At 37.3% G+C, this 288,358-nt stretch overlaps 1 protein-coding gene, 1 long non-coding RNA gene and 4 pseudogenes across 3 annotated transcripts; 3 read left to right on the top strand and 3 right to left on the bottom strand.

Moving 5' to 3' along the window:
* Positions 1–134,888: 134,888 nt before the first annotated feature.
* Positions 134,889–135,512, top strand: LOC149229074 (cytochrome P450 750A1 pseudogene; annotated as a pseudogene).
* A 12,570-nt stretch (positions 135,513–148,082) lies between these two features.
* On the top strand, positions 148,083–266,837 carry LOC149229069 (ABC transporter G family member 39-like; annotated as a pseudogene). Its single transcript, XR_016248364.1, has 24 exons — positions 148,083–148,210; positions 214,693–215,048; positions 215,338–215,458; positions 215,977–216,065; positions 216,154–216,238; positions 230,564–230,916; positions 231,206–231,326; positions 231,841–231,929; positions 232,018–232,102; positions 237,416–237,575; positions 237,657–237,733; positions 237,850–237,903; positions 238,040–238,435; positions 238,905–239,189; positions 239,330–239,646; positions 255,706–255,866; positions 257,763–257,866; positions 257,971–258,115; positions 258,224–258,364; positions 258,509–258,600; positions 258,891–259,223; positions 259,330–259,399; positions 266,294–266,545; positions 266,614–266,837. The product of XR_016248364.1 is annotated as an ABC transporter G family member 39-like (transcript).
* Positions 175,430–175,939, bottom strand: LOC149229073 (uncharacterized). The gene is made up of 3 exons (XR_016247273.1): positions 175,744–175,939; positions 175,568–175,640; positions 175,430–175,477 (listed from the first exon to the last, which is right to left on the bottom strand). It is a non-coding gene; the product is annotated as an uncharacterized LOC149229073 (long non-coding RNA).
* On the top strand, positions 176,083–180,205 carry LOC149229072 (uncharacterized; annotated as a pseudogene).
* Positions 186,535–193,440, bottom strand: LOC149229071 (bifunctional levopimaradiene synthase, chloroplastic-like; annotated as a pseudogene).
* Positions 199,756–205,497, bottom strand: LOC149229070 (bifunctional levopimaradiene synthase, chloroplastic-like). The gene is made up of 16 exons (XM_089378448.1): positions 205,331–205,497; positions 205,100–205,120; positions 204,910–204,942; positions 204,029–204,120; positions 203,629–203,938; positions 203,285–203,468; positions 202,964–203,181; positions 202,753–202,873; positions 202,552–202,664; positions 202,217–202,446; positions 201,889–202,001; positions 201,562–201,660; positions 201,248–201,463; positions 200,826–200,964; positions 200,469–200,717; positions 199,756–200,210 (listed from the first exon to the last, which is right to left on the bottom strand). The coding sequence occupies exons 1-16, from the start codon at positions 205,461–205,463 to the stop codon at positions 199,914–199,916; spliced, it is 2,568 nt and encodes an 855-aa protein (XP_089234574.1). The 5' UTR covers positions 205,464–205,497; the 3' UTR covers positions 199,756–199,913.
* Positions 266,838–288,358: the final 21,521 nt, after the last annotated feature.

Genomic DNA, 288,358 nt, shown 5'->3' with positions numbered 1-288,358 from the left:
GGCAAGATAGTGCAAGTCGAGGTAGAGATTGTTGACACCAATATTAATTATAATATTATGCTCGGTCAGAGCTGGACTCATGTTATGCATGTTGTAGCCTCCTCCCTATTTTGTGTAATTCGTTTTCCCCATCAAGGGAAGATTGTGATTGTTGACCAGCTATCTTTCTTTGCCTCTTCCTCTTCGGATGGAAATGTTCCATACGTCAAGCACACTGGTGCTCCCTATGAGAGTGTGGGGGTAGGTATTTTCAAAGATTCTACCTTGATGGGAATTTTTCCGCTCCCACCTCATCATGTCGCCTCTGTCAACATGGTCTCGGTCAAATCTGATCCTTGGGTAATACCTTCACCAGATCTTGTTGATACTTGGGGCGAGGTTATGCCATTTAGTCTCATCAAAATCAATTACATGGAAATTTTTTTGGCTTCGAGTTCTACATCCTCTGAGTATTTTGTTTTGAAGACCTCTCTCAATACGTATTCTCAATCCCTATGGCTTGGTGCTTTGGAATCACTTTATCCCTTATTCAAGACCTTCCTTGTTGATGAAGGTATCATGGAAGTCATGTCTCTTGAGGAACCACCCTTGACCGATACTCATCATCATTCCTTGTTCCTTCCTTGCCTGGCGGTCACGTCTACCGCTTTTGAAGAGTTCTCTTCTTTGTTTCCTTCCCTCCCACTTCCGCCACCGATTATGACTCATGAAGTATGGTCAGAAGGAAATTTGGGTAATATTACCCAAACTATGCCGGTTTATATTTCTATCAAGCCCGGTATCATTGAACATGTCCATATCAGGGTATCTTGTTCTTCGAATAAGATCAAGACTTATACTCATCTATTTCAGGAATTCCATGATGTGTTTGCATGGTCCTACAAAGAAATGCTTGGCATTGATCCTAGCATTGTTGTGCATGAAATACCAACTTATCCACATGTAAAGCCTGTTCGCCAATTTCTTCGCCCGGTGCACCCTAGGAAGGTTGCCGCTATCAAGGGTGAGGTTGAAAAACTTCTCAAATATGGGTTCATCTATCCCATCCCTCTTATAGATTGGGTGTCAACTATTGTCCTGGTGACAAAAAGACAAGGCTAGATCTATGTTTGCGTTGATTATTGAAATCTCAATTGTGCTTGTCCTAAAGATAACTATCCTACTCCCTTCATTAATCAAATCATTGATGAATGTGTTGGGAGTGAGATTTTTTCCTTTATGGATAGTTTTTCTGGTTACAACTAGATCAACATCACACCGATCGATCAAGAAAAGACAACTTTTATCTATCCATGGGTATGTTCACGTACAAAAATCTCCCTTTCGGCCTCAAAAATGTTGGAGCTACGTTTCAGTGGGAAATGTCCTATGCGTTTCATGATATTCACAACATTGTCCAACCTTACTTGGATGACCTTCCCACTCGTTCTTGTAAGTGCCAAGATCACCCTGACCATCTTCGAAAAAAATTTATATGCTGTAGACACTACAAAATTTGGTTAAACCTGCATAAATGTGTTTTCTGCGTGGAATCCAGACGACTCCTCGGCTTTATCATTTCCAAGGACGGTATTTTCCTTGATCATCTTAAAGTCGAGGCCATTGTAAATTTACCCTCTCCATCTTCATTGTACCAACTCTAGAACCTACAAGGAAAGGAAAATTTTCTCTATTGTTTTATACCCAATTATGTTGGGCTAGCTATAGGATTTACCTGGCTGCTAAAACAAGGAATGCCCTTTGTATGGGATGAGGTTGCCCAAAAATATTTCAATGATCTCAAGGCCATCCTCGTAAATTCTCCGTTGTTGCACCCCCTAGATTATTATAAAGATTACTTCCTTTACCTAGCTGCAGCCCCTAGCACCATTGCTATGGTCTTGGTCCAAGATGACGATGAAGGCAATGAACATGTTATCTATTACCTTAGTCGTAATCTCCTCGACACTGAAACGCGTTATGCCCATGTCGAGAAGTTGGCTTTGGCTGTCGTCTAGGCTATTCAATCTTTCGACACTACATCCTCTTGTGCACGACTACAGTGATTTTCCAATGCAACCCCATGACCTACATCCTGACTCGTCAGTTGCTAGGGGGAAAATATTCTAAATGGATTGTCATCCTGCAAGAAATTGATTTGGTATTTACTACTTCCAAATCTAAGAAGTCAATTGTTTTTGTCGAATTGATTTGTTCCCTTCCTTCTAAGTCTCTCCCTGCTAGTGCAGATGAACAACTTCCGGATGAGACTCTCTTCTTGATTAGCACCCTTGATCTGTGGTATGGTGATATAATTGTGTATCTCCAGACATCCATGTTCTAGTCCTTGTTGACTAAGGATGATCGCTGAAGGATTCGACATCACTCCCAACCCTATCGTATTATTGGCGATACTTTATACCATGTCAGTGTCAATTCAATTCTTCACCAATGCCTTAGGATTGAGGAGGCTAAAAGAGTTCTCAATGACTGCCACTCTAGGGCATGTGGTGGTCATATGTCTGGCTATGCTACTGCTCAAAAAATCCTCTGCGTTGGTTATTTTTGGTTGTCCATTTTCAAGGACTGCATCCTTGCTGTTCGCAAGTGCCATGAATGTCAAATTTACCAATGCAAGGTGCGTGCCTCACCTTCTCACCTACACCCCGCCATTACCATTGGTCCTTTTTCCAAATGGGGCATCGATTATATGACATGTAACCCTATTTGACTGGGGAGCATGGCTATATTATCGTCGCTGTGGATTATTTCACCAAATGGGCCGAAGCGATGCCTACATACTCAGTAGATGGTAAAATGACGTCTCAATTCCTTTTCAACCATGTTATTTCTAGGTTCGGCATACCTCAAGCCATTGTCACCGACAATGGCTCCCATTTCAGAGATTACATTATGGTTGAGCTAACATCCGCATTGGGCTTGCGCCACGATGGCTCGACCCCATATTATCCTCAGGCCAATGGCTAAGTTGAAGCTATGAACAAGGTTTTGGTTACAATGCTTTAGCGTACTATTGGGATGCACAAGTAAAATTGGCATCTCATGCTATTTTCAACTCTGTGGGCTTACCAAACCTCGACCAAAGATGCAACTGGTTTCACACCATTCCAACTAGTCTATGGTTTGGAAGAAACATTCCGATCGAATGCGAGATTCCTTCACTTAAAGTAGCTGTTGAACTTCTCCCCAAAACATCACCTCAGGAAGAATGCCTCTTATTTTTAGAATGATTGGATCAGACTCATTGTCTCACTGCATTGGTTATCAAAGCACAAAAGAAATGGGTCAAGTCCCATTTTGATAAGTCAATCTCCCCTCGTGCATTCTCTAAGGGTGATTTGGTATTACTGTACAACCAAGCTAATGATAAGTTGGGGGCAGGCAAGTTTGAACCCATGTGGCGTGGGCCCTACATTGTGAAATGTGTTTTTCAAAAATGGGCCTATGAGCTTATTGATTATGAAGGAAATCCTTTGGATAAGCCCCGGAACGAGCTTTACCTCAAGAAGTACTATGCTTAGGTCATCTTGCATGGTTACTTATGTACATTAGTGTGTCATTCATTTTTGTGTAGTGTGGTTTGGTATGTTAGTATTCAAACAAATTTCCCGTTTACTATGTTTTCCTTGCTTTGCAGATGTCTGCGACTCCTCACATCAGTTTCGCTAATGGTGCTTGACATAGTACCCGGAACCTATCATCCGCGAAATGGGATATTTATGACCCTAATGATGATTTGATTGACCTTCAAGGTATCTATTTAGGTCGTAAAACTAACAACATTGTCGAATACAGAGCAGTCATTGAACCGTTGTCAGAAGCCATTGCTCTTGACATTCAAGAGTCGGTTGTCAACCTGGATTAACAACTTGTCATCCTTCAACTCAACGGGAAATATTCTATAAAAAATCCTCAAATATCAAGAATGTATCTCCGTATTCATCTACTAGAAAGACATTTTGATTACATTACATATCATCATATTCCTAAGCTTATGAATACATTGACAGATGCATTAGCTAATTATGTGTTGGATAGACATTTATGAAACATGTAAAAAGATAAAACAAACCATTTGTACCATAGTGAGCAAGAAAATACAACACACACACACACACACACACACACACACACACACACACACACACACATATATATATATATATATATATATATATATATATGTTGATAATGTTTGATACATCAGAACCCAAAAAAATAATATGTGTGTCTAAAATAACATCGGCGTCTCGTGGTCCTCATATATTCGTGGAACTCATGCCTCAAAAATGTAAGTACTGGACCTAGGAATTAATTAGCGTCGTGATCGTGGTAGCATAATACAGCTTGTGCAACACGAGTCAGCATTCGGTGGATCTGATCTGATACTCCCACCATGTGTCTCTGGTACTGGTGAGGAATGTCTCCCACCTAAGCATACTCTAGGATAGCACAAGTCAACCCCTCAAGGTTCCTCACGATCTCATCCTCTTTGTCACTCCCCTCTTGATAAGGAGCGACAACATCAATCTGGAGGGCGACGCGCCTGGCTATTGGGGACATCCCAAAAGGGCGCTCTAATCCAACATCTGCATTAACAAAGCGAAATGTTATAAAAACATATATACAAAACATAATTAAAAAATCTCAAAATATCAAAATTTATTTTTTACCTTCATCGTCAAAATCCTCTCCATCTGGTAGCGGCATGTCCTGATCTCCACAGGAGTTGGTGCCACTGTATGCCTAGTCCTCCACAACAATATTCTATCATCGTAGCCATGAAAAGAATGTAGGTCTGTACGACATGTGCTATCCCCTAGTGATCTTGGGCATCAAAAAACTCCAACGGGCGATCCATAGGTCATGAGGCATGGGAGCATCTATCTGAGTCAATTGGTACTAGAATAGTGGCACCCGTTCTAAGAAAAGAGTCACTAGTACATATCTGAAGAAAAGTTGCTTCAAATTCTCTACCTTAGCTTTGGTCAGCTGGCGCTTTATGTTGATCTTCATGGCCTCTGCCTAGTTGAAGATCATAGCTAATGTGCAGTCAATAGCATACAAGAACTTCGACTTATTAGTCTCGTGCACTACCTGGGACCCTTCCACTCTATTGATAGTCAATAGAAGCACTCTCAGTGTTAGATCTTGAATAGTGGAAATCTCGATCTTCCTACTTGGATTTAAGGGCCTTAGGGCAATGTTCGGCACGCAACATGGATATGCTTGCCTCAATCAGTCGTGGCCAGTATAAGTTCACTGGTTCCCCTCTTTGGGACAATCCTGTAATGAAATATATGTCTGAAGTTTCTAACTCTAGCTCCTGGTCACCAATGACAAATATTTCCCAATTTATGTCCCAGAGACTAATCAGGTACCGAAGCAACTCAGGTTGGGCCCACATCCCTAGCGTGAGAAAGAATTCGAGGAGCCCACAAGCCCTCAAAGCTTCCAGGAAATTTGGATCATTCAGTGCTTGGGTGTCCACATCTTCATGTTCTCGTTCTTTCCAATCTACCATTTTCAGCGATTCCTTCCTGCAAAAGACATAGGTTTGAGTCATAATCATTATTGGCCCATAATTTTCAAGTTTCAATGGTGGTTTTATGAGGAAATAAGGTTTTCCCTATTCACGGCGCCGAATGCACTTGTTTTAAAAATAGTTGCACCGATGGTGCGATAGGCCGTGTTAATTACCCTCAGTCGGCGAGATTTCATGCCTGGAAGTTGCACCGATCGATGGTGAATTTTTTTTGATAAAACCTCCCTCAAAAAACCTAAAAATGGTTAAAACCGGGAATAAAAGGCATGAAAATGGAGCTCAGGGCCTTGGCTCTTACCTATAACTGGCAGCTCGGCGAATGACCTCCCGGATCTCCCGCAGTCTGCTCCAGAAAAATTAGAGAAAAGTGAGCAAAAAGTCTTCGCAGCAAGGTAAAATGGTAAACGATAAAAAATATATTTTCTTTTCTCCTTTTTATTTATTTTTTCATGAAAATATTAGGTTTTTGTAAATATGTTAACCTATTTTTCCTCAAGAATTGGATAATGTACTTTACCTTTTTTGCGCAACGACAGGTGATGGATGTTTGGCGATGATGACGAGTCACATTTCAACTCTTTTCTCGACTCATTAAACTCATATGAAAATATTGCTGAGTATTTTTCCATTTTGACTCATAAAAGAGAATAAAATGGGGTGTCCACTTTCAAGCTCTTTTCCTACCCTTTAAAAGCGAAAAGATAACCGAGCCCTTGTCATTTCAAACTCATTAACGGATGGGAAACATCATGCGCCCAGTATAAGTTTACCCCTTTTTTGGGCTGGAATGCACTATTTACGAAAAAGGTACTCCTTGACTAAAATGGTCAAGCGGTTCTCTCAAGTATCATTTTCTACCTTTTCTGGTTTGAGAGACACAAACATATGAAAAGACACCATGTGGAGTTTTCTTTTCCATGTCTTTTTCAAACTCTCTAAACATGAAAAAGATACTAAGTTGCACCTTTTTTGGACTCATTTGTAGAATTTTGTGGAATTTTTCCTACAAATCAACTAGCTTTGGTACCATGTAGAACTTTTTATACCTATCAGCTAGCTCTGATACCATGTAGAAATTTTCCACCTGTAGATCAACCTGGTAATGTAATGTACTAAAACAAAACACTTGATCTACTTCTACAAACAATTTAGCAGAAGCATAATCAACCATGAGCAACATCAAGCATGAACACATATAACTGATAAGAAGGAATCAATCACACATAACACAGAAGAATTTATCTGGGAAAAGCATCAGCCTAAAACCCCATCTTTGTATTATCATACAAGTGGAAATATAGTCCGTATTACATAAAGCCTTAGCTTGGAAGCAATCTAGCTCTCAGTACAATCCCTCTGCTGCTCATAGACAACAAAGGCTTCTCACAAACCTTCTCCTCTACTGTCCAAGCCTCTATTTCCTTGTGCAGTTTCTTGGGTCCTCTAGCTGCAACCTGTGTGATTCTCACCTCACACACAACACTGACCTCTGAAATAACTGCAAAAACCTGAAGGAGATAAATCCTCATCATGGATGAGATTCCTTTATAGGAAAAATATTCATCCAACTGATAGTACACTATCCCTTCTTTGATCTTAACTGGGTCTCTGACATAACTGACATGCATCAGTTATCCATGAGTGAATACACAGTTATCTGAAAATAATAGTTGTCACATGCATGCAAGCATCAACAAACTATATCTCATTAATTTAACAACTTGTTAAATTAATTTAACTGAACTTGACTAAGTTAAACTAAGTCAATTTATCCTCTCATCCTTAATTCCTCAATCAGTGGAGCAAATCAAGGACACATTCCTTAATTAGTGGAGAAATAATTGCATGTTCTCACAAAGACTTCAAGTTTAATTTTCCATAACTAATTAACTCATGGAGATTAATTAATTAATATTTTAAATCATTGTTAAGACCAAATTCGCTTTTACTTCCTATAGTTAGACAGTGATTGATAAAAATAGGAAGGGACCCAGAAATGCTATTTTTATAAGATTCTATTTTTAGCAGTTTCACCCCTCACCCAAGGTCGCCAAAATGCTTATTGGCCAAATTGCTATTTTTAGAAGTGCTAATTTTAGCAGTTCTATTTTTAGCACTTTCTAAATTTAGCATTTCTTGTTGCACACTTTTCAACACTCCCTCTCAACAAGAAAGGCTTCCTCTCAAACCTGATCCTGTAACTTTGGAATGTTCTGCATGCAACACATCTACCAAGTGTGGTTGCTCTAGCAACACTCGGAACAAAAAAACTCCTGATTGACCTCTCTGTTGGGCTAGAAACATACTCTGATGTTGAAGCTCTACCTACTGTTGACAAGTGCTCCCTCTCTAACCTCTGTGCTACTACAACATCTCCATGCATCTTGCACCATTGAACACCTCTTTGTGCCACCTAGCACTATGCAAAACACTTGTGTCGCTTGCATTGCTGCAGCCTGCATGCTATGCGCTATCTTGGGATTCCCTACATTTTAGCTCTCTCTACCGCTCCATCCGCATCTGTATCTACTCAATCAATCAATTCCTGCTACTCCATATTGGGTCTCCCGTAGTAAGGTCTCATCTAAGAGGTTGGGTACCTCAAGGATCCTGCCCCTCCTCCTTGGGATGATCACTATATATCACCCCACCTCCTACCTGAAGGTATGGCTGTCTGTGATCCCTCTGCCCACCTGGCTCAAAGTTCCCCCCTACTAGAGGTCTCTACATGAGTAGATGTATCTACTTGATCTCCACTCAGCTTCCCCTATTATGACTGCTCCACAACCTCCGGAAGCTGTTGCGGCAATTGTGACTCCTCCACAATCGTCTGAGACTTCTTCTGGTGCTGCATGTTGAGAGGTAATTTACTCTCCCTCCCAACCACCAAGTATCTAATCTTTGCCTTTCTCCTCAAGGCTTTGCATGCATCTTGTACCTCAAGTGCATACAAGTTCTTGGCTAGCACACCAATCTATTTCCACTTTCCCACCATCACGAAATTTTCTAGAAAAAGAGCTGATTTTAAGTCAGCGATCTCTCCCTCATTCGAACTCCGATTTAGTCATTTTTTTTTTGGGTATTTTTCTGCAAGGAATGCAAATATCCTATTCGTTTTTGAAAATTTTGTACAAAAATTTTCAGATCTTCTCTGCAAACTCTTGGCCCAAAACTCAAAACTTTGAAATCTCCTCTTCTTGTATATTGTTCTTCCTTGATCACCTGTGTTCTGATACCATGTAGAATTTTTTATAATTTTTCTACAAATCAGCTAGCTTTGATACCATGTAGAATTTTTCCTACAAATCAGCTATCTTTGGTACCATGTAGAACTTTTTCTACCTGTCAGCTAGCTCTAATACCATGTAGAAATTTCCCACCTGTAGATCAACCTAGTAATGCAATGTACTAAAGCAAAACACTTGATCTACTTCTACAAACAATTTAGCGAAAGCTTAATCAACCATGAGCAACATCAAGCATGAACACATATAACTGATAAGAAGGAATCAATCACACATAACACAGAAGAATTTATCTGGGAAAAGCATCAGCCTAAAACCCCATCTCTGTATTATCATACAAGTGTGGAAATATAGTCCGGATTATACAAAGCCTTAGCTCGGAAGCTATCTAGCTCTTAGTACAATCCCTCTACTACTCATAAATAGTCAAAGGCTTCTGACAAACCTTCTCCTTTGCCCTCCAAGCCTCCTATTTCCTTGTGCAGTTTCCTGGGTCCTCTAGCTGCAACCTGTGTGATTCTCACCTCACACACAACACTGACCTCTGAAATAACTGCACAAACCTGAAGGAGATAAATCCTCATCATGGATGAGCTTCATTTATAGGAAAAATATTCATCCAAATGATAGTACATTGTCCCTTCTCTGATCTCAACTGGGTCTCTGACAGAACTGACATGCATCAGTTATGCATGAGTGAATACACATTTATCTTAAAATAATAGTTGTCACATGCATGCAAGCATCAACAAACTATATCTCATTAATTTAACAACTTGTTAAATTAATTTAATTGAACTTGACTAAGTTAAACTAAGTCAACTGATCCTCTCAATATAGAACTCATCCTTAATTCCTCAATCAATGGAGCAAATCAAGGAAACATTCCTCAATTAGTGGAGAAATAATTGCATGTTCTCACAAAGACTTTAAGTTTAATTTTCCATAACTAATTAACTCATGGAGATTAATTAATTAATATTTTAAACTACTATTAAGACCAAATTCGTTTTTACTTCCTATAGTTAGACCAGTGACTGCTAAAAATAGGAAGGGACCCAGAAATGCTATTTTTAGAAGATTCTATTTTTAGCAATTTCACCTCTCACCCAAGGTGGCCAAAATTATCATTGGCCAAAATTCTATTTTTAGAAGTGCTATTTTTAGCAGTTCTATTTTTAGCACTTTCTAAATTTAGCATTTCCTGTTGCACACTTTTTAACATCGTTAAAATATTAAACGACATCAGATTTGTCGTCATGACGAACATGAGCTTCTCCTTCCTAGGGCTCGTTAAACTTACTAGGTTGGATTCGTCTCGAAAGATGAACTTATAGTGCAAGCATATGCTATCCCCTTCAAGCTTGTGATTAAAAAATAATTGGTGTACCTGCCAAAAATGGTGGGGGAAAATTTGGAAATCTAATCAGTTGTGTTGGCAGCCATCTAATGTTCTGGGCTAATTTTCCATGAACAAAAAACATTCGCCAATTTCCACGATTCGCCCAAATTTTAGAATATAAAATTATTTTACCTTTGCCAACATTATATAGAGACTGAATAATTTTACAAATATATCAATAAACATTTATAATTTGCATATTAGAGTGAGATTCGCCAATGTTTTAAACTTCAAGAAAATTTTCCATCCTTAAAATTTTCCTTGTTGGCAGCTCACTCTTGAACATGACACTCTCTTCTTTGTGTCAGGATGGAATATCCTCCTTTGTATCGTTGACCTCCTTGGGTTGGGTCGTTCATTTTTGCCTTCCATTTGATCTCTACCACGTCATCATGACCACCGATCCTATGGATCCAAAAGCTTCCAAACTTCCAGTCGTGTCGCCATATGTTCAAGAGTTGTTCTTTACATTTATCTCTGATTATCTGTATCATCAAAAATCATTTTGCATCCTTTTGTGTCATGTCAATGATGTGGGATACATTATGGCCCTCTCTTGTCGACTTCAACTCATTATCCAGGAAGTTGACCAGGAGACTCCCTTCCAGTACCTTAGACTTGCATGCCCTAATGGCAAGTTCTTCACACTCGACAACAAGTTCACATAATTGGATTTTGATCGAGTGATTTCATGGGTGTTCGACTTCAGTTTCTCTATTCACATTTCAGGGATTGTGTTGATAATACCTTAAGGACCATTTTCATTATTGGTGGTATCTCTTGTGCTTGTTAATATTTTACATCATTCATTGGTAATCAAGCGGCTTTCTAGCATGTTCGACGTCAACATGTCTATTCACATATCAGAATTTGTACTTTGATCGGGTTGTGTTGGAGCACAAGACCCTAGGCTCAAATCACAAAATTCCAGGTTGCGAAGTGATGTGACATGGTTATGTTGATATGCATGTCTCTTTCAAATGGATGGCTGCAACCATACCATGGGTTATCATCTATGATCCTTCTCATTTTTAGATGGCTGTGACCATACCTTGGTTTCATTATGATCCTCTTTAACTGATGGTTGTGCCCATACTTGGATCCATTTACATGATCATTCTCTGGATGGCTGCTTCCATGCCACGATTCATGTATCATTTGACAGAGCTCTCAGTTATGTAGAAGTATCTATACTTTCTTGCAGGTTTTTCGATGATAGACTATGGTTCCCTGCACTGATTCATAAAGCATTTCATCCCTCATTCTAGTTCAACCTTCATGATTTAGGGGGCATCTGTTACATAGAATTTTGTCACTATCCCTGTACTCCCCGTTCCTTGATCCTGGAGGACCTCTAAAATGAACCCTACATGCTTACCCTTCATGAAGAAACTCCCATTATGTCCCTCTTCATGAGAAAAAGAATTCCCTTTTGCACCATTCCCCAAAATATTTTGATATTCCCAGTTTACAAGACTGAATCTAATGGCCCTTGTCCCCCTTGCACTAATATGCAGGGATTAACACTATCCCTAGCACTGATCGAAGCGACTTATCTTTGTTCCAGTGGCACCGCTCCTCTTATGTAAAACTTTTTAAATAAAGAGACGAAGCTTCCAGTTCTAGAAGCTTTGTAATGGAAGCCTGGTAAATGGTTTGGCCAGATGGGGTCGAGGATGCCATATTGGGCTCAATTTCCCTATAATGATGGAACAACCTCAAGAGATAAGACCTTCTCCCATAATAACAGGATCCATCTCCCATCGATTCATCCTATATAAACCTCCCTTTTTCCCAAGCACAAGCTAGTGTTAATGTTGGTGTGCTAGTGCTAATTAAGTTTGGAGTAAACATCAAGCTATTCATAGTTGTAGCTCTCTAGTTGTGTGAGGGAGAAGTGTGAATTTGGTTTAGTGTGAAGCCTAAAGGGAAGAGAGTTACAACTATTATTGTTGAGGCCATCATGGAATGCTAATAGAAGTGTGTGGGAACCTGGTTTTGTCAGAGGAGAACGACAACGTCAAGACAATGGTTGTAATCTCTTCTTGATTCAATATATATGCAACTATCAATTGATTTCCTACATGATTTTTCATTTTACATGTTCATGGCTTAATGTTTCTTGATTTTTTAAGTAGGTTGAATTACAATTTGTCTATTATCACGGTTGTTGTTTGCTGTTGTTTGCTTGTTTCAGGTGTTTGAAGAAGGAAGCGAGAGATAGCTGGAGTGAGTAAGCAAGGACATCATCAAATGGGATAAGCGTACTAAAAGGTAGGCCCTCTAAATTGGTTCTAACCTAAGGAAATATTCCATATAACGTATCAGTTGTGTCTAGACCCATTATCAGGCTAGAGGAATTGTTTGTGTCCGCACTCATAATTTTACTTCACCATACCTAGCCAACCAGCTCGTTTCCCTTTATGAAAATTATGAAATCAAATGTGCGAAGGAAACATTAAAATTAATGACATGAACCATAAATAAACAAAACTAGCATTAGTTCCTTATTTTATTCAAAATCTTCTTCAAATATACATCGTAAAACCATAAATCCATCCCATAGGGACAAGGCGATACAAGATTACAAAAATTACAACAACTGTGCATCAAAAGTTCTTTACAGTATCGCTAGCTAAACCTATCCTAGAATCCCTAATTTATACATAAATGCTCAGCTCTTGGAAACAATGAAAAGCTTAACAGTAAAATGCATTGAACAACAATTAGCCTCCATCTTTAACACATCCAAAACACTCCAAGCTTGATGCAAAAAATGGAACAAGCCCTCAGCAAGAGGTGCGCGCCATTCCTTAACAAATGTAATATTTTTGTAGTCAATCCGGAATGAATGGGATGATTGTCCACCTGGTACAGGAATGATGGATGGTACAAGAACTTCGGTTCCTGCACCAACCAAACTCCGATTTTGATTAATAAAATTTACTCACCAAGCCTTAAGGAAATATGAATGGATAAGTTACAAATAAATATAAGTGTATTCAACCTTTTCAATGACTAATAAGCCCCTATGATCCATACCCAACAAAACGCAAAAAGGAACAAAGAACCATGTGTAAAAGTTTTACTTTAATTGTGAAACAGAGGTTTGGGTAGCACAATTAGGACAAAGGTAGGGTTAAAAAAGGACAATTATGATGACCAACATCCCCCCAACCTCATTCTATTGTGTGTCCTCACATAACTACTAAGCTTTGCATAAAACAAAAATGTGAACCTTCCATTACTTCTGGATCTGAATATTGATTCCTGACCCTTCTGTCTTCAACTTCTTGATACAAGATTTCCTCAGGTGCTTAACTACTTTCCTCAAATGAATTTTCCAATGAGATACATGAAATTTCCATTTCTTCTCCTGTCATTTCCATTCCTGCACTTCCTTTACCAATTCTTCATTCCTGCTTTTGAATGTAGTATTTTGATCTATTACACATCGATTTAAAACTTCAAGTTCATATATTTTTTGCTTCAACTCCTGAATTTAACTTCTCACACCAAAGGCCAAATCTTTCTCCTCGTCTTCTTCTTGTATTGTTGCTTTCTCAACCATTGACTCATAAAAAGTGTCATTATTTTCTATTTCCTTTTCCAAATCTCGCGTTACATGATTTAGAGGAATAATATCCTCATGCTCTTCTACTGTCAGGTATTTTGTTACTTCTGGCCTCATGTTCTTTTTATGAGCTACCTTTTTCCTCTTGACTTCATCGGAGATGACAAAGAAATGTCATCTTCTTACTCAACATAACCAAGACTAAAGATCCGAGTACCCTTGGCTACAACTTTTGCTAACATGGAAAGGTTGTTCCGCACTATCAAATTCTCTATAGGAATCTCCATAGGAGGGTTGAGGAACACACTCCTCGGAGTCCTAAATTATCTCCACGATACTAGTTTTCGTGAATGACTCTTTTCCCAAAGAAGCATGCGTCTTTTTAAAGAAACTTGTGTAAACCTTCATGAAGGTCTAGGCTTCTTAATCTCCCTTTGTTACTTACTCTTCTACTTCTTCTCAGGTTCTAGCTTCATGGACTGGGGTTTGTCAGTTTCTGGTTTTCCAACCTTGTGACCTTTTAAAGGTGGTGGCTTTTTCCCTTGTTGTTGTCTGACCCTTGGCTTAACGACCTTTTCTCTTCCTTTCTGTGGTTGAATCCTACCACGAGGTCGTTTTATAGTGCTTTCACCCTGAAATGTTTCCAAAAATGTTTCCCATGTAGTGCCTCTACTCTCCAATTCGTTTTTAACAAAAAATTTGATTAATTGATAATGGCACAATTTAAATCCTATCTGGTCTCTTCAGCTCTTTTGCACACTTTTGGACATATTTTCTAAACTTTTTAATAGAAAATGAGGGAAATTGATCAATTTACCTAACTCAAAATGTAGCAAAAGCCAAATGTGGTAGAGATAGGTTAATGAGTACCTCCCTTTGAAGGTGAGGAACTTCTAGATAATGTACAACAAATATCTCCATTTCTCAACCATCACACTCCTGTGCAATCTAATTTTCCAATCCACAACATAGTCTTCTTCAAGTAGAAAACGATGCCACACACTCTTTTCCACTTTCCCCCTCTTAAACCATTTCTCGCCTGTGGCTAGTAGCTTTTTGGCCTGAGAAATAGAATGCTTCATCACTTGAAACAATAGAGAGACAACCATGGTTGTCCTTTCATCGAAGGTGCGTGAAAAATCCTGAGCTACAACATAATCGTAAGCATCGAATTTGAGCAGGAAGGGAAGAAACCTTGTTTCTTGCAATTAGGGCAGGTTGCCCTCATACTCTACCATCCCCTCTAGTTCTTTTACAAATCATGGTTCAATTCAGACTGGTTCCATGACGTTCGAGGGTTACACTACTCCCACTCACCTAGAAAATCCTTAGAAGAAGACCCTTCTTGACATAATTTTTTGTTTTTCAAAATTTTGAGGGTGTGCTTACGTTCTATGCATTTATCAATTTTGAACTGCATGCACTGGTGACTTAATTCATGATCCCAATGTCCTGTCCACCTATACCAGTGACTGTCGCCCTGTCAGTGTAAATTTTTTTTATTGGAAAGGATGGAGATTTGGTATGATTTCCAAGGTGAGTGGGGTAATGATAGCTAAAGGTGGTGGCTATGGTTTAAAATTTCAAGAAGGAAATGCATGGCTTGAACATGATAACGACCAAATAATTAAAGGGTGACAAGGTTCAAGTAATCAATCAACTAAGGAAGAGACCTTTCACACGCATTCACAATCCTCATCATGACTTTGATTGGAATATGGTAGTGCTTTATTAAAATAAGGTTAACTAGACTTATGATATCCCTACACTTAAAATATTTATTCCTATTGGCAATGATAAATAATGTCAATTAAATAAAAAATTTAGCAATCATGGCTTTTCAAAAATAGCCATTGTGTTTCTAGGTAGAGTTTAAAATCAATCTACTAAAGCTCATGATTGCAACAAAATTCCTGTACTATGACAGGGTTCCTGCACCAGAACACTTCGGTTCTTGTACTGCACAAAGGATTCTTCCAAAACCAAATTTTCTTTGTTATACATAGGTTGAATTCACCAATAAATTGCAGAATTTAAAGGAGTTTCTTCTATCGCCAATTTCCAGGTGTCATTATGCTTCCTTGATCTAATCAAGTAAGGTCTTCAAAGATTCATCAGATCCTACAAAACATTTATGAGGGAAAGAAAGAAGCGGGACAGGGGTAATTTTTTAAGAAAGGGAAGGAAATTATTGAGGGCACTTAGAATGAGATAAACCACCAGGGGGATATAGGAAAAAGGGAATGGGGAAAAAATTTCAAGGATAAGAGGGAAAAACAGAAATCGGGACAGGAAACTTGTGAAGAATAGGAGGGAAATTTCAACTAGGACAAAAGAAGAAATAGAGGGAAAATTATGAAAAGGTAATAAGAAGAAAGGTAGAGTTTTTACCTCGATCCATAAATGTCTCTACCACATAATGATGTACCTTGAATAAATTAATTGCAATGGGAGCGTTGCATCACTTGTACAATATATGCCATGTCAATTACCCCGAACTTAGGTAAGGGCTCAATTCTGCTAGTCATTTTGCTGTCACTAGAAAACTTTATAGAAACCTACTTCTTCTCAATGAAAATCATCATTTATAATAATAAAGTAACATCCCTTTTCATTAAAAAAACTAATCCACCCACCATCATGATGGTTTTCAGGCAGACCCTTCCATGACCATGTCAGCAAGCTGATTTTCACAGTCATAGGTAAAGATTTTTTTCAATTTGTTAATTTTCTAGTTTTTATTTTTTTTATTTTTTATTTTTTATTTTTAGCGGAAAAGAGAAATTAGATTCACAATAGGTTGGCATCACCACCTACCATTCTTAATTCTGGTTTCTATTGCACCTGTTGTATGAAGTTTTCCTTTGTGGTGGGCTGAAAATATATTTTGAGTCTATGCCCATTCACAAGGAAAACCGATTCTTGTCCATCGATGGTCTTGATTTCTACCACTCCATTTTCAAAAACTTTCACCACTTCATATGGCCCCATCCAGCATGTACAAAATTTCCCCTTAAAATGTTTGAATTTAGAATCATAAAGGAGTACCCAATCACCTAGTTGGAATTGACTCTTTTTGATCAACTTGTCATGCCATTTCCTCTACTGTTGCTGCATCAATATATTCTGTTGAACAACATATCTTCTGATTTCATCAAGTTTATTCAGCTATAAAAGACGTTATTGCTATGCTTCTGCGAGATCCAATCCCAATTGGACAAAAATTATAAAAGTTTTAATCTGGAATTCAATCGGTAATAGGGCCTATTTTCCATACACCAACTCATAAGGTGTATGGCTTGTACTATTCCTCCAGGTAGTTTCGTAAGCCCACAATGCCTCAGGTAATCTAGTTGCCCAGTATTTCTTATGAGGATTCACTATTTTGGTAAGAATGGGCTTGATCACCTTATTAGTAGATTCTACCTAGCCATTTTCTTACGGGTGGTATGGTGTCGATTTCCTGTGCCGAGTTTTATATTGATCCATAATACCTTTCACCAGAATAGAAACAAAATGAGGCCTATTTCAGTAACAATTTATCTTGGAACACCAAATCTAGTAAAAATTTCATTAAATAAAAATTCAGCAACAACTTTTTTAGTGGCAAAAGAAACAACTCTAGCTTCTACCCATTTTGTTACAAAATCTGTGCAAACCAAGATATGTCTTTTGTTTAAGGATGTTGGAGCTATAGGGCCCACAAAATCAATAACCCATTTTTCAAAGGGTTCAATCATGACTTGAGGACACAAAGGCATTTCATTGGCTTGACTAGGTTTGCCCATTCGCTGACAACTATTACAACACTTGACATATTGTTTGGCATCTTTGAACAAAGAAGGCCAAAAGTAGCTAGGGCAGAGAATTTTATGTGATGTTCTTCTATCATCAAATGCCCCCCATAAGGTTCATCATGGGCAAATTTCAAAATATAAAACACTTCTTTCTCTCTCTCACATCTACGAATAATGAGGTCAGGTACGGTGTAAAAGAGGTCTCCCTGAATCCAGGAATATGAGGCACTTTTATGAATAATATTCCACCTCTCTTGAGTGGATAGGTGAGGTGGTGTTTTTCCTATAACTAAATAATTAGCTATATCAAAAGACCAAGGAGAGTTTGCTGACACAACAAAAAGATGCTCGTTAGGAAAAGAATCATCTACAAGAATTATTTCACCAGGATTACTTAATCTAGAAATATAATCAACTACAACATTTTATTTTCCCGGTCTATCAATAATAGTAACATTAAATTTTTGCAGCAAAAGTAACCACCTAATCACTCTACCACTAGTCAAAGGTTTGTTCATTAATTATTTTATGGTAGAATGGTCTGTATGTATAAGTACTTCATAACCTATAATGTAGTGTCTGAATTTATTAATATCAAATATCACAACTAAGAACTCTTTCTTAGTTACTGTATAATTCAATTTAGCAGGTGACGAGTTTTTACTAATGAAGTAAATATCATAGGATTGTTAATTTTCTTCTTGTCCTAAGGCTGCACCAATACCAATATCTGAGGCATCTGAGGAAATATGAAATGGGAGAGACCAATTAGGTCCCCTCAAGACTGGTTCCTGTACTAGTTTTTCCTTCAATTCCTCAAAAGCTTGTTGGCAGCCTTTAGTCCAAGAGAAATCACTATCCTTAGCTAAAAGTTAGAAAATAGGGGTAGCTCTCCTAGAAAAGTTTTCGATGAATCTCCGGTAATAGCCCGCATGTCCAATGAATATTCTCACTTCCCTTTGTGTTTTGGGTGCAGGAAGATGTAAAATAACTTCTATTTTGGCTAGGTCCACCTGGATACCTTTGTCAGAGATAAGATGACCAAGAACCACCCCCACTTTGCACATCAATCTACATTTTTAATCACTCAAAGCAAGGCAAGCTTCTTGGCAACGAAAAAACACTTATTCTAAATTTTTGAGGGCTTCCTAGAAAGAATCACCAAATACTAAAAAATCATCCATGTAAACCTCTACATACTCATGGTTTGAAAAAATGGCTAATACTGCCTTTTGAAAGTTAGCTAGCACATTACAAAGTCCAAAAGGAAGCACTCAATAAGAGAATGTTCCCAATGGACAAGTAAAAGTGGTTTGTCATGATCCTTAGGTGTGATTTGTATTTGGTTATAATCGCTAAAGCCATCTAAAAATGAAAATTAATTTTTATCAGCAAGGGTATCAAGCACTTGATCGATAAAGGGAAGGGGAAAATAGTCCTTGAGAGTGGCTTTGTTTAGTTTCCTATAGTCAATGAAAATACACCTTCTCCCATCTTTCTTCGGAACTATCACCAGTGGGGATACCCATTTACTATCAGATTTAGGATAGATAAAACCAACATCTAAGAGTTTTGTAATTATTCTTTACCAATGTCCCTTAGTTTGTGATTAATGCGCCTTCGGGGTCGTCGAACAGGCTGGGCTCCCTCCTAAATATAAATATGATGAGTGCAAGTTTCAGGAGGGATGCCTTTCATGTCCTCATAAGTCCATGTAAAGGTACCACGATGGTCCCGTAACAAGCTCATAAGCTACTCTTGTTGGTGTAGGTCCAAGTCTAAACTAATATATCAAGATTTTCTTGAAGTAATCTACAAAAAGTGGTCTCAGACTTGAGAATGCTAGTAGATGCAACTAAAATCTGTAATGGAAAACTTGGCATAGTGTCCAAGTTGTTCAAGAAATCTCGAATCTCACCCTCCTTAGTTGACTCGGTATATTGATGGATCAATGAAACATATTGATTCTCCTCATCACTACTGTCATAGTCTAGCCATAAGTTATCTTGAAGCTGTTGAATGGATCTAGCAGGTGGGTACAAGGTGACCTTTTTCCTAGCATCTCCATGAAAAATATACATATCACCAAAGCGACATCCTATATAAGCATCTACAGTGGCAAGCCATGGTCATCCCAAAATCATGGAATGTCCTCTAATAGGATTTTTTGGTCAAAGCACAATAAAATCTGTGGGGTATTCCCAATAATCAATTGAAACAACCACATCATCTAATACACCATCTGGATTGATTTAGATCGGGCAATAAGTTCAACCACATTAGGGGTAGGACAGATGTGGTCCAACCTAAGTTGTTCTATGGTTTTCCTAGTCATCACATTGATAGCTGCTCCTAGATATATTAATACATTAGAGACAAGGACATCACCTATCTGGATAGAAACAACTAGGTTTCCAGGGTCGGTATATTTTTCTATTTGAGTACTTCCTGTCATTAACTCAACTTTTCTTCAAACAAACTAGATAGTATGAGACTCTACTCTTTTTCTTCATGGTTTTTTAAGACAAAGATCCTTAATGATTTTAGTATAGATGGGGAGCTATTTAATAGCCTGAAGCAAAGGGACCTTTATACAAATATTCTTAAGTTCGAAACCAGGTTAGACTCAGGAGTGGGGTCATATTTCTCCATAACCAACCTCTCTGGAAAGGGAGGTTGGTTTGAAGAAGATGGTAAGGGATATGAGTGTGCCAGAATGGGTCCAATGGCGACATATTCTTTCGAATGATTGGGATATTCCTCCTCACTTTTCTCCTCGATGATCACCATGGGTTGTTTTTGTTTTTGATTTTCTAGATTTACTACCCTTCCCGCTATCAGTTGAATGTCATCAAACCCAATAGGCATAGTATTAAAAATAGGGAAATGAAGCAGTTTGATAGAATGGATCATTTGCACCACTTTATTATTTGGGTTTGGTATTGGTTTTGTAGGTAGTTGAGGTGGTCGAAAGGGTGGTGATAATGGTAATGATGGCATGGCCTGAGTCTGTGGAGGCAAGGATGGTGGCAATGTAGACTGAGCCATAGGGTAAGGTGCATAAGTAGTGGGATATGACTGTGTTGGTGCAGAATTGGGATATTGATAGCGTGGTGATCCTCTCCATCCTTTTTTCCAAGGTGGAGGTGATTGTCCATACTAAAAATGATGCCCATTCTACCAAGGTTGAGGGTAATTTACATTTTGATAGGAATATTGTGGTGTATTATGACCATAAAAATACAGAGTATGTTCAGGAGTCATACCTGTACCTACTTGAGGCCATGATTTTTGTGCTCCTATAGCATGCAATGGATCAGGTTCCTGATGCTCTCCTTCGAATGATGCTTTCAATCCCAATATAGAAGGGCATTCTTCTGTATAATGTTTTCCTATACATATCACACATTTATTAGCACTCTTAACATCTACAGGAAATTCACGTAAAAGATGCTTCTTTCTACATTTAGGACAATAAATGGACAATGTCTCTTGCTCTTCTACTATTTTTTGTTGAAATTTCAAAGAATCTATTTTTTTGCTAACAATATTCATAATTTCAGTTTTCATATTGTCCATTTTATTTTCCAAACCAATGATCATAGCATATGTAGATCCAAATATGCTATTTTTAGAATTACTTCTAATTCTTCTACCAGATCTAAATTGATTCCAGGAGAATTTCCTGAACAAGTCACAAATATGATCAAAATTCTTTTGAGCAGTATCCCCTTGTCCTAGAAAGTTCAAATTATTTCTAGCACCATCAGTAAGTCCTCGCAAAAACAAGATCCTAATAGTACTTAGATCAAATTTATGTTTCGACCTTTAAATAATATACAAAAATACTTCTAAATAATCTTCCACGGTCTCATCTTCACCTTGTGCAATAGTGAAAATCTCATTCTTCATTTCTCTTGTTTTGCAATATTCCTGATATTTAGTTAAAAACACTCTTCATTTTTTCCCAAGAAGCTATAGTATTCCCTCCGAGTCCCCTGAACCAATGTAGTGCTGAATCCTTGAGAGTTGCAGGAAATAGTTTTAATTTTTGGGTAACTGAAGAATAATCATAACTCCTACACAATATATAAAATTCAAATGAAAAGGAATCAGGATCTTCGTGTACCTTACCATGGAAATGAGGGAGAACAGGTGGTGGAATATTCTTCATTCGAACTACTCCATTTGGATCCACAATTGGAAATCCAAACGTGGAATGCTCCTCATTTAGCTGATTCTCACCAGTCCCTTCAGCATGATCCTCATTATCTGCCATTCTTCTTCTTCCAATCAAGACACTCTCAACAGAATGTGAAAGTTGACTATGGTTTAGATTAATCTTTTGAGTTCAAGTAGTTTCTTTCCTCCCTCCTGCTGGTTGTGAGACTCCTAAACTACTATTTACAAAGTCCAGGTGAACAGTACCTATGTGGTGGGTCTGTGATTGCTTGGACTTTATGTCTGCAATAGAAGGCCCAATATGAGATTTTATTTATTTATTTATTTTGATTGATCACTATTTCCTATGCCCTTATTGGGCTTTGGACCCCTAACTCTTCTAGTCATACATTTTAAAATAAATCAACCAAAAAATAACTGTTGAAAAACTTGCTGAAAAAAATTTGATCAAATGTTGCAGTAAAAAAAAAAGAGACAACACACAAATTAATTCAAATAAAACTCCTTCAAACAATAGAAGCACGCTACATTTGAAAAAATAATGCAGACTTACCCCTATTATAGAAAAATTAAAAATATTTACCAGTTTCTTTCAACGCCTCCGTAGAAATGGCGCCAAAATGTTGGGTGCCAGAGTTACAATTTAGTGAAATCCTTCAACACTTAACTTTTCAAACCAGGGCTACGTAAGCTTCGAGGCATAGCACAAAAAATTCAAATGACCTTTGGTTTTAACTTCTATAAATCCTACTTCTAATCCACTAATTAAATTTTGCAGAATCAACAGAAAATGAATTACAAAGAAAACATTTCAGCAAAACAACACCAATCCACTTTGGGTATTGGATTCACTTCAAGAAAAATACTCGCCAAAAAACTTGACAAAAAAATTAAAGCATGCCTTGCAATCAATCCAAAAAGATATTGAAAGATAAAATATGTTCCTGTGATTGAATTTCAATGTTTAGAAAACAGAAAGAATGATTTTCTATTATACTTTTAAATCTGTTTCCTTTGCTAAAAATATATCATTCCTGTACTAGAGAAATCACGTTCCTGTACCGAAATGAGTCTCATTGCCCTATTGTATTACTCTATTACGGTACTAGAATGTTTTGCTCCTGTACTGGAACATTCTATTCCTGCACTAGAATGTTTTCTTCTTGCACTAAGAACTCACTGTTCCTGCACTAGAACATACTTTCTTTCAACCACCCTTCACTCATATATTAATGTGCTATGGCTAGTAAACTGGAAATAAGTAAAACATAGAGGAAAACTTCAGCTTGAACTTTAATGAAAAAGACTCCCAATCCAAAGCAAGCATTCAATAGAAATAACTGCAAAGACTGAATGAATGCTTACAATAGCAGAAAGGAAGCAATCTTGCACTGTAAATGAAAGTGCTTATCCAAAAAACCAAACTCAACCCTTTTTAGATCTATGCCATAGTAATAAATATACTCTGTTTAAAAGATAAATTTTATTAAGTCTTTAATCGCAGAAAAAAAATGCCAAAACTCAGTGATATTTAGTTTGCGTTTATATGGGGGAATCGTTACAGTTTTAACTTTATGCACAAAGTTATCATTACGCAGTCAAAACTTGTATTCATATAAGGGCACACTATGCTGTAAGGAAATGAATCAAACTTAAATCATCAAACTCACAACCCTATCCAATATTTTGGAAATAACTCAGAAAATGCTCTTAGAAAAGGAAAGAACAATGCGATGCTTTCAGGAAGAAATAAAATGCTGAAACTAGAAATAGAAATCAACCCAACACACATGAGGAATCCTCAGATCTGATATCATGCATAAAAACATTCACAAGGGTTTCACCAAACTTGCAAGCTCAAGCATATGAAAATCACTTTGTCCACACCAACATAACTAGATCTAAACACACTATGAAAGATAGGGAGAACGAGCTGGGTTGGTTGGGCCCTAGCCAACCAGCTCGTTTCCCTTTATGAAAAATTCTGAAATCAAATGCATGAAGGAAACATTACAAGTAATAACAGGAACTAGAAATAAATGAAACTGGAATTATCTCCTTATTTTATTCAAAGTCTTCTGCAAATATACATCGTAAAACCATAAATCCAGCCCAGAGGGATAGGGAGATAGAAGATTACAAAAATTACAACAATAGTGTATCAAAAGTTCTTTACAGTATCGCTAGCTAAACCTATCCTAGAATCCCTAATTTATACATAAATGCTTGACTCTTGGCCGCAATTAAAAACTTAACAGGAAAACACATTGAACAACAAATGACGTCCATCTTTAGCACATCCCAAACTCTCCAAGCCTGATGCAGAAAATGGAACAAACCCTCGGTAAGAGGTGTGCACCATTCCTTAACAAATGTAATATTTTTGGAGTCAATCTAGAATGAATGGGCCAGCTGTCCACCTGGTACAGGAATGCCAAATAGTACAAGAACTTCAGTTCCTGCACCAACCAAACTTCGACTTTGATTAATGACATTTACTCACCTAGCCTTAAGGAAATATGAATAGAATAGCTATAAAGAAATATTATTCTATTCAACCTTTTCAATGACTAATATGTCCCTATGATCCATATCCAACAAAATTACAAAAAGGAACCAAGAACCATGTGTAAATGTTTTAATTTAATTGTGAAACAAAGGTTTGGATAGCATAGTTAGGACAAAGGTAGGGTTAAAAAAGGACAATTATGATGACCAATAGTAGGTTACATGTTGATGATATGTTTGACGAAATGCTTGTCATGGCTAGTAGGGGTTTGGTTATGGTATTGTTTAGCTTATTGATTTTTCATCCTTGTTTTGTTGTGTTTTTACCAATTTTAAGTGATCATTCCATTCTAGGCAGTGTCCCGGGCTCTGGGTCAAAAAATGTGGCTCAAATCCCAAAATGCTAGAAAAACAGAGTGTTAGCCTAGAGACTAATTCGCTTGGGTAGTGTCTGGGGAGTGTTATAACTCACCTGGGTAGTGTCTGGGGAGTGTTATAACTCACCTTGGAAGTGTCTGGGGAGCGTTACTATAGCCTAAGTTGGTTAAAACAATAGTAGGACCTAGGGACAGGCTGTGTGAGTGGCTAATTTGTCTTCTGAAGGTTCTGTGGATGATGTTGGATGAATGTGTGTGATGTTTTGTCGATTCCACTTCCTTAAGGCCACCTAGGAGGTCGAATATGATCATAGTAGCCTCTCATCTCATGTTTACCCTGATTAGCATGGTTTCTTGGGTGGATGTGTGTGGAGGGTGTTACAAAGTGGTATTAGAGCATGGTTCAACTCTCATATTGGATGGGTTGACTGTGTTAGCCATGCATTCATGTAAATTGCATGTGTGTCTCTTACACTTATATACTTGTTTCAATTTCTTGATGTTGGATTAGGGTTGTAGTATGGTTATCATGGAGAATTTGATGTTGATTTCATGAAGAGTATTTGACATGAGTATGTGACTAACTGTATATGGTTACTTTTCACTTACATATTGATTTTATGGTGCCTACTTACATCCTTGAATGTTAGATAAGATTCTTAAATATTTGGATTACATGTATCAATCTTGTAGGTTGATTGCAAGAAATGATCGATTATGTTCGACTACATGTGGTTATGTGTATTTGTAGTTGATTAGGCATTGCTTATGCATGTTGTCGGTTGCATGTAGTAATGTGTAAAATGGAGTAATTGTCGTTGTCATGTATGAGGTCATAGCATGTATTGTTGATATGGCCTTGCATTGATGATTGGACCCTAGTTAGAGTGATGTTTATGAGTTGATACATTTACTTGCGTATGTCAATATGCTATTATGATTATGTTATACGTGTATCATGATGATTTGGTGATCTTGTTGACAAGGTATCCTCCTTGAGCTATATTAAGGTATGTTGATCTATTGTGATTTGGTTTATCTAACATATTATGCCTTGCAGGAAGAAATATCAAATGGATAGCAAGATGGTTGACTACAAAGACTCTCCCTATGAATCCGAAGAGAAATATGGTGTTGGGAACTCTTCCAATTTGGAAATAACACTGAGAAGTTTAAAGGAAGAGATAAGAAGTTGTAAGGAAGATAATGACTGGATCATACAGACACAGGAAAAGCTAGTAGAGGTAAGTGTAGTGATACTCCAGAGCTTGTCAGATTTGTAGCAGCAATGGCCACTTCGGATCAGTCATGAGTAGGAAGACAAAACTAATGGGGCATATGGAAGTAGATCACATGGCAGTCATCGATTAGATAGAGATGACACAATCTGAGATGGCAGATTAATGGACACTCTAGGGAGGAGAAGGGATAAAAACAGGTATGACTCTAGTTTTGATTCAGATAAGCACTATGATCACCACCGTTATGATCCTTACTGGAGGAGTGATAGGGTATGATCGTCATCATTATGATCCTTACAAGATGATTTTAAGAAAGAAAAGCCACCTACTTTTGATGGAGAGGTAAAGCGATCACAGGATGTAGAGGCTTGGTTACTCGATATGAGGAAGTTCTTCAAGTTGCATGACTACTCAGAGAAACTGGAAGTTAAAGTTGCTACTTTCAGTCTTAAAGGTAAAACAAATATATGGTGGGAAGATGTGAAGAATGTCAGGGACATAAATAAGGAAGATCTCACTTGGAGTGAATTTGAGTGGCTATTCAAGAAAAATTATCTATCAGAGAGATACTTTGATGATAGGACAACATAATTCTATGCTTTAAAGATGGGATCCATGGAAGATGATAAGTACACCAATAAGTTCTTGGAACTATTGAGGTATGTGCCTTACCTCAAGGAGGAGAAGGAGGAGAAGACTAAGATTCAAAGATTCATTGGTGGACTACCGGTTCCATTCAAAGATAGGATTGAATTTGATGAGCCTAGATCATTTGAGGAGGCCATTCAAAAGCAGAAGAATTGCTATGAACAATTGAAGCACAATAATGAAACTAAGCTAAGCTAGAGAGGTAATGTAAAGAACAAAGGAAAATGGGATAAAAAGTGAGCAAGGCCATAGGGTACAGATAACAAGGAGAATTTTTCACCACCTAAGAGGTTCAATGCATCGGATGGAGGACAAAAATGTCGACTGAAGAAAAGAATAAGGACAGAGGCTTGAAGCCTATAGAATGTTGGACTTGTGGCAAAGGTAATCATAGGAGAGATTTTCCTTAGAATCAAGGTGGTAGACCTTAGATAAATGTTGCACAGGAGGCACAGACTGTTGGGTATGTAGGCCAGAGTATTCCTCGTATCTATGTGGCCATGGATAAAAGGCAGGCATAACACCAGGCATCTAACATTGACATGGACGATAAGATTTATGATAAAGTTATTTCTATTTTGATTGACCTTGGATCTAATTATAGTTGTGTTAGTCCTGACTTGGTGGATAAGTGTAGTTTGAATAAGGAGTTGCATGCAGAGTCTTGGTTAGTCCAAAGGTCACAAAGGGGGAGTTGAAGAGTCACCCCCCTCTTTCTATAAATAAAACCTCATAACTCATGCAAGGGGCTTTTTGGAGCCAATATTTTTCCTAGGCTTAGGCTTAGGAAGAGCTTGGGAGTGTTTTGAAGAGCCTTGGATTCTCCATAGCGAAAAGCGAGTATAATTCTTTGGAGGAGTAGGTGTTCTTAATCGTAATGTTCCACTATTGAGGCTAGTGGTCATCAATGGTGTATGTATGGATGGAAATTTCACTTGTAATAATAAAATCAAAGCAAACAGGCTTTCATGCATATGTTGTTAATATGGTAGGAATATTCTTGTTGTGTTGGAAATGTATGTTATTTAATTTATGCATATTCTTATGAGCTATTTCATTGGAATTTGTATGAATCTTGTTGAATGTGTGTTGTTGTATTAACTCGTCACTTTAACTTGTGGAATATTCTGCACCTTATCTTGTGATGTCATTCTCCTCGTGTGTTCCTTTAAAGTTGTGTACTATTACATGCTTCCAAGGGGCGCACTTCCTTTTCCCTTAATGTGTTGGAAGCTTCATGCATCACACTTCACTATCCATATGGTCACGCACATTCTCTCACCCAAAGTTATCATACTTCCCTCTACGTGTTTCCATAGTTAAGGCATAACATTACCACACACTACTGGGATTCCCACTCCAAATGTTGTGAGGTCTAGTTGGGACTTCATATCGAGGAGATCCCCTGAATGTTGGCCGGTCCAACACCATCAAAAGGACACTAACATCGTGATGAAATATACAAATCTCAAAGTCACTATCTCCTCAGAATTAGAGGGATATTATGTAGATAAATAATGATTTTTTTTAATCTATGCATGTGAAGTGTTTTAGGTATGCTTTTTTTCTACATGTTTTTCTATTTTTAAATAAAAGGCTGCTACAAAATCAAAGATTCTATAGCAACCTCATTTTAGTATTATTATCAGTTTGTTTAATTTAGTTTACTTTTGTGGCAGGTCTTCCATGTGTGCAAGAAAATTGTCTTGGAATTCACAACCCGAGATACTCTTGATCACCATCTGTGATCCAGGGGATAAAAAATATAGTAAAAAATTAAAGTGCTCAAAATCTCCTAAAACCAACACCAAATCATAGATATCTTCATTTTGATTCCAACGATACTTAAATTTCCTCAATCCAACATCGTATGAGGAAGTTATCACATGTTGAAGTTTTTGGAAAACAATAAAAAATGTCAACTTGCAGGGTTTACTGTGTAGTGTACGGATGCGATGTGGCAGTCCATATGATGATATGTTACTGACATAAGCAGGATGATCGAGCAGTATAAATCTAATCATAACCTAACACGTGGCAAAGTCGTACATGGATAATTGGCGCACTCTTATTGGTTGAAGGTGTTTTGGTATTAGCCAATCATGGAGTGACACATGGCCCAATCCCAAGGCATCATATGGCACTCTGGATGAGGCAAAAATTTGGTTAAATGGATCAACCAACCTCAACAGGATTCGAACTGTGAACCCAAAATTTAGTAACGGATCGCTCTACATTCACGCCACAATGTTTATTGTTATATATAGGTGGAAGGTTTTTATTTATTTACAAACCGTTTGGCTAGTAGGTGTGCTCGACTGACCCAACCCCAGGACTTATCGTAGCTTCATGACCAAAAGAAAAAGAATGGAGGGGTGGGGCACATGGCACCTTACCCATGCCCTAGGTCTTATAAATTAAAATATGACTAGGAGTGGGGCTAGGAGGAATGTGGCCTATCGCCCAATCCCCATAGTTGCTTATTATACAATATGAATGGCAAGGGGTAGAGATATCAACGCTAAGGGCTCGACCAATTAAAACAATAAATTAATTTTGATATTAATTCAAACACCAACCCTGCTGATAAGAGCAGCTCAAACCCAGGACCTTCAGGATACTAACATAATGACAAACCAATACACCAAAGAGCCAATTTGTGCCAATGTTTTCAAAGAAGGCATTTTTTGCAAAACAATTAAAAGGAAAATTTGGAAAATTAGGCCTAACCTAGTCAATTTTGAGCCTTTTTAGCACTAGAATAGCCTACACAGAGGTTTTTGGGCATTCTAGATGCAATGACAATGTTATTTTGCAATTTTGTTTTTTTATGTTGATTTATTTGAACATTTGAGCATATAATATAAAGGGTCACTAATGGAAGTTGGACCCAAAAACGTAGCCTAAGGGGGGTGAAGTCCATCATCGATTTTTTGTGTTTTGATGCTACTTATTATCCATTTTATCCTTTAAAAATATGCAAAATTTATATACTTTTTGTTCTTTTTAAATCACAATCCATTTCCTAAAAGACATAAAATAACTTTCAAAATATCTCAAGAAACCTTCGTTTTTAATTTTAGATTAGTTTGGTATCAAAGCATGGTTTTTATGAAGGTTTGACATAATTTGCAAGTGTTTTTTTGAATTCGTAGAAGTTCTAAATTGAGAAGAGGAGAAGGAGTACATGAAGAACCAAACCCTCAAATTGGCTCAAGGTGGGCACAAACTCCACAAGTCATGGCACATGAAGAAGGAGAAGAACTGATGTATGTAAAATGAAAGATATTTTAGAAAGTATTTTTATGATATGTCTAAGATGGTGAAAGTGTTGTACAATGAGAGAACAAAAAGGTTGCAAGGAGAAATTTCTAATAAAAAAAACATATTGGTGGTGATGGCAGCAAACCTCCACCTCCACCTCCTCCTTCACCTCCATCTACACCTCCATCCTCACCTCCTTCTTCACCTCCTTCATCCCATAGACCTACTCCTCCTCCATAGCTAAAAGGACATGCTAAGCCTCCTTTGATTAATTGATGTCAAGTTTGAATTGCATATGTACAATGGGGGAGTAAATGCTCAAAAGTTGCATAATTGGTTTCATCAAATTGAATTCTATTACAGGATTGAAAATATTGATGATGCTGTCACAAAAATCCAGCTTGCTTCTCTTTGCCTGAAAGGTGCAACCCTCATTTGATGTGAGACCATAACTCAAGAAGATTTGAAGAAAAGTGGTAAAATTATATCTTATTAGAATGATTTTATAGCTGCATTAATAAGAAAATTTTATCCATTAGCGTACATGCAAAAGGAAATTATGGATTGGAAAAGTTTTAGACAAGAGAAAGGTCAGAATGTCCAAAGTTACGCGCAAGAATTTAGAAAAAGAGCTTTAACATTGGGCGTTGATTTGACTTCACAAGATACTCTCCTTAAATATATAGGTGGATTACATAGTTATTTGAGACATAATATACTTATTTTTAATCCTACCAATCTAGATGAAGTATGTGTTCAGGAAACCCATTTAGAATCAAGAGGCAAGGATGTTCCTCAAGAGACCAACAAGAAACCTTTTAAAACTGGGGAAAAAGGAAAGGGGAAGTTTAAAGGTAAAGGAAAAAGGAATGATACTGTCAAAAAAGAGGGAGAGAAACTTACCTATAAACATTGTTCAAAATATATCCATGACGAAGACCACCGTTGGAAATTTCATCCAAAATTGAGATCAAAGAAGTTCAATAACAAGGGGAAATAAAAGAATGCTCCAACAACTCAGCAAGATATAGGATTTGATTCAAGTGATGAAACCAAAATCATAGCCATGCGAAAGAAAGGTATAGATTCTAATGCACGTACTATTTCTTCTAGTAATCCTATTGAATATTAAAATGATAAATAAATAAATGAGATTTTCCATATTAGGGTTGTTACAAAACATACAAAGGTTGATACATTATTTGATAGTGGATCCCAAGGCAATATTATCTTTGAAGCAATTGTCAAGAAAATTAATTTTGAAACTATACCTCATGAAAAACTATACCCTTTAGGTTGGGTATGTGATTGTTGGGAGCGGGATCCCCCAAGGGCAGTTTTGGGTCTAAAATCCCACATTTAAGTCAATTTTTGTAATATTATTGTAAATACTCCGCATTTTGTGGTTGTGGAGCATGAAGGTGTTATGTGTCATAAAGGGTAGTCCGCCCTTAGTTTTGTAAAGTAAAGTTAGCTATAAGAGATCTACCCATGGTCTGCGGACCATGGGATTGTATAAAAAGAGCTAAGCTCTAAGTAGTTTGAGAGACAACAAGTAAGAGAGCCATAACTTTAGAGCAAGAAGTCTAAGTCTTGGGTTGTAGTGTAGGTAGAGGCTCTGTAGCTGAGTGTGCAGAGGCCTAGGGTAGAAGTCCATAGATGAGTGCACAGACCCCTGCAGCTATGTGCGCAGGGTGAATAGAGTCTGTAACACTTGCTAGATATCAATAAAAGGAGTTATTTTGCAATTTCTGTGTATTTGTTTTGTTGATGGGTTTGGATATTTTGTGTATGAATTTCATTTATGATGCTTCCATGATGTGCGAATGAATACAGTTACATTGAATAGTTAAATGCAATTACGAATATCTAATTTCACTGTGATAACCTTAAGTATTTGGCAAGATAAGAAAATCACTTAGGGTAATTGAGGAATCTATACGGTGCGCTGCCATAACAACACGAAATTACTTGAGCCCCAGTTTAGGGCTGCATGAAGGTCGATCATATCCTTTCGCAGAGGTATTGAAGAACGAAATGTAGGGTTTGTCTTGCAAGACCTAGAGCAAAGTAACCTATGCAAAGGCAGGGATAGAGGGAATTAAACGACATCACGACCATCTCAGGGTGCGGAAACTTGGTTCTAGAATCCCCCCATACTACTTCGGGTGAGACTTCGGTCCGTGCTCTACGGGCTGATGCCAAAAGGGCTAGTAGTGTAGGGATTTGTTTGGCTAATTAACGTTGAACCTGGGTCAGACCCCTTCAAGCCAACAAATGGTTCCATTGCCGGAACCGGTATCTGCATAAGAGATGTGTGATGTCATATCACTGGAATTCAACTAAGAAGGAGATTGGAGATTGGTTGGATAGAAAAATCCACAAATTCGCAGCACAAGAGAATGGAAACCCGCAACTGACAAAAGAATAGTGGTTGGACAAATACCTATATATAAACATCCACGAGATCTTTTTCTACTCCTTCCCTATTGAGTTATACAAGTGGATCGAAAAGCTAGAAGATAGCCAAGGAAGGTGGAAACTTGAAGGATTTATTGTGTGGACCCCGGAGCTAGTGCGAAGGTTGGAAGCATTGGAGGATAAGATCGCCCACGTTGTTGATCATTGGCTCGATCGCGTCATAGGAGGATTTGTGACTAATTTTGTAGTCGACACCTCAGTCAACTATAGCGAAGTGGAGCGACACTTTTTCAAAGGAACTCGAGGTAAGTACGTAAAATCTTTGAATACTTGGATTAAAATGCTATTGTGTGAAAAACGAGTTATGCATCTACCTTGATGTTCAGAACTACACGAAGTGGAAAAACTTACAGGAACGAAGAGAAAAAGGGTCTGGAGTATAGCCCTTTGATTTCACCTCCATAAAGTGACGAAGAAGGAATAGTGAAGGTTTCTCTACGAAGTGCTATTTAGTTAATAAGACAAGGATTCCTGCGAATACCACCTCCGCTCATACCACCTCCAAATCCACCACCCTCACCTCCAACTTTGCTCGTACCGCCTCCACCTCCACCGTGGTTCAATATGGCAAATACAGTGAAGTTTCCTTTGTTCAAATGCTTGGGAAATGAGGACTCAGACCAACTCTGGTTCATTGTGAGGGTTGTATGGGAAGCTCAAGGTGTTATAGATGATCATATAAAGACGGCAGCACTAGTTAGTGCTCTAGAATATTGCGCGCTAACCTAGTATATTAAGTATTTTAACAATAACTCAAATGCTGGAGTAGTAGACATCCAGGCAACACTAAATAGGGAATTTAGTAGGCCTAAGTCTGAGGCGCAGTCAATTGTGGGATTCAAAGAGATCGCAATGCAACTAGGCGAGATGCCTTGGGAACTAAATCAGAGGCTGAAATGCACAATCTGCGAAGCTAACATGAATTTGACCGATGGACAGCATCACGAGTGGTTTGTGGCTTCGCTACTACCACACTTAAGGAGTGCGTTGTTGCAGCAGAAGATAAAAACTCAGGTAGAGGCCTTATAGATTGCCATGAGAATATATGAGACTCTGATGCAAGATCCTAATCTAGGAGTTTAGTATATCCATGCGCATTTGAAGAATCTGTGCCTTGAGATGCAAAGTATGAAGCAGGACAGGACAATCCCACCAGAGGTACGCGAGGAGGCATGGTGCTTTAAATGCAAGATTCAAGGTCATGACAAAGACCATTGCCTGCTCTTTTGAAACTAAATTGCAAGAGGAGGACTGATGCCTTTAAGGCTAGAAGCTCTAGCAGGACCTAGAGCGGGGCCTGCATTATGGTGTGCTATCTGTCAGGTAGCCGAAAAAGATGCCACAAATAACTACCACTTGCTACAGAAGTATGTACAAGCACCGCAACAGTTGTTCTGCAACTTTTGTAGGTCAATAGGACATGATGAGCATACTTTTAGGAGCTATGAATTGATGATGGATAAAACTCTCGCCTATAGGGTTCAGGCCAAAACGTAGTCCCTTAACTAGAGTGCACGAATGGTGGAGACAAGATTTTAGGGGCACAGATGAGGCTGAGGTGGAGGAGGACCTAGCAAAGGTCGAGGACAGTTGATTTCCTACAATTGTGGAGGACCAAGACACTATGCACGTGATTGCACTAATCCAATGCGTCCATCGTGCAAGTATTGCACGTTGTTTGATCATGAAACAAAAGACTGTCCTACACTGATAGCTAGGATACGTGACAAAGGGGCACTACCACCTCTGTCAACTCAGAACCTGCAGATTATGAGGTTTGAGCCATGCAAGGAAGATCCAAACATAAATATAGTCCTTAGACGTGGAATCGCGATAGCAGATGACAAGGGGAAATGACGAGAAGACAGTACATGGATTTGCAAAGCCCCAGAAAAAGAGGTTGTGTTTGATTTGGAGAGTGCTCGTGAAGCCTTCATGGAAGCTAAGAAGAGCTTCGCTAAGGCCTCCACCTCAGGAAGCAAGGATAAGCTCGAGCCGGAGATGAACCCCTCTATGCTCACAAATGTCCTAGAAACCTGTATGAAGTTACTGCATGATAGTAAGTCTATGAAAGGGTTACAAGAAGTCATCAATAGATGCTCTAGAACCATGGTAGATGAGTTGTGCATAGTACAAAAGATTGGCAAGCAAAAACAAGGACAGGACAGGAGATGAGACTGACCGCGTAGATAGGAGAGTATGAAATGGATCATGTCATTTTGGACCTAGGGTCAGATGCGAATGTCCTACCAAAATAGACTTGGGAGTGAATGGGGAGACCTGCGCTACAATGGTCTCAGATTCAGCTAAGGATGGCGAATCAGCAGAAAAACATCCCCATGGGGCGGTTGCAGGGGGTGACTGTGGATATTGAGGGAGCGAGCGCATTGACTAACTTTGAAGTAATAGAGATAGTAGATGACAACAATCCCTATCCTGCACTCCTAGGAATTGACTGGGCTACTAATATGAATGGGGTAATCAATCTGAAGAAGCGAAAGATGATCTTTGAGAAGAAATCACAGAACGTAATAGTACCCTTCAATCTTGCTGAAGGATCGCGGTATACTAAACCTATCCGCAATTATGAGAGTGATGATGACTTGGATTGTATCTATAATATAACAATGCGAGACCAAGATTTGGGTGAATCCCATCGTAGATGGACAAATTACATGGGATCGTGAGAGTTCCTGCACTTTGGACTTTGACGAAGAAATAGAAAGTCGGTAGAATCAATTACATGAAGTAACTATGCTGAATTGCAACATGATGACCCAATCACTGTGCTGTGTGTCGTCAGAGGTAAGAAATCTGCCTATTTATCATGGTCTGAATGAGGTGGATATCTTTTTGGATGCATTTGAAAGGGGGTACCAGAAAAGAAGTGCTTCCAAGCCTTGGACTAGACACTACGTGCTACACCCACAAGATGGTGGGGTATGCACAAGGGAAGCTTTCATGATTAGCACGGATGTAGGAGGATGATGAGAACATGATTTGGGAAATCTAAGATGTGACTGACAAACAAGTATGGTGGGCAGAATGATTTGCATGCGTATCTGGCCAAATGGATGCAGGCTTATGGAGAAAATCCCCAACATGAGTGGGTGCACTTGTTCTATCATACCCTGGATGTTATCCCAATGTATTGGTATATAGAAACAAAGCTTCGCCATGGGACAAGCGAATGGGATATCCTGTGTGAAGGATTCATGATGGCATTCAGTTTTGAGGACGGGTTTGACAGTATCGATGAAGTGCTACAAGAGGTGAAAGAAACTATCTTTAGGATACTGCAGGATCCTTTAGACCTGATTCAGCCTAAATGAGCTACTCAGCTAAGTCGCGTGCTCAAATGTTATAATGTAACTTCTGAGGAAGAGGACGAGGATTAGTGGAAGATTAACATTCCAGAAATAGAAGGGCACCAAGAGGCTCAAGGACTACAGATTGAGAACCCTGATATGGCTGCACCATTGAGAATGAAACAAGTGAACATTGGTATAGAACCCAAATTCGCAAAGATTGGACACTACTAGGATGATGCGATGGTGGATAAGGTCGCTGAATTTCTCCTTGAATACTATGACTTATTCCCTACCAAGTTTATGGATCTAAAAGGAATAATCGGGGACCTAGGAATGATGAAGATCATGTTAAAGCTAGATGCAAAGCCAGTTAAGCAAAGACCTTATCGTCTCAATCCGAAATATAAGGAGAAGGTTCACTAAGAGCTAGACAAGGTGCTCATGGCAAACATCATTGAGCTTGTGAAAGAATCTGATTGGGTAAGCCCAATGGTGGTGCAAAAGAAGAAGTAGAAGGATGAGATAAGGATATGCGTGGATCTCAGAAAACTGAATGACACTTGTGTGCATGATCCTTTCCTGACTCCGTTCATGGATGAAGTGTTGGACAATGTAGGCGGCCAAGAAGCATATTCCTTCACTGATGGGTTCTCTAGGTACCACCAAATCAAAATCGTGTAGGCACATAGGAGCAAGACCACTTTCGCGACTGAGTGGGGTTGTTTTCAATACAGTGTAATTCCATTTGGATTGAAGAATGCGCCTGCAATATTTTCGTGCGTGGTGGTTGCGACATTCAAGGAATTTATTCATAAGTTCCTGGAGGTATATTTTGTTGACTAGACTGTATTTTGGCTAGTTAAGCACCATGTAACAAGCTTGTGCTTGATGCTGGATACCTGTCAAAGATTCCAGATCACGATTAATCTCAAGAAGTGTTTGTTTTACGTTCCTTTTGGGAACCTATTGGGGCATGTGGTTTGTAGACAAGGACTGATTGTAGACCCCGCAAATATTGCGTTGATACTAAACTTGGAAGCGCCGAGGAGTGTGAAACAGTTGCGCGCTACTTTGGGACATAAGGGATATTACAAAAAGTTGATCAAAAGCTATGCCCAGATCATCGTGCCTATGGAAAAATTTTTAAAGAAGGATGTCACATTCTGCTGGAACAATGACTGTAAGAAGAGTTTGGATATATTGAAAGAAAATATCGTTACCGCATCGATTCTAGTCTTCCCGGACTAGAAGAAAGAGTTTCATGTACATGTCGACACGTCATGTATAGCACTAGGGGCAGTACTAACATAGGCTGGTGGAGAAGGCTTGGACCATCCTATCACATTCGCAAACCGTAGATTATCCAAAGCAGAGAAGAACTATTCTACCACTAAGTGCAAGGGGCTAGATATGGTGTATGCGCTCCAAAAGTATAGGCACTACTTTCTAGGAGGCCATTTTAAGATGTATACAGATCACTCCGCGTTGAAGTACCTGGTCAATAAGCCTCTGTTGGTGGGGGCGAATCTGTAGATGGCTCTTATTATTCCAGGAGTACGATTTTGAAGTTTTTGTGAAGCTTGGACGATTGAACGCGGGACTAGACCATCTGTCACACATCGAAACAGGGGAGGAACCTACTAACTTGGAAGAAGGATTGCCTGATGCGCAGCTATTTGCAGTACATGAAGTGGATGGTCATTTTGAGGATATAATACACTTCTTGACAATAAGAACTGCACCAGAAGGATACTCTGTCTAGAAAAAGAAGGAATTAGTGGTGCACACGATAGATTTTTCTGTCATTGCTAGGCATCTGTAAAAAATTGGTATTGATGAGATATTGCAATGATATGTACCTGAGTTCGAGAGAAGTAGCATCCTCACAGACGCTCATGGGGGCACCACGGGAGGTCGTTATGTAGGGAGAGCAACCGCACAGAAGATTCTACGCACAGGGTTGTGGTGGCCAGCACTTCATCAGGATTCAAAAGCATATTGCAAGGCATGTGATGTATATCAAACAATGGGCAGGCCATTGTAGAGAGATGAAATGCCTTTGAATCCACAAATGATATTGCAACCCTTCGAGAAGTGGGCGATAGATTTTGTAGGACCCATTCAGCCACAAGGGAAGATTGGAGCAAGGTACATTATTGCTGCGATGGAGTATCTGACTCGTTGGGCAGAAGTGTAGCTAGTGAAGGATTGCATGGGCGCGACGGCTGCGAAGTTCCTATTTGAGCATGTATTGATAGGATTTGGATGTCCAAGGATCTTGATGAGTGATCGTGGCACACACTTCCTGAATGAGACGATCAGCGCACTAACGGAGGAATTTGAGGTATATCACCAGAAGAGCACACCTTATCACCCACAAGCTAACAGGATAGTGGAGGCATTCAACAAAGTGCTAGAAAAAAAACTGACCAAGGTTTGCAATGCTCAACAAAGTGATTGGGACCTACACATCCCTGCAGTATTGTGGGCTTATTGAATGACATGCAAGAAATTGATGAGACAAACTCCTTTTAGTCTTGTATATGGTGTGGAAGCCATAATGCCTATGGAATACATCATGCCTAGTCTATGCATAGCAGTGCTCACAAGTATGATGGATCGCGAAGCCCTAGAAGAGAGGCTCACATAGCTGGATGAGCTCGAAGAAGAAATATTTTTGGCTGGATTTCATCAGCATGTCCAAAAGCAGCACGAAAAGGCATGGCATGATCGACACATCAAGCTGCGCACATTTATGGTAAATGACCTGCTTTTGTTATATGATAGTAATTTTGATAAATTTCCAAGGAAATTCAAGATGCACTAGTTAGGGCCTTATGTTATTAAGGAGATTATCAATGAAGGAGCAGTACAACTGGTCAAGTTAAATGGAGAACCCTTCCTAGGAAAGGTGAATGGTAGTCGCTTGAAGCCATACACTGGCGGTCTAGCCATGTGACTAAATGAAAGTAGCATAGTCTTAGTGCTCCAAGCAGCTAAAAGGAGGTGTGGGACTATAAACTACATTTCCCAGGTTGGAGAGATGTCCGATTGGAATATGGTGCGAAGTGATGATGTGTCACTGGGTCCGTGACAACGCAGAGGGAGCTGCGCTACCCAGAGAGAAATCGTGCAGGTCAAATGGAAAGTGACCGTTAAAGTCATTGTTCATGAAAATACGGCAAAAGTGAGGCCAAATGGAACGGGCTACTTGCATTGAAGACAAACTTTATGGCTTAGATCCTTGAAAATCTGTTGCCAATCTGACATTAATGAACCGATTTCAGGGGGAACAATCAGATTTGAATTCAAATTTCCCTATAAATTACAAGTGGCTTCCCAACAAAAAACACTTGGCATTTTGGGAATTTGGTGGTTGAGCTCTCAACCACCTATGAATCATGAGCAATACGAGCTTCTGATAGTTTATGGGGTATTTGCGACTTTGTCGGTAGACACACAGTAATTCTTGTGGAAGATCATGTCTGTGCCCCCAGAAGCTATCAATACACAACTAGTAGAGGATCCAGCACAGGGAATGGAGAGATAGGTCGAAGTAGCTGCCCTGGAAGTAGACGGAGTATTGGAAGAGGTCCCTAAATCCCCAAGAACACTGAGACCAAAGCCAACCCCAACTAAGGAGACCATGAAAGACAAGAAAGGCAAGAAACCTGCCATACTGGTGCACGCATCGCTAAGACGAAACCCATCAAAGCCCATTGCCCAGGAGAAAGGCAAGGATATAAACCTACATGTAGAAGAGGAGGATATTGAAGACATCCCCGTGGACGATGAGGATGTGGGAGTGGAAATAGAGGAGGTTGAAGCCCAGGGTGAGGACCCTGTTACGCAGTTGTCGGAGTATGTCCCTCTGCACAAGCCTAAGTCCAAGGTCCCAAAGGACATTGATGAAAGTAAGACTCCCCTGCAAACCCCTTTGCTACTAGATGAAATCACTTTTGACGGTTCGTGTTTGGCACAGGTGCCGATTTTGAAGCTCAAAAACTGAGAATTAGCAGACCATGAGAAGTTCCCGCACTTGGCGACCAAACAGTTGATGAGACGCATCATAGACAAAATATAGGGATGACTGCACTGGAGCCATGGACATGGCTCAAAAGAGTAGAGAAGGCAGGATTACTCAACCTACTCTGGGTGCTGCACTATAATCGAACCCCCGTGATAGATTTAGTCATCAAGAAGCTGTTGTGCTTGGTGCGTGATGGGTGTCTGTGACTAGAGGAGCCAATACCCATCATCAATATTTTGATTCACTGCATAACATGCCTGTTGTATACAGGAAAAAATCTAGCTATGATCTTTGGCGGCAAAGGTGGTGAGCTAGCGCTCACAAAATCAATGAAGGAAAAGTTCAAGTTGATGAAGAAGGTCGCGCGGGTACGCTATCTCCAGCATCTGTGAACCCGCTGTGAAGGTGGAAACACAGATCCTTGCAGGGAAGGTGATGCAGAAGTGCCATGCTGACGAGGTACTGGCCCTTGTCATCATGCTCGCACAACAGTGCACAGAAGGAGTCCAGTTTAACTGGTCAGACTACCTTTGTGGAGAGTACCTGACGAACTAGCGCAAAGTGTAAGAGAAAAGCAAGATGTTCCACTATGTGTGGTTCTTGTTGTCGATTGTGCTCGTATCGTGGGAGCTACCAGAGGAGAGCCAATTCCCCTTAGTTGTGCTAGACCTTCCTAAAGCAGCGAAATACGCTTCGTTGTGGGCTACCAAGGATGCGAAGCACGTTTGAGATAGCAAGATCTTTTGGATCTTCATGGAAATGAATATCAGGATGGATATCAATCGAAATCCGCGATTGTCACCCACAATACATGCTAACCTAGATAGTTATGCTAAGTTTAAGGCTGATTTCCATCGGATTTTGATCAGGGCGTAGAAGGACCCTACACAGAAGCGGTACAATTTGCTGTACCTAGCCACAAATGATGCCATTGATGTGGTGTTGGATAAATGGCCAGCGGAGTGGTGCACCTTGACAGACTTGGAGGTGGATGGAAGCAAGTCTATTGCACAAAAGAAGAAGGAAGAGGCCAAGATGAAGATGGTGCAGCTGGTCGAAAGGAGGAAAAAGGAGGCCGCTAAGAAGACCCAGGCGGAACAGGCAAGAAAGGAGGCAGAAAAATAGACAGGTGGCATAGAGTGGGACTCTAAAAAAGGTGCGCGATCACCTCTACCTGAGACTGAAGAAGAGGGCACAGAGCAACACAATGCAGACCCTCAGGAGATGTCTTCCCACATTAAACACCCAAGAGAGCTGGAAAACGGAGGGTCCAGAAAGAAATCCAAGGCAACTAAGACCTCGTTGGACCCTATCACACTAACGAAGGGTGACTTATATGACATTGGTGACACAGTCAGAGATGTCACCATGGAGGCCCTATAGCAATTTGAGAAGCAGTAGCAAATCATCCTAGGGGCCATCTAGATCGGGCTGTAGGAGTTGCAGACCCGCACGACACAAGCTAGTCTGATGTCCACTAGTTTGACTATCGGCATGTTAGAGGCTGTCGATATGCTGCGCACAAAGGTTTCCAATGCGATAGTGCTGCTAGATGGAGCACTGACCATGGAAAATGAGGCTGACAGGCCCACTGTCAACACTCTGAAGGGACTGGGACTGAACCTGGCAGTGCTTCCGCACAAAGCACTCCGCCTCTTGCAGGATGTAGTCATTGTAGAGCTGAGGGCCCGTGAGCACCGCGTCCTCTAGGTGATCAGTGAACAAAAAATAAACAATGAGCAGATGGCCTTATAGAGGAATGATTCCATCACCACCGAGGATGAGGTGACTAGCCAGAGCAAGAATATCATACAGGTCATGGAGGAGGCCTGTAGAATGGTCCCCAAATTGTCCATTCCAGAGGAGGAGCCAGTCGAGGTCCACATCTGTAAATTGGCCACATGGGTGCGTGACACTCGAACAGAGATGGCGTGGGTTCAGTTGGAGATGAACCTATAGATTAAAAAGCTCCAATTAATGGCTTATCCTTCAACACCACCAGAGGTAAAGGAACAATGGGCAGCCGCTATCACAGAAGTAGTTGCGGCAGTGGAAAGTGTAGTAACAGACTTTACACAGTTGTTCGAACAATCATTTGAGGTCCTGACCAGCTTGTGGGAGGACCCAAACATCCAGAGGCTAGAGACGAAAGTGCACGAACTCCAACAGCACTATGATGGAGTTAAGGGCACAACGCAAACCGTCGTGCTGACACAAAGGTTAGCTAAGCTGCAGGAAGCCAAGAAGGTGAAGGAACAGGTGGATGCAGCACTACACAAGGAAGCAGTGTTGAAGGCACGACTAAAGCCTTAGCTGGAGGAAGCTTATGTAGTCATAGGAAACATTGAAGGCAAGCTTTCAACTCTACAAGTGACACAACAATAACTTTGGGCTGACAACTCGGGGGCAGTAACCGAGAAGACAGTCGAAGATGTGAAGTAGGTAGCAGTTCAGTGCACAGTTGAAGTTGCGGTCATCAGGGTCGAGCTGGATGGGCTTCATGCAAAGATCTCGCACTACCGAGTGACTCGAGGATGAGTCACGATGTTTGTGTTGGGGGCTTGTTCGGAGTGGGATCCCTCAAGGGCAGTTTTGGTGCTAAAAGCCCATGTTTAAGTCAATTTTTCTAATATTATTGTAAAGACTCTACATTTTGTGGTCGCAGAGCATGAAGGTGTTATGTGTCATAAAGGGTAGTCTGCCTTTAGTTTTGTAAAGTAAAGTCGGTTGTAAGAGATCTTCCCATGGTCCGTGGACCATGGGATTGTATAAAAAGAGCTAAGATCTAAGTAGTTTGAGAGAAAAAAAGTAAGAGAGTCATAGCTTTAGAGCAAGAAGTCCAAGTCTTGGGTTGTAGTGTAGGTAGAGGTTCTGCAGCCAAGTGTGTAAAGGCCTAGGGTAGAAGTCCGCAGCTAAGTGCACGGACCCCTACAGTTGTGTGTGCAGGGTGAACATAGTCTGTAACACTTGGAAGATATTAATAAAAGGATTTATTCTTCAATTTCTATGTATTTGTTCTGTTGATGGTTTTGGATATTTTTTGTATGAATTTCCTTTATGATGCTTCCATGATGTGCGAATGAATACAATTACATTGAATAATTAAAGGTAATTACGAACATCTGATTACACGGTGATAACCTTAAGTATTTAGCAAGATAAAAAAATCACTTAGGGTAATTGAGGAATCTGCACGACATTCTGTTATGCCTAAGCCCCAAGTTAGGGCTACATGAAGGTCAATTGTATGCTTTTGTGGAGGTATTGAAGAACGGAACACAGGGTTTGTCTTGCAAGCCCTAGAGCGAAGCAACCAGCGTGAAGGCATGGATAGAGGGAATTAAATGACATCACGACCATCTCAGGGTGCGGAAACTTGGTTCCAGCATCCCCCCATACTGCTTCGAGTGAGACTTCAGTGCGCACTCTACGGGTTGATGCCGAAAGGGCCAATACTATAGGGATTTGTTTGGCTAATTAATGTTGAACCTGGGTTAGGCCCCCCCAAGCCAACTGTGATGATGCCAAATTACAAGTGACAAGAAAACGTAAACTCAAATTATCCGTTATAGATGAGGTAGAGCTTGATGTTGTACCACTTAATATTTGCAGGATTGTTTTAGGGAGTCCATACTTTTATGATCGAAAATCAATATTCTATTGCCATGATAACAAATATCATATTTTTAAAGATGGAGTTGAGTATATTGTTAGATCATATCGCAAGGAGATGAAATTATCTCTTGTTAGTGTTGGTCATATGAAAAGGATTTTAAATGCTAGTAAGAATTTTGCGTTGTTGATGATTAAAGCTAGAGATGCTGCTGAATCTAAAGCTTTCATAGGATGTGATTATAAAATTAAGCATGAATTGGTTAAATTTGTTAACACTTATGAAAATATGTTTCAATAACCTAAAGGGTTATCTCAAAAAAGATGAATGCAACATGATATTCAATTGTAGCAGGATGCACCACTTCCAAATATTGGCATGTATAGGATGTCAATTTTATAGAATGCAAAAATTAAGAAGAGAATTCGAGAGCTTCTTAACAAATGAGCCATTATACCTAACACATCTCCTTGTGGGTCTCCTATTTTTTTGGTTCCAAATAAAGATGGTACATGGAGCATGTGCGTGGATTTTTGAGCTTTGAACAAGATAACGATAAAGAATCACTATCCACTTCCTCACATTGATGATTTTCTAGATCAGTTAAAGGAAGCTATTTATTTTACTAAGCTAGATTTGAGAAGAAGTTATCATCAAATAAGGATTACTGAAGATGATATTTGGAAAACTGCTTTCAAGACAAAAAAGAAGTTTGTTTGAATGGTTAGTTATGCCCTTTGGGATTTGCAATACACCTGCCACATTCATGAGAGTTATTAATGATGTGTTGTGACCATTCCTTGATGATTTTGTCATATTATACTTAGATGATATTCTGCTTTTCAGTAAGACTTGTAAAGAGCATGTCAAGCATGTGAAACAAGTTTAGATGTATTGAAAAAAGAAAATTTGTATTTGAATATGTCTAAATGTGAATTTGGGAAAACCTCTTTGGTTTATTTGGGTCATATCGTAGGAGGTGGTGAATTGAAGATTGGTCTCTCAATTGTTGATGTTATTATGAATTGGCCTAAACCCAACAATGTAACAGAAGTTAGGATCTTTTTGGGAGCACCCCAATATTGGAGAAAATTTATCACTAACTTCTCACTCATTGCAACACCATTACATGCTTTTCCAAGTGTGAATCAAGTCTTTTAGTGGGGATGCAAGCAACATAAAGCTTTTGAATCTTTGAAAGAGAAAATTAGTACAACACCAGTTATAGCACTTCCATATCGTAAGAAACCATTAGAAATTCAAACCGATGCAAGCGAATATGCTATGTGATCAGTTTTGATGCATCATGGTAAGCCAATATGTTATTATTATGAAACCTTTAGCAACGCAGTAATTAATTATCCAACTTATGATAAAGAATTGTATGCTTTGGTGCAAAGTGTTAAGAAATGGAAGCACTATTTGATGGGTAAAGAAATGATTATTCATACTGACCATCAACATTTGCAATATTTACAATCACAAACCAAGCTACAACATGCTAGACATTTCAGATGGATGGGATTCCTACAACAATTTCATTTGGTAATGAAGTATAAGAAAGGTATATACAACAAAGTTACAAATATGTTATCAAGGCCTATTGTTAATGCATCTGTTATTATTAAGCATAAATCAATAATGCATGAAATTTGTATTGAACAATATGCTCAAGATGAAGATTGTAAAGATTTTAATGCAACTTTGAGTCAAGAAAATCAATTTGAAGAGTTGGATTATCATGTTCATAGAAAGTTGCTTTATCATATTGGCAAGTTATGTGTTCCACAAGGTGAAATAATCAATGTCATAAGGGAAGCCCACACTTCTCTTATTGTTGGCCACTTTGGTGTAGGAAAAAAGTTGCTCAAATTCAAAGGTAATGTTATTGGCCTCACATGAATGAAACTATTTCAAGATATGTAAAAGGATGTTCTATGTGTGATACTGGCAAGCCAAGCAATAGGAAATTGGGTTTGTACACTCCACTTCCTATCCCTTCTCGTCCTTGGGAAAGTATTTCTATGGATTTTGTTGGGGGGCTATCAATGTTTGGGAAAGGTTGTGAATATTTATATGTTGTAGTGGATCATTTCAGAAAAATGTGTGTGTTGATGCCATGTAAGAAACATGTTGTAGATGAACAAACCCCATAGATGTTCTTACAAATTGTATGGGTTCATTTTGGGTTACCTAATTCGATTATTTATGATTGAGATTCTTTATTTATCAGGAATTTTTGGTCAAGTTTATGGGAACTCATGGACACAAATTTGAAGAAGAGCACAAAATTTCATCCACAAATCGATGTCTAAACAAAAGTAGTGAAAAAAAAGTAGTGCATCTACTTCGAGGATATTGTGGTAAGCATCCTAAACTTTGGGATGAGAATTTTCGTTACATCCAACATGCCTACAATCATCCCAAGCATTCATCTACACAAGTATCTCCATTTGATGTCTGTTTGGGCTAGAAAGTCTTCTTTTGATTTCATCTTTGGTAAAGATATTGCAGTAGATGGACATAGTGATGTGGACAAAGCCAAGCATTTCATTGGAACAATTTAGCTAGTGCATCAAAGAGTACAAGAACAACTGGAGAAAAATCAGGCCAAGTACAAAGCAAGGCATGATAAGCATTGGGTTGATTATTGTTTCCAAGTGGGAGATCAAGTTTGGTTGTACATCAACAAGGAGAGACTACAAGGTAAAGGTAAATTTTTTAAGTCAATCAAATATGGTCCTTTCAAAATCTTGGAGAAGATTGGTAAAAATGCTTTCCGTTTAGATTTTCCACCTTCATGAAAATTTATTCTGTTGTGAATGTGGAAAAATTGAGATTGTATGAGCCTCCTATGACTGATGATCAATAAGAGAATGTTCAGATTCCATCTATAGAATAATTTTCTCTTGAATATTTAAACGAGTTGCAGAAATAATCAGTTCTTGACAGGAGGATAAAACTTCGTGGAGAGAGAATGTGGTGTATCTTCAAGTGGGGCTCAAAGGTACCAATCCAAGTAAAGAAAGGTGGATAGAGATTTGGAAAGTGAGGGAGATGTACCATCACTTACTTGCTGAGTAAAAAAAAACTTTTGGTTGTCCAAAAGCTTCTAGTGGGGAGGAATGATCTAGGGGATAAAAAACATGTTAAAAAATGAAAGTGCTCAAAATCTCCCAAAACTGGTGCTACATCGTATATCTCATCATTTTGATTCCAATGATGCTTGAATTTCCACAATTTGACATCGTATGAGGAAGTGATCGCATTCTGAAGTTTTTAGCAAACAATAAAAAAAGTTAACTTGCAACTTGCAGGGCTGACTATGCAATGTACGGATGTCATGTGGCAGTCCATTCACTGACGTGTTGCTCACATCAACAGGATGCCCAAACAGTACAAAGCTAATAAGAACCTGACACGTGTCCCAATTGTATGTGGACAATTGGTACACTCTTATTGGTTAAAGGTGTTTTGGTATGAGCCAATCATGGAGTGACATGTGGCCCAATCCCAGTGTAACACATGGCACTCTGGATGAGGCCAAAATATTGTTAAATGGACCTACAAACTTCCACAATATTCAAACTACTGACCTAAAATTTAGCAACAGATCGCTCTACCATCATGCCACGATGTTTCTTGTTATATATAGGTGGCAGGCTTTTATTTATTTATAAACCATTTAGCAGTTAGGAGGAGGGTTGGGCCAACAGGCGTGCTCAACTAGCGCAGCCTGAGGTCTTACATGACCAAAGGCAGAATATTGGAGGGGAAGGGTGCATGGTACCCTGACCATACCCCATCCCATGATTATGTGTAATGACGACCACGGGCGGGAGATGTGGCAGAGGCATAGGAGAATGCCGCTACAGTTAGCACCAGACCCATGTCATATCAACTGACAGATGATTGGGAGAGAGGAAGGGAGGTGCGTGGCATATGGCCCATGCCCCATGGTCACTTTTTGTGCCATATGAACAACAAGGGATGGAGATATTGGCTCTAGGGGCTTGACCCATTAAAACAATAAATTAATTTTGATATTAATTCAAACACCAACCTTGCCGATAAGAGCGGCTTGAACCCGAGACCTCCAAGATACTAATGGAATGAAAAACCAAAACAACGTAGAGACAACTTGTGCCCACGTTTGTAGAGAAGGTGCTTTTTTCAAAATAGTTAACAGGAATATTTGGAAAAATAGGTCTAACTTGGTCAATTTTGAGCCCAAGAAGAGCCTACACAGGGGCTTTTTGGCATTCTGGATGCAATGGCAATGTTATTTTTTAAATTTGAGCATTGTATTTTGATGTATTTGAACATTTAAGCATATAATATAAATGGCCACCACTAGAAGCTGGATACAAAGACGCAACCCAAGAGGGGTGAACTCCATTATCAATTTGTGGTGTTTTGATGTTGCATATTTTCCATGTTATCTGTTAAAAATCTTCAATATTTACTTAGTTTGTGTGCTTTTGCAATCAAAATCCATTGCCTAAAAGACATAAACTGACTTGAGAAACATCTCAAGAAACCTTCATTTTTAATTTTAGATTAATCTTCCTACTCTTAGCTTCGTATGGGAATTATGTTTGTAACCTATTTCATTTCAATTTGGTCAATCGACCAAAAGGCCTAAAATTACAACAACTATTCATTTATTTCTATAACAAACTGTCAAAAACAATTTTTAGTTTTATTTGATCTCGAAAGGTTGTAAGCCTATGTATATATATACCCTCATTTTGAAAAAGGGGATCCGAAAGGGAAAGTTTTTGACAAGGAAATGTTGGTTAAATTTTAATTGTGGAATATTTTTAATAAATGTTCACTGATTTGATTGTACTCAATCTGGTTCTTTTGCTTTTATGTTCCATGGTCATATGAATATCTTCTTTATTCTCCTGTAATTTATTTTCGAGATATAGAAGATGGTGTTATTTTCTTGATGATTTTATTCTTAAATCAAACAAATGACTTTATCACATTTCTTTGTCAATAAAAGATTATTTCAATTTGTAATTGTTTCACTTGATTGATATTCTTCTTCAATGACATGTTTCCTAAGAAGAAGTATTGATCTAGGCATTAGTTCAATTTGAACTTCTATGAATGTTTTCCAGATATTCAAGTTGACAAAAAATGTCATTTCTTGTTTACAAATTGATAGTAATGTTGTTTCTATAGATGATTGTCTCATTCATACCATTGCTTTAACTAGCATGTTTTATTGATTATTTTCATAAAGCCAATGATTAAAGTATGTGAATTTAAAAGAGACCATTTACAATTTTCCCTTTTATCTGTCTTGGCCAAGCAATAATTAAAATTATATATTAGATATCCTTTGCATTTATTATTAATGTGTTTACAGTGCTATACCCTCCAACATTCAGGGTATTTCACCGATATGAAGTCCCAAGTAGACCTCACAGAGTTTGGTGTAGGAGTCCCAATAGTGGGTGGTAATGTTATGCCTTGACTGTGAAAACACATAGAGGGAAGTATGATAACACTATGTGATAGAAAGTGTGTGACCATGCAAAGAGTCAAGTGTGATGCATGAAGGTTCCAACACATGAAGGGAGAAGGAAGTGCACCCCTTGGAAGCCTGTAATAGTACGCAGCCTGAAAGGAACACATGAGCAAAATGACATCACAAGCTAATATGTGGAATATTCCACAAGTTAAAGTAATGAATTAATCCAACAACACACATTCAATGAGATTCATACAAATGCAAATGAAATAGCTCATCAGCATAAGAATAAGCATAATTTAAACAACATACGTTAAAAATACAACAAGAATGGTCCTACTATATTAACAAAACATGCATGAAAGCATGTTGGTTCTGATTTTATTATTAGAAGTGAAAGTTCCATTCATACATACACCATTGACATCCAGTAGCCTCGATAGTGGAACATTACAATCAATAACACCTTCTCCTCCAAAGAAGTATACTCGCTCTACGCTATGGAGAATCCAAGGCTCTTCACAATACTCCCAAGCTCTCCCTAAGTCTAAGCCTATCCAAAATCTTGTTACATGAGTTATGAGGTTCTATTTATAACAAGAGGGGGTGACCCTTCAACTCTAGTTTATGACATTTGGACTTCCCTCATTACTCTTCAACTTTTTAAAAAAGGGACACATTACATTACATGATGACTCTTCATATTCCAATATTGCCACTTGGAATTTCACTTACAAAATAATTACAAATAATATTATATTTTCCACTTGCACCTATATAAGACAAAATAGGGTAGAGACAACCTGACAACCTAACAAGACACAACACTATGATGCTTGATTCTGCGAGAAGTCTAGCTCAAATACCTATACTTGTTGCTTGTCGGTCACATATTGGTGCCAAGCTTGGTACTATGTGATAATGTTCCCAAACTACGTAATGGTGTCTGGCTAGAAGAGGAATATAGCATCCATGGCATCTGGACACACTGTCTTGGAACTTGTGTCCAGTTCACATGAGCAACATTTTTCTACCTTGGATAGGACCACCAATGAAATTCTGCATGTTCTGTCTATTCAGCTCTAAGCCTTCCATGGTGGCATTCTGTCTCACCTTCTCCAGGTACTCTTCGATCTCCTACTGGACTTGGTTCTTGGATTTTTATTTGGCGAGGGAACTGACTGATGGGATCTGGTGTGTTCTCACCAAGACATCCAAACTACTAAAAACTCGTACATATGAGGCCTGAATGCTCCCAATGAATGAGGTGAGCTAATTGTTTTTCTAAATCAACATTCGAACCTTCACTTTCTGCAGCTCTATCTGTGGATTCATTTTATTCACTAAGTCAAGCAGTGCCCCTTTGTATCACATTGTCCACTCTTATACATAGGCAATGGTAGCTTGTATGTTCTTGATAGTTTTAACAAAATACTTGCTCTACTATTGTAATCCATACAAACAAACAAATTCTTTATGTACGGTGAAAAAACCCTCATAGAGCTTCCATAAGGGTTCTCCAAGTGTTGATACTTCAGCACGTATCTCTGCTATCATGTTATCCAAGTAAACCTTCATGAAAATTGCATTATGTGCTGTTGCACGAAGTTGTTCTGCCTCTTGCCTAGCATCTTGAAAGTTCTGTGCCAATTTCTCATTCTTGGCCATTAAATAGAGGATGCTTGATCTTTTTTCTCATGCATAGGCCAACTTGGCTTCGGAAATGGAATTTGGATGCTTCCCAGTGTTCGATACTATCACCCTTTCTCAAACAAATGCTAGTGATGCGTGATAATGTAGAAAGTTTTTTCTCTGTTCTTGTGTAATCCTCCTTTGGAACTCATCGAACGATAGATTGTACACATCCATTACTAGATCATCATCTAGGGTAACAACACCCCCTTGCTCGATCGGGGTTGGCTCTGCTTTTGGAAGTGGTAGAGACTGAGGGATGACCTATGGTGCACTCAACATTAGATCAAAATATTCATTCTATGGCTCTTGTTCCATTTCCATGTATGTCACTTCAATTAATTGCTTAATCTGCTGAGAAAGCTCCCGATCTTGCATCTATTCACCTTCCTCCTTAGCTACTGGTTGGTCCTATTCTTTCTCTTCAACCTATGTTGACGTTGTTTCCTCTGTCATTATGTCGTAACTCTATTCTTCTTCCTATTTTTTCTTCTCTCCTCCTCAACTCCTGTTCTTCCTTCAACTTCTGATCTGTCTTCTACAACATCAATTCTACTTCCTGCAACCTCTTCTTTTCTCTCTTCCTCTGCTCTACTCTATGTATCCTCTGCTTCCTCTTTGCTTCTAATGCCAAAGCTTCTTTCATGGGAATAGGATTTGATTTAATTTTTCATCCTCATTCTCCCTCTAAACTATCAGCAATATTCCTCTTTCCCTTGTCCTGTACGAGATTGCTGCCTTCTACTACTGTTGCTTCCGGAGTTGCTGCACTTTGTGGAGAAGCTTGTGAAATCCCTGCTAAACTGAATGGATCATGGTGTCTAGAGGCATTGTAGGAGTATCTCCATGGATCCTCCTCTGGCCAATGAAATTCCCTGTCGATCCACAAAAAGTAAACCCTCACACAATGGGCCTTGTAGATACCGTGGGGATCATATGGATTAAAGTCCTGAGTGCTGAATTAAAATATCACTATCTCCTTTGCCTCAACATCCATGAATTTCAAGTTCTTTATCTCGTATAACCTAATATTCAAAGCAAGAGTTGGCCATGGTGTTTTCTTCTTCCTATGCAACACCATTGATAAACATGTGGTGAGATGGTATGATACTTCTTGCATGATAAGGTTTTCAATGACATACCTTGGTAAAACATGTAGAGGATTCTCTCTGCCAAAAACTCTAATGAAGGTGCCACCTTGTGAGGCATACCAATCTGTGATGTCTGTTATTGCATCCATTTCTTCTCATGACATGCAAGGTGGTTTTCCTTCAAATATAAGCTTGTAGTGAAGGATGATGAAGTGGTCAGTTAGTCATGCCATTAGTCCTTGATAACTGCATTCTGAAAGCAACTTGAAATAGATGTGCATGACAATTTATCATGGTGTCCATGTCCAGTTCATGTCGAGGAACTTATGTTGTGCACAAATTTAATCCAATAAGTATACAGACATATGAAACCTTTCTCACTCACTGTTGGGAGGACTCCGAGCCTATGGTACATGGGCCTTTAACTGTCAAGCCAATATATTTGATTAGTTGAATGACTTCCCATCATTCACCACTTGGTTCAATAATACTTCCCACCCTTCAACAAAGTTCTTTGTGCTCTCCTAACCATGGATCTTTAAAGAAAAGATAACCAAGAGCTGGTAAAACTTCCTAAGGGACTTTGTCTTGTACACATGGGTGGGTGTCTATCAATACTTCCATGGCTCCTTCACCTAGCCTTTGACAATGTCTCTCATGTTATAACTATGGCTGGCATAAAAGAGTGAGTTCATACACTTTATTGGCGTGGGAAAGTGATACATTTGCTGAAAGCATTCTTCCCGGAAGGTGGCAAGTTTTTGCCTACTGGCACTACTCAATGCCATGGTCTTCTCATCAAGGTGTGAGATAATCCAACTGATGACATCTGCACACAGGAAATTTAGATAATTGAATGCAACCTTGTGTATCCCTAACTGTCACATGCTGAGATAAAACTGTCGATCCTTTAAGTCTGCCTCAAAGTCCTTTGCAAAAGCATCTTTAACTTGCTACCATGCCAATGATGATCCATATTTTATAAACATTTGAGTATCTTCATACACTGACAAATCAACTGACGTTTTCTCAACTACTTCCCTAGTACTACTATTAGTGGTTTGTTTAGAAGCAAGTCTCTTAGGTACCATGGTAACAATGACTGTTGGAGAGGTGCTTAACAATTGTTGTACTCGTGGGACATAAAGGACACTCATGGAAAGAAAATATCAGTCTTAAGAAAATCTACTTACAAGACAAGTTCAAGCAGCAAACCAGACATTAGATGTGGAGGATTGCACAATTATAATTGGAAAGAGGGATTGGATGCCTATGGGAACTGCGTTCTACCCATTCCTATCAGCCAAGGTCGAAGCTTGTGGCTTGAACCTGCGTAATCAGCAATTCATCCTGGGTAGAGGCCTGGGAGAGACTGCGTATTGTGAAGTCTTAGTGGCCAATATGACAAAATGGCTCCTGGAACTGCTCAGTGCATAGTTTGATCCAGCTTGGACTTCACACAACACAATTATATAGTCCAACCTTATGGCTTGAGCCTTAGGATTGAATAGTGCTAGCTGGGCAAAGTGAAAACCAACCAAGGGAAGTGCAGATCTACCCAAGGGAAGTGCAGATCTAACTAAGTGAGAGTAAATGCATGTGAATCAAGTGCAACAATTAATCAAACAGAAGGAAAATGAAGTATGTGAGGAGAGTCGCCGCAACGACAACCATTGGTGCAAAAACAGGAAAACTAATGCGACACTTGGGAAAGGAAATCTAAAACTTAAAACAAAACTTCTATAAGTTAAAACAAGTTAAAACACAAACAACCATGAAGAGAAACAAGTGAAACAACACTCACACAAGCCAAACGAAAAAAAGCGATAGAAAAAGTGGCAAAAGGCGACAAAAGTAAAAGTCACCCAGAAAAGTGATGGCGATCGCACCGAAGGTTCCTTGATATCCTATGAAATGCTAGAGCTTCAAGATTGAGTGTGAAAATGAGCTTTAGAAGCATCAATTAAATGGATTTGGGAAAATTAGGGTTTATGACATGCATGCCTAAAATCAAGGAAAAAATGACACTTGGCAGAAGTTTCTAAGAACAATGCAAGTGCCTCCTTCATGATAATAAAAATGTGTCCCTGTTTTTAGGGATACTTTTTTCTTTTTTGTCCTTTTCCCTTTTCTTGGGAAATTTTCTATGTGCACTGTCGAGAAAGATTTTGCAGTTCTGGGAACTAGGCAACTTTCTAACTTAGTGTGCTGCGTAGTTTTTGAGCTTAGCGAGGGTTACATAGTTTCTGCACTCAGTGATGGGATGCCTTCCATGAATGCACAATTTCTGAGCTCAAGGCTAACTTCCTGTCAATACTGTGAATTTTCTATCATCAAGGTTGCTTTCTCTCAAGGATTGTGTAGTTTCTGGAGGACGACCCAGAACTGTTGTGAGACTAAGTTGGGAGATCAATGTGTGACTTAGAAGAATCAGCTAAGTGAAAACCCACAAGCATAAATAAAAAGATAAGTCTTATTCAAAGTGTGAATACCTGGATCAATGCAAGATGAGCTATTGGGGATAAGAATGGTATCTCCAAAATCGAAGCATAGGCAAATTTTTGGAGGGTGGTTGTAGTTGTTACAACACTGGCGACACAATGGTAGAACTCTAGTTCTCTATATGAATATTGTCTCGTGCAAAAAGGTCTAACTCTTCCAAAAGTATTTTTCATTTCTTTGATTATCATATCTTCTTCACTTATCTTAGGTTAAAGATACAGTCCCTACCATTCTCTTCATCAGAAGCACACATACCAAGCCAAGTCAAACTGAGTTGTTTCGATTAGGGATGAGGCATATATAGAGACACAAGTAAAAGAGATTGTCAAAGTCTTAGTTTTCATCTCTAGTGTTTTTCCACTTCCAGGAGTCCTTGACAGTACCCCAGTGAATTCACTTCAGGAACATAAGCATTGCTCCATTGCCAAGAGGCCTAGACAATACCCCATTGGAGTCACCTCAGGAACACAATAATTTCTCTGTGTAGAAAAACCTGTATATTCATAAGCTAATGATATTTTCTAAAGTAAGAGAGAAGAATCTACTTCTACTCTTTACAACGGAAGCCCATAAACATTGAGAAAAAAATAATCAATAGAGGAAATCAATGTAAATTTTGAAATGGGAACTGATACTATTACCCATTTCGTAGAGATAGCAAAAAAGTGACCTGGTTTTGAAAAGGGGTGATGCAGACACACATGTTTTTTTTAGAGCATAGTTTTTGGCACTTTAATTTTTTTTATGTACATTACGTTTTAGAATGATAGTGATTTTCACACTGATTTGAAAATGTGGGTATTCTGCATCAGACCCTTTTTTTAAAAGACCTGTTTTTTGGCTTTAAACTTTCTAATGTATAAAATGTAAATAATTATTTTGTAACTTTGATAATTTTTGAAGTGGTCGCTTTCTTCATATTTTCTTGTTTTTATTTTAATTTTAATTTTTTTGTAGTGAGGTTTTTATTGTTTTGCATTTTTAAATTAGAAGGTCGATATTTTGAATTTTCGATATTTTACATATTTATACATCCTTAATTAATTTTTAAATCCACATGAAATAATTGTTTCTAAAAAACAATATTTTTTAAAAATGGACATAAAAATAACCATTTTTAACATAAATATAACTAAAAAACTACACGTTTTGATAATTTTTTGCTAGAATTGACATGTCAAAATCACAATTTTTATACAAAAATTTTAACTAAAAATGGTTAAATAATAGTTTTTTTAATGAATTTCATGTCAAAAAAATAATAATAATCACTTTTTTTTCTAAAAATAATGATTAACTTAAAAATCAATGCGAAAATCACATTTTACAAATATTGAACGCATAACAACCCTAATTGAGTGTTTATTCTTCTCATAAAATGTCAAAGTCAAAACATTGCAAAGCTTGATTTCCAAGCATAACTTAAATTTAATCAACAATGTCACATAATCCAAACTCTTCGTCCTCTAGAGTTTCATCATTGTCTTCTTCCACAATATTTTCTGTTTCCTTTTTCTCATTTTCCTCTTCTAATGGATCTTTGATGTCTACGAATCTCCCAATGTATGTCTTTCCAAACATTCCATGTAATGATGGTTGGGGTTCCTTTGCCTTTTTTTCCACAAGTGATTCACTAAAGTCCCCTTTCTTCAACCTAATTTCTTGCATTACATCTGGAAGAAATTGAAGAGCATTAATTCTTTGCTAAATGAAATTGCACTGTACTGGATCTTTTTCAATTGCAATGCAATTTCTTCCTTTATGAAGGCAACATGCTAGTGTTGTACCTAATTATCAAGCACAAAAGAAATAATGAACTAAATTAGTACAATGACATATTAATTAAAAAATAGCATATTGAAATTCAATTCCATATAATAAAACTTACCTGAGCTAGAAAGTAAATCCAGAACCCAATCTCCTTCATTTGAACATATGTCTATAAGATAGTTAATCAATAATTGTGGTTTTTGATAAATGTTAACTATCTCTCCTTTTGCTCCTTTGTCTTCATATGTTAGTTTTCTCACAACAACATCATAAGTCAGTATTTGGCTATGACTCTTTCCATCTACCCGATTAAAAATCATAGACATATGGCTATCATCTTTTGCCCAACCATCAATATGAATGAATTCAGAATCATTTATATATTGTTGATCTTCATTGTTAAGAAGATTTGACTTTTTCCTGTAACATGAAATAGTAAAAGTTCAATTAAATTATACATAAATAAATTTTTCAACATTAATCAAATATACATTTTAAATGTCTTACCATGTAAGCTGCATCCTTGAATTTGTTTTCCCCTTGAAGCTTGACAATATCATTGCCAATTGTGTGTCTGAATGAAATGTCAGAAATCTCCATAATGGTGATGATGTGACTTCTACAAATCCCGCAACCACTTTACTAAGAGCTTGATAAGTATAAGGGTCACTATCATAGTCAATGTTTGGAATATTGAAACCATGGGGAATATCTGTAATGACTAGGGCATAATCCCTTTTAGGTATGAGTTTAGCAATGTCTTCATAGTCGCCTTGTATTACTTGATATTGAATAGTGTATAGCCCATTCCAAATGAAATTATTAAGAGTTGGATCAAGTTGAACATTCTTAATACGTTGCTTCCTCAGTTTTTCAATCTTTATTTTTTCAATAAAGGTTTTGAAACTATCTGGCGCTCCATTATCATCCTTCCTCATCTTTTATAAAATAAACAAATATATGTGTAAGTTATAAATTAAAAATAGTACACAGGTGAATAAAAATGAATATATAAATCAAGGTACCTTTTTAAATGTAAGATAAAAAGCTTTTAATGTTGATGTAGAACTTAAATCTGGATACTTGCGTACAACATCATCCCAACTATTTTCATTCAACAATCTAACCATTTTTTCTTGAATTTTCATGTAAACTTTGTGAGTGCATAGATAAAGTAACAAAATGTTAATATAATGATATGTATAACAAATACTACCAAGAACAACATGTTTTATTTAAAATATAATTATAATCTAGAAGTAAATAAAAATAATTCAACAAACTTACTTTTGAAATTCTTCAGACATTTCCTCCAATGATAATTCCCCTGACCTCACACGAGATAATATTTTTTTGACAATTTTTCATCTTTCACTCGCATCACGCTCCAAGGTGTGATAGTCATATCGTCTGGAAGCTGATTCATTTCAGGAGCTGATTTACTGTTGCTACATATCAATGGCTTAGACTTTTTGACCCTTTGGATTTTAATGGCAATGTCTTCCCACATGCTAAAAATCTGATCAATCAACTTCCAAAAATCTCCAGTTCTAAATGCCAATTGGAAAATGTTATCAACACCTATGAATAAATCACTATTTTTGTTGCCTTTTCCAACTTTTGAATTGGTTTTCTCTTCAATTTGATAGCCTATTTCCATACAACATTCTTTTCGGAAATCTGCAGTAACATTTATCCTATCCCCACCACATTTGTCTTCAAATTCAGTATGAATAAATCTAACCCTTTGGATTAAAGTCATAGACATCCTATATTCATTATCTGAATTATGATCCCATGCCACTAACTTTTCTTCTGTATCTGATAAACCAGCATAAATGATACATTTCATTGTTTCAAAACATGGGTTATTAGGATATTCCTCCATCAGTTGTCTTTGAGCTTCTATAGAATGGTTCCCCCCAAGCACATAATAATTGTATTCAAAACATTTTGACTGATCAAATGCTTCTTTGTTGGGAACTTGAAGTGGATCAACAAGAAGCACGTAACTAACCACGTGAGCATATGGATTATACCTCATCAATGTCTTCAAGTTGTGAACATGCAGATGATGTGGCTTTCTAACTTGATATTGACATTGTCCTTTGCTTGCCTTATAAGTTTGCCTGACATTAAGTTGAAATGTACAACCACCATCAATTAAGTTTCTCTTTGTCAAATTCTCTCAAATGGCATTTTGTTTTGTTTTGATAATTCCATCCTCTAAATCAACTCCTGGTGTAATGATTTCTCTGCTTTATTTTGAAGTTTCACTAGGTTCTTGACTGCTAGTAATGACTACTTCAAAATCTTCAACTTTACTTTTCTTCGTCATAACATTCCCAACAGATTTATTCTTAGGCATTGTTACATTTTATCTTTTACAGCTCTTCTCAGTTCCAATGTCATCTTCAGTAATGGCAACATATTCTTCACTGTCAGTTTCAATTTCATCATCCTCAAAAGTAACTTGTTTACCCTTGCTAGATTTATCCACCAGAGACCTTTTTTTTTATTCTTTGGATGTAGTTTTGTAACATCATCAATTACTACATTTTTCTTGTTTTCCATATCTTCTTCTGACACTGAGTAAAAACTGCTGACAAATTTCATGATATCATGCTCTATGAAATGAATGCCTCCCAAACTAATTGAACAACTTTCAACAAAACTTTGCCAAACAAAATATCATATGTCAATAAAAAACAAAGTTAAAAAAATATAGCGAGACACTTTCAAGAATGCAAAATAGAAATATAAATAACAATACTTACGATGTTTTGTGTCATCTCATTTACGATTTGTTTACACAACTTTGTAGATACCTCTCTTGTGTCATAAAATGAATATGATAGTCAATATTTAATCCTTTCATGTGACTTGGGAGCTTTTGTAAGTATGTAAACAACTTCAGTGTCCGGTGCTAAACACATATCTATGACTCTTCCCATTACCTCAAAAATTCCATTATCATTCGGTATATATATATATATATATATATATATTCACATTTGTGCTTTCTCTTTCTTTCACATACCAGATTCTTGATGGAAATTTCACCTCTTTTGAATTCTTCTAGTCTGAAATCATCTTCTTATCTTTTTTTTTTTTTTTTTTCACATGTGGTTCACAAGCACCCTGGTCAGTGAGTGATCGCTACGTCCACGGAAAAATCTGGGCGATAGCTAGGCTAAATCGCCCCTCAGCCTACTGCAAGACCTCACCCCAAGGGCTTCGGGTGGATTCGACCCTGTGACCTCCCGATGGCGAGGCACAGTGTTTGACCAACTGAGCTAACCCTTAGGGCTAGGAAATCATCTTCTTATCACTTGAAGCACTTGAAATATTTGTAGCCATGAGCTCAGGTGGAGTTCATTCACCAATGTTTCTTAAAGATGCACCTTTAAGAGTCTTTGGTTCAGAAAGATTCACAGAAATTTTCTTTGATGCCATTTTCCTAAAAAATAGAAACACATAAATTATTAAATAACAAAAACATATTAACTTAAATTAACAACAAAAATATATCATAAATTTTTTACTTGTATAATCAGAATCGCCCAGCCACCCCTAACGGGCGGGTCGGCGGGTCGGTGCCGGGCGGGTCAGTAGGCAGGCGAGAGGTCGAGTGAGGGACGATGGGGTGAGGTGGGCAACCGGGCGGGGTCGGCGAGCAGGCCGGGTGGGTGTGGGTGAGAAAGGTGTGTGGGTGTGGGCGGGCAGGCTGTGGATGGGGGCGAGCATGCGGGGGGGGCAGGCGGGGTGGACCGGCCCCCAACCTCCACATCCTCACCCGCACCCATGCCCCTTGACCCGCCAACCTCCTGATCCCCACCCGCACCCGACCCCCTTCAACCCCCACGTGCCCACACCGACCCTCTTCCCTCACACCCACCTGCCTCTCCCCCACCCCTCTCACCCCCCCTCACACACTCCCTCACCCCCTCACACAAATCCGCTTCTCCCCCACCCCTCTCACCCCCCCACCTACCCAACCCCTCCCACACCCCCTCACACTTCCCACCCCCTCACACACTAGGCACTCCCGTGCACCCTCGCCCACCTGACATCCCCACACAGCCCCACCCACGGCCTCCCCCTCCATGCCCACCCTTCTACCTGCCCTCGCCCTCCCTTTCCTTCCCCTTCTCTACCCGCCCCATCACTCGCCCCCTCACCCGCACACCCTCCTTGCCCACGCCCTCCCCCTCACTTGCACACTCCTCCCCACCCGCCCCCTCACCCTCCACCCCCTCACCCGCACGCCCTCCCCATCACCCACCCCCTCACACCCTCCCCCCCGCACCCTCCCCCTGACCCACCCCACCCATGGCCTCCCACTCACCCACCCCACCCACGCTCTCCCCACCCCCTTCCCGGCCTCCCTCCCTCCTCGCCCACGACCCGCCCTCCCCCTCACCCACCCTCCCCCACATGCCCTCCCCCTCACGCACACTCCCCCTCCCCCTCCCGCTCAACCTTCCCCCCCGCGCCCTCTCCCTCACCCACGCTCCCCCTCCCCTTCCCCCGCGCCCTCCCCCTCACCCACGCTCCCCACTCGCCACCCATGCCCCGCCCACGCCTTGCCCTCGCCCAGGCCTCGACTGGCGCCACCCCGGCGACTCGCCCCCTCGCCCGACCGTCGACTAGGATATTCCGCCGTTCGGGTGGAGGGGCGGGCTCTCGGGGTGGCGCAAGCCTCAAAATCGCCCGGTCACCGATCGGGCGGGGGAGCGAGCCACCAGGGTGGCGCTGGCTGAGGCCTGGGCGAGGGCGGGGAGGGCGAGGTGTGGGCGGGGAGGGATAGTGGGTGAGGAGGGGGAGCGTGGGTGAGGGGGAGGGGTAGCATGGGTGAGGGGGAGGGCGCGGGGGGGAGGAGGGGGGAGGGTGTGAGGGGGTGGGTGAGGGGGAGGAGTGAGGGGGAGGGAGTGTGGGTGAGGGGGTGGGGAGGATGGGTTAGAGGGAGGGTACGTGGGTGGGAAGGGTGTGTGGAGGGCGGGTGAGGGGCAAGAGGTGAGGGGGAGGGTGTGTGGAGGGCAGGTGAGGGGGCGTGGTCCCTCACGTGGGTGGGGGGGTCAATGTGGGGTGCGGTCGGGTGGGTGTGGGGGGATGAGGGTGAGGGGGAAGGCGAGTGGGTGTGGGTGAGGGGATAGGGGTGGCGTGGGCATGTGGAGGTGGAAGGGGGTGCCAGTGGATGTGGGAGGGTTGGTGAATCATGTGGGGATGTGGGGATGAGGGGTCTGGGGGGTTGGTGGTAGGGGATGAGGGTGGCGTTGAGGGGGCGGAATGTGGAGGGGGGGTTAAGGGGGTAGGGGCGCGGGGTGTGGGTGAAGGGGGTGAGGGTGTCGGGAGGGGGGGTGGCAGGTAGGGGGCGAGTTGGGCTGCGACGCCCACCCCGACAGCTCTCCTGCTCGCCGCCCTCACACCCCACCCACTCGCCCGACCTCCCCACCCACCCCGCCCGCTCGCCCGACCTCCCCACCCACCCCGTGACACCACGGTGGCCCACCCACAGCTATTAGACGATTGAGTTTGATCGGGCCCACCATGCTCACGACGGACGTAATTGTTATTTTGGCTCAGAAAAATTATTAATTTAAAGAAAAAAAAAATCTTTTTCATTAAACTAATTTAATATGAAAATTTTCAAGGAAAAAAATTTAACTTACCTTTCAATTGCAAGAATTCTTCGTTGAATATGTTGTTGATAGAAATGTAGCTGCTCCACAAATTCACAAGTCTTTCAACGATTTTCAGAAAACCTGGATGTGATGTGAGTAATAGTGATAATGAAATTTTAATATCTAAGTGAAATTACGGAGATGTTTTACAGTGCGGTTAATGTGGGATAATTTATTTTTAAAATATTATAAAGCGAATATTGTAGAATTTTTTTACAATGGGTTGAATGTGGGATTAATTTGTTAAAAAAAAAAATCATTTGTTTAGTAAATATTATATACTTTAACTATTAAAATAATTAATGTAGAAGTTGTAGTTTACAATTTTAATTTTAATGCTTTATTTCATAAAAAAATTAGTTTACATTTTTCAATAAATTGTAGAATAAAATAATGAAGGCAAATAAATCTAACAAACTTTTTGGAGGGAAATATTTTCACGAAACTTTTTGGAGGGAAAATTTCATTCTTTAAGCTATATAATATCTTTAGGAGACTCTCCATTTGTATCATTCAAAATCTTCTATTTGAAAGGGATGGATTGTTCTGATAGTGAAGTTTCGATTTATAACCATCAACATCTTCATCGGATAACAACTCTATTCATATTGATGAATATAGTGGGAATTCTTCCACTATGGATAGAAAGTCAATTCTTCCTCTTAGTCCTAATTCTAAGGACTCTAAGAGCAGCACTGATGAAAGAGGGGATGGAGAATTTCAAATAAATAAAGAGTCACAGATTCCATTTAGTCCTACTCCTAAGAACTATGAAAGCAGCAGTGATGAAGAGCATGATGGTGAAGTTCAAAAGAATGGAGTGTCACGATGTCCACTTAGTCCTAATTCTGAGGACTATGAGAGCAGCAATTTTGAAGAGCACGATGGTGAAGTTCAAAAGAATGGAGTGTCATGGTGTCCACTTACTCCTAATTCTGAGGACTATGAGAGTAGCAGTTTTGAAGAGCATGATGGCGAATTTCAAAATAATGGAGTGTCACGGTGTCCACTTAGTCCTAATTCTAAGGACTATGAGAGCAACAATGATGAAAAGCATGATAATAAATTTCAAAAGAATGGAGTGTCAAAGTGTCCACTTAGTCTTAATTCTAAGGACTATGAGAGCAGTAGTGATGAAGAGCATGATGATAAATTTCAAAAATATGGAGTGTCACGGTGTCTAGTTAGTCCTAATTCTAAGGACTATGAGAGCAACAGTGATGAAGAGCGGGATGATGGATTTCAAAAGATTGGAATGTTATGGTGTCCACTTAGTCATAATTCTAAGGACTATGAGAGCAACAATTATGAAGAGCGTGATGATGAATTTCAAAAGAATGGAGTGTCATAGTGTCCTCTTAGTCCTAATTCTAAGGACTATGAGAGCAGAAGTGATGAAGGACAGGATGATGCACTTAGTCCTAATTCTAATGAGTATAAAGGTAGTAGTGACAAAGGACAGGATGTAGCATCTTCAATAAGTAAACAGTCACATTTTTGACGTAGTCCTAATTCTATGGACTATGAGAGTAGCACTGACAATGCACATGACGAAGAATATCCATTAAACATCGAGCCATATTTTCCATTCAGTCTGAATTCTAAGGACTACGATAGTAGCACCGAAGAAGGGGAAGATGAAGAATATGGATAACATTCCTCTTAATGATGATGAAAATCCTTATACAAATGATGATCCAATGGTGGAGATGTTGCCAAGAAATATTGTATCGAGCAGTAGAAGCAAACCTTTTCGTATCAATGCAAGTTGTTCTAGTTATACAAGGGGTAGAGTAGAATATCTGATGAGAAGAAGTTCTATCAGCGCTCTCATTTCAAGTGAATGTTACCAAAAAGATTGCTTGAAACATATGTATTTCAAATTTGCATTAGAAAGCAGGAAGAGATATTTGTCAATGAATAAAAGCATGCAAAATTCATATTTAGTTGGGTGCATGCAATCTACATTGTCAGGTTATGATTATCATATTGGGACTTTATTTATCTGTAGAAAGCTTTCAAAATGTTTCATTCGATTGGGAATTTTCATCTCTCGAGAATTCAAGAAAATTTGGAAAAGGATCCCACATTTTATTCAGAAGTACGTCATAAAAGAAAGTTTGGGCATTTATCAAATACTGCAATGTCATGGATGAAAGATTTATTTTCAAAGCATGGAGAGTGTATGCCAAATAGAGAGACAATACATATTCCAGATAGTTTTTCAAGACGAGAAATCTACAACTTATACAAAGAATATGCAAAAGGTGTTGAGGGACATGGCCGGTTTATTACATATCAATATTTTGTGAAAGTATGGAAGAAAGAATTCAACAATGTCCGTATTCCTAAGAAGACAAGGATGGGGATTTGCAGTACATGTGCTTCTCTTAAATAAAAAAGGGAAAAATGCAAAGGGTCAGAAAGAGGTAAGCATTCATAACTTTAACTTTTAAAATTGTATAGTCATTAACTATGAAAACATATTTCTTAACGAATTTCTTTTATGTTGTGTAGATTTAATTGTCAGAGAACTTCAAGATCATTGCGAACAACAAGAAAACGAAAGGAAGAAGTTGTACAAGCATCGAAAGAAGTGTTATGATAATCCAAATAAATATTTGGGTTTGATAATTGATGGTATGGACCAGAAGAAAACACTTTTACCACATTTTGTTCGCACACACAAAAATTTACAGGAGGAAAATTTTATTTAGTTTCACTTGGTCAGTTGTATGGTCTTCAATGGGAAAATTTTGCCAAGGGTGTACTTCACAGCTCCAAATATTCATAATGATGCAAAGCTGACCATAACCATAATTCATGATGTGATTTCTCGTTGGTCTAGTAATCTTCCTGAAGTTTTGTATCTACAATTGGATATCTAAATCAAAAATCAGGTTGTTTTTGGATATCTAAACATGCTTGTTGAATTGAGAATTTTTCAAAAGGTAAAGGTTGGTTTCCTTATTGTTGGGCACATTCATGACCATATTAATCAAATGTTCAGTATTTTTTCAGTCATATTGAGGAGGAAGCAAGTTGGGAGCTTGACATCACTAATTGAATGTCTTAAGAAATCATACATGCCAGAGCCTACTTTTGATGTGTTGGAAGAAACTGTTGACATGCGAAGGTTTATTCTGGGATAATATGGTGAGGGGAAATGCATTGAACAACTTAATGACATTAGCTTCAAACATCAATTTCGTATCAAAAAAACTGATGGGAAAACACTAATATGGGGCAAGAAGTATTCAACTACTGCAAAATGGGCACCATCATCAGGTTTGCAATTTTTGAAGTTCATTCCAGATCATCCAATATTTGCATCAAAAATATTGTTATTACAATCAGTTGGTGAAGTTTAGAATGCACGCAGACAAAATAGAGACAAATTATTCTGATTGCCTAGAAGAAATTTAAAAATGTATTAGATATACATATGAGTGATATTGCTGATTCAGTTTGGTGGGAGTCATTTTTCAATAATCAAATTGATATCATTTCAACAACAACAAATGAAGATATACCTTTGAAAAATCCATTTATTTGGCCACAAAATGTGTCGAATGAACATGAGAAAATAAACATTGTTGAACAACAACAATCTCAAGGTATTATTAATTCTTCACAGGTGTTATCGGGAAATCTAGTGTCCACTCGGATCTGCTAGTCCCACTAAGATTGGTAGCTATCTTAGAAACAAACAAACTAAAACCACTTTCATTTTCCTTTATGAGAAGTAGATAAGAGTGGAATGAAGGACACCAACCTCAGTCTTGAGCTTGGTTCCTTGCTTGATTCCTCTCCTTTCTGACAGATCCTTGCCACTTCTCCTTCGTCTACCCAGCTTCAAAGAGCACTTGTGGAATCAAAGCAACATAATACTATCGAAGAACAAAGATCTAAATCATAAACAGTATAGGACCAGATGTATATTGACCACACAAATGCATATATCATCAAACATACAAGAATGTGGAGGAAAACTTGAATAGCTTTATTAATAATCAAGAATAGCAAAGAGGATTACAACCAATTGTTCTGACCCAGCGTCATCCTCCAGCATGAAAGCCCTTCTTTCACCTCATGAAAAGCTTAGATCACCTAACACTATGATATTCCAACAAGAAACCAACAACACTTCCTTACAAGATACAAAATTCCAGCCTCTGGATCTCTGGGATGAGGGATCCATATATAGATGATTGCAGGGGGTGAGTCAGCTTCTGAGATTTGATTAGTGTCCTCTCTCTTATTGTTCTTGATTCCGCTTGGAGATTGATGATCTCTTACTCATCCTTGGGCGAATTCAGAGAGGCAAGTGTCACAAGAGAAGTTTCTGGAAGATTCCATGATCATCCACCTCGCAAACTGTCTCTGCCATTTGTCCACTCTCGCCCATCGCACCCCATAGAAGGGCTTTTCAGTATGCATCACACCTCCCATGTGAATTTAGGTGGGATGCATTGCACATTGACCATGGAGTAGGTGAGATGGTCTAGTTTTGACCAGTTCTGAGTAATTTTTCATGGAGAACTTCTGGGAGATGATGTAATTAGCTGACCTTGTTATTTTAGGGGATGGAACAACACTTTTAGGGACATAGGAGCCCTTGGTTTATGGACATGTTTGATTGGGTTTCAGTGCCAAAAAATGTCTATAACATTTGCCCCCTAAAGCATGAGGTCATTAATCTTTTGATGTTGGGTGAAATGCTTTATCATGAGGATCCGAAGTTTTTTCGAGCAGGAAGGTGACCTGTAATAAGATACAATACAATATATTATCTTCATAATATTTTTCATGATCTAGCTGAGGCTTACATTCCCATGCTCAGCTTTATAAATTCATTTGCATGTACATAAGACAGACAACCGTCTGTGCGGGAGACTAGTGATTCTGATAGAGTCATCATCCTTTGATTCGGATGATCATCTGTGCAGCAACAATGTACATTTGATGTCTTTATTTTCTTGAATATATCGCAGCCCGGATGGATGAAACTAGATTCGGGGTCTTCAAACTCGTTCAATCTTCACTCGGAGTACAAGTCGATCCATGTGAAAGATGTTCTGGAGTCGAACATGGAAAGAAATCGCCTGATTACCAGCCAATGATGTAAGCTATTAACAGGCGCGAGAGGAATCACCGATAATGATGATGACCCTCAAGGTACTACAGTACAATTCGCAGGGTGTGAATAAGGGACTTGGCGTCGAACACCACGCAAAATATTTCGGTCGAAGGCCATTGATGTAAACTTGTCGCCGGAAGTGAGAAACTTGCCATTGAGGCATGCAAGCTTCAAAGTACTGAAAGGGTTGTTCATAAGTCGACTTCTTAGATAATGAGCTGATGTCGACAAGAAGTGACTCGCCATAGGAGGGCCTTAATGAATCCCACATCTACGACACGGAATGGAGTAAATGATTTTGGAGGTGAAAACGATCTGATGATACGGGGTTCAGGGTGGCAACCATGAAAGAATAGAGTGTGAATGTATTGCAGCAGATGAGACACAGGTGAATTCTTTGAGCGACTTCTCTTGAACATACCGGTGACACTGACATGATGGATTGGTAGCGTTAACCCCAAACGTGGATGGTGTGATGGACCAATGGTAATATGACCAGTGAACGGAACAACCCAACCCGACTCGGATGCGGAGCGAAAGTGTCATGTTCAAGAGCAACTTGCTACCACTAAAGTTTCTTCAAGTTTTCTTCCCAATTTTTCTCCAGTCATTGCTGACCAGTACCTCTTTATTTTTGTCAAGCTTGAGGAGGATAACATATGCTTGTTCTATAATTTTCCCTTCGGGCAAACTCGTCGCTATATTTTAACGAGCCTAGCGATAGTGAAACTCGTTCTTGTTTGTATGGACAAGTTTGTCACTATTCAGTTTTAACAAGTTTAACGATAAAGATAACTCGGTCCTTTTCAATTTTAGAGAGTCTAAAAAGGGACGTAAAGGAAACTCCAATGATCCTTTTTTGTCATATAATCCCTTAAGTCTGAAAAAGTATAAAATAATACAAAAGGGATGAATTTTCGGTAATTTTAACGAGCCGAACAAGACAAGCGCTCAATCTTTTTGTGTAATAATCCCTCAGGTCCAAAAAGATTAAAATCTAGAGGAGGGATAGCACTTCTGGTCGCTTTAACGAGCTGGAGAGGCCAATCTCTTGGCAATCTTTTCATATTTTATGAGTTAGTTGAAAAGAGCTTAAAGGAGACTCGTTTTTTGAGGAATGAGTGATAATTTCGGGTAGCAGCTGATTCCAGGTAAGGTTTGGAATTTCCCAATCATGGCAGTGTCACAAGGATGGCTAACAGGATCACTCTTCGCAGCTGTTCCTCAAAAGGGGGTAAACAATCAAATGGAGGTGAATGATCGGCTAAACAGATTGGAGGTGATGATGAGAACATGACCAAGGCTCAAAAGCTGATGATAATGCATTCACAATGGTTATTTACCGGGAATTGGTTCATTTTTTAATGAGCTTAAACTCTGGGAGAACGTTTGCTCATTGCTTATGTTTAATTTTTAACGAGCTTGAATTTCGCGTTAAAACTGCTCGTGCCAGTCATATAATAAGGATGTCTCATCTAAGATGCCCTTTTTTATGGAGCTTGCACCTTACAAAGCTTTGCCCCGGATCCTTTCTTTATGCAAGTTAGGAACGACCAATCCTACAATTTTAAAGGGTTGAGAAACTACAAACTATGAAAATAAATGGTCGCTCTTCGCTTACATGCCAAAAGGTTTGCATGCCCCTAGGTATAGCGAAAAATTCCCAGGTTACCATATGAAAGCTCCCCATCCGCGTCGCAGACAAAATGCTTCCTTGGCGATGTCTACCGAAATAGAAAAAGGTGAGTGGCATAGTCGCCTCCACTCACATAACTTTGATGAGGGAATCTTATTCCAGTCTAATCCCATTTTCCTAAACGGACGGGTGTGTCAGACTAGTCATATATCCTCCGCGGAAACCTACTCTATACCCAAGGTTTTCCTGCCGAAACAGACCAGGGTGCATGCCCCCTGGGTTTCAGTCATGTCCACCCGAATCACTCGCTCTCATCAGGTGGACGGACTGGATATTGATGAGACATTCCTTATGTGAAAAGACCATTTAGGGATGGTATTTGAATATTTGCTATGTGTGAGCCGGGAAAGGACAGCTGGTCTATGAGCTTGACCACTCTGCCTTCGTGCGGAAAACACATTACTCTAAAGAGTGAGGAGACAATGGCTCCCATGCAATAAATATAGTCACGCCCAAGGAGTATATTATAATCCAAAGGTCCTTGGACTACCATTACATTCATGTGGACAATTTTCCTTCTCAATGTTATCAGCACATTGGGAAGGATCCCTAACGGTCGACTGGTTCCTTTGTCGAAGCCTGTCAGATTTCTCATTTCAAGGAGGAGCGATGGCGAACCAAGCGCTTTCCAAGTAGTCGAGGAAAGGATACTCACAGAAGCCCCTTCATCTATGATGGTACTGGCCATGACCATTCTGTATATTTGGGCGATGATTCGGAATGGTACACTAGCTGGTAAACGGGGTCTGCCTAGTAGGTTCCAATCGAAGGAAACAACTAAGTTGCTTGGAGGTGGGACCGAATAGACAGCCGGATATGACTCTGATGAACTTCCTTCCTGCGGTAAAGGAACAGGTATATTTCCCTCATGTTCATCGGAGTCTATGTTTACGAAAAGGATTTGGACGATGTCGTTCTCATTCTCTTCGGTGATTGTGTCATATGAAGATGGACCTTCCGAAGACAAGACCGGGTCGACTGCCGCCTCAACCTTTTGACTTTTTTCTGGTATGGGTTCAGCGGGTTTATCTTCAATGACAGATGCTTCGACCGAACACAATGGCGTGTCATTCAGATTTTCAACTAGTGATGGACTTGGCAAGAGTTTCTTATATCCAAGAGAAAGCCGTAACGGTGAAACTGGATGGTCATCCAAAACTCTTTTAGCTTTGTCCAAGAAGGGACAACGGTGGAGGGCATGATTGCCTTGACACAGTCTACAAGGAAATTTACATTTTCCTTTTTTTCCAGTGCTTCACTTTCACTAGTTGATGGTGTACTTTCAACATGGTCCTCAGAGGTTGATGACACCGGGTTGTGCAAACGAGGAGACCAATCCCTTAAGATCTGAGGGATGCAGGGACAATCTTGGTGGTAATGGTCTCCTTTGGAAATGACACATGGCGATTTAGGCCCGGATGGTGCAGTGTGTGGATTTTTGCTAGACGATGCATGGTTGACCCCTTTCGCCTTTGGCTCCTTCTTCTTCTTCTCTTTCTTCTTCTTCTCCTTCTTCTTCTTAGTTACTTGGTTTTGGGCCTTACTGGCTTTATCAAGCGAAGAGGAAGGAGGAGAGGGAGAATTGGATGAAGTAGAAGGTTTGGGGGTAACTTTAGTATCATCTAGTTACTGACTCGATTGTTCAGGAATTGCGGTATTCTAAAGGACGGAGGTCGAGAAGAGCCATATGGGCAAGCCAATTGTCAATCCTAGAAGTGACAATGTGGCCATATGAGGTGCACCAACATCTCCCCAAGAGGAGAAGGGACTAGGATTTCCTCCAAGGGGAACTCCTTGGTTGGTGGACTCCATTTTCCTCAACCTAAGACCAACGTAGGAAAGGTGGTGTTATTCCGATTAAAATAAATTTCAGACGCTTTGACACAACTTTTTTTTTCAATTTTTAAGAGTTGAGAAAAAACAAAAGATGACTCTAGTCGCCTTCGATTTTTAATGAGCCTGAAGTGACAAGTGCTTAGATGGACGTTTTCCTTTAAGGAGTCTAAAAAGGAATGAAAGAGACTTCTCTGGAAATCTAGACAGAGGGATTACCAAACCAATCGCAAGACTACAAAATACTTTTTACAGTACGACAGTCAATCTTCCCAAATGCTGTGTTCAGTGCATTGCGATTGATAGGGCGGCAGACATGGCTTCCTAGGGATAAAGGATATAGCCTATTGTGGTCTCCCAATATATACTCAACGGTATGTGGGAGCATAAGTCAGTACTGGCACTTATCATCTCAAAGAGAAGGAATCACCCAACCAACAGTGAAAGCAACAGTTACCAAGTTTTACGACGCTGGAATACGTCTCTAGCCTAGACTTCTAGATGTTGTGCATTAGGTTCCAAAGCATTTTTAGGTTCATTAAATTTATTTTACAGTTGATCTTTCTTAAGAAATTGGCCTTTCAGGTTCACCACATGATGTAGATGTACAATTCCTAAAATGCAATCTAAGATGACAAACAATCGTTTAATCTTCTTTTTGCAATGAAAATCCTAGCTACTAAAGAAAGAGAGACGACATTCTTTCAACATAGAGCAAAGAGCACACACTAGATGCACTGTCCTAAATCAAACCAAAAGCAGTCTAAATGCAAATGCACATGCATGTATTTGTTTTCAGCTTTCTTAATGTGTGGATGACAAGAAGAATGCTAAGTACAAATCTGAATTATCTTTTCTAAGCAACAGTACTAACAGATTTCTCTTCAAAAATGAAAGGAAGATAATGACGACACTTTACTATTTCAAATTGAAAACTTCTTTCGACACTTGAAAAACCACTAATTCAGATCAAATACAAGAGTAACTGTATAATCGACCATCAAGAACAATAGAATTCCTTTCTTTGACTGAAAACGACACTTGCGACACTTTCAAATCAAAAGACGACAATTCGACTATGCTACTACTTTGCAAAAGAGAACTGAAAATGGCAGAAAATACATAAAAAAATTCACAGTTCTTTGCACAATGGAGGTGGAATGATGGAAAGGAAGGGGGTTTCCACAATGGTATACTGATCACAGACAACAAAACTCCAGAATAGAGCTGAAAAGAGTGAAGAAAAACCAAGACCTGGAGGCAAAATTAGCCTTTTCTGATCATCGCACCTGTAACACAGGGAAACAGGGATGCATCCCACCTACTGCACACAGGAAGTGTGATGCATCCAGATTTCCTTAAAGAGAGGGTGCGATGGTACCAGGACGAGACTTTACTTGGCTCTTGGTCATAGTTTGCAACTCAGTTCAGGGCTTAGGCCTAGAAAATGATGTACAGTAAATAGAAATCACAGGGGATGATCTAATGAGGTTACTAGAGCCACCACTAGGGAAATTAGAAGGTTTTCAAATCAATTTTTTAGTTTATAAACAAAACCTGAAGATAGACTGAAGCAGCATTGATCTACTTTGCACTTGCATATCAAATGCAGTTTGAAGGCTAGCTGGCTTGACTTCTGGCTCCGTCTGTAAGTTTATAAAACAAACAAGTATAGACAAACAAACAATTTATTCGCTCCCCAGTGGAGTCGCCATTTTTTTATCGGGAAATCTAGTGTCCACTCAGATATGCTATTCCCACTAAGACTAGTAGCTATCTTAGAAACAAACAAACTAAAACCACTTTCGTTTTCCTTTATGAGAAGTAGACAAGAGTGGAATGAAGGACACCAACCTCAGTCTTGCACTTGGTTCCTTGCTTTATTCCTCTCCTTTCTGACAAATCCTTGCCGCTTCTCCTTCGTCTACCCTGCTTCAAAGAGCACTTGTGGAATCAAAGCAGCATAATACTAGCGAAGAACAAAGATCTATAATCATAAACAATATAGGACCAGATGTATATTGACCACACAAATGCATATATCATCAAACATACAAGAATGTGGAGGAAAAATTGAATAGCTTTATTAGTAATCAAAAATAGCAAACAGGATTACAACCAATTGTTCTGACCGAGCTTCATCCTCCAGCATGAAAGCCCTTCTTTCACCTCATGAAAATCTTAGATCACCCAACACTATGATATTCCAACAAGAAACCAACAGCACTTCCTTACAAGATACAAAATTCCAGCCTCTTGATCTCTGGGATGAGGGATCCATATATAGATGATTGCAGGGAGTTGAGTCAGCTTCTAGGATTTGATTAGTGTCCTCTCTCTGATAGTTCTTGATTCCACTTGGAGATTGATGATCTCTTACTCATCCCTGGGCGAATTCAAAGAGGCAAGTGTCACGGTAGAAGTTTCTAGAAGATTCCATGATCATCCACCTCGCAAATTGTCTCTCCCATTTGTCCACTCTCACCCATCGCACCCCATAGAAGGGATTTTTAGTATGCATCACACCTCCCGTGTGCATTTATGTGGGATGCATCACACATTGACCACGGAGCAGGTGAGATGGTCCAGTTTTAACCAGTTCTGAGTAATTTTTCATGGAGAAATTCTAGGAGATGATGTAATCAGCTGACCTTGTTCTTTTAGGGGATGTAACAACAATTTTAGGGACATAGGAACCCTTGGTTTATGGACATGTTTGATTGGGGTTGCAGTGCCCAAAAATGTCTATAACAACAGGCAGAGGAAAGAGAGATGTATATTGGTTCTAGAAGATCTCGTGCATAACATGAAGCCATGGAAGACCTTTACAGGGGTTCAGTACATGATATTAAGGAGGGTTGCATGATTGTAGTGCTAGCAGATGGAGATCCCAATGGCTATCCATTCTGGGTTGCTAAAGTTATAAGGTATTTACAGAAATTGAGGATGTTACAAGTGTTGAAGTACATTGGTATGCCACAAATACACACCCATTCAATGGTGTGTATAAGCCAAAGATGGTAGTTGACAAAAGAAAATGGCGGAAAGAGAAAAAGAAAGGATACAAATATAAATCGCCACTGCACAGACATATTAAAATTGGAGGATGTTGACATACTTGTTTATGACTTCAATTTAACAAAGAGAGGAGCTCTTCGCTTCAAGACGGTAGAGATTCTGAAAAGGTTGTTACTAGAAGGAACAGTGTTGAGATGGGAGTCTGCTGAAACCAGTCATAGATCTAGAAGAATTTTGAAACCTGAAGTGTTTGGCATGCATGTGGACTCAGATGGGGCACTAGTTGATGAAAGAGAAGAATATGGAACATATTTGTTAGCATCCAGTCACTCATTTGAAGGTGTGAATTCTAATGGTGTGCAAGAAAATATGAGTGATTTTGAATAATTGTTTAAGACAGTTTATATAACTGATGTATGCATCGTATCTTGAAATCAAATTAATGATTTCCATATGGTGTTAAATGAGAAGTTATGAGGAATTTTTATGTTGTTGGATTATATGTCTTAATTATGATAATTTATATTTTTTAAAATATCTACAATGCAATATTAAATTAGAGATATAATGTATGTTTGATTCAATATACAAATAATGACTTTTGAATTCATTTAGTGATGTAATTCGTTCATAATGTCATGTTTTTTTAATTTTATAGTTGAAAAAAAATTCAATGTCTTTTGTATCTAGCATGTTATGGTTGAAAACATGTTGAACTTATATTTAGGAAAGAAAAATGATATTCTTCCAAAAACATTAATGTGTTTTTTTCCTCATAAACAACTTTGTTTGGCACATAAAAATTTGGTTTTACTAGCATTTTTAAAAAGTTTGAAAATTGACCCTTAAAAAAAATCATTGTTCCAGTATCATCACTTTCATTTTGAAGCTATATTTTGCATGAAAATTTCGTAGTAAATTTCGTAATCACTGCATTTTTAAAACATGTTCAAAATTGACCCCTAAAAAATAAAATCATTGTTCCAGTATACACACTTTTCATTTTTAGCACTGTTTTTGATGTTTTTTCGGGGTTTTTTGGCCAGAGTTCCTGTTTTGAGTTTATAGTTCCCGTTTCAAAGTTTACATAGTTGGAAGAGAATTAAAGGCACATAACAAAACAAATATCTGGGGAAAGCCATAGCTGAAAGCCCCACTATCTGTTTTGTATTAATCCAAAAAGTCAAGATGAAATTACAATTCTTGTTCTCTCTAGAACAATCCCAGCACTCAGTAAATTCAATCTCCAACTCATAAGCAAGCTCAAGGCCAAATCGTATCCAATTCATAAGCTCTCCAAGTCTCTATTCCAATGTGTAATTCTTATGAAGGATAGCTTGTATTTAAATGGAAATAAAACCTCTAAAAATAGTGTAATCCATCAAGGATCAATTCTTGAATGCATGCACTATCAGTGCAACTCAGAAAAATCTAAAAAAAATAGTACACTTTCCCTACACTCTAGTCTCAACTGGGTCTTTCTCAGAATCAACATGCATCCATTTCTGATGGTGGAATCTTCAGTTAACTAAAGTAGCACTAATTAGGTCACTAGTGTTCCAACTGACTGTTTACTCACTATTAGTTCCTAAAACCGATTGGAACTAATTTAACTGGACTTAACTCAATAAAATTAGTTAACTAATTACAACTCATCCTTAACTCCTATAAGTTAGGGAGAACATATACATGTCTTCTAAAAGACTTCCAATTCAAATTTCCTAAATTAATTAAGTTAATTAAACTTAATTAATTATTTTCAAATTGCTATGAGAAAAGAATTATATTTTAATTCATAGTTTAATTCAAGGACAAATTAAACTAAAATTTCTTATTGCCATTTCTCAACACTCTGCTACCAACAAGCCTAAACAATACCTTGATAGAGTTTCTTTCTTCAACTCTCTGCAAAGGAAGCCTTTCTCTTCTTTCGTCCTTTATTTCATTTTTTCATTTTTTTTTTTTAATTTGTTCAAAGAACTATATATAGGCACTTATTTATTTCATGGGGCAAAAGAGGAATCCAGACTTATTGAGAGAAGAAGAGGTTGTCCTTTTAGAGAAGGATATTTATATATACCTATGACATAATTGTTAAGTTCCCCCCCCCTCCTTACTCTACTCGACTTAGTTGACAAGGATTAACTGAAAATAGAAGACCGATTAGAGTAGGCGGTACTAGTTAAAGGTGCAAGCATCATGATTTCACTACGAATCTCTCCAAAAGGAATGTATTCTCCATCATAGTATCATTGAATAAAATAAATGAAATATTCACATAAAGAGAGGGAATAGACATATAACCAAGAATTGATAGCAGTACAACCTCCTCTTGGATTCCACTAAGCTTGCCTAGAAGCCAAACATGGTCTCATGTGAAAGTTAACTTATAATTGAAAAGAAACAAATGAAAGGAAAGACGGGGGTAAAAACAAAAAAAAGTAAAGAAAATAAAAGGAAGAAATCAAGACTACTCCTACTCCTAACCTAAACACAACATAGGCCAAACTTACGTAAAGTGATACTTCCAATGCAGCCATCGACGCATTGGCTGGCCTATGTAGGCGAGGGAATTCATGTCAAGAAAGATATACAAGCATAATTTAAACAAAAAAGATAAGACAATACAAACCAAAATGTTCTAAGTTTGAATGAAGCCCCAACAAAGTAAAAATGAAAGGCGCATGAAAGACACTCTACAGATGTACCATGGTGTGTAGATAGACTATGAGTCAAAGACAGGCAGGCATAAACATTCGAACTTGCGAGAAAAATGAAGAAAGAAGAAAAGTTTGTTTTGCAATATTTCTCTCTACGTATGACTCCTCCAATGGCTGAGCGATAGGATTATGTGATATAGATGGAGGATGCAAAAAATGTAAAATAGATTGATTTTCAGCATGTACAACAGACTGACAAGGAGCCTGGAAAAATTCAACACATTTCTAATCAGAAGTGGAACTGACCTCAAGGCTACAAGAACATAAAAGAACCATATTCTCGAGCTAAATTTCCTCAACAACTTGGGGAAGTTCCAATTGATCAAAAGATGGATCATTGAAGACCGATGGCCTAGAAATATCAACAATGGAAGAATCAGAAACGTGATCAAATGAATCAATGAAAAGATCATGATAACCATGATCAAAATGTTCAAGATTACAAATAGGGGCATCCTCATGATCTAATGAATCATGAATAGGGGATGATGGAGAATGAGAAATTTTGTCCCTCTATGTTCCCAGAAAGATAAGATGAGAGATTGGGAGGATCAGGCAGAAAATATTTGTCCTCTTCGCATTCAAATGAAAAACTGGCATTCCACAATCCCCGTGAATGAAATAAAGGGAATTTTGAGGTCTAAAATGGGCCTCCTAAGGAAATTATAAAATAATAGTGGAAATAATAAAATAAGATTAGATTACATCATCAAATTTTAGAAGGAAAAAAAAGAACAAAAAAAAATAAAAAAATACAAAAAATACAGAAAAAACAAAAACAAAAAAAAAACCAAAAAAACTATCTTTTGAACCCGTATTTCAACTTATCACCCTATGGTTTTACTTAAATTTTGACCAAAAACACTCGTTGGATGCAAAATTTGATTCCTCATCCAAGGAGTACCCATTTTCATACTTTTGATCGATCCTGCTACACTTAAAATGAGATGAAAAGCATGAGTGTAATCACATTTTTCATGTATTTCTCATTTTTTTGTGTAGCAGGGTCCATCGAAAGTATGCAACATAGGTACTCCTTAGATGAGGAATTAAATATTGCATTCAACAAGTACTCCCGCTCGAAATTTGAGTAAAAATTTAGGGAGATAAGATGAAAATATGAGTTGAAAAAGTAGTTTTATTATTTTATTATGTTTTAATCTTTTTACATTTTTACTCCAAAAATGGTGAATCATCCCCCATGGTTGACATCATCATCTTGAATCCTATTGGTTCTTATAAAGTTTATTTTGGTTGTACATTTTTCTTAGGAGGCCCATTTTAGACCTAAAAATTCCCTAATGTCGAAAGTAGCAACATCAGAAACTGAATTTTCACAAGATTGAATAGGAATGACATAATCGTGGAAAACATCAAGATATTGTGGAAGAGGTGCAGATGAAAGGAGGCCATCCTTCACCACAGATTCTTTTTTAGACTCCCACATATACTCATCGAAAATCATATTGTAGGTTGGTTGTTCAACACCAACCCCATCCAGAACTTGGTCCTTGTGAACATCAAAAGAGAGATTCTAAACAAGTGAACACAATACACCAAAATACGGAGGATCAAAAGGACCATAGGATGGAGGACGAGGAGATAACATTTCATCAAAACCATTGGACTCAAAATCCACACCCATGTTGAAATTTTGAGTAAGTGGGTTGGGGGAAGATGGTGGTAGATCAAAAAATTAACTCTCAAATTCTCCCACCTCAACCTGCTAAACTAAAGTTGTTTGATTAGGAGGGGACGAAGGGTCACTTGGAACAACAACATTTACATTGTATATTTAGAAGTTCTAACATTGAGGTATGTCAGGAGAGGTTCAAAATATTCTAACTCATGTGGATTTTCTGAAATGTGAACAAGATATAGAAATATGTCTACAAAGAAAGACCAATAAAAGTCATCTTTAGGAAATTCAAAGTAGTAATGGATGAAATAGTTGTGAAAATCTTGAATGGATTCATTAAGTGGTTTTCACATTTTTAAAATTTTCTTATTAAGAGCTTTACAATCATAGAAATTGAAAGCACAACATGAGAAAATGGAGTCATTAGGAAATGTGCTACATCATTCTTGTACACACCCTTCAAATGTGAAAATGAACAACCTACAACCAACATCTTCACAATGGATGTTGTGCTTTGTGCAGAAATCAAGAAACTGTGTGGTATCTTCAAGTAAGCTTATTTCACCCTCACCATTGAATTTCAGATTGAACAAGTGATCAATAATTCTTGGTGACACTTTCAGATTTGTGTGTCTGGAAAAACATGTCGAGGTTATGATTTGGTGAGAAGTCATTAAATATGTGCAAAAATTCAAAACATAATTCAAGGGATCACCTTGTCATCTAGCCCTCCTTCTAGCACCAAAAATGTTGATGATGCTGGACCCACCAACATTCAGGGGATCTCCCTAATATGAAGTCCCAACTAGACCTCACACCATTTGGAGTAGGAGTCCCAGTAGTGAGTGGTAATGTTATGCCTTGACTGTGACAACACACATAGGGAAGTATGATAAATTTGGATGAGAGAAAGTGTGTGACCCTGTAGAGAGTCAAGTGCGATGCATGAAGTTTCCAATACACAGGGAGAAGGAAGTGTGCCCCTTGGAAGCCTTTATTAGCACACACCTTGAAAGGAACACACAAGAAAAATGACATCACAAGCTAATATGCATAATAGTCCACAAGTTAAAGTGATGAGTTAATCCAACAATACGCATTCAACAAGATTCATACAAATAAAAATGAAATAGTTCATTAGAATAAATAGAGCTAAGCTCTAAGTAGTTAGGGAATTGGATAGAAAAAAGAAGATGGAATGATGTATGAGAGATAGCTCTGAATAGAATTCTAAGTCTTGGGTCATAGCATAGGTAGAGGCTCTAAAGCTGAGTGCACAAAGGCCTAGAAGTCCACAACTAAGTGCGTGAACTCCTCCAGCTAAGTGCGTAGGGTGAGTCGAGTCTGTAAGCATCTGGGATTATCAATAAAGAGAATTATTCTATATTTTTTGCGTCTTTATTTCATGTTTATGCATATGTTATATTGGGTATGAATTTTACTTCTAATGCTTATATGATACGCGAATGTGTATAATTGTATTGGTTAAGTGAACGCAAGTAAGAACATCTGTTTACACAAAGATAACTAAGATCTATTAATAAATCAAGTAAAATACTTAGTGTAGTTTGAAAATATCACAGTTCACTACCCTAGCAACGCGAAAGAATATCAGCCCTTCGTGAGCGCTACACGGAAGTTGATTGTAAATTTCACGAAGGTACTAAAGGGTAGAGCAGAAGGTTAAGAAACCTGCGCGAAGGTAGGTATAATTGGAATAAATTGACATCACAACCATCTCAAGGGTGTGGAAACTTGGTTCCATCATCCCCCCATACTGCTTCAGGTAAGACTTTAGTTCGTGCTCTGCGGGCTGATTCCAAAAGGGCCAATAGTGTAGGGATTTGTTTGGCTAACCAACCATGAACCTGGGTCAAGCCCCCACAAGCCAACAAATGGTTCCGTTGCTGGGACTGAAATCTGCATGAGATGTGTGATGTCGTATCGCTGGAATCCAAATAAGAAAGAAATTGAAGGCTGGCTGGACAGAAGGATTCACGAGTTTGCGGAGCAGGAGAATAGAAACCCGTGACTGTCAAAAGAATAGTGGTTGGACCAATACCTGTATACGGAGATCCATGAAATATTTTTCACCTCCTTCCCTACTGAGCTATACGACTGGATCGTGAAGCTAGCAGATATACAAGGAAGGGGGAAACTTGACGGTCCTATTGTGTGGACCCCAGAGCTAGTGTGAAGGTTGGAAGCATCGGAGGATAATATCTCGCACACTGTCGATCATTGGTTCGATTTCATTATAGAAGGATTTGTTACTGAGTTCGTGGTTGATAGCTCAGTCAGCTCTAGCGAGGTGGAGCGATGCTTTTTCAAAGGACCGTGAGGTAAGTACGTAAAATCTCTGAATACTTGGATTAAAATGTTGTTGTGTGAAAAACAGGTTATGTAGTTACCTTGATGTTTGGGACTATGCGAAGTGGAAAGAGATACAGAAACAAAGGAAATAAGGGTTTGGAGTATAGCCCCTTGATTTCACCACCGCGAAGGGATGAAGAAGGGATAGAGAAGGTCTCTCCGAGAAACACTATTTACTTGATAAGACAGGGATTTCTTTGAATACCACCTCCACCCACACCACCTCCATTTTCACCACCATCATCTCCAACTTTACCCACGCCACCTCCACCACCACCGTGATTCAGTATGGCAACCACATTGAAGTTGCCTTTGTTCAAAGGCTTGGGAAATGAGGACCCGAACCAATTCTGGTTCATTGTGAACGTTGTATGGGAAGCTCAAGGTGTTATAGATGATAAAATAAAGAAGGAAACATTGGTTAGTTCTCTACAAGATCGCGCAATAACCTGGTATATTAAGTACTCCAGCAATAACCTGAATGCTAGAGTAGTGAAAATCCAAGCAGCACTGAATAGGGAATTTAGCAGGCCTAAATCTGAAGCACAGTTGATTGTGCGATTCAAAGAGATCACAATGCTACCAGGCAAGATGCCTTGAGAACTAGATCAGAGGTTGAAATGTATGATTTGCGAAACCAACATGAATTTGACAGATGGAAAACATCATGAGTGGTTTGTAGCTTTGCTACTACCACATTTAAGGAGTGCACTATCGCAACAAAAGATAACAACTCAGGCAAAGGCCTTGGATATTTCCATGATACTACCTGAGACCCCGATGCAAGATCCTAATCTAGGAGTTCAGCAAATCCACACGCAACTGAAGAATCTATGTCTTGAGATGCAAAGCTTGAAGCAGGATAGGATGGCTCAGCTAGAGGTAAGTGAAGAAGTATGGTGCATGAAATGCAAGAGCCAGGGTCATGACAAAGACCATTGTCCGATCTTTACAAATTACCTTTCAGGAGGAGGACCGATGCCTTTAAGGCCAAAATATCAAGCATGACCTAGCGTGGCGCTTGATTTTTGGTGTGCTATCTGCCAAATAGTCGGAAAACATGCTACAGATAACTGCCAGTTGTTACATAAGTATACACAAACTCTGCAATAGTTGTTCTGCAAATTTTGTAGGTCGGTGGGACATGACAAGCGTACTTCCAGAAGCTATGAATTGATGATGGATAGAACTCCCACCTACAGGGTTCAGGCTGAAATGTAGCCCCTTGACCAAAATGAAGGGATGGCATAGAGAGGATTTCAGGGGTGTGGATGAGGCCAAGGCAGTGGAGGACCTTGTAGAGGTCGTAGATAGTTGATTTGTTACAATTGAGGAGGACTAGGAAACTATGCCCGTGATTTCACTAATCCAACGTGCCCGTTGTGAAAGTATTGCACGTTGCTTGATCGTGAAACAAAAGATTGTCCTACACTGATATCTAGGATACATGGAAAAGGGGCGCTATCACCTCCCTTGACTCAGAACCTGTAGATGATGAGGTATGATTTGCATGAGGAATATCTGAACGTAAATATAGTGCTCCGAAGTGGAATCGTGATAGGGGATGACAAGGGAAAACAGTTGGAAGACAGTACATGGGTTTGCAAAGCCCTAGCGAAAGATGCTAAGTTCGATTTGGAGCGCACTCATGAAACCTTCATGGAAGCTAAGAAGAGCTTTGCTGAGGCCTCAACTTCAGGAAGCAAGGATAAGACTGAGCCGGAGATGTACCCATCCATGCTCACAACTTTCCTAGAAACATGTATGAAGTTACTGCACGATAGTAAGGCTGTAAAAGGATTACAGGAACTTATCAATAGATGTGTTGGGACTACGCTAGGTGAACCACGCGTATTCCACAAGGTCGGAAAGCATAAAAGTAGGATGGGACGTGAAATGAGACTCACCGCGCAGATCGAAGAATACGAGATGGATCAAGTCATTCTGGATTTAGGATCAGATGTGAATTTTTAACCGAAATAGACATGGGAGCAAATGGGGAGACCTGCACTGCAATGGTCTCCAATTCAGCTAAGGATGGTGAATCAACATAAAATAATACCCATGGGGCAGATGTATGGAGTAACCGTGGATATTGAGGGAGCGAGCGCGCTGGCAGATTTTGAAATAATAGAGATTATTGATGACAACAATCCCTACCCTGCACTATTGGGAATTGACTAGGCTACTGATATGAACGGGGTAATCAATCTGAAGAAGTGAAAGATGATATTTGAGAAGAATTCACTACACGTAATAATACCCCTAGATCCTACTAAAGGATCGCGCTATACGAAGCTGGTTCACGACTATGAGAGTGATGATGATTTGGACTGCATCTATAAGATAACAATGTGAGACCATGATTGGGTGAATCCCACCACGGATGGGCAGATTACATGGGAGCATGAGAGCTCCTGCACTTTGGATTCTAATGAAGAAATAGAATACTAGCAGAATCGATTACATGAAGTAACTACGCTGAATTGCAATATGATGACCAGGTCGTTGCACTGTGTGTTGTTAGAGGCAAGAAATCTGCCAACTTATGATGGCTTGAATGAGGTAGATGACTTTTTGTATGCATTTTAGAGGGAGGTTCCAGAAAAGCAACGCTTCCAGGCCTTGGACTGGGCACTACGCGCTATGCCCACAAGATGGTGGGGTACGCATAAGGGAAATTTTGATGATTGGTGCAAAGGTAGGAAAATGATGCGAACACGATTTGGGAAGCCTATGATGTGACTGAAAGGCAAGTACAATGGGAAGAATGATCTGAGCGTGCATCTGGCCAAGTGGACACAGGCTTATGGAGAAAAGACCTAACCTGAGAAAGTGCACCTGTACCCCACGCTGAAGTACCTAGTCAATAAGCCTGTGTTGGGGAGCGCATCTGCAGATGGCTTTTATTGTTCCAGGAATATGATTTTGAATTTGTTGTGAAGCCTGGATGATTGGACACAGGACCATACCACCTATTGTGCATTGAGACAAGGGAGGAACCCATTAATTTGGAGGAAGGATTACCTTATGCACAACTTTTTGCTATGCGCATCACGGATGGACATTTCGAGGATACAATACACTTCCTAACAACTGGAACTACGCCGGAAGGATACTATATCCAGCAAAAGAAGGAATTAGTGATGCGCACGGTAGATTTCTCTATCATTGCTGGGAATCTATACAAGATGGGGAATGATGAGATACTACAAAGGTATGTACATAAATTTGAACGAAGTAGTATCCTTGTGGATGCTCATGGGGGCACTGCAGGAGGACATTATGAAGGGAGAGAAACTGTGTAGAAGATTCTACGTCTAGGGTTGTGGTGGCCAACCCTTCATCAGGATTCAAAAGCATATTGCAAGTCGTGCGATGTATGTCAAAGAACAGGCAGGCCATCACAGAGGGATGATATGCCTTTGAATCCACAAATGACGTTGCAACCTTTCGAAAAGTGGGCAATAGATTTTGTAGGACCGATTCAGCCAAAAAGGAAGACAGGCACAAGGTATATTATCACTGCGACGGAGTACTTGACTTGTTGGGTAGAAGCGCAGCTAGTGAAGGATTGCATGGGCATGACTGCCACGAAGTTTCTATTTGCGCGTGTACTGATGAAATTTGGTTGTCTAAAGATCCTGATGAGTGATTGTGGTACGCACTTTCCAAATGAGACGATGAGCGCACTAATGGAGGAATTTCATGTGTATCATCAAAAGAGCACACCTTATCACCCGCAGGCTAACGGGACAATGGAGACATTCAACAAAGTGCTTGAAAATGCACTGACCAAGGTATGCAATGCTTAGCGAAGTGATTGGGACCTACATATACCAACAATATTATGGGCTTATCGGACGACATGGAAAAGGCTAACAGGATAGACACCATTTAGGCTAGTATATGGGGTTGAAGCGGTGATGCCTATGGAATACATCGTGCCTAGTCTACGCATAGCAATGCTTATCAGGGAAACTTTTAAGGATGGGAAATTATCTAAAAGTTTAGAAACCTTGGCGAATCCCAATAGTCCATAATACAAAATCTATAAAATGTTTGGAGATATTTTTGTAAAAATATTCAAATTTATAATATTTTTATATAGTCTATATATAATTTTTTGGCCATTTTTAAGGGTAAAATAATTTCATTCTATAAAATTTGGGCGAATCATTTTTACAAAAAATGGAAATTAGCGAATCTTTTTTTGGGAAAAAGTATAGAAAATTATCCCATGGGCGAATATTAGCCCCTAAAATTTTCCCTAGGGCTTATAGGTATGACTGATCACGGAGCCCTAGAAGAGAGGCTCATGCAGTTGGATGAGCTGGAAGAAGACATATTTTTGGTTGGATTTCACCAGTAGGTCCAAAAGCATCGTGAAAGGCAAGGCACGATCGACATATTAAGCTGCGCAATTTAAGGTGAATGACTTAGTGCTATTATATGACAGTAATTTTGATAAATTTCCAGGGAAAATCACAATGTATTGGCTGGGGCCGTATGTTATTAAGGAGATTACCGATGGTGATGAGGTCCAACTAGTTAAGTTAAATGGAGATCCCTTCCCAGGAAAAGTGAATGGCAGTCATTTGAAGCCATACATAGGTGGCTCGACCATTTGACTAACCAACAGAAGAATAATCTTAGTGCTCTAGGTAGCTGAAGGAGGCACGGGACTATAATCTACACTGCCCGGGAGTTGCACGATTTTAGGACTGCGCGAAGTGTCACAGGGTCCGTGATAACGAGAAGATAGCTGTGTTGGCATGCAAGTCTAATAGAAAGTGACCGTTAAAGTCACTATTCATGATTTGATTGTTGGTTTGAAGCCAAATGGAGCAGGCGGCAGGAATTTAAGGTGAACTTTATGGGCTAGATTCTTGAAAATCTTCTGCCAGTCTAGCATTAATGGACCGAATCTGGGGGGAGCAGTTGAATTCAAATTCAAAAGGTCTTGTAAATTACAAGTGGTCGTCTAGCAAACAAAACTTGCCATTTTGAGAACTAAGTTGTTGCGCGCTCAAGTATACATGAACCAAGACATATTCGAGACCCTGAAAGTGAATTCAGTGTCTGAGAAACTAGCAGAGACACTACAATAATTGTGGAATAGCGCTATGTCAGCACCCACAGAAGCCATGGACATAGGAGTAGTGACATTCGGTGAAGCCGCGCAAGAAATTGTCTTACTGGAAGACCTAGAGAGCGCCAGAGCGATAGTTGAGGTACCTAAATCACCCAAAACACCGTGACCTAAGAAGGATAAGCAGGCCATGATATTGGTACGCGTCTCGCCTAGAAATCCATAGAGGACTAGCTCACCTTGCATGAAAAGGGGAAGGCCATTAATTTGGAGGCCGATGAGCAAGAGTTTGAAGAAATCCTGGTGGAGGAGGAAGATGTAGAGATGGAAGTTGAAACCCAGGGTGCAGACCCTATTACCAGGCTGCTGGAATATGTTCCTCCACACAAGGGAAAAGCCAAAGTGCCGAAGGACATAGATGAGAGCAAGAGCTCTCTGCAAACTCCGTTGCTCCCAGACGATATTATGTTTGAGGGACTGCACTTGGGGTGGGTTCTTATGTTGAAGTTTGAATATTGGGACCTCGCAGACCACGAGAAGTTTCCACATTTAGCGATTGTGAAGCTAATGCGCTAGAGGATTGATGAGACTACTAGAACAATTCAATTGGAGCCGCAGACATGGCTCAAATTGAAGCCGGGTTGCTAAACCTGCTCTAGGTGCTCCATTACCACCATGCCCCAATGACCGTCTTCATCATCAAGTAGCTGCTTTTCTCGGTGCATGATGGGTATTTCTGGCTAGAGGTTTCCATCCCCATCACAGACCATCTAATTCATTGGATTACACGACTACCTTACTCAGGGGAGAATCCAGCTAATATTTCTGAAGGAAAAGGTGGCGAGTTGGCCCTCATGGAAAGAATGAAGAAGAGGTTAAATCTGGAGAAGAAAATCAAGGTTACACCATCTCCAACATTAACAACCCTGCAGTCAAGGTCACGACAAAAATCCTAGCAAGGAAGGTGATGCGGAAGTGCTACGTGGATGAGGTGCCCGCGCCCGTGGTTGCAATAGTGACCCAATGTGCGGAAGGAGTCCAGTTCAACTGCATGAGCTATCTATGTGGTGAGTTCCTTTCGAATTTTCGTGAGGCACAGGAGTAGGGCAAAACGTTTCACTATGCGTGGCTCCTGTTGTCGATAGTACTTGTGGCATGGGAGCTTCTCGAAGACAGCCAGTTCCCTTCAATCGCGCTAGACCTTCCAGAGGCAGTGAAGTATGCTTCTCTATGGGCGACCAGGGATGCGCAACGGATAAAGGAGAGCAAGATATTTTGGATATTAATGGAGAGAATATCTAGATGGGGATCAACCGCAAGCCATGGTTGTCGCCCATAGTCTATGCCAGTTTGCAGAGCTTTGCAGAGTTCAAAGTGGATTTTCACCACGTCTTTATCAAGGCACGGAGGAACCCCACAAAGACATGGCAAAATTTACCATATCTGGCAACTGACGATGTGATATTTGAAGTCCTTGAGTCTTGGCTGCCAAAGTGGTGCACTCCAGCTTGCTCCGCGGTGGAAATGGACAAATCCACCACACAACGCAAGAAGGAATAGATAAAGTTGCAGATGGCACAACTAGCAGAGAAGTGTAGGAAAGAGGAAGAAGAGGCTAAGGCTTAGGCAGCATGCGATGTTGCAAAAGTGGCATAACAGTAGAAAACAAGGGAAGAAGAGTGTGAAGGATAGAAGTCACCTTCGCCCGACACTGAGGCAGAAACATAGACCGAACAAGGTGGCGGGAACCCATATAAAACAACCACCCAAATCAAGCATCCATGACCATGAGAGAAGACAAGGCCATGAAAGAAAACAAAGGCATCAAAGATGTCTTTCGACCCAATCACCCTCACTGAGGGGGATTTGCATGACATCAGAGAAACAGTGAGGGATGTCACTGCGCAGGCCTTCCAACAATTTGAAGAACAACAACTGGTATTGGGGGCTCTTCGAACAGAACTACAGGAGTTGCAGGTTCGCACTCCATAGGTTGGCATAGTGTCCACTAGACTCGTGATCGACACTTCATCTACCGAGGAGATGTTGCGCACAAGGGTGACCAACGTGGTACTACTACCTGATGGGGTGCTCACTATAGAAAATGAGGCCGACAAGCCTATGGTTAGTAGTCTGAAAGGGGTAGGAGTGAAAATTTTTGTGCTCCTCAGGAGACACTCTACCTCCTACAGGATGGAGTCACCACGGAACTTTGGGCCAGGGAGAGTCACGCTCTGCAAGTGATGAGAAAGCAACACATCCACATTGAATAGTTGGGCCTACAACACAACAAATCCAGAAGAAGAACCAGTGGATGTGTGCGTCTACAAGTTGGCCACAGGGGTGCGTGATGCTCGAGCATAGATGGCCAGGGTTCAGATGGAGCTGAACCTGTAGATCACAAAACTGCAGTTGAAGGCTGAGCCTTCAATTCCACCAGAGATCAGGGAACAATGTACCACCACTGTTACAACAACAATGGCAGTGGTTGACAGTGCAATGGCAGACTGCATGCAGCTATTCAAACAGTCATTCGAGGTCCTAACCACCCTAGAGGAGGACCTGGATCTAGAGCACCTAGAGACAGAGGCGAACAAGCTACAATAGAAGTATGACGACGTAAAAGGGACGACCTAGATGGTTTCCTTTATGCAGAGGCTTGCATGGATGTAGGAGGCAAAGGCGCTCAAGGAATAGGTGGATGTTGCTCGGCATAAGGAAGCAGTATTAAATCCGTGCCTACAGCCATGTATTGATGAGGCTTACGCAATCAAAACCTCCATTGAAGGGAAGCTCGCGAAACTGCAGTTATCTCAGTAGAATATTCAGAGTAGTAGTGCAGCAGCAGTCACAGAAGAACACGTAAGAAGTCTAGCAGGTGTCGCTCTGCGCACTGCCGATGTTGCGGTGATTCATACAGAGTTGGGAGGTCTTCGCACTAAGATCTCTGCACCTGCAGAGTGACTTGAGAACAAGTCACAATGTTTGTGTTGGGGGCCTGTCGAGCGCAAGATCCCCCAAGGGAAATTTTGGGGCTTAAAGCCCAGGTTTTGGTCCAATTTTGTAATCCAAACGTAAAGACCCTGCATTTTGTGGTCGCAGAGCGCATAGATGTTAAAGAGCCATAGGGTTTTCTACCCTTATTTTGATAATGTAATGTCGGTTGTAGAAGATTTACCCATGGTCCGTAGACCATGGGATTGTATAAATAAAGCTAAGCTCTAAGTAATTAGGGCATTGGATAGAAAAAAGAAGATGGAATTATGTATGAGAGATAGCTCTGAGTAGAAGTCTAAGTCTTGGGCCGTAGCATAGGTAGAGGCTCTGAAGCTAAATGCGCAGAGGCCTAGAAGTCCGCAGCAGAGTGCGCGGGCCCCTCCAGCTGCTTGCACAGGGTGAGTCGAGTTTGTAAGCATCTGGGATTATCAATAAAGAGAAGTATTCCATAATTTCTGCATCTTTATTTCCTGTTTATGCATCTGTTATATTAGGTATGAATTTCACTTCTAATGCTTATATGATGCACGAATGTGTATAATTGTATTGCTTAAGTGAATGCAAGTAAGAACATTTGTTTACACGAAGCTAACTAAGATCTGTTAATAAATCAAGTAATATACTTAGTGTAGTTTGGAAATATCACAGTTCGTTGCCCTAGCAGTGTGAAAGCATATCAGCCCCTAGTTAGGGTTGTGTGGAAGCCAATTGTACATTTTACAAAGGTACTGGAGGGTAGAACATAAGGTTAAGAAACCTGCACGAAGGCAGGTATAGTTGGAATAAACTGACATCACAACCATATCAAGGGTGCAGAAACTTGGTTTTAGCATCCCCCCATACTGCTTCAGGTGAGACTTCAGTCCGCGCTCTGGGGGCTAATGCCGAAACGACCAATAGTGTAAGGATTTTTTTGGCTAACTAACGTTGAACTTGGGTCAGGCCCCCACAAGCCAACATGAGAAGCCAAGGCTTTTCACAATACTCCCAAGCTCTCCCTAAACCTAAGCCTATCCAAAAGCTTGGCTCCCAAAATCCTATTACATGCGTTATGAGATTCTATTTAGAGCAAGAGGGGGTGGCCCTTCAATTCCCCTTTGTGACCTTTGGACTACCCTCATCACTCTTCAACTAATTTACAAAATGACACATTACATTACATGATGACTCTTCATATTCCAATATTTTCTCTTGGAATTTCAATTACAACATAATTACAAATACTATTACATTTTACACTTGTAGCCATATAAGATAAAATAGGGTAGAGACAACTTGGCAGCCTAACAAGACACAACAACATGATGCTTGAGTTTGGGAGAAGTCTAGCTCAACAACCTCCACTTGTTGCTTATCGATCACATATTGGTGTGAAACTTGGTATTGTGTGATGATGTCCCTAAATTGTGTAATGGTGTCTGGCTGGAAGCAAACTCTGGCCTCCATGAAATCTAGGTACACTGTCTTGGAACTTGTGTCCATTTTTTTTAAGCATGCGCAACGTTTTTCTAACTTGGATAGGACCATCGATGAAATTCTACATGTTCTCTCTGTTCATCTCTAAGTATTCCCTAGTGGCATTCTGTCTCAGTTGCTCCAAGCACTCTTCGATCTCCTACCACACTTGGTTCTTGGATTTGGCTTTGGTGAGGGAATTGAATTATGGGATCTGGTGTGTTCTCACCAAGAAATCCAAACTACTGAACAACTGTACATATGAGGCCTGAATCATTCCAATGAATGAGGAGATCTACTTGTTGTTCTAAATGAACATTCAAACCTTCAATTTCTCTAGCTCTACTTATGGCTTCATTTTCTTCACTAATTCAAGCGGTGCCCCTTTGTATCACATTGTCCACTCTTGCATATAGGCAATGGAAGAATGTATGTTCTTGAGAGTTTTAACAAACTCGTTTCTTTGTTGTTGTAAGCCATGCAACCAAAAAAATGCTTTATGTACAGTGACAGACCCCTCATAGAGATTCTTCATGGTTTCTCCAAGTGTTGATACTTCAGTAAGTGTCACTGCTCTCATCTCCTCCAAGTAAAATTGTGCGGAAACTTAATTTTACGTTGCTACGTGGAATTGTTCTGCTTCTTTTCTGGTAGCTTGCAAGTTCCTATGCCAATTACTCATTCTTGACTGTCAAATACTGGATGATTGATCTTGTTGCTCCTACATAGGCCAAGTTAGATTCAGAAATGGCATTTGGATGCTTTATGGTGTCCGACACTATCACCCTTTCTCTAACGAATGCAGGTGATGCGTGTTCATCCGTGAAGTGATTTCTCCGTGCTTGTACAATCCTCCTTTGGGAATCATTGAATGATAGATTGTACACATCCATTATCGGATCATCACCATCGGGAAAAAATCCCCCTTTCTCATTTGGGGATGGATCTGCTGCTAGAAGTGGTGGAGACTGAGGGATGACTTGTGGTGCACTCAACATTAGTTCAAAATTTTCATTCTATGACTCTTATTCCATTTGCATGTCTGTCACTTCAATCAATTTCTCAATCTACTGAGAAAGCTCCTGATCCTGCATCTGTTCACCTTCCTCCTCAGCTAATGGTTGGTCCTGTTCCTACTCTTCAATCTGTATCAATGCAGTTTCCTCTATAATTGTGCCTTACCTTTATTCTTCTTCATGCTTCTGCTTCTCTTCTCATTATCCCCTCCTTAACTCCTGTTCTTCATTTAGATTCTACTGTGTCTCCTACAAATTCAATTCTACTTCCTACAACCTCTGCTTTTCTCTCTTCTTCCACTCTGCTCTCTATATCCTTTGATTCCTCTTTGCTTCTGCAACCAAAGATGCTTTCATGAGAATAGGCTCTTCTTTCATTTTACAGATGTTTTCTCCCTCTAGATTGTCAACAATCTTCCTATTTCCCTTGTCTTATATGAGATTGTTTCCTTTTGTTGTTGTTGTTGTTGTTTCTGGAGTTGCTGCCATCTCTGGATCATCCTGTGAAGTCCCTGCTAAATTGGCCGAGTCATGGAGTCTGGATGCATTATAGCAGTACCTCCATGGATCCTCCTTTGGCCAATGAAATTCCTTTCCGATCCACGAAAAGTATAGTCTCGAATACTGGTCCTTGCAAATACCACGGGAATCATATGGATTAAAGCCCCAAGTGCCAAATTCAAATCACACTATCTCCTTTGCCTTGACATCCACGAATTTCAAGTTATTTATCTCGTATAATCCAATATTCAAAGGAAGAGTGGGCCATGGTGCTTTCTTCTTCTTATGCAACAATGATAATAACCTTGTGGTGAGATGGTATGATACTTCTTACATAATAAGTTTGTCAATGGAATACCTTGGTAAAACATGCGAAGGCTTCTCTCCACAAAACACTTTAATGAAGGTTCCGCTTGGTGATGCATACCAATCTACGATGTTTGATATCACCTCCATTTCTTGTAGTGACATGCAAGGTGCATCTTCTTCAAAGATAATCTTGTGAATCGGGATGATGAAGTGGTTATTTAGTTGTGTCATTACTCCTCGATAAGTGCATTCCGAAAGTAACTTGCAATATATGTGCATGACAGTTTCTCACAGTTTCCATGTCCAGTTCATGCAAGCGAACTACTATTGTGCACAGATTTCATCCAGTAAGTATGAAGACATATAAAACCTTGCTTGCTCACTTTTGGGAGGACTTCAAGCCTATGATACATAGGCCTTCAACTACTGAGCCAACAAATTTGACTAGTTGAATGACTTCCCATCATTCACCACTTGGTCTAATAAGACCGCCCACCATTCAAAAAACGTATCCATGCTCTCCTGACCATGGATCCTACAAGAAAAGATAACCAAGAGCTGGTAATCCTTCCCAAGGGACTTTGTCTTGTACACATGGGTGGGTGCCTTTCAAAATTTTGATGGTTCCTTCACCCAGCCTTTGACAAGGTATCTCATTTTCACATAGTTGTGGGTGACATAGAAGAGCGAGTCCATGCGCTCTACTAGCTCAGGAAAGTGATACATTTTTTGAAAGTCTTCTTCCCAGAAGGTGGCCAACTTATGCTCACTGGTACTGCTCAATGTCATGGTCTTCTCATCAATGTGGGAGACAATCCATCTGATGACATCTGCACATGGGAAAGTTGGATACCTGCATGCAACCTTGTATAGCTATGACTGCTAAATGCTGTGATAAATCTGTCGGTCCTCTAAGCCTGCCTCAAAGTCCTTTGCAAAATCATATTTAGCCTGCTGCCATGTCAGTGATGATCCATTTTCTATAAACAACTGAGTATCTACATACACTGGCAAATAAACTGGCGCTTGCTCAACTGCATCCCCAATACTACTCTTATTTGTTTCTTTTGAAGAAACTCTCTTAGGTTCCATGGTAACAATGAATGTTGGAGAGGTTCTCAACAACTACTGTAACTATGGGACAGAAAGGACACTCATGGCAAGAAGATACCACTCTTAAGAAAATATACTTACAAAGCAAGCTCAAGCAGAAAACCATGCATTAGATGGAGGGGATTGTGCAATTATCATTGGAAAGAGGTACTGGATGCCTATGGGAACTGTGAATTGCATAGTCCTAGCAATTAATGTTAAAGCTTTTGGCTTGAAACCACACAATGCGCAATTCAGCCTAAGTAGAGGCCTGGGAGGGACTGCATAATGCGTAGTATTATTGGCCAAGATGACAGGCTGGATGCTGGAACTGCACAATGTGCAATTGGAGTGAGCTTGGACTATGAACTGTGTAATTTTCAGAGGTCAAGCTTGTGGTTTGAGCCTTATGATTATTTGGTGCCAACTAGGCAAAGTGAGAACTGACAAAGAGAAGTGCAGATCTGCCCAAGGGAAGTGTGGAAAATGAGCAGGTCTAAGAGATAGAGTGAACTTGAGTGAAAATTTGACTAAGTGAGAGTAAATGCATGTGAATAAAGTCCAACAATTAATAAAACAAAAGGAAAATGAAGTATGTGAGGAGAGTCACTGCAACGATGACCATTGTTGAAAAAACTAAAAACTAATGTGACACTTGGGAAATGCAATCTAAAACTTAAAGCAAAACTCCTACAAGTTAAAACAAGTTAAAATGCCATCAACCATGAAGTGAAATAAGTGAAACAACACTCGCACAAGACAAATGAAAAAAAGCAACAGAAAAAGCAATAAAAGATGACAAAAGAAAAACTCACCTGGAAAAGTGACGGTGATTACACCAAAGGTTCCTTCATATCCTTGGGAATGCTAGAGCTCCAAGATCGAGTGTGAAAGTCATCTCTAGAAGTGTCGAATAAATAGATTTGGACAAATTCCAGTTTATGACGAGCATGCCTAAAATCAAGGAAAAAGAGACACTTGGTGGAAGTTTCTAAAAATAGTGCAAGTGCCTCCTTCGAGATACTAAAAATAGATCCCTATTTTTAGTGATGATTTTTTCTTTTTTTCTTTTTCTGAGGAAAATTTCTATGCGCACTGTCAGGAAAGATTGCACAGTTTTGGGAACTAGGAAACTTTTCGATTCAATGTACTGCACAGTTTCTGAGCTTAGTCAGGATTGTGTAGTTTATGGGCTTAGTGCTAGGATTCATTCCATGAATGCATAGTTTCTAAGCTCAAGGATGGTTGGTAGTTAGAAATTCACAATTTCTATCATCAAGGCTGCTTACCCTCAAGGATTGTGTAGTTTCTGGAGGAAAGCCCATAACTGTTGGGAGCCCAAGTTGGGAGATCAACTTGTGACTTAGAAGAATCAACTAAGTGAGAAAACACAAGAGAAAATGAAATGATAAGTCTTAGTTGAAGCATGAATACCTGGATCAGTGCAAGATGAGATGTTTTGGATAAGAAGAGAGGCTCCAAAATCGAAGCAAAGGAAAAATTTTGGAGGGTGGTTGTAGCCGCTACAACAATGGTGACACAATGGTAGAACTCCAGTTATTTGTATGGATCTTTTCTAATGCTTTGGGAAGTATTGTTTAGTTCTTTGATTATCTTAGCTTCATCACTTAGCTTAAGTTAAAGATATAGTCCCTACCATTTTCTTCATCGACAACAGAAATACCAAGCCAATTCAAATTGATTTATTTTTATTAGGGATGAGGAGTATATAGATGCACAAGTAAAAGAGTTTTCCAGAGTCTTAATTTTCATCTCTAGTGTTGCTGCACTGCCAGCAGGCCTGGACAGTACCCTGGCGGAGTCACTTCAGGAACACAAGAATTGCTCTACTTCCAGCAAGCTTGGATAGTACCCCAACAGAGTTGCTTGCTTCACCTCTCTATGCAAGAAGCCTTTCTCTTCTTTAGCCCTTTATTTCATTTTTTTTTAATTTTTATTTGTTAAAAAAATATTTATAGGCACTTATTTATTTCATGGGGCAGAAGAGGGATCCCGACTTATTGATAGTAGAAGAGGTTGTCCCTTCAGAGAAGGATATTTATATATACCTCTGACATACTTGTTAAGGTTTTCTTCCCCTCCTTACTCTACTTGACTTAGTTGACAAGGGTTAACCGAAAATACAAGACTGATTAGAGTAGGCGATACTAGTTAAAGGTGCAAGCATCGTGATTTTAGTATGACTCTCTCCAAAAGGAATGAATTTTCAATTAGAGTATCATTGAAAAAAAGAAATGTAACATTCACATAAAGGGAGGAATAGATAGATAACCATGCATTGGTAGCAATACAACTTCCTCTTGGATTTCACCGAGCTTTCCTATAAGCTAGACATGGTCTCATGCGAAAGATGTCCTATAAATGAAAAGAAAAAAATGAAAGGAAAGAAGTGGGGTAAACGAGAAACAAAGTAAAGCAAATCAAAGGAAGAAAGAAAGACTACTCCTACTCTTAACCTAAACAGAGCATAGGCCAGAATTATGTAAAGTGATACTTCCAATGCAACCACCCACACATTGGCTAGCCTATGTAGGTGAGGGAATGTTTGTCAAGAATGATATACAAGCATAACATCAAACAAAAAATATAAGACGATAAAAACCAAAACTTTTGAATTTTAAATGAAGCCGCAAAAAAGAAAAAACAAAAGGTGCACGAAAGACACTCTCTGGATGTACCAATGTGTTTAGACACATTGTGAGTCAAATACATGCGGGCACAAACTTTCATACTTGAAAAGCGAGAAAACATGAAGAAAGAAGAAAATTTCCATTTTGCAACAGTAATCGATACATATGACTCCTCCAATGATTGAGCAATAGGATCATGTGATACAGATGAAGGATGCGAAAACTGTAAAGTAGATTGATTTTCAACGTGTACAAAAGAGTGCTGAGGAGGATGGAAAAATTCAATACATATCAGATCGGAAGTGGAACTGACCTCAATGGTATGAGAACCTGACATAACCACCAGCTCAGGCTGAAGTGCCTCAATAGCTTGGGGAAGTTCCAATTCATCACAAGATGGATCATTGAAGACTGGTGACTTAGCAAGATCGACATTGGAAGAATCAAAATCATGATCAAATGAATTAATGAAAATATCACAACAGCCACGATCAGAAAATTCAAGGTTACAAATAGGGACATCCTCATGATCTGACGAATCATAAAGAGGGGATGATGGATAATGAGAAATTTCACCCTCTATGTTCCTGGAAAGATAATATGAGAGATTGGGAGAATCAAGTAGAAAATATTTGTCCTCTCTGCATTCAAATGGAAAACTGGCATTCCATGATTCCCGTGATTGATCAAAAGTAGTAACATCGAAAACTGATTTTTCACAAGATTGAATAGGAATGATAGAATCATGGAAAATGTCATGATAATGTAGAAGAGGTGCGGATGGAAGGAGGTAATCCTTCACCATATATTCTTGTTCATACTCCCACACATACTCATTGAAAATGATACTACAGGTTGGCTATTCAACACCAACCCCATCCAGAACTTGATCATCGTGAACATCAAAAGAGAGATCCGAAACATGTGAAAAAAACACACCAAAATCTAGAGGATTAGAAGGAACAAAGGATGGAGGATGAGGAGATAACACTGCATCACAACCATCTGACTCACAGTCCAAACCTACGCTGAAATTCCAAGCAAGGAAAATTTTGAGGATGGGAAATTATCTCGAACTTTAAAAACATTGGTGAATGTCACTAGTTCCTAACATGAAAACAATAAAATGTGTATTAATGTATTTTTAAATTTATTAAAATTTATAATGGTTTTATATATACTCTATATAACGTTGGCGATATTTAAGATAAAATAATTTTATATTGTAAAATTTGGGCGAATCATTTTTATAAAATTTGGAAATTGACGAATATTTTTTTTGGAAAAATCATGGAAAATTAGCCCACCTATGAATATTAGCCCCTAAAATTTTCCATGATTCCAAGTAAGTGGAGTAGAAGAAGATGGTGGTATATCAATAGATGAAATCTCCGACCTCGACCTGTGGAAATAGAGCTGTTTGATGAGGAGGGGATGGAGGGTCACTTGGAACAACAACCTTGTCCATCACAAAATTATTAGCTCTAACACTGAGGTATGTGGGGAGAGGTTCAAAAGATTCTAATTCGTGTGGATTTTCTGAAATGTGAACAAGATATAGAAATTTGTCTATCAAGAAAGGCCAATCAACTTCATCTTTTGGAAATTCAAATTAGTAATGGATGAAATGATCGTGAAAATCCTTAAAGGATTCATCAGGGGCTTTTCGAAATTTTAGAATTTTCTTATTAAGATCTTTACGATCATAGAAATCAAAAACACAATAGGAATCTATGAAAATATGTTCAAAAGCATGAATGGAATCATTAGGAAATGCGTTACACCATTCTTTCACATGCTCTTTGAACGTGAGAATGAACAACTACAACCAACATCCTCAGAGTGGATGTTTTACTTTGTGCAGAAATTAAGAAACTGTGCAGTATGTTCAAATAAGGTTGTTTCACCCTCACCATTAAATTTTAGATTGGATAAGTCATCAATAATTCTCACCCGCACTTTTAGATTTGCGTGTATGGAAAAACCTATCGGGGTTATGATTTGATGAGAAGTCATTAAATATGTGCCAAAATTTTGAAACAAACTTCAACGAATCATCTTGTCATCCGGCCCTCCTTCTAGTGCCAAAAATGTTGATGGTGCTGGACCCACCAACATTTAGGGGATCTCCTCGATATGAAGTCCCTACTATACCTCACACCATTTGGAGTAGGAGTCCCAGTAGTGGGTGGTAATGTTATGCCTTGATTGCGAAAACGCGTAGAGGGAAGTATGATAACTTTGGGTGAGAGAAAGTGTGTGACCCTATGAAGAGTCAAGTGTGATGCATGAAGGTTCCAACACATGAAGGGAGAAGGAAGTGTGCCCCTTGGAAGTCTGTAATAGTATGTAGCCTGAAAAGAACACACAAGCAAAATGAAATCACAAGATAAGATGCAAAATAGTCCACAAGTTAAAGTGATGAGTTAATTCAACAACATGCATTCAACGAGATTCATACAAATGAAAATGAAATAGTTCATAAGAATAAGCATAACTTAAATAACATACATTGCAAATACAACAAGAATAGTCCTACTATATTCACAACATATGCATGAATACGTGTTGGATCTGATTTTATTTATATAAGTGAAAGTTCCATTCATACATACACCATTGAGGACCACTAGCCCCAATAGTGGAACATTACAGTCAAGAGCACCTGCTCCCCCAAATAAGTATACTCACTCTACACTACAGAGAAGCCAAGGAATTTCACAATACTCCCTAGCTCTCCCTAAGCCTAAGCCTAGCCAAAAGCTTGACTCCCAAAACCCTGTTCCATGAGTTATGAGGTTCTATTTATAACAAGAGGGGGTGGCCCTTCAACTCCCCTTTGTGACCTTTGGACTACCCTCATCACTCTTCAACTACTTTACAAAATGACACATTACATTACATGATGACTCTTCATATTCCAATATTGGCACTTGGAATTTCACCTACAACATAATTACAAATAATATTACATTTTACACTTGTACGCATATAATATAAAATAGGGTAGAGACAACTTGATAGCCTAACAAGACAAAACAATATGATGCTTGAGTTTGGGAGAATTCTAGCTCAACAACCTCCACTTGCTACTTCTTGATCACATATTGGTGCCAAGCTTGGTACTGTGTGATGATACCCCAAACTGCGTAATGGTGTCTAGCTAGAAGTGGACTGTGGCCTCCATGGAATCTGGGTACACTGTCTTGGAACCCATGTCCATTTTTTTCAAAAGCATGAGCAACATTGTTCTAACTTGGACAGGACCATCGATGAAATTCTGCATGTTCTGTCTGTTCATCTCTAAGACTTCCCTGGTGGCATTCTGTCTCACCGGCTCCAAGTACTCTTTGATCTCCTGCCATACTTGGTTCTTATATTTGGCTTTGGTGAGGGAACTAAATGATGGAATTTGGTGTGTTATCACCAAGAAATCCAAACTACTGAACAACCATACATATGAGGCCTAAATGCTTCCAATGAATGAGATGATCTGCTGGTTGTTCTGAATGAACATTCAAACCTTTGATTTCTCTAGCTCTGCTTGTGGGTTCATTTTCTTCACTAATTCAAGTGGTGTCCCTTTGTATCGCATTGTCCACTCTTTCACATAGGAAATGGTATCTTGTATGTTCTTGAGAGTTTTAACAAACTCTTTGCTCTTCTGTTGTAAGCCATGTAAATGAACAACTACTTTATGTACAGTGACAAACCCCTCATAGAGCTTCCGCGTTGTTTCTCCAAGTGTTGATACTTCGACAAGTATTGCTGCTCTCATATCCTCCAAGTAAAACTATGTCAAAACTGCATTTTGCGCTACTTCGCGGAGTTGTTTTGTGTCTTACCTAGTAGCCTACAAGTTCTGTGTCAAATTCTCATTCTCGACCATCAAATACTTGATGTTTGATCTTGTTTCTCCTGCATAGGCTAAGTTGGCTTCGACAATGGAATTTGGATGCTTCCTGGTGTCTGGCGCTATCACCCTTTCTCTAATGAATGCATGTGATGCGCAATCATCTCTAAAGTGATTCTCCATGCTTGTACAATCCTCCTTTGGAACTCATAGAATGATAGATTGTACACATCCATTAATGGATCATCATCTAGGGGAACAACACCCCCTTGCTTGCTCAGGGATGGTTCTACTGCTGGAAGCGGTGGAGACTGAGGGATGACTTATGGTGCACTTGACATTAGATCAACATATTCATTATGTGGCTCCTATTCCATTTCCATGTACGTCACTTCAATCAATTTCTCAATATGCTGAGCAAGAAACTGTTCCTTCTTCTATTCACCTTCCTCCTTAGTTTCTAGTTGGTCCTTTTCCTTCTCTTCAACCTGTATCAACCATGTTTCCTTTGTCATTGTGCCTTGCCTCTATTCTTCTTCCTACTTTTTCTTCTCTTCTTGTTCTATCCTCCTCAACTCATATTCTTCCTTCAACTTATGCCCTGTCTCCTTCAGCTTCAGTTCTTCTTATTGCAACCTCTGCTTTTCTCTTACTCCACTCTGCTCTCTGTATCTCTTCTTCCTCTTTGATTCTACTACCAAATCTTCTTTCATGATAATAGGATCTACTTTCATTTTTCAGCTTTGTTCTCCCTCTGGACTGTCAACAATCTTCCTCTTTCCCTTGTCCTGTACAATATTTCTGCCTTTTATTACTGTTGCTTCCAGACTTGTTGCCATCTGTGGAGCATCCTATGAAGTCCATGCTAAAATGACCATCTCAAGGATTCTAGAGGCATTGTAGTAGTACCTCCACCCTGGATCCTCCTTTGGCTAATGAAATTCCCCGCTGATCCAAAGAAATTAAACTCTCACACAATGGTCCTTGTAAATACCATGGGGATCATATGGATTAAAATTGCGAGTGTCGAATTCAAATATCACTATCTCCATTGCCTCGACATCCGTGAATTTCAATTTATTTATCTTGTATAATCCAATATGCAAAGGAAAAGTCGGCCATGGTGCTTTCTTATTCCTTTGTAGCATTATTGATAACCCTGTGGCGAGATGGTATGATACTTCTTGCATGACAAGTTTGTTAGTGGCTTACCTTGGTAAAACATGCAAAGGCTTCTCTTTGCCAAACACTCTAATCAAGGTGCCAGGTGGTGAAGCATAGAAATCTGCGATGTCTTCTATCACCTCCATTGTTTCTTGTGGCATGCAAGGTGGATTTTATTCAAGGATAAGCTTGTAAAGGGGTATGATGAAGTGGTCAGTTAGTTGTGCCATTACTCCTCGATAACTGCATTCTGAAAGCAAATTGCAATAGATTTGCACGACAATTTCTCATGGTGTCCATGTTCAGTTCATGCCAGGGAACTACTATTGTGCACATATGAGGACTATGAGTCCGTGCTACACAGGCCTTCAATTCTCAAGCCAACAGATCTGACGAGTTGAATGACTTCCATTGTTCACCACTTGGTCCAATAAGACTTACCACCCTTCAAGAAAGGTCTATGTGATCTCCTGACCATGGATCATACAAGTAAATATAACCAAGACATGGTAAGCCTTCGTGAGGGACTTTGTATTGTGCACATGAGTGGTTGTCTGTCAAAACTTCGATGGCTCCCTCACCCAACCTTTGACAATGTCTCTCGTGTTCACATAGCTGTGGGTGGAACAAAAGAGTGTGTCCTTCCGCTCTACTAGCTTGGGCAAGTGATACTTTTGTTGAAAGCCTTCTTCCCGCTAGGTGGCAATATTTTTCCCTCTGGCACTGCTCAATGCCATGGTCTTCTCATCAATGTGTGAGACAATCTCATTGATGGCATCTACACATGGGAAAGATGGACACCTTCATGCAACCTTGTATAGCTCTAATGGTTAGATGTTGAGATAAACTTTTCAGTCCTCTAAGTCTGCCTCAAATTCCTTTGCAAAAACATCTTTAACCCACTACCATGTCAATGATGATCCCTTTTCTATAAACATTTGAGTATCTACATACAATGGAAAATCAAATGACGTTTGCTCAACTGCTTCCCCAATACTACTCTCAATGGATTATTTTGAAGCAACTCTCTTAGGTGTCATGGTAATAATAAATGCTGGAGAGGTTCTCAACAATTTCTATACGATTGGGACATAAAGGACACTCATGGAAAGCAATTACCAGTCTTAAGCAAATCTACTGTACTAGGAAATTTCAAGTAGCAAACTTGGCATCAGATGGGGAGGTTTGTGCAATTATCATTGGCAAGAGGGACTAACTACCTATGGGAACTACGCACTGTGTAGTCCCAAAATCCAAGGTCAAAGTTTGTGGATTGAAACTATGTAATGCACCGTTCAACTTGGGTAGAGGACTGGGAGAGACTACGCATTACGCAGTCTCAGTGGCCAAGATGAGAGGTTGGCTCCTAGAATTTCACAGTGCACAGTTGGAGCCATCTTGGATTATGAACTATGTAATTCCATAGTCCAATCTTCTAGATTGACCCTTAGGATTGCACAGTGCCAGCCGGGTGAAGTGAAAACTAATCGAGGGAAGTGCAGATCTACCCAAGGGAAGTGTGGAAAATGAACAGGTGTGAGAGATGGTGTGAATTTGAGTGCAAATATGATTAAGTGAGAGTAAATGCATGTGAATCAAGTGCATTGATTAATCAAAGGAAAGGAAAATGAAGTATGTGAGGAGAGTTTCTATAGCGACGATCATTAGTGCAAAAACAAGAAAACTTATTCGACAGTTGGGAAAGGAAATCTAAAACTTAAATAAACACTTCTGCAAGTTTAAAAGGGTTAAAATTCCAACAACCATGAAGAGAAACAAGTGAAAAAACACTCATACAAGCCAAACGACAAAAAATGACAGAAAAAGTGGCAAAAGATGACAAAAGAAAAACTCTACCAGAAAAGCGACGACGATTGCACCGAAGGTTCCTTGATCTTCTTGGGAATTCTAGAGCTCCAATATTGAATGTGAAAATGAGCTCTATAAGTGTCGATTAAATATATTTGGGAAAATTAGGGTTTATGATGTGCATTTCTAAAATCAAGGAAGAAACGACACTTGCCAGAAGTTTCTAAAAATAGTGCAAGTGCCTCCTTCAAGATACTAAAAATAAATCCCTATTTTTATGGATGATTTTTACTTTTTTTCTTTTTCTGGGGAAACTTGCTATACACATTGTCAGGAAAGATTCCGTAGTTCTGGGAACTAGGAAAGTTTCCGACTCAGTGCATTGTGGAGTTTCCAAGCTCAAGGCTGACTTCCAGTAAGGACTGCGCAATTTCTATCATCAAAGTTTCTTTCCCTCAAGGATTGTACAGTTTCTAAAGGCAATCTTAGAACTGGTGTGAGACCAAGTTGGGAGATCAACTTGTGACTTAGAAGAATCAACTAAGTGAGCAAACATAAGTGAAAATGAAAATATAAGTCTCATTTGAAGCATGAATACTTGGATCAGTGCAAGATGAGTTGTTGTGGACAAGAAGGGAGGCTCCAAAATCGAATCATAGGAAAAATTTTGGAGGGTGGTTGTAGGCACTACAACATATTGTAAAATCTGAAAGTAAACATAGTTGATGTGTGTTTATCTTTGAGAATAAGTAACCTGTAAATTTACTGTTACTTGTTTTTTATTATATACATTGAGAATTAGTTTTGATTTGATTTGTAATTGCATTTAGGAACAAAATTTGATTTTATTTCATAAATACAATTTATAAAGTTTATCGATAGAGCATCTTCTTTGAGCTAGTTACATTATGTTTTGGCCTACTTTATTTGTTGTAACATAATTCTGTACATTTTGTATCATATCTTGATTATGTAGCAGTAGTGACTGTACTATATTTCTTAATTCTATTTTCTAAATGAAATATATAAATTATAATTACTTAGTTTATTGTAGTCCATTAACAATGAAACACACAACCTTTTGTTTTCATACTCATATCAGATTTAGGATGTTTGATTTCCATCATTTCATTTGCATAGCTAACTTAATAATTTAATTATAGTTTATTTGAACCATAATTTAGTATAATTATAGTTTAGATTAGTTTAGGATAACCGTAGTTTAGATTAGTTTAGAATAGGATTAGTTATCCTCGAATTCACTCCTCGTAAGAAGAAAGGATCCAAGGGTAACATAGTCTATCAACCTATTGAGGATAACTACACTGAAAAAATTGGGCTATTAAAAAGCCTCAATTTGGGTTATTCCTCCCTTATTGACTTAGGTGTAAAACTCCTGTATCAACATACCCCTCTAATAAGATTTTTGCAACCAAATATTTGCAAAAGATACACTAATTAGCACTGGAAAATTAATTAGACTTACTAATGGTACAATAAGTGGCATGAAAACAAAAAAAATATTGTAATAAAAAACTATAAATGATGAGATGACTCCTTCCTTATCACTCCTCAAGAAATTTCCTTTGTTAAAAAAAATAGTTAGGCTCCTTAACTCAGAAAAGGGAAAGTATAATAAAAAATATGACAACTCAAAAGAGTAGCATACCTCTCTTCACTTTTTTTCAATCTCCTTTCTTCAGAGGCCTATTTCTCTTTTTTAATCTCTTTCAAGAAGTTACAAGGTACCTCAAATTATTTTAGATTATTTAATCAATCTTATTCTTTTATTTTTGGGAGAAGAGGGTTATTTCAAGGAAATTATATATCTTTAAATGTATTTTTGAGTAGGAGGGGCCCCACTAGGCTCATATCCATCAAATATGATTAAATATCACCTCATGACTCCCTTAGTCATAAAATATAAATGGTATCATAATGGTGGGCCTCCTGATTAGGTAAAACATAAGGCCTATCTCACCTTTCCTAGGCACACAAAGGCTACATTAGACCTTTGTTTTTGAACTTAATAGTGTTTTCTTATCTTAAATGAGTTCTTATGGAGGTTAAAGAGATTTATCATGATTTATGTGCCTAATGTGATTATTGTGCAGGAAATTGAGAGGATTTTACACATATTGCTAGGATATATATTTAGAGAGATTCACGGGACCTATCTCCTCCTATAGAAGGTTTAAATTCTGTTGGCTTGGACCAATAAATACTCCTTGTAGTTGCAAGGTCACTCAGGGAGGATGATCCTATTTTCTAGGCGTTTTGGAGGGAAGGAAATACTCCTTTCAAGGAGGCCACCCCTCATTCATTTTATATAAATAGAGGGCTCAAGTAGCCCATTAGGCAACTAGCAATGAGTAGAAGAAATAAGATAACAATGTAGAAGGTCTAATTTTCAAGTTCTGCAACTTTTCATTATGTATCAACAATTCGTCAATTAATGAAAGATAACTTTGGTTTTAGTTCTTAGTATGTTTCTCCTTCAGGGATATAAGCTTCCTTATTTTATGGCCCACCCCAGGTGCTCAATATCACTTATGTATCACTATTATTTATGCACTTGTTCACTTTTGTGATTTTTTTTAATATTGATTTTATGTAGGGTTACTATAGCATGTTTCTGAACAATATTTTCTTGCACAACATTTGATAAATATCTGATATATTTGGTACTAATTACATTATTCAATTAGAACCTTTATTTATTCATTTGAGGTCATTTGAGTTATTGATATTTATTTGTTGTCCATCGTTGATGTTTTCTATGACAGCATAGTCCACTACTTTTGCAGCTACAAGGGACTCTACAACCACACTTTTTGAAATAAATCCTTCTACCACTGATATGATGATGTGGACATGAGTGATTCATAATTTCTTAGCCTTAATTAGCCTCATTTTACCTTCTAACCTCGTCCTTACCACATTTTACCTCTTGATGGACTATCACTTGTGGCAAAATAAGGACTCCTGTAGAGGTTTGTATTTTTCTTTTGAAACTAATCCAAACTCATGATTCACCTTATTTGATGTGTTAAAACGTTTCTAGAACCTTGAAGATGAAATTTATAAGCAAATTGACCAAGTATATTATTTGACCTAGTTTATTCTAGGAATTTCTTTTTTCCTGCAGAATTAAGGTTTTCTATTTACAAGATTTATTTCAGTTGTGATTTTTCCTTTTTTCCAAAATATAATATATATGTTTTCATTTCATCATAGTTAATATTATTTTCCTCCTTTCATTTCAAATAGCATATGTTTCTTATTGTCTTTCCTTTGCTGCAATTTCAGATTTTTCTTGTAGCATAAAACAATTAGTATTGTCTTTGTGTAACTAGAGATCATCTCAGTACTTCCACCCCTATCAGAGTAAAAAAGAGAAAATAATAGTGATTACTATGAACATAATTCTGAGCCCTCTTAAGTTCTTACAAACCCTGGGTTCACAATTAAAGCTGAGACCCTTGGGAGTTGCATCATTGTTGTTGCAATACTGAGGGCCATCACTTTTTGGTGCCATTGCTCAGGAGGTGTTAAATTAGGTATATTATTCTTCCCTTATTGACCTAATATTTATCTCATTTCAATTTATGTCAAAAAAAAAAATGCATTAGGCATCCTTCATTTTCAAAAACAGGAAAATTGCATTGCATTAGCATTTTTGTTCCAAAAATAATTACAAAAACAAAAAAAATATTTTTGTATTTTATGCCTCAAAGAGTTAGAAATAAAAAATGAAATTTCTTATCAAAAATCCCACTTACACTAGCAATTAACCTCTTTTTTATAATTATGAGCCTCTAACCCTATCCACAAAGACTATTGGGGCCCTTTTAGGTGAGAAAACAAGGATCTCTAAGGAGCTTGTACAATGAGAAATACCTTCACAACCTTACTGTTGTAGTGTTTTTTTCTCAAAGATGTACGAAAAGAACCCACTTAAGATTGTGGATGACAAACAATCTCAACAATATAAATGGCTGCTAAACATTGTAGATCTACAACAACTAATAGAAACAAAACCTGCCAAAGTCTGAATCTATGCCACAATCATAGTTAAACAACAAAAAGAAAGAGTAATAACTCCAATCATCCAATGGAAACTATATATGCAAAAAATAGTTTTATTAACACCTGTGAAGGGAAAAATAAATGTTACCAATCCCCCTCTATGGGATAGATTCTTAGCTATCCTCAAACGTCTTCAGCTTATGTAGAGTCTCCCTCCTCTATAATGTATAAACCCAACAAAAATATGGTGTGCAACAATGAAAATAATTAGAGTTACAATAGTGAGTGCAACAATGAAAATAATCAAAAGTGAATAATGAATGGAAAACCCTTTTATTTATAACAAATATTGAGTTATCCTCAAATAATGAGCAATAATAAAATATTATTGATCCCATTCTTGGAATAACCACCTGGAATATTTTATTATATTTGTTTAAGAGGGAAAAAGCATTTAAACTTTTATTTGGAAATAATAAACAAATAAACGATTTATTTATCATCTCAAGGAATTAGTTAAGGAACAATAAATAAATAAGGATTTATTTAATTATTCTTCATGGGTTTAACTATAAATTACTTAACAAAGGTGGTTTATTAAGTAATTTCTCATAGTGAACGCAATTTTACTATGGTAAAATTGGCTTTACATGTTGTACTTCGATTGATCAATTTTTTGATGATAACAAATTGCCCCCCAACATACGAGTGTTGGGAGAAAAACATATGAACGAAGTACACTGTAAAGACACAATCACTAGACAACACAAGGGAGTCAAAGAGAGAGAGAGAGAGACCAATAAAGCTGAATTGAAAGAGGATAGGGATAGAGGGGGCGAGACTAATGTAAGTCTCCTTTTATGTTGTGGTACCAGACCTCAATGAGGTGGGGGAGGCATACCCATACCCGCCGAGATAACTTAGTACAAAAATAATGGTTCGCCCAGAAACATAAAACTAAGTAATGAAGTACATTCTCAATGGTACATGACATCCTAGCATAACATAGCCAAAAAATAATACAATGTGTCCCATATACATAATGCACCTGTAAACACATGAGCCAAGACTGAATACAATAATATCTAAGTACATGAGATACAAAGGCCCTTCCCTCAAGAAATGGGTGGGAGGGAGGGTAGAACAACTGGAGAAGCCCTGCTAAACAGGGAAGGGCTCTATGAAACTGAACGGATCATCTGAAGGAGACGTGCATTCTATGAACATTGCAATCAGTAGGAACCAACCCATCAACTCTACGAAACTACGTTTGAGGTTGTAGCATCATAGGAATGCATTCGGGTATGTGGGGGGCTACCTGAAGGGTCACCCCCTCATGAGGTCTGAAACATCTCACACACACCCGAGAATCACTGGTGTAGTCTGTCGCATCACTGGACCATCACGTGTATGAATCACAAACATGAAGTGACCAATTCAAAGGGAAATAATGAGACCCTCTGCTCGATCTGAGGTACCGAGCAAAAATGGACGCTGGAACCAAGATACACCGCCCTCTAGGTTGTTCTTTTTGAATAAATGAGTTGATGTCAACAAAATAGGGCCCGCGATACGTGAGGCAATTAGGATCCTCAACTAAGGCATGAGGGAAAATAGTAATGTTATTGATGGACTGACACCAAGGATAATGTGGAAAAGTGGGACTGAGGGATAAACATATGACTTCCCTTGTCAGAGCATAAAGTGCATGGTTGACCTGGCAGCAACTGACTCAACTCCAGAGGGGATGGGGACAGTATGAATGGAGGCAAAAATGGGCAACACAGGATGGATGGTAATCAAATATGGATGGAATACGATGACATGGTATAATCGGACATAAAATAGGCTCCAAGAATGCAAGGGTGACTCATCGTGGATGCTCTGAATAAGGGTGACTCGTTGATGTTGCCACACAGACTAGGCTCGGTGGGGACCATCAAAACATGAGTCAATGATGGTTACTCATGAAAAAAGTCAACATATGGTATGAAAAGTATTAATAGGAGGAGGACCTCAAAGTACAAGTGTCTCTTTATGAAAAAAATTGATTTTGAGAGGTGACGAAGTCACCTTTCTTGGAAAAAGGGCTTCCTAGTGAAGTGTCAAATCATAAAACACTAAGGAAAACCCATTATAGAGCTCAGTGAGAGCTTTCCAATGATGCTGACAATTTTTCAAACTAAGCTAAGGCCTATTCACAATGGGTGTTAGAAAAATTGGGTATTTTTCTATGAAAGGACATTTTCCCTCCAATTTAGATTCATTTGCTAAGTGAGATGTGGTGAATTTGGAGAGGAGGAAAAGGCCCTAAATATTGTGGAGATGGTAGCAAACAAGCTGACCACCAGAATCAAGGTCTGCGAGTTTCAAGTTGGTGGCCTTACTCATCTCTTCAATTTCAGTGGTTTATTTCCTGATTTTTGGCACCTAGCAGCTCCTTGAGAGACCCCTGCTCTTGCTTACAGTCGCATCACACTTTCTGGACCTAGAAGTGTGATCCGTCTCATAGGAAACAACTGGAAACCTATGATCTCGCACTTTTTGGGCTGAAAACTGCGATTTGGGGCTGGAGAGAGGGTTGGTCTATTGACCTAGTGGGGGTTATAGGCTGATCAGTGTAGACCATTGTTTTCTTTTCTGAACTGACAAGACATGTGGTGTTTTGTGAACATGGCAGAGCTAAAAATCAACTAGCATGAACAAGACTTAGATACTCTTCAATTCGAGATCCAGGGGGATCAGGTGGTTCGAGGGGCATTGGCTCATTATGGGGTTCTCAAGTTGGTAGAGAACCCATTGATAAGGGAAGGTGAGCCCTTGTTATTGAGAATTATGAGCTATTGGGATTGAGGCCAAGAGGTCTTTGTCATGCAAGGGCACAAGATTGAGCTCAAAGTATGGGATATTTTCTTCTTGACTAGACTGCCTCTCCTCGAAGTGGTGGCGTATATTCATCTGTGTTACCTCATGGGAGGAAAATTACTGAGTTTGTGGAGTGCCATTGTCGACAGGGTGTTCATGTCAAGGGCACAACTATCCCGCTTGTTGATATAGAGAGGCTAGAGACGCAAGCTGTTGTCGCAATTGTGCTACAGGTCTTGGGCAGCTAGGTGTTCCACCACATCACTGGTGAGCAGATGATGTTGGTTGAGAGTGTTTTGGCTAGGACCTACTATGGGTGGGCCTAGATGATGCTATCGTCAGTGAAACGACAATTGATTCTATGCAGGAGGCAGGTGAACAGTGACTATGCTTTTGGTACATTACTATGTGCATTATTCTTTGAGAAGATACCCACTATTCGTTCTCATGTGCAGATCCGAGATGGGGTCCCATAGGAGCCCAGGATGCACCACTAGGGACAGCTACTGTGGAGAGGAGGAGGGGGAGTTAGACGGGTGTTCTGACCTAAGTTTTTTGCACATTGGGATTAGATTCCCCTTTACACTGATGATTACCCTTATAGAGGGATGAACTATCAGGGGGATCCTAACTGGCCACTTCCACCCGAGCGAGCATGGGGACTAGACAGTAAGTGTTAAGTTTTTATTCTTATGTTGCATTTCATATGAGTGAAATTTCTTGAGATAGAGCACATGGGGAGAATTAGGAAGGAAATGGCCTTCAAAATCCTCCATAGAAATGCCCCCCTGCCTAAGTGCAAGGGTAATCAGGGGTAGACATAGCTTCTATGGTGTCCTCATCAGGCTGAGAGATGGGTGGATGGGAGGAAAATTGACTACATGATGTGGCGACGTTACCTGGTGCATCAACCTGAGAAATAAGGTTCACATACGCATCATCATCAATGGTAGATGACGAGCTGGTAGATGGAGGATCTACAGATGTTGAGACCTAGGATTTAGTCGAAGGAGGTTTGATAGAAGCATGTGCAAAAACCTCAGAAAGGTTTGATTGCGAGGAAATCAAGGATGATGACATGTAAAGGATGTGGCTTGTGGTGTCCGTCATCTCGACATCGGGGGAAGGGATCACAATGGTAGCACCAGAGTCCCCCTATTCTGGTTGATTAGTGGTACTAGAATCCACAGATAGAGTAGTAGATGATCCACTACGAGTGGCCTCATATTCATGAAGAGCTTCAAGGCAGTCGCAAAATTCATTGAGACATGAGCAACTATGGGAATAGTGACCATGATGATCACACAAGGCACAAGGGTGATTTTTGCACAATGTTTTGAGTTTCTTAGGTGGTTTGGGTAAGTTAACATGGACTTCAGGGACATTTGACTAAGGGAACGTTTCATGAACCAAAGTTTTAAGTTGAGGAAATTCGGGACAATTATTGGTAGCGTGCCTAACAACTTTACACAAAGTGCAAGGAGGTGACGACTTTGGGGCCTTAGAGGCTGGAGGAGCTTAGGGATCCTTGTCTTTCGATTCTTTCCTTTTAGCTTTGCCCCTCTCTCCAGATGCTTTCGCAATAGGAGTGGGTTCATGTTGAGGTTGTAATGGAACTGAAGCAGCGGCAGGGGCCATAGGGACCAGTTGAACCGGGGTCAAAGCATGATAAGGTCTTAGTTGACCAGGCAAAATGTTTGCAGGGGGGTCGATGTACCATACTAGGATCCCTAGAGTCATGTTAGGAAGGACCAGTGAAGCCATGACGGGGAAAAAAATACTCCCAGAGGGAGGAATAAGAAAGGTATCTAGCCTACAGGGTAATGTCCTGGCAGAATAGCTCCTAGATGGTTGAGACCTGGAGGAATAGTTCCTGGTGGAAACATAGGAGAGGCATCCACAAATAGAGGAGGTCCTGGGGGGTGGATCCAGAGGGCTTGGTTGGGATGGAAACAACATGGTGTTGAGGAGCTGGCTGTTGACCAGATGCACTAGAGTGCTGAAGGGCATCCCATGACACTTGTAACATGCAAACACTAATAGAGTTAGGCTCTGAGATGGGAGGGAGAGGAACAGGGAAAGCACCCAAAAATGAGGAATCTTTATAGAATCTGGATGAAACACTGGTGAGAGGAGTTGAATATTTTTTATCAGACATTAACGCGATAATGGACTCAGGGGAGGTCACGGATACTAGCTCGTAGTAAGTCAACTGATTGATGTTAACGATCTTCACTTCATGGGGGAAGCACATATTGTGGAACACCACAGACGCAATGGCTGACATGGCATATGTGTAACTACAACCGAAGAGAATATTGTAATCCAAAGGGGCATCGATGACTTCAATGTCGACGTGGACAGTCTTGCCTGCAAGGGTCACTGGATAGTTGCGGTACATGCCAAGGGGCTGGGAGTCATGTCCATCCCAAGCATGCAAAGTGATGGTGGAGGGGGACAACTCAGGTGACTTAAGTTATTTTCAAACAGAAGCGGACATCACACAGGTGGATGCACCTTTGCTAATAATGCATTGAGAGATGATGGCATTACAGACTCGGACTGGTATCTGGAAAGAAACAGATGAAGGCAATGGGGGATGTTCTAATGTATCAACTAGGAAGACAATCAGATGATCGTCAAAAGGATCTACTACACACAAGGTAGTTAGTAGATCTTTCTTTTGAGATGGGCATGACTAGAGGACTTCCAACATTGACATGGCACAAGGTGATTTTGCCAAGTCGTCTACTATATTGTATGTACAGGAAGCTCGATTAGAAGCTACATTATGGCGTAATGGTCCCTTTGGGATCTTAGGAATGGACTCAAATTTAGGTTGAGTGATTTGTAACATACCATTTGGTGTCGTAAGAGGCTCAACAAATACTTTTTTTTTTTGGAATCAGGAGGAGAAGAAGTCGAGGACTTGTCATATTGACGCAACCAAGTTTGCAGGTTGATATTGGTGGGGTTAACCTCGTCAGAGTTCATCACAAGGATATGGTAGTCATTAGGACCATAAGGTTGGTGGGGATGGGCTGCTCGACCTTAATGATGTTGAGCAGCAACAAATCCTTACTGAGGGAAAGGATTTGTGAGCACTGTCGGTTGAGATGGCACGGATTTTGAAGCGATTGTTGACCTCTAGAAGCTGCTTGAGCTTCCCACATTTGGCGCATTTGGGGTAAGAGAGGACACTCATGTGTATAATGGCCATGTGCACCACAACATGCATAAGGCTTGTTCATATGAATATCCTTGTTCTACTTGGGTTGGTTGCCTTGTTGCTGGTTGTTGGTGTTAGGTTGGTTTGCTTGGGGTTAAATAGGCTGGTTACCTTGATTACCCTAGTTACCCTCCCCTTATTCTTTTTATTCGAATTTTCGGGATTGGTCGCACTCTTTTGTGCAAACACTTGACCCTAAGGGGGCAGTGGCTGCTGTGGCTCAAGATGCATGGGAGGCTACGACACTAATGCATGAGGGGCTTGAGCGCTCGGCTGTGCATAAGGAGGATCAACAGTTTGGTAGATAGGTTTGGGTCCTAAAAACATGTTGCTAGCAGGAGGGGCATGAGTGTTAGAGGAACTAGTGCCCCCTTACAGATAGTCATAACTTTGATGAGTATATGCTGAAGGGTGTGCAAGGGTTCCAATGATACCATCGACAGCATGAGATGCCCCAAGTGGATTGGCACCTCTAGGACGAGGGAGGTCTGGAATGACGGTATAGACATACCCTGATTGTGCATAAATCAGGTCATATCTCAGATCAGTTTTGAGAGCATCTTCCTCGATCTGAGGAAAATGGGATGCAACATATTTTCCAATGGGTGCTAAAAGGCTCCTAAGAAACCAATGTAGATAGACATGGTCTTCGAAGGGTGGGGAATGACATGTGCTCCTCCTTCGACACCACTCTTGAACATGGTCGGATAGACAAGTGGTGGAGGACTGATGGAATGAGTTCAATACCTTCATAGCAGTGTAGTACCGAAGAGGTAAATGGAAGTATGAAAGGAATGCTTTAGTCAGTGTCGCGAAAACAGAATGCGATGTGGAGGCCTAGTCTACATGCCATTTTGCGGCATCTCAAGTGAGTGTGCATTGGAATAGTTGAAGATGAAGGGAGTCATCGGTTATGGAGCTGAACGAACACCACATGTGGAAGTATCGAACATGGTTGGTAGGGTCCTCTCTAGCATTAACCTCAAACTTTGGGATGTCTGAGGGAAGCTTAGTCGGCATAGAAGGCCAACCAACATCATGGTGTATGGGGTCATTTATCAACTAATTAAAATCGATAGAATTAACCCAACCATAAAGGGGAGCATGGGGGTTGTTGGAATGGTTCCTGAGACTGTTCTGATTGATGTGACCCCCAGGATAGAACCGAAGCCAACACTAGGTTGGGTTCCTGCACCAGCTATGGGTCTAGACATGGTGATGATATGTAGTGAAGGAGGCTCAGAATCAGATGAGGAATTGGGTGAACCAATAGAAGAGTCGGTGTGGGGAATCAGAGGGCTATGAACTCGAACCCGATGGGGAGGGGTAATATGCCCAAGTGAAAACTTGGGGTGAAGGCCTAATAATCTCCGTGACAAACTCCTTGGTGACGCAATGGTGGTACAACACACGTGACATGAAAATGGTAAAGGCAGATCAACAATATGCCTTTGTCTCGATGAGGGGAGATAAATTTATTATGTTAAGTCTTGCCTTGGCGGTGTAAATCAAGTGCCCTTTTCTTAAGGTGTGCTTGTGTGTGCGAATGTATTTATTGATTAAGCCCATATCGTGTTTGTAAAAAAAAGAAAAAAGCTTGCTGAAAATAAACTGAAATTAATAACAAAAAATGAACAACAAAACAATTAACTAAACCCCAAACAAACTGGGTTTGCAAACACTGTGTTGGTTGGTGGCTAAATGGATGGAAAATACACTGAAATGGTTAAGGGATCTAAATGTCCATGTGACTGGGATCAAGTGACACTAAGCTACTGGAAAGTGGCGCAGCAACAACAAAAAACCAAAGAGGAAGATCGATGTAAAAAGATAGGAAGATGGGTGAAACACCTAGGGCAACTGATGGGACCCTAAGCCAAATGACCAAACAAGTTTAGATGTGAAACTATGGATGGTAACAACCTATCTTAACATATCTAAAACATGAGGGTACATATATGGAAAATATGGCTGAAATCACTGCAAAAACACAAACTACTCACTCAGCTAAACTCCTCCTAGAAAGGTGAAAGCGTACTATAAGCCCTAGGGGAAGCTAAATTTGACTTTGACAAGTAAATCAGAGTGGATCAAGGCTTAAGCAGGATGAGATAGAAGTCAGACAACCCTGTAGACAACTCTTTACAAAACCCAGAAACAGATCTAAGAAAAACCCTAAAACCTAGAAATCACAATTACTGACTTGTTTTACTATAGGGATCACACTTTTTGGGCTGATAAGTGTGCTCTGGCCTCCAGATCGCACTTTTTGGGCCAAAAAGTGTGATTTCTACTTCGTGGATCCTGGTCGACAAATCTCAGAAAAAAGTGCCACCTTTATCACAACTGGTTACTGTGACCTGCGGAAACGACCAGAAAGCTTGCGAAAGTAAAAAATTTAATAGATATAGGGTTAAAAAACTAGGAAACATTAAGAGAATTGAAAAAAAAAGAAACCCTAAGCTGAAAATCGAAGGTCACCCAGGTTTCTGGATCTAAAGTATAAAACTAGTAGAGTCACCAATTTTGTTGTAATGTTTTCTTCCCAAAGATGTATGAAAAGAACTCACTTAATATTGTGGATGAGAAACAATATCAACAATATAAATGGCTTCTAAACAATGTAGATCTGCACCAACTGATAGAAATAAAACTCGCCAAAGTCCAGATCTATGCCACAATCATAGTTAAACAGAAAAAGGAAAGAGTAATAACTCCAATTTTCAAATGGAAACCATATATACAAAGAATAATTTTATTATAACACTTGTGAAGGGAACAAATAAATGTTACCAATCCCCCTCTATGGGATGGATTTTTGGCTATCCTCAAATGTCTTCATCTTGTGTAGAGTCTCTCTCCTTTATAATGTGTAAACCCAACAAAAATATGGTGTGCAACAATGAAAATAATCAAAAGTGAATAGTGAATGTAAAACCCTTCTATTTATAACAAAATATTGAGTTATTCTCGAATAATGAGCAATAATAAAATATTATTGATCCCATTCTTGGAATAACCACTTGGAATATTTTATTATATTTGTTTAGGAGGGAAAACATATTTGAACTTTTATTTAGAAATAATAAATAAATAAATGATTTATTTATCATCTCAAGGAATTAGTTAAGGAACAATAAATAACAAATTATTTATTTAATTATTCCTAAGGGATTTAGTCAAATTTGACAAAGAATGATAATTAATTAGTGATTAATTAATTATTCTTGGAGAAAGATAAGATAGTTAATGATTTATCTTTATTTTTCATGATTGGGTCAAACATGACAAGGAATAATAACTGAGTAATGGTTTAATTAATTATTCCTAGAAGAAAATCAAATAAATAGTGATTTATTTAATTATTCTTCATGGGTTTAACTATAAAGTACTTAACAAAGGTGGTTTATTAAGTAATTTCTCACAGTGAAAGCAATTTTACTATGGTAAAATTGGCATTACATGGTGTACTTCGATCCATCTAGTAAATTAGGCTAGATAGTCAATTTTTTGGTGATAACACTTCCAATATCATGGATGAAAATAGGAAACCTAAAGTGTTCAAATTCCCCATTAGAGAAACAGATGGATAAGCCAATATGAAAAACATCAATCTATCTGTCCTACCACATTGGTATAGTTTGACTACTGAATATCCTGACACATTTATGCTTGAGTTTCTTTTTGTATTTTTTAGGACTTATGACTATAAAACTAATGAGAAAAAAGTTCAAACTATTCCCTTCCACTCTTAAGGATGCAACCCTTAATTGGTCCATAAGCCTAAAATGGGATAACACCATTTCATGGGAGTAGATGCAACAACCCTTCAATACTAAGTATCAAGATTAATGTAGAGCAAGGGAAACCATAGACGAGATATCCAAAATGAATCAAGGAGTAGATGAGTCTCTAGAATATTTTGATGAAATATTTTAGTAGAGTTACAAAAGAGAACACAACTGCACTCTAGATCCAAATTCCTTGAAGTTAGTTTTACAATGAGAATTCAAATAAGAACTGATGGAAACACTCAACCTACTAGCTAAGGGAGACATATATCAACTCAACTATGATGATAAAAAAATGATATTCAAAAATCACTCAAGGGCTACTAGAAAAAGAGTTAGAACAAACAAAGGCTTGCTAAGTCCTTCTTCTTCCTCCACAATTACTAAGAATGAGATAGGATGTATGCTAAAGGAAATAAAGACCAATATATTACACACATGTGATATACATATGGATACACTACAAATCAAGAGGAAAAAAAGAAGAAGCAAAAAGGGAATTACCTATATTTTTCGCTAAATTCACTAAAAGACATCCTAGGAATGAGTGTCCTTTAGATATCATAGAAATATGTTTTTCATGTGAATAAAATCACTCCACTCACAAATTTCCATCTTTTCCAAGGTTGAAAGTTGTATACCAAGGTGTAGAATGGAGTATGGAGTAGCTCTACTTTATTAATATAAAGAAGTCACAAGCCCCCAGGTAGTTTCAACAAGGTACGAACTACATCTCTCATTTCAATAAAAATTACAATGCACATTTTCAACCTTGATGTCCTCCTAACACTTCACCCTAGTTTATGCCCACGCCATGGACTTATTCTCCCCAAAATTTGATTCCACCTTTTCAATGATATCTAAACCAACCACGTTAATGGCGTAATCCATCTTAAGTATGGAGACCTTAGGAGATCTAACTAGTTATCACGATGCCTCCTCCTCATCAACCATAAGTACCCCAAAATAATCCTCCAAAAAAACCTTAGATGCCCACCTAACCAAACCCAAATCCTGATAGTCAGAAAGTTCAACCAATCTACAATGGAGAAACCACCTATCCAACTTATGCTATAGAAATTCAAGAGATTAACCTTAGGTCTGGGAAGGTCCTTCTGGATTATCACCCACCTTCTCCAAAAAAAAATCTATAGGAAGAGAAGGAAGACCATGTGCCTCAAGTCATCCAAAATAAGCCTCCCTATCCTTAAATATTGTACACTCACAAAGCACACACTCTAGAATAAGCTAAACTTTTGGTAGAATTGAAAAATCTATGTTTCAATATCCCTCTCCTTCAAGCTATCAAGGATGTTCCTCTCTACAATAATTTCAACAAAGAGTAATGTCTTAGAAGGCCAAGAAGGAGAAAAATATATGCCCTATTATTAATTTCATAGGGAAACTCACTCATCTTATGCTTGGGACAGTCATCATCCCCAACTACTTTGATCCTAGGAGCCTAGTAGTAGATGCCCACATAAATGATTTTGTAGTTCCTAACACTCTCATCGACTTGGGAGCTACAATAAATGTCATGAATAAGGATACTATGTTCAAAATTAATCTCCAAGTATATCTAATAAAGACCACCACAATGCTACAACTTGCTGAAAGATATACATTAGCACTTGAAGGTATCATTGAATATGTTATGGTATCTATTGATTCGTAGAAGTACCCGACATATTTCTTTTTTCCTTCAGACCAATAATATGTTTAATGGGTACCCTCTCATCTTAGGAAGACCTTGGTTAGCCACTACTAATGCCTACATCAACTGTAGGGCTAGAAATATGACCATCACCAATGGGTAATCTATTATATCCAACTTCTCAACCTCTCATTGAGCATGATTTTCCTATTTGGGTAGAAGAAGAAGAAGAAGAATACTCTTGTCTATCGCCATCCTACCCTATATGTACATTAGAAACTACCATCGGTAGCAGAAAAATTGATGAAGATAATGTGATTGATAAATTTTTTCAAAATAAATACCATGATGCCATGAATATTGATGGCTTAAAGGAATAATATATAGGACAACCTGAATGTTCTCAAGACTATTCATGTGTAGATTTGATAATTACTGGTTATGAGAAAAATAATGTGAAAACCATAGAAATCATCCCCCTCTAAAACCTTGAAAATCATCCCCTTTCTCTCAGTTGATCAAGAGGACCAATTACTCACTGCCTTGAAACAACATGTTGATGCATTTGCAAGGGACTATAAATAAATGAAGTGATTTCATCCTTCTTCTATGAAATCATCTCTCTCTCTCCCTCTCTCTCTCTCTCTCTCTCTCTCTCTCTCTCTCTCTCTCTCTCACTCACACACACACACACACACACAAACATAGATAAACATACATATTTATTAATGAGGATCATAAGCCTATTCATTAACCTTAGAGGCGAATGAACTCTGAATTAAAATATATCGTGAAAGATGAATCATAGAGTTTTTTGGATGAAATATTCATCTATCCAATATAAGATGGTTAATGGTGTCTCCCTTAGTAATTTTCCCTAAAAATAATGTAAAATTGAGAATCTATGTTGATTACAGGGAACTCAACAAAACCACTAGAATGATCATTTTCCCTTTCCTTTTATTGACTAAGTTCTTGATGTCTTTGTAGGGAAAATTTCTTCTCGTTACTAGATGTTTAGTGGGTACAACCAAATCTATATCATCCCTGAAGATTAGGATAAAACCAATTTCACATGTCCATGGGGAACTTTTGCTTACATATTTCTTCCATTTGGTTTGTGTAATGCCTCTGCCACCTTCTAGAGGGTTTTGTTGAGTATATTCTCTGAACTTGCGTATGATTCAATGGAAATCTACATGGATGATTTTAAAACCTACGTGGATAATTTCCAAGAGGCTCTCTCAAACCTATGCAAAGTTTTGCAGAGGTGTAAATAAATGAACATCTCCCTTAGCCATGAGAAATGCCTCTTTTTGATGAGCGAAGGGATCATTTTAAGGAACTTTCTCTCTGAAAAAAGAATCCAAGTAGATCCTAACAAAATAGCCATAATAAAAAAGGCTCTCATTCCTAAAAAACATAAGATGTTAGGATTTTTCTAGGCCTTGCTGGATATAATTGAAGACTCATCAAATATTTTAGCAAAAAAACTTCTCCTTTATCCTCATTACTAACAAAAGATGCAGATTTTTGTTGCATAGATTTATGTCATAAAGCATTTGAGGAAACAAAATAAAAAATAATTTCTGCACATGTCCTCAAAAGTCCAAATTGGAATATTCCCTTCCATATCCACAAAAATGCATCAGATAAAGCAATTGGAGTAGAAATAGGGAAAATCAAAGGTAAACTTCCTTATGGAGTTTATTTTATCAACAAAAATCTTTCAAGGATGAAATTAACTATACAATTACTGAAAAATAACTCCTTGCTATTGTACATTCTCTAAACAAATTTGGACATTATATTAGGTCTTTGTATATACTAATCATGCAACAATCAAATACTTAATGAATAAACCATATGTGAATTCTTGAATAATTAGTGGTTACTATTGCTGCAACAATTTGATTTAACTATTGTTGATAAACCTGGAAAAGAGAATGTTCTTGCAAATTTTCTTTCGAGGTTAACCTTGTCTATATATAATGAAGAAGTGGTGGAGGACTAGCTCCTTTGCGAGAATCTTTGTGCTATATCAACCTTATCTCCATGGTTCGAAGACATAGCCAACATCCTAGTTTCTAGCTAGTTCCCTCATCACTTATCTTCAAATAAGAAAAGAAAAATTGTTAAGAAGAGTGCCTCTTACACTTGGATTAGGGGTAACCTTTTCAAGTTGGGACATGATCAAATCTAGAGAAGATGTGCGAGGAAAGATAAAGCTTATGACATCCTCTCAACTTATCATGATTAACCCTGTGGGGACCATTTTGATGCCGAGAGGATATCCTGCAAAATTTTGCAAGCGGGATACTATTTCCCAACCCTTCACAAAGTTTCCTAGTGATACACTACACAATGTGATGAATGCCAAAGGATGGGGAAACCCACTCAGAGGGATGAAATGCATTTACAACCTCAATTTTCTTTTGATCCATTTGAGAAGTGGGGTATGGAATTCATTGGTCCTATTGATCCTACCTCCAAACAAACGAGATACATTATTATGCGCACTGATTACATGACTAAGTGAGATGAGGTGAAAGAAGTGAAGGAAACATTTGAGAAAAAAATAGTTGATTTTCTAAGATAAAACATGCTTTGCAATTTTGGTTTTCCGAGAGAATTGGTGATAGACCAAGGCTCCTAGTTCACCTCCAATTTGATTAACGAGATCATGAAGCAACATCACATATGACACCAAAAGTATACTCCATATAAACCTCAAGTAGGACAATAAGAGGTGAATAATAAAACATTAGAGAGAAATTTGACCAAGGTTATCAACAACAACGAAAAGGATTGGGCAGAGAGACTTATTGAGGCCACTTGGAAGACCACTACTGGGTTCACCCCCTATTAGATAGTATATGGAAAAAAGTCGTATTATTTATTTAGTTTGAGGACAACGCATTAAGGATGGAAGCCATGCTTGTTATGGATCACACTAAAGCACAGGATCAAAGGGTGAAATAATTAAATGGACTTGATGAATATATGATGCAAGCCTTATTACACACCAAAGTGGTCTAGCTACAAAGAAAAATGTGGCATGACAAGCATGTCAAAACCCGAGCCTTCTAGGAGGGTGATTGGGCCCTATTATATGATTCAAGGTTTAATGATTTTAAAGGGAAGCTCATGACCATATTGATGGGGCCTTATTTGGTTGAAAAATTCTATGATAATGGTTCAATATAGATCATAACTATAAATGAGGAGCAGATTCCACTTTTAGTAAATTATTGTCGATTGAAATTCTACAAGAGGCCCCTCTCCAGGGTTGAATTTATTGATTCAATAAGTAAGGAGATGAATTTTATTAGAATCCTCAAAACTCCCGACCCATTCAGTATCTCACCAGTAAGAAGGAAAGAGACAAAAAATAGAAAAAGGAGAAGAAATAAAAGAAAAAGAAACCTCAAGCAAAAACCTCCTTTGAGGCACTTGAGGCAGACTCATTAGTTGAAAACTTCCATGAGGAAGCCTATGAGTTTGATAAAAGGAAAAAATAATAAAGAACCCCAAGTGAAAACCTCCTCCAAGGCTCTTGGGGCAAACTATATAGCTTAAAACCTCCTTGAGGTTGCTAGTGGCCCTAAAAAAAATAAAAAAAATGAAGAAAATTATGAGTGTTTTATCTTACCTTGGTGTAGGTATCATAGAGGAAAATCAACAAGATAGGTTGGATAGACCAACCTACACATTTGACCTAATGCATCAACTCTTGCATTCTCAGAAGGTCCAGAAAGTAACCCTACACCATTTTTCACCATCATGCATAACATCATATCCACATTTCCAATTCCATTCCATGCATTTCTGTCCACTTCTCTAAAGTTATATAGGAAGGGTCTTGTAATGCTACAGGATAACCCATATTTGATCAAAATCTACAAATCAAGAAATTTCTTTACACAAAAGCTAAGAAAAAGCATCATAGGCATCCTAACATGTATCCATTCCATCAACATGCAATGCCTCTTAGTTTTTCCTCTAGTTTTCATCATTTTAATCCTATAGAAACTCAAATTCCTTGTATTTTCCATCACAACCACCATCAAAAGCATCTCCAACACCATCATCAACTCCTCCTTGAGTTATCAATGCCCCTTGATGTTTCAAAAGAATATTTTTATGAGCATGAGGGATTTTTGTGACTACTACAAGAGACTACACAGTCTTGTAGCAACCTATGGAAACCTTATAGGCCCAAGTCTCCAAGACTCTTGAGAAAGATGAAATCATACCACAAATTCCTACATATCCAAAGCAACATTGGTAGTCATGATACACCTTCCTACTAAAAAAGGTTACCTTGAGAAACTATAGGATCTCTTGTAGACTGCCACATAATCACTTATTCAGCAATAACAACAACATAATGCCTACAAAAGAATCATAGAAACCTCCAACATTAATAAAAGGTAAAACATCAGGTATGATGATATCCTACCCTTATCCTTTAGACTCAGTCAAAGCATTAAAAAACATTAAGTGTTCAAAAATGCATGGTTGTATAGCCAAAAAAAGACTAGTAGAAGTCTTAGTTAAATTTGGTAGAAGAATTCACTTTTTCTTAGATTTCTCCACATGTGTGAGGGTGAAATTAAGCCATTGTCACTTACTAATGAAAATGAGAAGTGGAGGACGAGGAAAATTAATACCGACAAGAGGTAGGTGGGGGCCAACTCAACCACTGCGCGCTGAGCTTTCTGTCACCACCCACTGACACTATCTCAACTTATCCTCAAGATTGAATTCAAGTTTTCCACCTATCCTCACTCTATGTTCTACATGAAAATAGTGTTAGAGAGCCTTGACAAAGCCTTCCACTATTACATGAGAAGGTTATAAATGTCAGGTTCAAAAATTGTGAGCTACAAGAACCAACTTGTAACGTGCTATGGGATACAAAGGGTTCTGCTACAAGACATACAATTTCACCTAAAATAATCACAAAGGTGCCAAATTAGCTAAGAAATGAAGGTATCCTAAAAAATGAAATCAAAACCCAACTCCCTTACATACATTTGGCACAAGGATTGATGCTCAATTGCTTTAATTTATAATTCAACAAGTTTTTTGTGTCAGGGTCTTAATGAAACAAAGGGATAGATAATTAGCTTTCTGTGTCGTCACCATCCATATATGAAAAATGATTTAGAGTATGGTGTGATAAGTTTTTTCTAAAAGAATCAGTTAAAGGATTATGCATTTACCCTTAGCTACAAGATCCATTGCTTCCACAAGAAAACTCTAATTCCTACAGTAGAACATAAACAAGTATTCCCTTGTAAGAAAAAATGTCCAAACTTTTGAAGAGTTGTGTAATACAATGGGAAGAGGTTTAAACATGAGAGAACCCATAGATACCACTCAGATTCATCATAATCCCGAGGTCAGGGATATCTTAGAACACTATCACTTGCTAGGGTTCTTTGAGAAATTGAAAGGATATGATGATGAAATTTCCCTAGAGTTTTCCTTAAACCTACAACATCTTGAGGGGCATAAAGTAGTCACTGTAATTAAAGGGTTGATAATACACATTGATGAAGACTTAATCGATAGGGTCACTACCCTTACAAAGGAAATTTAATGGAGTAAAGAGGAGAAAAATAAAGCCAATGGTGCAAAAGGATGATTTTTCATCCTTGATGATTAACCGAATGAAGAAAAAAATGGGATCAAAAGGGAAAGCCTGCCACACCCCTGGGATGAAAGTGCATATCATGTCCTCAAGTATATTTCTTGTGAAGGAATATTAGGCATAGTATATTCTTATCACTTTAGGCTCCTTTATCAATTAAGATTCCAAGTTGACCTGCCTATTCATGAGAGGCTAAGTATCCCACATTTTCTCCTCCAATCCATAAAGAGATGAGTACCAAAGTGGAGGGAAAACAAATTTATTTGTACCATCATGGACTAATAAGGTTAATAGTCATTGATGCATTGGAACATATTCAACACCCTATCCCTTGGGTAGACTTTGTTGACATGAATAGACAGAACTTCTTAGAGGCCCAAGGAAAATTAGGAGAGCCTCATACAGAGTTGGCTAATATAGAGTTGGTTGAGTTGGAAGAGCACCAGGCTGAAATTGTAGACCCTCAAACAAAACTTCAGATGGAGATGACTGAGCCTCATGAAAATATTGAGAAACCATAAAAGAGGCCAATTAAAAAGAGAAAATAGCTAGCTAAATGCCTAATTGTAGCAAACCCAAATATTTATGCAAGAGAAGGAAACTTAGGTTACAACCCTTGAAATAAATCTGGGCACCATGGCACATCTTTCCTTGTAAGAGGTGAATTACAAGAAATAATAAAAAAACTACTCCTTGTTCTTAAAGGAGCAATGGTTCCAATTTCAAATAAAAATTCTTGCACAAAAAGGATCTCTCCCCCTACAAGATGTCAAATACTTCATTAACATTCCTTCAATGAAATACAAAAGATAAGGCCAAGGTTGCTGAATTTTACATTCACAACCTTGTGCTCATAGATATGACCATTTGGGACCCAAATCCATATTTGGGTGATGCACAAGTAATGGCCCTAGCATCTTCGCTAAGGCATGAATAAGTCAGGGCTAAAGAAGTGAAAATAACAATGGATGTAGAGATGAAGGAACCACTTTGGATTAGACCTTAACATCCCAATACATATATCCTCACTTCCACTCATGCACTCTTAAAGTCTACAAATTGAGGAAAGTGGAGGCCATCTCCCACTTTGAGGATAAGGTTATTGGGAGAATAAAGCTCATTGGATTTCTAAAGGAGATGAGAGCACTACCTCACTGGAATATCAAAGAATACCATTCCCTTGATAGGTTTCAAGATGCACTTGCCAAAACCCCCTTGTATAAAAGAATTATTCATAGGATTGGAGTCTAATGGACTAGAACTAGATTTAATCCGCCCCTACTATTAGGAATTCAAGAGCATTAAAGTTAGGAAGAAGATTCAAAGGAGTGTCAGGGAATTGAAGAAAATGCAGGTTTATATTCAGTATGCACAACCATCTCCACAATAACATGGAACATTAAATAGGTCATCAAGGAAATGAATGAGGAAAAACAAAGGAAGGATGAAGAATAGGTTTCTTAAAAGGTGAGAAACAATTTAAATAGGGGAGTATGATGGGCCTCCAAATTAGGTAAAGCTATCTAACCTTTCTTAGGCACATAAAGGCGACATTAGACCTTCCTTTTTTCATTTGATAAATATTTTCTTAGCTTAAATGAGTTTTTAGGGAGGTGAAAGAGATTTATCATGCTTTATGTGCCTAATGTGATTATTGTGCAAAATATTGAGATGTTTTTTCACACATTATGAGGATATCCAGTCAGAGAGATTCATGGGACCCGTCCCTTCCTATAAAAGGTTCAAACTTGACTAGCTCAGAGCAATAAATACTCCTTGTAGTTGCAAGGTCACTTAGAGAGCATGATCTTCATTTCCAAGGAATTTTGGAGGGAAATTAGTCATCCTTTCAAGGAAGATTCCCTTCATTAATTTTACATAAATTTAGGATCGAGTAGCTAATTTGGTAGCTAGAAACGAGTAGAAGCAAGAAGATAACAATGTAGAAAGTATTATTTTCAAGTTCTACAACTTTTCACTATGTATTAATGATTCAATTAATGAAAGAAAACTTTGGTTTCAACTCTTAGTCCATTTCTCCTTTAGTGATCTAATCTTCCTTAGGTTAGGGCACACCCTAGATGCTCAAGACCCCTTCTACATCATTATTTTTTATGCACTTGTTCATTTTTGGAATTTATTTATAAGTATTGTTTTTATGCATGGTTAATCAGCTTGTTTCTTAAAAAAATTTTCTTGCACAACATTTGACCACTAGATGATATCTTTGGTAGTGATTATAATATTTAATTGGCACATTTATTTATGCATTTAAGTTCATTTTAGTTGCTGATATTTATTTGTTGTCCATCATTTCTATTTTGTTGTGACTCCATAGTCCCTTTGTTTTGCAGCTACAGGAGACTCTACAACCATGCATTTTGCTAAATAAATCCTTCTATGGCTGTGTTTTCGTTGCTACAACACCCTCCAAACGTTTGGCTATGTTTGAATTTTGGATTCTACCTGTCATCTTCTGAAGTGTCTCTTTTGCTCGTCAAGTGTCATTTTATATTTTCACTCATGTTTCAAGTGTTCGTGTTCCTTCCTAAGTGTTTTTGAATTGTAAAGAATAACTATAGCACACTTTTGAGCCATAACACACTTTCTAGTCACAAAATTACACTTATGTGTCACAATTGCTCATGTTTTTCTTGTTGCACTTGATGAATGTTTTTGAGCTGGTGTTTTGATATATATTTCTTATTTTTGGGTCCTATTTGAGTTGTACTGATGAGTTGAGATGTATAACACTTTATCTTTCTCCTAACTCATTGTGTTTTCCCATGTTTTACCCTTCCATACTTAGTCATTTTTATGACCTTGCAACTCCTCTTCTAGGTTGGGAAGAGTGCACTGCGCACTTCTAGAGACTAATAGTGACCCTCCTTGTTAGCTGGAAATGTTCCCTATGCCATTTTAAGCCTCTTCTCTCTCTCATGTGCACTACATAATTCTAGTTAGTAGGACCCCTCTCCTTGCTGCTTACTCTTCCTCCTCACGCTAATCTTGCCTCTACCTCCTAGTATAATGCATTGTGTACTTCCAGTGGGAAGTGATGCCATTCCTTTTGCCTTAGCATTACACCCTTTTCCCTCCTTGTGGCCTTGATCTGCCTCCCTAGCGCATGGCATAGTCTTAGTGAACAATCCCTGCTACCTTGCCTCTTGGAACTGCACCATGTTCTCACCTTGCCTCCTCCTCTTCCAAAGCTATGCATGACGTAGTCTCAGTCAACAGTTCTTGCCTCCCTATCTCTTAAAAGTGTGCTTTGTGCCCAGAAGGCCACTCTCTTTCTCCCTTGCGCATGGTTGATCCACAACTGGGACATTGAATGAATCATCATAGAGTAGGATATTTTCAAGCTAATGTTTGGTTGCCATTAGTGAATTATAGATGCAGGGGTTCTCAATAGGCATGGAAAATATGTGTGAGGATAATTGTCAATAAAATATCTCCAAGGAGGCATTTTGAAGACAAATGCACAAAGGCACCATATTGTGGAAGTTGAAGGAATGATGGAATGTGATGATCAAAGTGACTCATGAAAACTCCATAATCTCTCTAGACCCTATGGATGGTAGAATACAAAAACGATGTAGGATCTTCTACAAGTACTAAAGAAATAGTGGTAGTGATGTCACTTCTCAAAGAAATTCATGTTACAAGTCACTAGGTTCCAAATCATTAATGTCAATGACTTGTCGTGTTGTCATCACATGATGATGTGGAAAATGATGACGCAATTTTGGAAAATATTGTAAATGAAAATTTGTGGAATTCCAAGAGTCACATTAGGACAAAAGTGTCGTTAGGAAAATTCTAAAGGTCATATTATAATTCCAAGAGTCATGAGGGTAGTTCAAGAGTCATGGGGATATGAAAGGTCATCTCCCTTGCTATAAAAGGAGCCTCATTACTCAAGAAAGGGAATTTTCACCTTAGCTTCTCCAACTAGGCATTAGAGAGAAGATTCTTCTTTTGGGAGAAAGTAGTGGCTTAATGCTCCACTATTGGAGTTAGTGGTGTCTTATTATAATCATGTATCTTGGGAATTTCGATTAATAATTTGAAGCTCTTTGAACCAACACACTTTCATGCCTATATCGTGAATATTGTAAGACTATTCTTTAGATGTTTGTGGCATGTGTTTATGGTTTTTATGTACTAAAGAAATTAAACTATTTCATTGGTTTTGTAGCTCATCTATTTTAGTGTGTTTTTTAATGATTGTTATGTATATTTGAACTACTTCTCTACATGGTTAAATGTTCATTCATATATATGTGTGTGTGTTTTTATTAGAATAATACTACTACGTTTCTTCTAAGGACTCACTTTCTGTTCCCTTCTAGTGAAAGAATCTTGATACATTTTGCAATTGAAAATTTCATAAGGCTTACTTACTTGATCATTCAAAAGTACCGGTGTTCTTATCTCTTATGCTAACTATTGCATCCAAGGAAAATACTTAAGATAATGGAATCTAGACCATATTATGGATGGGTCTCTTATACCAAACGATGTCAGGTCTAATTAGGACTTCATATCGGGGAGACCCCCTCTATGTTGGCGATTTCCATCACCCTCAACACAATGATATGATGACATGGAAATTTGTTCTTAGTCATTTATTAGCCTTCATTAGCGTCCTTTTACCTTCCAACCTCATCCTTAGCACATTTACCACTCGTAGAAACTATCTCATTTAGCAAAATAGGGACTCTTGTAGTAGTTCACATTTTGCTTCTGAAACTCATCCAAACTTTCATCCAATCAATGATTCACCTTATTTTATGTGTTAAAATTTCCTAGGAACCCTAAATATGTAATTTAGAAGAAAAAATACTAAGTATATTCTTTGACCTACTTTGCTATAGAAATTGTCTTTTTCCTATAGAATTAGGGTTTTCTATTTACAGATTTATTTCAATTGTGCATTTTATTTTTTTTCACAATAGAATATATATGATTTCATTTCATCATATTTAATATTATTTTCATCCTTTCATTCCAGCTAGCATAAGTTTTCTTATTGTCTTTCCGTCCCGCAATTTCATATTTTTCCTATAGCATAAAACAATTAAGATGGTCTTTGTGTAGCTAAATCTTATCTCAATACTTACACCCTTATCAAAGTCAACAAGAGAAAATTATAGTGCTTAATACACATATAATGTGGACCCCTCTTAATTTTGTACGAAACTCGGGTTAAAAATTAAAGCTGAGACTCTTGGGAGTTGCAACGTTGTTGTTGTAATGCTTAGGGTTATCACATAATATCATAACAATGTCTTCAACCATCATCAACCATAACATCAAATTATTCATCCATCATCAATAATAACATTAAAATTCTTCATCCATCATCATATATATATCATGAACATAAAGCATAACATAAAAACTCCTTAGCCCCAAGAGTTAGCTCAATCAGTCAAATCAAGTGCCTCGCCAATGGGAGGTCACAGGGTCGAATCCCGAAAGCTCTTGGGGTTAGGTCAGTAAATAGGCCGAGGGGTGTTGATGCCCTTCGGGTGGCGTCCACTCAGTGTTTAAAACCCTGGACGTAGCGGCTACCCACTGACCCGGGTATCCGTGAACCAGTAAGTGAAAAAAAACATAAAAACTCCTCAAAAGGCATGCATGAAATCATCCTTGTGCTTCCCGTATGTTCATGTTCAAAAATATATATAACAAAAAATAAGACAATTGCCATAATATATGTCTATACTTAAGTATGAAAAGAAGGTAAAAATGAAGTAAAACTAAAGTCCCAATCAAGATAGCTTTGGATCCCTGTGTGAAATAAAAACTTTCCTCTTTTCATCACTTATAGGCCCTTCATCTATTTCAGGATGCAAATCTTGAAAAAAGAGTTCTCTTTTCCCCTCGCCATCAGCCTTTGCAACACTGATGCGAGAATGGAAAGATGTAGCTTTAGTGGAATAGACCATTGGAAATGCAGCCGTATGTAGCTTTCCTCTTTCTATTTATGCAGGGTAGATCAAAGGATGTTGTGCAAGAGAATGCATAGCATGTCACAGAGCAGATGGAACTTGAGGGATAATAAAAAGTAGTCATTTGAGGAAATTTTAGCCTAAAATTTTCCTCCTAAGGAAAAATAATAAATTAATAGTTAAAATAGTAAAACAATTATTATGAATTTTGGAGGGAAAAGAAGAAAACTATTTTTTTTTTTTTTTAATTGTATTTTTGGCTTATCTCCTTATAGGTTTACTAAAATTTCAAGTGTAGACACTCATTGGATACATAATTAAATTCCACATCTAATGAGTACCCATTATGCATACTTTTGAGAAGACCCACATTGATAAAAATTGAAGATACATTAAAAAAGTGTGTTCATCCAACGAGTGTCTACACTTGAAATTTGAGTAAACCTATAAGGAGATAAGTAAAAAAATACAATTTAGAAAAATTTTCTTTCCATTTTCCCTCCAAAATATTTACATTTACCTCTTTTTAAATTTAAAGGATTTTGATTATCTTACATATTATGACATGGAAATTACATGAAAATTTCATGGGCACTTTTAGGCTGAAATTTCCTCTAATGGGAATGTAATGATGGGAATTAGAGGACCAATTGGAAATCCCATAGGTTAGTTTGACCAGATTAGGCTCCAATCCCTCGTAGAGCCTAAGGCTACTACTGTGGGAGTGGATGGGGTTGAGGAATCTCCATGGTGTTGAGATGTGGTTGAGAGGAATTATGTGACACATGATGAGTAGGGGGAGGTCCTCTTAGATATAGGTGACTAGTTTGAGTCAACTAGTTGGACTCATATGAATATGCATCAAAGTGAATATAAAACCTTATTCTTTTTCTTCTGCTTTCACACCAAGACACATTTGCTCTTATTCCTGGTCCCCTTCTATTTCCTTTAGAACCCCTGCTAAAGAAACTCATATATGGTAGATAATAAAAGATTTTTCCATGATATAATACCACTCAATCACATGATAACCAAAAAAATAAAACAATCACCTGCATAGCTCTTATCTAAGATAACAATTTGGGTGATTGAAACAACACATGACTAATGGAGATGTAAATAAGGACAAAAATGTCTTGTCCATGTATATTTATCAAGGTGGATTGATTGATTTACTGTTGTTTGTATGAAAACAAAGGATACAACTGTAAGAGTATAACCATTTACAAAAGGGAATCAAATGAATGCAATAATATATGAATAACTAAAAGGAACATATAACTTTTAATTCACTATTATAGCTTTCATATGAATACTGAAGAAAAGTAAGTGTTGTCAGCAGGTTGCATGAATAAGTGGGGTGTTGTCAGCCCACTATATGATTATGGGTGAAATAGACCTTTAATTTAACAATGTAAATGTTTTGAAAAGAAATATTTAATGCCTTGATAATGAGCATATAAAAACAACAATACAAGATGACATGAGATGGAGAGTGATGTACAATAATCATTTCCGAGACAACATAATGGAACTAAATAGAATAAGCTAATGACATTCCCCATGACTTTCTTGACATTTATGAAATTGGAAGGTGACACCTCCAGGCCCCTTTGAGTGCTTAATAAATATAACCAAGAATTTGTAGGGACACATTCAAGAGTAAACAACAATGATGCATGTTGGAGCTAATGTGAATAATGTAAATGCTAATTCCTTTAAAATCTCATATTGGTTAGTGCATTCATGTCAATGTTTTTGAATTCATGATACAATGGGTTCAACAAGGGATCTATATCAATTTATTTTCCCATATTACTTTTATCCAATTGATATATTTTGCATAGGCGTAGCATAGTAAGTAAGGTTAGGCACACATAATTAATAGGGTAAGCTTCATTCCTATGTAGTCATGTTTTATTTCTAAGGAGAAATCCTTCATGCAAAAGAAATATACCATAATATATGTGAGGAAATATGTGATATATAGGAACCGTGAGATGATAAAGGAAAACTATCCAAGCTGCCATGGTTTAAACAATAACCCTTTGTTCCATAACCATTAAAAAACTTGTATAGATGTTGTTATTCAACCCATGAAATAATCCTACCATAATATGTTCAAAGCATTGGGTGCACAATAATATTTGAGCAATAAAACTGTTGCAATGGGATTGTGGACCAAAATGAAGGAGGTTGCAAATGAAACAAGGGTGGAGGTCTTTTCAATGTTAAATTTTATGCAGTGAAATAAACAATCAGGGAGAGATTTTATGATTCAAGGCATCTAGGGACAACAGGTTCAACATGGCATGACAATGGTGTGATAAAAACCTTGTAATTGTTGTAATGCTCCTTAAAATTAAAGATAAAACAAGTAGCAAGAATTTCATGCCCTTGCATTAAGTTGTCCCTTATGATATCTTAGACAAAGTACTAGTACTGTGGAACCACTATCTTGGGGGGTATATTTAATACTTTTTCTTTAAAAATATTTTTCATGCATGAAAATTACGAGCAAAGTGGTCTCAATAAAGCATAGGGGAGGGAAATGGAAAAAAAATGAAAATAAAATGAGGGGAGTAACCCATCATTGATAAAAAGGACAAAGTCATACAAATAAACCATTTAATTAGTTAGCCATAAAAGTAGTTTATCTTCTTTAGTGAAATGAAACTAAGCATATCTAAGCTTGGAAGTTTATAATGTGAGTTGAGGACCCAAAAACATTACCAACAGTGAAACCACTAGCTCCCACAATGCATTTTTCTCTAACATTAGGGTTCGAATCAAGCTAGAGAGTAAAGAAACTAGGCACAATAATAGTTGAAGGAAAAAATGAATGATAGAGTGGGTTTTCAACCTGCCTTCAAGGGAAGCCATCTATGACACATAAGGCATGTGTGCCTTGTTATGTGTCTCAATAATCACCCAAGTAATATTTAACACAAGACTTTATCAAATTCCATACCAAATCTCAAGTTTGTGCACCACCATGCAATACAAAAAAAACTTAGTGCAATGTTTCACAACATACAATATATAACAACCAATATATTATCATATGGTAACTTGATATATCGTAAAATATTTTCATGCCCCAAACCTTTATCAAAGTATTATGTCTCATTGCTGGAGAGGGAGCAAGATCATGCCACATAATTTAAGTCCATGAAGTAGTCTAATGGGGGGCACCTCATGTATATAATGTTTTAACATATGCTACAAGGGGAAAAAAATCATATCATGCCAAAATAAGTCGAATATAAAATATATTGAAATGGAATTTTGCATGCATTAGTAACCTACCCAAGGGAGTGTCAAGATGATTGTCTCCATACATGAATTGAGTCAACCTTTCAAATGCAATAAACAATAAACCAACATATCAGAACTATGCTTTATTTTGTCAAATTTTTGTCATAACAGTCATACATCATAGCACATGATAACGTCCATAATCGTAAAATTTAAATAAATATAAGAGACACTATATTCTTAATTCTCCAGGGGACCCCACCTATAGTAAGTTTTTTCTTTCTTTTATGTTATCAATTTTTCTAGAAGAGAGTTGGATTGTAATGGTTTGCATATTTTTTACAAAGGTGAGTCATACATGAGTCAACAAAACCAAGGATGATTTTGTGCTTCTTCATTGTTGCTTCCAAGGCCTCCATCTTTTTAAAGCATTGGGATTCTAAATGATTTTATTTCTTATAATAGGTATAATGTCTATTAACCTTACTCTTTGATTTTGATCCTTGGTCACCATTAAGAGCATATGTTGGCTAAGAGGGTTTGAAACCATTATTTTTCTTGTTGTTGTGAGGATTTTTCTTGTTTGGATGCTTGGTTTTATCTTTTTGTTGGGCCACTAAGGCCTTGTTAGATGTATCTATAGTGATAATCACTCCAATATGAAAGAAATTGTCTTTTTCTCTGATCATAGAGTCACACAAAGATTTAAGAGAAGGTTTTTGATAGGAATTTCCCAAATCTTATCTAGTGGCTTAAAATTTAGATTCAAAAATAGAGTATTGAGAACCAAGATTTGAAATAATAATATATATGCAACATTCATAATTTAGATAAACCTGATAGTCTTTAAGAAAATGTCTAAGTGTTTTAAAATTAGATAAGTAATATTCAATGCAAGAGAAAACATTAGGACTTAAAGTCATGATTTGATTTTGAAGCCAATGAAATTTCATAATATTGGTTTCACCAAATATTTTTTATAACTTTTCCAAAGCTTCATCTAGATCATTGGTTTCTTGAATATGATCTAACAAATAAGAATAAATGGACATTCTAATTAATCCATGAGTTTAATCATTCCTATTGTCCCGTTCAACTTTCTTATCAGGATCAATGGGGGCATTTTCTTGTCCCAAGGTAATTAGATACAATACTTTGCTTCTTAGTACATCCTCTACGTGGGATTTTCATGATAAGTAGTTGGTACTGGTAAGAAAAAGTTCACTTAGAGTGGAAATATTAAAATATGAAGATAATATGGCTTCAAAAGATGAAACTAGCTCTCTAGATAGAAAGTTCTCGAAAAAATAGGTTTAAAAAAAAACAACATTGAAAACGAACTTTGGATGTAAAAGTTATGCCCTTTGCAAAAAATGCATTAATGGTAGAAAAGAACCACATGGTAGTCATATTTTGGTCCACTTGGCAATGCATGATGATAACAAAAAAAAATATAAAAATAAAAGAAGAAGAAGTAATTGTCCTCATAAACTTTTCCTATAAGTTCACTATACAAACAAATTAATTTATGAAATAACTTACTTTTATAAAACAAGTGAGAATCACTTTTACAATGAAATTACTTTATAAATGAAAGTTGCATGAAAAATTAACTTAAAAAGAAATATTAAAGTTATTTTTACGCGTAAGGCATTCCCCTCTGAAATGAATTCCCTCCCATGCCACAAGTGTCTTTCTTAGCCTTTGGTTTAAGTGTTAGACGATAAAAATAACCTTGACCATGGGATTAAAAAATGGTATTAGTTCGTTGTAATTCTCTACAGGAAAAACAATATTAGTTCGTTGCAATTCTCTACGGGAGTTATGAATATTCGTCATTATCTCCGGCGTACCAGAGTATTAGTCAGAGATGGTTAAAGCTTTGTGTGCCGTATTGCCATGAGTGCCTCGCTGGAATATATCAGTCTCATTGGAATGTGTCAGTCTTGGGTTGTAGTATGGCCGGTGACTGGAAATGCATATACAATTGCTCAGCTTGCGCTGGAATCAGGCCATGCTTGGAGGCAGGGTGGATTCATCAACTGTCTGGGCCCAGAAGTGTTCCTCAATTCAAACTCCCATAATTGTTGCAGAGATGGCCATGGGGATGGGGATCATGGTTGTGAGCATTCTGGTACGCATCGCTGTCATCTAGTCTTGGTTCAAGCTCAAGGTCGACCCTTTTGAAACCATGACAATTACCTGCAAGAGCAAGTTTACAAGAGCAAGAGCAAGAGTGGTGTCTTCAGTGGGAGCTTTTGACATTGGAAATTTTATTCCTTATTTGGACTGGCTTGATTTGCAAGGTATCCATCGACGGATGAAGGAGGCCAACAAAATATTCGATTCATTCGCTGAGAAATTCATACATGACCATATGGAGCATCGCATGGACTCATCCTCGGATGGCCAGCCGGGGGCTGAAGCAGAACATTATAAAAGCTTCGTTGATGTGCTGCTTCAGATCCAGAGTGAGCAGTAGGACACCCAAATCACGTGAGAAAACATCAAGGAAGTTATGATTGTAAGTCTCTCAAGCATCATTCCTTCTTTCAGTTTTCTAATTCTTAATACTCAGTCATTCCACACCTTCTACTAACATGAGAAATGAATTGAATTTGTCAGGACATGTTCGTCACCGGAATGGAGACGACGGCCATTATCGTAGAATGGGAAATAAGTGAGCTACTAAGCAATCTTGATGCAACAAAGAGATTACAGGAAGAAATTGAATGTACAGTTGGCAGCCATGGCAAAGTTAATGAGTCAAATGTGGCAAGCATGAAATACCTCCACAGTGTGGTGAAAGAGACTCTACGATTATACCCAGGAGTGTCGCTATCGGCTCCTCACGAATCTGCAGAAACTATGAGAGTAGAAGGATATCATATACCCAAGAAAACAATGTTATTGGTAAATGTGTGGGCCATAGGAAGGGATACTACTATATGGGGAAAGGATTCTTCACAATTCAAACCAGAAATATTTGTGGAGGAATTTGGTGGACATAATGATTATACAAACTTAACAAATACTCAAGACTTGAGGATGCTTCCATTTGGGGCAGGAAGGAGAGGATGCCCTGGTCCCCCTATGGCTCTTCCCACGATTTCGCTTGCATTGGCTCAGCTGCTGCACACTTTTAATTGGAGGGTTGAAGGTGATCCGTCCCAACTGAATATGAAGGAAGCGCATGCAATGACACTCTCGAGAGAAATTCCTCTCTTTGCGTTCCCAAACTTGAGGTTGCCATTGAATTGTGTTTAGAATTTGGAAAATTAAGAAGATATAGGTTTGTAGTAGCCCGCGTCTTCCCGCCAACTTTAGCGTAGGTTAGTAGTTTATTTAATGCATTGTTTTGAGTGGCTGTGTGATATGTGATCGCTATTGGTGATTTATTGTGCTTAGTTGTTCTGTCAAATATAATGGTAATTTTGATATTTGCATTATGTTTAAATAAGTGTAATACGCAAGGTTATTGTTTAGTATTTGTTTTTTATGCAAAAAATAATTGATAGCAGAATAATGCGGGTGAGAATAATTATAGAGTAGTATAATAGAGTTTGAATAATCAAATTATTTAAGAAAATTAAAATTTATTTAACAAAATTTTATGATTAAAATGATTGCAAATACAAGTGGTTTTATTTGTTTGGTGCAATTTTTGGTGATATATATTGATCATGGATAGATATTAAAGATGTAATGGATTCTAATTAAATAGGTTTTATATAATTTGTGATGGGTTATACAAGCAAAAAAAATATTTTCTACAGGTTTCATGGCTTCATAGATTTTATATCCTAAATATATATTTTAAGTCTTTATCTCATTATCAAATTATGCATCTAAGCATGTATTGTTGAAAAAACATTTTTCTTATATATGTATATTTACTTCTTAAATTTCTATGTTTCTCAATACACGTATCTTACTCAAGTTTTTCAATGATTAGAAATCTCATTTCTCTTAAATGGATAAAGACACATCCACAAACAATGGTCATAGACAAGTGCTTTTTTTATGGCTCATTAATTTCTCATGTTGTTAGAACACATTTTTGAGGTATCATTTTTCATGAATAATTATTCTCATGAAATAAACATAAGAAAAAATGATGACATATTGAACAAATGAATTGTCATCCACAAACAATAGTTTAATTGATAATAATAACATTCAAATAAAATAAATCTCTTATAAAAAATATTGCAAAAATATTTGTTTTAGAAAAATGTTAATTTTTTTTGCCTTGTTAATTTCTTAAGTGGTTGAACACCTTTTTGAATTAACATTTTTGGTGAAAAATCATTCTAATGAAATAAAAAGAAAAAAGAAAAAATAGTGACATATTGAACAAATGAATTTAAAAAGTGTATTTATTTAATTCATTATATCTAAATTAAAAAATAAATTGAAAAAAAATAATAATAAGAATAAAAAATATTAACTAATATTAACTATTAATCTGAATCAAGCCTTTCTAAAAATTGTTGTCATCTTTTTTGAATTAAAAAAATATCTCCAAATCTATTTTGTTAACTTCTAGTATATTGATTATTGCATTTGAATTATTGTACACTAAATTTTTATTAATGATAATTTCTATTTTATCATAATAAAATCCTAAATTATATTTATTACATCACACTATTAATATGTTTAACTTTTTTAATTGTTAATTTCAATTTTCTTATTTTTATAATAAGCCATATAAATATATATTACACATAATATTTTTCACACTTTTCTAACCAATTATAAACTTAATTTCTACTCCCTATACATTTCACTTTCCATTTTAAAATTATATTTAAATTATACATGGTTAAATAATTCTTATAATAGGAAAATTAGAATTATAAACACATTAGTATCCTCTATTTATCCCAAACATGTCAGAATTCTTCTCTTAACTCGAGATAGGTCAAAATCCATAAATAAAAAATACTTTCGAATGGAAGGTAAACGCCCCCTTCTACTATTAAAGGAGTTTTAATATGCAACGTGAACTCAATGCTAAATAATTTTCTAACAACCAAAATTGAAATATTGATACCAACATCAAATTTCCAAACTACTCAGGTTGCTAGGACTCTAAATGAATGGGAAATTTATTTTGTTTTATAAATAAATCAATCTTCGAAAGTATGATTTTTTTTTCAAAAGTATGTTTTTTATTTCATTTTAATTCAATTTATAATATAAAACATTTGTTGTCATAGATTATAAAACTACTCTGAAAGTAATCATAGGTAGTCATATCACCATTGAATATTGTATAGGGTACATGTGTATGACGAAATTAACATTTTATTTTAGGAGGAGGTTAGGATGGAAGTACTTACTGATTGATTTGATGCAAGTACTAATTGTCAGAAATTAATTGGATTGTTGTCTACGTTAAATTGTGTATACCGTTTTTTTTTTTATTTTTTTTTATTTTTTATAAATATTTTTTTTATTGATCATTATAATTAAAATTTTACAAAATTAGTTAGAATAATAAAAAAATAAATTTTAGTTTTCAAAATATTTGATTTAATATAATAATTTCTAAAAAATTTAACAAATTTTATAGATTATTGAAAAATTTGAAAGACCAATTTTTTTTTACCATACACTGATTACAATATAATATGTTGGCAGGTATAATAAATAGTGTAAACCATTTTAAGATAAATATATTTTCAAATACACATTAATATTACTTAAGATTTTATAATGGGATATTTTATTTATTAAAATTGAATATTTTTGTGAGATTAATTCAAATGTTTAAAACTATTTTAATGGTAATTATTTTTTTTTGAAAGAATCATTCTAAGATAAATATATTTTCAAATATATATTAATATTACTTAAGATTTTATAATGGGATATTTTATTTATTAAAGTTGAATATTTTTGTGAGATTAATTCAAATGTTTAAAACTATTTTAATGGTAATTATTTTTTTTTGAAAGATTTATATAATATATACAATTGACATTAAATATTTTATTTAATATGGATATTAAAATATTTTATCTAATATAGGAATTAAAACATTTCAATTATAGACTATTCTGCTTATATTAAAATTTTATATTTTATTTTAATTGTTAATATATTTTCAAATACATATTAATATTACCTAGGATTTTATAGTGGGATATTTTACTTTGATCAAAATTGAATATATTTGTTATCAATAATATGTTTTAAATGTTGCATTTCTTTTTAAATATATATATGAATTACACATTTCCTTCTTTCTAGAAAATCACTAAATTATTTTACTTTAATTCCATCCTTCTTTTGAGTATATATATAAAGTTGATATAAATTATGTTACTTAAGGTAGACACCAAAATATCAAAATATTTTATTTATGGCAATGAGAGTGAATACTTTGCACTTTTAACCATTATTCGAGCTGGAGTGTAACCAAATGTGTATATTCATTTAACCAAATATGTATATCCATTTCTATTGGATTCTAACTAAAACTAATCAAGTATGTATACTCTAGCCAACATTGTTTTTTATTTATAGTTATTTTATTTTTATTTTAAAATGAACATGTGTCAATTTCACATTGAGCATGGATGAAATGACACATTGCTCTCATACTAGGTATTACAAAGCCTTCCCTTATTGTAACTTTCTTAACATTATCAAATAACCCTATCTATAAGAGTACAAGTCTTGCACACCTATTTTTTCAAAATTTATAATGTTTAATCTTTAAAAATGAATCTCATTTATCTTTTTATTTAATATGGATATTAATTTTTTTATTTAATATGGGCATTAAAACATTTCACTTATAGACTATATGGCTTATATTAAAATTTTATATTTTATTTAAGTGATTAATATATTTTCACATACACATTAATATTACTTAAGATATTACATAAGATTTTATAGGATATTTTATTTGATCAAAATTGAATATTTTTGTTATCAATAATATTTTTTAAATGTTGTATTCCATTTCAATTTTATATTTATACTTAAATGAATTACACATTTCTCTCTTTTTAGAAAATCACTGAATTATTTTACTTTTAATTCCAAAGGCAAATCCAATCACCTTCTAAGAGCAAGTGCTAAAATACTATAAGCTTAAAGTTCAATATTGAAAAAGAGCATCTTTTTTATCAAATATTTGTTATTGGAACTTGAAAGAGCATCTTGGAAAGGTTATAGAATTTGTTAATTTGGCATAATATAAATGATTTCTCTTAATCTTCTAGGTTTGAATGACATTTTGTTTACTAATTTTTATATTAAGTGATCTTCTATATCTCAAGATTTTTCTTAAATTTATGTCGTAATTCTATATCTCAAGATTTTTTTGAAATTTATGCCTTACAACGTTTTCTTTGCAACATCTGGTGCAATTTCTAGTATATATATGACAAGTGAAATTCACTTTACAATAAAGTGATGAACTAACTTATGATGAGTGAAATACGCTTTATAATAAAGTTATGAAATAACTTAAGTTTACATGGATTTTTTCAAAAAGTAACTTAGAAAGAGATTTGAACTCAAGTCTTCTTACTAAATAAAGTAACTTTTAACCAAGTGTGTTAATGCAAAAAACATAACAATAATAATGAAGGAGATATAAGTGTAAGTGTTGTTGTTTTTAGAGCTCTGTCTTGAATCGCATCATCCAAAAATTAAAAAAACAAATTGGAAAAAATTTCAAAACTCAACAATAGAGGGGTTGAATCTTGGTTACCTTATCTACCAAATGAAATTCTTCTTATTGTTTTTAAGAGATTGCACGAAACACATGACAAAGAGCATATGTAGGCAAGAAAACACTTCCCACTATATTTATGATTTGCTATGGGACATAGCACAGGGAAAAGAGCATACACAAACAAGAAAGAGTATCAAATTAGGAATATAAACATAAAACTAGAATATGAGCTTTGCAAAAATTAATTTAAAAAGAAGGGAGTATTTGCACTGTATATCTTTAAATCTAAAAAAATATGTTTTATCTCAAGAAAATTAACACCTTTTTTGATGAAATGAAAAACATTCTTAGCTAAGAACAACGTTCCAAATGCAAACAAAAATAGTATATCTCAAAGATGTAAAAACACAAGATTTAAGATCTTGATCCCCAATGGGAGAAGTTTGATTGTTTAGGCTAACACAATACAAAAATAGTATATCTTAGAGATGTAAAAACACAAGATTTAAGATCTTGATTCCCAATGGGAGAAGTTCTTCAAACGGGCTCTAATACCATGTTCGAGTAAACATGGTATTCTATACATGACGAACACCTTCAATAGCCACTCACACAACCAGATCAAAATCATAATGTCAATATTTTTATGTGGTTGAAACCATTTAAGAGGGAAACAATCCATGACCCAAGCCAATGTGGCCACTTGAGGATATTTTATTAACACAAAAAAAACATTTTGCATAAAAGAGTTCTCACAATCGATTATCAACCATTACCCTCCAAGTCATTTAAATAGAGATCATGGACCAATCGGGTGTTAAGACACGAATCAATAGCCTTTAATATCAAGGAAAATATGACTCGTGAGATCACTCTATGTCTAAAACATTTCATGATAGTAGGATAAAAATGCAATGTTGTATATATTAAATGAAATGAAACCCACTAGTCAGCTCTACGAAAGAGAGTCTGGACTAGGAGAATCTAGCTCTGCAGAACGCTCTACATTGCTCATGTACATTACACAATATATAGTAATAATAGATTTAGGGAAGTTAGAACCATAACCTAAAAAATAGAAACTAATTCCTATCCTGAGGTCTTGTGAACCAACTCACTATTCTAAGATATTCTCCATTATCTCTAACACTCCCCCTTAATAGAGAAGGGGTTCAAAAATATGCCTAACATCTCCCTAAACATTTTAAACTTAATCCTGCCAAAAGGCTTAATGAAAACGTCTGCAACATTATCACATGTAGTACAATATACCAAAAGGATTTCTTTGGATTGTACTTTCTCCCTGACGAAGTGGAATTGTGTATCAATATGTTTAGTGTTTTTGTGGAACACCAGATTATTAGCAAGTTTGATTGAACTCTAATTGTTGTATCTGATTTTTGTTGCATCTATTTGTTCTTCCCCGACATCCTGGAGAAGTCTCTGCAACCAAACTGCATCACACGTTGCTTCACACATGGTTTGATACTCTGCTTCCATTGAGGACAAGGAAACTGTGTTTTGTTTCTTGTTGCTCCATGTAATCACCCCGAATCCAATGCTGAATGCATATCTTGTTATGGATCTGCGATCGTCTACATTTCCAGCCTAGTCTGAATTTGTAAATCCTGTCAATATAACATTAGAGGAATCAATACAAATAATACCATAATATACAATACCTTGTAGATACCTCAAAACACTTTTCACTACATTCCAATGGCTTTCAAGTGGCTTGGACATATATTGGCTTAGCACGCTGACTGCATAAGCCAAATCTGGTCTAGTGGTGGTTAGGTAGATTAGACTCCCAACCAGTTGTCTGTAAAGTGTCACATCTGCCTCCTTTGAGCCATCTTCACTTTGCAGTTTGATGTTATATTGCAATGGTACTGCTGCAGGCTTACACTGATCCATCCTAAATCTTGCTAATAGTCCTCTAACATATTTTCCCTCGGACAAAAATGTTTTTCCTGAATCTCTCCATATTTCAAGACCCAAACAATATCTTAATTCACCAAGGTGTTTCATTTCGAATACATGTGACATTTGTTGCTTGATTTCTTTGATCAGATATGTAGCATCACCTATAATGATCAAATCGTCTACATACAAAGAAATCATCACTATGAACCCTTGTTCATCTTTCATGGTGTAAAGATTAGGGTCATTTTTGCTTCTGTTGTAGCCAAATTGTAGAAAAAATGAATCAATTTTTTCATACCAAGACCTGCGTGCTTGCTTTAGTCCATAAAGTGATTTCTTTAACCTACAGACTAAATGTTCTTTCCCTTTCTGGACAAACCCTTCAGGTTTCTCTAAATAAACCTCTTCTTTCAATTCTCCATTTAAAAATGTAGATTTTACATCTAGTTGGTGAATCATCCAATGTTTCTTAGTAGCTAAAGCAATTAACATTCTGATAGTGTTTAGTTTAGCTATAGGGGTGAAGGTTTCTTCATAGTCTATACCTTCTTTTTGTGAATACCCCTTTGCTACCAGTCTAGCTTCTAATTTTTCTATGGTTCCATCTGTATTAATCTTCGATTTGTATAACCATTTACAACCTATGGTTTGTTTTCCTTTAGGAAGTTCAACTAGTTCCCAAGTTTCTTTCCTGATTATTGATTCATATTCCTGTTCCATGGCTGTTTTCCATTCTCTACATTCATTTTCTTCTTTATAACTAGAAGGTTCAACCACATTCATCATACTAGTTATAAAATCATTTTCCCTATATCTTGCAGGCAATTGAGCTTTCCTACCTAATCTCCTAAGAGGTGGGGTAGCTTCAAACCTTGTTTGATCATTATTTTCTTCCTACTACTGCTACTTTTGTTGTTGTTGTTGTTGTTGTTGTTCATCTTCTACTTTTGTCTGTTGTTGCTCCTGATTGTTTTTTGCTTCTTCTTCCACCAAGTACGGAATATCCCATTCCTCATTGTGCTTATCAGATTCTTCATGATCCTGCTCATGGAATATGACATATCTACTAACAAAAATCTTGTGAGTAGAGGGATTAAATAATCTATAAGCTTTATATTGTGAACAATACCCTATAAAAGTACATAAGATGGCTTTTGAATCTAGTTTTCTTCTATCTTCCTTTGGAATATGGGCAAATGCTTTAGATCCAAATACTCTTAAGTGTTTTACTGCAGACTTAAATCCATATAATTCTTCATAAGGAGTTTTAAACTCAAGATTCTTTGTAGGACTCCTATTTTTCAAATAAACTGTAGTATTCAATGCTTCAACCCAAAAACCATTCGAAAGATTCTTACTTTTCAACATGTTCCTAGCACATTCAACCAGTGTTTTGTTCTTTCTTTCAGTTACTCCATTTTGCTATGGAGTATGGGGTACTGTGAACTGCTGCAATATTCCATGGTCTTTACAATACCTGATAAGCTCATCTTTCCTGTATTCTCCCCCTTGATCGGACCGGAGAATTTTTATCTGTTTCCCTATTTTCCTTTCAATCATGTTTTTGAACTACTTAAAGTATTCAAATGTGTGACTCTTCTTACTCAAGAAATATACCCAAGAAAACTTTATGCAGTCATCAATAAACAGTAAAAAAATATAGTGCACCTCCTAATGATTTTGTTTGCATGGGTCCACACAGGTTTGTATGCACTAATTCAAGTATATCCCTCTGTTTCTTTTCTACTCGAACAAGGAATTCTTCTCTATGCATTTTTCCTAATGTACACGCATCACAATCATTATGTACTTGCTTTAGCATAGGAAGATCTCTTACCATTTCCTTCTTCTGTAGTAACAACAAATCATTATAATTGATATGACCAAATCTCTAATGTCATAGCTCCTCTGTAGTCAAACTCACAGTTGTCAAGGCTCGAACTGGTGCAGGTCTTACATCCAACTTGTACATAACTCTTGTTCGGATTCCTATATCAATTGTCGTGATGCCATCTAGTAGATCTTTAATATAACAGTTAGATTTTAAAAATTCAACTTTAAGATCTTGATTTGTAATCATGGATACAAAAATGAAGTTCTTTGTTATACCAGGCACATACATAACATTATTAATTTGTTGTATATTACCATTAGGTAAAATGCCAGAAATTTTCCCACATTCTTTGATTTGATGACTTCTATCATCACCTAGGTAGATTTGTGCTCCATCGTTGATTTCTTTAAAATATTCAAACCATTGTTTGTTCCCTGTCATATGTGTTGATTCTCTTGAATCTACATACTAGATGTTTGCATCAACATTCTCATCACGATCTGCCATGAACAATCTGAAATTTTACTCATGATTATCATTCGCGAGATGACCTGCATGTCTTTTCTGTTTCTACTGTTCTTCATGATATTTCTTCTTCCTGCACTCTCTAGCTATATGATCCATTTTTGCGTAATAAAAACACTTAATTACAGAGTTGTTTCTATTCGGATTCATACCTTGGGTTAGATTTGGTCTTTTCTGTGAGATTCCTTTGTTTTGTTGTTGTGGATTTCCTTTTCCTTTGTAGAAGTTATTTTTTGCCATCAATGCAAGATTGATACTCTAGGGCTTTAGAATCGATCTTCTTTCTTCTTCTTGCATCAGTATTCCTGTCAGTTCTTCAAACTTCGGGATTTTCTCTCTTGCATTTATCCCAGTGATGAACATTTGGTAGTCATCAGTCACACCATTCATGGTAATTGTTACAAGATCTGTATCATCAACTGTATGACCAATGTCTGCCAATTTGTTCTTCATATCTATGATCCTTGCTATGAAGGCAACAATTGTTTCATTCTCATCCATCTTCAGGGATAAGATCTTGCTCTTTAGAAACAAAAGATGATTTGTATTCCTGATCTCATACAGATCCTTCAAAATTCCCCAAATTTCGCTTGCTGATTTACATTCTCTTATATGTGGTATGATGCAGTCTTTCACTGACATCTTCAGCAACATCCTTGCTTTACCCTCACGCTTCTCCCAATCTGGGATTGTTGCGAATCCAACTGTTGGCTTCTGTTCATCCCCATTTGCAATCATCCAAGCACTCTGCACTTCTAGCAGAGTCTGCATCTTGAATTTCCAATTTGCATAATTGGAGCCATCGAGCTTGTTATGCTCATTCGACCATGCTTCAAACATCTGATTATTCATCTTAGCGATTAAAACAAATTTGAAAGGTAAAAAAAAATGTTATATTTACCCCAGATCTATGGCAAAGACAGATCACTGATCTTCAATGTTGTTTGATCTCGCAGCACACCCGCAGATCACCGTGGCTTCCTTCACAGCCTCCAGACAACCTTCTGTTGTCAGCCTCTGCAGCCTTCTCTCGGCCTCCACGGAGCCTCTTTGTTGTTTACACAATCGTCGCAGATGTATACCACTTATCTGAGACATCGTCGTAGATCTACACCACTTATCTGAGACGTCGTCGTAGGTATACACCTAATATCAGAGACGATGAAGTTAAGTATGATTTCGCAATCGTCACGTTTATTCTCCAAAAACCTACAACGATTTCAGTTTAGTCGCACCCTCCTCTCAGCATACAGGTTCCTCAGCCCTGACGCTTTGATACCATGATAAAAATGCAATGTTGTATATTAAATGAAATGAAACCCACTGGTCAGCTCTACGAAAGAGAGTCTGAACCAGGAGAGTCTGGCTCTGCAGAACACTCTACATTGCTCATGTACATTACACAATATATAGTAATCACATATTTAGGGAAGTTAGAACCATAACCTAAAAAATAGAAACTAATTCCTATCCTGAGGTCTTGTGAACCAACTCACTATTCTAAGATATTCTCCATTATCTCTAACATTATATATATGACGAAAATCTTCAATAGCCACTCACGCAACCAAATCAAAATCATAATGTGGCCACTTGAGGATATTCTATTAACAAAAAAAAAAAAAAAATTGCATAAAAGAGTTCTCACAATCGATTATCAACCATTAGCCTCCAAGCCCTTTAAATAGAGATCATGGACCAATCGGGTGTTAAGACACGAATCAATAGCCTTTAATATCGAGGAAAATATGACTCGTGAGATCACTCTGTCTAAAATATTTCTTGATAGTAGGATTACAATGCAACTAATACATACTAGAAAAACACATTAAGAAGCACACTTTTACCTAATAGACACATTATACCAAGGACTTAACTAACTCTTAGTGTCTAAATATCCTAGCAAAGTTTGAGCTATATAGTTTGTACAACCCAAGTACTTCAATTGTTTATCAAAGTGTTGAAGCCATTTATGTAATAAAAAATACAATTTAAACATTAAAAACTATACAATCACACTAAAATTGTATCATTAGATTTTAAAAGTAGAAAAAATAAACTACACCTTAAATCAGTTAATTTATCATTTAATTATAATAAATTATTAGTTAAATAATTAAAATTAAAGAAATATTAACAATAATATTATTAATATTATATAAAAATATTTCATAATTACAATCATTTTTATCTTATAAAAAGTTCATGCTTATTAATTTCCTCTCATAAAAACATGAATATTAAATACAAATATTTCAAAACTACATTCATTTTTATCTTATAAAAACAATAACTTATATTTCAAAACTATAATTGTTTTAATCTTATAAAAACAAAAAACTTTTAACATATTTGTAGGAAAATTCCAACATTCACATCATACTTTAACAACTGAATAATTCCAACCTGATATTGTCAAATATTAAAAAAAATCATAAAAATTAACTATATTATTATGGTTAGATCTATGACTTTTGTGATCCATATTGATAAAGAGAATGTCTTTCGGATTAATCAATGATGTGATTAATCCTAAAGACATTCTCTTTATTATTATTATTATTATTATTATTATAAAAATAATATATGAGTAGATACATGTAAAAAACCAAGCAACAAAATTCTTAACCATGGAGAGTCACCCTACTTTACCATGGAGATTCTTAACTTGTATATATGCTTTGGTACAATACTTTGGGCCAATACTATGATTTACTAATACCACATGCCCAAAAAAATGATACACATGTTCATATGACATTTTTTTCAATAATAGATTTAATTAAAAAAACAAAATGGGCATAACTATATTTGAGACAAATCTCAATATTTGATTTATGAGTAATACCAAATATTTTGTAAAGCTCAAATACTTACCATCTACCTAATAATTATCCATAATTGAAATAAAATTTTACAAATCTTATTTCAAAATAAATAATTATCAATAATTAAAATATTTTTTTACAAATCTTATTCCAAAATAAATAATTATCTATAATTAAAATAAAATTTTACAAATAAATAATTATCGATAATTAAAATAAAATTTTACCAATCTTATTCCAAAATAAACATATTAAAATATTTATTAAAAAAATCTAATAATTTTTCTATTAAATTATGAAATTTAATATTTAATTTTTACGCTAACCATATATACACACTTTATTCCGACATATAATAAATTATGAAATTTAATATTTAATTTTTACGCTAACCATATATACACACTTTATTCCGACATATACACACATTTTTTTAGGTCAGATTCCTGCCGGAGAAAGTCCAAAAAGTTAACAACTCCCTTTTGAACTCGCATCAAATTTAACTTTGAAATTCCAACACTGTTCGCAAGTGTAACTGGTCGCGTATCTGGTCATAAAAATCGTTGAGTTGTTTTGATAGAGTTGTATTCTGCAATGTGTCCGAAAATTGCGCTTGTCGTTACCTGCAAGGAATGGTCTACATCTACAACGCTGACGCTTAGAATTTGCAACACGACTCCACAGTCATGTGGAGGATCTGCGCATACAATTCTTTGAGTTGTCGAGTAGCAGAAAATCTTCAACGTGACAGCTATTCTGCTTGGTGTTATCTGGAAGGAATGGTATAAAGGACATCCATTTTTCTAATGTGCTCCATAATTCTTGGGAAGGGCCACCTGATTTTTACAGTCGGCTTTACGTGTACGGCTCTGACTCTCAACCAGTCATTTCCACCTCCGTGCAGAAAGAGAAGTCTGAAAACATTTCTTGGCCTTTGAAAACTGATTCATATTGTGTTGTTGTATTTAATTAGTTAAACATAGGAAATTTGCATAACGCTACTTAAAATCTGCACGCTTATATCTATTTATATACTCTCCGTCGCCCTATTTTTCATTACTGGTTTTTCTCTTTTCAGGGTACTACTTTTCTGGATGCAGGAGGGCAGGTGCAGATCCGTGGAGTTTGGACAATACACATAATTATTCAGGTGTGATATTAATGGTCATGTCTGCTTCATTTGCAACGCATACTTTTACTTTTGCAGAAGTTTTATCTATTTCTCTTTATGCGTATGTTGTGGTTTGGTTTGCATCCATTCCCTCTTGTGCTTGGGATTTGAGTTTCTGCGCATATCTGGCTTGGTCTGAAGAGGTTTCTTTTCATGTCATGGTGAAACTTATAAGAAATCGGTGTTCAGTTTAGCAATTTGGAAAACTAAACAGATTGATAAGGCTTTTATAATGGAAATATTTATTTATGGAATATCTTTTTTAATAGAAGCATTTTTTTGTTTTTTTGTTGGGCAGTTTATATTTTCATTATGTCTAATATCTTACTTTGGATTTTTTTAACAGATTATATTTTGGATCTTTTTAACAGATTATATTTTCAATATGTCTAATATATTACTTAGATTAGAAATTAGGTTCGGAAATTGAACCAACTTCATATCAAAAAAATATTGCCATCTATCTAAAACCCCATATTTTATATCTTTTCATTTATAATATATATTTTCATGACTGTGAATTCACCATTTTATATATTTATATAAAAATTCAAAATTCAAATTTATTATTAACGTCACGTTTCATAATATTATTACATTATTCTTCACAACGATGATTTACTACCAATGAAAATTATATTATATCGAAATAATTATATTATATTTTAAATTATATTACATCGAAAAAATTATATTATATATTTATATAAAAATTCAAAATTCAAATTTATAATTAACGTCACGTTTCATAATATTATTACATTATTCTTCACAACGATGATTTACTACCAATGAAAATTATATTATATCGAAATAATTATATTATATTTTAAATTATATTACATCGAAAAAATTATATTATATTTTATTGTTTTTAAAAGGATGAATTTTAAATTTTAATATAATAATACTATTTATTTAATTATATATAATATAATTGTTATATTTATTTGATTTAAAATTAATTAAATATTTTATTTTATTTTTTTAATTAAAAAATAAATATAATATGGGTTGTATTTAAGTTATAATTTGAAATATTATACAAAGAAATAATAGTAAGTTAAAACATTTTCATTAAATTTTTTTTATGCTTTATTCTAATCTAATCTAATTAGAACAATGCAAAAATAGACACCATCACAAAAATAGAGACTAGCAAAACCAAAAAGCAACTGGTATATGACATATCAAGGGGATGAACTAGTGCATGACTAGCGCCGGGCCCGTGGGCTTCATGAACGTGGGAATCAACGTGAGCAAGCCTCGCTTCGATCTCATCCAACAACTCATTAGTGCAGTGTTGACTTCTGCGCATAGAGATAAGCCTGTCCACAATATCCCCCTCATTGAAGTGGATGTCATTGATGTACGTTATCGTCTCATTTTTGTCATCATAACTTTGATGACACATGACCTCTAGGCTAGCCGAGATGTTGTGGAGCTGCTCTTCTATGGAGGCCAACAACAACAACTACTCCACCCAACCCTGAGACTCAGAACAAACATGTGCCACTTCTCTTTTCATGCTCATGACCCCCTCCACATCATTGTCCATTTCCTTCGCGCGAACAACCCACTCCCTGAGTTGGCCCCTTGGCCCAACTCCAAGCCTAGCATGCCCTCGTTAGCGAAGCATACCGTTTCAGCGAAAAAGGTACCAGATCTTCAGAATGGAGGAAGCGCCCGCCACACCTCCACTTTTGACTATTCTGGTCAGCTTGAGAGAGTGCACTCACCTCGTGCCCACAATAGCCACAAGCACTATCAACACGCTAGCTATGACTCAAATTGCTACAAGCACTATCAACACGCTAGCTATGACTCAAATTGCTAGCAACCCTCGAAACATAGTCCTTGATAGTGCCTCCTATAAAAGAGGGCCACATAGTTCCACCTCTCCAGACCCCAAAACCAAAATTTGGGTTAAAGCTACACCCTCCCAATAAATAAGCAAGACTAAGACCACCAGAAGATAATTGGCAATTAAGACCGAAGGAGGAACTTCCACTTACCAAAATTCTAGCAATGGCTTGAGAATTATAACAAGGTGTGAGAAATTTCGCTTAGGTTTACACTGCAAATGTTATGTTTTGTGTTGCAAGCCTACTCTGCAAGCAACACCAACTCCTCTCTCCTGGATCCCACACCATCCTGTAAGTCACCAAAAGACATGCACAAGTAACAAGCCTATACACACTCACACTAGTTAAAACTGCTCACCTTACCTCCCATAAAAAAACCAAATAATGCTTAATAAGTTGGCCAACTTGACTACATAAGAAACCAAAGCATTCTCGATATTTCTAATTGACCTTAATCGACCTCTGCCACTTGGCTTCGCCATCACGTCTAATAGCATGTGTCATACTTAATCATTCTGCCTCTGTAATGACCCCAGGCTATGTAAATGTGAAAGTTTACTGTGGTAAAAGACAGTAATACAGTTGTTGTTATGTTTTTTAAACAAAACTGTGACAAACTATTTTTTATTAAGTAATTTAAATATTTCTTGAAATGTTGGTAGCCTCTAAGAGGCAGATCTTAAAGAAAGAGATCAGTTATGATAACTGATGGAAACTACCCTCCAAAACAGGAAAAGTCTTGACTGAAGGGAGGAAGTTTTGTGCTGTGGGGACAGAGAGAAGAGACTTTTTTCCAAGAAGAGGAAAAAGGGGAAGAGAAAGAAAAGGGGTTAAGTCTGGTTAGGACCAGATAACCAGGCACAGAGAGTGCACAAATCTTGTTGAGGGCTTGAGGCCTGCAGGATGGCTCGGGGGGAGAATTCCGTCTGAGGGATGGATCTCATGGCTGGGTGGACGAGCAGAATTAAAGCTCAGGTGACTTGTTTTGTTTGAAAACCATTCCTGACACTGGCGAACCAGGTACGGTTCCAAACTGTGAAGTCCCTGATTGAAAATAAATATGCATTGAATTTACAGTAGTCAAACAGGAAACATGTCTTTAATTTTCCTAGACACTGTCACAATGTTAGCATAAATGTACAGATGTAATCTTTAAATTAAGGAACAGACTGTCAAATAATAGACAGGGTCGGGGCTAGTACCCCGGTAAATAAAGCTACACAGAGATATTAATCAAGACTGAATACTGGTACGGGGAAGCATTAACTAAGGTCTGGTTATTGTGTAACGGACTTGACCCAACCTCATTAGCGAGGCCAATACACTGTTTGATAAATGAATAGTTAACAGTGAATCAAACAGTATTGAATACTATGACAGTTAAACGAACAAATACTGTGAAATGACAATGGAACGAGAGATTAAAACCTCCGAATCTGAATAGAGGAGCACCGACTGTAGTCGGATGCTACCCCGTCGACGGAGGAACGGTGAAACAGTTGTTTAGCATAAATAATAAATAACCTGTGCATAAACCGATAAGTTACTCTAGACAGACAGAATTATTGGTAAACTGTATAAACAGAGAATGGAAATCATAAGGCATTTCATTAACCTATGTCACCAAGTCGCAGTACTTGCGGACATGATAATAAAGAACCCTGTGCATTTAGAGTTATAAATGGAACACAGTGAGCATATGTATATAAGAAGCCCTGTGCATCTACAGCGGTAAATGGAGTACAGAAAGTAAATGTATATAAGAAACCCTGTGCATTTAGAGCGATAAATGGGAAACAGTGAGTATACATAAATAAGACATTCTGTGCATGCAACTTCGATGAGAAGATATTCATATTAATACAAGGGAACCTGTGCTATAACAGTAAGGAGAAACAGCAAGCATGCATATAGTGCAACCTTTTCCATAGAGAGAAGAGCCAGCTTAACATTGCTTTACAGCCACCGAATACACGCTGTATAGAATAGCAATACGAAGAGCATATAGAAAACACAGAGCGTGTAACCGAAACTATCATCATAACTTGACAATATATAGACGAAAGCCGTTATGAAAACAAGTAGAACCAGCAACAAAATATAAACCCCATGCTCTGTTTCAAAAATGTCGAAAAGTCAAATCAGAATCATATAAGTTACAGGCGTAAATACCCTGAGGGTTAGACAGGTTCTATACCCTGTTTACAATTACAAATAGCACCGAACGGTGAAGCCTTGAAAAGAAATTAACAGAGCATATTTGATAAGGAAAAAAAAAAAAACCAAAACACTCATGCCCAGATCTGTGCGTGAAGACCAGATCCGCAATCCATATGTATAAGAACAAGTGTATCAAGCTTGCCGCAAGGGCAGCATTGTGAATCAAACGGAAAACGTATACATGTATAAAAGAACCCAGGATTTCGCTGTGAGCAACAAATTAACCAGCAAAAACACTGTCATGACCAGTCTACACAACGAAGGCAAACTGTAAGGGTTCTCTACAGAGAATACCCAGCGATTGAAGCGAGAAAACCCGCGTTGGGGGCAGTGGTCTGCACCAAACCACAAAACTATAGTTTATGACCTGTAATCTACTAACTCTACTATGCAAACAGAGTATCAATTGCCGATAACATACCTGTGTCTACCGGAGGGTTGCACCGCTGTGTGTAGCCACCCTGGTTCCATCCGAAGGGTAGAAAGTCCCAGCTGCACATCATGGCAAGGAAAGGAAATAAGACCGTAAGAAATCGTCCATGGTAGCCAGAACAGTTAAATCATATAGTAAAACTGATAACCAATGGCCAGTACCTGTGAGGGTTTGAGGACGGACGGTTCGTAGCCTCTGGAGCATTTGCAGAACGAAGAGTTAGTGTTGGTGAATTCGAGCCGGAGATGGAGCATTGAACCGGGTCCGGAAAGACCGCAAGCGTAAATGAGCTCTGAGACTGTGTGGAGGCGTTTAAGTATCGCATGGAACCCTTGAATGATTCTCGACCCTTCGATCACTGGGCGAGATCCAAACCGTCGAAGCAAGGCGGGAACATAGAGCGGAAAGACCGAGATCTCAGTATCCAAGGTGTCACATGGCCAGAGGAGCCAGGCCATGCCACCTGCCCCGGAAAGGACTGTTGTCAATACGGCTAGGTTGAGGTGGCACCTGCAGAGGCTGCGGCAGGACCACCAAAACCCGCGCCATATTAAATTTCACCGCTGTCGGGTAGGTTAACAGCTAGGCTATCCCGTGAGGGTAAGGCTTACACCAAAACCCATTCAACAGCACGTTATAATGCCACGTAGCCATACATATAAACAAAGCATATAACAGAGTAGCATAAGTTAATGAATGACCTGTGAAATACTTTGTATAAGGATGTGTATGTGAATATCCGATAAGAAATGAATGTGCATACATACTTCCAGGTGTATCATATAGTGTGTAGTCGGACTATATGAAAGGCATACATTAAATTTTTTTTTTTATTACATGTGTATGTGGAATTAGGTGTGACAGCCTCTAAGGGGTGAGGTCTCCTACCGCCTCACCCACCCCATCAAAGTATAAAAAAACATAATTAATAATTATTAACATTTCGTATAGTGATGTGTGGTTTGACGGTAAGTCACATGGGCGAAGCCCAGATAGACCGAAGTTCAAATCTCATTGAGTACAATGACCTGCTGTGGTGATTCCCCTTTCCCGTGAGTCTCCTCTTGCTAAAATCATAGGAACTTAGTATACCCGACTCGCAGGTGGTTGGTTATGCAGGAACTTAGTATACCCGACTTGCAGGTGGTTGGTTATGCAGGAACTTAGTATACCCGACTTGCAGGTGGTTGCTTATGCTCTTGGTGTGGTCTCCCATAGATTAGGCCTGGTAGTTACCGATTCACCATGTGGTTAACAAAAAAAAAAAATTTATTAACATTTCAATTTATTTACTTTTATTTTAAATTTTTTAAATATTGAATAGTTATTTTGATTAGAATTGTTTTTGGTGCGATTTTTTGGATTTTACGATTTCGATGGTTTGATCCTGGGTCTCCCATAGATTAGCCCTGGCAGTTACGGATTCACCATGTGGTTAAAAAAAAAAAAAAATTATTAACATTTCAATTTATTTACTTTTATTTTAAATTTTTTAAATTTTATAAATATTGAATCATAGGAACTTAGTATACCCGACTTGCAGATGGTTGGTTATGCTCTTGGTGTGGTCTCCCATAGATTAGGCCTGGAAGTTACCGATTCACTATGTGGTTAACAAAAAAAAAAATTATTAACATTTCAATTTATTTACTTTTATTTTAAATTTTTTAAATTTTATAAATATTGAATAGTTATTTTGATTAGAATTGTTTTTGGTGCGATTTTTTGGATTTTACGATTTTGATGGTTTGATCTTGGGTCTCCTATAGATTAGCCCTGCAGATTCACCATGTGGTTTTGAATAGTTATTTTGACGGTTTGGATGGAAAAATTTTAGGTAAAATTTTGATTTGTGTTATTTAAACTAGTTTTTTCACTGTATGGTTTACCCATCAAGCTTGTGATTTCAATAAATTCCTACTAGATTTTAGAAAAAATTGACCAAAAAAACCACCTTAAAAACTTCTAATAAATCACATTAAAAACAACTCCATTTTTATTGACATAATTTAATTTATAAATGTAATAGCATTTTTCACCTAATTTTAACTCTATAATTTTAACGTCCTTCACATTAAAAATATATACTAATTTTAATTAAAAGTAATTAGGAAAAAAATCTTTAAAAAGGTCATTTATGCTCATGGATTGTCAGCGATTTTATCGGTCGAGATTATTATAGAAGTGAACACGAGTCATTACGAAGAAGGCTGTCGTTTGTCTCTGAGTGCTGTCTAACTTTTTGCCCTGTCCACATGTTTTTCGGTTTCGAATAGTGGCATTAAGCGTAAAATTTGATAATTACGTTTTCCATGGCCTTAATGTGAAATCTGAAGTACTAATTTTTTTTTAGTAAATATTTCTATTAATTTCTTTTGCATTATTATATTCAGATAGATTTTGAAATTTAAACTATTTAAATAATATAATAATAAAATACTTTTTAACATTAACTATTTAAATTTTTATGATGATATTGTAGGGTTGATGTAATGACCCCAAAAGATGTAATGTGGAATTTTACTATGGTAAAAGATAGTGTGGTAGTTGTTTTATTTATAAAAAAAACACAAAACTCTGATATATTATTGGTATTGAGAAATTTAAATATTTTGCTTGAAATGCTGGCAGCCTCTAAAAGGAGGATTTCAAAGAAAGAAGTCAGTTGCAATAACTGATTAAAAACTACCCTCCCAAACAGGAAAAGTCCTGGAGGTGGGGAGGAAGTTCTGTGCTGTAGGGACAGACAGAAGGAATCTCTTTCCAGGAGGAGAAAGAGGGATAAACACAAGAAAAACGGGTTAAGTCTGGTAAGGACCAGATAACCAAGCACCAGGGGTGCGCATATCTTGTTGAGGGCTGAAGGCCTGCAAGATGGCTCGGGGGGAGAATCCACTCTGATAGATGGATCTCATGGTTGGGAGGTAGAGCAGAATCGAAAAGCAGGTGAATGCTAAAGTACCTATTCATGACTCTGGCGAACCAGGTATGGTTTCATACTGCAGAGTCTTTAATGAATTCTGAATGATGAATATTCTGTGAACTTATAGTAACCCAATGATAACTGTGTTTCATTCCCGTAGTGTAACATCCCTTGTGAAAAGTTAATGTTAGTAAATAGTGAAAGTAATTATTGAACAAAGACTTTATTTGAAAATATGTATAATCCTGTTATTAATTTTATGTTAATGAAAGACAATTGTGTTGGTACTATTTGAACTGAGTTATGAAGGTAGTTGAGACCCCAGAGGAAAAGAGGAAAAAGGGAAAAATGCCAAGTCTGGTTAGGATCAGATGGCAGAGAAGAAAGAAAATATTCATGCTATGTCTGGTTAGGATCAGATGGCATAAGGGGAAAGAATTTTCCTGTGTACGCTATGTCTGGTTAGGATCAGATAGCGTTTACTGGCGAGGCCAGTGTAATTGCGGTCGAGTAGGACCTGCAAGTGCTTGGGGGTGGAAGGACAAAGAGGAAATTCTTCCTACGGACGGGTGGATTGGCAAGCATTACAAGTAGGTTTGCAGAGAAGCAAGTATGGCTTATAATGCATACATCTACTGAAGTATTTATGTTATTATTCTGTATTGAGAAAAACCTCTGACTGCTCTCTTTTAACGGAAAGGAAGAAAGAATACTGGTATCTGTGGTTTAGACAGAATTTAAATAACTGTTCTTTTCTTAAGAGGAAACGAGAAAGAAAATTAACTTCTGTGATTTAGACAGAGACTGAAATTAACTGTTCTTTTGTTAATAGAAAAGAGAAAAACACTAGCTTTTGGATTATAAACAGAGAATGAAATAACAGGCATACGATAAGGGAAAGTATGAAAATTCCATACGAAAGAACTTGCAACCATTCTCGAAATAAGAATCTAAACCGAATCAATAGCTTAATCATTTAACGACAGCACATAATCAACAATAAAGATCGCTGTGATAAACTCTAGATATGTATTCAAGAACAGAATCTAGAAATCTTTTATACAGAGAATCGAAAACATAAATATCTATATGTCCATTGCTGAAGCCTGTAGCCTACATGTAACATCAAAACATATATATATATTGCCGTCGAACCGGTGTTTCCTTCAACCAGCTGGGCCGTAACACGAAATATACATAATATAAAACAGAGTTGTTATACGTAGAACCCCTGGCCCAATAGCCGTGAGGAAAACCTCAAAGAGGGTTAACAAAAACCAGATTCCATCATAACAGTTTTATATTACCGTATACAGGCTATGCGGAAGCTGAATAAAAGAATATACATTCGCTATTTATAACATAAACAATAAGAATGGACGCCGAGGGCAGAGCAATGGTAACCAGGGTTACATGCTCCCTCTGTCAGTTCTAGCCGGCAAAACCCCGATTGGTAAACCATTCTAGCCGGAGCTTATGCTCAGCTAATGAGGTATCCAAGTCGGAATCGAATGGCAACATATTACTCATCTAAACTGAGGTAAAAACAAAAGTATTCGGTAAAAGATATGGGTTTATATTAAAACACCGAACAGTAACTTGCAACAGTTCATTGGAAGCAAACGACCAGACAGCCGTGATACCATTCTATATATTAACAACATTAAATAAGATCAACCCTTTCAGGCAGAGACCGAGTTCAAGAAAATAATCATAGTCTGCGCTCCAAAAAGAGTACCAGTACACAGTCTGAGACGGTAAATTGCATATGATAATAAGTCACGGTGATACAATCAAACTAATGGAGACGGGTCTCGTAACAAAGGAGTTCGAATAACAAAGACTAAAAACTAAATGCCTTCAGGAAGACCCTGAGCTTGTGCAGGGGACAGACCCGAGATTCATTGCCCAGTACCCCTGCCAAGTGAATGAACGAAACTCAGACTTTGTCTACACAAAAACCCTGTATGCATTGCTGAGAGAAGTGTTCGAGGCTTACCTGTCGATGGGCGAGGCAGCTGAATGAGGAACCCTTGTTCCTTATGGTGAAACGATTCACCACCTGCACAAAACCTTAGCCCTGTTAGCAACATGAAAACCCTGGCGTAAATCCATAAAAAGAAACCAGAGCAGAGAAATGAAAAAACATTAACACTCACCCTAGCTGCACTTGGTGTCATGTAAACCTGAGTGCCGTTAACTTCAAGCAGTGATGAGGCCGAGTCGAATGGCAGGAGCTGCATGTCAGAGGCTAAAGGTCGGTGCAGTGGAATGCAAAAGAATTATCAACAGAGTCAAGCTACAAAGCTGCGGCAAGGCGGAGAAAGTGAAATGAGAATTAAGGTTACCCGAAAGTGTAAAACAGATATATAAATCGCTCCAGGTCATTACCGGTTCGTGGCATGGTTTAAACCCTCGATCTGCAGGAAACGTTGACAGCCGTTCGATTGCCGGTATCCTTTGGAGAGTTTCGGCGCGAAAAATGACAAGGCTGAGGAGTCAGGGCCGTAGACCTTATTGTGCAGGGCGCACATGGCAGCTTGCCATCTGCCCTTCATCTCTCCAAATGGACGACGGAAACGCCTACACCTGGATCGAGGTTATGAACGCCGGACAGACTATCAACCCCGATCTCTCGGGATATGTAAATCTGAGTGGTATAGTTGTGCTCATAAATATGCTATTAACACTGTCAGTGCCACTATACAACTAACGGGTTCCCGGGCTAACACTATCAATACCATTACGATGTTATAGGTATACGTAAACAGTCAACGCATATTCCATAAGCTCTCGTTTGGTGTATAAAGCCTTCACTTCCATATGACTGTTGTGTAACTTAGATTTTGTATCATTAAAGCCGTGATTATGTTTAAGGTAATAATGCTTATGTGATTATGAATGTAATAACCATATGTAGAAGAGTTATTATTGCTGTATTATAACAAAAAAAAAATTATTTGTTGGAAGCGTGACAAATTGGTATCAGAGCCCAAGGTTTACAACTCTGTGACCTTTGGGAAAAATTTTAAAATTACAGTAACATGAATATAAATAGTATCATGATAAAAGTTCAGAAGTACGCCAAAGATAAATTAAATCTGTTTAATAAGTTATTCTGAAGCAGGTAGTAGCAGAATGAGAAGAGCAAACAGTGCTCCTTATGGAAATCTGGAACCACCAGATAACATGGAACAACCTCAGGGAAATCCTGAGCTTTGGGTACAACTGGGAGCAGCAGGCCGCAATACTGACTCGACGCTATTGAGGACATTGCAGGAGTTAAAGGACGAAATGGCCCGACTGCGTGAGGATAACGCAAGATTGAATGTTGAACAGGAGAGGATCCTGAAAAGCTTATCTGATAGGCAACATCAACAGCAGTCACATCCGAGACCTGAACAACCAAGAATAACAGATGAACAGAGCTATCATACTGAACCAGAAGAAATAGAGGACAGGGCAGAGACACGAGGAGAGAAGTCTGTCAATGCTTCTGAAATTCAAACCCCAAAAAGACCCCGGATGGAGCTACAAGGGGAGTTTCGGAAAATTAAACCACCTCATTTCGACGGGGAATCAGAGGAAGCTGCAGAGGCATGGCTAATCAATATGAATAAGTATTTTCAAGTGTATGAATATGATCATCATCTTAAGGCAAGGCTGGCTATATTCCAGCTGCAGGCCAAAGCCACGCTATGGTGGGAGGAGGTCAAAATGGTGCGGGGAGTGAGTGAACAAGATGTGACATGGGAAATGTTTCAAAGATATTTCAAGGAGAAGTATTTGACAGAACGCTTTTATGATGAAAAAGCGCGAGAATTTCACGATCTGCGGCTTGGACAGCAGACCATTGATGAGTTCGTAACTAAGTTCACATCCCTGCTTCGTTACGTACCCTATATTCGTGAAGAGAAGGCTAAGGTACAAAGATTCGTTAGTAGTCTACCTCTGACAATGCGAGAAAGGATAGAGTTCGATAATCCAAAAACCATGGATGAAGCAATTCGAAAAGCAAGGCTGTGTTATCAGCAGAACAAATCCAAAGGAGAAATTTCTGGAAAGCGTTGGACAGATAAGCGAGGCAGTAAAATGCCTACGGGTAGCAAGGGAGCACGCAACAGTTTTCAGAAAGGATTTTCGAAGGGAGCCAATACTAAAAATCCAGCTAAAACTCAGAGCAGATTCAAGCCTCCTGCAGAATCCAAATACAGTGAACAGCAAGTTAGACTGGACAATGAAGGCTCAGCTCGGCCACCTGTTCAGTGTTGGGGTTGTGGCGGACCCCATTATATTAGAAACTGCCCTCATCGGAAGGACAGCGATCAGCTGTCCCAGATCTATGAAGCTTCAACAGTAGGAGATGTGGCTCGATCTATGCCCAGAATAAATGTAGCACTGGAGGATCGACAAGCCGATTACCAGCCAACAATGATAGAGTTTGAAGGTAAGATCTTTGATCGAACTGTTTCTATTTTAGTAGATCCAGGAGCTACTTTAAGCTATATAAGTCCCAAAGTTGTGGAAAGCTGTGGTTTGCAAACCACTAAGTTTAAAAGCCCTTGGCTAGTACAGCTGGCCACTGGGACCAAAAGACGAGTACTAACTAAAGTCAGCAACTGTCCATTAAGGTTAGATGGCCAAACAATAACAACTGAATTAGACTCCCTCTTGGTTCCTATGACGTGCTGATAGGAATGGACTGGTTGGAACGACGGTGGTCTGTAATTAATTGTAAAACAAAAACAGTCTCTTACCGAGATGAGCTGGGTGTGGGAAAAGAGATTCAAGGCATCCAGAAACCAGTGCAGATTCGGCCAATCACAGCCTCACAGCTGGTTAAGTGTATCCGGAATAAGTGCCAGATTTATGCAGTACAAGTGGGGTTTGCAGATTCTGTGGATAAGGTTGCAACTGTTAAAGATATACCAATAGTGCAAGATTTTGCAGATGTATTTCCTGAAGAAATTCCAGGGCTGCCACCCAAAAGGGATTTGGACTTCACCATTGAGCTGATACCCGGAGCAGCCCCAGTGTCCCGAGCACCCTATCGGATGAGTGTGCCGGAGTTAACTGAGTTAAAGATGCAACTGCAAGAGTTGCTGGAAAAGAAATACATCCGCCCCAGTGTCTCTCCTTGGGGAGCTCCTGTGCTATTTGTGAGGAAAAAGGATGGGACCCTGCGAATGTGCATAGACTATAGACAGCTGAATAAACTGACAGTTAAAAACAAATATCCACTACCCCGCATTGACAAGCTGTTTGATCAGGTGAAGGGGGCGACCATCTTCTCAAAGATCGATTTAAGATCAGGTTACCATCAAATCAGAATCAAAGATGAGGACATAGCCAAGACAGCTTTTCGTACTCGTTACGGACATTACGAGTTTGTGGTACTGCCTTTTGGATTAACTAATGCACCTGCAACATTCATGTGTTTGATGAATAGTGTATTTCATCAATACTTGGACAAATTTGTATTGATCTTCATTGATGATATACTTATTTACTCCCGGAATAAGAAAGAGCATGAGGAACATTTAAGGATAGTGTTACAGACTTTACGGGAGCATCAGTTATATGGAAAATTCAGCAAATGTGATTTTTATAAAGAACAGATCTAGTATTTGGGTCACATTATTACAAAGGAAGGTATAGCTGTAGATCCCGAAAAGATTAAAACTATAATGGAATGGCCTACACCCAAGGATGTAGCAGATATTCGATCTTTCATGGGGCTGGCTGGATATTACCGGCGGTTTGTAGAAGGTTTTTCTAGAGTTGCCTACCCCATTACCTCCTTGCAAAAGAAGGGAAAAGTGTTTAAATGGACAGCAGACTGTCAACGGAGCTTCGAACAGCTCAAGCATTTACTTACCACAGCACCTGTGTTGTGTGTGGCAGATCCCGAAAAGGAGTATGTAGTTTGTACAGATGCCAGTAAGGAGGGCGTGGGTGGAGTGCTAATGCAGGAAGGTAAAGTGATTGCCTATGAATCCAGGAAGTTGAAAGAGCATGAGCAGAAATATTCTGCCTGTGATCTGGAATTAACCACTGTGATCCATGCTTTGAAGATGTGGCGCCATTATTTAGTAGGGAAGAAATTTTTGCTAATGACGGATCACCACAGCTTGACTAGTTACTTTAGTCAACCCACTCTAAACGCAAGAAAAGCAAGATGGGTGGACTTTTTGGGAAATTTCGATTTCGAAATTAAACACCTAAAGGGGAAGGAGAACAGAGTGGCTGATGCACTAAGCCAAAAAGTGCATTGCATTTATGAGATTGGTATCAGTCAAGGATGGTCCACTCTTGACAAAGAAATTGAGGAGGCTGCGGCGCAAGATCAGATATATTTGCAAAAGAAGCATTTAGTGCAGAATTCAGATACCCGTTCCATACAACAAGGTTACACCTTGAATACAGCCGACATTTTGTGCTATCAGAAGAAGATTTATATACCCAATCAGAGCAGTATTAAAGAAAAGATTCTGGATGAAAATCATAGAAGTCCTTATGCAGGACATCCTTGTTACCAGAAATTAATCACCTCACTAAGGAAGGAGTATTACTGGCCAGGCATGAAGAAGGATGTTGTGGAATACCTGGCGCGCTGTTTGGAGTGTCAACAGGTGAAGGCTGAACATCAGCATCCTGCAGGACTACTACAGCCAATACCCATACCAGAATGGAAATGGGAGACCATAACCATGGATTTTATTACCGGTTTGCCGAGATCCAAAAAGAATAATGATTCTATAATGGTGGTAGTGGATAAACTCAACAAGTCAGCTCACTTTATACCGGTTCAATCCACTTATCGTGCAGCTCAAATCGCAAACATTTTTATGCAAAATATATTTAAACTTCATGGGCTGCCGAAAGTAATAATATCTGATCGTGATGTTAAATTTACCTCAGCTTTTTGGAGGACCTTATTTGAAGGTCTAGGAACACAATTGAGCTTCAGCACCGCATATCATCCGCAAACTGACGGACAGACTGAGCGAGTGAATCAAGTGTTGGAGGACATGCTGCGGTCTTATGTGATGCAGCAACCTACGCGATGGGAGGAGTATCTACATCTAGTGGAATTCGCCTATAACAATGGCTATCACTCATCCTTGAAGATGAGCCCATTCGAAGTACTCTACGGCCGGAAATGTCGCACACCCTCCAGTTGGGGTGGACCGGAGGACAAATTCTTGCTGGGTCCTGAGATGTTGGAAGAGATGGAGGTCATGGTGAAAAAAGTTCGAGCTAATCTAAAGATGGCACAGGACAGGCAGAAGAATTTTGCAGATCGGAAGAGAACATTTAAAGAGTACCAAGTGGGTGAACATGTGTACATCAGAATTCGAGCTAGGAAAAGTACCCTCCAATGGAATGCCTGTGCCAAATTGGCACTGCGTTTTTGTGGACCATTCCAAATTCTGGCACGAGTAGGGCTGGTAGCTTACCAGCTCGCCCTACCCAGCCATATTCGGGTCCATAATGTCTTCCATGTATCAGTTTTAAAGAGATATGTGTATGGCCCTAGGCATATAATAAGTTGGCAGGACATTCAGGTAAGGGAAGACTGTTATATAATGTAAACTGAAATAGAATACTAGTAAGCAGCTGATTTAATTGTTATGTGTTTCAGGTGGAACCGGAAGGAGAGTTCCGGGTCGAACCAGTGAACATATTAGATCGGAGAAGAGTCGAGCTGCGGAAAAGAGTCATCAGCCAGGTTAAAGTGCAGTGGCAGCACTTTGGGCCTGAAGAGGCCACCTGGGAAGATGAACAAATGATGAGGGATACTTATCCCAGACTGTTTTTGGATGAACAGCAACATCGGGACGATGTTGACTTTCAGGAGGGGGAGATGTAACATCCCTTGTGAAAAGTTAATGTTAGTAAATAGTGAAAGCAATTATTGAACAAAGACTTTATTTGAAAATATGTATAATCCTGTTATTAATTTTATGTTAATGAAAGACAATTGTGTTGGTACTATTTGAACTGAGTTATGATTAATCATGGTTAGTAACTGAGGAATCAGTTACATTGGAACCCTAACTACCTTGAGGTAGTTGAGACCCCAGAGGAAAAAGGGGGAAAAATGCCAAGTCTGGTTAGGATCAGATGGCAGAGAAGAAAGAAAATATTCATGCTATGTCTGGTTAGGATCAGATGGCATAAGGGGAAAGAATTTTCCTGTGTACGCTATGTCTGGTTAGGATCAGATAGCATTTACTAGCGAGGCCAGTGTAATTGCGGTCGAGTAGGACCTGCAAGTGCTTGGGGGTGGAAGGACAAAGAGGAAATTCTTCCTACGGACAGGTGGATTGGCAAGCATTACAAGTAGGTTTGCAGAGAAGCAGGTATGGCTTATAATGCATACATCTACTGAAGTATTTCTGTTATTATTCTGTATTGAGAAAAACCTCTGACTGCTCTCTTTTAACGGAAAGGAAGAAAGAATACTGGTATCTGTGGTTTAGACAGAATTTAAATAACTGTTCTTTTCTTAAGAGGAAACGAGAAAGAAAATTAACTTCTGTGATTTAGACAGAGACTGAAATTAACTGTTCTTTTGTTAATAGAAAAGAGAAAAACACTAGCTTTTGTATTATAAACAGAGAATGAAATAACAGGCATACGATAAGGGAAAGTATGAAAATTCCATACGAAAGAACTTGCAACCATTCTCGAAATAAGAATCTAAACCGAATCAATAGCTTAATCATTTAACGACAGCAGATAATCAACAATAAAGATCGCTGTGATAAACCCTAGATATGTATTCAAGAACAGAATCTAGAAATCTTTTATACAGAGAATCGAAAACATAAATATCTATATGTCCATTGCTGAAGCCTGTAGCCTACATGTAACATCAAAACATATATATATATATTGCCGTCGAACCGGTGTTTCCTTCAACCAGCTGGGCCGTAACACGAAATATACATAATATAAAACAGAGTTGTTATACGTAGAACCCCTGGCCCAATAGCCGTGAGGAAAACCTCAAAGAGGGTTAACAAAAAACAGATTCCATCATAACAGTTTTATATTACCGTATACAGGCAATGCGGAAGCTGAATAAAAGAATATACATTCGCTATTTATAACATAAACAATAAGAATGGACGCCGAGGGCAGAGCAATGGTAACTAGGGTTACATGCTCCCTCTGTCAGTTCTAGCCGGCAAAACCCCGATTGGTAAACCATTCTAGCCGGAGCTTATGCTCAGCTAATGAGGTAACCAAGTCGAAATCGAATGGCAACATATTACTCATCTAAACTGAGGTAAAAACAAAAGTATTCGGTAAAAGATATGGGTTTATATTAAAACACCGAACAGTAACTTGCAACAGTTCATTGGAAGCAAACGACCAGACAGCCGTGATACCATTCTATATATTAACAACATTAAATAAGATCAACCCTTTCAGGCAGAGACCGAGTTCAAGAAAATAATCATAGTCTGCGCTCCAAAAAGAGTACCAGTACACAGTCTAAGACGGTAAATTGCATATGATAATAAGTCACGGTGATACAGTCAAACTAATGGAGACGGGTCTCCTAACAAAGGAGTTCGAATAACAAAGACTAAAAACTAAATGCCTTCAGGAAGACCCTGAGCTTGTGCAGGGGACAGACCCGAGATTCATTGCCCAGTACCCCTGCCAAGTGAATGAATGAAACTCAGACTTTGTCTACACAAAAACCCTGTATGCATTGCTGAGAGAAGTGTTTGAGGATTACCTGTCGATGGGCGAGGCAGCTGAATGAGGAACCCTTGTTCCTTATGGTGAAACGATTCACCACCTGCACAAAACCTTAGCCCTGTTAGCAACATGAAAACCCTGGCGTAAATCCATAAAAAGAAACCAGAGCAGAGAAATGAAAAGACATTAACACTCACCCTAGCTGCACTTGGTGTCATGTAAACCTGAGTGTCGTTAACTTCAAGCAGTGATGAGGCCGAGTCGAATGGCAGGAGCTGCATGTCAGAGGCTAAAGGTCGGTGCAGTGGAATGCAAAAGAATTATCAACAGAGTCAAGCTACAGAGCTGCGGCAAGGCGGAGAAAGTGAAATGAGAATTAAGGTTACCCGGAAGTGTAAAACAGATATATAAATCGCTCCAGGTCATTACCGGTTCGTGGCATGGTTTAAACCCTCGATCTGCAGGAAACGTTGACAGCCGTTCGATTGCCGGTATCCTTTGGAGAGTTTCGGCGCGAAAAATGACAAGGCCGAGGAGTCAGGGCCGTAGACCTTATTGTGCAGGGCGCACATGGCAGCTTGCCATCTGCCCTTCATCTCTCCAAATGGACGACGGAAACGCCTACACCTGGATCGAGGTTATGAACGCCGGACAGACTATCAACCCCGATCTCTCGGGATATGTAAATCTGAGTGGTATAGTTGTGCTCATAAATATGCTATTAACACTGTCAGTGCCACTATACAACTAACGGGTTCCCGGGCTAACACTATCAATACCATTACGATGTTATAGGTATACGTAAACAATCAACACATATTCCATAAGCTCTCGTTTGGTGTATAAAGCCTTCACTTCCATATGACTGTTGTGTAACTTAGATTTTGTATCATTAAAGCCGTGATTATGTTTAAGGTAATAATGCTTATGTGATTATGAATGTAATAACCATATGTAGAAGAGTTATTATTGTTGTATTATAACAAAAAAAAAATTATTTGTTGGAAGCGTGACACGTAGTCACTGTCGTGCTGTTATTATAGTTACACAGGAGTAGTTTAACTAAAAGACAGACTATTAATCTATAATCATATTAAGAAATAACCAGTGAAACAGAGATAGTTCCAAGCAAAGAAAAGCAGTGCATAAGACAAGAAGTCCTGAGTGTTCTAGAATATAACCAACAGTTAATGTAATATGCCGAACAATATCAGAGACATCCTGAGCCTGAAACACGCATGCCGGCTGTAACTCTTGTCTTAAGGCACCGACAGCAAAGAAGATGAACCCCACTTCTAACTATAAGGAAACTGTCGAAATATGAAAGAGCTAACATAATTGTTTCAGCCAAGAAAGCAAAACGCTGTAACCATATGAAATGGGAAGCCATACATTAACCCGAAACGAACAATGTTATCAAATAATAATATTTGAAGCTACAGCAGTAAAGAAATCAGACTCATATAGAATAACAAAGTATAAACGATGCATTAAACAGTGTACACGTTAGGGTTAAAGATTTAGAGAAGGTGCAACCGCTGCTGTGAGCGCGGCCGAGAGGAATTCTACCTCCGGGGTAACCGTATCGAAACAAGAACCGGTGCATGTATCAAGAAAACCCCCAAACAGGGGATATGATCCAACATTTCCAAGGAAAGGAAAGAAGTTTTGTACCATTGCATAAACCGAACCGAACACATTATTAACAGAACTATTCTATAACAAGAATTACCCGGAGATACCAGAACCATTTACTCCGACACTGTAACCATTATAAGTAAACATGAAGAACTCCGCCGTCGCAGAAACAGATAGCTTATCCATAGCTGGAAATGGACTATTGGTAAGCAAGGGAAACGATACATCATATTAACATTGTTCGGAACGCAATGCAAAAACATATTAATAATTGCTAAAAAACGCAAGCAACCCCGGAGAGGGCTCAGACAGAGTAAAATCTTCGAAGGTAAAAATTAGAAGAGAACCCAGAAAGTATAATTTGAAGTATAAATATTTATATATGAAACTGAAACTCTCAAAATATAGACTGGTTTTGCTAACTAGAAGTTGGCGCTACGCGCACAGTTGCCTTAAAATTAAATACAGAGGCACCATTGTCTAAATATGCCGAAAGGGGAAGATATACCAAAATAATTAGTCCACAAACAACTGAGACTGAGTACATGGAGTCCGCCGAGCATTACAATTCATCAGGGTCGGACATGGAATCAAGTCAAAGAAACCATATCAGTAGTGAGGGTCTTCTTAGAAAAAAAAATACCTCCGCAAATCAAGAAAGAAAACAAGAGAGGGAACCAGCATCCGGACCCCGGACTGCAATAACCAAATACGAATGTATTAGGGATGAAGGGGCTGAGAGCTCTCGCATTAGGAGAATACAAAACATGAAGAGCGCCTCTTACCTGTATTTGCTGAGAGAACTGAGGCGCAGGGGTTAGCACCTCGATGTCGTCTGAGGAGCTGGAATGAACCCACCTGCATACACTACCAGTAAGAGAAAACGAATCAGTATGAACTTTTAACTGGTAACAAATTAACTCTGAATGCGAACCACGAAATGGAGACGGATAAGTAATACCTGTGCAAGCTTTGCGATGAACACTCCACGGTCTCCGGAAGGTGAACTGGTTGCGAGGACGACGCTGGTGAAATCGAACCGGTGTCTGAGCACCAGGGTGGAATCGGATAGTCTTCGCGGAACAAATGAGCTTCCGTCTTGCTCCAGCAGGGTTATGTATTGATCCAAAACCCTCAGGCTTTTCCCAGCCCTTCGATTCGAGGGGTGAATCCTGATCGTCGAAGTAGAGCGGGAAACGGGAGCGGAGAAGCCGAGAAAACAGAACCCGAGGTGTCACATGGCCGAGCGAGCAAGCCATGCCACCTGCCATAGCGTGGACCACATCCATTAAGACGACCGATGACTTGGCACCTGCAAGGGCTGCGGCCGGACCACAAACCTCCGTGCCAAATTAATATAAGCCCAAGACTGGGTGGGGATGGTGAGTTAAGTTAAATGAATGTCATACGACTCACCTTAACCAAATCTCAGCGCAATATATATAAACATCAATGCAACACACAAACCAACACACGGTAAGGCGTTGGACAACGTAGCATGCAAATCACAGATTATAAAGTATATGGTGTTGATTATAAAGTATATGGTGTTGGGTAGTGCGACATACAAATTAACATGTAGAACTACGTAAAAGGGAACAATATTTAAGCATAGTAGAGTTACCGTTTATGCCTCTTAATTTTTTTTTTGTTATGTATATGTGAATGAGGGTGTGACAAATTGGTATCAGAGCCCAGTTTCAACACTGTGGCCTCAGAAATGACATGTTCCACTGTGCAGGAAATTACAACATACATAACCATACATATGTATAGAGAGTTAATAAAACAATTAACTACTGTTTCTGTTTATTTTAGGGGTGAGATACAGGAACTCAACAGCTAACAGCTAGCTAGGAAAAGAAGGAAAATGCAAGAAGACGGCAGCGCTCCTCGGGAAAACCCAGAGCTGTGGGTACAGCTGGGCGAGGAAACACGAAGTACAAATCTCGCAATCCTGGAAACCGTTCAGGAGTTGAAAAATGAGATGGCACGTTTACGGGAAGACAACGCGCGCTTGACAATGGAACAAGAGAAAATTCTGAAGAGTTTGTCGGACAGACAGAACCCACCCTTATCTAATCCCAGTACGGAACAACAGAAGATGACGGAAGAGCAAAACTATCAATTCGGACCTGAAAATCCAGAAGGTAAGGAGGATCATTCTGATAATGTACCAGAACAGCAAACTTCCAAACGTCAGAAGATGGAACTGCAGGGAGAGTTTCGAAAAATTAAACCCCCACATTTTGATGGGGAACAGGAAGAAGCAGCTGAAGCTTGGCTAATAAACATGAACAAATATTTCCAGTTGTATGAGTATGATCATAACTTGAAAGCGCGACTGGCTATTTTCCAGCTACAAGGTAAGGCAACCCTGTGGTGGGAGGAAATCAAGATAGTCAAGGGGGTAAGTGAAAGGACTATCACATGGGAAAAGTTCCAGAAATACTTCAAAGAGAGATATCTGACCGAGCGCTTTTACGATGAAAAGGCAAAGGAATTCCATGATTTACGGCTGGGGCAGCAGACTATGGACGAATTCATTAATCGTTTTACTTCTCTGCTACGTTATGTACCCTATATTAAGGAGGAAAAAGCCAAGGTGCAAAGGTTTGTGAGTAGCTTACCTTCATACATAAGAGAGAGGATTGAGTTTGACAATCCCAGGACCATGGACGAGGCTATCCGCAAAGCAAGGATCTGCTACCAGCAGAATAAACAGAAGGGGGATGCCTCAAATAAAAGATGGAATGAAAGAAGGAGTAGTCGGATTGCTGGAAACAGCAAAGGAGGTCGCAGTAATGGGGGTAAGGGAGCTGGTAAAGGATTAAACAGCAGAACTGTAGCAAAAAGTGTGCCCCGAGCAAGGCCAACAGGTGAAACTAGAGTAAGTGAACAGCCTGTTAGGCCAGAAGGTGAAGGGATGACCAGACCTTCAGTTCAATGTTGGGGCTGTGGAGGACCTCACTATGTTAAAAACTGCCCACAGCGAAAGGGTACGGACCAGATATCCCAGATTCACGAAGCATCGACCGTTGGGGATGTGGCACGTAGTGTACCAAGAATTAACGCAGCTTTGGATGATCGCCAAGCGGAATACCAGCCGACTATGGTGGAATTTGAAGGTAAAATCTCAAACTTTTCTATAGCTGTTCTCATTGATCCAGGAGCTACTTTAAGTTATATTAGCCCAAAAATAGTGGAACAGTGTAAATTACAATCCGAAAAATTCCGAAATCCGTGGTTGGTTCAACTAGCTACGGGAGCCAAAAGACGGGTCTTGGCAAAAGTAAATAATTGCTCTTTAACCGTAGCAGGCCAGCCAATAGTTGTGGATCTGAACGTACTACCTTTGGGTTCATATGACATCCTGATTGGGATGGATTGGCTGGAAAAACACTGGTCATTGGTAAATTGCAAGACTAAAACCATTTACTACAAGAATGATCTTGGTGAGCAGCAAGAATTGCAAGGGATCAAGCACCCCGTACGGATCCGACCCATTACAGCGTCCCAACTAGCTAAATGCATTAAAAAGAAATGCCAGATTTATGCTATTCAGGTGGGTTATGCAAATCAGAAGGACAAAACCGCTACGCTGGATAACATTCCAGTGGTGCAAGAATTTGCAGATGTTTTTCCGGAGGAGGTACCGGGATTACCACCTAAAAGAGATGTGGACTTTACCATCGAACTGACCCCGGGGGCAGCACCGGTGTCACGGGCACCATACCGAATGAGCGTACCAGAATTAACAGAATTAAAAATGCAATTGCAGGAGCTGTTAGACAAAAATTACATCCGCCCTAGTGTATCACCATGGGGAGCCCCAGTGCTATTTGTCAAAAAGAAAGATGGAACACTTCGGATGTGTATTGATTATCGTCAGCTGAATAAGCTCACGATCAAAAACAAATATCCTTTGCCCCCGATTGATGAGCTGTTCGATCAAGTGAAGGGGGCAACGGTGTTTTCTAAGATCGATTTGCGGTCTGGTTACCATCAGATCAGAATTAAGGAGGAGGATATCGCTAAGACAGCTTTCAGAACACGGTATGGACATTACGAGTTTGTGGTGCTACCTTTCGGCCTGACCAATGCACCTGCTACCTTTATGTGTTTGATGAACAGTGTGTTTCACAGGTTCTTGGATAAGTTTGTGTTGATATTTATTGACGATATTCTGATTTACTCCCGATCAAGGGAGGAGCATGAGGAACATCTTAGAATAGTGTTACAAACGCTGCGAGAACATCAGTTATATGCTAAGTTTAGTAAGTGTGATTTCTTCCGGGAAGAGATACAATACTTGGGCCATATAATCACCAAGGAGGGGATTGCAGTGGACCCTGAAAAAATAAGGACTATAATGGAATGGCCCATACCAAAGGACGTGGCAGATATTAGGTCCTTTATGGGGCTAGCTGGCTATTATAGAAGGTTCGTGGAAGGCTTTTCAAGGGTAGCATACCCTATCACCTCCTTACAAAAGAAGGGAAGGGTATTTAAATGGACCTCAGAGTGTCAGCGGAGCTTTGAGCAGCTTAAACACTTACTCACCACCGCACCCATTTTGAGCATAGCTGATCCTAATAAGGATTACGTGGTTTGTACTGACGCAAGTAAAGAGGGTGTGGGAGGAGTGTTGATGCAGGAAGGAAAAGTAATTGCATACGAGTCAAGGAAACTAAAGGAGCATGAACAGAAATACTCTGCCTACGACTTGGAGTTGGCAGCCGTTATTCATGCGCTGAAGATGTGGCGACATTACCTTTTGGGAAGGAAGTTTCTATTGTTGACAGACCATCATAGTCTAACAAATTATTTCAGTCAACCCACCTTAAATACGAGGCAAGCTCGTTGGGCAGACTTCCTAAGTGGCTTTGATTTTGAAATTAAACATCTAAAAGGAAAGGAGAACCGGGTGGCTGACGCGTTGAGTCGAAAAGTGCAATGCTTGTGCAAAATTTCGGTCAGTAGATGGCAGAGTACCCTACTCGAAAAGATAAAGATGGCAGCTGATCAGGATGTTGTTTATCAGCGAATTAAACAGCAGGTTCAGCGACTTTCTGATAGGGAAACACCGCAGGGATATGAATTGGATGACGCCGGAATGCTGTACTTTAATAAAAGGCTGTATGTACCTGGTGAAGATAGCCTTAGAAAACTGATTCTGGACGAATTTCACATCAGCCACTACACCGGGCATCCAGGATACCAAAAAATGGTCACTGCACTTCGGAAGGAATACTATTGGCCAAAAATGAAGAAGGATGTAGCTGAATATCTGGCGCGATGCCTGGAATGTCAACAGATTAAGGCAGAGCATTTGCATCCAGCAGGGCTGCTACAACCCTTACCCATTCCGGAATGGAAATGGGAAACTATATCCATGGACTTTATAACCGGGTTGCCTCGAACGAAGAAAAATAATGATTCCATTATGGTGGTAGTGGATAAGTTAAGTAAGGCAGCACACTTCATACCTGTACAGTCCACGTATAAGGCTGTGCAAATTGCTCATATTTTCATGCAAAATGTGTTCAAGTTGCATGGACTTCCGAAGGTAATAATCTCTGATCGTGATGTTAAATTCACATCAACTTTTTGGAGGACATTGTTTGCGGAACTGGGAACACAGCTGAACTTTAGCACAACCTACCATCCCCAAACCGATGGCCAAACGGAATGGGTGAACCAGGTAGTGGAGGACATGTTGAGAGCATGTGTTATGATGAAACCAACCCAATGGGAGGAGTACCTCCACCTGGTTGAATTCGCGTATAATAATGGGTATCACTCGTCAACACAGCTAAGTCCCTTTGAGGTCCTGTATGGGCGAAAGTGCCGCACACCCTCAAGTTGGGGTGGACCTGAGGATAGGTTAAGATTTGGCCCGGAAATGCTCAAGGAAATGGAAGACATGGTGAAAAAGGTGCGTACCAACTTAAAGGCCGCCCAGGACAGACAAAAAAGTTTTGCAGACCGGAAGAGAAGGTTCAAAGAATTTCAGGTCGGAGACCATGTTTTTGTAAGAATTCAAACCAGAAGGAGTGCCTTGCAGTGGAGTGGGTGTGCCAAACTTGCCCCTCGCTATTTTGGACCCTTTCAAATCCTGGCGAGAGTGGGGCCAGTAGCTTATCAACTCGCCCTGCCAAGTCACATTAAAATCCACAATGTTTTCCACGTTTCTGTGCTAAAAAAATACGTCTACGACCCTAAACATGTGATCCAATGGCAAGATGTTCGGGTAAGAATTAATCTGGTTGTTCTAGCTAAGCTTGACCTCAAACAGGAAAATAACTAGACTTGTTGTTGGTTGCAGGTAGAGCCGGAAGGCGAGGTTCTGGTCGAACCACTGAACATTCTCGACCGGAGAGAAGTGCGGTTGCGGAAGCGGGTTATTTTCCAAGCTAAAGTGCAGTGGCAGCACTACGGGCCTGATGAGGCCACCTGGGAGGATGAGGAACTCCTTAAAGAAGCTTACCCGAACTTGTTTAGGGAAAACAGACATCGGGACGATGTCCAATCACAGGAGGGGGAGATGTAATGACCCCAGAAGATGTAATGTGGAATTTTACTATGGTAAAAGATAGTGTGGTAGTTGTTTTATTTAAAAAAAAAAAAACAAAACTCTGATATATTATTGGTATTGAGAAATTTAAATATTTTGCTTGAAATGCTGGCAGCCTCTAAAAGGAGGATTTCAAAGAAAGAAGTCAGTTGCAATAACTGATTAAAAACTACCCTCCCAAACAGGAAAAGTCCTGGAGGTGGGGAGGAAGTTCTGTGCTGTAGGGACAGACAGAAGGAATCTCTTTCCAAGAGGAGAAAGAGGGAAAAACACAAGAAAAAAGGGTTAAGTCTGGTAAGGACCAGATAACCAAGCACCAGGGGTGCACATATCTTGTTGAGGGCTGAAGGCCTGCAAGATGGCTCGGGGGGAGAATCCACTCTGATAGATGGATCTCATGGTTGGGAGGTAGAGCAGAATCGAAAAGCAGGTGATTGCTAAAGTACCTATTCATGACTCTGGCGAACCAGGTATGGTTTCATACTGCAGAGTCTTTAATGAATTCTGAATGATGAATATTCTGTGAACTTATAGTAACCAAATGATAACTGTGTTTCATTCCCGTAGTTACTGTCGTGCTGTTATTATAGCTACACAGGAGTAGTTTAACTAAAAGACAGACTATTAATCTATAGTCATATTAAGAAATAACCAGAGAAACAGAGATGGTTCCAAGCGAAGAAAAGCAGTTCATAAGACAAGCAGTCCTGAGTGTTCTAGAATATAACCAACAGTTAATGTAATATGCCGAACAATATCAGAGACATCCTGAGCCTGAAACACGCATGCCGGCTGTAACTCTTGTCTTAAGGCACCGACAGCAAAGAAGATGAACCCCACTTCTAACTATAAGGAAACTGTCGAAATATGAAAGAGCTAATATATTGTTTCAGCCAAGAAAGCAAAACGCTGTAACCATATGAAATGGGAAGCCATACATTAACCCGAAACGAACAATGTTATCAAATAATAATATTTGAAGCTACAACAGTAAAGAAATCAGACTCATATAGAATAACAAAGTATAAACGATGCATTAAACAGTGTACACGTTAGGGTTAAAGATTTAGAGGAGGTGCAACCGCTGCTGTGAGCGCGGCCGAGAGGAGTTCTACCTCCGGGGTAACCGTATCAGGAACCGGTGCATGTATCAAGAAAACCCCCAAACAGGGGATATGATTTAACATTTCCAAGGAAAGGAAAGAAGTTCTGTACCACTGAATAACCGAATCGAACACATTATTAACAGAACTATTCAATAATAGAAATCACCCGGAGATACCAGAACCATTTACTCCGACACTGTAATCATTATAAGTAAATATGAGGAACTCCGCCGTCGTAGAGGCAGATAGCTTATCCATAGCTGGAATCGGACCATTGGTAAACAAGGGAAAACGATACATCATTTTAACATTGTTCAGAACGCAACGCGAAACACATATTATTATTTGCCAAAAAACGCAAGCAACCCCAGAGAGGGCTCAGACAGAGTAAAATCTTCGAAGGTAAAAATTAGAAGAGAACCCAGATAGTATAATTTGAAGTGTAAACATTTATATATAAAACTGAAACTCTCAAAATATAGACTGGTTCTGCTAACTAGAAGTTGGCGCTACGCGCACAGTTGCCTTAAAATTAAATACAGAGGCACCATTGTCTAAAGATGCCGAAAGGGGAAGATATACCAAAATAATTAGTCCACAGACAACTGAAATTGAGTACATGGAGTCCGCCGAGCATTACAATTCATCAGGGTCGGACATGGAATCAAGTCAAAAAACCCATATCAGTAGTGAGGGTCCTCTTGGAAAAATACCTCCGCAAATCAAAAGAAAACAAGAGAGGGAACCAGCATCCGGACCCCGGACTGCAATAACCAAATACGAATGTATTAGGATCGAAGGGGCTGAGAGCTCTCGCACCCAGGAGAATACAAAATAAGAAGAACGCCTCTTACCTGTAATTGCCGAGAGAACTGAGGCGCAGGGGTTAGCTCCTCGATGTCATCTGAGGAGCTGGAATGAACCCACCTGCATACATTTCCAGTAAGAGAAAACGAATCAGTATGAACTTTTAACTGGTAACAAATTAACTCTAAATGCGAACCACGAAATGGAGACGGATAAGTAATACCTGTGCAAGCTTTGCGATGAACACTCCACGGTCTCCGGAAGGTGAACTGGTTGCGAGGACGACGCTGGTGAAATCGAACCGGTGTCTGAGCACCAGGGTGGAGTCGGATAGTCTTCGCGGAACAAATGAGCTTCCGTCTTGCTCCAGCAGGGTTATGTATTGATCCAAAACCCTCGGGCTTTTCCCAGCCCTTCGATCCGAGGGGTGAATCCTGATCGTCGAAGTAGAGCGGGAAAACGGAGCGGAGAAGCCGAGGAACCAAAACCCGAGGTGTCACATGGCCGAGCGAGCAAGCCATGCCACCTGCCATGGCGTGGACCACATCCATTAAAACGAGCAATGACTTGGCACCTGCAAGGGCTGCGGCCGGACCACAAACCTCCGCGCCAAATTAATATAAGCCCAGAACTGGGAGGGGATGGTGAGTTAAGTTAAATGAATGTCATACAACCCACCTTAACCAAATCTCAGCGCAATATATATAAACATTAATGCAGCACACAAACCAACACGCGGTAAGGCGTTGGACAACGCAGCATGCAAATCACAGATTATAAAGTATATGGTGTTGATTATAAAGTATATGGTGTTGGGTAGTGCGGCATACAAATTAACATGTAGAACTACGTAAAAGGGAACAATATTTAAGCATAGTAGAGTTACCGTTTATGCCTCTTAAATTTTTTTTTGTTATGTATATGTGAATGAGGGTGTGACAGTTAAAAAGTAGAGCAAATTTTTAATTGAGAAAAAAATTATTTAAAAAAATGAATAATATTGTATAATTAAAAAAATAAATTTATTAATTTATAAAATAAATATTTAAAAAATATTCAATTGAAAAGTAAAGTAAAATTTTAAATTTTAAATTTTAAATCTTTTGGTTAAATAAAATTAGAAAAAATTATAATCCAAAATGTGTGAAATGAATTAAAAAATCTCATATTTACCCCCAAAAAAAAATATTTAAACCGGAAAAAATATATTATTTACACATTTGCAATATATAGATTACACACGTAAATATATTTAAGCTCAAGAAAATATGTTATTTACACATTTACAGTACAGAGTTACGCATATAAAAGGAATAAGATATTTTTTAGTTAGTAACACAATATTAAAATATTAATTATATGAATTTTGTTGTTGTTGTTTTTAAGTTAATTATAGTTATTGAAGTTTTTAACCAATTACTTCAAAAGTATATTTTTTTCAAGTTAATTAGATTTATTGAAATTTTTACTCAATTATTTTAAGAATATATCTTAAAGTTATTGATTTATTTTTTTTGGTTATATATAAGTTTGGTAGGACTATATCTTCATTATGTTTAATTTTTCATTTTGATTGGGTGAATAGTACAAAATTTGAATCCAAATTTTCTAGTTCATAAGACTTCATTTCCATGGCCATTATTTTAAATAATTTTATTATTTTTCTATTTAAATTCAATTCTCTTAAATAAAATAAATAATTTGTAATGAAATTTATTATATTGTAACAAGTGCTACATAGACCTGATGTTTAGTTTCAATATAGTTAAATTAAAGTAAACAAGTTTCTCTATGATGGTAACTAATCCATCATAATTTGAGTGACATGGATATTATTGAGATAACCCACAATCATATAAATTTGAGAGTCCAGATTAAATCTACAATGCTAAATAGGATAATAATAAGTATCAATCTGAATTTTTTTATTTGATCATGCCCAAATGCCAAATATATTTAGTATATGGTTTTTAAATTTTTCAACTATTTCTAGACAATAAATGAAATTTAAATATTTAATTCTAAAAAAAAAATTGAAATATAAAAAATTAAGTAAAAATAATTTTATTTGAAAAAATTAAAAGATAAAATATTTAAGTAAAAATGGTTTTGTTTGAAAATATTATTTATATAAAAATAAAATATAAAATATAAATATAAAAAATTTAGGTAAAAATAATTTTATTGGAAAATATGGTTTATATAAAAAAAATATTAAATAAAAATATTGCAAAAATCTATAAAACAATTAATATATCTTTAAAAAATGACAAATTTAAAACTTACTGTGATTCTACACGAACTATAAATATTAATATTTTATTCGGCAACTTTGCAGTTTGACGTGGTCCATTTATTAGGCCGATAGGCCTTCCTTTGAAAGGGACTTTCGTCGTCCTTTTCTTTCCGATGTTGACACCTGGCATCTATGCCGTTCAGCGAGCATTCAGTGTCTTCTTCAATTACTTGTCATGGTATCAACTGAGGATCTTTGCAGCTGGCGCGAGTTCTATTGCCCGGGTCTCGCAAAACGGAAAACTGTTATGCCAACGCCTTTCTCCATAATGATGGCGGTCTCGAATCTTCACCCACTACATGAAGCCGACAGAAATATCCGCAAATTTGTTACAAATTCCTGTAATCCCTGAACAAATCGTTACAAATTACTGAGAAAGCAGTTTAAAGTTAGCAGCGATTCTCCATGTGCCTTCAATGGCGTCCACTGTGACAGAGAAGGGCACGTATTCCTGTAATCCCTGAACAAACCATTACAAATTACTGAGAAAGTAGTTTAAAGTTAGCAGCGATTCTCCATGTGCCTTCAATGGCATCCACTGTGACAGAGAAGGGCATGTTGTGAGATTAGAATTTGACAATTTTCTGGTCGCAGGGTCGTTTCCATCAAAAGTCTGCAGCCTGAGATATCTCACAGTCCTCTCATTTGCCAACAATGAAATCAAGGGGGAAGTCCCAAAGGATCTCGCCGACTGTACTAATCTGACGCGCTTGGATTTGTCTCAGCATTATCTAGTAGGCTCTCTTCCCAGCTTTGTATCAGAGATGCCCAACCTGGAACTCTTGGATTTTTCAGGCAATAATTTTACTGAGCCCATTCCCCCTGCCTTCGGCCAGTTGAGGAAGTTGCAGATACTTAATCTCTTTTCCAATTTGTTGGGTAGGACTATTCCTGGATTTCTAGGCAATCTGACAAACTTGCTGGAGCTGAATCTGGCCCTTAATCCGTTTGAAAGTGGTCCTATTCCTGTGGAGATTGGAAAATTGACTAAGCTACAGAATCTGTGGCTGATGGAGTGTAATTTACAGGGGAGGATTCCTGTTTCTATTGGGGATTTGAGGGAACTTCAGCTTCTGGATGTATCTAAGAATAATCTAACAGGGCCTTGGCCTCGTAAGGCCATCGTACGAATATTCTTAGGAATCTCACCCTCAAGTTTATTCTGGTAAAGCTGCAAACTAAATATCAATCGGAAAACCAAGAAAACACAAAAAGACGGGGTGCTCGTTTTCACAAAACGCAAGATTTTCTGGACGCCATGCACCCGTCAGAGTATGCATCATGAACAACCAGATCTCCCGGTGGACATCGATTTTGTCATCTGATTCTGCCAGAACTCTGGAATCTGCTGCAGACTTTTAGCACTGGTTAAGGAAACTGGTTACTACGACATACTCGTAGTGAGTGCGACGACCACTGAAGCAGAGATCAAGAATGCTTATTACATGAAGGCCAGGCAGGTTTTTCCTCTTAAAAATACAAATGATGCTCAGGTGGCACAAAATTTTCAGGGATTAGGAGAAGCTTACCATGTTCCCAGCGATCCAGCACATCGGGCATCATATGATGCACATGGAAATGCAGGTGTATCAATGGAAACAATAATAGAGGCAGCAACAGTCTTTGCGATGCTGTTTGGAAGCAAGTTATTTGAAGACTATATAGACCACCTCACAATTGCTTCTATGGCTTCTTTTGAGAAGATCTTTACTGAAGGCGAGCACACGGATAACAGGAAAGTACAAGAGGAAAGAGAAGAAAATCTTGCACAGGTTTTGAAAGATTGTCTTTATCCGTACGTACAAGGTGAGAAGGGTGGGTTTATAGAAGAAGCTAAATCTGACGTTAAAATTGTTGGGCGGTGCAGCTAATGGAAACAGTATACTGCAGACAATTGGTTACGTGTATGAAAGAGAAGCGACGAAGGAACTTGGAAAGAACGGAGACTTATATTTGGGTTTATCATTTATAGCCGAATGGCTCAGAAACAACGGGAACAGGTGCTTTTGCTCTGTTGCAGTTATTAGAAGATATCAAAGAGCAGCGGAGTACGGGGGAGAATTACAGTGAAGCCGATTTTGGAGCATTTTTACAGTCCAACAAAGAATTGATTGTCAACTCACTTTGGAAAGTAAATGTGCCTGACATTGAACGCACTCTCTCGCACGTTTGCCAGATCGTGTTGCAAGATAAGACCCTCTCATATGTGTGCCACACGGTGTTTCAAGATAAGAGTGCAAAGAAAGAAGATCTTCAAGCTCGCGCGGAAGGTTTAAATATTCTGGGAAAGATTTTACAAACCGCAAAACTATAAAACGGAGATCGAATTTCAGAAAAAGACACTTCTCGTGGATTTTATTTTTGTTCAAAGACATATCTGATGTTATGAAGAAACATTTTATCACATTTTCGTTAAATCTTTATCACTGTTAATTGTTCACATGACGAAAAATGTAAAGGGACTCAGAGATCTCCTCCTCCAGCTGGTGGAATTGAAAGGCATATATGAAGTAATGAAAAATATTCGCATCGTTTGTTTCTCACACATTCTCATAAATTCAACGCGTTTGTCCATGGTATTTAGCTCTTTATGAGGCTTTTGTAAATTGAGGAAACAAATTTGGTGAAATACTTGAATAAGGTCACGTGAATCTATTGTATATGTTCTTGCAATTAAATCAAGAAAACAAATTCTTGTAGTTGTTTAGCTAATTGTTCTTTACTTCATTTTTTTTTTTTAATATTTAGTATACGCTTCCTTTGCATCGAATTTTATCACATTGCTTTGATTAGAAGTCAGAATTCAGGTGCAGAAATTTATAACTGTCTATGCATAATAAACTAGCCCAAGCTTCAGTCTTATCATAATTAAGTCTGATGCAAGAGCATCAACCCACTAACGAAAATGATTTCTAGAAGAAATCACATGGAAGGCACAAGTGTCAAAAGGGAATACAAATTATTAATTTGCAATTTAAAAGCATGGTGAAAATTAAATATGCTAGGGATCTTGGGTTACTTTGGTAGTTAATCCTCAACCAAACTTTGAAAAAAAAAATGTCATATTTAAAATCACAAGGCTGTGCGGCCTTGTTTGATGTTTCAGACATCAAATCATCAAAGTTCATGAGACTTGCAATAAGTTTGTCATTCTCTTCATCCCCTTTTTCATAGATGTCTCTTTTCTTTATAAGAATTTCATTTACAATTACATTGATTGGAATTTCGTTGTTATTACCTCATGAGGAAACTCCTTATTATCTACATCTACATGATTTGTATTCGCCAACAATTCACTAGTTTTAAAATCACAATATCTTTGGATCTCATCAACTTCTTCATCCTTATCTTTACTAAGGATTGGTCTGTGTTTAAGTTCACAAAAGTAAACTTCCATCTAAGTTGTTGTGAGCTCTTCATCATTCAATTAAGCATTAAACCTACGCTCCAGCGTCACTTGTAACCTATGCCACTTTAATTTCTTCCACATAATCCATTAAACATTTGGTCTTGTTTACCTTCTTGTTACATTAGTACATTCAGGTGCACTTTTATCTCAACAACTTCTCAGTGAACTTCCTTTTGAGTCATCCTTCTTCTTATGTCATTTACTTTGGCATCTTATTTTCATCTACTATGACTTCTCCTTGAACCCATGTCATGACTATCAATAGTTTCTTTGTGAACTTTACCTTGTCCACTTGTACATTGCAATAAGAAGTTACTCCTTAACTTGTTTCAATACTTAACCAAGCTATCTCTAAGCTCGTCCTTTTGGTATAGTTGGTTCTCTCTTTTAGGACCTCTTGAGCTTCTCTAAAGAATATGAGTTTTATCCAAAAGGAAACATAAGAAACACTTACAAATATCTTGAAATATCTTCTTCATCGTTACTTACAAGGTGACAAGGTAGTGTTTATGCAAGAAGCTAAATCGGAGATTCAGTTACTCGGCGGTGCAACTTATGGAAGTAATTGTTAAAAAATGGAAGAAAAAGAATTTATTCATTAAACATAGCAAATCTCAGGTGAGGAGCTTCACTTGGAGACTGCCTCTAGCGGAACGATCTACGATCTTCTCACTAAAAATCAAGAATATATAGTTTACAATCAAATAAGGAAGTTAGAACAGCCACCTGGAATGTAGGAACAAATTCCTAATCCAAGTCTCACATGAAAATAATGAACAAACTCTCTCCAAGAATACATTTGTCCATTAATTTTAACACTACCTTTTAATGGAGAAAGGGTTCCATAGCACTCTTAACATCTCCCTAAATAACTCAAATTTAATTCTTACAATAGGCTTAGTAAAAATGTCTACAACATCATCACAAGTATTACAATATTCAATATGGATTTCCTTTTACTGAACCTTCTCACTAACAAGGTGAAACTATGTATCAATATGCTTGGTGTTTTTATGAAACACTGGATTATTTGCATGTTTAATTGAGCTCTAGTTGTCACACCTGATAACTGTTGCATCCTTTTGTTCTTCTTTAACATCCTGGAAAAGTCTTTTCAATGAAACTACCGCACATGTTGCTCCTCACATTGTTTGATACTCTGCTTCAGCTAAAGATAAGGATACATTGTTCTTCTTGTCGCTGCTCAATTCAATAACCCCGAACCCAATGTTGAATGCATAACTTGTTATGGATTGTTGGTCATCTATATTTCCGACCCAACCTGAGTCTGAGAATCCTGTCAATCTAACATCAAACGAATTAGTATATTTAATACCAAAGTCTAAGGTTCCTTGAAGATACCTTAAGACGCCTTTCGCTGCAACCCAATGATTCTCAAGGGGCTTTGACATGAATTGGCTCAATAAACTGACTGCAAAAGCCAAATCGGGCCTACTGGTAGTCAAGTAAATTAGACTCTCAACCAGTTTTCTATACAGTGTTGCATCGACCTCTTAGAACCATAATTATTTTGAAGTCTAGTATTTTGTTGTAAAGGCACCGATGCGTCTTTGCACTGATCCTTTCTGAACGTTTTCAAAAATCTCCTAACATACTTTCCTTGAGACAGAAAAGTTCGAGCAAAGTCGCTCCATACTTCAAGACCCAAACAATAGTGTAATTAGTAAGGCCTTTAGCTAGCTCAAATTGCTCATCCGTTAGGCTTGAACCAACATCTCTTCTAGAGAAATTCAACAATTCTAATTTAATAATCCTATTGGCCTCTCTTTGTACCTTTTGGGACAATTGCTAGTGTTAGAAAGCTAGCGATTTGCAGTTTCACTTGGTCCATATATGTTAGAAGGCTAATCGCTATTGTCGGTGAAGACACGCGTTCAAATATAAATGACTAACTAAGTATCAATATCATCGCTCTTTGACCGTCTGTGTCTACCGCGGTAATTATTGTGTGCGATGCATTAAATATAAAAACTTCGTAAAAATGTATTAAAGAGAAATCGGTGGTAGTAGGTATCTTACCTATTGGGTAATTATTGTGTGCATTGCATTAAATATAAAAACTTCGTAAAAATGTATTAAACGGTGGTAGTAGGTACCTTACCTATTGGATGACGGCTAAAAATAAATAGGATGAAGAGTACAAAGTGATGCGAGAGTAAAAGGGATTGGATTATTGGATGAAGGTTGAAAATAAATAAGTTATAGAGTATAAAATAATGTACAACCTTTGCATGTATCCATTTGTTCTAGTTTTCCCTTGGGAAGTCCAGTAGAAATCTGTTGCATGATCTTCAAGGCCCCATGGTGCAAGTGGCCCAATCTTCTATGCCATAGCTCACCAACATCTTGGCTCTACACCAACTCTACTTTGGAACTCAATGCAGCATCGTCGTCTACCTCCAGCTTGTAGAGATTCTTTACTTGAATCCCAATCCTCTTAGTTTGTCCAGTGCTGATATGCCTCAGGAATGCCTTTCCTTTACTAAAGACTACGTCATAGCCTTTGTCTTTCAGCATAGCGATAGACACAAGATTATTCTTTAGACTTAGAAGATACTATACATCGGTCAGGGTGAGAGGATCTCCATGCTCCCTCTAGAACAAAACCGTACCTTCACCTGAAACACGGTACTTTCCATCATCACCCATCTCGATCTGCATCTGGAGGTCCTTCTCCTTCAAGGTACCGAAAAGATTCTTGTCGCCGGTCATGTGGAATGAAGCTCCACTGTCTAGGGACCAAACACACACCACCATCGATGAAACCATACATGCGATGAGGGTGAAATCCAATTCGAACTATGAGGCTAGTGCCTCACCATGTAATCCCTTCAAGGATCCCTTCTTGGATTTATTCTATGGACAATTTGTAACATAATGGCCCACCTCATGACAATGAAAGCATCTCACTTTCAATTTGTCAAACTTATTCCCACCATGGGAAGAATTGGATTTGGAATGGGATGCCTTCCCTTTCCCTTTTCTCGCCTTACTCGCTAAGGATAGATTTTCTTCATCATATTACTTTGATGAAGATCCATCTTTGGTGCTTCTCCTTGTCTCCTCTTGCATCAGATCCAACCAAAGTCATTCCTAATCTGGCAGTTTCTTTCTTCCATTTACTGAGTCTTGGTAGCTATGCCAGCTCTTAGGAAGACTGAAGAGAGCAAGACTCACCATGTCATCATCGGTTGTCGTGATCCCTACACTTCCAAGCTCATCCTTGCAGGTGGTGAGCTTGTTCAGATATGTAGAGATCGTGTCGCCCTTTTCACACTTGATTTTTCTAAGCTTGTCTTTTAGCGCCAGCTTCCTCTGAACGTTGTTGTTCTGATATAGATCCTTCAATTTTTTCCACATTGAAAACAATGTCCCCTTCCCATGGAGACTCGAGACTATGTGGTCTCGAACTCCCCCCCAGAAGGATTCTCCTCACTCTAGCCACAAATTTCTTCAATTCCGCCAATTCTTGGGAAGTAGCAGCTGCTAGCTTGGGGACTTCTTGATCAATGAATTCCTTCAAATTGTTGTCCTATAATACAGCTTCCATGTGATCCTTCCAGGCTATATAATCCAAGTTGCCATCAAGGGCATACTCGAGTCTCAAACCGTTGAACGCCATTGGTGAAATTTGAGATGTGATAAGAATTCGAATTCTATAATCAAGAATTTCAAACTTCAAACTCCTCCCTTCTTTGTATACTATTCTTCGCTTTGATCACCTTTGCTCTGATACCATGTAGAATTTCCCACTATAGATAACCTGATAATGTAATATACTCAAGCAAAATACTTGATCTACTTCTATAAACACACTTGCGGAAGCTTGATCGATTTTGAGCAAGATCAAATAGAACACATATAACAGAGAATGAGAAATCAATCACACATGAACACAAAAGAATACTCTGGGGAAAGCCTCAACTAAAAACCCCGATCTCTGTATTATCATACAAGTGGAAATATGTCCGGATTACACAAAGCTTTAGCTCACAAGCTATCCAGCTCTTAGTACAATCCCTCAATACAACTCATAGACTGAATAGACACAACATATGTCTTCCTCCAATACTCCAAGCCTCCTATTTCCTTGCGCAGTTTCTCCTGGGTCCTCTGGCTAACACCTGTGTGAATTGACCTCTCACACGACTCACCAAACTCAGAGGTAACTGCGGAATCTCCAAGGAATGAATTCCTTCTGCATGCAAGAGATATCCTCAATGGAATATTCTTGCAACTGATAGTACACTATCCCATCATCTGATCTCAACTGGGTCTCTGACTGAACTGACATGCATGACTTATTTATGAGAGAATATTCAGTTATCTAAAGTGCAGTAGTTACATGCATAAATGCATTAACTAACTGAACTCACAATCAGTTCCACAAACTATTGGAACTAATCTAACTGGACTTAACTCAGTTAACTGAGCTAACTAATTACAACTCAAAGTACAACTCATCTTGATCTCCTTAATCAAGGGATAACTTCCTCAATCAAAGGGGGAACTATTGCATGTCTTCACATAGACTTCATATTTGATTTTCTACAAGTAATTAACTCAAGATGAATTAATTAACTATTTTACAAACAACTGCTAAGATAAAATTCAAATTTTAATTCTCAATTTTAGTTCAGGGACTAACTAAAATTGGAATGTATCCCGAAATGCTATTTATAGTAGTGCTATTTTTAGCAATTCTATTTTTAGCATTTCTTGTTGCTATTTTCAATAGTTATGTATACTTGAGCCAAATTATAATTAATAGACAGAGTCTTTGTCTTTAAACCACCGGTGTTGTTGAGAGGTCACTATTTATTTATTTGATTATGTTTCACAGTTTCAATTCTCTAGACACTCTTGAAATCATGTTATGTGTACTTCCAAATTATAATTATTTTGCTTTATTATTTATTGATATGTAAAACATACAACCTCCATTTATATAGAATCTTCCTTTATATTTTGATTTTGTAGTTATGGAATAATAATCAATCAAAATCTAAATTTGGATCGCTAAAATTAAAATAGAAAACAAAAGCTAAAAAATTTACTTTGGAAATAAATTTTTCCAAATATGTTATATATTATGTAAAGATAATTGGATGCCATAAAATGTTGAATCCATCAGTTTGATGGAAATGTCTCTTTAGGAACGCCTCATGGCTTGTACTTAACAAAAAAGACATCTCTAACAAATACCAATACTAGGCAACAACTCCTATGCCTGCGTTATTATAACGCTAACACAACATCATGAAGGACCTTCAATTGAAGAATTGAATCTAGGCAACCAGTTGGAAGAGGTAGTTTTTGACATGCTCCTTAATTTCCATATTATGTGGAAGTGTCAAATCATCTCCATCCATGTAAAACAACTGCATTATTCTCGAGGTTTCAAAAACCGGTCTCTTGCAACTATCTGGCACATCTCTTGTATTCACAAACTCCTTATTCAAGTCATCAAGAGTGTCATCCATGATAGTATAGACATGTTTGAGAGCTTCTTCTTCGAACATCTTAGGATGGTCCTTCATGTAACATTGTAAGGCAGAAGCCACCTCTCCTTGACCTCTTTCAGCCTGCATTTATATTTATCATCCATTTAATCATGAGAAGCAATTAAAGTATATGAATGGCCTAGCCTTAAATGGTAAATATTAAACATCATGCACTTAATTAATCATTAGTTCCTTGCTTTTCCATTTTTGACCTAGTATATCTGATTTAACTATTGCTTCTTCACATTTTTAGTTGAATATTGTTTCTTCATATTTTCTATTAAAAACCCATTATTTTCTTTAGGTGAATAAGATAGAAAAACAAGAAACCAATGATTGCCTTACCACATAATACTAGTATCAAATTGTAAGATGTTGAAAATATTAAGTACCTGATAATTTTTGGTGTCGTTCACCAAATGCCCTGTCAAACCCATGAGGTGCAAAAATATGGATTCACGACCAATTTTAGAGAGTACACCATCTATAAGAATCTCCCCAATGAAAAGAGTGTTGATGAGAACCATTGTTCCTAGCGCTATCGACACACTCGCGTTCTCTGTGTATTCATCATAGGAGAGCAAGTATCTAGCTACAGACCATTCTACTTATTTGGTATACACTGCTAGCTAGACCTGCCACTGCCATATACCATACCATATAAGTGAATGATGAATCTATAATCAATATTAAACTACATTACTAGAAACACTTAATACATACAACTTTTTGAATGTAGCCTAGAACGTCACGCCCCTACCTCTTATGTCCTTCTTGAGATATTTCATTAAAAGGATTGTAAAAACCCTTGAAACATATGTTCATGTCTTATGGCATTTGATCTACTAGCCATAGATCCCATATAAAACAAAACCAATATATAGATTAGTTGTATCATAATAATAAATGAAGAGTGTAGCTGAGTTTACACTTTATCTGATTGAGTTTAATTATGTATGAAGTACATATCTTTTTTTGGGAAGATCTGAGATTAATTTTATTATGGATGACTTTTCAAAGATTCAAAATTTCAAATCAAGAAAATTCAAGTATATATTTCGAATCAAGAATATATATATTAGATAAACAGTTCAAATTCAGAATGATAAAGTACATCAAAATTTCAAACGGAAAAATGAAAAAGATAAAACGTCTTATTAATCCCCGTCACAGGCAAGGCAGGGACTATAGTAATCGAAATGGTGACATTTAACATTAATTTAAGTTGCTTATTATGACCAATAATGAGTTATTATCGCGAATGACCAAACTTTTTTTTACAGAAATCGCTTTGATCATCTTATTTGGCCTCTTCCCAAGGTGGGAGGCCAAAACCATAGGTTATATTCTTCTTTTCGGTGGAAATTTCACTTCGAATCTGGAGAAAGAGTAAACTAATGCTAGTATTAGTTAAAAACATTAAATGCTATATCCATGAGGCTAACTTTAAATCACTCCCAGCTTCAAAAGAAATGTTCACCACTTTATGTTCACCGACTTCTTACATGTAAGTGGCCACTGCTTTCCACATGTTCGTCTATGGAAGGCATATGTCTTGTATGCCTACCACCAATTTCCACCTCTTCAATCTAGGTGCCATACCCCATAACAATTGTATGATCAATGAACCCTTTGCTACACGCAGCCATCCAGTTGGCTACCCAATTGCCCAGATTGGGTACATGTCCTTCTGGCTAGAAATACCTCCTACTGGCTATAAGCGGAAATGAAAAATGGCTCAGGGGTATGTTTAGCATGTAACATGGATGGTAGGTGGGATGCACCTGGGTCTGGTAAGCATGGATGGCATTCTTGTAAGTAATATGCTCGTACTCTTTCTGAACCACTCCCTTTTTGTAGCTTCCTGTTGAATAAGTAGACGCTTCAAGCAGTGGTAGGCATGTATGACATGCTAGTAAGTAATATTCTCGTACTCTTTCTGAACCACTCCCTTTTTGTAGCTTTATGTTGAGTAAGTAGATGCTTCAAGCAGTGGAGGCTTGTTCCGCGAGGCTGCACGAGCTAGGATTTATTTCTATACTTGCATACCCCTCAAGAATACGGACTCCCTTCGCGTCCTGTGAGTAAGTCCAGGTAGTTAAGCTCCACTCTGCTTTTCATTACCTTATACTCAAGATATCTCTGAAATTGGGGAGATAGAAAGCAGAAGCAGCATGAGCACTGTGTGAAGAGAAGACATTGATTTTCTTTAACTAGTGAACCTTATGCTTAGGTTATCTCTAAAATTGGGGACATGGAAAGAAGAAGAAACATGAGCAGTAACATGATCATTGTACGAAGAGAAGCCATCTGAGCACTGCACAAAGAGAAGCCATCAATTTTGAACACCTGAACCTTAAGAAATATGTTTCAAAGATCAACAACAATGACAAATATATATGTTTCAAATATTTGTTTCAAACATCAACAAATGATAGTGGCGGGTAGGTTTTGTCAAAAAGATTTCAAAATTTTCAAATATAATAAACTTCATCAAAAATTAATTTTGATTATTTTTCAGATATAGGAATTACTACATATTTACACTTATTGATGCTCTAAGACTCTGATCCTTTGAGTCATTTATTAATATTGTAATTAACAAATGCATTCAATGTTGATGGTTAACATGCTTTCTTATTTTATTTCTATGGTTATGCCCAGAATTACATTATTTCCTTTCAAAGACTATGGCCCTTTGATGTGCATGATGTGAACAATTGCAAGAGCTTGGAGTTTACTAGGGAATGCATTGTCGATTCTTATTGAGTGCAGGGAACAGAGGATAATTACAGAGCAGGATGGAAAGGCTTCAAAGGTGGTTACAAAGGTTAAGGACACGGAGGTTCCCCCAATCCATTCTTTCTCCTCCCATATCCCATTATCCCATTTGTCTCATGGTTGCAAAAGGGTTGAGACCAGTGAAAGGGGAAAATCTAATCATTCTCTATCTGTGTGAATAGAGAAACATCCAGGAATGTCTCATGTTTATGTTCACTTTATTCCCATTGTCATGGAAATACGGTTATCATACAATACCCTATATGGTTATGTTGCATTATTCCACACTATGTCTATGATTACAAGTACAATATTCCCATATGTAAAAGAGTCATCTATTACCATTACTTATTACAGGGAAATAAGTAAAAGTTATATGGAGTAGAGTATTACTAAGAAATATCACATTACCCTACATGAAGCTCATACTCGTTGAATTCTATAATTAAAAAATGCATTCATTGTTGATGGTTAACCTTCTTACCTCGTTTGAGAGAGATTTCTGGATTACCTTTGTTAATGGTTAACCTGCTTACCTCTTTTTACAGAGATTTTCAGACTACCTCTTAACTCTGTCCTTCTAGTGCTCAAACCTTCGTATCCAAAAAAATTATTATTATAGAGATGGAAATAGCATCAATCTCTAAGAAATGGCCTGTCCCTCTTCCATATTCCCATTGCTCCTCTTGACACAATTGTTCGTTGGTTTTATTGTTTTCAAAATAACGCTCAGACACCTCGCAGGCTAAGTGGTCTCATGCAAGTATACTAATGTACCTTTGATTTTCAGTTTTTTTCATTTTTTTCTACCTTTTATGCGCAGGCTAAAACACAAAGACCTAGATTGGAGCAGTCTGTATTATAACAACCATTCCTTCCTTGCTCACGAGAGGTCGTCCATCATATACTCCTTATTAGAGCATCCTTTTAGTGCTTCAATGGAATGAACCTTACCAAAGTATTATTATGGTTCATTTGTGTGTCACCTTCAGGGAAAGAGTTTGTCCTCAGAAACACAGGTTCTACAGGCCCAGGTTAGTTACTGCTCTAGAGTCAGTTACCACTACAGAGACCTCTTCCCTACAGAAGTTGATTGCATCATTCTAAAATATTCTAATGCCTCATCCACCAGCGTCATCAACACTCAAGCAATTTTATGAAGCAACATATGGCCAACTTACCAGGATGAGGGTCTTACCAGTTCTCTGCATGAAATTGAAATTTGTCTTTCATATCCAGGCTCAGAGGTTTTCATGCATACAAGTATCTTTGGTAGCCAGCCTCAGGTGTTACCTCAGTGTTTAAACATGTATTCACTAACAAAGTCGTGTCTTACCTTTTTGCTGCAACTTACCTCAGTGTTTAAACACGTATTCACTCACAAAGTCGTGTCTTACCTTTTTGTTGCAACAAACAGTAAAATAAGTTAATTTTCGGAAATGCATATCGTGCTTTTTATATTGGTCATTTTTAATATTATTTTAAATGAATAAAACAGGTGGAATTTTGATCATAGCATCTTACTCCGAGTATCTAAGAGTATGACTCACTAGATCTTCGTATTCAAATGCCCCTTGATGACCATACAAAACCAAGAATCATCCCCAACTTTATATTTTGAATCCTTTTATCATAAATATTATTATAAATACGCTTTTTTAAAAGCTTGACTTGTTCTATCATGGAATAAAACTAACGATTTATTTAGCCAAGGATGTCATTATCTAGGCTCTTTTCCTAATTTTGTACTCAAAGCTGTTACGTGTTAATATCAATACAGGATTCCGTAGTATGGACTCTGCAACGTAATGTTCCGGATCATAAATCATTTAACGCGAACTCAGTAACCTGGACTAAATATGTCAATCCAGGTTACTTAGCTCTATGTAAGCTCATCTTGGTGTAGACTAGTACATGTTACTCCATGCTCTCAGTAATTAAGCTTTTCATGTAGAAAACAATTGATACAATAGTATCCATGTTACCTCCTGGAGCTCATTAACCAAGTATTAGAAACGCAGTGACATATAGCTTGAACATGATACCAATAGTTTTTCAACATTGTGGAGTATGTCAATGTTTACAGTTCATAACTATTATATAAGAACAAAGTGGTTACTTCAATACAACTTTGAGCACGTCACTGCTCTTAGTGAGCTATTAATCTGAGTGCAGTCATAGGCTTGCAGCCATACTCGTGCATGTGAGCATATCAGGCATTACTCACTTGCTTAAGAGATCCATAGCAGGAGTATCCATGAGCTTACTCATATTCACCACTGTACTGAATTGGAATAGGTGCAATTTTTCGAAGTAATGTTAAGGGATGCCACTCTATCAAAAAAGTTACAGCTAGTAATGCATACTTACAACCATGAATTACGTATTATAACATAGTTGTAGAACCACTTGCTTAAGAAACCCTAGTGTATGCCTAATAATGAGCTTTCTTGATTACTGGTATATATTATTCTTTTGACAGGTTAATGGAATAAGTTCCTGATGTACTCTATAAAACTATGTCATGTGGCATTCCTGAATAGTGACACTTAACCAGCGAATGATTAATTTCTTCTACCATTGACTAGAACTACTGGATCTTGTAATCATTTCTAACGCTTAACACTAAATAACGTGCAACTTAGAACAATAAGAGGATCTGAATCCATATATTATTACATAAACCATGTCTTTCGTTGCTTCATGTTACTCTAATACCCTAGCTCTCTTGTATCCATATATTACATAAACCACGTCTTTCATTGCTTCATGTTACTCTAATACGCTAGCTCTCCTGTTTCAGGAGCTCTGATTTCTTATCCTGGTACACATGTAACCAGGCTCTACTGCTTAATCGATGAATCACTTAAGCACCTTATTGCAGACATAGAATTAGTAATGTTTCATTCCTTTCACCTACAAGAATGAAAACCTATAAGTCCTAGATTTCTTCCACTCGCTAAAAGAGACTAAGACACAACAGGCACGGACTTGCTGCCTCTGCAGCCCTTCTTGTTTTTATATATTCTAATAATCAAACCCATTTACAAATTCCCAGAAAAAAGATAAAGTATCTCTCTTTATAGATTTTACAGATTTCAATAAATTATCTATTTCTTTATAGATTTTACCTATTTTAATAATCAAGCCAATTGGTAAAGTATATACAGCTTGGCAATAAAGTACCTTTCCTTTGAGAAAAACTTGAAATAAATAAAACGTTTAGCTTTTCACATATTATGAAAACAACTTAAGATTGTCCAAATTTCCATGACCATCATAAATATCATCTAATATAAATGAAATTAGATGTTTTTGTGTAAACTGCTCTGTAGGTAGCGAACTCTGGCTCAAACAAAAATGATGCTGGTGAAAAATATATTTCAGCCACACGTTCTTGAGTGAAGCCCAGCTCCGAGAAACCCGATGAACTCCACCACCTTTGAACAATGCAATACAAAATATATTGTTAGCTATGAGTAAGGAAAACAGACTTAACATGAATGAAAAATCAAATGCAAATGTGGAGTATGTAGCACCTTCGAATATCTTGAAGCTCTTGTCTGTAAACATTGCACACGATTGAAGTCCAATTTTGCTAATTCCAAATATTTTTGGTTGGAAATGTTTGGCATCCTAGTAGAGGGAGTTACAGAGGGAAGTATATATTAATGGAGGTTTTACAGAGATGAAAAAAATAAAAATTTAATAATTTATTTCTGTATATATATTTTTTTTGTTACAAACCGGAGTTGAACGAGTATATTTATTTTTCCATAATACTAATGGAAAAAAACTGAAAAACTCAATCATACGATCTTGAAAATGAAAATTGCAAAAGGGTTTTATTAATCTTACATCATTTGGTACATAATTTTCAATGTAGCTTCTAGCCTCAAGCCTTGGCATACTTCTATGCTAGGATATTTGAGTGCATATTCCACCTGGAAAATTAATTGTCAGACACCAATGAAAGATTCTTCCCCTGTTAGGAGATTTTTTCATTTTTTTCTAGACTCTTTCCTGTACTCTTTTGGGTTTTTTTCTAAACAATTTCTCCTTTGCTATCAGTGTTGCCTGATAAGCATTGTCCACCATATTCAGGGGTAAAAGGTTAATTTCATCTTGTATTTTATATCTCAGGCCATTTATGTACTTGGCCAGCATCTCCACATCTTCCTTGATGTGGCCTACTCTGATATTCAACCTATAGAATTCTTTTGTATATTCTTTCACTGTCATGGACTTTTGCTTCAAATTTTGTAGCCGTCTGAATAAGTTTAATTGGTAATTCATGGCATAAATTTGCTCTTGAATTTAGCCATCATTATGTTTTAGCTTTTAATTATTGTTTTCCCTTTTTTTTCTTTAATCTTCCTACAATTCATCCCACCATAGTGATGCATGTCCCGCCTACTTAACCTTTTGGTTCTCATAATCAAAATACTTGTCTAAAGTGTTGATCTAATCCAACAACGATTCGACATTCAAATTGTCATTATACAACGACACTTTCATCTTTGGTCTAAACTCAACCTTGGTAACCAACTTTATCAGTTGTTCATCTAGTTGCTCCCTTCTTGGAGTTACCTCCATCTCTTCCATAGAACTTGTGTCCTCACTCTCACTGACATCTTCCACATCAAGTTCCTGTCTTTGAGGCCTCCATTCTGGTTTGGATACTCCTCAATTCCAATCTCCGGTCCTCGTCCATTCCACCCCTTTCTCAACCTCCTCTTCTAAGTGACAACAGAATCCTTAACAGCTCCTCAAATTCTATTACCAATTACAGGGCTTGCACAGCTCAATTGCTTGTTGGAGAATCTAATCCCAACAACATGTTAGGTGTCAAAACCGTCCCTCCAAGTGTCCCAGTTCAGTTTGAGTTAGTCGAGTTTAACTCCAGTCATTTATTACTGATGTTTCCAATGTAATCTTATTTAAGTGATTCGCAATACTCAAAAGAGAAAGTCCTCTCCTCCACATTTTGTTCTCTTCAATTTTTGTTATGGTATCAAAGCTCAGCGTGTGTAAAACTCCTTGAGAGCAACAAAGAGAGACGAGTTTGCATAAGACTCAGTGAGAAAGCAGTTGAGAACGCAGTAGAAGTGATTGAAGAGAAAGCATAAGCCTCTTTGACAACACAAGTTTAGCGTAAGCCTCTTTGAGAGGGCAACAAAAATTTGAAAAAGCTTGCAAAGAAGCAACCAGAAAACCAAGACGCCAGAAAGCAAGCCAAAGGCGAAACATATTGAATTTTTTTTTTGGAGATTAACGCTTTCCATGTGTTAAAACTAGTGCGTTAGTAACCTTACTTAACATTGAGAAGTCATAGAAGAAAGCGCGTTAATCGAGCTTTCCTTGCATCATTTTCAAATTGGCGCGGGTTGGTTGTGATGAACAGTGCGTTACTGCACTAACACCGGCTTTCAGTCTCGACAATGGCTTTAGCACGCGGGATAGTGGCACCTGCAGCTGCCTTATAGCTCACCGAAAAAATCAATGGTATCCGCCGGTGCGTCATAGATCTACAGCAAAACGAGCCGTCGAGGTTGTTTTCAAACGTGATCTACTTGAGGTCGTCGAATTTTGAAGCGGAATCTTCATACGAAAGAAGCATTCCAATCGGGATTGAAGCCGAGTCTTTATACGGAATGAGCATTCCAATCGGAGCGCAAATAAAAAAGGTGAAAGGAGTATGATCGTATTATTTTGAATGGGCTTATTTCAAAATTTTAAAATACCTTTTATGAATTTGAATGTGAAATGAGATTCATATTATTTATAAATGGCTCATGTAATCTTTTTAAATAGACTCCACGAGATTTGGAAAAGGGATCATGCAATGTTTCTAAAAGGGCATTATATTGTTTAAAAGAGGTTTTTTTAAGAGGGAATTAAAAAAAAGATTTGTGAAAGTTTTTGAGAAAGTAAGGTTTTTGTAGAGCAATTTGTAGACTTTTTTGTTTGTGAAAGCCAAGAAGCATTTGTTTTGTTTGTTGAGTTGTAGTCAGTGAATGCTCAAATGGGAAAAGCCAAGAGGCTGAGAAAGTCAAAGAGACTACATGAGATGTTTGAGATCTTTTTAGATCTGGAAGTGAAGAGGCAAAAGGATGCCTTTGCATTGAAATGCATAAAAGAATTTGTCGATGACAACATTCTACCCTTGATTTCAGAAGCCAAGACAGCCAAGGAGGCTTGGGATACCTTTGAAAGGTGTTTTGGTCCAAGGGGGAGTATTGAAATTGAAGATGAAGGTGGATCTATAGCAGCAGATCTACATCTAGATGAATGGATTGTTGAAACCCACTGTGCAGAGCCACACGTGGATGATGTTTGTGAAGAAGTCGCAGAAGCGAGAGAGAAGGAGCACATAGATGCTCGTGAACCCCACTGTGCACAACCACAGGTGGACGGAAACTTGGTGATTCCAGCAACAGAGCTTGCTCGGGACAATGAAACTGCCACTGGAGCAGTGAATGCTATGATGAATCCAACAATTAATATTGTTGATGTGAAGAATTTTTGGCTAATGATGAATGGTTGCAGGGGATGCAACATAAACATCATATTGACATGATGTTATTTGGTGAGAGAGTTGAAGACAACCTATTTGCAGTAGTACAGGTTAGTACAGAAACAAAGGCAAAAGCAAAGAAGGAAGCCCAAAAAGAGAAAACAGAGATAGATGCAGAAGCAAAGCTAGAAGTACAACAAGAAAAAACTCTCATTGTAGAGCAAAAAGAACAGAGCCAATGTGGTTTTGTAGATGTTTTTAAACTTACCATTGATTTCAAATGTGCAGGTACACAGAATGACGATGAAGAAGAATTAAATTTTCTTGAAGCATGACTTGCAACACCATGTCTAGATGAAGTATGCATAGATGCTGCAGAAATGACCCTTGAAGAATGCTTGGATGGTGAAGAAATTAATGAAATATTCAGGTATTGGAGTCCTGAATAGATGAAATTATATTATGGTCTAATGTTGCAGCAGATTGAAGATGAAAAGCGCACTACAGAAGATAATATGTGGCAACAGCCCGCATACAACTAGTTTTTTGAAGAAATTCAAGATATGCTTAGATAACCTAGAAGAATGGAAGACATGCACCAACAAATGAAAAAATTGAGGTTTGAAGGATACAACAAAGAGAAAAAGTTGAAACAATTTAGAGGCTACAGAATCAAAAGAGAAGAAGAAAAGATAAAACCAATTTTTAAATTGTAAACCTAGCTAAGACAAAAACCAGCTTGTATCTTAATTGAATTTTTTATGTGGTTCTAATTAAAGGGGAGTGTTGGAGAATCTAATCCCAACCACATGTTAGGTGTCAAAATAGTCTCTCCAATTGTCCGAGTTCAGTTTGAGTTATTCAAATTTAACTCCAAACATTTATTACTTATATTTCCAATATAATCTTATTCAAGTGATTCCTAATACTCAGAAAACCAAATCCTCTATTCCACATTTTGTTTTCTTCAATTTTTGTCATTAATCTTATACCACTTTGACACAATGTAAGCATGGCAGCTCTCTTCCCCACAAACCCATTTATTCCTCGTTTTCCGTCGTGCCTCCTTTTCTCTTTCTAATAATTTTATATTTAAAATTGTTTTACTCAAGCGCGATGCCCACTTTTATTAAGAGTAGGGTAGTAGGTTTCGTTGACTTTCTGAACTTGCGTCACCCCCGACTACGCCTACAGGGCTCACGCAGGGCCGAGTTCAACACTCCAAATTTGGTTGGGGTTGGGACCTCTGTTCTATTCTTGTTTTATTTCACCCGACTCCTCTTACGTGTGACTATACGATGCCCGACCATTAAGGTTTTTGCACTCCGCGCTTAGTTTGTACAGTGGATTTGAACCAATTAATACATCAATACGAGATTCCAGTGAGAACATTCAACTGCACAAAGACACTGAAACGTATATATATGTTTTTTTCTCGTTCCCCTGAGGCCTTTGGACATAAATGTATATATACACAACAAAGGAATGATCTTCAAAATAAAACACGGAGACGTTGGCTAATAACACCTCCCTAAAGTAATAGCTGGCTTCTCTAGAAGGTTTCTACTAACAACAAAAATAGTTGTTACAGACAAAGGGGCATGTAAATAAATAGAAAAAAGACATTTTCTTATAAGGAACACATGCAAAATTTAAGAGATATTTAAATGCCTAAGGAGGCTAGCACTCATTGCATTTACAAAATGTAATTTTTTATTTTTTTCGCATGAAAAATACATTTTTATATATTTGAGTGAAAATTACACTTTTATATGTTAAAAAAACAATCAATTTAAATTATTTTGTATTTTTTTTAATGAAAATTCCATTTTTATATGTAAAAAAACAATTAATTTAAATCATTTTACATTTTTATATGAAAAAAACAATTAATTTAAATGTAAAATTTATATGATTTTCAACATTTTAAAATCATTTTATTATTTAAAAGAAATAATTATTAGTTTTTTGGTTTATTACTTATTTGATCATGTATAAATGCTTTGTTAAACATACAACTTTTTATATTTTAGTTATGTAGTTTCTTAACATGGATAATAATACATCTAAATCAAAATTTGGAAGGCTAAAAAATTTAAAATATAAAACAAAAGCTAAAAAAAAATACTTTGTTTTTTTTATATTTATATTATATATTATCTAAAAAATAATTAGATATATAAAAATAATTAGATTTCATAAAATGTTGAGTACATCCGTTTCATGGAAATGTCTTTTTAAAAACGCCTCATGGCTTGTACTAAACAAACTAGCAAATACCAATTCTAGGCAACAGCCCCTATGCCTGATCCTATGCCTCCGTTATTTTTTCTTTTAAAGAAACTTTATTGTTTAAAGGACTAAAAAAAGTCTTTCCCTTTTTAAAATATTTTATTGTTTTAAAAGGGTAAATATATATACTTCAAATTTCAACCATAAGTAATTAATTTTTTACAATATTATAATATCATATCATAAAGTTTACAGGTTGATGTTAATGATAAACATTAAAAGTCAATAATAAATATATTTTGTTTTAGGAATTTAACAAATATAAGTATATTTTATTTTAGGAACCTAATAAAAATATATTTATTTCAAATAAATTTTTATTTTTCATCTTAAGAATAATTTATTATTTCAAATAGTAAATATATGGTATATAATTTGTCTACAGCTCTTAGAGGGATCAATCTCTTTTTATTCTAAAAGAGGTTTGTGTTTGATCTTTTCATTCTAAAAGAGGTTTGCATATCAATAGATTTGATCCCTATAAGAGCTCGGGAGTTAAGATGTATCTAGGCTGGCTTAATTCCCCCTTTAAATAGGCTATAGTCCACATGAATACCCAGTGTCAATACCATGGGTCATTTTTATTTTTATTTTTATTTTATTTTTATAAAGTTATTTTTATTTTTATCTTATTTTGATTGAGTTAAAAGGTTTACATTACATTACGCTACAACACTTAAGAGCACCTACTTTAAATGTCAGCTCTAAGAGTTTAGCTCATCAGATTGAGTCTTTGTCTTTAAACCACCTCTAATGTTGAGAGGTCACTAGGTATTTATTTGATTATGTTTCACAGTTCAATTCTCTAGACATAGTCTTTGTCTTTAAACCACCTATGTAGGTCACCATTTATTTATTTGATTATGTTTCAAGGGTTCAATTCTCTAGACACTCTTAAAATCATGCTATGTGTACTTGAGCCAAATTAGACACTCTTGAAATCATGCTATGTGTACTTGAGCCAAAATATAATTAATAGACAGAGTCTTTGTCTTTAAGCCTCTTTAAGCCACCTCTGTTGTTCAGAGGTCACTATTTATTTATTTGATAGTCTTTGTCTTTAAACCACCTCTGTTGTTCAGAGGTCACTATTTATTTATTTGATTATGTTTCACGGGTTCAATTCTCTAAACACTCTTGAAATCATGTTATGTGTACTTCAGCGCAATTATAATTATTTTGTTTTATTTTTTATTGATAGGTAAAACATACAACCTCCATTTATGTCGAATTTTCCTTTATATTTTGATTTTGTAGTTATGAAATAATAATCAATCTAAATCTAAATCTAAATTTAGAGTGCTCAAAAATTAAAATATAAAACAAAAGCTAAAAAATTTACTTTGGAAATAAAATTTTCCAAATATGTTATATATTATGTAAAGATAATTGGATACCATAAAACGCTGAATCCATCTGTTTGATGGCAATGTCCCTTTAGGAACACCTCATGGCTTGTACTAAACAAACAAGACAGCTCTAACAAATACCAATACTAGGCAAAAACTCATATGCCTGCCTTATTATAACGTTAACACAATGTCATGAGGGACCTTCAACTTAAAAATTGAATCTAAGCAACCGGCTGGAAGAGGCAGTTTTTGACATGCTCCTTAATTTCCATATTATGTGAAAGTGTCAAACCGTCTCCATCCATGTAAAACAACTGCATTATTCTCGCCGTTTCAAAAACCAGTCTCCTGCAAGTGTCGGGCACATCTCTGTTATTCACAAACTCTCTATTCAACTCATCAAGAGCATTATCCATGACAGTATAGACGTGTTTGAGAGCTTCTTCTTCAGACATCTCAGGATGGTCCTTCATGTAACACTGTATTGCAGAAGCCACCTCCCCTTGACCTCTCTCAGCCTGCATTTAAAGCATATGAATGGCCCTGTGTTAGATGGTAAATATTAAACATTATGCACTTAATTAATGATTGGTTTCTTGTTTTTGGTTTTTCATCTTTTACATTGTATACATGTTATTCTGATCTAACTATTGCTTCTTCATATTGTCAATTGAACATTGTTTTTAGATAAACAAAATGGAAAAACAAGAAGCCAATGATTACTTTACCACATAATACTTAGTATCGAATTGTAAGATGTTGAAAATACTAAGTACCTGATAAGTTTTGGTGTCGTTCACCAAACGCCCTGTCAAGCCCATGAGGTATAGAAATCTGGAATCGCGACCAATTTTGGAGAGTATATCATCTGTAAGAATCTCCCCGGTGAAAAGAGCGCTGATGAGAACCACTGTTCCCAATGCTATTGAAACACTCGCGTTCCCTATGTATTCATCATAGGATGGCACGTATCTAGCTGCAGACCATTCTGCTTCTTTGGTATACGCTCCTAACTGGACCTCCCACTGCCATATACCATACCGTATTAGTGAATGATGAAACTATAATCAATATTAAACCAAACTATAATCAATATTAAACCACAACTAAAATATGACACACTTAATACATACAACTTTTTGAATGTAGCCTAGCACGTCACGCCCCTGCCTCTTCCGCCCTTCTTCAGCGATTTCATTAAAAGTATTGTAAAAACCCTTAAAACATGTTTTCATGTCTTGTGGCATTTGATCTACCAAGGATAGATCCCATCTAAAAACAAAGCCAATAATAATTTAGAATAATAAAGTATGTCACAATTTGAAATAATAAAGTACATCACAATTTCAAAATGATAGAGTATCCGTCTCTTTATATATTTTACAGATTTCAATTGAGTATCTATCTCTTTATACGTTTTACAGATTTCAATAGAGTATCTATCTCTTTATAGATTTTACAGATTTTAATAATCAAGCCAATTTTTAAAGTATATACAGCTTGGCAATAAAGTACCTGCCCTTTGAGAAAAAGTTGAAATAAATAAAACGTTTACCTTTTCACAGATTCTGAAAACAACTTGAGATTGTCCAAAGTTCCATGAGCGTCATAAAGATCATCTAATATGACTGTGAAATTAGAAGTTTTTGTGTAAACGGCTCTGCAGGTAGCGAACTCTGGCTCAAACAAAAATGACGCTGGTGAGAAATATATTTCAGCCACACGTTCCCGAGTGAAGCCGAGGTCTGAGAAACCCGATGAATTCCACCACCTTTGAACAATGCAATGCAAAATATATTGTTAGTTGTGAGTAAGGAAGACAGACTTAATATGAATGAAAAATTAAATGCAAATGTGGAGTATGTGCACCTCCGAATATCCTGAAGCTCCTGTCTGTGTAAAAATTGCACACGATTGAAGTCCAATTTTGCTAATTCCAAGTATTTTTCGTTGGAAATGTTTGGCATCCTGGTAGAGGGAGTTACAGAGGGAAGTATATATTAATGGAGGTTTTACAGAGATAAAAATAAAATATTTTTGTTTTTTTAATTTATTTCTGCATATATATATTTTGTTGTTACAGACCGGAGTTGAACGGGTATATTTATTTTTCCATAATACTAATTGAAAAATATTGAAAAACTCAATCATACGATCTCGAAAATGAAAATTGCAGAGGGGTTTTATTAATCTTACATATACATAGTTTTTCCTAGCCAGACATCATTTGGTCCATAATTTTCAATGTAGCTTCTAGCCTCCAGCCTTGGCATACTTCTATGCCAGGGATATTTGAGTGCGTATTCCACCTGGAAAAGAAATTGTCAGACACCAATGAAAGATCGAATATATTAAACTGAGGAAAAAATATATATATAAAATTTTGTTGAACAATTTATTATAAAATTTGATATGATTTTCGTGCTTGTTCTATTAATCAAATTCTAAAATATGGTTATTTCCAAAATCTGGAATGGTTCGAATAGCCAAACTGATAACATAAAGAGGCAACAATATTATGTACCTCTCCCCGAATATTCTTTTTAAGAGCCCATTTGTCAAAGGCGCCCACATCCTCCAGAGCATTCCTCAGATACCTTTCGGTACAGAGTTTTGCTTCTTCCATGATGGTTTCTCCCGGAAATGCAACGTGTGAACAACGATTGACATTTAACATGTCTGTAACTCCTCTCTGTGTTTGACCCAAGAAGCAGAAGAACTCTCCATTCTCATCTCTAAAAGTTTTTAAAACATCTGCCAAAAATGTTGGTTGCAGAGTTCAACAAACTGAATGAATTCAAAAACAGGGCCATTGGCACAATTCCCAGCAAAATATAACTCTTTACACCATCAATTTACCTGAGGATACATTGTATCCATGCAGTCTCAAGATTCGAAGGCCCATGGCTGTATCATCGATATCAGGGACAGGATTCTCTCTCGCCCATCCAATTCCTCTTTCGTCCCAGTGGCTGCACAACAATTTCACATATAATAATTATCAGGTATTAATGAGCCGATCCAGACCTGACTCGTTTAGAATGCCCAAAGACATGATACCTGTAAACATAATCCAATGCGTCCTTGATCTCCTCTTTGAAATGGTGATCGATCCCTAGCCTCTCAACAGTATCAACGGCCCACAGACGTTCGAATAGATCAAGCGGATAGTGACAAGGAACTGCAAAAACAAATTCTTCATTCTTAGCATTTTTCACAAATTATATAAAATGAAAAGGGCTTTCCTGAAATCATATTGTCATCTTGATACCATGGTTTCCGAATTTCTTCAAGACAAAATTCAAGAATTCCAAGCATTTTTTGTTCCCTGTACGCATGAACACAGCCGCTGTAGATGCTGGCGAGCTGAGGAATGACCCATCCTTGGATTGAAGTTTCATTATTTTCTCCCACTCTACTATTTCTTGCAGGCCTTCCAAAGAATACAGTAACGTTGTTGGTAAGGCATAGAGAAGATCAGGAGGAAGCCTGATCCAAACACCACCAAGGTAAAAGGTAAAGTTAATCGGTTATCACTTTGAGAGATGGAAAATTTATCAATGACAGAGGAGAATGGTGATCAGATTCTAACCTTTGAAGCTTAGCCTCCCGCTTTTCAATGATTTGCTGGATGAAAGGCCATTCATAAGGCAGATCCAGACCTAAGGCTTTAGCTTCTTTTAGCATTGCAGGAAATACTATTTCAAATCCACTTGGCCTGTGGCTATCAGCCTCCTCCTCTATTTTTCCAGCTTGTGTCTTGAAAAATTCAATCCCTGAAATATGTACAAGTTAAAAACTCTTCACAGGAGAGAATATACCATAATTTTGTCACTGTGTGAAGACATCGCAAGGTCAAACCTGATATTAACATATTTCTACTCCAATCCACACATAATAAAAAAATTACACAAGGGCCTTGATCGATGTACAAACCTTTTTGTACTTGTGTGTCCCCAGTCTGCCATATAGTAAGAGTAATAATACATGCAAGAGTAGCTAGTATCCTGTCATATGCCAAGAAATAGAATTCTTCACCCCAAGAGCCATCTTTCAACTGATTTTGAAGAATCCATTCTAGTGTCTCAGGAAACTGAGGCTTCTCAGAGCCATCAACTGCTGGAATCCTTGCTACCCAAGCAGTGTCATATGCAGAGGGATTAGTTTCCCCATCGCCCATAGATCGAAACATATTCTTAATCTCGGATATTAATGTCTCGATACGCTTCTCGTCTGATGGTGCAACCTATAATTATTTCACGTCGTCAATAATAACAATGGAGGAAGAGCTGGTACAGTGATGGGCATTTAATGGACAGGAACTGAGATTACTAACCTTGTAAGATGGCATTAGAGATTCGATAACATGATCCTTCCAGAAACCTGGAGGGAATTCTTGTTTGACCAGTGGAGGAACTGGAAACGGATCTGAAGGTATCCAATTAAAACAATCAGGGAAAATGAGACAGTTAACATTTAAATTGAAAATTTATTTGCTGATCCATCACATAAATATTTAAAGATGAATCACATTTATTGGTGTGAAACATCCCTAACAAAATCACACATGTATTGGTTTGAAACATCTCTAACAGAATATCTTCAAGCTTCGAAACCTCTCAAACAAAATACCTATTTTCTTAAAGATGTATCACATTTGTTATTAGAGACCAAAATATCTTTCAAACATCCTTAACAAAATCACATTTGTTATTACAGACCAAAATATCTTTCAAACATCCTTAACAAAATCCAAAATCACATTTATTGGTTTGAAGCATCCCAAACAAAATACCTTCGCACTTTGAAACCCTTTTAACAAAATACCTATTTTCTTAAAGAGGTATCACATTTATTATTGGAGACCAAAATACCTTTGAAACATCCCTAACAAAATCACAATTATTGGTTTGAAACATCCCGAACAAAATACCTTCACACTTTGAAACCCCTTGGACAAAATACCTATTTTCTTAAAGACGTATCACATTTATTATTCGAGACCAAAATACCTTCACAATTAATGGTTTGAAACCTCGTAACAAAATACCTCTTTTTTTAAAGATGAATCACACTTATTAATTCAAAACGTAAATAACAAAATGAAGTAATTTCTCGACATAAATCGAATCCAGTCTTTTGAAAAATTTAAATTACTTTCTACCAAATGCGCTATGGCAGTTTTTTCAATAAACTGGTAAGGAAGAGAGGCTGTACCTCGTCCAACACAAGCAACGATCTTGCTTGGACCTGCATATCAAGATACATTAATCAGTTGAGCTGAAATTAATGTGAGAAAAAAATAACCATAATAGTTCAAGTGGATAATGGATATGTGAGAAAAAAATAACCATGATAGTTCTAGTGGATAATGGATAGTCTAGTTGGTTTGAAGTGTGATGTTTACCCAGCCTTTTTGCCTGGTTATCTGATGGAGAAGACATGATAAAAGGTTATTATTCTTCGCCTAAGTGCGGAAACATCAAAGGAACTATTTGTGGAAGTTATCTACTGACCTTTACTCTCATCCAAAACAGGAAAAGGAGATTATCATTCTTCAGTTAAATGTAGAATGATCAAATGATAAACAGAGCTATTTCTCAGAAAAACGCAATAGAAATTATATACTCAGCTTTACCCCATCGTAGGTACAAGCTTCTTCGTTTGCCAGCGCTGGTTCCTGCATTAAGCGAGCTGTGGAAATGTGGAATGCATTGTGTGGTAGCTCCAGTATGAATCTGGGATGACAATGAAGAGGAAGGCAAGGCCATCTTCACCGAGTTGCAGAGATTGAACTCAATGAGATGAAAAGTCATCTCATGATGATTTCCTATAAATAAGATTAGGTCTACATCCAGTCATCTTAAAGGAGTGTTAGTAAATATTTCTATTAATTTCTTTTGCATTATTATATTCAGATATATTTTGAAATTTAAATTATTTAAATAATATAATAATAAAATACTTTTTAACCTTAACTATTTAAATTTTGATGATGATATTGTAGGGTTAAAAAGTAGAGCAAAATTTTTAATTGAGAAAAAAATATTTTAAAAAATGAATGATATCGTATAGTTAAAAAGAAGAGTAAATTTATTAATTTATAAAATAAATATTTTAAAAAATATTCAATTAAAAAGTAAAGTAAAATTTTAAATTTTAATTTTTTTTATTTAAATAAAATTAGAAAAAATTATAATCCAAAATGTGTTAAATGAATTAAAAATTGTCATATTTACAAGTTTACAGTATAGAATTACACATATAAAATGAATAAGATATTTTTAGTTAGTAACACAATATTAAAACATTAATTAATTAAAAATTGTCATATTTACACGTTTACAATATAGAATTACGCATATAAAATGAATAAGATATTAATGTTCCCAGCAGTATCTTCATGCCAGTTCCCACCATTTCCCGGCTCAGAAGATGGGTGTCCTTAGTACCCTTGCTACTCGGGCCCTGAGGATTTCACACAAGAATAGCTTTGAGAAGGAAAAATCCCATCTACTGGATGTCTTTGCGGAGAATGGTTATAGTAGATACTTGGGTCAAAGGGCTTTCCTTAAAGCCTCCAGGAATTGTCTGACTAAAAGAGAACCTAGAGATCGTATTCCAGGTGTCCATCTTTCTTATGTTCAAGGGACCACTGATAGAATTGGCAGGATTCTCAAGAGGCATAATGTCACTGTGACCTTTAGGCACCTGAACACCATTCGTATGTCCCTCAGATTAGTGAAGGATCCTATCGACCCTAAGGATATGAAGGGCGTTTATATTATCCCGTGTTCTTGTGGGACCCCCTATATTGGGGAGACTGGTCGTTCCATTAATCAGAGGATTAGCGAACCCGCAGCGAATCTTAAGCATAGGAGAGTGAAGTCTTCCGCGTTGGCTGAACATGCTAAGAAAACCAATCATCATGTTTGTATTGAAGAGGCCAGTATTATTGCTAAGGTTTCACATTTCCATCATCGAAAATTCAGGGAAGCGCTTGAGATTGAAAAGAGACCAAGTAGTCTCAATAGAGACGATGGTTGGAAAGTCAGTAGGTGTTGGGTCCCTGCCCTCTCGTCCTAGTCGTTTTTCATCCTCTTTGGTTTTTTTTTTTTTTTTTTTATAATTACTATTATTTTATTTATTTTGATCTATTTGTTATATATATATATAATTTTATTTATATATTAAAATTTTATTTATTTTTTTTTATTATTTATTTATTTTTATTTATTTATTTATTTTTATTTTTTTTTTTTATTTTTATTTAACTAATTTATTTTAATTTTAGTGTGATTTCTATTTTTGTTTTCTCTTTTCTTTCTATTTCTTCTGATATTACAAGACCTTCTTATTTTGAGGTCCTTCTTATAACTATTTTTTTAACTAATTTTGGGTCCTTTTTTACCTTTTTGTAGTAATTAGCATACATTCTTTAAGGATTCTTCTAAATAATATTATTTTATTTATTCTTTTTATTTTATTGAGGCAATTACCTCTTCATAAGGTCTTTTTCCTATTATCTTATGGTAATTAACTTTGATTTCTAACCTAATTTCCTTTTATTTATTAATGAAATTTAATTAAAATTGTTATTTTTATATTAATAAAATGTAAATAAAATTATTATTTTAGGTCATTTATTTAACTAGCTGCCATTTAAATTATTAATCAACTTATTATTTTTAATGATTCTTCTAATTAATATTATTCTATTGAAGCATTTACCTTTTTCATAAGGTCATGTATTTAACTAATTTCCCTTAACTTATGATAGTTGGCCTTTTTGAACTTAATTACCTTTTATCTATTAATAAGAATTTAAAGAAAATTATTATTATTATTTATATATTAATAAAATTTAAATAAAATTATTATTTTCTATATTAATTTTTAGGTATTCTATAAGGCCATTTATTCAACTAACTTTCCGTTAAATTATTAATAATTTTTAATAATTATGTCTTTAAACAAAATTAAACGAATATAATGATTTTGACTTCTATCCTTGAGCTTGATCTATTCCATGTGATTTTCGCCGAAGAATCTAAGTACCCATGGGGGATTTGAACCAGTGACCTATAGCAAGGAGTGCCTTAATAGTGCACCGATTCACCATCAATACAAAACCCCGTGGGCTTCTTGTTTTTTAAAGTTAATTACATTCATTGAAGTTTTTAACCAATCACTTCAAAAGTATATCTTTTTCAAGTTAATTAGATTTCTTGAAGTTTTTACTCAATTATTTTAAGAATATATCTTAAAGTTATTGATTTGTTTTTTTGGTTATATATACATTTGGTAGGACTATATCTTCATTATGTTTAACTTTTCACTTTGATTTGCGGAATAGCACAAAATTTGAATCCAAATTTTCTAGTTCAATAAGACTTCATTTCCATAACCATTATTTTAGATAATTTAAAAAATATTATTATTTTTTCTATTTAAATTCAATTCTCTTAAATAAAATAAATAATTTGTAATGAAATTTATTATATTGTAACAAGTTTAAATATAGTTAAATTAAAGTAAACAAGTTTCTCTATGATGGCAACTAATCCATGATAATTTGAGTGATATGGATATTATTAAAATAACCCACAAGCATGTAAATTTGAGAGTCCAGATTAAATCTACAACGCTTAAATAGGATAATAGTAAGTATTGGCCTGAATTTTTTTATTTGATCATGCCCAAATGCCAAATATATTTAGTATATGGTTTTTAAAATTTTCAACTATTTCCAAACAATAAATAAAATTTAAATATTTAATTCTAATACATAATCGAATTATAAAAAATTTAAGTAAAAATAATTTTGTTTGAAAAAATTAAAATATAAAAAATTTAAGTAAAGATGATTTTGTTTGAGAATATGGTTTATATACAAATAAAATATAAATATAAAAAACTTAAATAAAAATGATTTTATTTAAAAATATTGTTTATATAAAAAAATATTGCGAAATATGTAAAACAATTAATATATCTAATAAAATGACATATTTAAAACTTAAACTCATTGTCATTCTACCTGAACTATAAATATTAATATTTTATTCGGGGACTTTGCAGTTTGAGGTGGTCCATTTATGTTAGAAGGATAGCGATTTGCAGTTTCACTTGGTGCATATATGTTAGAAGGCTTATTGTCGGTGAGGACACGCGTTCCTTTGCAGTTTCAGGTGGTCCATTTATGTTAGAAGGCTAGCGATTTGCAGTTTCACTTGGTCCATATATGTTAGAAGGCTAATCGCTATTGTCGGTGAGGACACGCACGCGTTCAAATATAAATGACCAACTAAGTATCAATATCATCGCTCTTTGACAGTCTGTGTCTACGGCGGTAATTGTTGGGCATTTCCTATTTCCAATCCTACTGCATATTTAATGCGCTTGAGATGCAGGGGCGATAGCCACTTGCACGGCGCGCGTTGCAGGTGGCTATCGCCCCTGCATCTCAACGTGCATTAAATATGCCGTAGGATTGGAAATAGGATCCGCCTAATTGTTGTGTGCAATGCATTAAAAATGTATTAAAGAGAAATCGGTGGTAGCAGGTACCTTACCTATTGGATGACGGCTGAAAATAAATAGGATGCAGAGTACAAAGTGATGCGAGAGTAAAAGGGATTGGATTATTGATGAAGGCTGAAAATAAATAAGATATAGAATGAAGGTTGAAAATAAATATAATATAGAGTACAAAATAATGTGCTGTACAGACTAAAAAGAACGGTACAAAATAGTATATATGTTATCATTATATAATAAAAATTTAAAAATTTCAGTTAATAATATTGAAGATAAATAAAATTATTAATTAAAAATAAATAATTTTAATTTATAATATTAAATTTTCAAAAAAATTTAATTAGTCTTAAGTTAACGTCAACATCAAAATTTTTTAAATACGTTATATCTGCCTACGGTAGGTATAATAACCATACGTTTGAAATTTTAGTATAATGCTTCTAATGTAATAATCATTTTTTCCAGTACGGTCTAATGTAATAATCATACGTTTGCAATGACGTATTGGATGTCCTATCATTTCGACTCTCAAGAATAATTATAAAATTCGCTAGAATTGAGGCAAAAGGTTTTATAATAACCATACGTTTGAAATTTTGGTATAATGTTTCTAATGTAATAATCATCCATTTGCAAGGACGTATTGGATGTCCTATCATTTCAACTCTCAAGCATAATTATCAAATTCGCTGGAATTGAGGAAAAGGTTCGGAAATAAGTCAATTTCATTCGGACCGCGAATAATTCATTGAAATTCAATTTGGCTCGTTCCTTTGAGCTTGTTGTTAAAGAAAAACAATACTTTTACTAAGAGTGTTTTCTAACGAGTTAGGAGGGCAGGTAAGTGAGGAGTGATGGTTTTGACTTTCTGTATATAACTCTTAGATATGTTGTGGTTTTATGAAGGGATGAAGTGTTCGCTTTGATTTGATTTTTTTTGGGTAGGAAATGAAATTGTTAGATAGTTATATTATGGTTTTATGAAAAGATTCATTTGCTTACAATTCTTAAGCATATAATGCTAAAGTTTTAACATATATAAATAACTGTGTATTTAGAAAAAGAAAGTTAAGGAAAATAGAAACAATTGTGAAATTAGAAAATTTTCATTTTTCAACTTCATTCTTGCTTTGCTTTGAAGAATTGCACAACTAAGAAAGCACGGAAAAAAGTAAACATTGAAGGAAACAATATATAGGAAGTCGATAAACTGCAACTATAGTTGCCAATAAACTGCAACTATAGTTGGCAAATTACACTAGCAAATAAGAAAGTCAAGAGTGGATATCTCCCCCTCTTGCTGATCTTCTATTTATAAGAAACAATGAAGTGAGTTACATCAATTAAATTATTATTTTGTGAGGCAGTGTCCGTAGACGGTGGTGATTGTTAGATCTTTGATGAGGTAAGGTGGTGTAAGAATGACAATGGTGATTGGAAGATGACGTGCGCTTGAAATAATTACCTTTCATACAATTATTTTCCCAAGGGTTTTGTAAATATGTATGCAAATTGGTTATGTAGAAATCCATACATATTTCATTATTGCTTACTAATTCTAGAATGAAGTGATACCTCGTATCAATATGTTTACCTTGTATCAATATGTTTACTCTTCTTACGGAAAACATGATTTCTTGATAATACAATAGCAAATTTTTTGTCACAGAAAATCTGAGTTGGTTCTTTCTGTTCATGCAACAATTCTTTCAAAATTCTTCTCATCCACACAGTTTGATATATTGTTGTGGCTGCAACATACTCTGCTTTAGCTGATGATAGAGTCAATGGATTGCTCATCCACACAGTTTGACATATTGTTGTGGCTGCAACATACTCTGCTTTAGCTGGTGACTGAAGTGAGTTACATCAATTAAATTATTATTTTGTGAGGCAGTGTTGCCCTTTCGTTTCTGTGCCCTTTCATTTCTGTAGACGGTGGTGACTGTTAGATCTATGATGAGGTAAGGCATTGCAAGAATGACAATGGTGACTGGAAGATGACATGTGCTTGAAATAATTACACTTAAATTCGCCAATTGTCCAATTACTCTATCAATTGTCCAATGCTCAACAAATTACATTTTAAGCTAGGTTCATAATACACATCATCAATTGTTCTTCTACCACCATTTCTAGTATAAACAATAATCTCTCCTTTACCTTTTAACACACCTTAATATCATTACCCAACATGACTTCAAACTGAACACTGGTGTCTAGATTGGAAAGAAAATATTTGTTTCCATTGATGTGATTGCTACAACTGCTATCTAAAAACAAAATATCATTGAAACATTCTTGAGTCACATTACAAATCATAAACACTGGCTTATGATTATCTTCGAATTCTTCTAAGATGTGTGCAGATTTCTTACTAGCATATGCCTACCTCTTCAAACACCTAGTAGCAAAATGGCCATATTTTTTGCAATAATAACATTGAATTTTAGACATATCATACCTTTGATTTCTTTGATGCCAAGTTCTATTGTTACTCCCCCTTAAATTAGAAGGACATTGCTGATATTTTTTTTCATGATCATAATTATCTTGCGCACGTCTTTGATCAACTACTCTGCTACCTCTTCCTCTATTACTCGATCTTTCTCTACCTCTTCCTCTATTAAATTGAAGCTGAGTTTTGAAGGCATTCACTCTTGATCACTCTCTCGTTTGAGAGGTTTTCTCCACACTGTTTCAATTGATTAACAACACTCATGACTTGAGTCATAAAAGCATCCACAATTTTACTGTCTTTCATTTTCACATTCTCGAAATCTCTTCTTAATTTCTGCAACTTGACGTTCTTCATTTTCAATACACCGTGATAACATGATTCTAGAGTGTCCCATGCCTTCTTCAAAGATTTTGCATTTGAGACTTTTGAAAGTATCACGTCATTTAAACCTTGATAAGGCCAAGAAATTTATTGTCCTTCTTTCTATTCTCTCTCAACAACGTCCGTTCAACACTGCTTCCTCGTTCGGATACCCATGAGTAACAAATCCCTAAAGAGCCTGAGAACACGACAATATTCTTATTCGAATAAACCATGAATGAGGGATCACTAACTAATATTAGTAGTTGTCGCCATCTCTCACAGAAGACCGAATTCTTAAGATAGAATGTAAGATTACTTTCACAATATTGCTATAGCTCTTCAGACTCACGAAAATTAAAAAAAAAAATGGCAACTTAGACTTATTCACTAGCAATAATAAGTGAATATGAAATACTCTCTAAATATGGATGAGTTGCTTATAACAATGGCCAAGTAAATTAAAAGCTAAGGCTAGAAAACATGATGTAGATGCTTCTCTACCCTGTAGAAAAATAATTTAAACAACATAGACCATTCTCCATAAAAAAACAAAACCAAGATACTCAAGATACTCACGGGTAGTAACTCAGTAGTAAGTCAAGATAATAACTTAACAATTAACTTTAAGGTGACGGAGCAAAGATTTATGTATGAAGAGAAAGTGGACTCATAATTCTGAAGTAAAGTCATATAAAGTGTTAAAGACAACAAAAAAACTGATAGCTAAAACACTAGTTTTGTATTGATATAAAAATTTGAATTTAAAATTCTTCCAACAAACAATAACTCACGGGAAGCTCAGATTTAGGGTACAAACTTTTGTATTGATATAAAAATTTGAATTTAAAATTCTTCCAACAAACAATAACTCACGGGAAGCTCAGATTTTAGCGTACAAAGTTTTGTATTGATATAAAAATTTGAATTTAAAATTCTTCCAACAAACAAAAACTCACGGGAAGCTCAGATTTAGCGTACAATCTTCTGCACTTTTGCTGGGGTCGTTGTAGCGATCACATCATGCAGCAAGGCTGTACCGCGCCAAAAATATTTGTTTTTAATGTACCTCTACGCCACTCAGCGACAATTCCTCAACAACACCAACTGTTTCGGTCAGAGGCGCTCTGTACAACATCTCTTTTCTTTTTCACAAGCCAAACGTCTTCTCAAATTCTGTCAGCCTCAACTCTCAGATTCCAGCACTCCACAAACTACAAACTGGCTCCGATACCAGACGAAAGAAACAATATAGAAGAGGAAGTCGATAAACTGCAGCTATAGCGGCCAAATTACACTAGCAAATAAGAAAGTAGAGAGTGGATGATGTTCACCTTTCACTGATCATTCTTCTATTTATAGCAGAAACTGAAGTGGGTTACATCAATTAAATTATTATTTTGTGAGGCCTTGTTGCCCTTTCATTTCTGCAGGCAGGCGGTGGTGACTGTTAAATCTTTGATGAGGTAATTGGGCGGTGGTGACTGTTAGATCTTTGATGAGGTAAGGCGATGCAAGAATGGCGGAGGTGACCTCCCCAAGTTAAAGAGCCATGGCGGTGTGCACTTGAAATAATTACATTTAAAAATATATAATAGTAAGGTTTCTAATTATGTATTTGGAAAAAGAAAACTCAGAAAAATAGAAACAATTTTCAAATTGGAAAATGAAAAATAATTACATTTAAAAATATATAATAGTAAGGTTTCTAATTATGTATTTGGAAAAAGAAAACTCAGAAAAATAGAAACAATTTTCAAATTGGAAAATTTTCATTTTTCAAGAAAATTAAGAAAAATAGAAACAATTGTTAAATTGGAAAATTTTCATTTTTCAATTTCTAAGACTGGAAAGCCAATAAAACAAGGAAAAAAAATACATTTATTTTCTAAATATATTTTTATATTGACCTGGTCTACATAAATAAATAAATTTAAAATAATAAATAAATTTAAAATGATATATTCTAAATATGTATTTGCCGTAAAACTGCTTCTGCTTGGCTAAGAGCTCGTCTTCCTCGGACGTAAGGAAACAGGTTAACGGCCCAAGACCCAGAGGCATCTGGCAGGAGTGAGAGCCTGCTCCAGCAGCAGGGTTATGCCAGGTGGCGTGGTTTTCCTATTTAACAGTGATGAGTCAACCCAGCATTCGCGGATAGCAGCCAGAGATGGCTGTCCTCACTGTTGGTTTGACACCTGAGTTGATAGGTTTTACCACCTTCGGAAAAAAAAAAAAAAAGAAAAAAAAAAATTTATTAGATAAAAATTTTTGACAAATAAATTTTGAAACTAAAAAGCCATATCAGTCTATTTAGAATTATTAGAAATTATTTCAATCTTATAATAAATTAGAAAAAATAATCAAAATATATCATTATTAAAATATATATATATATATATATATATATATATATTATGGATTTTATTTTCCGAATTTAAAATTTTTTATTCGAATTTTTATCTTGGTCTCAAGTCAAAGTCAAGTATATTTCCAATAGATATTCAAGCCCATACATAATGTCAAAATAAAAAATTCAGGCATTCAACTGCACCGCTATTCCATATGACAACGCGTTTTTCAACTTTTAGATTCTCACACTCAAAAAAATAATAAGGTCCTAACTGAGTTATTTGCAGGAGGTAATGGCAACCAGCAGTTCCTGTTCCGGCAGCTCAAAGCCCTCGTTTGAAAGCACTGATCGACTCTCAAAAACTTTAAGAGAGCGCATATCTGCGGAGGAGGAGGAGGCGGCGGCGCAGATGATATGGGCATCAATAGAGAGGCTCCCCACAAACGAGCGTGTCAGAAATTCGATTCTCAACGACGTGGCCGTTGCAGCGGCTGGATCTTCTCACATTCATAATCACTTGCAGCAGATCGACGTCGCAAATATTCCTCTTGAAACTCGGAAGAAACTGGTTAAGAGACTTGTCGGAGTAACAGACCAAGATAATGAACACTTCCTGCAAAAGCTTCATCAAAGGCTTCAAAGGTTTGGATTTTGATTATATGCCTTGCCTTGCCTCTGCTGAGTATTTTTTTTCTTGATTGCATTTTTTGTTACGAGAATATTTCAAAAAATTTCATAAATAGGAATGAGGTTTTAAAAGATTCTCGGAATTTACAGTCCAGTTAAATTCAACACCTCTACCTATTTTTTATTTAGAAATTTATGCCTGTGCCTACATTTTATTTAAAATATTATGCTTACTTGAGTTAGTTTATACTCGGATCTAATTTCTCTGAGCTTAACGATGTGCTTATTTTGTGGTATTGAGCAGAGTTGGCATAATATTACCAGAGATCGAGATCCGCTTCGAGAAGTTGAATATTTCTTCCCGTGTCTACGTTGGGAGTAGGGCACTGCCAACATTAGTTAACTGGACGTTGAATATAGTGGAGGTATTGTTCCCAGTTCCATGGTTACCAGAGCTGGACTGGTGAATTTTATCACCATTTTCCCCTCCGCGTAGATCGTCAAAAATGATTTGTGAAATATCGCTGTAATTGTTATATGATGTCGTGTGATGGCACTGCGTATGATTATTATTACCTTGGATTTAGATTATGGAGAAGTTACAACGGGTTAGCACTTTTATATACATATGAAATAAATAAAAACTAACGGGTTAGCACTTTTATTTACATATGAAATAAATAAAAACTAATTTATATTATAAATAATAAAGGAATGATGTGAGAAGTTTATTTTGCTTTAAATTTTTTAAAATATTTTTTTACAATATCATTTTTTTTAAATTTTTGGAAGTTTAGATTCAATATCTTTTCAAAATATATAAATAATTTTCGAACCACCCAATGTAAATCTTCATCCTAACTAAATTCTTTTATTTAACATTTTTTCATCTTGACTAAATTCTTTTATTTAACATTTAAAGGTTATAAAATAATGTACGCAGGATGCTTTGGAAACCTTTCGGTTGAGGAAGAGTAAGAAGAAAACACTCGGAATTCTTCGAAATGTCAGCGGTGTGATCAAGCCGGGCAGGTAAATAGGGATTTCGAGAGATTTTGATGAAAATCGATTGCAGTGAATGAAGGTCTTCGCTAATTTTGTGTGCTATCACGTTGGGAAGGATGACTCTTCTTCTTGGACCTCCTGCCTCGGGAAAGACCACTCTGCTCTTGGCACTTGCGGGAAGGTTTGACAAAACACTCAAAGTAAGGATTCAAAGAAAGCATGTGAAGATTTCGTATTCTCCATCTTATGAAGGGTTATGTTTTTTTTTTAAATGTATTTTTAAATATGTTAAATCTTATTAGTATAACTAGTTTGGGATCGATCTAGTTAGAAAGACTTCTCGGATCAAATTTTAAGGGGTAGTTGGGTCTTGTATTAAGGTGGAAACATGTTAAAAAGTTGAGTCGGTTTAGGGTTCGTGTGGACCAAGTCTAGTCAAACATGATCGTTAACCTGGAGGATCACAAATAATTTTTAAATATATAAATTTTGGAAATATATTTTATATAAACTAATATATGAGCAAAACATGTATATATTTTAAAAAACATAAACATATTAAAGTATATTTTAAAGATTTTTAACTATGAAATTTTAGCTCACTTTTTTATGGAGAAATTTAATTTGTAAATAGACTTTATTACAATACCATGTATTAATATCAATTTTTTGGGGAAATGTTATGTGCAATGAGGCTAGAGATCCAAATCCCCTTGATTCACTTATCCCTATGAAAGAGACATATGTAACCATTTATTATAGTGGTAGTAGTTAAAATCAATTAGGTACCTAAAAAATAACCTAATTATCAATTCTTCTAAAAAAAACCTTATACTAATACCATGGCTTTTAAATACAACACACATGTAAAATCATAACTCATTTTATATATTTTATTTTAATTTAATTTTATAACTTTTAAAATAAAATTACAAAAAAAACCTTTATATTAATACGATAGCTTTTAAATACAATACACCTATAAAATCATAACTCATTTTATATGTTTTATTTTGATTTAATTTTATAACTTTTAAAATAAAAATTAAAACTCAGAAATAATATAGCTATTTATATTAATATCATTAATTTTAAATACATCCCTGTAAAAGCATAACTCATTTTATATATTTTATTTTAATTTAATTTTATAACTTTTAAAATAAAAATTAAAACCCAAAAAAAAACATAATTATTTTTTAAATAAATGTTAATACAGTAAAATCATTATTTTTTAAATAAATGTTAATACAGTAAAATCCCTACCGTCCCTCCGTCGCTCTTTTAATAATTAAATTAAAATTCCTAAAACTAAATTCTAAAATAAAATAAACAGGATTTCCTTTCTTTAATAATTAAATTGAAATTCCTAAAACTAAATTCTACAAATTTTTTATCATTAAAATTAAAGTTAAATACCAATATTGCTTTAATATATTATAGGTAAAATAATTTTATTTATTTGTGTAAACGATTTCGTTTCAGTTACATCAATATTCTTAAATAAATAGATAATTTGTATTGGTTTCTATCCGAGCTTTGTTTCAGGTCGATGGAGAAGTAAAGTATAATGGACATGCCATGAATGAGTTCGTGCCACAGAAGACGTCGACTTACATCAGTCAGCATGATGTGCATCTGGGAGAAATGACAGTCAGAGAAACTTTCGATTTCTTGTCTCGTTGCCAAGGCGTTGGTTCAAGATCTGGTATATTTTCTAAGCTGAATGCTATGCCATTCTTAATTTGTGAAGTAGAGACATAAAAATAGCCGCTCATCTTGGCTGCAGATGTATTGAGTGAACTTTCCAGGCGGGAGAAGCGACTAGGGCTTAAACCAGACCCCGACATTGATGTTTTCATGAAGGTATCCACTTCAAAACGGTGCAGGTCTGAATTTAGTCCTTTTTTTTTTTCTTTCGGGTGAAGCTGAAATTACTCACAGTGAACTGTTGAATACATATTCAAATTTTTAGGCAATAGCCATGGAGGGACAGAAAACCAGCATTATGACAGACTACGTTTTGAAGGTAAGCTTTCTTCCAATTCGAAGAATCTTGATCTGACGAATTTGTGTTCCAGACGGAAGAACTCATCGTGATTTCGTCATTTAAATATTTTGTCAACGATAAGATATGATGAATAATGTCGAAAAGCTGCGACCAGGCTTTGGGGTTAGAGGTATGCGTGGATACGATGGTAGGAGATCAAATGCGCAGAGGGGTTTCCGGAGGTCAGAAGAAAAGAGTCACAATAGGGGAGATGATTGTTGGAGGTGACTGCAAAGCCTTCTTGATGGATGAAGTTTCGACAGGGCTGGACAGCTCTACCGTGTATGGGATTATCCGATGCTTCTACCACTTTGTTCATATTATGAGGGCAACAATGGTGGTTTCTCTTCTGCAACCTGCTTCTGAAATGTTTGAACTCTTCGACGATTTAATCATGCTGTCAGAAAGTTATATCTTGTACCAGGGACCCAGAGAGTTTGTCCTGGATTTCTTCGGAGCAGATCTAGGCTCTTTGAAGGTGATAAAGAAGCTGAAGGAAGGTTCTTTTTGTTGCAGCAGTAAATCTTATCCAGCAAAGTGAAGTCTCAGGCAAAAGGATCCAGGTATTTCTCAGACCAGTTTTTGTGTTACTCCTGAAGAAACAGTCAGTTTTTTTTTTTAATATACAGTGAAGGATTTAGAAGCATAGCTGAGAATGCAAGGAATGGCTAGCACAAGCATTAACATGGGCATGTTTAATACTCAGCTCCCACAGTTTAATGGGAAAAACTATGATTACTGGGCAATAACCATGAGAGCCCTGTTTGTCTCACAAGATCTATGGGAACTTGTTGAGGATGGTTTTGAAGAACCAGCAGATGAAAATCAGTTTAATAGATTAACTCAGGCAGAGAAGGATCTATTGAAGAGCAATAGGAAGAAGGATTCAAAAGCCATTGTATTTTTGTATCAAGCAGTGGATCAGAGTGTGTTTCCAAGGATAGCAGCAGCTAAGACATCCAAAAAAGCATGGCAAACCCTCAAGACAACCTATCAAGGCATGGAGAAGGTGAAGACAGCAAAACTACAGTTGCTGAGGAAAGATTTTGAGAACCTGTGTATGAAGGAGTCAGACAATATTGACTCATTCTTCACACATGTGATTGGTCTGGTCACACAGATAAGGACTCATGGAGAAACTCTTGAAGAAAGGAGGATTGTGGAGAAAATATTGAGGGTTCTACCCTCAAAGTTTGATGTGATTGTCACCACCATAGAAGAGACAAAGAATCTCTCAAACTTTTCAGTTGATGAGCTACATGCATTACTGATAACACATGAGCAGAAGTTGAGTAGAAATGAAAACTCATCTCTAGAGCAAGCCTTCAAGACCCAGATGTCCTTTGGAAGAGGAAGAGGTCAAGGCAGAGGAAGCAAGAGAGGAAGAAGCAGAAGCCAAAACAGAGGTGGAAGGAACAACCCAGCAAATGCTCAAGGAAGATGCAGCAATCCAAATCAGAACCATGGCCAAGGCAACAGCCAACAAAGAGGACAACATCATGCTCAAGGACAAAGATATGAAAAATCCAATGTCCAATGTTATTATTGTAAAAAATATGGGCATTATGCAAATGAATGTAGGAAGAAGCAGCATGATATGAGTAATAGACCAAATGCAAATGTCACTAGAGAAAACATGAGTCAAGATAATGTGTTGTTAGCTTGTAACATGGCTGAAACAAACAATGAAGACATATGGGTTTTAGACTCAGGTTGCAGCAACCATATGACAAGAAACTTAGCCCTATTTTCTGCCCTAGATCAAAATGTGAAATTAGAAGTCACACTTGGAACTGATAGCAAAATTTCTGTTATGGGAAAAGGAGAAGTAAAAGTATTTACAAAGAAAGGTGAAAAGAAAACCATAGCAGATGTCTACTATGTCCCTGGAATGAGATGTAACCTCTTGAGTATTGGACAGCTTGTTCAAAAGGGTTACAATGTTTTCTTTGAGAATGATGTATGCACCATCATGGATAGAGCACCCAGCAAAAGATGTATTGCTGAAGTGAAGATGACAAGAAACAGGATGTTCCCTCTCAGAATAAGGGCAGCTTTGAAAAACAAAGAAGTAATCGCAGCAGTTACCCAAGAGGCTTTCCAAAGTGTACCAAAGGATGAAAATTGGTTGTGGCACTTGAGATTTGGACATCTCAACTTTAGAGGTCTTAACTTGTTGAACAGAAAAGGGATGGTAAGAGGATTACCATTGATAGAGAAATCGGACAACCTTTGTGAAGGTTGCATATTGGGTAAGCAACACAGAGAAAGTTTTCCATCAGGGAAAAGCATAAAGGCAAAGGCACCCTTAGAGATTATCCACTCAGATTTATGTGGACCAATGAAACCCCATCACTAGCAGGCAGTGAATATTTTCTAACATTCATTGATGATTTCACCAGAAAAACTTGGGTCTATTTCCTTAAGAACAAAAGCGAAGTGTTTGAAAAATTTCGAAATTTCAAAGCACTTGTGGAAAACCAAAGTGGGCTGCATATCAAAGTTCTAAGAACTGACAGAGGAGGTGAGTATATCTCCAAGGAATTCCTACGGTTTTGTAGAAAAAATGGAATTCATAAGCAATTCACAGTTAGGTACAGCCCGCAGCAAAATGGAGTTGCTGAAAGGAAGAACAAGACCATCATGGATATGGCGAGGAGCATGTTGAAGGCAAAGCATTTGCCAAATTATTATTGGGCTGAAGCTGTACATTGTGCAGTGTATATTTTGAATAGGTGTCCTACAAAAGCTGTGATGAACAAAGTGCCGGAAGAAACATGGAGTGGGAGAAGGCAAGGAGTCACCCACATGAAATTTTTTGGATGTGTGGCTTATGCACACATTCCAGATCAGCTAAGGAAGAAGTTGGACAACAAAGGGAAGAAATAGTTTAAATAGTTTAAAAAATGCCATTATTTTAAATAGTTTAAAAAATATTATTATTTTTTCTATTTAAATTCAATTGTCTTAAATAAAATAAACAATTTGTAATGAAATTTATTATATTGTAAGAAGTTTAAATATAGTTAAATTAAAGTAAACAAGTTTCTCTATGATGGTAACTAATCCATGATAATTTGAGTGATATGGATATTATTAAGATAACCCACAAGCATGTAAATTTGAGAGTCCTGATTAAATCTACAATGGGTAAATAGGATAATAGTAAATATTGGCCTGAATTTTTTTATTTGATCATGCCCAAATGCCAAATATATTTAGTATATGGTTTTTAAAATTTTCAACTATTTCCAGACAATAAATAAAATTTAAATATTTACTTCTAATAAAAAGTTGAAATATAAAAAATTTAAGTAAAAATAACTTTGTTTGAAAAAAATAAAATATAAAAAATTTAAGTAAAAATGATTTTGTTTGAAAATATTGTTTATATAAAAATAAAATATAAAATAAAAATATAAAAAATTAAGTAAAAATGATTTTATTTAAAAATATTATTTATATAAGTAAATGAGCAGGCGGGGGAGGACCAGTCCGAGTCGCAGGACTCGAAGGTCCGCCGTTACGGCTTGAGGAAACGCAGTAAGACACCCAATAGGGAAGGGGAGTCGGAGCGGAAAAGAGACCGAGGGCAGAGGAGGAAAGCACAGGAGGAGGGGGAGAATTCCAGGCGCGGCCAGAGTAAAGACAAAAAACAAAAGAAGACCGTGAACCACAGAATTCGAAGGGCTGAGCAGGCTTACTATCGTAACTCCAACTCTGTTGTGCGTAGAATCATGCAGCATCTTGAAGAGGAGTCGTTACAGGACCAATCTGCAGAGGAGATGGAGGAGTGGGAGTTTCTTCTCCATGACCCCGGTCATACCAGGGGGCGAATGTCATTGTTCAAACAGTCTCTTCACATCTATTGGGTGATGAAGGGACTGATGGCCAAGGCTATGGAGCAAGTGGCAAAGGAGATGGTTGAGTTGGCCCAAGAAAATCCAGACATTCGCAGAGAACTGAGCTTCATTCGCATAACAATGGCAAGGCAGGAGGAGAAGCTGGATGCAATCCAACAAATGCTGAACAGGGACCAACCAGAACCAGCGGGAGCAGCCAACCAGCAACCAGATGCGGGCAATGACTGACATAAGATATGTTTAGAAACTGCAATAGTTTTTTTGATTATGGCTTTTTATATGTTAAAGATAGGAAAAAGCAAGTAGTGCAGATTAGTAGCATTAGTAAGTTTCAAGACTGCATCGTTTATTTAGCTAAGACAATTAGGCTGTGGACCTTCTATTTTTGGGCTGCAATTAAAAACTATAGGTGGATTTTTGACCCGGTTTCCCCACGTGGGCGGGCTGCAAACAGTTTTGAAATGATGTAATGTTCTGTTGATCAAGTAATAGAAAGGGTACCATCCTAGCTTACAAAAAAAATATTATTTATATAAAAAAATATTAAATAAAAATATTGCGAAAATAGGTAAAACAATTAATATATTTAAAACTTAACCCATTAACTATAAATATTAATATTTTATTCGGCGACTTTGCAGTTTCACGTGGTCCATTCGGCGACTTTGCAGTTTCACATGGTCCATTTATGTTACAAGGCTAGCGATTTGCAGTTTCACTTGGTCCATATATGTTAGAAGGCTAATCGCTATTGTCGGTGTGGACACGCGTTCAAATATAAATGACCAACTAAGCATCAATATCATCGCTCTTTGACAGTCTTTGTCTACTGCGGTAATTATGGTGTGCAATGCATTAAATATAAAAACTTCGTTAAAATGTATAAAAGAGAAATCGGTGGTAGTAGGTACATTACCTATTGGGTAATTATTGTGTGCAATGCATTAAATATAAAAACTTCGTAAAAACGTATTAAAGAGAAATCGGTGGTAGTAGGGTAATTATTGTGTGCAATACATTAAATATAAAAACTTCGTAAAAATGTATTAAAGAGAAATTGGTAGCAGTAGGTACCTTACCTATTGGATGACAGCTGAAAATAAATAGGATGCAGAGTACAAAGTGATGCGAGAGTAAAAGGGATTGGATTATTGGTTGAAGGTTGAAAATAAATAAGATATAGTGTATAAAATAATGTGCTCTATACAATAGAGTAAAAAGAATGGTACAAAATAGTATATATCTTAAATAAATAAGATATAGAGTATTAAATAATGTGATCTATAAAATAGAGTAAAAAGAATGGTACAAAATAGTATATATGTTATTATTATATAATAAAGGTTAAAAAAAATTAGTTAATAATATTTAAGATAAATAAAATAAAATATTAATTAAAAATAAATAATTTTAATTTATAATATTAAATTTTAAAAAAAAATTCAAAATTTTTTAATTAGTATAGAGTTAATGTCAACATCAAAATTTATTGATTTTTGATTACGTTATATTTGGCTACGGTAGGTATAATAACCATAGGTTTGAAATTTTAGTATAATGGTTCTAATGTAATAATCATACGTTTGCAATGACGTATTGGATGTCCTATCATTTCAACTCTCAAGCATAATTATCCAATTCGCTAGAATTGAGGCAAAAGGTTGCACAATAACCATACATTTGAAATTTTAGTATAATGGTTCTAATGTAATAATAATGCATTTGCAAGGACGTATTGGATGTCCTATCATTTCAACTCTCAACCATAATTATCACATTAGCTGGAATTGAGGGAAAAGGTTCGGAAATAAGTCAATTCCATTCGGATCGCGAATAATTCATTGAAATTCAATTCGGTTCGTTCCTTTGAGCTTCTTGTTAAAGAAAAACAATACTTTTACTAAGAGTGTTTTGTAAGGAGTTAGGAGGGCAGGTAAGTGAGGAGTGATGGTTTTGACTTTCTGGATATAACTCTTAGATATGATGTGGTTTTATGAAGGGATGAAGTGTTCGCTTTGATTTTCTTTTGGTAAGAAATGAATTTGTTAGAGAGTTATATTATGGTTTTATGAAGAGTTTGATTTGCTTACAATTTTTAGGCATATAATGCTAAGGTTTTAACATATATAAATAATTGTGTATTTAGAAAAAAAAAGTTAAAGAAAATAGAAACAATTGTGAAATTGGAAAATTTTTATTTTACAATTTCATTCTGGCTTTGCTTTGAAGGGTTGCACAACCAAGAAAGCACGGAAAAAGTAAGAATTGAAAGAAACAATATATAGGAAGTCGATAAACTGCAATTATAGTTGCCAAATTACACTAGCAAATAAGAAAGTCAAGAATGGATATCTCCGCTTCTTGTTGATCTTCTATTTATAGAAAAAACTGAAGTGAGTTACATCAATTAAATTATTATTTTGTGAGGCAGTGTTTCCCTTTCATTTCTGTAGACAGTGGTGACTAAAGTGAGTTACATCAATTAAATTATTATTTTGTAAGGCAGTGTTGCCCTTTCATTTCTGTAGACGGTGGTGACTATTAGATGTTTGATGACGTAAGGCGGTGCAAGAATGACAATGATGACTGGAAGATGACGTGCGCTTGAAATAATTACACTTAAATTCATCTCTTTAATTATTTCACAAAAAAAACCAAAAAAAAAGTTTGCTTTTATCAAAATCTCGTTACACCATACATATTCCTATTTTTTTCATGTGGGTTTCATACAATTATTTTCCCAAGGATACATATTCCTATTTTTTCATGTGAGTTTCATATAATTATTTTCCCAAGGCTTTTGTAAATAAGTCTGCAAATTGGTCTTCTGATATGTAGAAATCCATACATATTTCATTATTGCTTACTAATTCTCGAATGAAGTGATACCTCGTATCAATATGTTTACTCTTCTTACGGAAAACATGATTTCTTGATAATACAATAGCAAATTTGTTGTCACAGAAAATCTGAGTTGGTTCTTTTTGTTCATGCAACAATTCTTTCAAAATTCCTCTCACCCACACAGTTTGACATATTATTGTGGCTGCAACATACTCTGCTTTAGCTGATGATAGAGTCAATGGATTGCTCATCCACACAGTTTGACATATTGTTGTGGCTGCAACATACTCTGGTTTAGTTGGTGACTGAAGTGAGTTACATCAATTAAATTATTATTTTGTGAGGCAGTGTTGCCCTTTCATTTATGTAGACGGTGTTGTGGCCAGCAACACCCCCCGCCCCCGTTGTTCATTTAAGTGTTGTCCAAAATACTAAATGAATGGGGACCCTTAGTTAAATTTTAAAGAAAAAAGCAAGAGTTTCCTTTCTTCAAAATAAGGTTACCATCGTAAGCTTAGAAAGGTCTTTTGAATATTTTTAACCTAAGTCTACGATAAGAGAAATATCTTTAAAACCACGTTGCAAAAAAGATAGGAAATGCCTCCATTTCTCTATAATATCGGTATGCGCAAGACTCTCGTGTTAAGCATAATATCGCATCGCAATAAAGTAATACTCATAAGGAAAAAACTTCAAGATTTACCGATCTGCGATAACACCGATCGCAAGATCGCATATCGCAGAAATGAGCTAGCAAGATTCGGCAAACATTAAACTTCTGCGACCTGCGATGTTGCGATCACTGCGATATTATATTCGCGCGATCTGCGATGGTGCGATTTGCGATCGCGCGATCTGCGATGGTGCGATTTGCGATGGCGCGATCTGCGATGTTACATAAGCAAATCATAAATCACTTCATCACGAATCCTTCGGGCACGCCATTCAAAGAAAAGCCACTTACCATAATCTGACTCAAGATCATGCGCTTTTAATGATAGTAAATGAATTAGTTGTCAGTTATTAAATGAAATGAAGACGCGTGCTTTTGTAAAGAATTACTTCACGTAAGGTGGCATATTTGATATATCTGTTGCATTTAAAACTCTCCCATCACCTTTCTTGATCAGTCATTTCCATTTCACTCGTAATCTGCAGGAACGAAGAGCTAAGACGATTCAAAGCCAAACGCAGGAAGAAATGGGAAAGAAAAATAAAGCTCAAGGCTCTGAGGCGAAGGAAAAGACGAAGGAGATGGTGCCTTTGTATACAGACACAGCCTGTAACAGAGACCCAGGGATATCGACATGGGAAAGCATGTACAAGCTGCTTGAAGAAGAAAATCCTAGAATAATGAAGGTTTCTGCTGTCGCGGGCTCACAACGCTCTTCCGAGGCGTCCTTAGAGGAGCTAGCATGTTCATTTCTTCATCGGATAGCAGCAAGGCCCAAAATTCTACCATATACGGATATGATCAAATGGATACTTGACAATGCAGAAATGAACAACAGACAATTCAAGGTTCAAGGACATGGGCTCATCGGATTATTCGCTGCGCAAGATTTAAAGCTTATGTATCATCTTCCTGAACCGCAGGCGACTTACAATGCACAATTCGTTAAGAAATTTGTGGCAGAGAACCCAAACCTAGCAGAGACCACCAAAGATTGGTCCAGAAAAGAGGAGCCGCTGAAAAAGGACAAAAACGAATGATGTATGAAGAGACCACCCCGGGGTACCTACCAAATAAGCTACGACTGGAAGCAGAAGGCACAGGAAAAGGGAAAAGCGATTCAAGCATTAAACAGGTTGAATTGGGAGTGTTACTGGGCATACTTGGTCAAGCTGCATAGTCAATGGATGACTGTGAAATGCATCATAAACGCGGCCGAAAAAGTAGTGCCAGCTCTCATAGATTCTGTTTTCGCAGCCCAGCTCAGCGCAGAAGTCAGCCAACCGACTCTCCTCAAGCCCATGATGAACACTTGCAGCTTTAAAGACCAAATTCAGAAGTAGCCTTATTTTAGAATGTTGTTTTTTCTTTTAAATTAGATTAGAAAAAGGACGGTCATTTGAAAACCGCATCCTAAATTTTGTAAAAACACTATTATTAGAATTAGGAAGTAGTATTTTAACCCTTCTCATGCATTTAGAGAAGGGTCCAGAAATTTGTCAAAAACTTGTCCTCGGAACATGCACTTCTGCACCCTCAGAGGAGGTTTTGATGAATGGATGGATCGAGATTTATTAATGTTTGCATTTGATGTCTGCTACTGATGTTGCACTTTTGTACTCTTAGTAGATGTTAGAACAAGTAGAGATAAATCGTTTTTGCTTGAAGCTTATGAGTAGGATTAGTCATAAATGGTACTTTTATCTCTTGGCCATATCTGCTTATATTCTTTAAGTGATATACTGTTTTCAGTTGTTTATATGTTACTGCATGAATGTATGAGTTACCATTTGGCACTTCTGTACGGTGGAGCCATTTATTTATGTCTGATATATGAATAACTTATTATGCGATATGCTGTTCACAACTGTTTTGCCTAACGTTTTATGCAAAGTGGTTTATCTTAATTGATTTCTATTCTTATGATAGCTGAATGATCTTTATTACCAGTTATTGTTTGAAATCTCTTTAGATCGCATAATAGAAGAAATACACCCTGGGTTAGCGTAGATTAGATGTGTTGTTTCTCATTAGATTACAATAGCATAGAGTTAGTTTAAAAGTTTGAATTAAATTAGCTTTAAGTACTCTTAGATCAGCAACATCCAACTCTGCACACACACACATACACCCTTAGATTGGGAAACTGGTCCCATTATCCCTAGTCGGACCCGCTATACCAAACGGATAAGGAGTTGCCAACCAAGGTCCGGACCGGGTGGGTATCCCCCTTGTTTTTGACCCGATTTTCGGGGCTTCAACAAACGGTGGTGACTGTTAGATCTATGATGAGGTAAGGCGATGCAAGAATGAAAATGGTGATTGGAAGATGACGTGTGCTTGAAATAATTACACATAAATTCACCAATTGTCCAATTACTCTATCAATTGTCCAATGTTCAACAAATTACATTTTAAGCTAGATTCATAATACACATCATCAATTGTTCTTCTACCACCATTTCTAGTATAAACGACAATCGCTCCTTTACCTTTAACACACCTTAATATCATTACCCAACATGACTTCAAATTGAACACTGGTGTCTAGATTGGAAAGAAAATCTTTGTTTCCATTGATGTGATTGCTGCTATCTAAAAACAAAATATCATTCAAACATTCTTGAGTCACATTACAAGTCATAAACACTGGCTTATGATTATCTTCAAATTCTTCTAAGATGTGTGCAGATTTCTTACTAGCATCTGCCTGCCTCTTCAAACACCTAGTAGCAAAATGGCCTTATTTTTATCATACCTTTGATTTCCTCGATGCTAAGTTCTATTGTTACTCCCCCTTAAATTGGAAGGACATTGCTGATATTTTTTTTCATGATCATAATTATCTTGAGCAAGTCTTTGATCAACTACTCTGCTACCTCTTCCTCTATTACTCAATCTTTCTCTACCTCTTCCTCTATTAAATTGAAACTGAGTTTTGAAGGCATTCACTCTCAATCACTCTCTCGTTTGAGAGGTTTTCTCCACACTGCTTCAATTGATTAACAACACTCATGACTTGAGTCATAAAAGCATCCACAATTTCACTGTCTTTCATTTTCAGATTCTCGAAATCTCTTCTTAATTTCTGCAACTTGTCATTCTTCACTTTCAATACACCGTGATAACATGATTCGAGAGTGTCCTTTCCTTCTTCAAAGATTTTGCATTTGAGATTTTTGAAAGTATCAGGTCATCTAAGCCTTGATAAGGCCAAAAGATTTCTTTCTATTCTCTCTCAACAACATTCGTTCAACACTGCTTCCTCGCTAGTAGCTTGAATACCCATGAGTAACAAATCCCTAAAGATCATGATAACACGACAATATTCTCATTCGAATAAACCATGAATCATGGATGACTGACTAATATTAGTAGTTGTCGCCTATCTCTCACAGAAGACCGAATTCTTAAGATAGAATGTAAGGTTACTTTCACAATATGGCTATAGCTCTTCAGACTCACGACAATTAAAAAAAATGGCAACTTAGACTTATTCACTAGCAATAATAAGTGAATATGAAATACTCTCTAAATATGGATGAGTTGCTTATAGCAATGGACAAGTAAATTAAAAGCTAAGGCTAGGAAAAAATAATTTAAACAACATAGACCATTCTCCATTTAAAAAACAAAACCAAGATACTCAAGATACTCATGGGTAGTAACTCAGTAGTAAGTCAAGATAATAACTTAACAATTAACTTTGAGGTGACGGAGCAAAGATTTATGTATGAAGAGAAAGTGGACTCATAATTCTGAAGTAAAGTCATATAAAGTGTTAAAGACAACAAAAAAACTGATAGCTAAAACACTGGTTTTGTATTGATATAAAAATTTGAATTTAAAATTCTTCCAACAAACAATAACTCACGGGAAGCTCAGATTTAGCGTACAATCTTCTGTACTTTTGCTGGGGTCGTTGTAGCAATCACATCATGCAGCAAGGCTAGCCAAAAATATTTGTTTTCAATGTAGCTCTACGCCACTCAGCAGCAATTCCTCAACAACACCAACTGTTTCGGTCAGAGGCGCTCTGCACAACATCTCTTTTCTTCTTCACAAAGCAAACGTCTTCTCAAATTCTGTTAGCCTCAACTCTCAGATTCCAGCACTCCACAAACTACAAACTGGCTCCGATACCAGACGAAAGAAACAATATAGAAGAGGAAGTCGATAAACTGCAGCTATAGCGGCCAAATTACACTAGCAAATAAGAAAGTAGAGAGTGGATGATGTTCACCTTTCACTGATCATTCTTCTATTTATAGCAAAAACTGAAGTGGGTTACATCAATTAAATTATTATTTTGTGAGGCCTTGTTGCCCTTTCATTTCTGCAGGCAAGCGGTGGTGACTGTTAAATCTTTGATGAGGTAATTGGGCGGTGGTGACTGTTAGATCTTTGATGAGGTAAGGCGATGCAAGAATGGCGGTGGTGACTTCCCGAAGTTAAAGAGCCATGGCTGTGTGCACTTATTACACTTAAAAATATATAATACTAAGGTTTCTAATTATGTATTTAGAAAAAGAAAACTAAGAAAAACAGAAACAATTTTCAAATCGGAAAATTTTCATTTTTCAAGAAAATGAAAATTTTCATTCTTCAATTTCTAAGACTGGAAAGCCAATAAAACAAGGAAAAAAAATACATTTATTTTCTAAATATAATTTTTTATGGACCTGGTCTACAGAAATAAATAAATTTAAAATGATATGTTCTAAATATATATTCATTTATTAGATAAAATTTTTTGACAAATAAATTTTGAAACTAACTAAAAAGCCATATCAGTCTATTTAGAATTATTAGAAATTATTTCAATCTTAAAATAAATTAGAAAAAATAATCAAAATATATCATATTATATATATATATAATGGATTTTATTTTCCGAATTTAAAATTTTTTATTCGAATTTTTATCTTGGTCTCAAGTCAAAGTCAAGTATATTTCCAATAGATATTCAAGCCCATACATAATGTCAAAATAAAAAATTCAGGCATTCAACTGCACCGCTATTCCATATGACAGCGCGTTTTTCAACTTTTAGATTCTCACACTCAAAAAGAGGTCCTAACTGAATTATTTGCAGGAGGTAATGGCAACCAGCAGTTCCTGTTCCGGCAGCTCAAAGCCCTCGTTTGAAAGCACTGATCGACTCTCAAAAACTTTAAGAGAGCGCATATCTGCGGAGGAGGAGGAGGAGGCGCAGATGATATGGGCAGCAATAGAGAGGCTCCCCACAAACGAGCGTGTCAGAAATTCGATTCTCAACGACGTGGTCGTTGCAGCGGCTGGATCTTCTCACATTCATAATCACTTGCAGCAGATCGACGTCGCAAATATTCCTCTTGAAACTCGGAAGAAACTGGTTAAGAGACTTGTCGGAGTAACAGACCAAGATAATGAACACTTCCTGCAAAAGCTTCATCAAAGGCTTCAAAGGTTTGGATTTTGATTATATGCCTTGCCTTGCCTCTGCTGAGTATTTTTTTTCTTGATTGCATTTTTTGTTACGAGAATATTTCAAAAAATTTCATAAATAGGAATGAGGTTTTAAAAGATTCTCGGAATTTACAGTCCAGTTAAATTCAACACCTCTACCTATTTTTTATTTAGAAATTTATGCCTGTGCCTACATTTTATTTAAAATATTATGCTTACTTGAGTTAGTTTATACTCGGATCTAATTTCTCTGAGCTTAACGATGTGCTTATCTTGTGGTATTGATCAGGGTTGGCATTATGTTACCAGAGATTGAGATCCGCTTCGAGAAGTTGAATATTTCTTCCCGTGTCTACCTTGGTAGCAGGGCACTGCCGACATTAATTAACTGGACGTTGAATATAGTGGAGGTATTGCTCCAGTTCCATGGTTACCAAAGCTGAAATTTGAATTTTATCCCCATTTTCCCCTCCGCGTAGACGTCAAAAATAATTTGTGAGATATCGCTGTAATTGTTATATGATGTCGTGTCATGGCACTGCGTATGATTATTATTATCTTGGATTTAGATTATGGAGAAGTTACAACGGGTTAGCACTTTTATATACATATGAAATAAATAAAAACTAACGGGTTAGCACTTTTATTTACATATGAAATAAATAAAAACTAATTTATATTATAAATAATAAAGGAATGATGTGAGAAGTTTATTTTGCTTTAAATTTTTTAAAGTAATTTTTTACAATAATTATTTTTTAAATTTTTGGAAGTTTAGATTCAATATCTTTTCAAAATATATAAATAATTTTCGAACCACCCAATGTAAATCTTCATCCTGACTAAATTCTTTTATTTAGCATTTTTTCATCTTAACTAAATTCTTTTATTTAACATTTAAAGGTTATAAAATAATGTACGCAGGATGCTGTGGAAACCTTTCGGTTGAGGAAGAGTAAGAAGAAAACACTCGGAATTCTTCGAAATGTCAGCGGTGTGATCAAGCCGGGCAGGTAAATACGGATTTCGAGAGATTTTGATGAAAATCGATAGCGGAGAATGAAGGTCTTCGCTAATTTTGTGTGGTATCACGTTGTGAAGGATGACTCTTCTTCTTGGACCTCCTGCCTCGGGAAAGACCACTCTGCTCCTGGCACTTGCGGGAAGGTTTGCCAAAACACTCAAAGTAAGGATTCAAAGAAAGAATGTGAAGATTTCGTATTCTCCATCTTATCAAGAGTTAGGTTTTTTTTTTTAAATGTATTTTTAAATATGTTAAATCTTATTAGTATAACTAGTTTGGGATCGATCTAGTTAGAAAGACTTCTCGGAACAAATTTTAAGGGGTAGTTGTGTCTTGTATTAAGGTGGAAACATGTTAAAAAGTTGAGTCAGTTTAGGGTTGGTGTGGACCAAGTCTAGTCAAATATGATGGATAACATGGAGGACACAAACAATTTTTAAATATATAAATTTTGGAAATTTATTTTATATAAATCAATATATGAACAAAACATGTATACATTTTAGAAAACATAAACATATGAAAATATATTTTAAAGATTTTTAACTATGAAATTTTATCTCACTTTCTTATGGAGAAATTTAATTTTGTAAATAGACTTTATTACAATACCATATATTAATATTAATTTTTTGGGGAAATGTTATATGCGATGAGGCGAGAGATTCAAATCCCCTTGATTCACTTATCCCTATGAAAAAGACATATGTAACCATTTATTATAGTGGTAGTAGTTAGAATCAATTAGGTACCTAAAAATTATAGTGAAATCAACCATTATAATAACCTAATTATCAATTCTTCTAAAAAAAACCTTATACTAATACCATGACTTTTAAATACAACACACATGTAAAATCATAACTCATTTTATATATTTTATTTTAATTTAATTTTATAACTTTTAAAATAAAATTACAAAAAGAATACTTTATATTAATACCATAACTTTTAAATACAATACACCTATAAAATCATAACTCATTTTATAAGTTTTATTTTAATTTAATTTTATAACTTTCAAAATAAAAATTAAAACTTAGAAATAATATAACGATTTATATTAATATCATCAATTTTAAATACAACATCCCTGTAAAATCTTAACTCATTTTATATGTTTTATTTTAATTTAATTTTATAACTTTTAAAATAAAAATTAAAACCCAAAAAATAACATAATTATTTTTTAAATAAATGTTATTTTTTACCTTCACTATTTTAAATACGGTTAAATCCCTACTGTAAGGCCTCCGGGTGATTGTGCGATGGGCGCGGGCGAAGTCACCGTGCACGAGGGCGCGGGCGTGCGCGCGGGCGCACAACGGGCGCGCGACAAACGCAAGGGCGACGGGGCTGCGGAAGAAATGCGACAATACCGTGAACGAAATGCGACGAAAGGCAAAACACTTAGAAATGCGGCTAAGTGTGGAACGAAACTTATACGATGGTTATGAGAGCTTACAAGCCGACTTGTAAACAAGTCTTGTGGGCGCTTGTTGGTGGCTTTGGGGGTTGGCCAAGGGGTTGACACCCCATGTAAACCCACGCTAGGATGGCTATATATGTGTGAGCCTCAGAGCTCATTTGAACATTGCATTCTCTCCAACACTTCTATGCATAGCTTGAAGGAGGTAACAAAGAGTGCGCAGATTTAAGTGGAGCTGCGCATATCTCATGCGCTCTACTTGAAGGTGCACTTGGAGGTTGTCTTGAGCCGGTCGAGGTGTGGGCAAGGTGTGCCCGAGGTGCGGTGGATGTGCAGAATTGTGCAGGACTTGGCAGGGGTATCTAGGTGGCTCGGGTGAGCACCACCCTTCGTGCAAGAGGTGCACATGTATTGTAAAAGGCAGGGTTGCCTCTCTTTGTAATATTTGGCTAAGTGTGAGACTTGGTTTGGCAAGACACACTTGTATTGTTGTAAACTAATATTCTTAATATATTGTCGGGCAGACTCACATTACGGGGAGTTGCCCCTCCCCTTTATACTTGTTGCAATTGTTGTTGTTCTTGGTATAATTGCATGATGATAATGAATAAGTATGGGCTTCATTAAGTATAAAGGATAATTGCAAGTTTACTTGGTTGCGAAACACAAGCTAAGTAATTTTAATGTGAAAGTAGGCGTAGTCCACGAATGTTAGTATTGGTGAAAAGAAAGCGTTTGGTGGTGCGCACCTTGCTACAAGCGGTTGGAAGACCACCGTAGGTGTAGGGGCGTGACAGGTGTTATCAGAGCTTGGTGAAGAGCTTATAAGAGCTTCGGTTTGAAGCCGGTAAGTAGGGTTGCTCGTGACAGGTACTTGCAGGTGAAGGAAACCATTTCACAAAAGTGGAACAAGGGTCGGTTCAGGTTGCAAGTAACTTGGTAAAGATGTCTATCTTGCGAAAATTGGGTTTTGCAACCTTCGAAGAATTTGAAGGAAGTCTACTTGAAGAGTCAAAGGAAGTAAAACAAGGATTTGCAAAATATGGCAAAAGGTTGTTTGAAACAAAGGATGCTCTTCGTGCCTTGGTCAAGGAAGGGGTTTCTGACAGGAATAAGGAGGAAGCCTATCAACTTGCAAAGGAAATGGACTTGCTTGAAGCAGAACTCAAGGAACTAGAGATAAGACATAAATTGAATCAGAAGAAGTGGGATTGCCTAGCTCTTGAGGTAAGGCATCTCAAGGCCTTGAAAAAGAAGGTTGAGTCTGATGGAAAGAATGAAGATGCTTATGTGGGGATGATGCAGATACTTGGTGCTTCTGCTACTACGGAAGTGGCCTCTAGGAGGGATCCTGAAAGGAACAAGTTAGAGTATGTTCTGATGAAGGTTGGAGGTGCTGATGTGCTCACTATGGTGGATAATGGGGCTTCTCACAACTTCATGGGCGAAGATACTGTGAGAAGAATTCGGCTGAAATTTGTACCGGCAAAGGCACAAATGAAGACAGTGAATTCTCCTCCTATTGAGATTCTTGGTATAGCTGAAAGGGTGGACACTACACTTGGTGAATGGACCGGGAAGGTGGACTTTACTATAGTGCGGATTGATGACTATGAGGCTGTATTGGGGATGGAATTCATGAAACAATTTCATGCTATGATCGTTCCACATTTGAAGAAGCTCTACATTTATGATGGAAGGGAAGATGTACCCATTGGTGTTCCAACCATTGGTGTGACAAGGCCTGATTGTAAATTGGGAGTAATGCAAATGGAGGATAAGGAGAAGGTGAATAAGCGGTTGTCTAGTGTTGAGACAAAGCTTGTGGAGCAGTCATTGGTCATGAAGACACTTTCAGATAGCATCTTGGATTTGACAAGAAGGCTAGAGTTGGTGGAGGATGATGATGATGATGAGGAGGTATATGTGAGACCGGATGTCCAGAGGGAAGACCGGGTTGCTTATCTACAAAGGATGGAGATTGAGGATCCTGACAGATGGATCGAGTTGATTAGTGAGGGAGAGCCTTCAGGCTCTACTCCCTCTACATCTTCTTAGATGGATAAAGAAGATGGGGCTCATTGTTAGCTGCTCATGGCAGTGAGTCCTTAAACATGGTTGAGCAGGTATGATTGATGGTGTAGGGATGGCTTAGCATCAAGCATCATGACATGTTGCAGATGAGATGGATGGAGTTTCCATGGACCTGAGCATGGATTGGAGATAGATTCTTGATGAGTCAAGGATGTGGCAGATGTTTGAGGAACAGCTGATGATGGCATGAGGATGTTCACTCTCATGGATTGAGCGTGATGGCTGGATTAGCTACCCAACTAGTTCAGACATGAGGTCCGGAAGTGTGCAGAGATATGTTGGCATTGTGTTGGAGTATCATGGCAGAGGTTCACATGGGGACACATGATGAGGTCGACACTAGATGTTGCAGTGGAGATTGTGGCAGAGGGGTCGATGATCATGGATCGAGACGATATCTGATGGAGAGCATACCGTTGAGGTGCATACCTTGGGATGGTGATTTTGGTGGCAGTTGGTCACTAAGTCGAGGCATGATGGAGATGAGGCTCTACACATGTTGCAAGGATGTTTTCTTTGTGTGGAGGAGTCAACATCATGGATGATGATGATCTTGGTGGATGGCTACCGGGATGGTATTTTGTCGAGGACGACAACGATTTCAGGTGGAGGAGGATGTAAGGCCTCTGGGCGATTGTGCAACGGGCGCCAGGCGAAGTCGCTGTGCACGAGGGCGCGGGCGGGCACGCGGGCGCACGACGGGCGCGCGACAAACGCAAGTGCGACGGGGCTGCGGAAGAAATGCGACGATACCGTGAACGAAATGCGACGAAAGGCAAAACACTTAGAAATGCAGCTAAGTGTGGAGCGAAACTTATACGATGGTTATGAGAGCTTACAAGCCGACTTGTAAACAAGTCTTGTGGGCACTTGTTGGTGGCTTTGGGGGTCGGCCAAGGGGCTGCACACCCCATGTAAACCCACGCTAGGATGGCTATATATGTGTGAGCCTTAGAGCTCATTTCAACATCGCATTCTCTCCAACACTTCTACGCATAGCTTGAAGGAGGTAACAAAGAGTGCGCAGATTTAAGTGGAGCTGCGCATATCTCATGCGCTCTACTTGAAGGTGCACTTGGAGGTTGTCTTGAGCCGGTCGAGGTGTGGGCAAGGTGTGCCCGGGGTGCGGTGGATGTGCAGAATTGTGCAGGACTTGGCAGGGGTATCTAGGTGGCTCGGGTGAGCACCACCCTTCGTGCAAGAGGTGCACATGTATTGTAAAAGGCAGGGTTGCCTCTCTTTGTAATACTTGGCTAAGCGTGAGACTTGGTTTGGCAAGACACACTTGTATTTTTGTAAACTGATATTCTTAATATATTGTTGGGCAGACTCACATTACGGGGAGTTTCCCCTCCCCTTTATACTTGTTGCAATTGTTGTTGTTCTTGGTATAATTGCATGATGATAATGAATGAGTATGGGCTTCATTAAGTATAAAGGATAATTGCATGTTTACTTGGTTGCGAAACACAAGCTAAGTAATGTTAATGTGAAAGTAGGCGTAGTCCACGAATGTTAGTATTGGTGAAAAGAAAGCATTCGGTGGTGCCACACTTTGCTACAAGCGGTTGGAAGACCACCGCAGATGTAGGGGCGTGACACCTACCGTCCCTCCGTCCCTCCGTCGCTCCTTTAATGATTAAATTAAAATTCCTAAAACTAAATTCTAAAATAAAATAAACAAGATGTTCTTTTTTAATAATTAAATTGAAATTCCTAAAACTAAATTCTAAAATAAAATAAACAGGATTATAGGTATGATAGAAATATTTTCCGTAAACTCACATTAGAAAAATTTTATCGTTAAAATTAAAGTTAAATACCAATATTGCTTTAATATATTATAGGTAAAATAATTTTATTTATTTGTGTAAACGCTTTCGTTTCAGTTACATCAATATTCTTAAATAAATAGATAAGTTGTATTGGTTTCTATCCGAGCTTTGTTTCAGGTCGATGGAGAAGTAAAGTATAATGGACATGCCATGAATGAGTTCGTGACACAGAAGACGTCGACTTACATCAGTCAGCATGATGTGCATCTGGGAGAAATGACAGTCAGAGAAACTTTCGATTTCTCGTCTCGTTGCCAAGGCGTTGGTTCAAGATCTGGTATATTTTCTAACCTGAATGCTATGTCATTCTTAATTTGTGAAGTAGAGACATAAAAATAGCCGCTCATCTTGGATGCAGATGTATTGAGTGAACTTTCCAGGCGGGAGAAGTGACTAGGGCTTAAACCAGACCCCGACATTGATGTTTTCATGAAGGTATCCACTTCAAATTAAAACGGTGCAGGTCTGAATTTAGTCCTTTTTTTTCTTTTCTTTCGGGTGAAGCTGAAATTACTCACAGTTAACTGTTGAATACATATTCAAATTTTTAGGCAATAGCCATGGAGGGACAGAAAACCAGCATTATGACAGACTACGTTTTGAAGGTAAGCTTTCTTCCAACTCGAAGAATCTTGATTTGACGAATTTGTGTTCCAGACGGAAGAACTCATCGTGATTTCGTCATTTAAATATTTTGTCAACGATAAGATATGATGAATAATGTCGAAAACCTTCGACCAGGCTTTGGGGTTAGAGCCGTGCGCGGAAAAGATGGTGGGAGATCAAATGCGCAGAGGAATTTCCGGAGGTCAGAAGAAAAGAGTCACAATAGGGGAGATGATTGTTGGAGGTGACTGCAAAGCTTTCTTGATGGATGAAGTTTCGACAGGGCTGGACAGCTCTACCGCATATGGGATTATCCGATGCTTCTACCACTTTGTTCATATTATGAGGGTAACAATGGTGGTTTCTCTTCTGCAACCTGCCCCTGAAACGTTTGAACTCTTCGACGATTTAATCCTGCTATCAGAAGGTTATATCGTGTACCAGGGACCCAGAGAGTTTGTCCTGGATTTCTTCGGGACCATGGGATTTAAATGTCCTGAAAGGAAAGCAGTTGCAGATTTTTTACAAGAGGTAGCTAAATAAGTTTCTGGTTCTTGATTATATTAAAAATAAACTGAATATTTGATTAAAATATATTTTTCTTCAAAATTAGTCATATTCATAATAGTGAGAATTTCTGAAATATAAATTGTATTCCAGTAGAATATGGCGTATTCTGACGATAGATTTTTTTAGTTTTCTTTTTTCTTCTCAATTTTGAAATGTAATTCTCAGTGATATTGCGGTGTTCTGTAGTTTAAATTATATTTTTCGAATGATGAAAAACCTCTGAACATAGATTCCACAACTTAAAGTTATGATATTTCCATCAGGAAAAATCGACAAAAATATCTGAACCAAAAACTTCAGCAACTTGCTTCTTTAAAGATTGCAAATTAATATTCAAGAAGTCTCACTCAAAACTTCTAGTCAGTTATAATTTGAAACAAACGAATTGCAAAACAGCATTACAAATCTACCGACCTTTTGTCTGAAACAGATGATTTCCCGAAAAGATCAGGAACAGTACTGGTGTACTAGCAGTGGGAAGCCATACCGATACGTCTCAGCGAAGGAGTTTGCAGAAGCATTTAAATCTTTTCGCGTCGGAGCCGATCTGATTTCAGAATTGTCGATTCCATACGATAAAGCAAAAAGCCATCCCGCAGCACTCTCTAAAGAAAAATACGGCTTAAGCAAAACCGGACTTTTCAAAGCATGTTTTGACAGACAGATTTTACTTATGAAGAGAAATGCCTTCATCCATATCTTCAAATTCTTGCAGGTGAAAAAGAAAATTCCCACAGGCTTACAATCATTCTTTCCATTGAATTCAAATACATCACCATTATTTCATCTGAATCTCTTTCCCAAGGGATTTTTGCAGACAAGACTACTACTAATCGAATATCGTTTTGCCGTCAGATAAGTTCCGTCGCCATGATCGCTATGACGGTTTTTTTTCGTACAAACATGAATCACAGAAATCTAGAGGACGGTTCCCTTTATTTTGGAGCTCTATTCCTTGGTCTCGTCATGAATATGTTCAACGGACTTTCAGGCATTGCGACCACAATTGAAAAGCTTCCAGTCTTCTACAAGCAGAGAGATCTCATGTTATACCCTGCCTGGGCATATTCTCTTCCTATATTCATTAGAGAAATTCCTCTTTCTTTAATCGAATCTACAGCATGGGTATCTCTTACCTATTATACGATCGATTTTGTCCCAGCCCCAAGCAGGTAATTACATTTACACCGTGCAGCAATCAAACGATATATGGTTAGATTTTTGGTCAAGGGTATATTAGATTTCAATTTAAAAATTGATTCAATAGTTGAACAATTCTTTATCCCAATATTAAAAACTAAGAACTAAATCTCTGAAAAAACAGGCAGGCTATTTTCCGTTTCATTTGTTTTGAGAGGAATAATATAAGTTTAATAAGTTATTTGTCAAAAAATAAATTAAGCAAAGAAAATAATATTTATTTCTTCCAATTATAAATGAATTTAACCTTTTTTTTTTTTACCCTTCATCCAAGTAGTCATTATAAACCTATTCTCAATCCTGAAAATTTTCCTCCAAATAATTTAATAAAATTAAAATATTTTCTAAAATCACACCACTTTATTCCCGTCGATTTTAAACAAATTTCCATGATGAATTTCCTTCAAATATGCTTGTTGGAGATTTTTCATGGGAAAAATACCAAAAACCAAATAAACAAACACCATAGAGGCAATGCTCTGTTTCATTCTTCCACAGGATCTTTTTGCACAGGGAAGCTTTTAAAAAAAAATCTCAGAACAGAGTATTACACAGCCATAAATAACTTTTCTATTCATTAAAATATAAAGCCTGAAACAACATTCATCCTCTTTCACTCAGAGGGATTTACCAAAAATTACATTCAGCCAACTTTGATACATATTCATCCTCTTTGCTGAGAGGGATTCACCAAAAACAATATTCATCCAACAAAACATTTACTCTGTCTCCTCCTGAGAATTTTCTGTGCTGGGTTTACTGCTGTAAAACCCCCTTTTTTTTACATTTACTGTGTAAAACTATTTTTACACATACTGCTGTAAAAATATTTTACACATACTACTTGTAAAACAAACTTTTACATATGTAGCTCCAAAAAAAACGTTATGTGCTTCTGCACATTACAACATCTCACAAAATATTTTCAAATACAATACCAAAGACTTGGCTTCATCTTACGCTGCTGCTTTTCTGGTTTTTAAAAAAAATCAACACTGATTTCTTTATACCCTCCTTGCTTCACACTACGCACTGCTGTGCGATGTTCTACACATACCTCACTCAAACATATTCGCTCCACTTCTGCTCTTTTTCATGCACTGCTGTGCACTCTTTTCTTTCGCTCCCCCAAGCTCTCATATTACAAAATGGTCAATACATAACAAAAATTACACACGAGCTCTCTGGTCTTTCGCTGCTGCGCTCTTACATATCTCCCATGTGCAACAACAAAAAAAATAGCACATTTCACTTGTTATATTTTCATAACATAATGGTCAACGCCCCAACAACAAAAAAAACATAACACGTTTTCTTATGTATATTAATGTGCCGTATGAGAAAACTAAATGCATTACCTACACCTATGACAATGCATTAAAAAGAAGTATGGTCAACGAAAATTGAAATTCACTCCACGCAAATATTAAATGCTGGCCCGTATGCAGCTTCAGGCAATCGACGGTGGAGAGCGCGGGAGCAGATTTGACGGTGGAGGAGAATATCGGAAGGCATTACATAACTGAACAATAGCTTCCGATAAATTACGTTGGCTTACGTCAGGCGAGTGACACGCGTCTGCACCAAGTTTTATCGGGCCCTTGTGTACGGAAACCACTCCATACCAAAGAGCGGTGCGATATGCCTCAAGCGGGTTTGTGGTTTTGTTCTGGCGGTTTTGGGTGCAGCGTGATGCCTGAGTCGGCTGCCCACGTCCACCTGCAGCCAGAAGTTGGAATTAACATTCCAACACTCCCCTTTAATTTCAACTGCTGGGCATTCAATCTTACCCAAACACTTCCTCACATAGAGGGATTCACCAACACTGCTGTTACAAAGACATCTTCCTCACATAGAGGGATTCACCAACTGCTTCTGATGCAGTTCCACAAACAACAAAATAGTCTTCCTCTTAATAGAGGGATTAACCTGAAACTGTGCTTAAGAGCACCTTCCTCATGACAGAGGGATTCACCATAACAATGTGCTGAAGAGCACCTTCCTCTTGACAGAGGGATTCACTTGTGACTATGCTGAAAAGCATCATCCTCTTGATAGAGGGATTTACCATGTGTATGCTAAAAAACATCTTCCTCTTGAGAGAGGGATTTACCATGACACTGTGCTGAAAAGCACCTTCCTCTTGACAGAGGGATTCACTAAGAACTTCACTTCCTCTCACGGAGGGATTACTGCCAAACACTGCTTTAGATGCAGTTTCAAAACAAAACATTCATTGCACTGTTGTGCATACTCATTACATTGTTCTTTTATGCTGCTGCATATTCTCTGCTGCACTGTTGTGCCATCTTCTTTGCTGCGTCTACCCCACACTGCTGTGTCTACACTTGCTGTTGTGTTGCTGCACTTCACTTACTTTTCTTTGCAAACTTTGCATTGTTGTGCATTCTTCAAAGACAAAATACTCTGTCTTTTCTGGAACAATTACTCTGTCCCACCTTACAAATTTACACTGCTGTGTGTAAACATTTCTTACATTCACTGCTGTTGCATATGTTGCATTTCAATTCAATGAACAACACATTCATTACACATACATTTACTGCTGTAAAGAAAAAATTTCTTTTACCTGTGCTGCTGTCCATAACTTCTTGCTGCTGCATTTTTCATATTCACTGCTGTCCATACCCATAACCATAGACTGTCATCCATGGGTTTTTGTTTGCTGCTGCGTTGCCTCTGCAATTTGCACTGTGGCTGCCTTTTGTTTCATCATACTGCTGTGTGCCCATACACTAACTCTTTGCTCTCCATTACTTGCACATAGAGAGAAATCATCCTCACGCTGTTTTGCGCTGCATTCTCCACACAACAAAAAAAATTAACACAGGCTGCTGCCTTTTCTTTTTACACCCTTGCTTCACACAATCTTAGTCTTCATTCATTTTTTTTATTTACACAATGCACTGCTGTGTAGTTCCTTTCATTTTTCTGCTACCACACATTATCATTCACCCATGTGCATTAAAAATCTGCTGTCCCGGTTTTTCTTTATGCATTTCTTTGCATGCTGCATTGCATATGAAGAAAAACATTACATTTTTTTTACTACTGTGTATTGTACTCACTCTGCTGTGAGTATGTTCTCTCACATTACATAGAAGGGAACTACCTTCCATTGCTATGCATTTCAATGCATGTGCTCCATAACAAAAAAAATTCAAAAACTGCTGTTTTATGTTCTATCTTCCCACTGCTGTGAGGGTCTCCATGCTTTGCATACTTTTCTTATTGCGCTGCTGCACTTAACATTTGAGCGCTGCCCCTTTTTCTTCTCTGCGTTTATGGCAGATTTAACTTCATATTTTTCGCTTATAAAAGGTCTTCATCAAAGATTGACTGTTAAGACAGTTCAGCAACAAAAAATTACAAGCTCCCCTTTAATGTGTGCTTGTCTTCTTTTGGCAGACTCTTCTCAAAACAAATTTAGATCCACTGGGGAGTTCAAGGGGTTTTCAGATTGCCTTTCCTTCCTTCTCCATACTTGTGTAACTTTCTTCTTTTGCATGGGTCTAGCTTGTGTAAGAGCCCATGTCAAGTTACAATCTCGTGCCATATGCCCAATGTTATGACACTTGAAGCATTCAACTTTATTCATGAATAAGAATTCATGATTTCTTCTTGTGAAATTATTTCTTGGAGATTGTCGGGGACCACAACATCTATCTCCATGAAATGCTCTACAGTCTTTTGCCATATGACCAAAGTTTGAACAAGCATAACAATAACCAAAAAATGAACTTTGGTACCTAGGAGATGGAGGTTTCCTTGATGTACTTCTGAAGCCTTGTTGCCTTGAGATCCTTTGATGATCACCATTGCCTCTTGCCTCTTTGAAATCAGCTACATTTCTTCTTGGAGCTGGTTTTCTACTAGGAGCACGATTTCTTCTATTACAGCCTTCATTTTTCTCCTTGCCTTTGCTGGAACTAGGAGCATCACAATCTCTTTCTTGCTTCTTCACATCTCCTTTGCTTAGAGCATCTTCATCCTTGTTTGAGGGTTCACCTACATACCCAAGTCCTGATTTATCAGATGGAGATCTGTGATAGTTGAGCATGTCATCCAAAGCTTGAGAGCTCTTCATGATCTTGTTCATCCCTTCAACCTTCTTCCTGAGGAGGACAATCTCTTCTTCCAACTTTTCACATACATTATTTTTCTTTGCTAGTTTTTCCTCAGTTTCTTCTTTGCTACGAGTAGCTTCAGCTGCTGCTATTTTAAGGGAGATAATATGTGACTTCATTTTGGAGATTTCTGCTTGACTGCTCTCCATTTTCTTCTCAGCTTCTTGTGCATGCTTCTTGGCTTCTTGTAGTTCAGACTTAAGGGAGGAAACCTCTACCTTGTACTGTCCAATCTCTTCTACAAGTTTGTTCACTCTCTTGTGCCTTTGTTCAAGTTGACTTGACAAGGTGTCTTCCTGCTTCTTTGCTTCATTCAGTTGATTTGTCATGGATATGACTTCATCGTGATGCTTTATCTTGCATTGATCAAATTCCTTCTTAAGCTTGGCAAGCTCTTCATCCCTTTCTTTTACTTGAAGTTTGATGAGGTCAACCTTCTCACATTCAGCTTCTATGATGGGTTCAGAATTTCCTTCTTCACTGATGGTCATGGTCAGTGATCCCTTTGCATGAAGGTCATGCAGTCTGTCCCATATATCCTTTGCTGATGTATATTTTCCTAGATTCTTCTTCACAGAATCAGGCAGTCCATCCAAGATTAGTTTTGCTGCTTATGCATTACACTCCTTGGATTCTTTATCCTTCTTGCTATCATCAATCACTGATTCCCAGACTTCAATCCCTTGAGACTGTAAGACAGCCCTAATTTTTATTTCCCACATATCAAAATCTCCATTAAACTTTGAAGCCTCAAATAGAATACTTTCAAATAGATTGTCTTCTATTTTAGTAGAAGAGGGAGACACATTTTTAGCAGGCTTGGAGGCTTTCTTCTTTGACCTTGCCATTCTTAACTAGGCTTTAAATACTTGACTGTGTTTTTTTTAAAACAACTGACTGTCTTCAATAATAACTCAAAAAACTTGAGAAATACCTGAATCCTTTTAGCTGAGGCTTCACACTGCTGGAGAAGCTTTACTGCTGCAACAAGAGTCTTTCCTTCAGCTTCCTTGACACTTTTAAAGAGCCTAAACCAGCTCTGTCACCATCAAAGAGCCTGGACAAGCTCTGATACCACTGTTGGAGATTTTTCATGGGAAAAATACCAAAAACCAAACAAACAAACACCACAGAGGCAATGCTCTGTTTCCTTCTTCCACAGGATCTTTTTGCACAGGGAAGCTTTTAAAAAAAAATCTCAGAACAGAGTATTACACAGCCATAAATAACTTTTCTATTCGTTAAAATATAAAGCCTGAAACAACATTCATCCTCTTTCACTTAGAGGGATTTACCAAAAATTACATTCAGCCAACTTTGATACATATTCATCCTCTTTGCTGAGAGGGATTCACCAAAAACAATATTCATCCAACAAAACATTTACTCTGTCTCCTCCTGAGAATTTTCTGTGCTGGGTTTACTGCTGTAAAACCCCCTTTTTTTTACATTTACTGTGTAAAACTATTTTTACACATACTGCTGTAAAAATATTTTACACATACTACTTGTAAAACAAACTTTTACATATGTAGCTCCAAAAAATACGTTATGTGCTTCTGCACATTACAACATCTCACAAAATATTTTCAAATACAATACCAAAGACTTGGCTTCATCTTACGCTGCTGCTTTTCTGGTTTTTAAAAAAAATCAACACTGATTTCTTTATACCCTCCTTGCTTCACACTACGCACTGCAGTGCGATGTTCTACACATACCTCACTCAAACATATTCGCTCCACTTCTGCTCTTTTTCATGCACTGCTGTGCACTCTTTTCTTTCGCTCCCCCAAGCTCTCATATTACAAAATGGTCAATACATAACAAAAATTACACACGAGCTCTCTGGTCTTTCGCTGCTGCGCTCTTACATATCTCCCATGTGCAACAACAAAAAAAAACATAACACGTTTTCTTATGTATATTAATGTGCCGTATGAGAAAACTAAATGCATTACCTACACCTATGACAATGCATTAAAAATAAGTATGGTCAACGAAAATTGAAATTCACTCCACGCAAATATTAAATGCTGGCCCGTATGCAGCTTCAGGCAATTGACGGTGGAGAGCGCGGGAGCAGATCTGACGGTGGAGGAGAATATCGCAAGGCATTACATAACTGAACAATAGCTTCCGATAAATTACGTTGGCTTACGTCAGGTGAGTGACACGCGTCTGCACCAAGTTTTATCGGGCCCTTGTGTACGGAAACCACTCCATACCAAAGAGCAGTGCGATATACCTCAAGCGGGTTTGTGGTTTTGTTCTGGCGGTTTTGGGTGCACCGTGCTGCCTGAGTCGGCTGCCCACGTCCGCCTGCAGCCAGCAGTTGGAATTAACATTCCAACACTCCCCTTTAATTTCAACTGCTGGGCATTCAATCTTACCCAAACACTTCCTCACATAGAGGGATTCACCAACACTGCTGTTACAAAGACATCTTCCTCACATAGAGGGATTCACCAACTGCTTCTGATGCAGTTCCACAAACAACAAAATAGTCTTCCTCTTAATAGAGGGATTAACCTGAAACTGTGCTTAAGAGCACCTTCCTCATGACAGAGGGATTCACCATAACAATGTGCTGAAGAGCACCTTCCTCTTGACAGAGGGATTCACCTGTGACTATGCTGAAAAGCATCATCCTCTTGATAGAGGGATTTACCATGTGTATGCTAAAAAGCATCTTCCTCTTGACAGAGGGATTTACCATGACACTGTGCTGAAAAGCACCTTCCTCTTGACAGAGGGATTCACTAAGAACTTCACTTCCTCTCACGGAGGGATTACTGCCAAACACTGCTTTAGATGCAGTTTCAAAACAAAACATTCATTGCACTGTTGTGCATACTCATTACATTGTTCTTTTATGCTGCTGCATATTCTCTGCTGCACTGTTGTGCCATCTTCTTTGCTGCGTCTACCCCACACTGCTGTGTCTACACTTGCTGTTGTGTTGCTGCACTTCACTTACATTTCTTTGCAAACTCTGCATTGCTGTGCATTCTTCAAAGACAGAATACTCTGTCTTTTCTGGAACAATTACTCTGTCCCACCTTACAAATTTACACTGCTGTGTGTAAACATTTCTTACATTCACTGCTGTTGCATATGTTTCATTTCAATTCAATGAACAACACATTCATTACACATACATTTACTGCTGTAAAGAAAAAAATTCTTTTACCTGTGCTGCTGTCCATAACTTCTTGCTGCTGCATTTTTCATATTCACTGCTGTCCATACCCATAACCATAGACTGTCATCCCTGGGTTTTTATTTGCTGCTGCGTTGCCTCTGCAATTTGCACTGTGGCTGCCTTTTGTTTCATCATACTGCTGTGTGCCCATACACTAACTCTTTACTCTCCATTACTTGCACATAGAGAGAAATCATCCTCACGCTGTTTTGCGCTGCATTCTCCACACAACAAAAAAAATTAACACGGGCTGCTGCCTTTTCTTTTTACACCCTTGCTTCACACAATCTTAGTCTTCATTCATTTTTTTTATTTACACAATGCACTGCTGTGCAGTTCCTTTCATTTTTCTGCTACCACACATTATCATTCACCCATGTGCATTAAAAATCTACTGTCCCGGTTTTTCTTTATGCATTTCTTTGCATGCTGCATTGCATATGAAGAAAAACATTACATTTTTTTTACTGCTGTGTATTGTACTCACTCTGCTGTGAGTATGTTCTCTCACATTACATAGAAGGAAACTACCTTCCATTGCTATGCATTTCAATGCATGTGCTCCATAACAAAAAAAATTCAAAAACTGTTGTTTTATGTTCTATCTTCCCACTGCTGTGAGGGTCTCCATGCTTTGCATACTTTTCTTATTGCGCTGCTGCACTTAACATTTGAGCGCTGCCCCTTTTTCTTCTCTGCTTTTATGGCAGATTTAACTTCATATTTTTCCCTTATAAAAGGTCTTCATCAAAGATTGACTGTTAAGACAGTTCAACAACAAAAAATTACAAGCTCCCCTTTAATGTGTGCTTGTCTTCTTTTGGCAGACTCTTCACAAAACAAATTTAGATCCACTAGGGAGTTCAAGGGGTTTTCAGATTGCCTTTCCTTCCTTCTCCATACTTGTGTAACTTTCTTCTTTTGCATGGGTCTAGCTTGTGTAAGAGCCCATGTCAAGTTACAATCTCGTGCCATATGCCCAATGTTATGACACTTGAAGCATTCAACTTTATTCATGAATAAGAATTCATGATTTCTTCTTGTGAAATTATTTCTTGGAGATTGTCAGGGACTACAACATCTATCTCCATGAAATGCTCTACAGTCTTTTGCCATATGACCAAAGTTTGAACAAGCATAACAATAACCAAAAAATGAACTTTGGTACCTGGGAGATGGAGGTTTCCTTGATGTACTTCTGAAGCCTTGTTGCCCTGAGATCCTTTGATGATCACCATTGCCTCTTGCCTCTTTGACATCAGCTACATTTCTTCTTGGAGTTGGTTTTCTACTTGGAGCACGATTTCTTCTATTACAGCCTTCATTTTTCTCCTTGCCTTTGCTGGAACTAGGAGCATCACAATCTCTTTCTTGCTTCTTCACATCTCCTTTGCTTAGAGCATCTTCATCCTTGTTTGAGGGTTCACCTACATACCCAAGTCCTGATTTATCAGATGGAGATCTGTGATAGTTGAGCATGTCATCCAAAGCTTGAGAGCTCTTCATGATCTTGTTCATCCCTTCAACCTTCTTCCCGAGGAGGACAATCTCTTCTTCCAACTTTTCACATACATTATTTTTCTTTGCTAGTTGTTCCTCAGTTTCTTCTTTGCTACGAGTAGCTTCAGCTGCTGCTATTTTAAGGGAGATAATATGTGACTTCATTTTGGAGATTTCTGCTTGACTGCTCTCCATTTTCTTCTCAGCTTCTTGTGCATGCTTCCTGGCTTCTTGTAGTTCATACTTAAGGGAGGAAACCTCTACCTTGTACTGTCCAATCTCTTCTACAAGTTTGTTCACTCTCTTGTGCCTTTGTTCAAGTTGACTTGACAAGGCGTCTTCCTGCTTCTTTGCTTCATTCAGCTGATTTGTCATGGATATGACTTCATCGTGATGCTTTATCTTGCATTGATCAAATTCCTTCTTAAGCTTGGCAAGCTCTTCATCCCTTTCTTTTACTTGAAGTTTGATGAGGTCAACCTTCTCACATTCAGCTTCTATGATGGGTTCAGAATTTCCTTCTTCACTGATGGTCATGGTCAGTGCTCCCTTTGCATGAAGGTCATGCAGTCTGTCCCATATATCCTTTGCTGATGTGTATTTTCTTAGATTCTTCTTCACAGAATCAGGCAGTCCATCCAAGATTAGTTTTGCTGCTTATGCATTACACTCCTTGGATTCTTTATCCTTCTTGCTATCATCAATCACTGATTCCCAGACTTCAATCCCTTGAGACTGTAAGACAACCCTCATTTTTATTTCCCACATATCAAAATCTCCATTAAACTTTGAAGCCTCAAATAGAATACTTTCAAATAGATTGTCTTCTATTTTAGTAGAAGAGGGAGACACATTTTTAGCAGGCTTGGAGGCTTTCTTCTTTGACCTTGCCATTCTTAACTAGGCTTTAAATACTTGACTGTGTTTTTTTAAATCACTGACTGTTTTCAATAATAACTCAAAAAACTTGAGAAATACCTGAATCCTTTTAGCTGAGGCTTCACACTGCTGGAGAAGCTTTACTGCTGCAACAAGAGTCTTTCCTTCAGCTTCCTTGACACTTTTAAAGAGCCTAAACCAGCTCTGTCACCATCAAAGAGCCTGGACAAGCTCTGATACCACTGTTGGAGATTTTTCATGGGAAAAATACCAAAAACCAAACAAACAAACACCACAGAGGCAATGCTCTATTTCCTTCTTCCACAGGATCTTTTTGCACAGGGAAGCTTTTAAAAAAAAATCTCAGAACAGAGTATTCCACAGCCATAAATAACTTTTCTATTCATTAAAATATAAAGCCTGAAACAACATTCATCCTCTTTCACTTAGAGGGATTTACCAAAAATTACATTCAGCCAACTTTGATACATATTCATCCTCTTTGCTGAGAGGGATTCACCAAAAACAATATTCATCCAACAAAACATTTACTCTGTCTCCTCCTGAGAATTTTCTGTGCTGGGTTTACTGCTGTAAAACCCCCTTTTTTTTACATTTATTGCGTAAAACTATTTTTACACATACTGCTGTAAAAATATTTTACACATACTACTTGTAAAACAAACTTTTACATATGTAGCTCCAAAAAAAACGTTATGTGCTTCTGCACATTACAACATCTCACAAAATATTTTCAAATATAATACCAAAGACTTGGCTTCATCTTACGCTGCTGCTTTTCTGGTTTTTAAAAAAAATCAACACTGATTTCTTTATACCCTCCTTGCTTCACACTACGCACTGCAGTGCGATGTTCTACACATACCTCACTCAAACATATTCGCTCCACTTCTGCTCTTTTTCATGCACTGTTGTGCACTCTTTTCTTTCGCTCCCCCAAGCTCTCATATTACAAAATGGTCAATACATAACAAAAATTACACACGAGCTCTCTGGTCTTTCGCTGCTGCGCTCTTACATATCTCCCATGTGCAACAACAAAAAAAAACATAACACGTTTTCTTATGTATATTAATGTGCCGTATGAGAAAACTAAATGCATTACCTACACCTATGACAATGCATTAAAAAGAAGTATGGTCAACGAAAATTGAAATTCACTCCACGCAAATATTAAATGCTGGCCCGTATGCAGCTTCAGGCAATCGACGGTGGAGAGCGCGGGAGCAGATCTGACGGTGGAGGAGAATATCGGAAGGCATTACATAACTGAACAATACGTTCCGATAAATTACGTTGGCTTACGTCAGGCGAGTGACACGCGTCTGCACCAAGTTTTATCGGGCCCTTGTGTACGGAAACCACTCCATACCAAAGAGCGGTGCGATATGCCTCAAGCGGGTTTGTGGTTTTGTTCTGGCGGTTTTGGGTGCAGCGTGCTGGCTGAGTCGGCTGCCCACGTCCGCCTGCAGCCAGCAGTTGGAATTAACATTCCAACACTCCCCTTTAATTTCAACTGCTGGGCATTCAATCTTACCCAAACACTTCCTCACATAGAGGGATTCACCAACACTGCTGTTACAAAGACATCTTCCTCACATAGAGGGATTCACCAACTGCTTCTGATGCAGTTCCACAAACAACAAAATAGTCTTCCTCTTAATAGAGGGATTAACCTGAAACTGTGCTTAAGAGCACCTTCCTCATGACAGAGGGATTCACCATAACAATGTGCTGAAGAGCACCTTCCTCTTGACAGAGGGATTCACCTGTGACTATGCTGAAAAGCATCATCCTCTTGATAGAGGGATTTACCATGTGTATGCTAAAAAGCATCTTCCTCTTGAGAGAGGGATTTACCATGACACTGTGCTGAAAAGCACCTTCCTCTTGACAGAGGGATTCACTAAGAACTTCACTTCCTCTCACGGAGGGATTACTGCCAAACACTGCTTTAGATGCAGTTTCAAAACAAAACATTCATTGCACTGTTGTGCATACTCATTACATTGTTCTTTTATGTTGCTGCATATTCTCTGCTGCACTGTTGTGCCATCTTCTTTGCTGCGTCTACCCCACACTGCTGTGTCTACACTTGCTGTTGTGTTGCTGCACTTCACTTACATTTCTTTGCAAACTCTGCATTGCTGTGCATTCTTCAAAGACAGAATACTCTGTCTTTTCTGGAACAATTACTCTGTCCCACCTTACAAATTTACACTGCTGTGTGTAAACATTTCTTACATTCACTGCTGTTGCATATGTTGCATTTCAATTCAATGAACAACACATTCATTACACATACATTTACTGCTGTAAAGAAAAAATGTCTTCTACCTGTGCTGCTGTCCATAACTTCTTGCTGCTGCATTTTTCATATTCACTGCTGTCCATACCCATAACCATAGACTGTCATCCCTGGGTTTTTGTTTGCTGCTGCGTTGCCTCTGCAATTTGCACTGTGGCTACCTTTTGTTTCATCATACTGCTGTGTGCCCATACACTAACTCTTTGCTCTCCATTACTTGCACATAGAGAGAAATCATCCTCACGCTGTTTTGCGCTGCATTCTCCACACAACAAAAAAAATTAACACGGGCTGCTGCCTTTTCTTTTTACACCCTTGCTTCACACAATCTTAGTCTTCATTCATTTTTTTTATTTACACAATGCACTGCTGTGCAGTTCCTTTCATTTTTCTGCTGCCACACATTATCATTCACCCATGTGCATTAAAAATCTGCTGTCCCTGTTTTTCTTTATGCATTTCTTTGCATGCTGCATTGCATATGAAGAAAAACATTACATTTTTTTTACTGCTGTGTATTGTACTCACTCTGCTGTGAGTATGTTCTCTCACATTACATAGAAGGAAACTACCTTCCATTGCTATGCATTTCAATGCATGTGCTCCATAACAAAAAAAATTCAAAAATTGCTGTTTTATGTTCTATCTTCCCACTGCTGTGAGGGTCTCCATGCTTTGCATACTTTTCTTATTGCGCTGCTGCACTTAACATTTGAGCGCTGCCACTTTTTCTTCTCTGCTTTTATGGTAGATTTAAATTCATATTTTTCCCTTATAAAATGTCTTCATCAAAGATTGACTGTTAAGACAGTTCAGCAACAAAAAATTACAAGCTCCCCTTTAATGTGTGCTTGTCTTCTTTTGGCAGACTCTTCACAAAACAAATTTAGATCCACTGGGGAGTTCAAGGGGTTTTTAGATTGCCTTTCCTTCCTTCTCCATACTTGTGTAACTTTCTTCTTTTGCATGGGTCTAGCTTGTGTAAGAGCCCTGTCAAGTTACAATCTCGTGCCATATGCCCAATGTTATGACACTTGAAGCATTCAACTTTATTCATGAATAAGAATTCATGATTTCTTCTTGTGAAATTATTTCTTGGAGATTGTCGGGGACCACAACATCTATCTCCATGAAATGCTCTACAGTCTTTTGCCATATGACCAAATTTTGAACAAGCATAACAATAACCAAAAAATGAACTTTGGTACCTGGGAGATGGAGGTTTCCTTGATGTACTTCTGAAGCCTTGCTGCCTTGAGATCCTTTGATGATCACCATTGCCTCTTGCCTCTTTGACATCAGCTACATTTTTTCTTGGAGCTGGTTTTCTACTTGGAGCACGATTTCTTCTATTACAGCCTTCATTTTTCTCCTTGCCTTTGCTGGAACTAGGAGCATCACAATCTCTTTCTTGCTTCTTCACATCTCCTTTGCTTAGAGCATCTTCGTCCTTGTTTGAGGGTTCACCTACATACCCAAGTCCTGATTTATCAGATGGAGATCTGTGATAGTTGAGTATGTCATCCAAAGCTTGAGAGCTCTTCATGATCTTGTTCATCCCTTCAACCTTCTTCCTGAGGAGGACAATCTCTTCTTCCAACTTTTCACATACATTATTTTTCTTTGCTAGTTGTTCCTCAGTTTTTTCTTTGCTACGAGTAGCTTCAGCTGCTGCTATTTTAAGGGAGATAATATGTGACTTCATTTTGGAGATTTCTGCTTGACTGCTTTCCATTTTCTTCTCAGCTTCTTGTGCATGCTTCCTGGCTTCTTGTAGTTCAGACTTAAGGGAGGAAACCTCTACCTTGTACTGTCCAATCTCTTCTACAAGTTTGTTCACTCTCTTGTGCCTTTTTTCAAGTTGACTTGACAAGGCGTCTTCCTGCTTATTTGCTTCATTCAGCTGATTTGTCATGGATATGACTTCATCGTGATGCTTTATCTTGCATTGATCAAATTCCTTCTTAAGCTTGGCAAGCTCTTCATCCCTTTCTTTTACTTGAAGTTTGATGAGGTCAACCTTCTCACATTCAGCTTCTATGATGGGTTCAGAATTTCCTTCTTCACTGATGGTCATGGTCAGTGCTCCCTTTGCATGAAGGTCATGCAGTCTGTCCCATATATCCTTTGCTGATGTATATTTTCCTAGATTCTTCTTCACAGAATCAGGCAGTCCATCCAAGATTAGTTTTGCTGCTTATGCATTACACTCCTTGGATTCTTTATCCTTCTTGCTATCATCAATCACTGATTCCCAGACTTCAATCCCTTGAGACTGTAAGACAGCCCTCATTTTTATTTCCCACATATCAAAATCTCCATTAAACTTTGAAGCCTCAAATAGAATACTTTCAAATAGATTGTCTTCTATTTTAGTAGAAGAGGGAGACACATTTTTAGCAGGCTTGGAGGCTTTCTTCTTTGACTTTGCCATTCTTAACTAGGCTTTAAATACTTGACTGTGTTTTTTTTAAATCACTGACTGTTTTCAATAATAACTCAAAAAACTTGAGAAATACCTGAATCCTTTTAGCTGAGGCTTCACACTGCTGGAGAAGCTTTACTGCTGCAACAAGAGTCTTTCCTTCAGCTTCCTTGACACTTTTAAAGAGCCTAAACCAGCTCTGTCACCATCAAAGAGCCTGGACAAGCTCTGATACCACTGTTGGAGATTTTTCATGGGAAAAATACCAAAAACCAAACAAACAAACACCACAGAGGCAATGCTCTGTTTCCTTCTTCCACAGGATATTTTTGCACAGGGAAGCTTTTAAAAAAAAATCTCAGAACAGAGTATTACACAGCCATAAATAACTTTTCTATTCATTAAAATATAAAGCCTGAAACAACATTCATCCTCTTTCACTTAGAGGGATTTACCAAAAATTACTTTCAGCCAACTTTGATACATATTCATCCTCTTTGCTGAGAGGGATTCACCAAAAACAATATTCATCCAACAAAACATTTACTCTGTCTCCTCCTGAGAATTTTCTGTGCTGGGTTTACTGCTGTAAAACCCCCTTTTTTTTACATTTACTGTGTAAAACTATTTTTACACATACTGCTGTAAAAATATTTTACACATACTACTTGTAAAACAAACTTTTACATATGTAGCTCCAAAAAAAACGTTATGTGCTTCTGCACATTACAACATCTCACAAAATATTTTCAAATACAATACCAAAGACTTGGCTTCATCTTACGCTGCTGCTTTTCTGGTTTTTAAAAAAAATCAACACTGATTTCTTTATACCCTCCTTGCTTCACACTACGCACTGCAGTGCGATGTTCTACACATACCTCACTCAAACATATTCGCTCCACTTCTGCTCTTTTTCATGCACTGCTGTGCACTCTTTTCTTTCGCTCCCCCAAGCTCTCATATTACAAAATGGTCAATACATAACAAAAATTACACACGAGCTCTCTGGTCTTTCGTTGCTGCGCTCTTACATATCTCCCATGTGCAACAACAAAAAAAAACATAACACGTTTTCTTATGTATATTAATGTGCCGTATGAGAAAACTAAATGCATTACCTACACCTATGACAATGCATTAAAAAGAAGTATGGTCAACGAAAATTGAAATTCACTCCACGCAAATATTAAATGCTGGCCCGTATGCAGCTTCAGGCAATCGACGGTGGAGAGCGCGGGAGCAGATCTGACGGTGGAGGAGAATATCGCAAGGCATTACATAACTGAACAATAGCTTCCGATAAATTACGTTGGCTTACGTCAGGCGAGTGACACGCGTCTGCACCAAGTTTTATCGGGCCCTTGTGTACGGAAACCACTCCATACCAAAGAGCGGTGCGATATGCCTCAAGCAGGTTTGTGGTTTTGTTCTGGCGGTTTTGGGTGCAGCGTGCTGCCTGAGTTGGCTGCCCACGTCCGCCTGCAGCCAGCAGTTGGAATTAACATTCCAACAATGCTGACAAGGGTTCTTTACCCTGTACAGGTTTTTTCGACACTTTTTGTTATTGGTGGCACTCCACCAAACAGGTTTGGCACTCTTTCGCTTAATAGCTGCTGTGGCACGCAATATTATAATTGCAAACACCTTTGGTGCATTTGTGCTCTTAATCACGTTCGTCTTGGGTGGGTTCATCATATCGAGAGGTATGGAAATCCATATTTTTGCTTTTGCAAATTTTGAATTATTATGATCAGTGCCTGGAACTTCGGTATTTAGATTCTTTAGTTATATATACAAATTTCTTATCGATTGGTTTAACTTATTTTGGTATTGGAAAAAGAAATACTGTGATTATAATCCTGGTAAATAATGCTTTGAGTTATGATCAAAATTATTTTTAATGGGCTGAATAAACATTTGTTTTTAGTATTAATTATAAAAATATGATAATTAAATATTAAAACAATATTTAATTTTTTTTAATTAAATTTGAATAAAAAATTATTGTTTCTTCAAACCCTGTAAGAGCAATATATAACCAAACCAAATTCTGTAAGAGCATTGTGTATATATACCAAACCAAATTCTGCTGCGTCAGACACGCGTCAGGTCAATGAATTCAGAAGTTCGGATAATAATTCTGTTTAGTAAGATTCACTTCAGTCCAAGTCCTAGGTAATTCAGCCATGTTTCCTCTTCATTTCTTGTGTTTGTTTCTGAACCTAATTCAGAATGAGCATTTCCGCCAGGTTCATAGGGGTATAATTTTATGTTTTTTATTTTTGTTATTAGAGTTAGTATCAGTAATATAGATTTAATATTTTTTTTTATGAATTGATATTATTTAAATGTTTTATGGATAAAAATAAAATGTTAATTTTAATAACAAAAAGACAGAATTATACATCATATTAAGCTGTAAAATAAAACTCTAAACTCAATAAATTTCTCTACTCAATAACCATTCTTCCATGATGAAAAATACTAATTTATATTATATACCAATACATTCATAATAATATCAAAATTTACCCATCTCAAATGTTTCCATATCATATTAAAGTGAAATACCGAAATACTTAAAATATGACGGTATGTTCAAAAATTCAACCATGTCTTTATGGATGTAGTACGGGGGATATCTGAATCAGTGTAAGTCTTTCTTCTTGCTTCTGCTACTAAAATCATTATCACAACAATTCACCATGTCCTTTGTTGCTTTAGCTGTTAATAAAATAGAGAACAATGTCTAATTTATGCATGAAGTGGAAACTCATTTTATTTGATTTGTGGAAGTATTTTTGAGAGGATAACAAGGATGAAAGAAATTTTTGGTGAAGTAAAACGTTTTACCAGATTGAAACTTTTCAATCTTTGGTCTTTTTTCTTATTTTGTTTTTATATTTTATTTTATTTTAATTCAAGATAATATATGAATTAATTTTTTAATTAATTTAAAATTGGTTTGGAGTATGTTTTAAAATTATTTTTATTTGGTTAAAAGCTTTTTTTTTAAGATTGAAAGAAACAAGGTAATAGCCCAAAATCCAGATATATTTGGTACGAGTGAAAGCTTGCTTTCTAAGAATTACTAGCTAGTTATTCCAAATAGTGTGATTTTCTGTGAATAAAAATATGGGCCGACCTGCATTTAAAATTAACAGCCAAAAGTGATTATCCTCATTACATATTTGACAATAAATTTTCCCAACGGTTAAAAAATAACCCATTCAAATTCAAATTCATATCACACTAAATTTTAATTCAAAATAATATATGAATCAATTTTTTTTATTAATATCATAACCCATTCAAATTCTAACTTCGTAAATATAGTAGACACTGTTCCTGACATTTTGACTTCCACGCTGTGATCTCTGTTGGTAGTGATTGGTTGCTGATGAACATAAAAAGATGTAACAACTTTTGTTTTTGCAAACAAAAGTTTTCCCAAAAAAAATAAAAGAAAAAATAGAGTCCACTGTAAGGCCTTAGCTTGGGCAGCATGGCCTACAGTTTGGACCCTGTTTTACAAATTGGACTCATCAAAACTAGAATAATAAAATAAAGTCCTAATTTTTTGGATTCCTGCCAAACAGACGATATTAAAGGTTGGTGGATATGGGGTTACTGGTTATCTCCCCTCTCGTACGCTCAAAACGCTGTTGCAGTGAACGAGTTCCTGGCAACAAGGTGGCAAAAGGTCTCTACTGTGTGATATTTTATGCTGGATGATACTTTTATAAAAACAAATCATTTCATGTGTTAAAAAGTTTTATTTTGTGTTATTTTGTTCTGATTTTGCAGCCAAATTACGAAATTGGAGTCAAATTGTTGAAATCGCGTGGGTTTTTCACGGAGAGCTACTGGTATTGGATTAGCCTTGCAGCAGTCGTGGGTTTTGTTATTATCCTTAATATCCTCTTCACGCTCGCGTTGCACTATTTGGACCGTAATGACCAACTTGGATCTCTCATAGTAAAATTCTTTGTTTTTCGTATAATTTTCATGTGTTTTTCGAGTCGATCAACTGATGCTATAGTTTGGGTATATTTCTCAGCCCTTGGAAAACCACAGGCAATCGTTGCTGACGATGTGTTAGAAGAAAATCAAGAACGGGAAATGCAGAGCCTTCCATTAAAAGGATCAAATTCGTTTTCTCCACCCCAACCTCCTCCTCAACATGAAAGTGAAACCTCTGGTAACATCTTTCATGAAATCCCAACAATTTCCTTCAAATTTTTTAGATTCTATAATATAGTGAATAGATAGATCTATTATAAGTTACTGTAAAGTTTGCATGATTACCTTGGCCATCGCGAGTACTAAGAAGCAATTTGTGCAGAGCCGATGGTGAAAACAAAAGGAATGATTTTGCCATTCCAACCTCTGTCATTAGCATTTCAGGACGTCAACTACTATGTAGATATGCCTGCGGTATGTGCTGTCGAGTTACCATGCTCTATATTTGAAATTAAACAGCGGATGTATCAACATAATAATTATATTTGTTTGGATTTATTATGAATTTATCAATGTACTAAAGGGAAATTTTATTTTTGATGATGTTATGTAAAAAAAATTAGTTTAATATAATTGTAGATTTTAGAATTTTTTTATAAACAATGTAGTAAATGAACTTTTTACATTATTACAAACTTTCCTGACTTTTTACATTATTACAAACTTTAGAATAGTCATGTTATGGTTAATTATGAACATTGTAGGAAATGAAAAAGGAAGGAGTCGCAGAACAAAGACTTCAGCTACTGCGTGGAGCGAGCGGATCATTCAGACCTGGAGTACTTACAGCTTTAGTTGGTGAAAGTGGCGCCGGAAAAACCACACTGATGGATGTTCTTGTCGGGAGGAAAACTGGAGGATACGTGGAAGGATCAATTACCATCTCTGGCTATCCTAAGAAACAACAAACCTTTGCAAGAATTTCTGGTTACTGCGAACAAACTGATATTCATTCACCATTTATTACAGTATACGAATCCCTCGTATACTCATCTTGGCTTCGTCTGGGAGAGGAGGTGAATTCTGAAACAAGAGAGGTAATGTTGCATTTCACTGTGTATACTTTCTGGTCAATTAATTACTACTCTAGAGTTAGCACTATTAGTTTCAGATCGTTAACCACCGATCCTGTCTAATGATCAGATTTTTGTGAAAGAAGTAATGGATCTTATAGAGTTGAATAACCTAAGTAGAGCTCTGGTCGGTTTCCCTTGTTGGGGATTTTTCTGAGAAAATCCCAAAAACAAAAAAAACAAACTCCATAGAGGCAATGCTCTGTTTGTACTTTTCCAGTATCTTTTGTGCATAGGGAAGCTTTTTAAAAAAATGACTGAAGAACAGAGTATTACATCACCATAAAAGGATTTCTGTTCATTAAAACAAAATGTCTAATACAAACTTCATCCTCTTTGCTGAGAGGGATTCACCAAAAAAAAAATTACATTCAACATAAACAAAACTCTGTCTCAACCTGAGAATTTACTGTACTGGGTTTACTGCTGTAAAACCCTTTCACATTTACTGGTGTAATAAAAATTTACACATACTGCTGTAAAAAAAACTTACAAATCCATTCTTCACATTACATAAACTGCTATGCATTTCTATGCATGAGCTCCACAAAAATTACCAAGCTGTGCATTCCCATTCACACTGCTGTGTGAAAAACCTATACACCATTTGCAAGCTGCTCCCCTGTTCTCTTCACTCGCACTGCTGTGCGTTCATTTCATGCTCGCACAATACAATGTCAACTCTTAAAAAAACATAAAAACATTACAACACGGAGCACGTTTCTTTTGGCTCGTTATAAAAAAAATTAATACAAAAACATTATGTACTTCCGTGGGTTTTACAATATATATGGTCAACGCTTTAAAAAACATAACACATATAATATATATGCCCATACCGCTAGTGTAATTAATATTTAATGTTTTACCAAAAATTTACGAACCTCATAACTATGCATTGAATGTTTTACGGCGGTCAACCAAACTTCAAATCCACGCAAAGCTTTTAATGTTGGTTCGTATGCAGGTTTGAACAATCAACGGCGGAGAACGATGGAGAAGATCGAACGGCGGACGGAGATATCGGGAGGCCTTACTTGACTGATCATTACGTCCCGAAATGTCAGAGATGATGACGTATGGGGAGAGCCACGCGTCAACACTATATTGTATCGGGTTCTTGTGTACGGAAACCACTTTCTGCAGGAAGGTGGTCTGATATGCATAAAATGGTTTATGGTTTCGTTCTGGCAGTTTTGGGCGTTGTACGTCTGCCCAGTTGAAATTAGATTTCAACACTCCCCTTTAATTTCAACTGCTGGGCATTTAGTCATACCCAGACACTTTCTCAAAAATTCAAATATTTTCTGATCCAATGGCTTTGTCAAGATGTCTGCTACCTGTTCTTGAGTCCTGCAATGTTCTAGGACAATTTCTCCATCGTTCACCAATTCTCTGATGTAGTGAAACCTTGTATCAATGTGTTTCGTTCTCTTATGAAACACTGAATTCTTTGATAATGTAATAGCTGAGCTATTGTAACAAAAAATCACTGTCGCTTTTGCCTGCTCTTGGCCTAAGCTCCTCAACATCCTTCTCATCCAAACTGCTTGACATGCTGCTGCTGTAGCTGCCACATATTCAGCCTCTGCTGTAGACAATGCTACAATAGACTGCTTCTTAGAAGCCCATGAAATGACTCCTGAACCCATATGAAAAACATAACCGGAAGTGCTTTTCCGATCATCTACACTTCCAGCCCAATCACTATCAGTGTATCCAATTAAATCTGAATTTTCTGAGACACTATATAATATGCCAAACATTTTGGTACCTTTGACATACCTTAAAATTCTTTTTGCTGCCTGCCAATGTGCCTCCTTTGGCCTCTCCATGAATCTGGAAATTAAACTAACAACAAACATAATGTCAGGCTTAGTAGCTGTTAAATACATAAGACTGCCAACAATACTCTTGTACAAACTAGGATCAAAATCCTTGCTGCTGTCCTATCTGCTGAGTTTTAATCCCATTACTGTGGGAGTGATCGCTGCTTTGCATTCTTGCATGTTAAATCTGACCAACACTTGATTTACATATCTAGCTTGTGAGATAAAAATTCATTTTTCATTTTGATCTACTTCTATGCCTAAGAAGTATCTCAAGAAACCCATGTCAGTCATTTCAAATTCCTCTTTCATGACTGATTTGAAATTCTCAATAAGCTGATCATCATTACCTATGAAAATAACACCATCAACATATAAGATAACAATCAAAACGTTACCATCTTTTTCTTTGATGTAGACGGTGGGTTCTCCTTCACACTTGTCAAATTCATTATCCAATAGATATGAATCTATTCTGCTGTACCATGCTCTTGGTGCTTGCTTCAGCCCATAAAGAGCTTTCTTCAATTTGCACACTTTGTGCTCTTCACCTTTCTTCTCATAGCCTAGAGGCTGTTCAATGTAAACCTCTTCCTTTAACACTCCATTTAGAAATGCTGACTTCACATCCATTTGGTAAACTTTCCACTTGTTTTGAGCTGCTATGGACAACACTGCTCTCACGGTTTCCATTCTTGCAACCAGGGCGAAAGTCTCCTCATAATCTCTTCCATATTGCTGCTTGTACCCTTTGACAACCAGCCTTGCCTTGTGTCTTTCTATTTTATCTTCAGCATTGCTCTTAGTCTTGTAAACCCATTTGACTCCAATGACTTCTTTGCCTTTTGGTAGCTCAACCAAATCCCATGTTTTGTTTCTCTCTATGGCATTCATCTCCTCATCCATAGCTTCTATCCATTTCCTATCTTTAATTGCATCCTCGAAATGAATAGGATCATCAACATGACAATACAAGGCAAATAAGGAATTCATTCTTTCATCATAAATATCACTTAGATTTCTAAATTTCTTACCTCTTTCATTTGGTGTGCAAGTGCTTGAAGATGCACTTGAATTTCCTCCTTGTGGTGTGCTTGGAGAAGCACTCTCATTTATCCTCAATGGTGTCCCTTGATGTCCTTGTGTTGGCACTGCTGTCTGGAGATGTGTTTCAGCCACCTCCTCATCATCTTCATCATGAGACAAACATTTTTTAACATTCACTGTTTTCTCTATGCTTCCATCCCAAGATTCCTCTTCAATGAATTGAACATCTCTGCTGACAAAAAACTTCTTGGTGGATGGGATATACAACCTGTAGGCTTTGGATTCCTCACTGTATCCAATGAAGATGCATTTTTCCCCTTTGTTGTCCAACTTCCTCCTTAGCTGATCTGGTATGTGTGCATAGGCCACACATCCAAAAACTTTCAAGTGGGTGTCACCTTGCTTTCTCCCACTCCATGCTTCTTCCGGCACTTTGTTCAACACTGCTTTTGTAGGACACCTGTTCAAAATATAAACTGCACAATTTACAGCTTCAGCCCAATAATCATTTGGCAAATGCTTTGCCTTCAGCATGCTCCTCGCCATATCCATGATGGTCCTGTTCTTCCTTTCAGCAACTCCATTTTGCTGCGGAGTGTACCTTGCTGTAAACTGTTTGTGAATTCCATTTTCTCTACAAAAACGTAGAAACTCCTTGGAGATATACTCACCTCCTCTATCAGTTCTCAAAACTTTTATATGCAGCCCACTTTGGTTCTCCACAAGTGCTTTGAAATTTCTAAATTTTTCAAACACTTCACTTTTGTTTTTAAGGAAATATACCCAAGTTTTTCTTGTAAAGTCATCAATAAATGTTAGGAAATATTGGCTGCCTGCTAATGATGGATTTTGCATCGGTCCACGTAGATCTGAGTGGATGATCTCTAAGGGTGCCTTTGCCCTTATGCTTTTACCTGATGGAAAACTTTCTCTATGTTGTTTCTCCAAAATGCAACCTTCACATAGACTGTCCGGTTTCTCTATTAGTGGTAATCCTCTTACCATTCCTTTTCTGCTTAACAAGTTTAGACCTCCAAAATTGAGATGTCCAAATCTCAAGTGCCACAACCAATTTTCATCCTTTGGCACGCTTTGGAAAGCCTCTTGGGTAACTGCTGCAATTTATCCTTTGTTTTTCAAATCTGCCCTTATTCTAAGATGGAACATCCTGTTCCTTGTCATCTTCACTTCAACAATGCATCTTTTGCTGGGTGCTATATCCATGATGGTACACACATCATTCACAAAGAAAACATTGTACCCCTTTTGAACAAGCTGTCCAATACTCAAGAGGTTACATCTCATTACGGGGACATAGTAGACATCTGCTATGGTTTTCCTTTCTCCTTGCTTTGTAAATATTTTTACCTCTCCTTTTCCCATAATAGAGATTTTACTATCAGTTCCTAGTGTAACTTCTGATTTCATATACCGATCTAGAGCAGAAAAGAGGGCTATGTTTCCTGTCATATGGTTGCTGCAACCTGAGTCTAAAAACCATATGTCCTCACTGTTTGTTTCAGCCATGTTACAAGCTAACAACACATTATCTTGGCTGATGTTTTCTCTAGTGACATTAGCATTTTGTCTATTACTCATATCATGTTGCTTCTTCCTACATTCACTGGCATAATGCCCATATTTTTTACAATAATAGCATTGGACATTGGATTTTTCATACCTTTGTCCTTGAGCATGATGTTGTCCTCTTTGTTGGCTGCTGCCTTGGCCTTGGTTCTGATTTGTATTGCTGCCTCTTCCTTGAGCATTTGCTGGACTGTTACTTCCACCTCTGTTCTGACTTATGCCTCTTCCTTTCTTGTTTCCTCTGCCTTGACCTCTTCCTCTTCCAAAGGACATCTGGGTCTTAAAGGCTTGCTCTAGAGATGAGTTTTCATTTCTACTCAACCTCTGCTCATGTGTTATCAGTGATGCATGTAGCTCATCAACTGAAAAGTTTGAGAGATCCTTTGTCTCCTCTATGGTGGTGACAATCGCATCAAACTTTGAGGGTAAGACCCTCAATATTTTCTCCACAATCCTCCTTTCTTTAATGGTTTCTCCATGAGTCCTCATCTGTGTGACCAAACCAATCACATGTGTGAAGAATGAGTCAATATTATCTGACTCCTTCATGCTCAGATTCTCAAAATCCTTTCTCAGCAATTGTAGTTTTGCTGTCTTCACTCTCTCCATGCCTTGATAGGCTGTCTTGAGGGTTTGCCATGCTTCATTCGCTGTCTTAGCTGCTGCTAACCTTGGAAACACACTTTGGTCTACTGCTAGATACAACAACACACGGGTTTTTGAATCCTTCTTCCTATTGCTCTTCAGCAGATCCTTCTCTGCTGGAGTTAATCTATTAAACTCATTTTCATCTGCTGGTTCTTCAAAACCATCTTCAACTATTTCCCATAAATCTTGAGAGGCAAAAAGGGCTCTCATAGTTATTGCCCAATAGTCATAGTTTTTCCCATTGAACTGTGGGAGCTGGGTATTAAACATACCCATGCCAGTGCTTGTGCTAGACATTCCTTGACTGTGTATTTAAAACACTGACTGTCTCTTCAGCAGTAACAAAAAGAAAACTTTGAGGAATACCTGAATCTTTTGCCTGAGACTTCACTTTGCTGGAGAAGATTTACTGCTGCAACAAAAAACTCCTCCCTTCAGCTTCTTGAACACCTTCAAAGAGCCTAAGCCTGCTCTGATACCACTGTTGGGGATTTTTCTGAGAAAATCCCAAAAACAAAAAAAACAAACTCCACAGAGGCAATGCTCTGTTTCTACCTTTCCAGGATCTTTTGTGCACAGTGAAGCTTTTAAAAAAATTACTGAAGAACAGAGTATTACATCACCATAAAAGGATTTCTATTCATTAAAACAAAATGTCTGATACAAACTTCATCCTCTTTGCTGAGAGGGATTCACAAAAAAAATTACATTCAACATAAACAAAACTCTGTCTCAACCTGAGAATTTACTGTACTAAGTCTACTGGTGTAAAACCCTTTCACATTTACTGGTGTAATAAAAATTTACACATACTGCTGTAAAAAAAAAACTTACAAATCCATTCTTCACATTACATAAATTGCTATGCATTTCTATGCATGAGCTTTACTGTACTGAGTTTACTGCTGTAAAACCCTTTCACATTTACTGGTGTAATAAAAATTTACACATACTGCTGTAAAAAAAAACTTACAAATCCATTCTTCACATTACATAAACTGCTATGCATTTCTATGCATGAGCTCCACAAAAATTACCAAGCTGTGCATTCCCATTCACACTGCTGTGTGAAAAACCTATACACCATTTGCAAGCTGCTCCACTGTTCTTTTCACTCGCATTGCTGTGCGTTCATTTCATGCTCACACAATACAATGTCAACTCTTAAAAAAACATAAAAACATTACAACATGGAGCACGTTTCTTTTGGCTCGTTATAAAAAAAATTAATACACAAACATTATGTACTTCCGTGGGTTTTACAATATATATGGTCAACGCTTTAAAAAACATAACACATATAATATATATGCCCATACCGCTAGTGTAATTAATATTTAATGTTTTACCAAAAATTTACGAACCTCATAACTATGCATTGAATGTTTTACGGTGGTCAATCAAATTTCAAGTCCACGCAAAGCTTTTAATGTTGGTTTGTATGCAGGTTTGAACAATCAACGACGGAGAACGATGGAGTTGGTTTGTATGCAGGTTTGAACAATCAACGACGGAGAACGATGGAGAAGATCGAACGGCGGAAGGAGATATCGGGAGGCCTTACTTGACTGATCATTACATCCCGAAATGTCAGAGATGATGACGTATGAGGAGAGCCACGCGTCAACACTATATTGTATCGGGAGGCCTTATTTGACTGATCATTACATCCCAAAATGTCAGAGATGATGACGTATGGGGAGAGCCACGCGTCAACATTATATTGTATCGGGCTCTTGTGTACGAAAATCACTTTCTGCAGAAAGATGACGTATGGGGAGAGCCACGCGTCAACATTATATTGTATCGGGCTCTTGTGTACGAAAATCACTTTCTGCAGAAAGGCGGTCCGATATGCATAAAATGGTTTATGGTTTCGTTCTGGCGGTTTTGGGCGTTGTACTTCTGACCAGTTGAAATTAGATTTCAACATCCCTGGAGTAAATGGCCTGTCCATAGAACAAAGAAAGAGATTGACAATAGCAGTAGAACTGATATCCAATCCTTCAATAATTTTCATGGACGAACCAACATCTGGACTCGATGCGAGGGCTGCTGCTACTGTCATGAGAACTATTCGAAACACCGTCGATACTGGACGAACTGTTGTTTGCACTATTCATCAACCCAGCATTGATATATTCGACGCCTTCGATGAGGTACATTCCAGATATATTCGCAAATTATTCAGTATACATTCTGTTCAAATTAGGTAGTAATATTTGATCTTCTGGATGAAACGTAGCTAGTGTTGATGAAACGAGGGGGACAGATGATCTACGTTGGACCCCTTGGTCGCCATTCCCAAATGCTCATCGACTACCTGGAGGCAATTGAAGGTGTTCCTAAAATCACACCAGGAATCAACCCTGCTACATGGATGTTGGACGTAACGTCTGTCAGTGCAGAGACCCGTCTCGGAGTCGATTTTTCAGAAATCTATCGAAATTCCTCTCTCTACAAGTAAGTCTGTGGAGTCGAGATCCTCAATACTACCTGCTTAGTTTTACATCATAGATAAAGGTTGGGTAAAAATCATATCATAGATTCTTAAAAAAAAGAAGTTACATTAAAATCAAGGAAAAAGAAAAGTTATATTAAAATTATATATGTCGATTTTGTTTATTAATATGATCTATCGTTTTGTTTTATATATATGAGAGAAAATTTTTATTTTTTAATAAATATTTGATAAGTTAGAAAAGATTCCCAGTGTAAAATATCTGTTTATTATGCAACACAATTTTATTATAATATGATAATTTAATAAATATTTTTAGTAAACATTTCGTAAGTTCCAAAATATTTGTTTATATTTATTTGGTTACGGATGAGCATAATTATATTAATAAATGAAATTAAATATTTTATTTTATTTTATTTTTTTTGCATAGAAAATTATAGAAATTTATTATGTAGAGGTGTTTTTTCAATTTAGTAGAGTAGAGATGTTGTAATTTAATAGAATCTCTCAATTAAAAAAAACAACAACTTTATGCTAAACAAAAATTCTATATTATTATTTTTATTAATTTTTAACAAAAATTCTATATTATTATTTTTATTAATTTTTATCATGTAGTTAAAGTAAAATTGACTTGGTCAATTTACACTCGTTAAACCATGATATTGATTTATGAAATTTATGGGAAATATAACCTATTTAAAGGGGAATTGAACCAGTTGATCCATTTTAACTCTTGATCTACACCTTTGAAATGCTTTTTTGGTTACACCTTCTAAATTCACTAAAATGCTTTTTGGTTCCACCTTCTAAATTCACTAATACCATTATTAAAAGAGAACTATTTTTTAATTGTTAAAAATACCTTAAGTAAATATTTTAATAAAATAGAAAAATCTAATAAAAATCACTGTTTTTATATATCTTAGTATAGGTAGAGATTTATATTAGACTTTTAAATATATACACAAATTAGATTATGCAAATACAACCTCCTATATTGATTTGTTAAGGAATAACACATGGGTAGAGTACATGATTCTAAAATAAAAATATACAACATCCTATATTGATTTGTTAACAAATAGACATGATTCTAAAATAAAAACATGATATAAAGGATGATAACCATTTCATTGACAAAATATACAACATCCTATATTGATTTGTTAACAAATAGACATGATTCTAAAATAAAAACATGATATAAAGGATGATAACCATTTCATTGACAAATATTGGATGATGAAGAGGGACCACTGCATAAAATTAACAGAGTACATATTTAGAAAAGAATACTCATGAATACATTGAAGCATAGGTCAAGAAAACAACTCTCTCTAGGATGGATAGAGACACGGAAGATAATACCTTTAGGATTATAGTTGCGAATGAAACCCCAATAGGGTGAATGAAAAAAGTTCATGAATTTGAGAACTTCAATTCCAATAAAACTATGTTGGGATACCTTTAGGATTATAGTTGCCAATGAAACCCCAATAGGGTGAATGAAAAGAGTTCATGAATTTGAGAACTTCAATTCCAATAAACCTAGGTTGAGATTCACGCTCCAATGCGTACAATCACTCAACTGTGCATTTCTGTACTCATACAACCCATTTCAAGTCATACAATGTGCAAATGTGGCACGCAAATTTGCTCATGACTTACGAAAATTGGTTTTTAATGGTTTAAAAATAAAGTTATTCTTTTTCGAAATTTCTTGAAGCCTCTATAAATTTAAAATTTCTTTTAAAAGAGGTCTCTTTCATTTGTCCTCACATTGTTTGAGGCTTGAGTAAAGGAAAATTGAGCACCCAACCTAAGAAATTGAGCAAGCGTGATTATAACAAGGGGATTTGAGCAAGGACGATTCAACAAGAGAGGATTTTGATCATTAGGTTGCAATAGTTATCTTCTTGTTGTTTTGTGGTGTTTTGGACAATTTTATTGCAGTGTTTTGGAATAGTTACTACCATAGTTTTTGTTGTTTTGTGGTGGTTTGGATAGTCACAACCATCCTTCTTGTTATTTTATGGTATTTTTTTTAATAGCTACAACCATTTTGTTTATGTTTCCTAATGTTTTCACAAGCTAAATCCATAGTTTTTAGTAATTTTTTGGTGTTTTTGGATAATTATAACCATCATTAAGTTCTCTTTTGTGGTTTTTTCTAGGAAGCTTTAGTTACATAAAACTTCTTGTGGTAAGAAACTAACAATTTTTAAGTTATTTAATGTTTTTTAAAAATGTATTTTTAAGGGTATATTAAACCTTAAAGAAATATTAATTTTGTTATTTCTTTTTTCATTTTATTTATTACATATTTGTTTATGTATTTTTTTATGACAATAATGACTTTTGGTCAAGGTGCTTCTACTATAATGTCCAAGAGCAACACAAGGATCGACTTATATCCTCTTTGGAGGCATGTAACAAAGGTTCCAAAATAGTATGTGGTGGTGCATGGGAATGGATATGCAACCTGTGTTAGAAACCTTACAAGGCCTCTTACCCAAGAGTGAAGGCACACTTTTTGCAGGAAAAGGGAGAGGGTGTGGATGTTTTCCCAAAGATAACTGACCCACAAGAAAAGAGGAAGTATGATATTGAGGAAGAAGAGACTAATGGGCATAAAAATAGACATGATCAACTTGCTACTGCCACTCCTTAGGCTCCAAACATTGAACCAAGGATTGTACTTGAAGCAAGGAAGAGGAGAGAAACTCAGAAACAACATGAACAACCAATATCAAAAAATGTTATGACTCCATGAATTCAAGAGAGTATAATTTCTAAAATAGTTGATGCTTAAGGGATAGAAAAAGCTGAATCAAAAGAGGAAAGGGCCATCTATTCTTGTGGTATCCATTTCAATGTGGTTCGGTCTCCTTATTGGCAAGACCTAGTGAGGGCGATTAACAAAACTCCTCAAGGGTTCAAAGGGCCTACCAATGAAAATGTTTGAATTGAACTACTCAAAAAGGAGAAAGAGCTTGTTGAGGATGTTTTTGATACCTATTTTTTCTTCATGGAGTATATCTAGGGTTGGCATTATCTCAAATGGATTGATAGATATTAGGTGTAGGCCATTAATTCATATCATTGCTCCTTCACTAAAAGGAGTAGTGTTTTTTAAAGTTGAAAACTATTCAGGGGAGGTAAAGAACACTCCATTCATTGCTAATATTTTAATCAAAGTTATTGAACAAATAGGACCTGATAAGGTGGTGCAAGTTGTCAAATATAATGCACTAGTTTGAAAAGATGCAAGATTGATTATTGAGAGCAAATATGATCACATTTTCTTGACTCCTTGCATTGTCCATAATCTAAATTTGATCTTAGAAGATATTGACAATAAAGTTCCATGGATTAAGGAACTCACAGGACAAGCAAGAGAGCTAATTAAATTCATCACCAACCACCACTAATCTCAAGCAATATTTTGTGAGTACTCCAAGTTAGACTTGTTGAAAGTTGTTGAGGCAAGATATGTCTCAAAATTTTATCATGTTGGATCGCCTTGTTGAGGTAAAGAAACCATTAATTTCTATGGTGGTGAATCAAATTGGGGCCAAATAGAGACAAGAAATAAGTGGGGAGCTATGGTGCATAGATTGTGTCTTGATGAGGATTGGTGGAGAAAGATAGAATTCTTGCTCAAGTTCACATACCCTCCATTTGAGCTTCTTTGAAGTGTCAAAACATACAAGCTATTCTTGGGAGAGGGTTATGATGGTATGGATACCATGATTGAGAAAACTACATAAATTATTGCATAAGAATTTTCTCAAATTCTACTATTTGTTTCTCATTTTGTGGATTTAGTGAAAAAAATCATGGTTGAGAGATAAAACTACTTTAACACTCCATTGCACACTTTAGCACATTCCCTAAACCTAATATTTTATGATGAATGTTAATTTTTCTTACCCTAGCAATCTAACAATTAGTTTCAAGTAGAATTATGTCTACTGAATAAAAAACATAGATAGGGTATTAACAAAATAAATTCAATGGAAGGAAAATTTACCAATATCAATCACAAAAATGACACAACAAATTATGCTCAATTATAATTATTCATTTAAAATTCTTTAGAACTTACTTGGGTTCCCTTCTTGGGAAAATGGCCCAACTCAGGAAATACATACAACATCGAATGTGATCGAACTTATCACACCCTACTTGGCTGATCTAGATCTCCTTGTTTCCCTTTCCATGAAACTAACACACTCATCGGGATGCTTCTCTCAATATTGTGTTGTTATAGGGTGTCTTCTCTTTCTCCCTAGACTTGATTTTATAACTTTACATGGAGCTAAATCCCTAACCCTAATATCTAAAGTGATTGATGGATGAGATTAGATATTGCCTCACTTGAGATCAAGGGATGAGCTTAAAATATATTTGCTAAACCATTTTACTTTACTTTTCCTAAGTTTACTTTATCTCAATAAGCCAACTTAATAATTATGTGCTTTTCATAAGTCTCAATTAGGCTAAGTTACAAATGCATGTTGCTTACACTAGAGAAAGTGTTCTAAGGAGATATTGGGTGACTTCTACACACCTAAACACTTAGGCTTGTGAAAAAGTACTTTCTCGAGATACACTCCCTCTCAGTAAGGGAGGTACTTCTACCACGTGGAATTGACTTTGATCCTAGAATTGCATCCATGCCTTGGTTTCTCTCTCATAATTGGAAGCCTTCCTGCCATATGTTTTGGAAACATCCTTGAAATGTTTTTGTCCTTGGCCTGGTTCCTAGAAGCCTCTTGCTTCTGAACATATTGTAAGGTCATCTCGTACCAAGGTACCTTCCTGATAGATTTATAAAAATATGTTGACTACTACTCAACCTTCAAAGCTATCCATTTCTTATTCTCTTTCACTTCTCTGCTTCGTGCCTTTGCTCAAATAGGTTGGCCATTTAGCATATACATGTTGCTCTATTTAACCCTTATGACATTTCCCTCACCAAAGGTAGATATCTTGGGTCTTTCTAGTAGCTTCATATCCTGGAAAGCAACACATAACTCCTTCTCCATCATGGCGACTGAGAGAAAACTCCACCTAAGTTCTAGAACCCACAACACATCCTTCAATTCTATCATGCCTCTTGAATCAAGTTTGAATATCATTGTTCCGACCCCTTTTACTGCATGTTTGGCATCATCATCAATCTCCACATGCAATTTCTAGTCCCACTTGTTTAAGTTATCAAATTTCTCATGCTCTTTTCATATGCTTTATGGATTCACTATCTATAAGCCACACACCCACTAGTAATATGACTATAGTAAGGTAAGAAACAAGTACGAATTATATTTCAAACTTCCTGGCAAACTCCTCCCAAGTTTGTGTTGACGCAGTTACAATTGGATACACACCCTTTCTTGTTTCTTTCTCTCCAAACACTATGAAGCATAGTGCCCCATATTATGACAAGAAAAACACTTGACCTTATTCAAGTACTTCTTCTTTGGAAATGAGGCTTACTCCTCACTTTTTCTCAAACTCATTCCCTTTCCCTTTGCTATGAGAGCCTGGTTCTTGTCATCTTCCTGCTTGCTGATTTTCCCCTTTAACTGTCACCTATTTTCCTCTTGGATATAATAATCTTAGCCTATAAATTGTGGTTACTTTATCTCGAGCACAAACTCCTATGATGATAAAATCCCTTACCTCTAAGAACCTATTCAACACCACATTTACTAGTTATGAGTCTTCTACCTTTTCTCCCACTACTGCAAGATGATCAGGAAGTTGTGTGATCCTCATCATCTAACTCATCACTAATTTAGATTTGGTCATCTACATAGTACAAAGCATATCTTTCAATGTCATCTTCCCGTTTATTGTCTTGCTAAGTTATAATCCTACTAAGGCTTCAAACATCTCCTTGTATGTCTTCTTCTCAGTTAAGTGAGGGATCAAATGATCCTTCATGGCATCCAAGAGTACCCTCTGCAATGTTATCTCCTTCTTTTCTAGGATGGCCTTCTCTTGAGGATTTTAGGGTTTAGGAATATTGATATAAAAAATATCCCAGAGATAATTTTCCTTGAGAATTAGGGTAAACTTAGGCTTCCAAGGTAGGAAGTTTGATGCTTCATCCAACCTATCTTTGTATCAAAGGCCCACTGCAATAATTTTTCCAAATCTTACTAAAGAATTTTTGAAGGATTTTTTTCTTAAAATTTATATTTGTTGCAAGTATATAGCCATGACACTAGAGTCTTTATTAGCTATACTAGATTTGCTAGCCCTTACTAGCTCTATTATGTGCACTACCTCAGTGTTTGTTTTCCATAATTCTTGCAGGCCCCGACCATTATTCACATCACACCTCCTTGGAACAACAACCTCGTCCTGCTATGCATGGGGATGGATTGGATATTGATCTAATGACTGCCTGAGACTCCCACTTCTCAGTATCTTCTATTAGATTGTTACATTGCTCCCAATTGTTTCCTTAACACCACTCCATTGATTTCCTACATATAATTGTAATAACAACTTTGTGGTAGCTGCACTCTACTCTCAGTCATGTCTTTTTAGATGTCTCACAACTGGCCCATAACACCTTGTGTTGACGCAATCCCTCTTATGCATTAACGACTTAATCCTCATGTTATTACCATGTAGCGGGCCCTTGCTCTACCTACTAACCTTTCATTGGTTTGTCGTCTTGTCCACGTAGGTTATTCCTTTGATACTCTGTTATGAACCCACTATTGTTGTTGCACTCAAAACCCCCTCACACAACCACTGCTTATGACGTCCTTGCGCCAAACCATAGTTTTTCATTAAAAATTATTCAAAACTTACTTGGGCTTGCTTCTTGGGAAATAGCCCAATTGGAAAAATCCATACAACACTAGATTTGATTCAACTGATCAAACCCTCCTTGGATGATCTAGATCTCCTTTCTTCTCCTTTGGATCAAACACACTCACCTAAGATGCCTCTCTCATTCTCGTGCTATTGTATGGTGTCGTTTCCTCTCCCTAGCCTTGCTTTTATAACTTTACATTGAGTTAAATCCCTAATTATAATATCCAAAAGTGATGGATGTCCAATATTAGATCTTGCCTCACTTGAGATCAAGGGTTTAGATTAAAATGTATTAAGTAAATTTATTTACTTTAATTTTCCTAAGTTAGCTCAATAAGCCAACATAATAATTATGTGCTTTTTGTAAATGTAACTTAAGCTAAGTTACAAATGTAACTTCTCACACTAGAGTAAGTGTTCTAAGGATATCTTGGGTGTCTTCTGCATGCCTAGACACTTAGGCCTATACAAAAGTACCTTCCCGAGATATAAATAACAATAATGAAGGCCTTATTGATTAAAGCAATGAAAAGAGGAAGGGAATATATAAGGATTGGTAAGTGTAAAATGGAGTGAAAAAATCCTTTATGAGAATATTTCTAGCTCATCTGCATAGGGAGGTGAAAAAATAATTCAATAGTTTTGTTGTTAGTTTGGATGAGTACTCATATATATTAGTTGTAATGCTCCCTCCCACCCCCTTGGATTTCCCAGTCAGATGGGAGGCATTACTTTCAACTAATCCAACCTCCATGGTCTCATTATGGAAATGAGATTACAAAATTTTCTTCCTTTCTAAAGTTGGTGGAATTAATTTTGGATAACACTGTCATATCCAAATCTTCATGAGCTTTCCAGTGATATAAACAATTCCTAAATCTGATGCTCGAATTGAAAGTTATGACCCTTCAAATATTGACCATTCAACTCTTACCACATTAGCAAGAGGTTCCCATGTGACAGACAATGAGAGCCACGTAGTCTTTCCACATTAACTGCAACACCTCCATGTCACCTATGCAGCTTAATCGACACATTTGCGGTGCTTGCCACATCAACTTTTACTCATGGGTCCCACTAGGTCTGTCCCATTTACACAAATCAACAAATCCCTTTAAATATGGATATAAGGGATATTTGGGTGTGCACATAGTTTATTCTTGTCAAACCTCCCAGACCCTCGAATCCCATGACATATCTGAATCTCCGCTACTCCACAACACATATATAGACTTGGCCCGCATCTAGGGATTCATGCATCCATGCCTTGTCCTCATCCTTGGATGTCTCATATTCCAAGATATTTAGCCTCTCGTGACAACATCTGACTTTGAACCAAACTTCTATCAGTCGACGTCACTCCAAACTTCCCACAAAATCCAGCCTATGGCCATATCTGGCTCCAAGCCTTCAATCTCCCAAAATGTGCTCCATCTCGATTTTAATATTTTCCCTTGCCTCCTTGCAAGTCATCTAGGTTAGTTCAAATACATTGCACTCATAAAAGTGCACAACTGCAAATGACCTAGATTTCTGGACTTCAAGATCCATCTGCCAAGCCTGAAAAGCATAACCGATTGACACTATGCAACACTTAGACTTAGGAATTTGAGGATTTTAGGGTCTTCACCTGATATTTCCTTGAAGCATATTGCATTGAAAACATTGATATCCACATGAATGAAGCCCTCATTCCAACACTATCATTCCAGGCATTTATCTTGACCATAATACGTTATTACAAATATCAACGTGCCCACTAACCACTCAATAACAAGCCAAATCATGGCTACACTGCTCTGCAGCTTGAACATGCCAACAATAGAATTTCCCACCTGAAGGAGGGTATTTCACATTACTATCACGGCTTATGATAAATCATATATTGCAGCATAATGACGTTCAAAAATCTTAATCAGTCAAGCATACATAACCATGCCATATAATGAGACCCATACATTATAACAATTAATCAAACATATCTAGTATTCATACGAGACCATGTAAATAACTCTATGGTAGAGTCATACTAGCACATGCACACAAAATAATCTAGCCTCTCATTGCCATGGAATCATATAAATAACATATCATCGAAGATAAACTGGAATAAAAAATCTGCCATAAATAGTATGGACACATTCATTATTATAACACATAAATATCATCCATTTTTCACAATACACATAAGTCAAGTAAATACACTTATCTGTATAGCTTGAATTATTGAAAACTGAGGGAGGGACTTCAAATCTTCACCCAACCATAGGAGAACTACACTGCAATCTTTCTTGCAACTAACCACCCCTGAGTCAGATTAAATTAGAGTATGAGGATTTATGTGCTCAAGGGATATTCACAATAGTTTAGTTAACCAAATCACATGGGGATCCAAAGCACATAATGCCTCCACCTGACACCCAATAATTTAGAGCACACAATGTCTCCACCCAATCAAACACTTCAAGCAATCCAGAGCACACAGTGCTCCACCCAGCAATCACTAAAGGAATCTAGAGCCCATGGTGTCTCCACCTGATTCATTCTACAAGAATACAAAGCCAACAATGTCTCCACCTACAATCCATTAAGAATTATTTCATGGGAATCCATAATCCACCTTCAAGATCTCCACCTATGAAACACCACAAGAAGTACCAGAGTACATGGTGTCTCCACCTTCTATGCATAATCCAGAGAACAACACAACTCCACCTTCTCAATACCACAAATTCATCTTTACATCACACTCCTTAGCGTGCTTCCAAGCCTGCACATTCACTGGGATTTCAACCTTTTCTTCTGCAACTGTTCTTGCAATTATCCTCATGTGTCCAAGAGTATTCACTCTCCTCGTATGCTCTTGCATAATTTTTCTTCCTGTGTATATGTGTTTGATCCTCTTCATCTACATACCACCACCACTACCTTCTCCCACCGCGCCTTCGTGTTCACTTCCACAACATGTCCTGCAGGTGAGGGACTTCATGGGATTCTTTTGTCCTTTTCTAAAGTCAACCCATGCTTTTCTTCAATGCTTGCAAAAACGCTACCTTTAATTCTTCAGGGAGATAGGTGGTGGAAATAAATGAAATGGTTTGGATTTACACTCAACACCAAAAAATACTCCTCCTTAGATCTTTGAATCCATGTCCACTCCTCAGACCCATTCATTATTTACATTTTCCCAATATTTACATGAATTACAATTCATAGTGACATTTACAAGAGGGGTAGAAAAAAGGGCTATCACATTAGCTTTGGATAAAAGGAGCACCGTTAGTCCAGTTAGATGATGGATTAATCATGGAACAAGTGATTTACATATATAAAGTATTGACATTCATATTATTTCACAAGTGACAATTTCTTAATCAATAGAAATAAATTGGAGTACCTATGGTTTTATTCGTTTAGTGAAGTGCAATATTTGATCTCGTAGAAGGATGAGGATATTGTTTATGTACATTCCAACCTTCGCCTTGCACCTTTTAGGGCTTCAAAATATAGTAGTGGGCCTTGTAAAGAATAAGATTTGGATCTTGAATGTCTTGAATTGGACATCTTTCTTGCTGCATTGAATATTGATGAATTTAGAACTAGAATTAGAAATGCTTGTCCAAATCCACATTCTACTACTAAACATGCATCTTCTTATGTTTTCCATGATGAGGATGATGACTATTATCCTTTAGGATTTACTAGCTTCTATTTTCACTGTTCGTGGTTTATGTTACATACATACAACACTATAGCCTTAAGGCTCATATATAGGGGCTAATTTTGGATATATGGCCTCATAAATAATAAAGGTCTTTTTGAGATTTTATTGCTTGCATTATGTATGATGTATGATGTATCACTTGTCCAATTTATTTTATGTTTCTCGTTTAAATGTTCTCCAGCCTTAGGAATTTTCTCATTTATTCTTGAATTTGTATATATATTGTAAATTATAATGTTAAAAATTAAAACTTAATACGTTATTTCCTAATTTTAATTTATATGTTTCATGTATCCCTATTTCCTAATTTTGTGGGGTCATGTTTCCAACGTGTTCCCATTTTGGATACATGTGTTTGTTTCCATGCAACTTAGCAATAAACCAGACCATCCCATTTTTAAATTAATATTAGTCATTGTGGAACCTTCTCAAGGTGTGAAATGAGTTAAAAAAGAGAAAAAGAGAGCAAAGGTAAGTTTCAAAACTATTTTTCAATGGAATGCTAAAAAGAAATATACACCAGAAGAGGCCCGCAGAGGTTTGGTCTTGTGGCCAACGGACGATCTGCTAAGTCGTCTGTGCCGCAATGCAGGTCACGAGTTCGAGTCTCGTCTTAAACAAGGGCCATTCTTGTGGGCTGGGTGGTTCCTCCTATAGGTTATAGTGGTAGCTGGTGGGATTCGACCCCGTGTAATGTGAGTACGATACCACCGCAGTTGGAAATTCCGCTAATCACAAAAAAAAAAAATATACCACAAAAGAAAAGAGAAAACGTAGGTTTTAAAACTATTTTCAATGGAATATTAAAATGGAATATACACTAACATGTAATAATAGAATGAAATATGTGCTAATATGTAATAATAGAATTTATTAGTGCAATGTGCACTTAAGAAATATAATTTCCATTTAATCTACTACTATAAATGTTGTATTTTTTTTGTTTGGAAAAATTGAAAAGTGAGAGATTTGACATACAAGTGTACATGAGGCTTAAACAAGAGGTTTGTTGCTTATTCATCTCATCAACACATGCTCAGTCATTGTTTGAACTTGTAGAAATTAGTTACATTTTGAAACTTTGTGGTTTCATGGACTATTATGAAGTTTCCTTACATTATTTAACTTGCTCAATATATAATAATTTGCTTAACTACTTACCTAACCGATTATAAAGTGGTTTCATAGACTATTATGAAGTTTCTGAGAACTTGAGTTATCTCTTTGTATCCATCTTTGGCATATTTCCAAGAATAAATGCTTATTTTGCAATATAAAAAACAAAAGTTGGAGAGGCACTTCTCTTAATGTTAGCATAACCATGTTGTCCATTTCATTGATGAAGTTGATCTCTTCCACTGTATATACGGCAAGTGTAGGTAGCTCTTCCTTTGACTTGGATTCTAGAAAATAGTTTTAGATTAAATCTTAATAAACATTAATTCTAAGCTTTTGAAATAGGAAGATTTATGACAATGGCTCTAAACACATGCCATAGTTGTATTATCAACTCACCACAATACCGTGTAAAATGTTATTTCGAGTAAAAACATTGGAATTTGCTTAACATAACATGAAATTTTATAAATGTTACTTCAGCTTAAATCATTGGAACTCACTTAGGTTAACATGATATCTGTCTTTTTTCTCTCGGTAATTGCTTTAATTTTTTTGTGCTTCTTTTGATAAAGAGATATTTTCAATCTTTACTCTTAATATTATATGAGATAAATAGTTCATATCAAAACAAAAATGCCTCAAAAATCAATGCGTTTGTTTTACAATGCCAATTGTCGGATTTCATATCTTCTTTGCTCCTCATAATAAAGGTTGCACTCTCTCTTTCCATATGGTGAATTCGTTCTCTACGTCACTCTAGCTTACTGTGTTTGGTTTGACATGATGTATAGATCGGTTTTTGTCTAGATTTCCCTTAGCATCATAGGCGTCACTCTACCTTACTGTGTTTAGTTTGACATGATGCATAGATCGGTTTCATTCTAGATTTCCTAGTTTGACATAATGTATAGATCGGTTTCATTCTAGATTTCCCCTAGCGTCATAGGCGGCAAAGTTTATAAGATAATCTTTACTGTCATCAAACCTGAAAAACCTACTTTCACCCTCATGGTAATATTGTTGACATAGATTTTACCATCATCAAACCTGAAGAAACTATTTTCATCCTCACTTATTGGATATTCACTGATGGAGAACCGCTTGCATATTCTGTTTATATTTGGGCAACACTTCATTTTATCAACGACTTCTTTCTTGACAAAAATTCTCTTTCCAACTCGCATGTGGTGCTAAGCTTTTTGCTAACATATCATCTCCTCATCACCCTTTGTGACACCACGATCCACAAAAGCCCACAACATTGACTTTACTGTTCCATTCTACCATGTTCTAAGATGGCATTCGCCAACCAATAGTAGTCGTTGCACTTTTATATGTACCATCAGATTTCTTCTTTGAAATAGATGACGTTTTTCCATTGACTCTTCATGACAACTTTACTCAGCGAAGAGACATGGCTCATGGTTGAATTGAAAAGACCTGCAATGAGTTTTATTTAATTTTGTTTCTTTTGCACCTGAAGGTAGGGCATATCAAATATATGCATAGTCTCTTCATTGCAACGTAAGTTTGTCCACTTGGACTCTTTTCCAAAGAATTGTATTCAATGGAAGAGAAGAGAAGAGAGGTGAGATCAAAAGAAACTGAAGAATGGTAGTTTTAGTGATGAGAGTTTTAAGAGGTACCAATTCATTGTAAGAAAAGGAAGACATTTTGCCCAACCATGTATAAGGAAAGATTGTTATTGAATTCAATCTGCCGATAAATTTGTTGAGTAACATTGTATAACATTATTTATGCACAACTTACAATTTTTTCCTTATCAATTCCTCTCAATGAAAATCCCTTATAACTTGGTTTTCTTGTTAGTTGGGTTTCTAGGGGCATCTTAGAATAAATCTCTATTGTTATGGCATGTAACTCAACACTTTATTCCATGGTTGTTATATTTGTTGTTTTTATTAAACCATCTAGTTGCATTGTTGGGTTTACATTACTACCTGTGTACTGTTTAAATTACCCATATCAATTAATCTCGAATGCACTATTCTATTTCTACCTTGAGATATGTTTTCTAGGCATAATAAATATGCTTATGCATGTGTCATGTACATGTTACAAGATCAATATGTTAATTGGTTTGTTTGCTTGTTTAAAAATCACATCTATAACATTATAGCTCCTACTCTATTCAATGTTACAAGTCATTAGAGTATTGTGATCACTAGTAGATGTGTGAGAATTTAACCTCTTGCAAGTGACAGTCTAAGAGAAATATCAATATGTCATGCTATCTACAACCCCTCACTTGCTTATTAACCACTGTTTCATCTGTTAATCAATGATGGTGTAATTACAACCTTATTATGATTAATTCTCTGGATTACTTATTACAACCACATCTCCCTTTCTCAGTTCTTTGGGCTGTTGAAGCACTGTGAACCATTGATTTGTAGCCATAGTGCTTATTCCAAGCCAATGGAAATAATTTTCTTTAGTTGATTCACTGTGTAAGGAATATAAGACCCACCTATAACCAACTCTTCATTCAATTCTTGCTTGGCTTAGTGATATATTCTAAGTCAGGTGAATTGCTAATTTTATTTGTAGAATGGGTTGTCAATTCTAAATTAGAACACTATTGGTGGGTTTCCTTAGTTGTGGTGATAACAATAGCTAAAATGAAGTGCTTGCATCCTATTATAATTATGTATGGGAGTGGGAAAAAAATCAATTATCTATTTTCTTATGTAATCACTCTACCACAACCATATATCCTAGATTTGTGATTAGGAAGTGTTGAACATGAATTGAGTTCTAAATTTGAGTGCATAAAATAAACTTGCAAACACACATAGGAGTGTTCTATGGTGTATATCTAAACATCATTTGCTTTGACCATTTTATCATGGCTATCTATATTTTCTCATTCAAGCATAGAGAACAAAATCTATTTTTGCAACGAATCCATTTTGATGAAAAGAATAGGCCATAAGCCTATCATTTATGGATCACAAGGTATCAGAGAAGGTTCATCAAATACCTTGAAGAAGGATAAGCTATAATACTTTAGAGACTTCAATAGATAGACCCAATATGAAAGTTGGTATTAGAGTGGAAATATGATGGGATGGGAAATGAACTTGCCAAACCCAAGGACTCCTTAACCACCACTAGGGTAGAATTAGACAGAAGAAGACGATGACTCTTGCAATTGGAGGAGAAATTCACTAAGTTGGATATTGGTAAGAGGAGAGGTTGATCAGGTGACAACTCAACAATATCAATATTTTATAGTGAAGGAAGTGGCCTTGAAGAAGTTGTAAGTAGTTTTCCAAGAGACCAAGAAAGCCCTTCTATTGTGATCATGGAATCCAACACCATGAGATGGTCATGCATGGTAAAATCAAATTCCATGGCCCTTTCAAAAGAGACCTTTAGTGACTTTCAAATGATTCTTCCTCAAAGAATGTGTGACTTAGCACATGTGTTCATGGGATATTAAAGAATACCCCTAATTTCACCATAGATTGATAAATACCTCCAAAAGGCCATTTGTTGAACCCTCTTTTTTTTTTTTGCTAATGCAAGAGTCAAACCTTCTTTTTCATTAATAAAATACAAAATTTACATCACTCCACAAGGAGTAGTGGACCACAGAAGAAACCTAAAAAAAATCAAAAAGAGAAAGGGCCTGAGGCAGAAGCTTCGACCCCACCTCAAAAGTCGAAATCCCAAAATAAATTTGGAGTCGGCGGTGGAACCAAGGCAACGGTTTTAACGGAAATCATATTCGTGAGACCCACCAGAACATTGAGCATCCCGCCTAGGACAAATATCATCCTGCTAAGAAAAGAACGCATTAGCGCTTCCCGCCAACTAGACCAATAACCTGCACGATCAATCCCGGCTGTCGGATCACTTTGCATGATCCAACGGTTGAGGATCATTTCGCATCGACTAATATCATTGAACACTAGCACTTCCCACCAACTAGACCAATAGCTTACATGATCAATCTCGGCCGTCGAATCGCTTCACATGATCCGACGACTGAGGATCATTTCGCACCCACTAATATCACTGAACATTAGTGTGCGATGAGGGCAGTATTTTAGCTAACCCCATTGCCATGTGTAGCCCTCTATATGGAATCGCTTCAAATTCGCCAATACCATTTCCTGCTTGTGAGGGCCGTGATTGCCTGAAAACCATTCCCAGCCTGGTAATCTGATCCTGGATGGAAAACCCTTGGTTTTGCGGTTGCCGAGAGTCCCCACGATCCTACCTTTCATTTCGTTTTCTCTACCAGAAACTAGGAAGGACGAAACTCCCGCCAACCAGTCTATCTTTGAAGAACCAGGGTCGCCCGATTGAGTATCCACTGGAATCTCAAAAACATTGCTAACCCGGGTTACTATGGTTGAAAATGAACTGCAACCCCTTGAAGACCTGAAAGTAGAAAATATGAGAAACATAGAACACCTGAATCAACTGGACTCCGTCTCCATGGCCCTACTCCAAAACACAATCTTGTTTTCATCTGCCTGGTCATAACAGTTCACTTTTAACCTACTCTGAGGCATTTCTATTATGAAACTAGCTCACAAAAAGATAGAAAAGATAGATCAACGCCTTAGAATTCAGCCTCTTCGAGGGGGCAACCTCCTTTACATTACATAAATGAAAAATTTTGGATGATACAAATGAAAAGACCTCCTTTCTATATATAGGAGTCTAAGGGGTCATAACATAATCAGAGCCGACATAACAATAATAATGTAAGGGCACAATAATAACAATAGTGGGCTTCTATGTGGCACAATAGTAACAATATGGGCACTACATGGGTACATCAATATAATAAGTGGGTTGTACTAATAAAAATAAGGGGTTACACTAGTAGTATAGGGGCCTAACAATTCCTTACCAGCCAAATGCAACCTTATTCTCTGTGTTGATCACCCCTTGATTGACAAGAAGATCCACCAATTTATTTGCCAATCTTCGTACATGTTTAAAGCTAACAGTCCAAAGGCTCTGGAGGTGATGTTGAATCCATTGAAAGCCCTAGATCAGTCACCAGTTCCTTAAGACTTTTTCCGGCCTTGTACCCCAGTTGATCCTCTTGACTAATTCGATGATTAACTCCGAATCAGCTTCAACAATCACATTTTGCTGGTTATCCTGTTTCAAGAAATCTAAACACTACTCCATAGCCATCAATTCCGCCATGTTATTGGTGGCTCTTCCTAAATGACAGTAGAATATGAAAAGTAATCCACCATTCTCATCCCTTAACACACCTCCGTAACCCGCGGAGCCCTGGTTGCCTTTTGAAGTCCCATCAATGTTGAATTTCAAAAAGCCCTTGGGGGGAGGATGCCAGAAATCTTGCTCAGAATCTAGGGAGATTACTTTCCTATCCAATCCCTGAGGAATAAGTCCCTGCAAACCCAGTTCACTGAGAGTTCTCAAATTCGCTGCTGAAGGTGGGTTCTTGGGGAGATTTCGCACGATAGTGCCGACTGTTTCCTTGATTTGTTTTAGGATATGCTCAAAAAGGCATTGGGATGGGATCTTTTCATTCTTGAAGATTTTGTTGTTCATTTCTTTCCAGACATTCCAAATAATGAAACTTGTCATGCTGGCCCATGCTGAGCTAAGAATCTCATTGTTTGAAAAGTTTCTTCTCCATCTGTTTAGGGTATTGATGATGCTCCCATTTTCCGTGTTAGTTTTTTGGAAAATGGTGGTAAAAGAATCCCATAAACTGGAGGTGAAGAAGCAATTGTTAAGAAGGTGCTCCATAGTTTCCTCTTGGGCTTCACAGAATTGACATCTGGAAGGCCCCAGGATACCCTTCTTCCTGATATTATCCCATGTCAGGATTTTCTTATGCTGAACCAGCCACATGAAGAGTTTAATCTTCATCCAGCCTTGATGTCTCCATAGGTCTTGCCAAGTCTTATCTGGAGCTTGTGAGTTAAGGTCAAGGAGAATGAGTTTTGCTTCTTTGAGATTAAAGGTACCCTCATTTTTGTTGCCCCATCTTAGCTGATCTTGCCCCCCTGATTTCAAAATCTTCCTTTGCTCTAACATGTTTTTTAGAGTCTCTGCTTTAGCCTTCAGGGGGCTTTCATCCCTAAAATCAAAGTTCCTCCAGGTTCTCCATTTTCCAATACTATTGGTTTGGACCCAAAAGTCTTTTACTTTAGATAACCCTTTAGTATCTGTATCTTCCTTGAGATCCCTCAAGTCTTCCTTTAACAAAATAGGTTCTTGTTTCCATCTATCCTCCCAGAATAGGGCAAGGTTTACTTCTCTGATTTCCCAGAAGCTATTTCCTTGGACTAAGCCCCGTTATCCCAGGCATTATTCAATATGTGAAACCCCTTATTATATCCTGACATTCTTATTAGATCATTGTTTTGCCACATGTGTACATATTTTTCTTTCCATATCTTTGCCCATTGAGCCTCAAGGTCTTTAACCCATCGCCACCATAATTTAGCTCCTAAAGCCTTAGAATCTCAGGATCATCCAGTTTGAGTCCTCCATAGTTTTTGGGTTTGCAAATTTTTTCCCATGCTACCAAGGCCCATTTCTTTCTTTCTTCCCCCTTGCCCCAAAGAAAGTCTCTTTGCAAGTTTCTGAATTGCTGCAGAACACCTTTGGGAGTTGGGAGAGCTGATAGCATGAAGACGGGGATTGATTGAAGGACAACCTTGGTGCCATTTGTTGAACCTCATCCCGATATATCTTTCCAATAAGAAAACCCATATTATTTCTAGAAAACTCTTTCTATACCCTCTAATACCTAGAAAACCTCTAATATCTCCCATCCCCCCCACAACACCTATTATATATTGACTTTATTTTTCACGAATTTAAACCCCCTTTTATGAATGAACATGGTAAGATATTTTTTCAATAAGGTGAAGACCCTATTCTTTGAAAATCATATTAGATGCATTGATTCCAAGCTCATAAGGAAAATAGGTTGTGATGACCAAGGGATAACCAAGGAAGGGCAAGGGATTGTGATACCTATTGTAGCTCAATAGAGTCCCAAGCATAAATGCCTATGATTTGGTGAAGAATAAGAAAGCACAAGTTAATATTAAACCACCTTTGTTAAGGCAAGGGGAATTAGAAAGGAAGCTATTATCATAAAGGAAAGACATCTGAAAAAAGGTCTATGTAGTAAACCACTCAAAAATTATTGTATAAGCTTGAAATAAAGTAGCCAAGGGATGAGTCCACCATCCAAATCTACTCCAACTCTTAAGGGACCAAGTAACTAGGTTTGCAAGGTTTATCACAATTTTTTTTTGGGTAAATTTGGCATTGGTGTGGCTATATCATGGTCATGTCCAATAATAACACCAGAATAGGGTGAGGAATTGAACTAGTGACTTAACATATAGGAATGAATTAATAACACACTCGATCACCATCTATCCAAGACCCCATGGAAAAGCTTGATAACAAATTGATATGGTATGGCATAACATATTTGGTTTGTCTCTATGTAAGAAAAGGTCATAAGCCTAGTAATTCTTGGCACTCTAGAAGGCCAAGCAACCCATATAAGAAATATTTCAAGTACTATATATTGAGTGGAGATTGGGAGGCCACATGTTGAAAGTTTCACCTATAACTCCATCCTAAGAACCAAATAACCAAGAAGAAAGCTTGGAGATTCAAGGTGAAGGGAAAAGAGAAGTTTGTTGCTCTTGTCGCTTGTGTAGTGGTTATTGTACAATGACCTATTGCAACAACAAATTCTATCTCTAACAAGAATATGGACAATAGGCTTATGTTAAAGGGAATCCCATATCTTTTGTCTCACAACTTACATTGCACCGTTTCTTGGATATTTGATATAGGATTTTTGAAGGTAGAGAAGAACAACGAATGGAGTTTAAGCTCTCAGTGAATAAAATATTGTAAATAGGGAAGTTTGATTTGAATCAAACCCCTACCAAAATATCTTTGTAAAATTTGTATAAGAATTTAATTTGTTTTTTGGAAAAGGTTATAAAATATTTGAAAATTTACTTGGAAGTTGAAATGAACCATTGTTATGGGTGGTGTTCCAAGGAACCCATAAAAATGGAGGAGAGACTAAGAGTAAATGAAGAATTTCAGTTCTATAGAGGAGACCTCTAAGAGACAATAAGTTCAAAGCTTGTAGGACAAGAGAGACATTATGCCTAGCCATGCATGATCAAATATTAATGTTGTTCAATCCACTAATAAATTTATTATTACTAGTGAGTTACAATGCATAAGGTTTTCTATTCATTGCACACACCTTTTCTTTATCAATTCTTCTTAATGAAAATTCTTTATAATCTTGTTTTCTTCCTAGTTGTGTTTCCTAGAACATCTTCAAGTAAATCTTTGTTGTTATGGCATGTGAATGATCACCTTTTTTGTGTCTACTATATTTTTTTGTTCTAGTTATCATTTGGTTACATTGTTGGGTTTATATTAATGCATGTGCACTATTTAATTTAGGCATATTAGCAAAATCTTATACCCATTATTGTATCTCTACCTAGAGCCTTATTCACGAGGAATAAGAAACTATGTATGCATGTGTGCTTTATATGAATAATGAAAATGTTAATTGGCTTGTTTCTTGGTGTAAAAATCACATCTACAACACTATACATTTTGTTCTATTTAATGGGATGAATCACTAGAATGTTGTAATTACTAGTAGATGAGTGTGAATTCAATGTATTAGAATATGGTGATAGCCCAAGAGAAATTCCAATATGTCATGCTATCTACAACCCCTCTACCATGATTTATTATTGGTGATATTATATCGTATACCTAGGGAGGATAATAAGGAGTATGTAAGAAGGTACCTAAGGGGATAATGCATGTGGTGTTGTCATAATCATAGAATAAGCTTCTATGATAGTTGATAGGTAATAAATAGGTGCATTAGGGATTTAACATGAAATAATATAGTAGTAAGGGGTAGTTGGAATAGACTATTAACAATTTTCATGAGAACTATAAATACATGTGTATCATTGTCTTGGAGACATGTTGGATGTATTACTTTATTGCAAGTACAAATTGTAAAATGGTTGTTGAGGTTCACTACATAGTCTCATCTCTTAAAAAATGATTGGTATAATTTGGTAAGTATACTTATTAGGTAGACTTGATCTTAGAATCAAGTCAATATGATATGAAATACTTCTCATGGGAGGCATGCCCACTGGCATATCATCTACAACAATTCTTGAAAACTCATCCAACAAATATTAAATTTTCACTAGCATGTGACTCTTTTCCTCATCCCTTCTTTGGTATCATGGAAAAATAGAATTTTTACTTTTTCATTCCTTCAAAATATCCTTGGCGAAACACAAGATTACTTGACCACTTTTGGTGTCACTACTTCCATTATCACTCTATCCATTTCTATTGTATCATCTTCCACCATTAGTTCTAGCTTGTAACATCGTCCATCTTTATTAAATTCGTATGTATTTTCCATAGCATCATGTAGATTTTTCTTGAATAGGCATAATCTTTAAAGCAACACATGACATACATCCATCTCAACCACATCATCTAAGTTCTAGTCATTGAGGTTGTTTATATGGAAACCTTAGGAAACATTGTTTGTCACGATGGATTTCTAAAACTTCTATACCCATGAAACCCTATATGGATTGGGAAGCATTTCAATTTGAGTTTACGAATCACCTCCATGGACAACAAATTTTTTTTACTACTATCTATAATTAAATTGCAACATTTACACTGAGGGAATTTTAAGGTCTAAAATGGGTCTCATACGGAAAATAATAAAATAACAACTAAAATAATAAAATAAGAGATT

Source organism: Pinus tabuliformis, chromosome J, assembly GCF_031772625.1.
Source record: "Pinus tabuliformis cultivar Carrire ecotype Pingquan chromosome J, CPIR1, whole genome shotgun sequence".
Taxonomy (NCBI): domain Eukaryota; kingdom Viridiplantae; phylum Streptophyta; class Pinopsida; order Pinales; family Pinaceae; genus Pinus; species Pinus tabuliformis.
This window is presented reverse-complemented; position numbering and strand designations above follow the sequence as displayed.

Coding starts and splice junctions, on each gene's coding strand:
- LOC149229070 (XM_089378448.1), bottom strand. CDS start 205,463: ATGGCCTTGCCTTCCTCTTCATTGTCATCCCAGATTCATACTGGAGCT. Junction 203,182..203,284: donor CGGGAGGCTAAGCTTCAAAG/GTTAGAATCTGA, acceptor TGTTTGGATCAG/GCTTCCTCCTGATCTTCTCT. Junction 202,874..202,963: donor GAAGAAATTCGGAAACCATG/GTATCAAGATGA, acceptor TTGTTTTTGCAG/TTCCTTGTCACTATCCGCTT.